This window comes from Mchenga conophoros, linkage group LG3 (genome assembly GCF_057382185.1).
Source record: "Mchenga conophoros isolate Kocher_MC1m ecotype Shallow Benthic linkage group LG3, M_conophoros_male_GT1.1, whole genome shotgun sequence".
NCBI classification, from domain to species: Eukaryota; Metazoa; Chordata; class Actinopteri; order Cichliformes; family Cichlidae; genus Mchenga; species Mchenga conophoros.
Genome location: NC_140528.1, coordinates 29,504,522 through 29,787,138, shown reverse-complemented (window position 1 = coordinate 29,787,138; position 282,617 = coordinate 29,504,522). Strand labels below are relative to the sequence as shown.

The window sequence follows — 282,617 nt, the reverse complement described above, 5'->3', positions numbered from 1 at the left end:
TATCTTCTCTTTGAACAAGATAGAAATTTAGGAGTAACATGGCCTTACAAACCCAACAGTGAGATCTTAAGAGATCCAGCCTACGGCTCTTCAATGGGGTGTCACAGGGTCCCCAGGAAAAAAAATTGTAAATGTAAAATAATAAAATAAATATTTTTCTGTAGCAATAACAAAGTATAACATAAATTATTCTGTAGCAATTACACAAGAATATCCAGTAATGTCCCTGCGTACAATTAAACACATTCACTTACCAAAGTGAAATCGGGGCATCTGCTGTGGCAAACGGGTGCAAGCCTTTGACCACAAACTTAGACACTGCTCGGTGACATTCGTCTATCCTGGCCTGAAAGGAGACGCTACCGGTAGACTGCAGCGAGAACTGCTGCACCTGAGCCAGACTCTGTCTCTCTCATCATGGTCACTAAATGCACAGTAATGGCAGGTCTTGTAATAAGGCAGATTGCGCTAACATAATATGCACTGTTAGTTGATTATTTACCTGCCGCATTAACGGGAGAGGACGTGCAAACGTTACCGCTGCTGCTGGGTTGAGAGTCCGGAGCGGAATTAAAAACATGACATTCATTTAAGGTCATCGCGTGTTTTGTGAACAAATGCTTTTGCATATTCATAGTGTTTCCTCCCTTAAATGAAATATCTACTTTGCAAGTATTGCAAGTTCATTGCAAGTTTCCCTGTTGTCATCTGTTCTCATAAAGTATAATCAACCTTTTGAGTGTTTGAGCCGCTTACGCGCCGTGTTTCCTGCCAGGTAAATGACGCTCCGCAACGTGGTGACGTCATTTGGGGCGACTGGAATCAATAAGGGAATCGTTTGCAAAAATGGCAAACAATTCCAAGGAACTGAAACAGTGGGAACCGGTTCTCAACAAGAACCGGTTGTCATCAGAGCTGAACTGGTGATGGAGAAACAGGTTTACCTTTTAGGTGACATGAATGAGTTGAAGGGAAGTTATGAACTGTTTCTGAGAGACAAATAACACCAGGATCCTTTTTTTTATGTAGCTGACGGCTGGTAACTGTGCAGGGGCGGGTCTAGCAAAGTTTTGCCAGGGGGCCATGTGGGGCATTAACAGCGAAAAGGGGGGCACAAAGAAATACTTTCTTATTCTCATTTAAAATGTCTGGCTGTTAAATAATTATCTGAAGCTTACAACCAAAGTTTTTATCTGATGTAAAATGTATAAAAATCATGCATATACCAACAAGACTGTACATCACTGTCACAACAGCGTTTGTTTTAATCAGAATCAGAATCGTGTTTATTGGCCAAGTATATGTGCAGACACATACAGGGAATTTGGTTCCGGTAGATGGTGGCTCTCAATCTCACACACACACACACACACACACACACACACACACACACACACACACACACACACACACACGTGTCTATATATACACATTACACATACATACACAAAGCTGTGTAAACCAACTATAAATAACTAATCTAAACTTATATACATAAATACAGAAATGAATGAGGTGGAATGAATACTACAAAATGTACATAAGGTGCAGTTGCAGTCTGGCAGTGGGAGCAGTGTGACAGGTCAACTGTTTAGGAGGGAGATGGCGAGGGGAAAGAAACTGTTCCTGTGTCGGGTGGTCCTGGTCTGCAGGCTTCTGTACCGTCTGCCAGAGGGCAGCAGATCAAAAAGTCTGTGTCCAGGGTGTGAGGGGTCTGTGATGATTTTCCCTGCCCGTTTCCTGGTTCTTGAGAGGTACAGATCCTGGATGGAGGGCAGGGGGGCGCCGATGATCCTTCCTGCTGCCCGTACAGTCCGCTGCAGTCTGCTCCTGTCCTGTTTAGTGGCTGCTCCATACCAGACTGTGATGGAGGAGCACAGGACAGACTCAATGACCGCAGTGTAGAACTGGATCAGCAGCTCCTGTGGAAGACTGTACTTCCCCAGTTGTCTCAGGAAGTACATCCTCTGCTGGGTCTCCCTGAGGATGGAGTTGATGTTGGTCTCCCACTTCAGGTCCTGGGAGATGGTTGTACCCAGGAACTTGAAGGTCTTCACAGTTGACACAGGGCTGTCTGATATGGTGAGGGGGAGCAGAGTTGAGGGATGTCTCCTGAAGTCCACTGTCATCTCTACAGTCTTAAGAGTGTTCAGCTCCAGATTGTGCTGACTGCACCAGAGTACCAGCCGCTCAACTTCCAAACTCAAATTCAAAGGCTTTATGGCTTTTCCTATACCTGGGGGGCCGGTCTCTAGTCAAAATGCCTGGGCCCATTTTTTGTCCCAGTCCAGCCCTGAGCACGACACGCAGTGAATTAATCTGAGAAGGTGCATCAAAAAATAAATGGCTGGGCCAGCGGTGCACATCGCAAATAGAGACTTTCAGGTGTTTGGACCAATGTTTTATTTTCTTATCAAACCAGAAATCTTTAATGAACAGCTGGATTTGTCTCGCATTAACTGGGTGCGTTAATGCCAGTTAATGCAACATCAAAGCAGCTGGAATCCACAGCTGTGCGTGTTCATGGAGCTGCATGTTCACCTGCTGGACATCACTACCTGACAAGTTTAACTGTCTTCAGAACATTGCAGAGGCCTTATTAGCAGTATTTGGCTCTACATGTCTGTGTGAGCAGATTTTCCCTCACATGAGTCCTCAGGCAGCCTCTGAATGCTGGACAATGGGAGACCTTTGTCTCTGAGTGGGAGACCAGAGATCACATTAACATGTGTGTCTCTGTATTAAAAAACATGCCATATTGGCCCAGTTTATTTTTCTTATCATTGTTGTGAGGAGACCATAAAAAGCATTTGTATTTTCTGTTGTACAGTTATGGAGTTCTTGTTATGGTAAATGGCCTGTATTTATATAGCACTTTACTAGTCCCTAAGGACCCCAAAGCGCTTTACCTATCCAGTCATCCACCCATTCACACACTGGTGATGGCAGCTATATTGTAGCCACAGCCACCCTGGTCAGAGGGCCCACTAGGTTTATATCTGGGACTCTCCACCATTTGACCTTAGAACTGAAGAAGCTTCTCGGATGAGAGGTGAAACGTCTTCACGTAACTTAAAGAAATCCAGACGCTTTTCTTTTCAAGCTCCTTTGACTTTGAGTGAAAATGTAAAATTTTTGCACTCTCTGGTCAACTGACTCAGTGAATCAAATGACTCAAAAAACCAGATTCACTTTGGTGAGTGACTCATTCAGTTCAGTTCAGTTCATTTTTATTTCAAACATTTCAAACATGTGCCTTCACAATCATTACAAAATATCATTCCAGTATTTGTTTGAAAAGGAGTAGGCTGAAGTATTTACTTATTTGTCCCTACCCCTTCAAGTTTTACCTCTCATTCATTTAAATTTTTTTTTGTCTTAAATTAAACACACAACATATGAAACATATGAAGTAAAACAAAACATAACATACATAAATCAAAAACAAGAAATTAGCAAGCCCCACCACAGTATAGTTTCTTTCATATGAAAAATACAGAATGTGTATATTTGCAGATACACAAGTTATGGAAAAACAACAAAACAAAACAAAACAAAAAAAAAAAGAACCACAACACCATTACCAGCAACATTACCGTCCTGGGTTAACCCCGTTTTCTTCATTCTTATACTTATTTAAAATTAGGTTTTTATATTTTACTTTAAACTGTTTTATGTTTTGACTGTCTTTTATTTCTTCTGTTAGACTGTTCCATAATTTAACTCCTGCAATTGACATAGTTCTTAAAGTTGTTCTAGCACTTTGTATTTTTAAATTCCATTTCCCTCTTAAGTTATACCCACCTTCTCTTTCTATGAACAATTTACAGATTTCTTTGGGAAGCAATTTATTTCTGACTTTATACATTATTTGCGCTGTTTTAAGCTTCACCAAGTCTTGGAATTTAATAGCTTGCATTTTGACAAAGAGTGCATTTGTATGGTCCCTGTACCCCACATTATTTATTAATCTAATGGCCCTTTTCTGTATTATAGTTATTGTTTGTGTGTTACTTTTGTATGTGTTTCCCCAGACCTCTACACAGTAGCTCATATATGGCAGTAGTAAAGCACAGTATAAAATGTGCAGTGCTTTCTGATCCAACATATGCTTTGCTTTCCCCAGGACGGCAATGCCCCGTGCCAATTTCCCCCAAACATAAGTAATGTGTGGCTTCCAACAGAGCTCGTGGTCAATGATTACCCCAAGAAATTTTATTTCATTTACTCTTTCTAAATATACATTGTCAACACATATTTCTACTTCGATGTTTTTCTTTTGGTTTCCAAACAACATAAATTTGGTTTTATCTAGATTCAATGATAATTTATTTATATCAAACCACTTCTTTAATATCGTTAATTCCTGTGTGATCATTTCCAAAACCTGTGGCAATTCCTCTCCTGAACACAGTATGTTTGTGTCATCTGCAAATATTACAAACTTTAAAATCTCCGATACTCTGCAGATATCATTTAAGTACATAATAAACATTTTTGGACCCAGTACTGAACCTTGAGGTACTCCACAAGCTATATCCATCAAATTAGATTTATATTCATTTATTTGTACATATTGTTGCCTATTCCCTACATAGCTTTTTAACCATTCCAAAACCACTCCCCTAAACCCGTACTTTTCCAGTTTTTTTAATAGAATTTCATGATTAACAGTATCAAACGCCTTCTTTAGATCTAAGAAAACTCCGAGCGCATACCTCTTATTATCCATACATTCCGTTATCTTTTCCATTAAATCTATCAGTGCCAAAGCTGTTGATCTGTTGTTTCTGAACCCATACTGACTATCTGTCATTAATTCATATTTTTCCACAAAACTGTCAAATCTTTTTATGAAGAGTTTTTCCAGTATCTTAGAGAACTGGGAGAGTATTGACACTGGTCTATAGTTTGTAAAATGATGTCTTTCACCGGTTTTGTAAATGGGAATAACTTTAGCAACTTTCATTTTTTGTGGAAAAACTCCTTTTTGAAACGACAAGTTGAATATATATTTTAATGGTTTTACGATACCATCAATAACTGTCTTTACCGTTACCATATCAATATCATTCCAGTCTGTACTGGTTTTGTTCTTAAGTCCTCTAACTATGTCATAAATCTCTTTCTCTTCCACTGCTCTTAAAAACATTGAGCTACTATTCCTTTCAATATTTTCACCAGTGTCCCTTTCTGTTCCATCAACCTTTATTTCTTCTGCCAGTTTTGGCCCTATGTTTACGAAGAATTCATTAAAGCCATTTACTATCTCCTCCATGTTATTAATACTTCTTGTCCCTTCTATAAAGTACCCAGGGTAATCATTATTCCTTGATTCATTTTTGATTATTCTGTTTAATACATTCCATATATCTCTTGTGTTATCTTTATTGTGTTCTAACCTTTTAATGTAATACTCTCTTTTACAGGATCTCATTATATTAGTTAATTTATTTTTGTAAGTTTTATACTTCATTTCAGTTTCTATTGTTCTCTTTTTTATGAATTCTCGATATAGGGTATTCTTTTTTTTGCTGGCATTTTGTAGTCCTTTTGTCATCCATGGTCTTCCTGCATAGTTGTGTTTCCTATTGATTTCAATTACTGGGCAGTTTTTATCAAGTAATGTGTTAAATGTTCTTAAAAATCCTTCGTAAGCTTTATTAACTTCTGTTTGTTCATATACAATATTCCAATCTTGCTTTAAAAGTTACTTTCTAAGACAATTTAAGGTCTTCTCTGTTCTTATTCTTTTGTAAATAATCTTATGTCCATCGTTGTTCACTTTATAATGGCATTTATAAGATGCAAAGACTGGTAAATGGTCACTTATATCATTGATTAACAGCCCACTTTTTATCTTTCCTTCTATTATATTTGTAAATATATTATCTAATAGAGTTGCACAATGAGATGTTATTCTGGTCGGTCTTGTTATCAGTGGAAATAAACCGATGCTGTACATGGAATCAATAAATTCTTCTGTACTCTTATTATGATTTGGATTCAATAAGTCAATATTAAAGTCCCCACAAATAAACATTCTTTTCTGATTTATATTTGTAAATAAGTCCTCCATATTATCCTTAAATATCTCAATCTTAGATCCTGGTGTTCTATATATACAACTGACTCATTAACACTCGATTCAGTAAAAAGAATCAAATTTACCATCACTACCCAACATCAGAGGAGCTACAGGGAGTGCAGCCTGATGTGCTTCACAGAGTCGTGGCTAACTGCGCTAACTCCGGACTCACACGTAAACATGGATGGTGTCACTACCTGATCCGTACCGGAAACCCGATCGGTACCCCGCATGCGCGAAAGGTTTCTACTTCCGGTCGTAGCGTTTTACGATAGTTAAAGGTCAGAGTATCTGTTAAGATGTTAAGAATAACAAGTATATCTTAAAATGTTTGCAATAATGAAGCATTTCAGTACAATGTAGACAAAAACGAAAAATTAAAAGATAGTGACGGATCAGGACTCCCGATCCTTACTGCGCATGTGTAAAGTCTGACCGTACAAATCGGGTCTACCCGATCCGTAACGCGCATGTGCAGATGTTTTCTTCTTCTTCTGTTCGTTTAATGGCAGTGTACTCCCCAGTGTACGAGGATACCGCCACCTGCTGACCGAGCGAATAAACCCTATTATAAACTGAATTAGCGTCATTACAAATGTGTGTTAAATTTGATTTAGCGATAGTCGAGTGTGTTTATGCTTGTCTGTGAGGAGAGGATTGTTGGAATAGTGATGATGATGTGCGCTTTCACTGTCAATTGTCAGTAAACACTTCATCTGGCTGATGAATCTACACGTGAGATATTACAAAGTCTGCATTATTAACTCTGTAATTAGGCGCCATTCTCCTTATTTTACGGCGCTGTTGCTCAATCGGGGGACACTCTCTGTTGAGGAGAAAAGCATGAATTTCTTTGTATACGGATTATCCATTGTTTAAATGTCCCGGGCAGTCGAAAAGGAGGCAGAGCTGTTGAGAAATGCTAGGAGCTAACTGTATCATTCAAATATATTGAATGTCGCAATGTTGGCAAAGAGAGGAAGTGACGTAAGATTCGCGCATGCGGGGTACCGATCGGGTTTCCGGTACGGATCGGGTAGTGACAGATGGTTTTCATCTGATCCAGGCCGACAGAACAGCGGAGAGTGGTAAGAAGAGAGGAGGGGGTCTGGCTGTGTTTGTGAACGATAGATGGTTTAACTCTGGGCATTTATCTATCAAAGAGACGCTATGCTGTAAGGACATTGAGCTGCTAGCAGTTAGCATGAGACCGTACTATCTACCACGAGAGTTTACACATGTGATTATGATAGCTGTGTATGTCCCGCCCTCTGCTAGTGCTGCAGCAGCCTGTGAGGTCCTGCACACTGTAACCAGCAGACTCCAAACACAGCACCCTCAGGCCCTTTTCCTGATCTCTGGGGACTTTAATCACATCTCCCTGTCCTCCACTCTCCCCACCTTCACCCAGTATGTCAGCTGCTACACCAGAGACAATAAAACATACAGCTCATCACCTCTCCCTCCCCTGGGGGGCTCAGATCACAATCTGGTTCATCTCCAGCATGTGTATAAACCTCTAGTACACAGAGAACCAGTTGTGAAACACACAGTAAGGAAATGTTCAGCACAGACTGAAGAGGCCCAGAGGGACTGTTTCCATTCTACTGTGTGGGACAGCCTCTGCAGCCCCCTGGAGGATGACTTCAACAGCATCACAGACTGCATTACGGATTACATGAACTTCTGTGTGGACAACACCGTACCCATCAAAAAGGTACGGTGTTTTTCTAACAACAAGACATGGATAAATCCTGAAATTAAGGCTCTTCTCAAGGAGAAGAAGAGTCTTTAGATCTGGAGACAAACAGGAGCTGAGAGTTGTTCAGAAGAAGCTGAATTAGAAGATAAGGCAAGGAAAGGGAAACTACAGGAGGAAGATGGAAGAGCAGCTGCAACAGGACAACATCAGAGGGGTTTGGAACAGCCTGAAGACAATCTCAGGACAAAAACCGACCCCCCAGGCTGCAGGAGACCTGGGGTGGGTGAATGACCTAAATAAATATTTGAATAGGTTTGATCAAACACCCACCCCTCCCACAGCATCGTCCCCCCTGCTGCAATCTCCTTCATCTTCAGGGACCGCCTGTCCTTCATCTCAGGACTTCACACCTCTCAGCTTCACACCTCCCAGCTCCCAGTCGTTACACCCACCCCCAGCTTCTGTGGGCTTCAACATACACACCCCATGAGCTTCGCAAGATCAAGGTGTGGAAGGCTGCAGGTCCAGATGGCGTCAGCTCCAGGCTGCTGAGATGCTGCGCAGATGAACTGTGTGGCATCCTAGGATATCTGTTCAACCTGAGCCTGTCACTGGGGAAAGTACCACAGCTGTGGAAGACCTCCTGTGTGGTACCGGTACCAAAGACCTCCCATCCCAAGGACCTCAGCAGCTACAGGCTGGTAGCCCTGACATCGCATCTGATGAAGACCCTCGAGAGGTTGGTTCTAAACCATCTGCGCCCCCTGGTGAGGTCTTCATTGGATCCGCTGCAGTTTGCTTACCAGCCTGGCACTGGGGTGGAGGACGCCATCCTCTACCTCCTGCACCGAGCTCTGACTCACCTGGAGAAGCCTGGAAGCTCTGTGAGGATCATGTTCTTTGATTTCTCCAGTGCTTTCAACACCATCCAGCCACGACTTCTGAGAGACAAGCTGGAGCTATCAGGAGTGGACCACCACATGTCCCAGTGGATACTGGACTACCTCACAGAACGCCCACAGTATGTGAGGACACAGAGCTGTGTCTCTGATACGCTGGTCTGCAGTACGGGGGCCCCACAGGGAACTGTGCTGGCACCGTTCCTCTTCACCCTCTACTCTGAGACCTCTCCATCAACTCCCCACGCTGCCACCTACAGAAGTTCTCTGACGACTCTGCCATAGTCGCCTCATCACAGATGAGGACGACTCAGAGTACAGACAGTGGACTCTGGACTTTGTAGACTGGTGTCAGCAGAACCACCTGCTGATCAACACCGGGAAAACCAAGGAGTTGGTGGTGGACTTCCGGAGACGCAGACCCACCACACTGACACCGGTGAACATCCAGGGAGTGGACATTGAGATAGTGGACTCTTATAGGTACCTGGGTGTTCACCTCAATAATAAACTGGACTGGAGCCACAACACTGATGCTCTTTACAGGAAGGGTCAGAGCAGACGCTACCTGCTGAGGCGGCTGAGGTCATTTGGAGTCCAGGGAGCGCTTTTAAAGACCTTCTATGACTCTGTGGTGGCATCTGTCATTCTTTACAGTGTTGTATGTTGGAGCAGCAGTTTATTGGCAGCTGAGAGGAAGAGGCTGGATAAACTCATTAGGAAGGCCAGTTCTGTTCTGGGATGCACCCTGGACCCAGTGCAGGTGGTGGAGACTAGGGATGGGTATCATTTAGGTTTGATCCGATACCGGTGCCAAATCGGTACTTTTGAAACGGTGCCGGTGCTTAAACGGTGCTCAAACCGGTGCTTAAAGAATGGAGAACACAAAATTGGTCCAAAAACCTCCCATGTTCAGCTGTTTTTTTGTAAAAAGATAACAGTGTTAGCCTTTTCTGCAGCTATGGGGCATATATGGTATCACTCTTGGCTGGAAGCAGTGCTTAAACAATGGAAAAAACACAAACTTTGTCCAAAAACCTCTCATGTTTAGCTGTTTCCCTCTTTTTCTTTGGTCATTTTAGCCTTTTTGGCCAGGGTGAAGGGAGTATCTGCCATCAAACAAGAAGACAGCCGCATGTAGCTATGATGATGTTTGCTAGTTCACCTTACATGCATTAATGTAATAACGTGGTTAGCCTACTCAACGTAAATTACACACGATCAACATTAAGCTACTCACGCAGAGAAGAACGGCTGCTGCTGCATCATCATCCTCATCATTTCTGCTACACTGGCAGGGCTAGGGGCCAGGACTCTCCTCTTCGGGTTTTTGGGGGATGTTGCTAACTCTGGGTCTGATAACAGGCAACCCACCCGCAGTAGATGTGCTTGGTGTGAGGTCTCGCAGCAAGCTATCAAATACGGCGCATTTCTCGGCTTTTAAAAAAACAAAACGCTATGCGTCGCCAGGTGTTTCATCGGATTCGAGGTGTTACCTCCTTTGACAGTATCACAGTATCAGCTTAAAGCACTTGTTGCAGGCTGCTGAGTTTGCATCTTTTGCTGTGAAGTACAGCCAGACTTTGACCGCTTCGCCTTGGACTTTTTTAATCTGTAGCTCTGCTCTAAAAGAACGTACGTACCTAGCCCCGCCTACTATCCTTGGAAACGTAAAATGATTGGCTAGAAGTGTATCACAGCTCAGGAAAATAAAGCACCGAAATGTGCGCTGCTTTTCAGTCTGGTTACTACCGTTTATGTCAGAACCGGTGCCATCATGGCACCGGACACCGGTACCCATCCCTTGTGGAGACAGAAGGACTCTGGCCAAAATAACATCTCTGATGGACAGAGTCTCCCAGCCCATGCATGTACATGTTGCTGAACTGCAGAGGTCCTTCAGTGACAGAGTGCTGCATCCTCGATGCATGAAGGAGCGTTTCTACAGGTCCTTCCTCCCTGCAGCTGTCAGACTGTGCAATCAGAACTGCTCCCAACAAACACAGATGTTTACATCTGCGCTGTAACTGCAATAATTTACTCAACCGATCCACACTACAACCTGGTTTGCCTCTTATCTGTAGTTATTTTTATTTAATTTAATAACTGTACAGTATTTTTCGCAGAGAGCTGGGGAAGCCTCCCTCGAAACATCAGAGCAAGGATTAAAAACTGAGTTAAAGATTTTAAACAGAACTCGAGGATTGTGACTATTAGTTGCAGTTTGGCAGCCTGCCATAAACCAAAGACTTTTTCTCATGGGATGTACCACTTTCAGATGGGTGATATAAAACAGTCCAACTGATAATAGGTTTAATTTCATAAATCCATAACTTTTCAATATCTTTGATGTCGCCTGGTCAACTGTAAGTATGTAACCTTCTGGTTTCTGCTTTTTGTTGTGTATCTCTTTGGGCTGTGGCTGTACTTCAGTCTACAGTTGATCTCAAACATGCTTTTCCATAATAAATACCAACAGGACAGTGTGCAATCAACTTTTACTTTGACTCCTCAATGCACATGGCACAAGGACCACCATACCATAAACACTCTCTCTGTAAACAGCAAACAAGGTTACTGTAAAAATAATTTAAATGTTGGGCATAAAATTACAAAGTGAGGCAAGTAACCATAACGTTATTACATATATATTGAACATAATTGTGTATAAAATCACCAAAATAATATTGCATCATACGTTTATATTATGAACTACGCAATTTAAACGTGGCCAAAAAAATAAATACGCGTGCCATAAACAGGTCATCAGTTATTAGAGAACAACTGTCAGGCTTCATCAGTATTTTAACATTGATTTAACATTTATTTAACACTTAGATTTCAGTCTTGAACCTTAATGAAGATTTGGATGAAAAATCAACATGAATTCAATTTCAGCTTTTCCCAAAAGTCTCTGGGATTTTTAAAGTTATCTCAGGGTTCAGTAGATTGTAGTTTAGAGACAGAGCAGGACTGGAGATGATTCAGCCTCTCAGAGACTGATTATGGTCCATCTAAGCTCACAGCAGAAGGATGAGGCCATCACGGCTGCTCCACCCTTCACAGGAGGAACCCCGACTCCCTCTGGACTAAAGGTTTGAGCAGATCACCTCTGCAGTTCTTCATCTGTCCACCAGGTGTCCTCAGTGCACCTGCATTCGCAGATCACCTGACCATCTGAGTCACCTGACCGCCTGCTCCGTTTGTTTTGTTTTTTTAAAATCTTTCTTTTCCATCCATCTTCATCGGGCTCTGATCAAAATGAGTTTATTATAATGTCATTATTAATTTCTGTTTTCTATGTGTCTGTGTGTGTTTGTGGGCCTGGTGCCTCTGTCTGCCTGGACACCGATGACATCATGTGGTCCCTGTTCTGTGATTGGCTGATGTTTGTGTACGAGCTCGCAGACATTCAGAGAGTCACAGAGCTCCTGCTGATGATGATAAAGATGAAGGTGTGGGTGCTGCTCCTCGTCCTCTCTTCCGTCCTCTGTGTCTCTGCTGATGGTGAGTCTCTAAATCACTCATTAACTCTGTTTTAATGAACTTATTAAAAATACTAGTGAGCAAATGAACTCTGTCAGAAGTCCGAAACAGAAGACACGAGCACGCGCACACATTTATCACGTGATCGTTAAACTTCACCAGCTGATTACTGGGACACAGTTTGTCTAAATATGAGCTTGTTCACAACACAGACACTCTTCCCCAGTCTGACAAAAAAAAAATCAGAAAAACACACATTTTTAACATACGTGTTGTTTGACTAATAGTTTAAAAAAAAGAGATTGTAATGAACTCTATATTTGAGGATTAAAGCATCAGGCTGATGGTTCGTGTGTGACTCACATTTGCTGACAGTCAGCACTGAATAACAGACACTGAATAAGCTCTCTGTTCTCCTCAGGTCTCCACGAGATGAACTCCATCAGCGGCTGTTCAGACACTGTTGGAGAGGATGTGCTGATACTGGATGATGAGGTGGTCTGGTACGCAGACTTCAACAAACAGAAAGGTGTTGATTCTCTGCCAGCCTTTGCAGATCATCCACACTGGCAGGAAGGAATGTATGAAGAAGCTGTGGCTAATCAACAGATCTGCAGACAAAACCTGAAGGTGGCTCGTTCGGCTATGAAGGACTTCCCCAAAGAACTCGGTAAACATAACTCATCAACCACACAGTCCACATGTAAAGAACAGAAGTACGTTTCCAGCTTGGGAGTAAATCCTGTAAATATTTCACTCTGTTAAAGTGATAAAAAACAACAACAAGAGCTTTATGGCAGATAACTCGCAGAGATCCAGTTGTGACAGGCTGACAGGTTAGATCAGCTTTGCTGTCATTATCCTGACACTCAGGTGTACAGTATGTAGTTGGCTCACTCTAGTTTTAAATAACATGTGATGCAAACAACAGAATAATGGTGTTATCCTGAGGTTAATCCAAGCTCACAAAGTGTCTGTATTCACCAGATTACAGATATAAACTAGAACAAAAACACACAAAGATAATCCAAATTTGGTGAGTTAGTGTTATCTTAAAAAAACAGCAACGTGTGTGAAATGATTGTTGAGAAATCTCCAAGTATTGTGAAGAAACAGAAAATATTTTCTAAGTTAACTTCAGTAATTAGTTCCTGCAAACTATTAATGTGTTTTTTTGAGAAAGACATGAACAAACCTGAGTGGCCTTGCAAGTCGGTTTCTATCAGTCACTTATGTTATGACAGCCCCGTCTAGATCGTGGGACTCGTTAACCAGGGATGGTTTTAGAAGCCCAGACTGCAGGTTTCAGGGTAAGATATTACTTGCTAGAGCAACCAGTTAGATCTATTTGGACTTAAATAGATTTATACTCAGATTCACACCTTTATTGTTTCACAAAAAGTTAGAAAGGGAAGTTTAGACACAGTTTAGACTTTAACAGCACATTAAAAAAATAATAATCGATTCTAATTACTTAATTAACCCACTCTGAACTAATGGTGATGTTGTTCCTAGCTTTGGAGGAGAGAGGTTGGTGGTGAGATAGGCCCTTCCAGTAGTGTAGGTTTGTTCCACCTCAGTGCTCTGTGTTATTGAAAATAATAAGGAAGCTACGATTCACAGGGAGAACCTTAAAAGGCTTAAGAATCTGCAGTCCACCTGGTAAATGATGGACGCCCAAATCCTTCTCAGAATCATAATCCAACACAGCGATGATGATGAGCAGAAATAGACGACATCATTCTGCTAAGATGTTGATCAGACTCATGTCTTTGATTAAGAACAAAGATGATCTACTTACTAGCAGCTCTGTTTAGCACTCTTATGTTTATGACAAAAGAATTTCTCTCTGCCTCGGTAAAGTTCTTCTTCTCTTGTCCTATCTTATCTTAGTTTATATTATCTTATCTTATGCTATGGAAATATAATGCTTCCTATGAAATGAAATAGGGAACCTACAGTATGTATTTCCACTTCATCACATGTCATGAAACCAACAAAAAAAATCTGTTCTTGCACATTTGTGTTTTTTCCATTTTCTCTAGAAACTGGAGTTCAGCAGCAGAAGCTTCTGTTTCTTTCACAGTTTTTTGTTTTCTCGTGTTATTGAGTGCAGCCTGTCGCGCGGTGTTGTGAGTAAACTGTATGTGTTTGTGCACAGATGCTCCTGACAGTGTGGAAATCTACACTATAGTAAATGTGGAGATTGGAGTCCAGAACACTCTGATCTGTCATGTGACTGGTTTCTATCCTGCTCCCGTTAACGTCACCTGGAGCAAGAACACGAAGAAAGTGGTTATAGGAACCAGCATCACTGTTCCCTTATCCAACAAGGATGGTTCCTTCAGCCAGACGTCCAAACTGGACTTTGTTCCAAAGGGAGGAGATTTGTACGCCTGCACAGTGGAACATGTGGCCCTGACCCAACCAATTACCAAAATCTATGGTGAGTATATCAGGTTCAGTTTATTATAAAATGTACCAACAACAGTAATCACAAGGTGAGTTATATTCTAAGGCAAAGGCTCCATGTGTGCAAAGCAATGGAAGTGTGTTCAATGATCTCTAATAATATGATCTGAAATAAAAAAACAAGCAGAAAGTGTTGGTCCCAGCACAAAGACTGACTGTTTACAGATGTGAAGGTCCACGTCTCTCTCTGTCTCTGCAGAGGTGGAGGACGTTGAATCCATTCTGGGACCTGCAATATTTTGTGGAGTGGGTCTGACTGTCGGTGTCCTCGGCGTGGCAGCAGGAATCTATCTCTTCATCCGAGGAAGAAAGTGATGCTGATCGGTTGATGCTAATGTTTTAATAAATTCTGAGGTAGACACCATCCTCTGATGAACTGATTTTTATATGATTCATTACAAATGAAACATCTGGAGGAAAACTGTGGCAGCTGGTCCGAATGATCTCAGACCCTCCTCATCCTCACTGGGACTGATTATTGATGTGAAACGGAGAGTTTCACATCATTGAAGATTTACTGAGGAAACGTTGATTTCAGTGTGTTTCTGAATGTTTCTGTTGTGGAACGGTCTCATGCTGTATTTGGTGAGCTGATTTTTCTTGTGTGCAGAATGAAGATGAAGCTCGTGACTTTTTGAATTAAAATAACTGAATGTTTCTTTTTGATATTAAATTCATTCTTTTTATGGAGCAGCAAAACTGAAAAACAAATAAATATCAGGTTAAAAGAAAGGCTAAAAAACTCAGGCCTTATCAGACTTCTATTTCCATTAATTGTTTCAATGGTCTTGCACGGGAACCTGAACAAATTAAACCTGATTACATTTTAAGAAAAGACTCAAACAGGTCACTGACTGAGTTGAACCACATGGTGAGGGCGTTCTGAGGCAAACTTCCACAGAAAGGATGAATTCAACACAAGTTAACCTTAAATCCCACTTTGATTAACAAACACCGTGACAATAAACAGTGGGGACATTTTTCTTTAATTTTGTATTATAAATTCCGTCTTTGTCCCTTCTTAGCATGTTGTGATGTACTCAGCGTTAGCATTAATGCCGAGATGTATTTTAGAAAAAATGCAGAACAAAAGCAAATGTTAAAAAGATCAACAACAAAAAGGAACAAAGTCGGCGATGTTAGCTTACAGACAGCTGAGTAGCTACCAGTGTGGGTGTTAATAACTCAAACATTTATTTTAATATATTGATAACATGTGATTGCACAGGCTTTAGTGTAAGATGTTCTCAGCTTCCACAACCACCAGTCAGGCTGCAAAGACTCCCTGATTTGGTCAGTGAGATACTGAACAGTCCTATTGTTGACTTCACTTAGGGCTCAGAATGAAGCCTCCAGACTCCAAACTACTGGCTTCTTTCAGTCACCTTCAGGCCATGACACAGTTAATATTGTTTTTTTTAAATCCATCAAAGTCTTATGTCACTTCCTTCTAAAAGAAACCGCTTGCTGATCATCTTCTCTGCTCTTCCTCCTCCGTCCTCTCTTTCTTACATCTTTATCACATTATTATTAGTTTCTCTCCCTGGAAATAAAGTAAGTGTACCTTTAGCCAACAGGACGAACTGAAACTGCATAAACACTGTGTGTGTATTTATTGATCTGTTAAAAAGTTTCATCTGAAACTACATGCCATAAAAATGTTTACCCTCTCTACACTTGTTTGGAGCAAGTTAGATGCTGAGTATTGTCTCCACCGCTTTATTAATATGTGCACCATGAACACGTGAGATGAGAAGTGAAAGAATGTGCTGAGGGTGTAAACTGTGAGCTGCGGGATGTTTGGGCGCTCTCTGACTGACGCACACAAAAGGAAAGAAAAAAGTTTTTATTTTTTTAATTTTTTAATTTTTTTAATTTTTTTTTTTTATCTAGACTTCATAATATGTTTGAAGTCAGTCATTCCATTATTTATAAGTTAAATAAATGATCAGATTTTGGTCTTTTTTTGGTATTTCAGAGGAAGTCTGTTCGAGTTAGAGCATTTCCAGCTGAATAAATTAAAGCTAATTTCCTGGTTTCCTGTCACAGATTTCTTCCTGGCAACAGATGATGCTGCAGATCATGTGACGTGCCCTCTGGTTTTTAGCACTGTGCTCAGTCAGACTGTCAGAGTTTGTCAGGAGAACTCAACATGGATTCATATTTTCTCTGCTTCAGCCTCTTCTTCATCATCCTCTGCAGAGCAGGTATTACACATACACTCATCAACATTCAATCAATACACTCACATGTATGTTCAAAGAGTCTAAATGCATCAGAGATGTTTTATTGATTAAATGAACGTGACATATGAGCTGGGATTAGCTTTTTGTCCTTAACCTGTGATGATCCTCCTCTTCCTCTCAGAGCTGGTTCCATTTCTTCAGTGATTGTTTAGATCACTTGTTTTCATCAGCTGACAGAGTCAAATGAGATCAAACACAAACATCAACTGGCTACTTTGTTTACCTTTTTCACTTCTTCACATTAACCTCCTGGGACCTGTTCTATTAAAATTTTAAATGAATATCCTCATAGTTGGCTCTGATTTTTCATAAAAACAAAAATAAAGTAAAATCAAAATCTGGTAATTCTTTGTTTTTACAGTCATCGGGCCCCAATCAGCACAAATATCAAAGAGAAATTAAAAATGCATGTTGTGGAAGAGTTCGGGTCTTAGGAGGTTAATAATGAATACACCAATCATCAGTCACTGAAAGTAACTGTTGGCCTCAGTGTTCGTACAGTTTACTGGACATAAACTTTATCATTTGTTATGATATAATATTTGTTTTGCACAGTTTTTCAATATATCACTTATTTCTATTTTGTTTTTAGTGGATGACGTCCATTATGAAATGTATGAAGTGATATGTGTAATATTGTGATGCACTGATTTGCAACCTTTTACACTGGATGTTCTTCCTGACAGAGAGCTGTGTGTCCTCCTGGTCTCAAACCAGACACAGCCTGTACAAATGTGCAAACCTCAGCAATATTATATCATATCATGTGTTTATACAGCACAACTGCACTAAATCATTAGCAGTCCCCATAGGGGGTCATGTGATTGTTGGAGTTTGCTGTCTAACGTTTAACATTGTTTAACATTGAGTGTTTACAATGTAAAGCACCTTAGCAGACTGCTGTTGTGAGATGGCACTATATAACTAAAAGTGACATATTGTATTTGAAGTGATGTGACAGTGATGATGTTGCTGTTGTGGGGCTCCAACAGTAGCTGTGTGTAACTCCTGACAGTAGAGATGTGTGTGTGGGGGGACCAGCTCAGCCTGAGTGACTCTCTGATCTTTGTGTTTCAGATGGATACGAGTATTACACTTCATCCCGCTGCCTGTTTAACTCCACTGAGCTGCGGGACATAGAGTACATCAGATCTTACTATTACAACAGGATAGAGTATGTCAGGTTTGACAGCAGTGTGGGGAAGTTTGTTGGATACACCGAGTACGGTGTCAGGGAGGCAGAGTACTTTAACAATGATCCTGGACAGCTCGCCTCAATGAGAGCTCAGAAGGAGACGTACTGCACACCAAACATTGACCTCTGGTACCGAAGTGTTCTGACAAAATCAGGTGAGTCAGTGTTTCTGTGGCATCATCGGATCATCATATAAACATCATCACACTGATGCATCATCAACACAACTCCTGCCTGGACCTTCTGCACAGTTTACAGTAACACTGCTGAAGGTTTAATGTGACACGTTCAATAAAGCTACACCATCTCTGCAGACACCGGAGTGTCTGTGGTTTGCGGCGTCCTGCTTTAGTTTGTTGCAAAATTTACCAAAGTCATTTTCATTTTCATGTTCCAGCGAAACCATTCGTCAGACTTCACTGGACGAAGCCTCCCATTGATCATCATCCTGCCATATTGGCTTGCAGCGTCTACGACTTCTACCCCAAATATATCAAAGTGAGCTGGTTGAGAAACGGACAGGAAGTAACCTCTAACACCACAACAACTGATGAGCTTCCAGATGCTGATTGGTTCTACCAGACCCACTCCTACTTGGAGTACACACCCAGGTGAGTCTAGTTTGGGCCTGCTAACAGGACTTGCTGATTCTAATTTATTCTTGTAAGTTTTTAATGTTTTCTGTCACCTGCTTATTTTTTCCCTGATGCTGTGGAGCTTCTTCAGTCTCATGTCTACTTTCTCCAGGATAGTTCAAGCGTCAGCACAGATCACCTTCCATATTTATTTTTTCAATAAAACAGCTCTGGTCTGATCCTTGGGCGCCCTCGACTTATTTAGCTCAGTCTGGTCTGTGTCTCCAGCTCACTGACTTTCGTTTGAATAACATGAAAATGATCCACAGATGCAGATGTTCACAGCTCAGCCTGTGAAACCTCTTCCCTCTTTTCCTTCCTCATTCCTGCCACAACTAAATTCACCCAAAGTTCCCATTTCTTCTGAGCCAAGTGGTTTCAGCAGGAACTGTCTGAATTCAGCAGAGCAAAAAATAGGAAGTCCCCCAGATTGTTTTTAACAAAGCAATAAACATGTCATGACAATTTCTTTGTTTTCACTTAGTGAATATGAACATTTCCCTACATTACCGTTGCATGTGTTGATGTGTCATGTAATAAATTTCAGAGAATTCCTCAAACTGAGCCTGTGATGGACTTGAGCTAAAACATCATGAAGCTCCTGTTCTAAAGGACCAGTGCTAAAGACCTTTACACCTGGATGACGGAGATAGTCGCGTGCTTGGAACACATTTCTACAAGATGTAAAATGATCAAATGAACAAATCTTATGATTCCATAAAAAGCATTGAGTCTCCAGGTTCAAAATAATTGTGCAGCCATGCCAACTAAACCTTCCTTTTGTTACTTCGGAGTAGTGATGGGTCGTCCGCGAACGAAATGGCTCTTAGAGCCGGCTCTTTGACGTGAACGACGCGAGCCGGCTCCTTATCGCGAGCCGCCACGTGGGTTTTTTTTTTTTTCTTTCTCTCACCCTCTCTCTCTCTCGCACTTTTTTTCCGCTTCACTTCGCACCTGAGCCTTGTGCTTTATGCTGGGCAGAGGGGGGAGGGGCGGTAGTTACACTCAGTAGCAGGAACAGAGCCAGAGGGAGAGAAAGAGAAAGAGAGCCAGGGACAACAACGTCACATTAGAAAGGTATAGTAATCATCCACAACTATTTTCGGTTGCAGATGATAAAGGATTCAGAAAGTTTATTCATGCAGGCCCATATGACAGAGAATATGCATGTTCTTTTTGTTTTCATATTATAATTTATATTTAATTGTGTTGTGGTTTGCAGTGTTTTGTGTTGTTTCCCTTTAAATTTGTAAAAGGAAAAAGCTGAAAATTTAAATAGTTAAAAGTTGAAATGTGAATAGTTGATTTTTGTATTATATGATTTATTTATTACATTTTATGTGGAGTGAAAAAATAAAAGTATATTTACAGTGGTCCCTAGAGACAAAGCACGTACAAACTTCAAATCACGTACAAACTCCAAAACACGTAAAAACTCCAAAACACGTACAAAAGACAACAGAAGTGCTCCAGGATGCTGGGCGCAGTGTTAAGCTTTTGTTATCTTGTGGCTACAGAAGCCAGCAAGTACCAACGACCGGATTTGGTGTGTGGTAGTGACAGGTAAATGAACTTTTTTTTTAAATTATTTGAATATATATGAGTGCCTGTGTATAAATACACAAACAATACACACATGCTTTCAATTGTGTAATTTAAGTGATCTAGTAGCTCTGCTTTGGAAGTTCAGTTCATGCTAGAAATGTGTTTTGGAGTTTGTACGTGTTTTGTCTCTAGGGGCCACCGCATATATTTATATATAAACATATATAAATAAAACCACTTTTTTTTACGTTAGTAATTCCTTTTGTGCATAATTTTATATTATTGTTAATAATAAATTAATTAAAGCAACAAAACAACCTGAAGAGCCGGTTCGGAGCCGAAAGAGCCGGCTCTTTTTAGTGAGCCGAACCGAAAGAGCCGGTTCTCTAAAAAGAGCCGGAAATCCCATCACTACTTCGGAGTGCTACAGCAGGAAATAGAATTAGGCTGGATAACGAAAAGTCACGAATTGTAGTTCAGTGTGAGAGTCAGTGATGTTGGTTTGTGTTGTAGGTCTGGAGAGAAGATCTCCTGTATGGTGGAGCACGCCAGCCTGGAGAGACCTCTGGTTACTGACTGGGGTAAATACCTGTCTGTATCTACACACCTGTACACACCTGTGTGTCTGTCCACCTGTGTGACTCTCACCTGTGTGTCCTCAGTCCCGTCCATGTCTGAATCCAAGAAATTGATGATCGTTGGAGCCTTTGGGCTGATCCTGGGTCTGCTCTTTTTCCTGGCTGGAGTCATCTACACAAGGATGTGCAGCAGAGGTCAGAGCAGCACTCACACCAAACTGAAGCCAGTTCGTACCACAACATATGAGTTTGAAACCAGTGTGGATTCTAGGCCTTCTATACAGTTTCATGTACATGTCACATACATGTTTTCTTCACAGCACTTTAAAGGACACGTGTAAGTTGGATGTTCATCAGCAGGATGATTTAAATCACAAACAGAGCATGAAAATTAGAATTATTAAGGGTCAGAGTTCAGAATCTCTCCTCTCTCTCTGATGTCCTTTGAGATTGTAGTAATAGTGGGGCCCCACAGGGCCCTGTAAGAGGACCTTTGTTTTTAAATCTGATATGTGAGAAATTTCCACATGAATCAGGCTAAAGGTCAGTTAAATATTAAAGATACTTACATTTATGTCTTATTCTGCCAGGAGACACTGATTAATAACTCAATATAACCACAGATAAATCTGCGGTTCTCTCCGCTGTGTCACACCACAAACACGTCAGCAAAGAATTTCCAAGTTTGCAATGTTTGAAATCTCACAAACCCGTGGAAAATATTGCCTGCAGAAAAGGAAAGAGGATCCATGACTTCCAGAAGCTGATGGCCCTTCTAAAGGGTTTGTTCAGAGTCAGGATAACTTGAGCTAAGGGATGGTTGGATTGCTTGGATCAGTTAGATCGTTGAGTTTCTTTCTCTAATGACAGTTTCTGCCTCTCAGTCATGAAAGAAGTATGGCGTCTCCCCACCAGGCTAGCAGGGTGCAAATCCAAGTTTGTAAATGTGGTAACTCGAGAAGGAGGTGAAATACGAGTTTATAGTATTTCGCCTCCTATAGTATAAAACCTCGGCCCAGTTTGAATCCAAGCGTTTCACTGATCACTTAGGATCTTCACATTTGTACCATAGGTGCATATACCAGGAAGGTGAGGAGTAGCTGTGGTGCCTGCCAGTATTACTTTACCAAAGCCAAAGTCTGAGCAGCATGAAACATTAGAACTGTGGCGTGTATCAGTTCAGCCTGAGTCGTCACTCTTTGACCTTTGACCCTTGCTCTCACTGTTACAGATGGATATACACCTTTGGCTCACAAGTTCAGTGAGAAGCAGCCAGAGGACTGGAACAAAGATGCTGCAGCTCTGAGCTTGTGGAGACCTCAGAAGGAGATGTTCTTCAAACCCGACTCTGAGCTCTGCTTCACAAATGTTCTGCCTAAGTCAGGTGACTCACTGTTTCTGTGACATCATCAGATCATCACATGACAGCTCAGGTCCTCACTGATTAATCAGCTCCTGAATGAACACCTGCACACTGTGACGGTTTCATCTTTGTGTTGCAGTAAAGCAGAGCCTGCTGGTTAGCTTTGCCACATGGGAAAATATTAGAGAAGTCATTACGTCATTTAGCACCAGACGGGGAGCAACAGCTGACAGCAGCTAGCAGCAGCTTTGGGTACAGCCAACAGTGTGGGTTGAGGGTGCCAGGCGTCTCTGGATTTGGTGCATTTCTTACTGTATTATGATTGCTGTTGAGACCCGTGCTGTCAGCTATACTTGTTACTGTAGTTATTTGTTTACCAGAACATTTAAAAGTGCTTAATAATCATGTTTTGTTCTTTTTCTCTGGTGTTAACGCTAGGCCCTGGCTGTGTGTGATATACTGCCTGGTTTCCACATCCTTCATATAAACGCTCATAGCTCGCTGCCTAAGATGGATATACTTAGAGTCTGGGCCTCTTCAAGTAGTGCTGACATAACTGTCGTATCTGAAAGTCAGTTATCTAATTTTATAGTGATTAAAGACGTGGCAGTTGGTGGATTTAACGTTCATCACTCTGCTGTCCGAGAAAAGGCGGTGGTGTGGGGGTTAATGTAAAAGTCTGTGTTCAGGTCTTGTAGTGTAGTTGGGCTTCTTCTTGTTGCTACCACACCATCCAGCTCTCCTGGATTTCAGTGATATAATTATTGTCTCTGCTCATTCTCTCCATCTGTTGGAGTCTGTTTATCACATAGCACAGATCTAGCACACCACTGTACTTTATACAGTGGTTGACTGGTCCTCATGGGCCTTATGCAGGATTCAGTTCATACAGAACTGCATAGAGCATAATGCACGACTTGCAGGTCTCTTAGTTAACTTTACTTACAGACTTTAAAAGACGTATAAATGACTCATCAGTGGAAACATTAGACCATTTTAGTTATAAGACTATTTTTTTATTGTAGTCACTTTAATATGTTTGTCTGAAGCAGGTCTCTTTATAAATGAGACATCATGTATCAGTGGGACAACCTGTGTAAATAAAGCTTAAATAAGATAAATTATAATTCCAGATTAAGAGTGAAACATTGAAAAGCTGTGTGAGGGAGCCACGCAGCGAGGGAGGGATGCAGGAGACTGTGATGGTTTAAATTGTCATTATTATGTTTCAGTGATGCCGCTGATTGGTGTTCATGCCATGACGCCCCCTGGTGGTCATCATCCTGCCACGCTGCTCTACAAAGTCTACGACTTCTACCCCAAAAAGGTCGCTTCTGCTAAAGCGATAAAAGCAGCTGATTTGCTTGAGAAGACTTTACCAGATGAGCTGGAGCCCAGGTGAGTCCACAGCTCTGAGTGCAGGAACAAAGGATGAGGAGCAGATGGTTTATAAAGACACACTCGGGCTGCAGGGTTGCTTTATTTAAACCAGAAGATGAAACTGCCAGAAACATTGAGGGCTGGATCTGTGTGTGTAACCACACGTGTGCCTGCATGGTGAGCTCCTGTATGAATGAAACACCAGTTTACATCAGGCTCAGTGTCAGGATTGTGATGTGGATGAGTCATTCTGGGCTTTTAATTGCAACAGTTTGTTTTTAATACAACTGCTTCTACATATTAGCAGTGGGCACATTCACAGTTTATAAAAGTGCACTGAGATTTTTATAAACTGTGATAACTGTGAAAGAGAGCAGACAGGACTAAGAGACAGAAACAGGACCACACCTATTTATCTACAAATTAATGACACAAGATGAGAGCCGGGGCCCCTCAGCCCCCCCAAACCATATATGATTTGAATCTGATGCTACAAACACAGCAGATAAAGCCAGCACCTGCTCCTGCTGGCGCACACCAGCGTTGGTTAAAGCAGTACAGGTTTGTACAGCTCCTGGTTCAAAGCAGTCAGACCTGGCCTAACAATGTTTCCTCTGTGTGCCCCAGGACTGATGCTGGTTCCCAGTAGCTGATCCTGATTGTGGATTCTGCTTCTGTCTGTCAGCTGGAAGTAAAGCTGCAGCTGCTGGAAGCTCTGTGTTTGATCCAGGCTCTTTGAGTCAGGCTGAATGTGGACTGTGGTGGATCTACTGGAGTCTCAATGTGTTTAGAGATTTCATCATGTGTGTGTGTGCAGAGTATTCTTAGAGTCTTTACACCTGTCTGACAGCAGGAGCCAACCAGGTGAGCTTCTTCCTGATGGACCTGAGCTGGAGGAAAGCCAGGTGTGTGCTGGGAAACTGAATCTTTTATTGCTTTGTTTGGCTGTCAGGCTGGAGGGGGCGGAGCTCTGTGGGTGTTTGTGTGTGTGGGACCTTCCAGTGTTAACAAACGCACACGCACATAGAGATGAACCCAGACTCAGACACTGTCAGCTGTTTGCTGGATTTTACTTCCTCATTCTTTTCTCAATAAATCTGTTTCCACAGTCATGTGATCAGTTTCTTCTTTCAAACCCTGTAATGACAGAGAGCCGTTTTGGCTCTGCAGTGTGGGCGTGTGTTTACTTTGCTGTTAATAAAGTTAAGCAGATCAAACAGACAGCACACGCTGACCTCTCACCTCTGTGAGCAGCCAATCACAGCAGGCCGAGGACTAAAAAAAACCAAACCTTATCTCATCCTGACCCTGTCAGTGGATCCACGATGAAGCTCTGGATCCTGAACTGAGAGCAGCCGGAGTCAAACAGAGAGTCGGAGGTGAAGCTGAGAATCTCCTGAGTGTGTCCATCAGGCTCAGATCCTGTGGTGCCGTCACTCACTGCCGTCTTTCTACAGATGTTTCTCAGCTTATAGCATCAGAAAAAATCAGTGTGGTGTGTTTTTGACTGCTGTGTTGCAGTTTGATGGTCAGTTTTCTCAGTTTGTGACTTCTTAAAGTCTCTGTGGCCACAATCACAGCTGGAGAATCTTCTAAAACCAAGGAAGGGAGCTCTGGCTCTTCCTTTATTACCTCCTTTAGGAGGACACACTGGGTGCCCTTTATAAAATAGGAGCATATAATGCTGTCCCGTAATTCACAGCAACACACTCAGACACAGATCATCATGTATGTGATGGCTGTGGTATCCAGAGGTGTGGACTCGAGTCACATGACTTGGACTCGAGTCATTAATTTTATGACTTTAGACTTGACTTGAAAAAATGTTGTAAGACTTGTGACTTGACTTGGACTTTTACACCAATGACTTGGGACTTGAATTGGACTTGAACCGGTTTACTTGAAAAGACTTGATATTTTACCCCAAATATAAAATTTAACATGCATATTATATAGAGATTGAAAATGTGACGTCATTCACGGGTAGAACCGCAAAGGATTCTGGGAACTCGTGGCAAGCGGTAGTAGCGCACGCAGGCTTTCAATTGAAATCAGTTACACAGCGATAAAAAGAAACACAAAAATGTCAAGAAGCCGTTGTATTATTAACTGCAATAGCCGGTCGCATGACAGCCACGGGAAGCCGACGGGTAAAGAGATCGGTTGTTATCGGATTACGTCGTTGAAGAGAAATTGTTCGAGCCATGTTTCCGAAGTAATAAAGACGCGACGGATGGCCTGGATTGCAGCCACTCAAAGACCAAATATAACGTCCCAGAACACTCCAGCTCACAGGTTAGTCTGCTCCAAGCATTTACACGAAGGTCAGTGTTTTTTAGTACTTAATACGTCATTTTCATAACATAATTGGTGATATAGGTTACAAGCAAGTCTGGCGCTGAACAGAAATTGTCGCGCTATGCTCCTTTGTTTATTGTGCATAAATAGTGAATTGTCCTGACACAATATTGCGTTTCGCTTCTGTTATTATGGTACATTGACAAAAACATATACTTTTATTCACAGGATAAAACAGGTTTTTTGTATCACTAATTGTCCAGTACGATTACAGCATACAATATTATTGTCACTGCTACATTTCTGTGATGCTACCAGAAATTATTTCCACTGCTAATTAATTACCGTTGAGCTCAAAGGTTATATTAATAAACGGTTAAGGAATGTGTATTTATGACGACAATTTGTGAGACTGGTAAACTTATGATACGTACGATGGTCTTTCGTTCTACACGGTGCGTTTCAAGGTCCTGTACCCATCCGTCGGTAAACTGTACCTGGACTTGTTGCAGTGACCTGAAGTTACTAAACTTCACGAGTGTATGCACTCACTCCAAGAACCGTATGATTATAAATATGCATATAAATATGCTAAGATGAGATAGCTGACTTCATCTAACTAGCAAATGTTGTCCAGGCTACGTTGGTGATTCAGTTTTTTTTAATATGTATGATATTTTTGTCATGCGATTTTAAAGCCGGTCCTACAACCGCATCCAAGAATAACATGCAGCTTATCTCAGAACTGTCGGTGAAAATTATTATTGGAGCTAGGTTTAATTGAGCTGCATTTTAAAGAGGTGCAATTTCACAATTTGTGTATATTTTCTAAGTTCACTATTTTGTATGTGTTGAGAAAAACACAGATTTTAAAATTACATGGTCTAATATTTACATTTAGCATAACTGCAACATTATTTTTTCGTTTTTTTTTTTTAAAGACTCGAAAGGACTTGAAATTCAAAATTTCAGACTTGTGACTTGACTCGGACTTTTACACCAGTGACTTGAGACTCGACTCTGACTTGCCTGACATTACTTGAGACTTGACTTGAGACTTGAGGATAAAGACTTGAGACTTACTTGAGACTTGCAAAACAATGACTTGGTCCCACCTCTGGTGGTATCCATGTTTAGCGTGCTGATGTGTTTGAAATAGCTTTTGTTGTGTTGCTCTTTACTCACCTGCTGACATCCTGCAGCTCAGCAGTAAACCATCTGCATGCTGAATATGATGAATAAGATAATGAAGCTTCACCTGCCTTCAGCAGGTGCACATAGTAACTCTCTGTAGTGAAACTTCTATCTCTGGAGGCTTCCTCGATGTCCGCCGACCAGTCAGTGTCTGATGTTGATGAAAAAGAGGAGGAGGCTCAAAGGGTGGAGCTGGCGATATCAGAGCATGAGGAAGAGGTTGTTTGGGTTTCCAATGAACAACTGTATTCCAATTTCACAGTTTGTCTAAAGCAATATTCCCTCTAATGGTTCATGTGTCTGAACACACAAACTCCCTGAGCAGCCCCTTGGACCACTGTGAGCGACAGCAGACGTGTGCACTGTGGTCACGCCAGCATCCAAGTTACATGTTTATTAAAATAATCACATTACAGCATTTACATTTATGTTAGACGACTTTTAATTAACTGCTTTACCCCACTTACAATGTTCATGAGCTGTGTAGGATGTTAACACTATTGGAAGTTAAAATAAGAGAGTCCTGTAACTCTCTGTCTGCAAAATACAGTAAATAATGATCAACGTTGGGCAATTAATTATAAAGTTACTTCTTCAAAAAAGTAACTGAGTTATGCAAACAACAATGTTTTTTGCAGCTGTTTACAAAAATATGCAGCCAATGTGTTTAAACAAACATTTCAAACTATTTACAGAACAATCAGCTGTTCTGCATCAAATCTGATGCCACACAAATTATTTGTGCCACTCCAAAAAATAATTTGTGTCCACTATGAGATGAAGGAGAACAACAGCCTGATACCTGCAGGCCTGACAGCAGCAGATGTGTCACTGCTGTAACACCTGTAACATTCAGCAGTCGCCTCATTGTTCTGACACACACAACAAAACTATTGAGAGTGAGAGTGCTTTCGAGCGTTTTCCTCGTAAAACGCCGCTTTTACCGTTTTTTCCTGCAGTAAATATAAACAACGATAGTATTCAGGAAGAAAACCAAACATTAGCTGTGTCCCAAAATGTCGGCTGCATCCTTCAGAGAACCCGGCCTTCGCGGTCTACGATCGAGAAGGCCGGAAGTGTGGTACAGTCTAGCCTTCTGATTTGCGTCACCGCTGTCTCGGAGTTGAATAAACTCGGCCGTCTGCTCCTTGCTATCTAAAATAAAACAGGACACTGGCGTAAGTTCTCGACCGTCTCACACTTCTGTTTAATCAGTTTTCTGTTTATCGTTTATTCATTATGTGTGAAAATCCCAAGGAACCCTTTCTCGCCTTAAAATATGTTTATTTTGTGGCCCAGAAAGATTAATAAGAGTAATTTTAAAACTTAGTAGCACCCGCCATTGTTGGCAGCTGAAATTTGGCTCGGCCACGCTATGAATTCTGGGATATGGTGGGCTACAACATTGCGACATTCAATATATTTGAATGATGCGGTTAGCACCCAGTTAGCTCCTAGCATTTCTCAACAGCTCTGCCTCCTTTGCGACTACCAGGACATTTAAACTATGGATAATCCGTATACAAACAAATTCATGCTTTTCTCCTCAACAGAGAGCGTTCCCCAAAGAACAGCGCCGTAAAATAAGAAGAATGGTGCCTAATTACAGAGTTAATAATGCAGACTTTGTAATATGTAACGTGAACATTCATCAGCCAGATGAAGTGTTTACTGACAACTGACAGTGATAGCGCACATCATCATCAGTATTCCAATCAATCCTCTCCACACAAACAAGCATAAACACATTCGACTATCATTAAATCAAAATTAACACACATTTGTAATGATGCTAATTCAGTTTACAATAGGGTTCCTTTGCTCGGTCAGCAGGTGGTGGTATCCTCGTACACTGGGGAGTAAATTGCCATTAAACGAACAGAAGAAGAATAAAACATCTGCGCCGTACGGATCGGGTAGACCCGATTTGTACGGTCCGACTTTGCACATGCGCAGTAAGGATCGGTGAGTCCTGATCCGTAACTATCTTTTTATTTTTTTGTTTTTGTCTACATTGTACTGAAATGTTTCATTATCGGAAACATTTTACTTGTTATTCTTAACATCTTAACAGATACTCTGACCTGTAACTATCGTAAAATGCTTCGACCGGAAGTAGACACCTTTCGCGCATGCAGGGTACCGATCGGGTTTCCGGTACGGATCGGGTAGTGACAGGACACACCCGACCCATCCTTCAAATTCGTGGAAATGAAGGACGCATTTATCGGCCGCATTTGAAGGAGTCGACCTTCGACGCCTGGCTGTGACGTAATCGGCCTTCACATGCGGCCTCCGGACGATGCAGCCGGCGATTTGGGGCACAGCTATTGTGTCAGGATCTAACACAATGTTTGGTTTCACTACCACGCACAGGCTTACACAGAAGGAAGGACTCACTATCACCATTGTTGCACATTTGAACTGTTGTTACCTTGCTGCACTGTAAATAAACGCACTGTCTTTATTTCTGAGCTCTGTGTCCACTCTTTAACAACCGTGACACATTGCGTATTTTTATCATAACTGGTTTTACGTGGCCGATCAACACAATTTAAAAACTGGTATAAAGTCCACAGTTTTTCCGGCAGTTGTTCCGTCTGTCCTGCTCACATCTCCAATGGTTGTACACGTTGTCATTAACGTGGCTTCACTCCACATCAGCCGCTTTGCTAAAACACCGGTGTCGGCACATAAGGACGCTGTCAGAGCCTGTCAACCACGTTGATTAGCTGCATATATACGAATGTGAATCGTGTGATTGGACTATAATAATGATAATGGATTGGATTTATATAGCGCTTTTCAAGGCACCCAAAGCGCTTTACAATTCCACTATTCATTCACTCTCACATTCACACACTGGTGGAGGCAGCTACGGTTGTAGCCACAGCTGCCCTGGGGCAGACTGACAGAAGCGAGACTGCCATATCGCACCATCGGCCCCTCTGGCCAACAGTAGGTGGTAGGGTAAAGTGTCTTGCCGAAGGACACAACGACCAGGACAGACAGCCCGACCTTCCGATTACAGATGCGCTTCCCATCCCCCTGAGCCACGGTCGCCCACATCAGCTGCCATCAGCAGGTAGACCGTTTGTCTTGAGCTTGAGTGGAGTGAAGGAATGTATTTACAGCAAAACTGTGCACAAGGTAAAGTCAGAGTTTGATACCCTTTGCACTTGAAAACAGACGGTAACAAACAGGTATAACCATTTATTATTATTGTTGTTGTTGTTATTATTATATGTATGTACTGTTTGTTTGTGCTTCATTAACAGTAGTACAGCAGTATTGGCTTAAAACCTTGCATCTGGTATTCAACATTCTAATTTTCTTATGCTTATTTTTAGCATGAGGTGCTAATAGAGCCTCATTTGGTTGTCTCATAAATGACTGTGTGATTGATTTAAATTCAGTACCATGTGTGGATACTTTAAAGGTACATTTTGGATACGGTTGAGATTTCCAGTCTGCTGTGCACCCCCAAACACCCACAGGCTCTGGGGGCAGCTCTCTGGTAATAATCTGCAGTGTTCATGCATTGCCCCTAAACGACTCAGCCATGTCCCATTCATGATTATCTGGTCAATACAAAAAGAGAAATGCAAAGAAAGTTATAAAATATCAGTCTGACAGCTCATGATAACTTCTTGTCATAATTTTAAAAAGATGTCCCATTAAAGCCTGTAAACTACAGTGAAAACAATATTATAGAATACAGAGTTATACTGAGGACATAATACTGTAAAACTGTCTGTGGATATTTTCGTTTACCTACATTTATGAGTCATCTACACCTGGAGATCTCAAAGATAGCCTACTGGCAACAGAACAATTTTAACAGGAGGCTACGTCCAATGTTATAATCTTATTATAATCAAATCAAATCACAAGCGCACTTAAAGGACAACTCACTAACCATATTCCTTCTTCGAGTTTATGTTGAGGATCAAGGAGTGAGTGAAACTCTATGTTTGTCAGAGATACATTAATATAAAAGTTCTTCTTATTTGTCTCCTCAGAGATGATGCTACACTTTCACTTATAAGATCTGAGTGATACACTACGAGCTAGGGTCAGAAATTAATGACTAACACTGACTGTACTATGAGTGTCTCTGAAGAAAACACGAATTGTATGAATTTTACATGATTCCTCCTTGGTCCCACTTTCTAGCCCACATACTTGAATTATAGTATTAAAGTTCAAGAAAAACATTCAGTAAAAGGACTAGACGTTACAATCCCTGATAATGCATTGCATTAAATGGAGGAAATCTTGAAGGATGGCTGTTTTGAGGACGGGCAGCCCAGAAACTTTACCAGCAGCACACATCATTGTGTGCCGTAACTTTCAGTCTTTTACCCAAGCTGCCATTTTTCCTTGGTTAGGTTTAGGGATTAGAGATCTGGGCCCTATTTCAGGAAGCCGGTTTAGAAAACTCAGAGTGAAAAACGATACTCAGGGTTGAGTAACCCCGAACTGTCCAACTCAGAATATTCGGTTTCAGAAAGGCTGATAACAATTAGTTCAGTCAACGCGGAGTTGCTTTAACCCCAAGTGAAGCGCGCGCACGAGGATACATAAAGCCCTGATAAGCGGAGCACAGATTAAGCGAGTCACCATGGAGACGGAGGGAAAGAAGGCGCGGTCAATGTATTTCACAGCGCTTGAGGCCGAAATTCTGATGGCAGCATATGCCGATAACATGCAAATTTTGCGGAAAAAAAGTAACACAGCCTCAGCTGCAAAAGAAAGGGAGCATGCATGGCAAAACATAGCCAATAGAGTCAATGCGTGAGTGTTAATTTAAACATTGATCTAGGGATTTCCACCCATTTAACACGTTATTTTATCATATGTTATTTTATTTGTTATTTTATACATTTTATTTTGTGATGTGATGTGAGCGCAGGTGCAACCCAACAGGCCCCAAACGTTCCTGGCAGCAAGTAAAAATGAAATGTAAAAATATAGTCCAAACAGGTAAGGTGTAATTGTATTATGAGCCATAGTGCTTGGTCTGTTTGTCCCATGTAAATCAATTGCAGTTAGAGGCTACATTAATTTTCTTTCTGTAAGCACTTATTGAAATTATCTGAGCACATTACAAGTACATATTTGCTTACTCTGTATGCTCAAATGTGACCCGTTATAGCCAACAGAAAAAAAGCGGAGGCCCGAAAAACAGGTGGGGGTCCTCCACCACCACCACTCACAGAGGCTGAGCAGTTGGCCCTCAGCCAAAACAGTGGGCGCCCTGTGGCCGAAGGCATCTCTGCGGGGACATCCTCTGAGTCAATAACCCCCCAAGACACAAGTGCCTACATAGGGGGTAAATTCAAAATAATACATGATGTGCATACATCCATTCTTCACAGTCACCTTTGCAGTGCTACTCATTCATCTGATAAACTCTTTACCATAATGGATTATTTTGTAGTGAAGTTATTTTCCTACTGATTTTGCCTTCCCTCAGCCTTGGTTGTCTTTGAGAGCATAATGACAATGAAGTGTAAGGTGCTTGGTATGTTTGTTAATTGCCATTTGGTCCCTTGTAAGTTATAAGTGACCTGTATAAACCTCATATTCTATCAGTTGATGGTGGTGGTGTACTGCATCTGGTGCAGCCTCCTGTTGAGCCAGACCAACATGCAGTTGTGAGTAATACTCCACAGATTATATGAGTTTACAGTAGAACAGCAATGTTGTTTATTTCTTTACTACAGGAAAATAATGAAGAAACATTGACAGCTGTTACAGAGGAGGAAGCAACAGAGACACTTTATGAGGTTTACATCTTACAATGGAAAATATAACAATTGAATAAAATGTGGTACTTTAATAAAACCATGGACTTTCTATGTCTCTAACAGAGTGATGATGGAAATGAAGAGGAAGAGGGTCCAGCCACTTCTCCAACAAACCTTTCCTCAGTAAGATGTTCAGCACTGATTTACAACCAACCTAAGTAGGCATGTACTATGAATGTCAATGCTATTTTCTGTGTTTCAATAGCTCCCTGTAAAGCAGCTGTACAAGACCTATTTGATCAAGAAAATAAATAAATGCGACTTGGATTTGGAACACTTCAAGCAGCAGATCCAAAAGACCAAGATTGAGATTTTACTGCTGGAACATCAGTTAAGGGTGGGTGAAGTGGTCAGAGATGGATGAATTATTTCAGTGTTTGAACAACATAATAATATACTTATTAATACTTTGTGTACAGGAAATACAGGCGACCAATAAAGCCAGTTGAACAGCCAGTTGTTTATTCTTCTTTCAACATGTTGAGGTGATGGGTCAAAAGACATGATTGTGACATATGGTGTCTCTGACTGCGCTTCCATCTTGTATGTCCGTGGGAGGGTCAGGATGTTCATGGTTTGGATCACTGCTGATGTTTGGTTCAGAAGGACAGTGTTCTCCTCTAATTGTGGCAATGTTGTGAAGAATCACACATGCCACAATAATGTCACATGCCCTTTCTGGGGTGACCCTGAGTCTTTGCAGGCACTGGAACCGGGCCTTAAGCATTCCGATAGTCATTTCAACTCTGGCTCTTGTCCTGCAATTAGCCAGATTATATCACTGCTGTGGGCCCGGTTCAGGGTCAGGGTAAGGGGTAAGCAAATAGGGTAAACATGGATACCCCCTATCACCAAGCAAGTAGCCAGTGAACTCTCCTAAGACAGAAGGATACACTTCAGTTCAAATGTCCCTGAAGCAATTGGTCTTTATATATTTTAAAGTATTCTCAACTCACCATGTCCAAATTTTGTGCTCAGTGTACATTCACGGAATATTTGTGAGTCATGGACAGAGCCTGGCCACTTGGCTTCCACATTTGTGATAATGTTGGCAGCATCACATATGATCTTCACAGTGCAGAGAACACAAATTAGCATCCATTACTATAATGAAATAATTTGTTAGTTTGACATGCTACAGGGAACTATGTACCTGTACATTAATGCTGTGGAAAGACTTCCTGTTCACATAGTCTCCTTCATTTACTGAAGGAGCAATGACTGGAATGTGAGTGCCATCTATACAGCCAATCACGCCTGGGAACCCTGAAAATAAATGTAAAATTTAAGTAGTAGTTCAAGTAGTAGTTCAAGTATCACCACATCATAAATTAAGTTTTGTTCATCCTGATACCTGCAATTTTGTGGCATCCCTCTTTGATAAATCTTGTGGGTCTATGACCGGGGAACACCACAGACGAGTACAGGAGACGTTTCAGTGCAACTGTAACATTCCTGACTGCCCGACAGACGGTAGCCTTGGAAACGTGCTAAGCGTCACCAATATTATACAGAAAGCTCCCGTTTGCAAAAAACCGAAGTGCGATACAAATAATATGTACAGAACTGAGAGAATGTCCACGATGTGTCACATGCGTAATATTAGGCCTGAGGATGTTATCCAAATAACTTATTGATTGTGCTGAAAAACGGTAACGTTCGCACAGAAAATCATCAGGAAATGATAAAATGTCCAAACGCGCTCTAATCACTCTCTCCCGGCGGAGAGCTCTGCGGAGAATTTGGGCTTCAACATCTACTGGCTCTTCAAGGAAGGGGCACGCCATGTCTGACACTTCCTACAGTCAGGTTTCTGACAAAGAGGCGGAGAACATCAGGGTTAGTTGAAGTAAACCTGCTAGGGGGCAGGTTAGCTTCACGGAGTGTGCCGTCATAGTAACTCACTCAGAATTAATCTAAAATCGCTTTGTGAAACCGAAAACCCGGAGTTTTCGTTAACTCAGGGTATACTTACTCAGTTTTTCCACTAAACCGGCTTCCTGAAATAGGGCCCAGTGCTATTTGTACCCACCTTGTAAATAAATATTCACCTGCACCAGAGCTGCCGCCTTTCGGGTCCTTTCTACAACTCCACACGGCTCGCCCCGGCAAACTGTGACAGTTTATTTTTATATGGTTCTCATTGTGAGTTTTAACCACGGGTTAATGTGCTGCGCCACAAAGCTCAGATCATTTCTAACTGCTTCCTTGATCATGACAAAGAAGTTTTTTGCACTCAAATGGCCTCCACAGTCACCAGATGTTACTCCAATAAAGTAGCTTTTGAATGTGGTAGAATGGGAGATTTGCCTTATGGACGTGGAGCTGACAAATCTACAGCAACTGTGTGATGAAGTTATGTCAGTTTGGATCAGCATGCGTGAATATTTCCACGTGTTGAATCTCAAAAGAGATATGAAGAATGAAGGTAGGTCTACACTAGCAAGGTGTACCTTATGAACTGGCCAGTAAATTTATATTACAGTATCTGAATTAAGCAAATAATTCAGATAAAATGGGTGTATTTTAAATATGGTAATATTTCACTTTTTAAAAATAAATTCCTCTTTTTCCATCAGTGATTTTTTTTCTAGTTTGTTCATAAAGAGCAAAATATCGAGAGTGCATTTCATCATTTTCTCAGTAGGTTGTGTTATTGCTTTTTGGTTGCTCTAATGTTGCCTGGATTTAGGGGGAACGTCATGAAAAGGAACAAAAATTCTTGTTATTCCTCACATACCGTTGGACAAACTTTCTAAACAGTTTAGAATAGATCAGGATAAATACAGTAAGAGTATTAAAGAAACATTTTAATATGCCTATATTTGCTTTCTTTCAGTTACAATGAATTTGAATGAATTCTATGACTCAGTTTGTAGTGTTTGTGGAGATTAGGAAATTATTTTACTGTTACTATTCATAATCATTATCATTACTATTGCATTAATTATCATTTCATCCAAGCATTTATTGAAGCTGTTGATGCTATATTAAAGTCTGTATTTCAGGGGTTAGCATAATCACATAATAATCTTTCATTGCAGGTGCAACTGTAATCATGTTATACACATTGCATTTTGGTGCTTAATAAAGAGTTGATGCTCGGTCAGATAATTGATGGTCAGAAGCTTCGGTCGACGCGACGTCCGGCCGATCTATTGAGTAAAGTGGCTTAGAGCTATGGAAAGAACACGCTTACAATGCATATACACCACATATAATCTAGAGACAGGCCTGAATAGAGGCCTGTGTGTATTCAGCAACCTGCTGCATTGGAGTTTGCTTGGTAACAGATGACTCAGAATACGTCAGGAGGCGAGGCGAGGCAAGGCAAGGCAATTTGTATAGCACAATTCAACAACAAGGTGATTCAAAGTGCTTTACAGAGACATTAGAAACAGAAACAAATAAAAAGCATGATTTAAAATTGATTAAAACAAGCAAACAAACAAACTAATTAACAAACAAACAAACAAAACAGTATATAAAATCAAAACAGATAAAATCAGTAGTTAAAATGCAAGTTTTGAAATTTAAACTTAAAAGTGTGGATTTGGTGCTTTATTCAAATGCAGCTGAGAACAGGTGAGTCTTCAACCTGGATTTAAATAAACTGAGTGTTTCAGCTGATCTGAGGCTTTCTGGGAGTTTGTTCCAGATATAAGGAGCATAAAAGCAGCTTCTCCGTGTCTGGTTCTGACTCTGGGAACTGATAAAAGACCGGATCCAGATGACCTGAGGGATCTGGAAGGTTCATACTGGGTCAGGAGGTCACTGATGTATTTTGGTCCTAAACCACTCAGAGCTTTATAGACCAGCATCAGAACTTTAAAGTCTATCCTCTGACGGACAGGCAGCCAGTGTAAGGACCTCAGAGCTGGACTGATGTGGTCCACTTTTTTGGTCTTAGTGAAGACTCGAGCAGCAGAGTTCTGAATGAGCTGTAGTTGTCTGACTGATTTTTTAGGTAGACCTGTAAAGATGCTGTTACAGTAATCAAGCCTACTAAAGATGAATGCATGGACTAGTTTTTCCAGGTCCTGTTGAGACATCAGATCTTTTATCCTTGAAATATTCTTGAGGTGATAGTAAGCTGACTTTGTTATTGTCTTAGTGTGTTTTTCTAAGTTTAGGTCTGCATCCATCACTACACCCAAATTTCTCGCCTGGTTTGTGGTTTTTAGATGTATAGATTGAAGTTCTCTGGTGACCTGTAATCATTTTTCTTTGGCGCCAAAGACGATTACCTCAGTTTTGTTTTTGTTTAGCTGGAGAAAATTGTGGCATAACCAGTCATTAATTTCCTCAATGCATTTACCAAGAGCCTGTACAGGGCCTCGGTCTCCTGGTGGCATTGTGATATATATTTGTGTGTCATCTGCATAGCTGTGATAGTTTATTTTGTTGTTGTTTATAATCTGTGCCAGTGGGAGCATGTAGATGTTAAACAGAAGGGGTCCCAAGATGGAACCTTGGGGAACTCCACATGTGATACTTGTCTGCTCAGATGTGAAGTTACCTATTGATACAAAGTATTTCCTGTTTTCTAAGTATGTTTTGAACCAGTTTAGTACACACATATACAGTATATAGACTTGTTCCTGGGTAAGAGTTCAGACATATGTTGCTTGTAACTGCATTTATTTTGGGCCTGCATAAGTGACAGTTTAGTTCCAGAAGTAAGCGAGAGTAAGAAGGTCAACAGGAAGCATCTGGCGGAGGAACAGAGGAAGGAACTGTTCTTTTTGAATGTGTCAAAGGTTGTGGTTACTGTAACTGATGCATGTTATCTATCTGCTTTGACGCACGAGGGGCGTCATAAACGATACCCTGATATTATAAAAACAACTGCTGGTGTATTGTTCGGGGGAGATCGACGCCGACTGTGTGACAGTGTTCATCTCCCCACACGTGTGTTTAATAAGGGGGTTTTATGCTGAGGATTGTGATGGTGTATTTCCTCCACACGTGTTTAATAAAATCATTGTTTTGACGCACTTGGACCTGCGGTTGTTTGTCTCTCACCTCAATCACGAATCGGGACATGTTACAGATATAATAGAAGCCAAGTTAAGAAAAGATACCATGTCCACTGTTGATACTTTATTAACCTAATAACTGAATGAATTAATAAGCAAAAGTATGAAAGCAAGAACATTTAAAAACCTGAAAGTAGAGACTCAAATGCTTGAAAGCTTTTGGATCTAAAACCTGTCAAACATATGTGTGCTTGCTTATTAGTAGCCCAGAGCTACTTGTACTCTTTGAAGCCCACTTTATTGGTTATTAATCATAATCTCAAAGAGATAAATTAGATAAATCCAGTTTATTAGCCTACCCTTTTACAAAGACACATAGTCGAACCTTTTTGAACATTTATCCCACACTTAGAAAGGATACAGTAGATATTGTCAGCATGTCCTTCTGTTAATTCACAGAAAAAGGAAGGAATTAATCAGATAAATCTTTTAAAAGGATTGCTTCTTTCAAGTTTAGGGACATAATGAAAGATTGATTATATAATATATAATATAATATATTATATATTATATCATTTTGCCTCAACTGTCTGTATTTTGAGTGGTTGCATAACCTGCCACTGTGTGCTGTTCTTTCGCAAAATATGAGCGTCATGGTATTGATGTATTCAAAGTCCATGCAAAGAACTTCTTTTCATACATGTGCAGTTGCTTGGGCTCTACGTATACTGGACAGCAGATTCTTCATGACTCTTTTCAAAACAGCAACATCCATACTCAAAGAATACTCACTCTTGACCCCTGTACTCCTTTGTTTTTCTAAATTCGACACTTTCTGATATAGGTTTTGCAGCTTTTTCTTTTTGTATTTATAGCACTTTCGTGGAGTTACATAAAGCACCAATGGATAATTACCAAGGTAATAAGTAATATCAGAAGACTGAGAACGACTCTTAGAGCTCTGGTACACGAATGGCAGAGAAACCAGACAAACACAGTTGTGTGGCTTTAAAAGTGCTTCAGTGATGTTAAGCCTTGTAAAATAAATTTGTAAACAACACAGTATTTCAACAGGTTTTAACAGAATGTCAAGTATAAAAATTTCCCCCAAAGTAGCAAAAAAATTGAATAAAATAAAATTGTGCACAAGTAAAAGAATTAGTCTTTTTTAAGTCCAAATGGTACCGGTGGGGCCCATGACAAACAGGTGTATTCCAATAGAATTCGTCCGACAAGGAGTGTGTGTGATTGTCTGTCCTACCGTACTACTTGTACAGTAGAGGATTTTAGTCCATCAATGTGCGCGTGAGTGTGCATGTATATGTATATCGTCTCCTAGGATCTTGAGTTGGCTCGCCATCCAGTGAACACTGAACACTCTGGGTCCTGGAATCGCTGACCTGGTCTTTGGATTCGTCCCATATAAAAACCTGACCTATAAACAATGGCCAAATATATGTCACGTGCCCTTTAAGGATAACTCTCACAAATTAAACTAAAGTAGTGTCACAGTGCAGTAACAACTATTCAGATCAGTTATCATCAATTCAATCATCATCAGTTCAGTCACGTTGTACAACATTAAAATATCAAGTTTCAAAGGTCAAAGTATCAATATCCAAAATTTCACAGTATCAAGGTTCAATACTTATTTGTAACCTGCAGTAACATTAAAGATTATCTACAAGGTTTTAAACATTCAGGAATTATAGCCACCATATAATTCACTTTCATTGTAAACATTAATTACATCCATCAAAATAACTCACTGTACATATATATCTAATCACAAATAAATAAGTATATTACCCCTTTTAAGAAATGGATTAATATGCAAATGCTTATCAGAAATTGAAGAAAGTGCAAATAATCAATTTCAATAACACGTAAACACAAGGACTCAGTCCACAAATAGGAGTATTAAAATAGACGTGCTAAATCCCGCTTGTACCATAGGCCTACTAGTACAAGTGGAAATACACTAAAAATTACCTCCAAGTATTCAATACTGAGTATTGTAAAACAACTGATTGACATCAAAATTTAAACAGTAAGCAGGATAAAGTCTGCTTACAATTATCTCTCATAAAGTTATTTTTAGCTGCTTTAACCATTTACAGCTTTTCACATGTTAATGACTTAGTTAATGATCTAACTAGCATAGCAACAGTGCGTTTCAGAGACATCCAATAACTGTACCCACACTCCGCCCATCACGTGTCTGATTAGCCACATTTAGCTTACCGCCGTCGAGTGGATGCTCAGCGTTTATGTGGAGCCACAGCTCTGTGAACCTTCCGGTTTCGCTCTGCCTTTGACAACAACAAGTGCAAATACATAATTTGTGAAAAATATCAGTTTAGATGGTATTTTTTTAACTCATTAAAAGGTTAATTTCTCCAGCTTACCGATAACAAAGTTTTAGTCCGTCTGCTCTGTTCGGCTGTAGAAGCAAGAGACTGAAAACTTGGGAGCTGGTACTAAGGAGGGACAAGAGCTGCCTAGAGCTTCACCGATTGGCTGACATGCGAGGAGTGTAGTAAAACAATAGGCTCTCATCAGAGCTCATCAACCCTCTGAGAAAACTTAACCCTTGTTTGACCAAAGCATATCATATATAATCTGCGTCCCTTCTATATTTAAATAAATATTTTGATCTTTCATTAACAGGGACAGTAAGAACAGAACAATGAACATTAAATGTTTTAATTTTTCCTCTCTTTTTTTGTTTGAGATGATTTCAGGAACTGGGTTACATATTTCCTTGTAACAACCCCCAGGATGCCATTTATTTAGGATGACATTGTTGTGGATTCTATTCTTTATGTTTTCTGCTTTTGGACTGAGGGTATCTAATACACACGTTGTCACTTTTTTTTGTACTAGCAGCTGTTAAATGAGCACACAGAGGCCTCTGCTTTTACTTTGGCAAGTCTGTTTTTATTATGTCTCAGGGTCCAGACTGTTGAACACTTTAACATCCTGCTGATGCTTCACATCACCGTCTTTATGATAAAAAACATGTTCTCTCATTAACAGATGTCTGAGCTGTCACTTGTTATGAAAATGGACCCAGTGTGTTTCTGCGTTGTGTCTGACAAAGAGTAAAAGTCAAAGTATGAATGACATCCAAGTAAATAACTTGCTCGCTCCAGCTCCTACAACCAAATACAAACAGTGGGGGAGAGGGTTAGCTCAACCCACCACAACTCCCAAGCTAGCCAGAATTATATATTCATGCTAGCATTAATGGCACCTAAAACACATTTGTGGCACACACATACTACACATTTATAGCATCTAATAAAAACTGGCACAATGATGACAATAACTGAACTAAAGACACACATTCAGAAATATCAGGGTGACTAAATATGCATTATATGTGTGTTTTACAGTGTCTGGAAAGAAATGACACCAACCTCTCCCACAGGGGAATTGTAGAAAAGGGGCAAGGCCAAAGGGGGCCGACCGTGCGGACAGCAACGGCGGCGGGAATGCAAGTCCGGAGGCCGGCCACACGGAAGGCAGTGGCAGCGTTTAGGAGGTCGTCCACGCGGAAGGCGGGGGTGGCAACAGAAGTCCGGAGGCCGACCACGCTGGTGATGATGCCCAACAAGCGGCCTGACAAGTGACCGATGATGTTGAGGCGGCAGTTTGGAACCTGAAGGTGGCATGATCCCTGCAGCACCAGGCGAGGCGGAGGCTGGACCAGACAAGGCAGAAGCTAAAGCAGAGGCTGGACCAGACGAAGCAGAGGCTGGACCAGGCGAAAATAAACATGACAACCAAACCCCAAGAACTAATACAAAATCAGAATAAACTAGAAAATAATAATCATAAACTCAAAGCGCTGGGTCACCGACCCAGGACCATGACAGTACCCCCCCCCCAAGGGCTGGCTCCCGACAGCCCCAAAACACACCACCAGATCCGGGTGGGCAGCGGGGGGCCCAGGAAGGAGGGCCCGGAACAGAGCAAAACAAGAGCCCCCCAGGAAGGCAAACCAAATGTCCAAAACGCGCACAGAGGAGCAGAGTCAGAAACATAGTTCAGGTCTATGTTTCGGCCTGGGGGCCGAGAGCACCGAAGGCCAGGGTGAGACAGTTCAGGGGGCCGGCCATGAGGAAGGCAACGGCGGCGCCGAGAAAGCAGTTCTGAGGGCCGGCCAATGAGGAAGGAGGAAGGCAATGGCGGCGGTGAGAAAGCAGTTCTGGAGGCCAACCGTGCAGACGGCAACGGCGGCGGCGAGGAAGCAGTTCTGGTGGCCGACCGTGCGGAAGTATGTAGTTGGTGGCATAGTGAAGGAATGTCTCATCCTAGGAGGTCTGTAACACTCCAGGGTGTTCTGGCTTCACCCCCACATCCTAGGAGCATGAGAGAGGTCGTACCTTGTCTTATTGTTTTACGGTAGGATTAACGTAGCTATGTCAGTTTTAGTTTAAGTGCTTTTTTACATATAGATGAACTGTTGGATTTTCCAGACCAGCAGGTTAAAAGAAGTCGTTTATGTGGCCACACACACACACACACACACACACACACCTCCACATTCCAATGTAAGGAACAAACGTTCACTGAAGTATAAATAAAGACCGGGGCAGTTTCTCGGGGCGAGTCTCAGTTCTGGAGGCTGCCCTTGCTAGCAAGAAGTTCTGTGTGTTTCTCTTCTCTGAGTCTTTACTGAAGAAGTGTTTTAGAGTATATTCTTTGACACTGTCACAGAGTGGAGACCTGTCCATATGTACCTCTGCTGTCATATTTGGATATTAGAAACTTCCTCTTTCTGCTTGTTGGACAGTCCAGTGTTTCTTCTTTCCATAGAAATATGTAAATGAGTCTGTATATAACTCATATTAACAGTGTGTCTTTGAGTCAGGGCTAAAAACAGTTTGTTCATATTGAAATACTGAGTACAAAGAGAGAGTGTGTTAGTTTGTTTCCTCCAAATGACAGAAAAGTCATTTTCATGTGACAGAGCGACGATGCAGTGGAGTCTGTTTCTGCTTCTTCTGATGGGTGAGTGATCATTTTACCAGGACTCCTGATTGTTTCCACCTGAAATCCTTTAGTTTGATCAGGACTCATTAAACAAATGAACTCTTACTGAGAAAATCAAGGATTGACCTGTAAACTGGACAGTTTGATGGGAACATGAGTTTCCTGCTTGTATCAGCAGATATCCAACAGTATTTCTTCTGTTTCAGGTCAGTGTGTCTTCATCACATGTCAGCTGTATGAGTACCACTTTATTAAAGAAGAGATGAGCTGGGATGAAGCACGGGCATACTGCAGAGAGAACTACACAGACCTGGCCAAAGTGTTTGACCTGACAGACATGAGAAGACTTCAAGACTCTGCACAGAATCAAACAGAAGCCTGGATTGGACTGTACAGCGAGCCGGGAAGAGACAACAGGACGTGGCACTGGTCTCTGCCGGGGGAGGAATACACTGAAAATAAAACCTGTTGGGGAGATACAGAGCCAAATGATGGAGCATACCCTGAGAACTGTGTGATGACAGTAGACAAGTGGGCAGATTATCCATGTAGTGACACATTTCAGTTCATCTGCTATGACGGTGAGAATATGTGGACAGTAATATGATAATACAATATTTAATAATGTTATAATGTAGTTTATAATCCGAGTTATATCATATGGTCTTGAAAGAGACAGTTTGAAGAATGAGAGAAATTAGTTGATAAAGATGTTTTTGTGTTTTTCTGTTGACTCGACAGCAACAATGAAAGACAACAAAACCTTTCATTTGATTATTATGCCGAAGAAGACCTGGACTCAGGCTCAGAGCTACTGCAGACAGCATCACACCGACCTGGCCAGTGGACTCGATCAGATATACAGTGAAGAGTTTAAGACGCTGCTGAACTCTAAAGCCCCTAAGGTGAACTCGTGGATCGGCCTGTTCAGAGACAGGTGGAGGTGGTCAGATGGGAGTAACTTCTCTTTCAGATACTGGGACATGGACTTATTTAATGATGGACTAAACAACAGGAAATGTGCTACGACTTTGTTGGGGAGATCAGGAAGATGGAGCTCTGCTGGATGTGACCAAAGAAAGCCTTTCTTCTGCTATGATGGTGAGTTTACACAGATTTATCTCAGCTGTTTCTCCAATAGATGAACTTCTGGAGTCACTGAGAGGATTTAGGTCAGTGTGTTTCTTCAGCCACTTATTTCTGCAGGTGAAGATGTTTAGCTGATGGTTGGAACAGAGATTTCTCTGTAGAGCTGTTGATTCGTCTGAAGAATCACTGAAGTGTTTTCTTTTGTTCTTCCAGTGAAACTGGACCAAACATCCAGAGACTTGAAGTCCAGATTCAACTGATTTCATGTTTTCTCTGATTTTATGGCAGATAAACTGATTCTGATCAGGGAAAACAAAACCTGGGAAGAAGCCTTGAATTACTGCAGACAGACACATCATGACCTGGTTACAATCAGCAACCCTCATCAGCAGCGATGGGTCCAGGAAAGAGCCAAAAACGCCTCGACTCCTTTCGTGTGGCTGGGACTGCAGTACAGCTGTGCTGCACGTTTGTGGCTTTGGGTCACTGATTATGTAGTGTGCTATGAGAGGTGGGCTTCAGGGGGAAAGACTGAAGCCTGTGGCATGTCTGCAGCCATGACCACAGGAGGGCAGCACGAGTGGGTCAGTCAGAGGAAAAATGAGAGATTTAATTTTATTTGTATAAAACACTAAAGTTTAAACCTAAAGTCACTTCTTAGCTGCACATGTAGATTTTCTGGGGTGAACTCTGTGTTTCTGCTCAGTGTTTACAGTCTCTGGGTTTGAAAATGACCAACAGATTGTTACCTGCAGCTTAGACATTTGCAGAGAGCAGTCTGTGTTTCATGTCCTCTCCTTTACCAGAGTCAGGAGCATCTTGGTTTCTTCCTTCATTGTTGCTGGATTGGTTCATTATTAAACTGTAGCAGGATGTTTGTTGTATTTAGTTCAGATAAGGTGATGGTTTTAATGTTTCTGCTTCATGTGCTGTAAATCTTTGCATCGCTCCATTGTATCCTCAGCTTGAATTACAAAGCCTGTCACTAAAAGCAGGTAAAAACATGTTTGTGTCATGACTCCATATGAGCTCCATAATCTGATCATGTGTTCATGAAGACAAATAAACCTTCATTTAACCAAGTCTGTCACTGTTACAGCTTTCACAGGAACAAATACAAACAGCGCCACCTAAAGGTAAAACCAGGAAACTAACATGTAGCTCCATGACATTTCCACAAATGAAGATATGCAGGAACTGGAAATGAGTCTTTCACATCACTGTGGAGGAGTTTTTGGTCGTGTTTATTTGGCAGAATTGTTTGAATTCAGACACATTAGAGGTTTTTCAAGTTCATCCCAAATAAACTTGATCTGATTCAATCTGATTCAGACTTTGACTCAGACACTCCAAAACGGTTGATCTAATTTCCTTGTGTTGGTGTCGTTCCCAGATCATCATACTAAATGTTGTTCCAGGATCAACATTGCAGTGACCAATCAGAATGTTGTGACGTCATACTTTTGCGACTTCGGGAAAAACCGGCGTAAAACAAAAAACTGTACTTAAGCTGCTTGAAACCGCCTCTGCCCGCCGATCAACGGACCCTAACCCTAACCGTAACCGTAACCCTTTAAGAATTGATATTGTCCTTGCAACATTGGAATTTCATAAATGCACGAATGGCTTGGCGCGCAAAGGAATAACGTCACAACAATGTGATTGGTCACTTGCAATGTTGAACCTGGAACAACATTTTCATGATGGTCTGGGAACAACACCAACACGAGGAAATCAGATCATCCCTCCAAAACCTTCATTTTGGTTGAGCCATTCAGAGTTGGACTTGCTGGTCTCTCTGCGTAACCTCAGTGCTCTTGAGGACATAAACTGATGTTTGGACATCCTCCTTCAGGATTTCTGAGAGCAGAATTCATCCTGAGGCAGTGCAGCAGCCCAGACCATCACACCACGTCTGACTGCTGCTGTGAGGTGTTTTTTTATGAAATCCTGTTATTCTGATGTCTGATGTAGCGGGACTCAAACCTTCCATAAAGTTCAGCTTTTGTCTCTTCAATCCACAGAAGAGTTTCTGAGGAGGATCATCCAGATGTGAGATGAGCCTTTGTGTTGTTTTTGCTGAGCAGTGGTTTTCTCATTTTCTCCACTCAAAAATAAATCCTAACTTCCCAAATTTAAATAAATGGCTTTATTGCTGAATTTCTGGGTCAACCTAATTTCACTAGACGTTCCCAGTATTTTCAGTGGTGGACAGATGGGATGTACCACTTTCAGAGGGCTGTTATAGAACAGTCCAACTGATGATGGGTTTCACTTCATGGTCAGCTATAAATCCATGCCTTTTGAACATGTTTGATGTTTCAACTATAAGTGGTTGAAACATGGTCAACTATAAGTAGTGATGTGACGTTCTGTATCGAGGCTTCGGAGCGTGTGTCGAGTAATGGAGGGGGCGTTTCCGCGAAGCGCGTATCGAGGCATGCTTCATTTATGGGAGGAGCTGAAAATGATGACGTCCGAAGCCTCGCTGCCCGGCTGTACCACGTGACTGGTTCATGAAGTGGTTCGAACTTTGCCGCAAATAATCATTTTCCATACTGCCAGCATAAATATACACAGTATACTGCCATCACTACAATATAGATGTTTTACACACTCCTTTTGTTGTTGACATTTACAGGCTGTGTGCAAAATGCCACACTCTTCAAATTCATGCCAGCTATTATTTTTACGTCCAGTAGGTGTCCTGCTAGAGCAAATGAAGCTTCATGAAGCTTCGCGTTGGGGTGAACCAATTGGATGAAAAGCTTCAGTGCTTCATGGGGCTTCATCTGCCCATCACTAACTATAAGTATGTAACCTTGGTTTCTGGTTGTGGTGGTCTTACCTGGTTTCTTTTGGCTGTGGCTATACTTCAGACTACAGTTTATCTTAAAAATGCTTTTCCATATGTGATGGATGCATGCAACCACACAACTGAGATACTTAGTTACCTGACCTCCGCTCCAGTCCTTCCTGGTTTGGCTGAAAGAGGAGGCTGAGGGTGGAGCTGGTTTAAATGCAGAAGCCAATAAAGTGGAATGGACCATCTATTGTGATCATGCAGGGGGAATGGGGTTCTTCTTGAATGATGGTTATCTGTTATCTCTTTAGTTTTCACCTTTGGTGTATATAATGGTTTATTCATTTGCTATATAACTGGAGCTGTTTCTCATTGGGGCAGGTCAGTTTGTTGAGTTATGTTTTTGTTAAGTGATTTTTGAGTAGCGGTCTGTTAAGTTAACCTCTTTTATGGGCCCACTTGGTTCTTAAAGACTTTATTTTTTGTTATTTTGAATTTTTGTAATCATCTTGTCCTTTTGGGGGGTATAATAAAACCCATTTTTTGAAGTTTACATTCGTGCCTGTGTGTTCCTGGCTGCTTGGTTCATGACACCATAATAAACACCAACATGACAGGACAGTGTGCACTCAGCTTTTACTTTGTTGACTCCTCAATGCACATGGCACAGGGGCCGTCACACCATAAACACTCCCTCCATAAACACGATGTAGGAACCAAGGTTACTTTGCAAAAAAGTGAGGCAAGTAACAATAAAGTCGTTACATAAACATTAAACACAAATGTGTGTAACATTACAAAATAATGTTGCATCATACATGTTTAATACTTGGCCAAAACGTAAATACATGTGCCATAACTACAGTTATAAATAGATCGTCGGTTACAACAGAACTGTCAGGTTCCACCAGTATTTCACACATTTATTCAACATTTATTTAACACTTAGATTTCAATCTTGAAATTTAATGATGATTTGGATGAAAAATCAACATTAATTCAATCTCAGCTTTTCCCAAAAGTCTCTGGGATCATCAAGATGTTTTTGGCACATCTGAGATGAGCCTTTAGTTTAATCTTGGAATTCTGCCATCCAGGCCATGTTGTTTGCTGCTTCTCTTTCTTCTTCATCTCATTTTTTAATTAGTTTGATGATCTGAAACTTTTAAATGTGACAAAAATACAAAAAAGGGAAAATCAGGGACAAGCACTGTTTCACATCACTGCACCTGAACGTAGGTTTGAAGAACCTCAAAGTCTGTTAGAGAGCTGAATCTGAGTTTAACCTGTTTGTTGCTCCAACCACAAACTGTCATCGAAGCCTGTCAGACATCAACGCAGCGGCTTACTGACCTCTGCCCCATGATGAAGGATGAGTGAAGCAGGCCTGCAGTGTGACATTATTTACTTATCTTTCTTATCATATAGCAGAGGGAGTTTTATTTTGAAAGTCCTGTCAGGGTTCAGTAGTTTGTAGTTTGGAGACAGAGCAGGACTGGAGCTGGTTCAGCCTCCCAGAGTCTGATGATGGTCCCACTGAGCTCACAGCAGAAGGATGACACCTTCACAGCTGCTCCACCCTTCACAGGAGGAACCCCACCTTTATCCAACCCCAAACTCCTCCACTGAGGTTTCACCAGATCACCTCTGCAGTTCTTCATCCATCCACCAGGTGTCCGCACCAGCAGTCCCAGATCACCTGACCATCTGTTCGGTGTTTCTTTATCAGATCTTTCTTTTCCATCCATGTGATCTTCATCAGGCTCTGATCAAAATGAGTTTTATATAATATGCTATTATTATTATCTCAGTTTGCTGTGTGTGTGTGTGTGTGTGTGTGTGTGTGTGTGTGTGTGTGTGTGTGTGTGTGTGTGTGTGTGTGTACGTACACGTTTTTACACCTGTCTGTCACCAGGAACCGCTCAGGCCCAACCAGGTGAGCTGCTTCCTGATGTCCTGAGCCTCTCATTGCTTTGTTTGGCTGTCAGGCTGGAGGGGGCGGAGCTCTGTGGGTGTTTGTGTTCTTTTCTCAATAAATCTGTGTCCACGGTCATGTGATCGGTTTCTTCTTTCAAACCCTGTAATGACAGAGAGCTGTTTTGGCTCTGCAGTGTGGGCGTGTGTTTACTTTGCTGTTAATAAAGTTAAGCAGATCAAACAGACAGCACACGCTGACCTCTGACCCCTGTGAGCAGCCAATCACAGCGGGCTGAGGAGTAAAAAAAAACAAAACCCGAGCTCATCCTGACCCATGATGAAGCTCTGGATCCTGAACTGAGAGCAGCCGGAGTCCAAACAGAGAGTCGGAGGTGAAGGTGAGAATCTCCTGTGTGTGTGTGCTGCCGACCCCATCAGGTTCCGATCCTGTGGTGCCGTCACTCACTGCTGGTGAGGGGCTTAGGTCAGATGAATAAGGTTATGAAGCTGCCTTAGCATGGTGCACAGAGAGCTCTGTAAGAGAGGAGAGAGAGGGTCAAATAGCTGAGTGGACAGCAAGCGTTATTTTCTGTGTTGCCAAGTTAAAGGCTTGGGGGGGAGCAGGTGAGTACAGTCTCCACACTGCTGAGGGTGATCTGCAGAGAACGGTGCTGCCACTCGAACCAGGCGTGTGAAGGACGGCTCAGCCCAGCAACCTCACCTGAGAGCACTTACAAGCAGAGAGAAAACTCAAACCTGCCGAGTCGTAGCAAAGCTACACATACAGAGACATTTTGGACTGGTGAAAATCTTCAGTTCTGTAAACTGAACTTTGTAAAAACTGTTAGAACAAAAGCAAAAATTAACACATAACCTCACATCCTCCAGACGCTTTTATTTCCAATCTCCTGAGACAATGAAGGTATATATTTTCCTGTTGTTGAGATTGTCCCTGTGTTTTGTGCCTGCAGAGCTGCATTGTTACCATGACTACCCACCTGACACAGGTGAGACACATGTGAAACACAGGTGAGACAAGCTCCGCCTCCTTTCGCCTGTTACCATGGTTATATCTTTCTCTCTGGAGGCTTCCTTGATGTCCGTCCACCACTCAGTGTCTGATGATGATGAAGAAGAGGAGGTGGGAGGTGCTCAGCGGACGGAGCTGCGGCTGGCGATATCAGAAGACGAGGAGGAGGCGGGACCTTTCAGTGACCTCACAGCTCTGGTGATGAGGTATCGTCATGGAGACCGGCGATGCTGTGTGCTGTTGTGTGTGGGCGGAGTCATCGTGTTCACCGCTGGTAAACAGATGCCAATCATTTTAACCGATTAGTCTCATCATGTGACTAAAGCCGGCATTGCTTCTCCCTTCCAGCGTTCCTATTGGCTTATGGGATCTTCAGTGGGCGGTACCACTGCTCACAAGCAGAGCAGGGGCATGAGCAGCAGCTGGGTGAGGCTAAAGCTCCTTCAGAAGGAGGGGCGGGGCTTTACTTGGGAGAGCTAAGATTGATGATGAGGAAGCTGCTACAGGATGAAGACATCCACAACACAGTCAGGTAATGTTCGCCACCATGGACCATAAAGGCACCAGATTATAAGGCAAAACAAGAACAGATCAATGAAGTATTCTGATTCTGAAACTAGCGAGCTAACTTCCTGCTAACTTGTAACTCTGTTAAACTTAATAAATTCCATTTTCATGGATGCCTGGATGTTAAACTTGATTGTTACACCTGGTAGAGCAGCAACGTTATTATTTTATTAACGATGAAAGAATTTAGTCGGGTCCTATTTAATAACTTCTGTGTGTATGTGTGATCAGTCGCGTGAGCCGGGCAGCTCATCCTCCAGGCTCCTCGGAGGGTACCTCTCTGGCCTCAGAGATCCTGCAGCGCTTCAGGGAGCTGCAGATGGACCACACCTGGACTGAGTCGCTATACGCCACGCTGCAGTTCCCCGACAGGTAAGAGTCAGAGAAGCTCCCCCACATTCAGGACAGACCAGCAACAAAATAACCTATCATACACTTAACATGTCACATCAGGATACTTTTGGGTCTTAAATGGATGCAGCTGGTTGAAGCTCAGCGCGAGTAAAGTCCCAGCACATCCTGGTTCTTTCACTTATTGAAAGAACCATTGCTTTGAACATGTGGTCAGGCTCTGGAGCTGATTTGGAACCAGCTGATCCAGGACCAGCTGAATTAAAACTTTAACAAAAAAAGCTTTATTTTTCCTGCACCGTAGTTACTGGGTGACGGTCAGGCCCCATCTTATCTTAATGAGCTTTTATAAAAAGCTCATTAAGATAAGATGGGGCCTGATTATTTAAGACCTTGTATGTGAGGAGCAGGATTTTGAATTCAATTCTGGATTTAACAGGAAGCCAATGAAGGGAAGCCAAAACAGGAGAAATATGCTCTCTCTTTCTAGTCCCTGTCAGGACTCTTGCTGCAGCATTTTGGATCAGCTGAAGGCTTTTCAGGACATCCTGATAATAATGAATCACAATAGTCCAGCTTGGAAGTAATAAATGCATGAACTAGCTTTTCAGTATCACTCTGAGACAGGATCCTCATATGTTTTTAATGAAATCACTTCTGAAATGTTTCCAAAGCAGTGACTTGATCAGAACAAATGAGAATGACTCTGTAATAACAGTGAGAACAGCAGAAAAGGACTAACGGCTGGATTTAAAGACAGAAACCAAACCCACATTTACACACAGCTCATTATAAAGAGCTATTTAACATTTCAGCAGTGCTCTAATTTGACCACCAGAGGGTGCTACATTCATTTATTTGTGTGCAGGTCTCAGAGGAGCTCTCTGAGCTTGGTGGACTCTGCAGGTCGGGTCTCAGAAGAGATTCCTCTCAACCCTTCTGACTACTGCCCGTACAGCTCCACAGGAAATGCCACAGTGAGCCAACCAGAAAGGAAGTATCTGTCACCATGGTAACCAAAGTCCCAGTTATTGATGTATGTCTCTTTGCAGGGGGGTGTGGTCTATGCCAACTATGGCCGACCGGAGGATTTTAAATGGCTGAAACGTGAGGACGTGTCTGTGGCTGGCTGTGTGGTGGTGATGCGTGTTGGGGGCGGGGTCAGTTTTGCGGAGAAGGTCTGGTTGGCTGAGAAGAACGGGGCGAGTGGAGCTTTGATCTACCCTGACCCTGCTGATGTGCCGCAGGACCCTCGCCGCCTTGGCCTGAACACACACACTGCTGTGTCTGAACATGTAACACACACACAAACAAACATTATCCACGTCTCCTGGCCAATAAGCATCCTCATCTCCCTTCTGTTGTCCAATCACAGGTCCACCTAGGGTCAGGGGACCCCTTCACCCCTGGCTTTCCCTCCTTCAATCACACTCAGTTCCCGCCCATTCAGTCCTCCGGTCTGCCACTCATTCCAGCCCTGCCAATTACTGCCACTGTGGCCTCCAAGCTGCTTAGGTAAGCCCCACCCCTCAGGTAACCTGCCCAGGTGTGAGTGTGACTCACAGTGCTGTTCTGTGTCTCAGCCAGCTGACAGGTCCGTCCTGTCCTCGGCCCTGGCAGGGTCGGCTGCCGTACGTGCGCTGCGTTGTCGGTCCCGAGTTCAGTAACGGACGCAGAGTCCAGATGTCGGTTCAGAACGTGATGAAGCCGATCCTGCTCAACAACATCTTCTCATCACTGGAAGGCAGAGTGGAGCCAGGTACGCTCTGCTGACTACAAACACAGACAGGTGAATGTGCCACAGTGGTAAACCTCAGTATCTCCCTCCCTGTCAGACCAGTACATCATACTGGGAGCTCAGAGGGACTGTCTGGGTCCGGGAGCCGTGAAGTCCGGAGTTGGAACTGCGATCCTGCTGGAGCTGGCTCGAACCTTTTCAGCCATGGTGAAGAAGGGTAAGACTCGCCTGGATGCATGTGTGCTTACTGTGGTGGTGGGAGCTGAAATGATGCTGGCATTACTTTGGTGTGTTGATTCCTCTTATTTGTCTGAACTGATGGATTCGTTTACAGGTTTCAGTCCAAGACGCAGCTTGTTGTTTGTCAGCTGGGATGCTGGAGACTTTGGGAATGTTGGAGCAACCGAATGGCTTGAGGTTCAGTCACAGAAAATACAAACCAAACCAAATTTAACAGTTTATCAAAATAACTGCCTGACCTTGGACCTTTGACAGGGTTATCTGTCCATGCTTCACCTGAAGGCTGTGGCCTACTTCAGTCTGGACCAGGCAGTCATGGGTAACAGAGCTTGAAGCCAATCAGAAAGCATTTTCTTTGCTAACCAAACACGGTGTCTTATGTTGTCCTTCTCATCAGGTGATGAGGTCCTGTCAGCTTACACCAGTCCTCTCCTGGTTGACCTGCTGGACGCTGCCATCAGACAGGTGTGTGTGATACATCTGTGATGCATTAATACTGTGGTCACACAGCTGGATGGAGCTCATCGCCCTCACACATTTATTAAAAAAAAATAATGTTGATCCCATTTTTCTGGACCCGGAGTCCCTCAGGGATCTATACATGGACAACAGCTGACCTTTGTGTGCATGCTATGGCGATGACACACTCATTTGCAATAAACACTTTAAAAATACCAAGGTTTTAATATAATATATGAATTGAACCCCAAGATTTAGTTCTTCTGTCCATTTTGTGTGGCTGAAGTATAATTGTTGGATCATCTATGTATGCACGGTTGAGATTATTGTTTTTGAGTTGGGAACGATCCCAGACAAGCCCCAATCATGTAACAGTAAAAGCATGAATCTGTGACCACACTACAGTTAAATGTATCTACAAATAGCTTTTATTCACAAAGGTGAGTCTGTCTGTGAGACCACAGTCTGTGCCATTGCCTTTGAAAGACTAAATTACTGGACAGACAAAGGCCTTATTTTCCAGCCTCTCTTAACCATTTATCAACCAAGAATCATGCAAGCCTGGGATTATTTTCTAACTTTGGCTGTTAAATGAAAAATAAATCATCCTCATGTTTCAGAAAACGTTTTAATTTTTTCTCTAGCCCATAATGGTTGAAGAGTAGGGTCATGTGAAGTGTACATTAGGCCTTGTGCTACCATGATACACTAAATATTCCCATAAACCTCATCTTCTCAAACAGAAATAGAGTCACACTCATTTAAAGACTGCTTGGGCCCATCAGTTGAATAGAACAGAATAGAATTTACCTTTATTGTCATTGCACATGTCACAAGTACAAGTCAACGAAATGCTGTTTGCATCCATCCAGAAGTGCTTTGGCAATAATATAGATATATTACATTATATGGATCTATTATAGGTATGTTAGCATGTACACGGTATGAAGATGTTATGAATATGCTATAACTATAAGTATGTACAGGCTGTGGTAAATAAAGGGTTAACCGGAACTATCAATTGATTACCAAACCACATGATGCTGTGCATGAGTGGGCCTTCATGTGTTCCAGGTGGAGCATCCCAAACATGCAGGTCAGAGCATCTACAGCCAGGCGGAGAGAGATGGAGGTAGCTGGAGGATGTGAGGACACACACACACACACACACACACACACGTTACTGTGATGACGCCTGACTGAGCTGCTGCTGTCTCCTCAGTACGAAGCCACTGTATCTGAACAGCGGCGCTTTCAGCTTCACGGCGTTTGCAGGAGTTCCAGCCATGGAGCTCAGATTCACAGAGGTACACGTTACACACCAACATCATACATACTCACTGTCATGGTACATGATGTCATGTTATCCGTGTCACATGTTCAGGAGCGAGCATATCCATTCATCAACACGCCATTGGACAGTGTCTCACGCCTGCAGGAGGTGCTGGGGGGTCGTCTGGGGGTCACGGGGCGGAGCTTAGGGGAGCTGGTGGGGGAAATGGTGCTGCGATTGGCCCACGACCACATCCTGCCGCTGCGCATCACTTCCTACGCCCAGACAGTGCTGCAGTTCAGTGCTCAGCTCAACAAACACTCTGCTGAGCTGCAGGTAGCTCACCTGTGTGAGTGTTTCTACACATGTTTGAACCTGTCGCTGTCATGTGACCTCTGTGTGTGTGTCCAGTCCAGAGGTTTGTCTCCTCAGTGGGTCTTCAGCGCTCGAGGAGATTACAGCCGAGCGGCAGAGACGCTGCAGAGAGCCATCGACTACAGCGACCTGCACGAGCCCACCATAACACGCTTCTACAACACTCGCATCATGAAGGTACGAGTGCTGCAAACAGTACTGGAACAGCTGAATCGTGGAGACACGAGCCCTGCACGTCTTCTCATGTGTGTCCTGCAGGTGGAGTACTACTTCCTGTCTCAGTACGTGTCTGCAGTTGAGACGCCATTCCGTCATGTGATCCACGGCCGCGGCAACCATACTCTGAGTGCGCTCACTGAGCACTTGGGCCTGCTCACCTCTGACCCCGGACGCTTCGACGAGAGCAGCTTCAGACGGCAGCTGGCGCTGTTCACGTGGACGCTGCAGGGCGCCGCCAACGCTCTGAATGGAGACGTGTGGAGCATCCACAACATGCACCGCTTCACCCACTGAGGCCTGCTCCAGAGTGATTGATTATTAATTATCGATCAGTATCTATTTATGTGCAGATATGAGTTTGCAGTGCAGACATTCAGGTCAATGATTGTTCATCAATCCTTTCACTGATTTCACTTCCATTAAAGTGTTTTACAGACAATGAGATTCTTTATCTTTCCTTTCACCTCCCAAACAGGAAGTTAACATCAGTGACATCATCATTATCATCATCACCAGCTGTCTAGCTCATATCAGTGGTATTCTTCGTGCCCATTGGTTGATGCATGTGGCTCAGAGACTGGCAGCTGCTGTTTTATAAGTTCAGACCAACTTTAACAGGTACCATGATAGTAAATCCACAGCAGTTATGGCGCCCTCTGGTGGTAGCTTTCAGCATGGTCACTGCTGGCTACACAGACAGTGCTACGAATGAAAGAAATCAAAGTGGCAGCAGTTCAGCTGGACACAAATCAGTCTCCATCTATTGATTCTAGTGATGTTCTATCAGGTTTTAAAGCACGCTGATATCCTGCTGCTGTTGAGTGCACAGTGGTGGGTGATGTAATGAAGGCGAGGAAGTGTGACACACAGAGCTGAAATATGTTGAACTATGAATCTGGTAGAGATCAAAACTGCTACACAACTGTTGTTACTTCAATATATAAGTGAACACAGTTTATGGTCTGTTGAGTGGAACAGAGACAGCTGATAACCTCTGCAGTGATGACTCCCAGCAGAATCTCTGACTGCAGTTTCAGGTTTATGATGCTCAGGTTCATTTTATTTTATATTATGCTGGTTACAAATTAGACATCACAGCTTCATTAATGGATCAAACCACAGAGCTCATCAGAGTGTCGGGCTCCCACCAGAGCTCTGAACAAACACCATGCTAACATGTGTTACAGGTACAGTGAGGCTTATCTCCACCCTTCCTATGGTAAAGAGCGTGTATGCCCTCCACCTCTCTGCCCCTGTGCAGCATGTTCAGCGGTGCTTTGTGTCAGACTGGACCAAGTCGTGCTGTGCAGTTCATCCCTTTCACTATTCTGGGGTTCACTGTAATATGGGTGGTGGTCCATGCTTTCCTGCATTCCACTTCCTGTCCTGCCTCTCTGAATGATGAGACCAGGGAACTGGGAGGAGGATCAGCTGGGTCACACAAACACTCTTTAACTGGACTCTGAGAATGAAGCTGAGGCTGCTGTTTGTGGTCCTCCTGCATGGTAGGAACACACACACACACACACACACACACACACACACACACACACACACACACACAGTGGTGTCAAGACTTATTATTCTGCAATGACTATGTTCAGAGTTTGTTGAAATTTTCTTCTTTCGTGTGTGCACATGTTTGTATGTCTGTGTGCTTTTGCATGTTTATGTTTTGTGTAGGTGCATGTGTGTGTGCAAATGTGTGTTTGTGCATGTTAGAAGAAGAGGTCTGCTGAGTGTAATGGCTGCAGATCTGAGCGGTCGGTCTGGAATCAGTTTAGAGTGGAGAACTTTATGTTTTTATTCTACTTATTTTTGATGTTATTATTGTTCGTCGCTCTTGAGGATGAACTTAACTTTGGGACAGTCATCTGAGGACAGACTGAGGTCACATGACACGTGTTAGACGGCAAGATGATCTGTGGGAGTCGATTCTTGTGTAGGCAATTATGGTCATCATCATCTGTGTGCACACATGTTGAGACACATGATTAAGTCCCGCCCACCTGTGCTGATGGTTGGGCGCGTGTCAGTGAGCGCCTGTTCTGCTGTGAATGGAGACATTTCTCTCTATGAACACAACAATGAGTGCAGTTTGTGTGGAGCTTTGTTCTGTCCTGCTGGATGAATGTGTGCTCTGTGAGGCCTCCACCCTCTGGAGCTCTGCTCTCCACCCACCGCTGACTCGCACAGAGCTTCTTTGTCCTGCATCTGTGGGAAAGACAGGTCTATGAGTCTCACTGATGATACCAATCAGATCAACAGCCACTGATCAATGGCCATGAGTCCCATTCACAGAGAGTTGGGGAATGGCTGCAATCACAGCATGTAAGATGGTGACAGATGGACCCTTAGGCCCCTCCTCCATTCAGAGATGGTCTTTCCCTTTTCACGTAAATGGCCTCCTTGACTCCGCCCTCAAACCAGCGTCCCTCCCTGTCCAGGATGTGTACATCCTCATCATTGAAAGTGTCCACTGGCCTGTAGGTGTGAACAGACTGCAGAGTCCTGGCCTGACGAGGCGGCTCTGCTGTGTTGTGTCATTGGCTTCGCCAGAGGTTGTTTGGTTCCCCCGATGTATAAATCCTGCCAATCCTCCTGCACTTAACAGCGTACAATATGTTACTCTGTTTGTGTCGGGGACCCGATCCTTGGGCTGGACCAGTTTTTGTCCAGCGTGTTTTGGGGTTTAAAAGCCACAGAGACCTGGTGTTAGAAAAAATGCGTCTCAACTTCTCCAATACTCCTGACACATATGGGATCACTACAGGTTTTCTTTTAGGCAGTGGTTGTCCTTCTCTCCTGGATCAGCTGGAGCTTTCTTTAGGTGCCTTTCCAGCTTTGACAAAAGTCCAGCTGGGATAACCACATTTACTCAGGGTCCTCCTGACGTGATGTTCTTGTCCTTCCCTGGCCGTTGTGTCTGTGGGGATGGTGTTCGCTCTGTGTGTTAGCATGCTGATGAGGACCCTGATGAAGGCCACAAGCCGAAAAGCGTTGGTCTTACCTTCAAGTGTTGCTGGAGTTTCTGTATTGTGATCTTTTTCACCCTCTTCATCCACCTTGGAAGTAGGTGAAGTTGTGCCAGAAATTTTTGCTTGTAGCATCCTGATGACACCCAGTTTATGCTCCAGTGGATGATGAGAGTCAAACCTTAAATACTGATCCGTATGTGTAGGTTTACGGTACACGTCAGCTTTTAGATGTCCCCCATTACTGATGGAAATCTCACAGTCTAAGAAGGCTAACCTGCCTCTTTTCATATCCTCCCTGGTGAATTTGATGTGTCGGTCCACCGAGTTAATGTGATCCGTGAAATGCGGTACGTCTTGAGATTTGATTTTCACCCAGGTGTCATCCACATATCTGAACCAATGGCTTGGTGGTGTTCCAGGGTAGATTAGCTAAGCCCTCTTTTCCACTTCTTCCATGTACAAATTGCCCACAGTGCGTGAACTGGGGAACCCATGGCACACCCAATGGTTATCTGATCAGTGGTCATGACAATATGCATTTTAATGATGAAGGAACTGACCTCCCTGCCTATTGTTCATTCAGTGGGCAGGTTTCAGTTATTGTGCAAATGTACTGTTTATAAGGTTTGAGAAACCTGCAGTCAGCTGAGACTGAAGAAGTCTCCCACTGAAGAACAGATTCAACTTTGTGGAATCACCCGTTTCATGTTTCTCTCCTCAGTTTCTCAGCATGCCTCAGGTGTGGAGGTGTATGAGGGGGTGGATTCTGTCCTGCTGCCCTGTCAGGTAGCAAAGGATGTTTCCAGCGACACCACAGCAGCAGTGTGGGACCGTGATGAGTTCAAGAAGCCAACAGTCCACGTGCGTCTGCAGAGCGGAGATGAGCTGAAAGAACAAAACGATCATTACTCCAACCGAACATCAATGAGAGCCGACGCTCTGCAGACTGGAGACCTCAGCCTCACTCTGAGGAACCCTACAGTCTCTGACAGTGGAACCTACACCTGCACCACCCGGAAGTATGGACGAGATCTGAGGCGGACAGAAGTATACCTGAGGGTCAAAGGTCAGTGCTGTGAACAGTCAGAGCAGAAGTGAACTCTGATGTGAATCATGTTCGATGATGGTGTGGTTGTTTGTGTTGATTACAGAACCTCCACTCTGGCCCTGGGTCCTCGCAGTTGCCCTGCTTCTCCTGGTTGTCCTGATTGTTGCCTTTGGCGTCATCCTGTATTGTGAACATAAAAGGCTTAAAACTGTAGAAGGTACGTCAGTGTGTTATAAAGTGTGCACGGTTTACAGTGAGCTGAGATTCAGTGGCTTCACCCTCCTGTTTGGTGCAGTAAAGAAATTCTGCTGAACTTAATCGGTGATGTTTTAGTTCCTTCTTCCTTCACGTTTCTTCCAAGCATTACCTCTGAAGGTAGTGAGATCTGCTTGTCATCACCCACCTGTGTTAATCACTGACACAATCAACGGAGACATGAAACTGTAAATCTGCTGCTTCTGTAATCGGGCCTGATGTACCTGAGAGGGAAATTCATTAGAAAGAACTTCCACAGGTAAATACATAAAAAGAAGAAGGTGGAAAAGCATGTGAAGAGTTACACCAAGTAACATTAGAACAACTTTTTCGGGCGGAGCTGCTCATTTCTGCTCCACAGGTAACGACACCTGCTGAAGCAGTGGACAGCACTGCACCCCAGTATGATCCATACCTACAGGTTAAAGAAGCTGACCGCACTCCATGATTGTCTGGCAGGACAAATGAACCAGCCGCTAATGGATGAGACACACCTGGAATAACTGACTGAAGGCTGGACAGTCCTGATCCCCAAGGATCCCCTGAAGGGACCGGTCCCACCCAACTACAAGATGATAACCTGCCTCAGTACCACATGGAAGCTCCTGTCAGACATCATAGAGGCTAAGATTGTCATGTGAGGTTATGCAGCCTGCATGTGGACCCAAATCCAGACACTCGTGCACAAAAAAAACTTAGAATGGCAGCTTTATTTGCTGGTAAAACATCCATCATAACATAAACTCACAGAAAAACAAACCAAAACCTTGAGTATGAAACACAGAACTAAAACTGAAACCAGAAACAAAGAGATGCTTACAGCACATAAGGAGGTACGACGTGACAAAGGAAAACACAGGGCTAATATACACAAGGGAGTAACGAGTGAATGGGAAACAGAAAGAACCCAAACAGGGATCCTAGAGTACTTAGAGCTGTATCAACAGGGACCTTAGAGCCTTCATCAGGCGTCACAAGCACATGTTGCATTTACCAGGGACAGCTGCATATATCTACTGAGGTACAATAATCCAGGGTTAGTTCATTCGTAATATTGGACAGTGTGTGAGACACAGTGGAATTTGTGCTGTCACTAGTATTAGATATTGCTCTGAATAATCGTAAAGTTTGAAGCTGGTAGCTGATGGCTCTTAAAGACTTTCTTCTTCATCTCTCTCTCTGATGACATCTCTAATCTTTAAATCATGTGACATGTGTGACTGGGTCATGTGACGTTATGTGTTTGTCTTCATCAGCTCAACTCGTCAGTAACCCAAGGCAGACAGGGCTTCGCTGGCCATTTGGACAAAGATGACTCCTTTCCTTCGGTGAGAAATCGAAGAGTTTGAGGGGTCTGTTAGTCCGAATGAAGAACGAGGAGCTGATGAGTGAGGAGAAGACGTGAAGCTCACACCTCCACTCTGACAAGATCATGTATGTTTCTGCTGCTCAGTGAAGCTCAGTGATGCTCTGAGAACACGAGCTTGAAGATGTTTGTTCTTCCTTTACTAACAGCTAACGAATAAGCCTCAGTGAGATGTTCTACCTGGAACATGTTTCCACATGGAAGGTTCCCTGTAATGTTATGTCTGCAGAATGAGATGAAGCACAGAGTACAGAGTGTGAGAGGAAGCTTGTTCACCAGTCTGACAGTTAAGATTCATTCAAACATTCACACCAGGCTGACACTGTGTGGACACTTCACAAGGAAAATATGTGCTCTGTTTTTAGTGTGATACAAGAATACAGCTGTTTACTAAATCATGTCACAGGATCTGTTATTGATGCTCATCAGAAAGTTTAGGCCTGGGTCATCTCACTGAGGTCTAAGTGATAGTCTGGGAATGTTGATGCCATTTTCCAAAGAAATGATTGTTCAGGAGGAGGTGACTGTGAGATAGAAAGCTCAGAGTTATTGCACCTGCTGTCTGGAACAGGACCCAGATGTTTCTCTAACATTATAACCTCATAATGACGACGATGCAGAGTGTGTTGTTCCTCAGACAAAAGCTGCAGACTGTCAGGAACCATCAGCGCTTCAGACCAGATCAGCTTTTTGATTTTTAACAAACCACAGAAAAGAAGAATATGCTTTCATGATTAAAAAGGAAGTGGTCCCAAGGATGTATGTATGCAGCAGCAAATCCACAACAAAGGTTTGAAAACTGAACATCAAAAATCCAAACTACAGCAGACAACCTGACAAAGAATTGAGAGGAAAATGAGACACAGGTCAACAGGATCAAACTAATAAGTCACAGGGGAACTAAACACAATGCACAAACTACACATGAAATCAAAAACATTAGTGTAACAGGAGATGTAACCTCATTGTATTTTAGTCACAGTGCATTCAGAACATTTGTTTATCTATCTGTGAGGGTTTACTGACAGAAAGTAGACGTTGACTCTGTGTGTGGACCGCTCACTTTACTGTCTGGTTTCATGTAAACATGAAGCAATGTGCTCATGAATTCTGCTTTTCAATTCGTCCATTGGACGTATTTGAGGAAAATGATGGTGTCTGAGCTGTTTCTCATCTTCAGCTTCATAATAACAGATTCTCTGTGGGGTTCAGGTCAGGAGAGCTGACCAATCAACCACTGTAATAAGCATTTGGTTTAGTGTGTCTGTGAGCAGCTTTTTAATAAAGACTTTGAATGAAAAGCAGAGTCAGTTTGATTTGTGCACACAAACATCACAGACACCCGTCTGTGCTCAGAACCTCCAATCAGAGCAGGAGAAACTTTCATTCACAATTAAGTTTTATTAAATATTATTTACATACATTTCTGCAGTTTGTTTTCAGGGCTCCATAATATTTGGGACACAGCAGTGATGTGTTTCACAGGCTAAAAACGCACAGGAATAGTTCTCTCAACCAGAATAAACTGGTTTCCAACTTTAATCCGTGAAAACTTTCCAGTCTGTCAGTTCAGGCATGAAATGAATGCTAAGGCAGAACACAAGCAAACATGTGGAGTGGAGAGAGTAGACTGTTACTGTGAGCACAGTGAGACTTTCTTAGTCACACTACTGAAGGCTTCTACAACAGCCAGCATCAGGAGGGCAGAGATACAGTGAAGACACATGGGCACTAGGGGGCAGCAGAGTGTCAGCATGCTCAGTGTGGTAACAGGGAAGGCGGAGTTTAAAAATGCAGCAGTGTGAATTAATTTCCTTGGTTAGTGTAGTCGGCTGCACTTTTCAACCATCATCAGTTCTGTATCAGAAAACAGCTGAATTACTCTCCAAAAACAATGTAATATATATATATGTTGTACAAACCCCAGAGCACTGTAATTAGGGCACACACAAACATTAGTGAAGGAACATCTAACTTGTGTATAAAAAGTACAAAAAGTAAAAAAAAAAAAAAAAAAGAAACACAAAACCCTGTGCTCTGATTTGGTGTCACAAGTTTGAGAACAGTTTACCAGCAAATACAATGCTGAACTCTGAATGATTACAGTGTTGTTCAGGCCCTTGGTAACAATTATATTAGTAAGCGTGGTTCATAGGTCACTCCAACTATCACCAAGGAATCGATCAGCAGTGCTTGGAGACCTCCACAGTCATTCTGAAGGACTTTCACTGGCTGGTAATCTTCATCAACAAGTGGTTTATAGCTGTGACCCAGAAGATTCTGAAAAACATCATATCACCTTCATGTCTTTAAGTGTTACCCCGTGTGTCAGAAATATGTTTGAAACTGATTATTATCATTGTAGTCACAACTTTGTGTTTTTGTAGTTGTTTTGAGAACAAACTACATGTGGGCAGGTAAAAACGGACGATCCAGGTTCTAGATACCAATCAGTTCTGAGGCCACCAAACCAAAGTGACACTGGAAGAGGTCAATAAATCAAAGCTTTATTCGCCACATGCAGGTTGCCCTGCAGTGAAATGCCCCCCCCACGACCTTACACACACAACACAGACATTACATGGGGATACAAGTCGGAGATCAGTAGCGTTACCGAAAAACACTGAAATGTACACTACAGTGGGAAAGCACAAGAGGAAAAAAAGAGACCTCTACTCATGCTGTGCTTCCATGGTAGGACAGCACAAAAAGCACATAAATGTCCACAGCACAACTTTGTGAAAGACATGACAAGCCACAGGATTGGGTGGGGGCTGAGGAGTAATCCGAAGCGAACACAGCAGCCGCCCTGCACAGCGCTACCATTCAAACAAGCATCGAAGGCGTTTGGAAAGGGAGGGGTATGAGTGTGTGCTTATCAGTGTAAGTGTATGTGTGTCCGTGTCCAGAGTTCAGCTGGACAGTGTCCTTCGCCCCGCCAGGCTAAGTAAACAGTCTACCAGCCAACCCAGGTGGCCTTGTAGGGAATGGGAAGGAACAGAGTAAACACAGTCGTTATCAGGGAGTTGTTGTTCGGCTCCAGCCTTGAGCCCACAGCTGGCACCGAAGGGGTAGCCGCATTATGATGGTGATTTTTCTTTTACAAACAACTCATGAGAATTTCAAGCTGTTTTTAACACTCCGACACTGGTCTCTCAGTCTCCCGCTAATAGCTGCGAGCTTCTCCGTGATGTTATCAGCCGTCGATTCTGTGGTCTTGTCACTCTTTTTTGCTCACATAGCAGATTCTGAGACCTCACGACCGCAGCCAACTGATCCGAGGTGTAATCCAGCTCCGCCCAGAGATGTTGTTCTGAGTTGATTCTTTCCTGATGTAATCCAACATACATACGCTCAAAGGTGTTATTCTGAGCATTCACTGCAGTCGTAAGCGCCTCCAAGCTCTTAACCATGCTGCCTTCAGTGAGCCCTTTCTGAGAAGTCGCACCTGTCGTTCCAATCCCAGCGGGCAGCCTGGTGGGGGTTTGAACAGCCGGTTCCTCTCTCTTAATTCTCCGATAACCGAGGGCCAAGCCAGCTCCGATCAGCTATCATAGTTCCGAATAGGTAGATATCTTCAGCGTCCTCGATCAACAGTCCCGCCAGGCACACGATCCTCTGCCACCCGTCCATCGTGTATCCGGTAGGGAAAGTTCCTCCAGGGCACTCGGGTTCTCCTGAGCCCAGACTTCTCATTGAGAAAAGGGTGTCAATAGCATTCAGAGACCAGTTGATCAAATCCATAATTCTCTTTTAGGTTTTAGACACAGACTGTGAGAGACTGTTCCAGGGAGAGTAATAAAAAACAAAACAAAAAAACACACGACACAAGATTAGGACATGAGGAGCTAAGCAGGGAAGAGTGACCACCTTCGCTGAGAGCCAAAGAGAAAGCGTGAAGCTGAGATGGTGTATATATGTGCAGAGCAGAGAGAGTGGATGTAGTGAGCGAAGAATGATGAAGACTAAACTTAAAGGACAGAAGAGGAAATAATGTGAGTGAAGTTGCCCCCCCACCTTCTTCAAATCCATCATGGCACACCCACGTTTCTGCCTGTACTCACCCTTATGCAAAATAGGTGGAATTAAGACAGTTCCAAAAGCAAACACAGTTGATCAGTGCTGAGAGTGGTCCTGTTCCTGAGCTTGGGGTGATCCTGTAATCTCTTATTGTTAGGATGCCTGGGTCGTCGACCCAGGGTTTTTGAGTTTATGATATTATTTATACTTTCTAGTCTTTGGTTTCTTTGAGTTCTGTCTTATGGCTTATGTCTCTGTCTTCTTTAGTTGCTCTGTCTCCCCTATCACCTGCATCCCCTTGTCTAGTTCGAGTCTCTGTGTATCCTTAGTTGCTATATCCCCGTGTTCAGTCAGTGTTTGTGTCTGCCCTGTTCCCACGTCTCTGTTCCCTCTGTAGTGCCTGCATGTGAGCCTGTGTCTTTGTTCAGTCTGTGTTATGCGTTTTCTGTTTTACTTTGAAGGTTTCTGTCTTATCTCAGTGTGTTCAATTTACGCTTCTTTGGTCTCGTGAGTTCTGATTTGCCCCAGCTGTGTTTCCCTCCTGTTACTCATTCCCTGATTGCTCCCTCTGTGTATTTAAGCCCAGTGTTTCTCTGTGTCGCGATCTACCGTTTTCTTAGCTGTGTGTTCTGTCATTTCTCCAGTTTAAGTTTGTTTTGAGTTTTTTCAGTTACGTTATATTTTTTGAGTACCTAATTAAAGACTTTTTGAGTTCACGTCCATCTCAGGAGTCTGCACCTTGGGTCCTATTCCTGCCTGCACACAGCCACACCCAACACTTATGAACTACCTCCAACGCTCCTGTGACTGGGATGCAAGTAAAGACAGATGTAACATCTCTCTTCTCTGTACATGTCCTGTTTATAAGGTTGGGGAAACCTGCAGTCAGCTGAGACTGAAGAAGTCACCTGGATGAATGACGAAATGTTTCTCCCACTGAAAATGTCCAGATGAACAGAATCAACCTTTTGGGATTTACTTACCTTACGTGATTAAGCACGCATCAAGGCATAATTTTATTAATATCTTTAAAATGATACCAGCACCAACGTAGCACAAATGTTTGATACCACTTTTATTGCATTTGAAGAGGGGGGGGTGGTAACTTCACTCACATGAAGAAATACAAATACAGTGAGCTAATGCCAGAATTATTATTATACGTATGTTGCAGTTTGTGTTTCATTAACAGTAGTACACTAGTATTGGCTTAAAACTCAACATTTCTTTATTTTCTTATGCTTATTTTTAGCATGAGGTGTTAATGGAGCCTTATTTAGTTGTCTCATAAATGACTGATTTAAATTCAGTACCATGCATGCATTACTTGTCTGCACAGGGATAGGCAAGTGGGAAGAAAGTTGCTCAGAGAGTGATGAGGCAGCTTCCACTCTCAACCTCGTCACTGTTTGTTGCAATGGCAATCACATTCATGTCCTCTGCAAAATATGCCTTTCCCTCGCTTCACCTGCTGCCTTGTAACAGTAAAACAGTAATAGTTATGTTGTACTTAAATGCAAAATACAACATGACTATTAAATGTTTGTTTGTTTTTAGCTTTTTATTTTACTCTTACATCACAACAAAAATATGACAAACTTTTAATTAGAACAAATTGGGGCACTTTTCAAAAAAATCTTACAAATATAAAGATATTGTCATGGTTCTGGGTAAAATGCTTGCAGAAAAATAGCTTTAAGTGCAGCAGGTAAAACAGGGAAAGCGAAGCGGAGGAAGGAATTGCAGTTAGCAGTTGCTAAGTTGTGGCTGGAGCAGGCTCAAAGGAGAAAAGCACACAATGTTAAAAGCAATATTACAAGCAGTAGTTGTGAAGCCTGAGGATGAAACCACAGCTCAATCCACTGCAACTACTCTAGAACAACACTGTAGAAAAGCATTAGAAAGAGTAAGAATGTTAGCAGAAATGAAAGCCAGAGAAGAGCGTGAGAGAGGCAGAAGAGGAGGAGAGACTAAATGGAGAGGCATTAGGAGCAGCATTGAGTCCAAGACAGACTGGGCAGGTGAGGAGACAAAGGACAGAAAGTGAACACAAAGGTTGCAACCACATATCCATCCCTGACACAGCACAAAAAACAAAAACAAAAAAAACACTACATGGTGTTTCAGCCCCAGTGTGTGCAGATGAAGAACGTTTTTCTCCTGAACCTGATCCATTCCATGAGGTGAGCACTTACCCTATGGTAGAGGTTGCTAACCCACATTTTGGAGTGGACGGGGATAACAGCCGCACCATTCGTGTTTACCGGCCATGGACCGAGTCTGAATGTGCTGATGCTTGCAAGAGCCTTGCAGACCCATTGACTAATGTTGAGTTCATAGCTCGACACAGACATCTTTGTTCCTCGTACCGTTTAAATGGACAGGAAACTGAGATTACTTTTAGGAGGAGATGTCTCTCTTATAATTGGACCCGTGTCAGAGGAGGGTACACAGGCAAAGGGCCAGGTGATAACACCCTGCCCTATGGAGATGCAGGTTGTCCAAATTAATGGAGTGTATCAGAGATACTTTTAGAACTGCAGACTACACCAAAATTTCACAACGCACACAGAAGGAGAAGATGTTCATGAGTATCGAGGTAGATTGGAGGAAGTGTTTAAGAGGCATAGTGGACTTGAAGAGAATGCAGACCCAGCAGGCCCCTATCAACAGCAGCTGAAACATGCCTTAATGAGTGGGTTCCATCCATCCATTGCAGATTTTATCAGAAAGCAAAATGATGGAGTGACTCAATTTCTGAACTGGGCAAGGCATGCACAGGATGTGATCAAGAGTAAAAGGGGGAAAAAAAAATTGCAAAATACATTAAATGCTGCCACATTTCATGTTGACGAAGAATCTCAGATATTTTTTCCAGGGCAGACTCGATGTGGCAGAGGCAGAGGAGGAGTCAGGGGGGGCAGAAGTAATAGGCCACCCCGGAGAGGACAAAGGAACAGGGATGAGTGTTACAGGTGTGGAAAAATAGGTCATCATGCTAAAGAGTGCCCTGAGGAACTATGAGGAGTATAGACGACCAGATCCACATAACCCCTCATATAATAAATGACTAGAATCTGCTGCCACTGCCAATACACATGCATGTTTAAACACCCCATCACACTGCCACAAACAACAACCAGTGCCCCAAACCATAGATTTGACTGAGGTTTTGTTGAATTTATCAGGAAAAGAAGTAAAACCCATTCGCACATTAACAGTGCAGGGGAAAACTATACAGGTTTATGTGATTCAGGGGCAGATAAAACTGTCCAGAGGGACCATGTGTCAGGAATAGACCCCTCGAACTGTGTCATTTATGTAAAATCTGCAAACGGACAGTTAAATCAACACAGAATCTCTAAGCCAGTATGGATCAGAGATCCATCCACAGGAGAGGCAGCTCAGGGTTCAGTAGTAATGTGTCCAACATGTCCTGTGAACCTTTTGGGTAGAGATATGATGGTAAAACTTGGAATCTCAATCATTCCCATGGCTGTTGGAATGATAACTGCAGGAAAAGGAGAAACTGCTGAAATAATGGTTCACCAGGGCAGTAGCGATGTACATTACTACTGGACACTTGACCTGTCAACCTCTAGGCCAGATCAGATAAAATGTAAGATGTTGACCACAGAGATGAATTAGAATAGAATTTACCTTTATTGTCATTGCACATGCACAGGGCAACGAAATGCAGTTTGCATCCATCCAGAAGTGCTTTAGCCATGATATAGATATATTACAATATATATTAGCAATAATATAGATATGCAAGTATATTACAGAAATGGGTCTATTATGTATGTTACACGGTGTGAAGTATGTTATGAATATTCTATAACTATAAGTATGTACAGGCTGTAGTGAGTACAAGCTATGTACAGGCTATGTACAGGATATAAATATGAAAAAAAAAACTGCAGAAATCTGAGATATACAGCTATACAGAAATGGGAACTATGCAGGTTATAAACAGTTTGTAGGATTAAAAATTATCGTATGTACAGAATGATTATTTACACAGAGCTATACAGTAGTGCAGTTAAGATAAGTGAGATATGTGGATGATTTCTAAAGAGGCTATATAAAGTGCTGGTGGTTGTGAGTGGTGGTTCAGTCCATGTTATTGTGTCTTTGAGGGTACAGTTGTCCATTGTGTGTGTAGGTGGTTGTGGGTGTGTGTATGTTCAGTCCATGAGTTTAACATGGGTCAGATGTGCACGATCTGATATCCTCGTGTTGGTGTTGTTCCCACATCATCATGAAAATGTTGTTCCAGGATCAACATTGCAAGTGACCAATCAGAATGTTGTGACATCATACTTTTGCGACTTCGGGAAAAACCGCCGTAAAACAAAAAAACTATACTTGAGCTGCGAGAAACCGCCTCTGTCCGCTGATCAACGGACCCTGACCCTAATCCTAACCTTAACCAGGAGTCCATTATAATAGATACGAAAGTTGATGTCTCTCCTCCTCCCTCTCTCTCCCCCTCCCTTCCTCTCCCTCTCTTTTGCTTTTTTTCCAGAATGATTTATGAATGGAACCCACTTCACCAGAAACACCTAAATCCAGTCGGGGTTTAATAGACTATAACCTTTTCATCTTATGTATTGTTCTCATTTGCTAGTTTGTTTTTTGTTTTTAATTTGTTCTCCAATCACGTTCCTGCTCCGGATGTTACCCAGTGTCGGGTTCTCCCCGTTGGCCCGCGACAGCCTCTAGACTCCCTCACGGGCCCCACTTCCCTAGTAACTAATCAGTCTTTGTTTTGGGTTCTTTTGCTTTTTTATCCCTTTTCCATTGATTTTTTTTTCCACTTTCATTCAGGCAGATGGGTCACCTAAGTAACACCCAGAGTGGTACAAACCAATGAGCTCCTGGGGGGGGAGGAACTTAGCTCCCACCTCCGGGATCTTCATTAACACACCTGTCCATTCTCTGCTGTGACTCCCTCTGATGAAGCAGCAGCAGGCTGCGAAACGTAAGGGAAAGAGGTTGTATTGGGCCCAAACGGAGCCTTTTTATTGATCAAATTATTGGTCTCAAAGGGTGGAATGTTAATTCTAACCCTCTGGACTTTTAGGAATTGATTTTATTGGACTTCTTTTTGTCTGAAATTTGCTTTTTAAGCTTTTTAAATTTGTTAATAAACATTTGGTTTTTTAGTATGTCAGTGAGGCCTTACCTTTTAGAGAAGTCTGCTTGAGCCCCACTTTTGTTGGTTGGAGGCCAGAAGCTGTGGGCTGGAGCCCCCCTTTTTTGTCCTCCTTTTGATAAGGGACAGGACTCCACCTGCAGACAGAGCGTTTTGGACCTCTTTCACCCAGACAATACACGGATACAGCACCTGGAGTAAAAGAACTGCTGGAGACCCAGGGTGGAGTGAACTTGAGGCCCAAACACAGGAAAGCCTCGGTAACTGACTATGGATTTTTCCAACAGGTTCCAGCGGGCCCAATTCAGCCTTCCAGCGGAGGTTAGAGGGAACCCATCTGCCAAAAAACACTATAACAACATTCAGAGAGGGAGGGGGGACAAACAGGTCCACAGCGTGACCGTTATTCTGGATACCAACCATTAAATATAAATATTAGACGGGTAGCAAAATGCTATTTCAAATTAATGCAGGCCATACATCATAAAATTATTATTGATAGAGCTATTTTGACCAAAACTCACAGCGTTCATCAGACCTTCCTCCCCCACGGAGGAACTTAGGGAGGCAGTGAGCAGGAACACACAGACATGGCTACAAAATAGCCTTCTCATATTGCAGGAACATTACGCTAAGATTGTTGTAGATTATCATTATACAACATGGGACGATACAGCTTTTCAGGTCGCGGCCAATTGGATGACAAAGCGCTATAAAGCCAGGTTAGCTGCAGGCACGTTGGAGGCAGCTAGATCTTTACTTACTGAACACTTGGAAGACTCAGACATCTGCTCCCTCAGTCTGTAGAATCTTTTGAAGAAGAGACGGCAGAGGAATTAGACTTAGAGCGAGGAGGAATTCCCACCTCTGAGCCAAGTAAATAGATTAAATCAAACATCCCTGTACCCTGAAGTTCAGGTCACGAGGAATCCTACCGTTCGGGACTCTCAATCGACCCCTCTAATAGATGACCCTGCGCCATTACCACAGTTTAATAACACCAGGAACGTCTCGCCAAACCGGGTTCTCTCCTGTCGTTCCTGATAACAACCAACAGGTGACTGGATCCATTCAGGGTCCAGAACCGACAGGTGCAAGGCTTCCTGTGCTATCGCGCCCTCCTCACGAGCCTCTTTGTCCCCTCTCGACTTCACGCCCAGTGTTGGGACCAGGGGAGGGGGAGAGACCTGGGGGATTTAAGGTCAGGCCTGTGATCCCTCAAATAGATGAGGATTTTGTTCAGTCTACAACAAATTGGAAAAAACCCATGAATAAAGCAAACAGGAGCGAGGTACAAATCAGACCTGAGTCACAGAAAAAACTGATTGCAACTAAATCCCACTCATTCCATCTGACTAAAAATGTGCACTCTAATGTCTCAGTGTTCCAGGCTAGCCCAGAGATGCAAATCTGCTGTGAGGGGTCTCAAGTGACCAACAAGACCTATTCTTCTGCTGCCAGGGCCATAGCTGATGATGCAGGGGCGCCCCCTGGGGGAGCACAAAGCATGGAATTAAACTCCATAAGTGAAAGGAGTGTAAGCGGCCGAACAAACCTGGTGGGAAATAACTCTAACATGATGAGTGGGTCTGTCAACCACAGTGTGGCTAAACACAAAGGTATAGAGACCTCATCTGAGCCCAAAAATGACCACCTGGCCACTCCTCCAACTAACCTGGCTCCTCCCAGGGTCTCGCTCCTGTAACAACAAAGAACGGACAAGAGAGACAAGTAGTCACAGAGGATCAACAGGTTGTTAATCAGTGTCGTCCGACTTACCACAAAGCTCGTAAGGGCAGAAAAATCACAGACTGGGCGTTCTGTGGGACTCGACCAATCTGGCTCTTAGGGGACTCTAATTTGAACCACATACCGGTTTACAATAATGACAACATACAAATCGACAGTTATCCAGGGGCCTCGTTCTACCATTTTCTTCAGATTTTGGAAAAGACGCCGGTCCATCCAAATACCAAACTAGTAGTCTTATTAATAGGAATTAATAATAGGGACCAGGATGTGGATAAAACCTCCATTAAACAATTAAGAATGCTTTACAAAAAGGCACAATCTGTCTTCCCGAATGCCGATGTGTTCTTTCCCCTCATTAATTTCTTGTTTTTGCTCCCGAAAGAACAGCAGCAGAATTTGACCAGCATTAACAACTTTGAACTGTAGATAATATTACTGCAATGTTGATTTGCTATCCGTTACTTCTAGTGTGAGAATAAAATTATTCTTACTGCAGGAGTGGTAATAGGTCTTTAGGAGAACATGGTGTTCTCCTAAAGCTGAGAACACCATGAGAACATCATGTTCCTAGCAGACGTTGTAATAGGCAACGTCTGCTAGGCAACACCAGCAGATGTTGCCTATTACACGAGATGTATTGGCAGACATGCAGGCCCACTCACCTACTGCAGAAAAGCAGTTGTGGCTTACAAGAGGAGCGAGCTTGCAGGATGGTGTTTGTCTGTGTGATAAACCAATACTGCCTAGGAATTTGTATAAGACTGCTATTTTGAGACATGGGCTGTGCCATGTCTCCACAGGAGGCATGATGGAAGCAGTGGAGCAACATTTTTATACTCTAGGATTTAATACCTTTTCAAAAAAAATTGTAGGTCATGTATGATATGTTGCAAACACAATTCTCAAGGTAATTTGAGAATTAAGAGGGAAATTCCCCAGACCCAGTCACCCATTACAAGTTATTCACATGGACTTTATAGAGCTGTCCAACTGTAATAACTATAAGTACTGTTTAGTGATAGTGTGCCCTTTATCAAAGTGGGTAGAAATTTTCCCAACTAGGAAAGCCAATGCCATTTCAGTCGCCAAAGCAATATGTAAGAATATCATCCCGGAACATGGGATTCCAGAGACCATTTATAGTGATAAGGGTCCACACTTTGAAAATGAAGTGATTGGATTAATAGCACAGCATCTAGGATAACACTAAAACATTGTTCATATCACCCACAAGTGCAGGGTTGGTAGAGAGAACTAATGGCACAGTAAAGCTAAGACTTAGGAAGTCAATGGAAAAGACAGGCAGGACATGGTTAGACTGTATAGAATTAGTTAAGATGCACATGAGGATTACTCCAACAGAGAACGGTCTGACTCTTTGAGATTATATATGGTAGACCATTTAGAGTTCCAGTTTTCTGTAGTGATGACAGAAAAGCAGAAGAGGAGAACACATTAGCAGATTAGATGCTTAAAATGTTTAAAAGTAAAGTCATGAGAACAAATGATCTGCCAGATAATTCTGTTTCTCCACAGGAACAGAGCCTGAAGCCTGGGTGCTGATAAAGGCCATAAAGAGGAAGTGCTGGTCCGGTCCACAGTGGGAAGGTCCTTATCAGGTGCTGCTGACAACGCCCACAGCAGTGAAGATTGCTGAAAGAAACACTACATCAAGCGCACTGCAAGAAGACAGAGCAAACCACACCCAGTACCCGCATGGGTTTTCAACCAACTACTGGTGGCAGTTTATGAACACAACCGCTCACATAAACAAGACCAATTGTTATGCTTGTGATGCCACTGTCTACACATTCTTCTGGACTGTGGCCATATAGCATCACTGAGCGAGACAGTTTGTTTGGTTGCTTTAGCAACACACTGAGTAAAACACACTTGGAACACTGCCAACTTTTCAACTCCCCTGAACGGCAAGATTGATTCACCAGTAGCTGGGAAGGTGAATTGCTCTGGTAAGACAGATCTGCTGACCTGGCTCCAAGTATCTGATCCACTGCCGGACATACTGCTAAACAAACTGGAAGCAGGCCAGTTACCCATGTGTATCAAGGGCAATGGGTCAGCCCAAGTTGGGGATTTTCCATGGCATTTATGCAACGTCACCTATTCTTTTTGCCCTCGTTTGAACAGAATTAAGTGCCTGACGTGTTTGATGAATGCCAGGTGTGCGAGTGATGAAATTCAACGAGTAGCAGACTGCATTTGACCCCTCGTACCAAATGACACTTACTGACGGATGACAGAATGTGACCAAATGCTCAACGATCGCCTAAAGGTACGAGGGTGTTAGCAGATTGGTACTTATGTGGACATAAGGCTTACCCATCTTTACCAGCAAAATGGGGTGGTCCATGTGCACTCGTAAAATTGTCTGATCATGTTTTCTTCATGGAGAGAATTGAACATCATCCAGGATCAAAGACAAAGAGAAACGTACAGGGCTCACGGATTTAAGTGAGGTCCCCTGGAAGTTTTGAATCTGGGGACCCGGAGCCAAGTTCTTACAAGGATTGTTCCCATGGATTAGGATTGGGAAAGCTGGAACTTATGTAGAAATCAACAGATATGCACTACTGAGACACATAAATTGGACCCAGACCCTTGGAACAGCCTTAGCAGAGGAGCAAAAGGCCATAAGGACAATGGTATTGCAAAATAGACTGACTTTGGACTTGATAACTGCATCGCAAGGAGGAGTATGCAAATTGATAGGAAACATGTTGTACCACAAGGCTGGATGGCTTGGTTAATGTCTGGTCCTTGGTGGCATCTAATTTTGAAAAATATTAACTCCCGTTTTTGGACTGTTGACATTGATTTGTTTTTGTATAGGATGCATTTTACCGTGTATAAGATCAATGCTAACTAAAATGATTCCTAATACATTTATTGATTTGATCTGTTATTGTATATTTTACACATGTTTGTATGGGATATTGTATTTGTTTTAAATGTTATATACCTATGTGGTATGTGACTTTTGTTGCTATGATGCCAGGTCTCTTGGAAATGAGATTTGTTTACCATGATGATACTACTACATAAAATGACAGAAGCCTCTGTATAAATGACACCTGCGCTGAAAATGGTACGCAAGAGGCGCATGGTTAAGGATATACTACACAGGAATAATTTTGAGCATAAAAACAAAGGAGGGAAATGTTAAAGTGAATTGTTAAATGTTGTCATTTTTATGCTCACCATCTCTACATTGTTTTAACTCTGATGAAAGGAATTCCTTTGTCCCCCTCCACAGCCTCTCGAGGTTCGGGGGGGGCTGTAATGTTTTATCACAAGCACATCTTTGTGACTGTTTGTTTGGTAAGCTTCCTGCCCTTTTTATGGCTTCACTGTGTTATCCAGGGTGAACCATACATTGGGTGTGAGGGAGGTTACCCTCTTTAACTCACACACACACACACACACACACACACACACACACACACGGTACTTTGTATTGTTTATTGTGAACGTTTTCAATAAAAGGCAGCGAGAGGATGCCGTCGTCGGGGTCATTCGTAATGAGATTCAAAGTGCGTTTCTGAGATACCGATGAGGCCTCCCTTGCAAGTAAAACGATTGCCCGCTGTTGCCTTGTTTTTCTTTCACGGGAAGATGGACTGAGGACGGAGAATTGATGCATAGAGAAAACCCTATACCAGGAAGTCATATGCTCAACTTGAAGTTTTTAGCAAGCTCTAGGACAAGCGTGAAGCCAACAGGTTTGAGTTCACTTGCACGAACTTTGGCGGACCTAAAAATACCCCTGTCCACTATTGGAAACTTGTCGGTCAGAAGGGAAATAGCAGCGCTAAAAGATTCAAGAGAAACAGGAGAATCGAATCATAAAAACCTGGACCTCCATCTAATGAAATCGCCAGCCAATGAGTTCCAGGTTTGTTCCTTGGATCTGTATTTATGATCATATATGTAGGCCGTTTAAACGAGCGTTTGAGTAATGTTAATAATTCATCTTCTGCATATACTCTGAAAAAACTGTCACCAACTAGCAGCCTCATGATACTCTACAATTGATTTTTTTTTTTTTTTTTTTTTTTTTTTTTAAATTGAAGCTTGAACAAAGCTGAAACCTGTCAGTAATAATCAACGAAAACTTCTTTTGGAATTGATCTCGAGAATTGAATCATCACATGCATAAACGATCAGTGTCGTGGTGTGAGGCAGCAGCACTGTGAAGCGCATTTCAAGTCTCAACTTGCCATTTATCATCGGTGACAACGCTTGGCTGTCATTTGAAGGATTCATATTGAACACAAACAGTGTATATCCTTGTTCAAACTCCTGTCTGTCAATGCACAAGAACAGATCTTTCAGGTTTCTCCCGGTAGCAGTGTACAGGCTGTAAAACTCTTACGGAGTGATTCTCAGCAAAATTGGGTTGAAACGCTTTGGCTGGTATTTGCTTACTCTCATGACACAAAGCCAAAAACTCTAAATTGTTATGCTGGAAATAAATGGGGGAATAAATCATATCGAACCGTAAAAGCCTTATGGTTAACCCTGCCTATGACTATATAGCGGGGCAGTGAACCCAGAAACAGATTCTCATGATGTGATATCCGCGAATTCTCGGGTATTGAAAATGTTTTTACATTAATCCGGGAAATGGGACACAATGCCTTGGCTTGCATGAGAACGGATGCGGAAGCAGAGGACACTGACTTTTCTTATGAACAATAACGTGCCCAGAATATTGAGATGGTAATTGGCATTTTGAGGCGCCATGAGGCTAAAAGCATCGCTGGCTCTCGTGAGCTTAACCCTCAAATCCACATTGAGCAGTAATCTTTCACAGAAGAGAAAAAAAAATAATGTCAGAGTGTAACGGGTGTTGTGGGATTTCTCTTTAATGTATTGTCTTGATGAAATGCTTTCATGTTACTTAGTTTAGTACGTCTGGTTCACACCTCATTCATGCCGGAAAACAGACTGTGAGAAACTGGTGAATGTCTCCCAGGAGACCGAAGCCAGGAGACAGAAGCTCACACAGGAAGACTTGACCCCAGAGTGGGGGAGATTCACACAGGTGATTCTTCCTGTTTAGAGCCAAGGTGTGAACTGCAACTGTAAAAGCCTTTTGTTCTGCGACTGTGTTTAAAAAGGACTTGAGTGGTTCATTGTCAGAGACGACTTTCAGTGTCCCCTGACTGACGTCCCTCCTTATGCATGAGATAGCTGAAATAAAGGTGTTGTTACAACTCATCGTGTCTGCAGGCTTTGGTAATTAAAATTTCCACAACACAGGCCCAACACATGAAACTCGTGAATGCTTGCCAGCTCTCCGGACTAATCCTCTGTTAGGGCCGTTATTGACAACATGGGAGTCATGGGCACCAGCAGTATCTTTGCAAAACAGACCTGCGCTAAATTGAGTTTTCAGACTTTCTTCAGAGTTATTTAAATATGTCTAAATTATAACCCTATACGGGTGAGTTGAGCTGGCTTGTGAAATCAGTCTGTCGCCCAATGTCACGTCACATTGGGAGAAAATGGTGTTTAAAGGGTAATTTATAATTCCAACATTAATGTCTGCATCAATATCACTACCGTCTGGGTTTGTTATTTTCAGCCTTAAACTCAGCAGTGTGTCATTTAAATCCAGGTAATGCAACCCGTTTCCAGGCACATAAGATTCCAGAGGTCCCCGATCAGTGAGAGCTGTTACTGGTAACATTTCTGAACAACAATTGTCTCGATTTAAAACTCAAAGAGTCAGCGGTGCTGTAAACGGATCCAATTGCAATCGCTTGGTCATTCGTGAAGTAAAGACATTCTTGTTCTTAGGTTTTTTTTGTTTTTTTAAGAAAATATCTTGCTTACGCTTGTGTCCTGTACGTCTGATGGTTTTACCCCGGAAATGTAGCTTCACTATCGTTTTACCGTAGGTAAAGTTTACAGGCTCATTCTGATCGGTTTTCATTTCGTTATGATATTTTAGATGTGTTTGCAAGCAACAGGAATGTAGTCTGGTTTCGTAAAACAGTGTGATAATATCTCCATAATTGCCCTCTATTTTGACAGTACGCAGCAGGGGTGAGTAGCTTTCACCGACGAGCTGTAGCGCTGCTATATCAGAATAACAGAACAGGTGATAACACCCAGCCTCTATATCTGCAGGATATGAGGCAAATTTGCACTGGAATCGCTGCAGGACACCAAGCATGCATAGATAGATGTGAATTCAAACTTTAACAATTGGTGATATTTTAGATAAATATCCGAGTTGATACGCCTAAGGCAGGCTTCAACCTCTAATCTCAGCGTGTTAGCGTCCTCATAAAAACCGGCGCGCATTTTCGTCTTAACCACATCATCAGGCCTCTGCTCATCATCACTCTTTTTCCTCCATTCAAAATAAGCCTTATCATTCGGGAGACTAAGCCATGTATAGGGATATGAAATTTCAGTGAGAGCCATTGAGATGGTGGGCCAAATCAACCTGGAAGCAGCTACTGGTATTATTTTTTAAATGCATTCAAACTTGCGTTTGATGGTAGTGTGACATAAAAGCCTTGCGATCTGACAGTCATGCTGACCCCGTTACTAAGGTGAGAGTGAGGTCCGGAGTTTGTTATGTGAGGTTTTTAAGCTCACAGGCTTTAACACAGCTATTAAACTTTTCAGGCCAGTTCCTACATTTCACCAGGAAATAAACCCGTCCACTCTGTTTACGTTTTAAGAGAATTGTGTCTGTGATAGAGCGTATCCTTGACAAGACCGATTTTCTGCAGCTCATGCTCGTAAAAACTACAGATAATTTCTTCCCCATCGTAAGCTTTGATTTTATAAACAGGAGGTTCTCTAGGTATGCATTGGTCAATAGTAAATATCTCACCCGTGAAGGTTTGCTCATACCGCTTATCAAACACCTCTAACTTTGGACAGCCTCACGTGATCTCCCTTTTTAAATTTCATGGCCTTTTTTCTACAAGGAATAGAAGTGCCATATAGGTTTTGGAAATACTAGCGTTGCGTTGTCTGAATTAACTTCATTCGGGGCCTAACAGCTTTTTGCTGTTGTAGTAGAATTGTCTCGTTCCAGCAGTGGGTCTGTGCTCGACAGACCCAACAACTGCAATAGTTACACTCTTTCACACCAACTCTGTAATGTTGCTGTCTATTGTCGTGAAATTTATAATTACGTCTGTCAACCCTGGATATTTATTATTTGGTAAATTGTATATATTGTGCTATTCCATATCTTAACATATTGTAATATTAATAGTGTAGTCTGCTTTTGTTAATGTTATTCTGCTGGAGCAACTGTAACCCACATAATCTCCCTAGGGAATAAAGTATTCTGATATTAGAGATGCATAATTGAAATGAAAAGCATATGGAGCAATGTGTCATGCCTTGAAGCTGGTAGGAAGTGACTCCATGTGAGAATATTGGACAAACATCTCCGTTGGGGGGGGGGCATACCCTGTGAAAATGTTTTTAGTCTTTTAAAATAAAATAAAAAATAAATAAATTTAAAAAAAAAAAAAAAAGGGGGAAATCTCAAAGTGAGACAGATTTGTGCCAACGCTGCGTGAGCTGATTGTTCAGAGCAAATGACAGAAACTTGCAAATCGATGTAGCTCTACCCTTCATTGGGCTAAAGTGTCCTCATTGGTAAGACCACAAGTAATGAAATAAAATAACTTCACATACATTTTTAGTCTGTGTATATGGTCCTTCCCCTGGCTTTGTTAGCCTTTGTCAGTTATGCAGATGGTGGTTTTTAAAATGTCTATCAAACAAGAACCACTTTAGACGAGTTTTGTGTGGTTCTGCTGCAGCCATTACCACCAGACCCTGGAGTGATGACAGCAGTGTCACTGGCAGGTGTACATCATCTGTGATCCAGGTCGCATGTGGGGCGATTAGGAACCAGTGACACCTGCAAGATGAGGCCTGACACTCCTTAGATTTGCCACATGCTCAACTGCCACCTTAACATGCAGTCAAGGTCTAGAGTCTGGCTTATGAGCTACTAAATTTTAGATTCAGGTGTGTTGCAGCTAGTACACGTAAAAGTTTTGGGACACCCGCCCTCTGGCTTTAAAATGCTTGTATTAGAGAGGAAAGCACCAGAGCTTGTGGCCCTGCATGGAGCACAGATGCCAAATTAGTATTAACCCCAATTCTTTTGTCCCCATGAGAGAACAGAAACCCCACTCAGTGTGTTAAAATATTGATATTTCTTTTTATTCAATCTTCCGGAAGAAAGAGACCCCTGCACAGCCCAAACGCCAGTTGCAGGATCTCTAACATTAGAATCTCAACATGTGTCTTATATGGTCTTATTTCTGTACTTTACACGTCACACAGTTTCAAACATTGCTTATATGGAAAGTTCCTTTTCTGTGTCTTATCTATTAATATGCCTGTGCACTAAAACTTCCTGTTTTTCAGTCTGACTGAGCACTTAACAGTTTAATGAGCAGATACACATTAAAAAACTATTTCTTTTGTCCTTAACATTAGTAGTGTTTGATGGGAAGAGCTGGAGTAGATGCCATCCGCTTTAAATGTTATCAAAAATGGGAATCACTAGTAAAACAAGCAGCTTGTTTTAATGTTGTATAGTGGCAGCGTTAGTGTTGAGATTATGTTTTTATCTTTAAGGCTAATGGCTCACTACGTCACATTTGTGTCTTGTCTTTTATGGCATAGCGTATTGTAAAATAGTCCTGATTCACTCTGATGCTGGCAGACAAACTTTAGGAAGCCGTGTGAGTCTTTACACCCTTGCTAATTATGGACAGGCAGATTATTTTTTTCCTTCTGGGAAAAAGTCAGCTATCAGTTTGCAGATGGGGAGGGCGTAAGCCTAAAGACCCAAAGCAACAGCAAGACCCAGCAGGCACAACAACCTACTGAAGGCTGAGAGAGAGAAGCCACACTAAATACACCGGCTCCAGGAGGCGGGATAACAATGCACAGGTGAATCCAACCAAGACAATAACGAGGGCCTCCCTGCAAAAGAGGGAAATAAAAATCACAGAAAGCCACACGAGAAACTCACCTTGGAAAAAAAACAACAAAACTAAACAGAAAGGAAATCTAAAAGAAACAAACAAAGACTGGTTACCTGGTGTAGATACATCACAGCAAGTTACAACATAGATGCAAAACATCCACAAGTCTTTATCCTTGCTCTCATAATCTAATGTTTTTGACTCACACTGAGGATAACAAGGCTCAGGTGGGTCCAAAAGGGAAAAGGAACAAAGGAGGGAAAGTCCAAAAAGCCACTTCAGGATAAAAAAAGAAAAAAGAGGGAAAACATGCAGGGTTAAGAATAGATTAATAAAAAATGTATTAATAAATGACTTCCGCTGCTCTTTCACTGTGTGTACATGAAAACTGAGTGGTGTTTGTTTCTCTTCACATCTTTAATTAGTGGGTCCAAATCTGAAAGGCTGAAGTGAGCGGTGGGCAGATTTTCAGGTCTGGAGATTCAATGCTTTAGTTCCTGCTGAATATTCTTAATGCGCTGCTGGACAATAAAATGTCCTTTTAATATGTATGTATCTAGTTTTCTTTGTTTTTGTTTCTTCTTTAGTTTTTTCTATTGTAGCTACTTCACATCTTATTTTGAAGGCTAGTGCTTGCCCCGCCCTCATTAGCATCACATGTGTGATTGCCTTCACCTGTTCGCGGTTGGTTCACTGATGGTTTATAGGTCTGTGCTTTGGGAGTGCTTCAGTTTGTCCTTCTCATGCTCATGGTTATGTCTGACTCCACTCTAGGGCCTTGTCACTGCCTCCTTTTGATGCTCAGTCTTTGTCTCCCATCACAAGTCTAGCTACAGGGGAATATTGTGAACTATCTTGGGGCTGTGCATGCTGCAGTGTTTTACATGGTAACCTGCTTTTCCTGATCAGTCAAGATGGGTTTACTAGAACTTGAAACATTACAGGAAAACTATCAAGGCTGTAGCAAAACCATGCAATGAACTCTTGATCTTGTTGAATAATCTCTCTAAAGACAAAATACTGCAATCAGTTTGCAACTGAATTGGTTTAGTTTGCAATTCTAGGCAATTTGTCTAATAAAATAAACTGATAAATAAGTGAAAGACAATTTGTGCATGTAGATGGGGGGGGGGGCACTTCAAACTAGCTTACATTCAGAGTTTGGTTAGAACCTTAAATCAAATTTATGATCTGACATGCTGGATGATTAATGCTTCCTGTTGCACATTTAGAGGAAATGTGAAAATGAAATCTTAATGCTGAGGAAGCAGATCATGTTCCTCAGAGCTAAAGAAAATTCTGCTCAAACTCTGCAGTTACTTTGCTCCCATAAAGGGACCTTATTTTGTCCCATGGCGTCTACCAGTGGAAGATGGTCATGTCAGAATCAGAGTATGTTCCTGTGCACATGGCTCTAAACAGTGCTTTAGGTTCCCCCCACCCACCTTTGAGCTGGTGTCAGAACATTCATAAAAACTAATAATAGATCTGCTGCTCTAACCTTCAGTTTGAGTTGGTCAAAATCTTGAAGGAAGTGGAGCTCAAACATTTTAAACTATCAAACATGCAAACCTGCTCTGAAGCCAAAGCACAAATGGAGAGACAGAGAAACGAGTCCAAAATGAGGAATTGGATCACTTTGGTCTAATACCTGGAGAAGCTATATTTAAGCAAGGCAGGGGTAAACTTGGTTACATGTCTGCTTGTTTCCTTCACTGGTGTAATTCTTATCTCGGCTCCTGATGTAAGGACAGAACAACCGAACCAGACAAATGAGAAATCCTTGCCCCTGTTGTCAGTCAAGATTATATTGATGGGGACTCCTGACAGACATGTCCACAGAGCTGCTGCTTTTCAGCTCATCTTCATTTTAGGAATGAGTGAATTTCAGGAAGGACGATGAACGGAGCCATCAAACCCCAACCTGACTCTAATTCGAGTTGAATCATTTAGTTTCTGTTAATGGTGTTTTTGTGATTATACTAAAAGTTTTAAAGAGTACAGGATTAAAACAACGACTTGTTCCGCCGTGGGAGGTGGCCCTGAGAAACGTAACCCACGTGGTTTCCTCTGGAATCTGTTTGCAGGTTTCCCTCTAGCTGTTACACAGCACAAAGCATCAGGGAGGGTGAGACGGATGTTTTGAGATCACAGATTTGATTTGAATCAGCAGAGGGCCACAGCTGGAGAGGTTTCTTCCAATTGATCCCAATATTCTTCATTCTTAGTGATCATCAGTCATGAGCAGGCTGGGGACACTGAGCCTGAAAGCAGGTCTGATGGTCAGAAAGGTCCTGGTATTAATATTTAGCGCAAAGAACCAGTAAGTGTCCACCAGATTAGTGAATGATAAAAATTAACAATGAGAACTGTCCATAGAAGCATTACACCAACATTCCTATGGAGCCTAAGAGTCCAGGTATATGCTTCTGCTTCTATTTATTTCTTTGAATAGTTCAGTCATAAACTGACATGAGTGAAGAAGCAGAAACGTCTCACACTGTTACATGAGTTCAGCTCAGGTGTCTGAGCTGTTTATACTGCAAAGCTCCGCTAAAGATTATTTGCTCATTCTTTAGTCATTCGACTAAAAGTCTGTCAAAGTTAATTTTATCTGAGACGACCAATAAAACACGTTAAATTTCATGGTTTTCCCATACGTATGAAAGGAAACGAATATAAACACGACTGGTAACTTACCATTCTTCTTATATTCTCATGCTTTTATCACTGGTGAGAAATAATCCAAATGTGTTTGAGTCTTGCAGTTTTTATTAAATAGTAACCGCCTTCAGCCAGCCTTTCCTTTTACACTGGGACTTCATCCATGCAGTGGAATGTTGTAAGTCTGTAGCACGATTCCCAATAACTACCATTGTGTCATTTAATCCATTGCTGGTCAATTATATAAAGTAACGGATCTGACACGGCATGATTTACAACACATCTTTTTGAACATTTCCAGAAATGAAGTAACCAAGGACCAAAATAATCAAAATATCAGGACCAGGATGAAACTAAAATGTCAGTATTAGTCTTCTGGTCTTTTTAGGAGTTTTGATCTTGATACTTTTTATTGAAGGACTACTTCTCTTGGCACAGCAGTAGAAGTGTTTGTGAAAAGTACTACATTTGTGTTGTATGAGCTGATTTTGTTTATTGGCAAAAATAAAGAAGTTTGTTACATCAGTATCCACTGCTGCTTTTCTGGCTCTTTCACGCGTCTTCCCACAGCCTGAAGTGAATATGACAGCTGAAGTTGGGTCAAATATTTCAATATTCAAAATGACCTTTGAGCAGCCGCCTCTTATCATACACCACCCTGAACCTCTTCTGGAATTAGTAATTCAAAAGAAAGCATTTTTATGTCACACAGGAAGAGTAGTACTGAGTAGAGATGGCACGATACCACTTTTTTTTTTTTTTTTTTTTTTTTTTTTTTTTTTTTTTTTTTTTTTGTCCGATACGATATCATAAATTTGGATATCGATATGAATTCGATAGTTTTTTTTTTTTATTCAATAAAACTGTTTTTCAATATCTTGCTGCATTTTGTATAAGTCCATACTCAAGTTTAAATAAACAACAACACTAAAGCTATTGTTATACCTGTATGTGGAAAGAAAAAAAATGCACCCAAAATATTTCATAGTTCAGCAACACTGATCAATGTAATACACTTAAACCTGCTCCACCCTTCCTATTCTGCTATTTTAAAGAGTACTTAGGTTGCTTAATATTTCTGCTAACTAATAGCAAGCAAAAAATAGGGAACCACCCTCCACCTCATGATTCTTAATCGACGTAATCAACTTTAATTTGATGCAGGTTGGCAAAAAAATGCACAGAAATAAATTATTTTTCAAGAATAATTAAATAGATTCAACATCTTTCTTCAACAGAATCAGTCCTTTTTTTCCATGTGGAGTCAGCATTTGCACTGGAATTTGCCTTTGGTGGCTTTTTTGGACAAATGTGACATTCAGCAGTATAACTGACACACAATACAAAATAATAGCTACACAACAAACTATAGCCTCCAATAACGGTAAACGTCACTAATGTCTCACATATGAAAACTCGCTCTCTCTCGCTCGCCCGCTTTCTGTCCCTGGTGTCACTCCTAAAACTTTTCTTTTCTGCCTGTCCCGTTTGGCTCTTTTGCATCAGAATTAATGTCTAAAGGCGAAGAAAGATGCCCAACGGATTTACTTTACCAAATTGACCATCCCAGCCTTGCCATAATGGTCCATTTGATTCACCTTTTATTGTTTATTTTATTTTCACTTACTGAATACGGGACAGACTTGACTGGGGGAAAGAAGGGGAGAAAGAAAGAGGGAAAGAGAAACAGCTGAGAAGAGGGACTGGGGAGAAGGGCAAAAAACAAAAACCAACAGAATGGGCAGAAAAAAGAAAACAAAATGCATATATCAATCACCTGGATCACCTGCTGAGAAAGAAAAAAGAAAACAAGCAGAAGAGAACAAGAGTAATAGAATAAACAACATCACAATGATATATGGGAATATAACAGTAAATACTAAATATTAAACATTATTGTGCAGCACATAAGATCAACAGAACACAGTGTGCTTTGAGGTAGGAGCAAAAAGGGTATAGTTTGTGGGTGTGATCACCTGTGTGTACACCTGTGAGCATGGACGCGCTTGTTTGTTTTTTTTTAAAAGGTTCCTTCATTTAATGATCTGCTAGAGGGTGTGGGGGGGCCACAGCCCCGTCCTCCAGGGCATGAAGCAGGTATGGAGGAGATCAAAACTCCAGACATCCAGAGGCCCCCAGAACACAAGAGACCAAGGAAGACCAACAGAGGGGCAGCCGCGCCACTGTCCCGGAAAGAGCTGAGGAGAGTCCCAGATGAGGGCTCATTCAGCAGCCGCGGAGCAGAAGCCAGGGGGAGTTGCAGTGACGCGCCCGTGAGCTCCGCCGGCAGCCAGCTGTGCCTGAGTGACCGAGCCCCAGGCCGAGAGGCCGGGGGCACCCCGCCTCCGAAGTGGCCCGAGCGAGCCCCAATAAGCGGCCGCCAAGGAGTGAGCCGGTGTGTACCTGGACGCCCACCCCCAGACACAAAGAACCAAGTGGTGGTGGGGGGAGATAGGCCTCCAAACCTTGGAGGGCCTGAGATGTCCCCAGAGAGGTGGCGTCTGATACCCAACCTGACATATAGACACAGACATACAGGCACACACAGATACAAACATCCATTCCCCCCCCTCATGCTCTCATATGCACTCACTCCACACTCAACCAACGTGGAGACAGACATGAAGAGACGCTGTACACACAATCACACTCCCCAAGCGTACTCTACAAACCGGGTCTAGGTACCCTTGCTCCTGGAGGGGGGAACTGCACCCAGACCCAGGTGGTGTTACCCTTTTCCCTGCGGTGGGGAGAGGCAGACCACCCCGACTCCGCAGCAGCAGGGAGGCCCCACACCCCAGACCGCAGTCGGACGGCCAACTCCTCCTACTAGCCCTCCCGCTCCAGCAGGCCGCAGAGAATGGGGGTGAGAGAAGACTCCAAACCTCCCTCCACCCGCTCATTGTAGTGTTGATGCATGTGTGTTCTAAGGTGCATTTAAAACCCAGGAGGGCATGGAGCTACCTGCCAGAGAGCAGCAGGTAAGCACATAGTCCCTCCTGCTAGCCCACCTCTCCTGTATCTCCCCCTCCTGCAGAGAGTTCCTGAGGAGAGGAAAGCTCCTGCAAGGTGTGACAATCTCCCCCACCAGTTGAAGAGCCCCCCAGGTGGCTCGACACACCGGCGGCACCATGCGCCAGGGATGGGCCCCCATGCACCCACCCGCCCACAACCCCGGCAACACACAAACCAGGACCCAAGGCCCCGAGGCCCAACCAGGGCCCCAGCCCAGAGACGGAGCGCCCCCAGAACCTCACGCCCATCCCGGACCCACCCAGGGGCAGCCAGGCTACCAGGTCAGTAACCCACGTCCATCAGCACAGATCCTCCCCTAGCCCCGCTGCACGCAGCCACGAGGAAACAGTCAGAAAAGAGCCCCCAACCGGACATGACTGCTACCCCGAGTTGAGCCCCCCAAGGAAGATGCCTCCGGGGAACCCCCTGACGCCCTAAGCCTGTCCCTGCCCCCACACCAATCACAACAGTGAAGGCGGGACCAAACTATGACCCCCCCCCCCCCCCACCCCCACTAGGTGATGGAGCTGATCAAAGGAGCCCAGAGCAATTGATCTGATGTGGTGGCAGAGGCTGTATCAAGACTAATGTAATCTAATAGATAATTTCTATATTGGTTAGAATTAAGATTATTTTTATTTTTCCAGTTCATGAGGACAGTTTTCTTGGCTATGCATAGGGCAGTGAAGATCATATGGGCTATGTTCTTTTCTGAAGTGACATTATCTAAGCTGCCCAACAAACACACTAAGGGGGAAGTTGGAATGTTACATTTCAGACACTTTGATAAGTCTTCACATATCTCGCGCCAAAACTTCTGAACTGGTGGACAGAACCAAAGAGCGTGGATGTAATTGTCTGGTGTATTGCCTTGACAGTGTGAGCAGTTGTTGGAAGATGTAAAGCCCATCTTGAACATCCGATGACCTGTATAGTGCACTCTATGTAGTATTTTGTATTGTATTAATTGCAGACTGGGATTTTTAATCAATTTAAAGGTTTTTAAGCATACCTGAGACCAGAAGTTTTGGTCTAAGCTGACTGATAAATCTGCTTCCCACTTTGCAATAGGAAGGGATATTGATTCATGTAATTTAGAAAGTGTTCTGTATATTTTAGATAATAATTTGGGGGATTTAAGAGTAAGGAAATGTGCCGCACTTGGTGGTGTTTGTAATTCAACTTGACTGAGGTTAAATTTCTTTTTTATTATGGATTTAATTTGTTGATATTCTAAAAAATTTTTCTTGTTGATCCCATATTGTGCAACTAGTCTGTCAAATGGAATAAATTCTGTTCCCTCTAATATATGTTCTAAGTATTTAATTCCTTTACAACTCCATTCTGGGAAATTAATCATATTATTGTTTTGTAATATGTCAGGGTTATTCCAGATAGGTGTACGTTTGCATGGAATTAGGGAAGACTCCGTTATTTTTAGAAACTCCCACCATGCTGTCAGAGAAGAGCTGATGATACTTTTAAAGCATTCATGTCTTTTGATGTTTGAGCTAATAAATGGTAGGTCTGAAATCTCTAGATCCTTGCATAGTGCCTGTTCAGCATCTAGCCAGGGCTCATCTAAGAAGGTATGTTTTGACCATTCTGAGATGAACTGAAGCCTGTTGGCTAAGAAGTATTTGTGAAAATTAGGCAGATCTAATCCTCCTCTATCCTTGGTTCTTTGTAGCGTTTTTTAAGCTGATACGCGGGGGTTTATCTTTCCAAAGGAATTTAGAAATATATGAATCCAGAGATCTGAACCAATCTTGTGATGGTTTGTTAGGGATCATCAAAAATAAGTAATTTATTTTTGGCAAGATCATCATTTTTATAGTGGCAACCCTTCCCATGAGTGATATGGGTAAAGATTTCCATCTAGTCAGATCGCCTTCTACTTTCTTTAGAAGTGGGATGTGGTTTAATTTAGTTAAGTCTGAAAGCTTAGGAGAAACATTAATACCTAAATATTTAATATTTCCGGATTGCAGTGGGGCAGAGGAAGAATTATGGAAGGAGCAGTTAATGGGGAGAACTGTAGATTTTGGCCAGTTAATTGAATAATCTGAAACTCTTGAAAACCAGTTTATTAAAGTAATTACCTCTGAGAGGTTGGTTTGTGTGTTTTGCAGAAAAAGCAACACATCATCCGCATAGAGACTGATTTTATGTTCTATGTTCTTACATTTTATGCCCTTAATTAATTGTTGTAGCCTGTCTAAATGCTGCTGCTAGAGGTTCGATAAAAATTGCAAAAAGTGAAGGGGAGAGTGGGCATCCCTGTCTGGTGCCCCTCAGGAGATAGAAGCTGGAGGATGTCTGGTCATTTGTTCTGATACGAGCTGTTGGGGAATTGTATAATATTCTTATCCAGTTTATGAAAGAGTTTCCAAAACCCAATTTGTGTAAAGTTGCGAATAAAAATTTCCAGTTAACTCTGTCAAATGCTTTTTCTGCATCTAGAGATAATATTATGGTTTCAATGTTTTTATTGTATGAATAGTCTATTAAATTAAGTAATCTACGAGTGTTTGTTGAGGAGTGCCGACCTTTTATGAAACCAGTTTGGTCAGGATGAATTAAGAGGGGGGTTATTTTCTCTAATCTCTTTGAGAGAGCTTTGCAGATTATTTTAAGGTCTACATTTAAAAGAGAAATTGGACGATAGCTTGAGGGATATACAGGGTCTTTGCCTGGTTTTAGCAGGAGACTAATGTTGGCAGAATTCATATTTGGTGGTAGTCTGCCATTTTCCTCGATTTCCTGCAACATGCCATGGAATACTGGTGCCAGAATTGCCCATATAGTTGTTTTTTCTTTATTTATTTTTAACTGGTTAGCTAGAAATCGACCTGATTTGTTACTGTGTTCAAAATTCTGCAAGCGAAGTCTTTGTATAAGGAATTGTGTTTTTTTATTAATAGTTTCATTTAATTCTAGTTTTGTTTTGCATATTTTGTTCAATGGTTCCTGATCTTGGTTGCACGCGTAGGCTTCTTCTAGTGATTTGATGTTTTTTTTTCTAATTCCTGAATACTTTTGTGTTCTTTCTTTTTGTGTGATGAGAAAGAAATTATTTTACCTCTCATCACAGCTTTTCCTGCTTCCCATAGAACAGAAGCAGATATTCCGGGAGTGTCATTAAAGTCTAAATATGAAGTCCATTCCTTTTTAAAGTATTTAATAAAGTCTTCATCTTTAAGTAGTGATATATTAAATCTCCAGTTTTTACTTGGCGTAGTATTATTCTTGTGCATTAGTGTTAAAGATACAGGAGCATGATCGCTGACAGCTATAGGATGAATCTCAGTGTCTGAAATGTCACTCAGCAGTGAGCTGCTGACCAAAAAATAATCTAGACGAGAGTAAGAGTGATGAACATGCGAGAAAAAAGTATATTCCTTACTGGTGGGGTGAAGGGAGCGCCATGCATCGCAAAGACCAAAGTCGTTCATATACTGTTTGATTATATTTGTGGACTGCCAATTACGCTGAGTTCCTGTTGTGTTGAGCCTATCCATTTCTTCATTTAGTCCAAGGTTGAGGTCACCGCGAAGAATGAGTGTGCAATCAAGGTGTTCAGAGAGTGCACTAAAAAAACCGTGGAAGAATGAGGGTTCATCAACATTTGGACCATATATACTAACAATACATAGTTTTTTGTTCAATATTGATAGTTTAATAATTAGAAATCTACCCTCTGGATCTATAACTGTATCGAGTACTGTAAAATTAACATTTTTATGTATTAAAATTGCTACTCCCCGTTGTCTAGAATTATAACAGGCTGCAAACACGTTAGGAAACTCAGGTGTTTTAAGTTCGTTTAAACCTGTGACAGGTCTGTGAGTTTCTTGTAATAAAACATCTGCCTGTAGTTTTTTAAGCTGGTTAAATATTTTTAACCTCTTTCCTCTGGTGCCAGCTCCATTTACATTCCATGTGACAAACCTCAGCATGCCCGTAATTGTGTGTGTATGTCTAATGAAGTATGCTGGGTGTTTCGTTTAGACAGGTGGAGAGAGTGTGGAAACATCCCTTGTTTGTAAATAGAAAGAGAGAGAGAGAAAAAAAGTGTGGTGAGAGGCTCCATAAGTCTGACTATGTGTGTGAATATTCACTAATATGAACAAGCGTGGCTTGCTTATGTGTCCTGCAAGTCTGTGCGTGCTGTGAGGCTGTTGTGAATGTGCTGCCGTTGAGCTGATGTGTTTGCGTGATCGTGGTGTGAAAATATGGAGAAATAGAGGGTGTTGTTTGTAGGTGAGTGGGGAAGTAGGTGACCACAGCAGTGAAAGACAAGAGAAAGAAAGAAACTACATGAACTGTGAGCAACAACAAAAAAAAAGAAACGAAACGGAAACATTCCAATTAAAGCAATGACGGAGGGTGACGGTGTTATATCTGCTATGACATCATATTGATATTACTAGGTTAAACCCATGTTAAAAGAGAAAGTGTGAATGAATAAGAAAAGAGTGTAGCGGGTTCTTATCTGGAGTGCAGTCAGTATAACCACGGTGTGGTGCCGGGGTCGCGGTACAGCTGTCCGTCCACGTAGAGCCGGTCCACAGCGATGACAGCACGGGAGCCTTTCTGGATAAAGCTACGTCGAACTGGGAACAGGACCTTGCGTCGTTCCAGGATCTCTTTGGGGAACTGGTCGTTCACGCTGAAGTCCGTTCCTTTCAGCTCTCTGCCGTGACTCTTCACCTGTTCCTTCTGTTTGAATTGCCCGAATTTGGCCACAATAGGCCGTGGTCTCCCGGTCCGCGACCTCACGCCCCCCAAGCGATGTACTCTATCGAAGTCTATGTTCTTTACGGTGTCCTCCGGCAGCTTCAGGTGGATTTTGATGAAGCTTTTCACTGTTGCCTCCGCGTCCTCTCCGGCAGATTCTGGAATACCAGAAAACACAAGATTATCTCTCATGCTACGGGCTTGTAGATCGATAACGGACTCTTTTATTTTTTTATTTTCAATGTTTAGCTGGGTCACGTTATCGGTGAGAGATTTGACCGACTCCCGTAGCGTGGCATTTTCAGCAGCAAGCGTTTCCACCTGCTGCTGGCTGAATTCCAGGGATTCTCTCAGAGATTTAAATTCCCGGTGTAAAATCTCCACCAGGGACAGCCTCGCATCGAAACTGGACAATCGCTTGTCGATTGACTCCAGGATGTCTGCGATGTCTTTGCCGGTGTTCTGACAAAACGTCCTACCTTGTCAAAACATCCTACCGTAGCGTAGATTTATGGTCTTGTCTATCAATCCGTGCTACCTTATCAGAATATGCTACCTTACGTAGTTAATGTCTCCGTCGTATAGGTAGGATGTTCAGATGGCCAAATCACACTATTAAAACATGTTTCCTGCACACAATCATCTAATGTTGACAAAGAATGCAAAGAGACATGGAGGGGGAAAGACAGCTGTTTTTATTAGAAGTTGTTATGTGTTTTCCTTACATTTTTTGCATTTATATTCTTGGTTGCTTTCTTTATATTTTGCACATGCAAAATGTGCCCATCTTTGGCAAGATTCACACTGCACCTGGAAAGGGAAAAAATAAATAGCTCATTATGTTTGGTGAATACTATTAGTCAACATTTTAAACATGATTAGCAAGTAATGATACTAAGACTTGTGTTTCTTTTGTTTGGTTTTGTTTTACCATTTCAATCATGCTGCGGTCAGCGTCAGCATCTAACATAGAGCAAACAATGCAGTAATCCTCAGCGTTCCCTGAAACGCATTCATTTTTAGGTTTTAATCAAACATTATTTATTGATTAATTAAAAAATAATAGTAAATTTGTTCCACAAATACTTCATGGCAAATTAGTCCCTTGAATTTTTTTAATTAGACTTAAAGAAGGGTCTTATCTGAAAGTGTTTGAAAAGCAGTATTTAAATTGGAAGTACACACTCTAACGTGATAAGGACTTTACTGGACTTACCTCGATGTTCACGTAGGGTGCAAGCTATCTGCATTCGCTCCAGCACAACTGCTTCTGTAGTGGTTAATACTTCACTGACCTCTCCAAAAGCAAGGTAGTGTTCTGCAAACTGTGAGATTTCTCATTATTATAATGTAAAGTCCTAATTGTAGCTAACAATAAATGGAATCATTTGAATAAGGGTTACCTTTAACAGCAAAACTCCGCAACTGCTGGAATCCTGTTGCTTGTTGTGTTGCATAGTCTGTAACTGCCACTCCATGGTGTCTTCATGCCCTCTCATCCTCAGAAAATTCCTAGTTGAACAAATATGTTTGTAATGAAACAAGAAATGTTTTATCTAAGAATAATACCTCAGTATCATGCATACCTCCAGTTGCGCAGAATTTTCCTGTCATAAACACCTTCATTCCCCATGGGGTCTATGAGCAGTATTCTCTGTGCAGAAATGTTGACAATCTAAAGAAAAAGTTAATAAATTAAAAATTACTATATGTCTGTGAAGGTTCTCAGTCATCCAGGTCATCGTAGTCAAAGGAGCTTGCAAAGAAAAGCGTCTGGACTTCTTTAAGTTAACTTAAAGAAGTCCAGACGCTTTTCTTTGCAAGCTCTTTGCAAGCTCCTTTGAAAAATTACTATAGGTTTTGCCACTGTAAACCTATTTAAGAATAACACTTTGAGCAAGAAACTGTTTCACAACAAATTAATAACTAAATGAACACATACCACAAGAATCCAGTGCGTACCAAAGTTCACAGGGCACAACCACATGTCTTCAACTGGGAACTTCATCTGTGGGATTAGAAGTGCAGAGTAATTTCGATTAACTTAGGTACCATGCATCTCAGGGTGTTTTCAAATATAGTATTTTTTTTTAAAGGAACTGAACTCTGTCCTCAGAAATAGAAATGAGTCAACTTTTTGGACCACTTCTTAACTTTCAACTTACCTTGGTGAGGCATCTGAACTGCCCAGAAAACAATGAGCTTGCAACTACTGAACAGAGCAGGTGTACAGCATTCTGTAGAAGTATACAAAAATGTTACAGAACAGTAAATACATTTTTTTGTATTTCAATATAAGTGGGCAAAGAACATTTCTTACTTACCTTTCGTCTCTCAATGACACGGTGCAGGTATGCATCACTGACCTGTTTTGAAAAGTCAGAGTTTATACACCAGCAGCAACAAGTTCTGAAGTAACTGCTTGAGTGCTGTACACATTTAATTTATGCATTATCATAGTTGTTGCATAAATAGAATTCCTTAATAACACTTACTGGGACTTCAACAGGACCTTCAGAAGGATATGTAGCTTCTCTCCCATACATTAAACGGAATGGTGTGTATTTGGTTGTGGTGTGGACCTTGTGTAACAGAGTTAATAATACATATGAAAAACATGCACTTACCTGTTCTTAATTATCATTTTAAGTGTGAATTTTATCATTTTTTTTTAAATTGTATTTTATTTTGAAAACCCAGAAACCGGATCTCACCCTAACGTTTAGAAGCTGCTAAGGCTTCCGCTCCTCACAGCGCGCGCTTGCACTGTGAGGGTAAGTCCGGTAATGAAAGGCTCTGGCATTTTTATGGTTTCTGGTGTGAATGTTGTTACATAAGTTATATATGTCGATGTATATAGGTTCATATTGATATTAGAAAGTTTCTGTGTAACTGAAACAAAGGCGGGTTGCTGTTAAATAGTGTTTCTGCCGTATTTATGCTCTTTGGCAGTTAGTCTTTGTCAGCCCCCTAGTGGTTGCTGCGCATAGCAGGAAATGTGTTTGGATTTACCGTTTTTCTGTGCTTTTTGTGATGTTGCTTTACATTGTAGGAGCTACAATTGCCGGTACCACCAGAAGACACCTGTTGAGTGTGTTTTATGTCTTCTGCAGGTATGTGAGCTTGTTAACAGCCATTTTGTCTGTAAAGCACAAGCAAGTGAAGATGTAATGCGCTATTGTTAATTTGTCCACTAGAGGGAAATGTTTAGTCGGTGGTATTTATGTTTATCCTGTTATTTTGTTTTATACGATTGTGGAATGTATTTTATTAGTCATAAGATTTCTTTTGTATACAAGCTCAGTATGACAGACTGTAAAATGGGAGAAATTATTATTTTCCACCTTTTCTTTATTAAAAAGTTAATTGTAAGTCTGTTAACACGCTTGCACTGTGAGGGAGCTACAATTGCCGGTACCACCAGAAGACACCTGTTGAATGTGTTTTATGTCTTCTGCAGAAGTAAACTGTGAAAAGCCAACCCTTCTGAGCGTCTGTGATTCTTGAAGAGCTGTAAGTGTTACACTTGGACCTCAAAGAAAACAGTGTAGCATCCAGATACACATCCCAGTCATTCTGTTGACTGTTGACTAATTTTCTCAGGGCTCTACATGTGGACATAAAAAAAACACAATAGTGACAGTGTCTTAAAAGCAAATGAAATGTTACATACAAATAAAACATACCTTTTTATGTTGTCATTTGTCTTTTCGTCTAGGCCATTTGTCTGAGGGTGATATGCTGCTGTGACACTTCTTTCTATTTTCATTAAGCTGCAAAGTCTTGAGTTGAGCTTCAAAGAAAAAAGAAAATTGTTTTTTAAAAACAATCACACAAAACCTTTGGCCTGGCAGCTACTTGGCACACTGTGGCCAAGTACTTACCTAAAGAGGTATGGAAAAGTCAACTTAACACTTACCTCGTTAACAAATTCTCTTCCTTGGTCGGATAAAATTCGTTTTGGGCAGCCATGTCTATATATGAGTGAGCACAACTGATGAGCTACCTCAGCAGCACTTGCTTTTTAATGGAAAAGCCTCAACCCATTTTGAAAAATAGTCTGTTGCAGTCATAATGTACTGGAAGCCACTAGACGTTTTTGGAAGAGGTCCAGTTAGATCTATTCCGATTAGCTCCCAGACATGTGACACCTGTCAATGATAGAAGAATCACATTAATATGTAATGTACATTATAACATTACTATTTTCTACTAAAATGCTACTGATATTTACCTTTATACACTGCAGTGGTTGCACAGCAGCCAATGGGTTTTCCCATTTTTTGACACTGGTCACAAGCCAGGACCTTAAACATATTGAACGATCTTTATATTACCCAACAATCGCAATTAAACAACAGAATTGCAAATGTTCTATAAAAATATTCGATCAAGTGGCGAAACAGTGTTAATTACTGTACATCATCCTGAAATCTGGTACGTGTCTTCAGGATAACTATGCATTCTATTGGTGCACTATTAACATACTATATATAAATAACAACTTTAAAAATACATACCCAATTCCCAATGTCAACCGACATGCCATACCAGTAAAATCTGGAACAAATTGCAGTTCGAGTCTTGAGTACACCAGTGTGTCCACCGATGGGACTTGAATGAAACTCTTGGAATAGTCCCATGGCTTCTTCTTTTGTTTTTATCACTCTCCTGTTTCCAAACAAGAGCACTCCGCCTATATTTAAAAAATGTAAATTAATTATAACATGTATTTAACCAATAATTACATTTGGTTGTTTATTTACATTACAATACTGACCCTTCAGCCTGAATTTTGCGGCATATCTCCTAAGGGTTTGCCTCTGGGACTTATCGTATTCCGATGGGTAGGACCCAGCAGACGGAAACATGAGCAGTTCCTCGTATTTGTTCTCCATAACTAAGGAGAAAATCGGACAATTTCAACATGGCTTCGGAATCCATACAGTAAATAAAACGACTACATGACGTTATCACGCAATTAACAAGTATGTGGTGCAGTAGTACTTTCTTCGACATAACAACGGAGCGTTTATTCAACATAACAACGGAGCGTGGTGTCCAGTAACTGCAGGAGGACTAAAATAAATTGAGAAGGTTTGCAGAAGTTGAAAAGCACAAAATAAACACTTGGAATATGACTTCGAGTGAGCAGCTTAAGGTAAACAATTATCATCTGTAATAAAGAAGTAAAACTTATAATACAAACCTTTTTCGAAAGCAACGAGATCGACACAAGATCGGGGTAGGATGAAATAATAGGCGTGTACTATTTACACCGGAAACATAGCCGATTTGAATTGTGCGCATGCGCAGTAACAACAAGTAGGGCAGCTTGATGGGTAGGACGTTTTGTCAGAACACCGGCAGGCGATGTTGTACCAGGGGAGTCTGCCGGGCGATATCTCTTCGATGACGGCGTCTCAATTTTGGTCGGGGAGGATGTACTCTGGGCCTTCTTCATTACTAAATCTTGAAAACAGCGGTCGATGTAATCTTGGAGAGCGTCTAAACTCTCCCCGTTGTCATCCAGGGTGTTAGAGATGATAGGACAGATGTTGTTAGTTATATGACAATCGATTAGTATATTTGGTAATACTGAAGCTTGAAAAACCTTTGTTAAACTCTATGCTACCATTTGCTTTTTTTTTTTTTTTTTTTTTTTTTTTATTAATCCGCCAATTCTCCGGCGTCTGACGTCACCTACAACATGGGTCGCTCACCTTACTCGTCACTTCCTCAAATCATGATTATCACACAAAATGACTGAAACATTTTGTAACTGTTGCCCTATCAACTCTAATTGTATAAGATCGCCTGGACGTGCATGTGAGAAAACCCTGTTTGTTATTTCACCGGCACTCCCCATTATACCTTGATAATATTGGGCGTTGTTAGGTTTTGTATTGTTGATTGTCATTTATGCTTAGAAATATTTAACCATATATGCTTAGAGGTGTATAATCAATTGTGTAGTGATAGTCTGCAAACTTCGTGTGTATTAGAGAGCACTCTGGGAGCACGAGAGAGGTCGTACATTGTCTTATTGTTTTATGGTAGGATTAACGTGGCTGTGTCTGTTTTAGGCCAAGTGCCTTTTGTTTAGATGAACCGCTGGACTTCCAGACCAGCAGGTTTAGGGAAGTCATTTATGGGGTCACACTGACCCCCCACACACACACACACACACACACACACACACACACACACACACACACACACGGGCAAGGTACTCTTTGTTTGTATGTAGACGTCGTATGTTAATGAACCTATGCATATTCATGTAGCCTCAATAAAAGAACAGTGGTACGGGAGAACGGACGAGAGCAACTGGGGTCAAGCGAAGGAACGGCGTCTGTCCGGTTCTCTCCCGTGCACGAGAAACTTGAAGAACTTTGCCTACTTGTGTCTTGCTTGCGGTGTAATTATATTGTCTTCAACGTTCCAGCGAATAGGTTCAAGCTACGAACCTATCAGGCGTAAGTTTATTCTTACTGTTTTAAAGAAAAGCAACAACATGGCATGGTATACATTTTCACTGCTATGCACCCAACTCTATCTATCCATGAAGCCAAGCCACATAACACACACCAATTAGTTAAACTGCAAGAATGTCCTAAAGACATAAAGAGCTGGATGGCCGCTAACTTTCAACCAGGAAGAGGAGAGCTGTACACTCTGCGCTCCCTAACAAGAAGAGGGGCTGCATCCTTCAGAATGACATGCATGCACATGCATATGCACCAACATTCCTGTCTATGAACAGACGTATTCACTGTTGTATTACTTTTGTATATAAATAGAGACAAGTGCAAGAACAGAGCGCACATCACAGGGCCCCCACTCTCATGTGAGCGCTCTGTGAATGCCCTTGCAAGTAAAAACTGCAGCGTGTGTTTCTACCCTCTGACTCTTAGCTGAAGAAGTGTCTTTTAGAATAAATCTCTTGACATTATGTGAAGTCACTTAGAAGTTATTTAAGTGACTTATTTATCACGTTTAAAATTGTAGCGAAAGATAGTGCAGGGTCGGAAAACCGACGGCTAGCTATCGAGCGGGTGGGTAACAGACGTCTCTGAAAACGTCAGTGCACTTTTGCAATTATGTGATGTCTTGATAAACGGAGTATATATTTGAAGTTTACACAGATACATTCTTGCCTGAAAATATGTTAAGTTTATATTGTGACACTGAGTAATATTAACTAACCTTTTAATGTTAAAAATGAGCAGAACTGTACGTCTACATGACCTATGTACATGTCATAAGTTTAACAACTGTAAAAATTACTTCCATTGAACTGCCTTATTAACTTAAAAATCAACGTCTTAACTTACATTTAAAAATGTAGTTGTCCTCGACCGCTGTGTCTACCACCTCCATAGCTGCCGCCATTGCTGGAAACTGGAATTGGCAGAGCCGCGCTATGAATTCTGGGATATGGTGGGCTACAAAGGATACACACGACCCACCCTTCAAATTGAAATGACAGACGCATTTGTCGCCACATTTGAAGGAGTCGACGAATTGTGACAGCCTTCGTCACCTGGCTATGGTACTGCTGGGGGTTTCTTCCTGTTAAAAGGGAGTTTTTCCTTCCGACTGTCGCCAAAGTGCTGCTCATAGGGGGTGATATGATTGTTGGGATTTTCTCTGTATGTGTTATTGTAGGGTCTACAACATAAAGCGCTGTGAGGCAACTGTTGTTATGATTTGACACTGTGTAAATTGATTTGAAAAGCAGTGCCTCTAGAGCCTGAAAAGGATGCTCGCTATGAAGACGAATACACCGCTTGTGTAAACAACATGCTGGAAGGATATGCTGAATTTGTGTCTGCAGATCGTACGAGTTCTCATCCGATTTAGACAAGAGCCTGTTGCACTAATGGCTGACCGATGCCATGCTTCACCAAGTTTACATATTAGAGAAACATGTCAAGTGTCTCTTTCCTGTGGTGGCAACATGGTGACACTACAAGGCCTGCACAAGAGTATAGGATGAAAGTGCTTTTTTTTTTCTTTGCTTTTTTTAATTTGGGAGGAGTATCTTCACCAAACTGTCCAAATTATGCTCTGCAGAGAACTGCAAATGATAATGCACAACAGTTTCCAGCTGAAGTGGTGAATAGAGTCAAAAATATTTTTTATGTTTATGAGTGTTTACAATCTATTGCTTCATAAGAAGAAAAAGTACATATGGTGGAGAGCCTGACTGATATTTGTACTAATGGATCAGCAATAGTCGCACAGTGCTCATGTCAATCCCACAGGAAAGGAGGGCAAAGAAAATCAAGGATCTGGATTTGGACACAGATCAACTTCCAAGTGAGAGAGCAGTGGGTTTAGAGTGGTGCATAGAAACAGATGAGTTCACCTTTGTGCAGGACAATCCACCAACCAGAAGGCACATTTAGTCTGTGGTCAGCTCATTGTATGGACCTTTGGGAATCTTGTCTCCCTACATCATCTGGAAGATCTCCAGCTGATTTAAAAGTGAAACGCTGCATTAAACTGAGTTTCTATGGAAGACCAGATAAGGCACAACTTCATCATTCTTCTGATGCAAGTCAAGATAGTTATGGAACAGTGTCATATTTAAAACTGAAAAAGAATAACATCACATGTTGACTTTATCCTGGGAAAAGCTAGGGTTGCTCCCCTTAAGAAAACTACAATTCCCAGGCTGGAATTCACTGCTGCAGCTCTTGCAGTTCCAGTGAACATGCTTCTGCAAAAAGAGTTGCAGATAAGGTTGGACAAATCATTTTTCTGGACTAATATAATACAATGCATCTCCAATGAAAACCGAACATTTAGTATCTTTGCTGCAAACAGAATTTCTGTCATTCGAGAAGCAACAGATGTGAATCAGTGGAGAGATGTTTCCTCCAAGGAGAACCTTGCAGAGATGATCCATCCATAAGTATGAAAGGTTTCCTCAAATGTGAGGATGGTTAAATAGTCCAGAATTTCCCTACAAGAAGAGGGGGAATGGCCTAAACTGGATGTGGATCACAGTGTGATTCCTGCAGATGACCCAGGGATCAAAAAGGACCTGACAGACTACCTTTTCAGTCAGCTGTCTTAAATAATTATGGGCTATCATTGACCAGTTTTAGGTTAATTATGGAGTTCCACGCTGGTGAGCATGTTTTTGCTGTTTGTTTGTTTTTTGCTTCAGACTACGCAGTATTTTAAACAGCAGATTAAAATGCTGATTTCTGAATTTTCACACTGCTCTGTCCTCAAGGGGGCAGCAAACCCTCACATACGAGTCAGATTATGTTCTTATGGTTTAGGACAGAAAGTCCTGCTCTTTTCCTCTGTTCGTGTTCACACTGAAAAATTAAGCCTGTTAAAGTCCTGATGTGCTTTGAGACGTCAGGACTGTTTTAAAGCTTCACGTGTAATAGTCAGCAGAGGTGTGACCACATTTCATACTTGCCTCATATTACTCAATCTTCCTCTTCCTGCCGTCTTTCACAGCTGCTCGGATCAGAAACCCTCCAAAGTATCATCAGCGCTCCTGTTTCTGTAAGTCTGAAACACATTCCCACCTTCTGCTCACAGCTTTAACTGACTTGACGACAGCTTATTCTAGGTAGTAGCAGTAGTTACTAATTTGTAGTATCAGTGTTTGAGTTTTACAGGGTCAGTGCTGTCTGAACAAACAGAGGGACTTCTTGGTTATTTTCTGCCACAGTCATACATGAACGATCACCGACTCGTGTACCACTTTTTATCTGATTTATCTGCTTTTATGGGGAATTAAACACACTTCCTGAGATTTACTGTAAAGAAATATGAGAATAAACAGGAAATTTCACAAGTCCAGAAAGTTCCCTTCAGCTGTAACCTCAGAGCAGCACAGTGAAAGGGAGAAGTCCTCTGTTCTATTTATCTGTGTGTGTGTGTGTGTGTATATATATATATATATATATATATATATATATATATATATATATATATATATATATATATATATATATATATATACACACTTAGAACCGTTTATATTTAAAGGTGATTACATTATTATTGATGCTGTATTTATGGTGACATGATTAGCTTACAGTGAGCAACATTAGCTTTAAAAGGTCTAGAACACCCTGTTGGTTTTTTCATATTGTATTTTTCAACCATGAAGTTGTTTCAGATTAAAATCTATTATTCGACAGAGAATTGGCGAATCTGAGTTAGATTGATGCTATTGAACTATTTTGCTAATAAACTATTCTACAGACTGTGCTAATATACTGTGTTTGTTACTGTAAGGTTTATTTTACTGAGAGAACTGTTGTTGTAAATTGGGGCAATATAAATAAAGTTGAATTGAATTGAATAAAGCCAAGCTAACTTTATTTATACAGCAAAACAGTCACGGTCCTGGGTCAGTGACTGAGTGTATTGTTATTGTAATTTGTTATCTGTAGTGTTTAATATAAGTTTAGTTCTGTGCCTCTGTGATTTGTCTACGGATTTCCTGTTTTTCCATTTTCAAAGTCTGTGTCTTCTGTTGGTGTATTCTGTTTTCTGCACCTGGTCTCAATTTGCCCAATTGGTTCCAGCTGTTATTTCACCTGTTCCTCGTTCTCCCCCGTTCCCAGTAGCAGGGGCGACATCGTGGTGCGGGGCAGCATCACGGACATCGGCAAAAAAAAAAAAAAATGCTCTAACTCATGCTGCCCCGACGTCAGCCAGCGCATATGGGGAATGGCATAGGCACCGATCGGTTTTCTATCGCCCATTTGCTGGGAGTATGGGCACCCTCCGTTTGCGAGGTGCGCCCAGGGAGGAGAGGGCGGGGCGGCGGGGGATTTTCTGACCAGCTGGAGCGACATCTAATAACCAACTTGCAAAATAAAAACAAACCAACAAACACGGAAACATCAGACATCATGATACAGACTTATGATTTGCACAGATGTTTTTCGAAATTCTATATGCGAAAAGTGAGCGCGAGAGCCCTCGGTGCGCCTGCTCGCTGCTGAAGTCAAAGTAAACTTTATTGTCATCTCCGCTACAGACAGTCCAGTATATAGAGAGAGGAGACGACGAGGCTCCAGTTACAGCAGTGCAAGTAAACAAACAATATATATAAGAAGAGTAAGAAAATAAATATACACCTTATGACCAGGGGTAAAGGGATCAATAACAATTTAAAATTTACAGTTTGATGATTTAAAGGGCAGCACGGTGGCACGGTGGTTAGCACTGTTGCCGCACAGCAAGAAGGTCCTGAGTTCAATTCCACCATCAGGCCGGGGTCTTTCTGTGTGGAGTTTGCATGTTCTCCCCGTGCTTGCGTGGGTTCTCTCTGGGTACTCCGGCTTCCTCCCACCGTCCAAAGACATGCAGCTTGTGGGGATAGGTTAATTGGATAATCCAAATTGTCACTAGGTGTGAATGTGTGAGTGAATGTGAGTGCGAATGGTTGTCTGTCCCTGTGTGTTGGCCCTGCGACAGACTGGCGACCTGTCCAGGGTGTACCCCGCCTCTCGCCCTATGACTGCTGGGATAGGCTCCAGTGCCCCCCGCGACCCTGAAAAGGATGAGAGGAAGCGGATGTATGGATGATTTAAAGTCTCACACACAACCCGTCGAAAGGGGAGGGGCCTGCTGCTTCCAAATAGAGCACATTTCATTTATAATGTTGTAAATCCAAGCCCATTATGTATTCATGATTTGAATCCTGGGTTGTGTGAAACCTCAGAAATAAACCCTAGACAAAGTGAATCTGTGAACTAAGGTGTAGGTGTGTTAGATCATATTGTGGTGATCCTTGGGTTGAGGGATGGGTGTTCATACTGGAGTGTAAAATTAAAAGCAATGGAAGATGGACAAGAAAAGTTCAAAGCCATCAGGTGCTCAGTTTAGAAAAAAGAGAAAAGAGGAGGAGAAACAAGCAAAAGATACAGTGTGATCGGATGATGGCAGCTCATCCTGAAACAATCAGAATCAGAATACTTTATTAATCCCTAAGGAAATTATGTGAGTTACAGTTGCTCCAAGAAGAAATGGTGAAAATAGCAACAGTAACAAACTAAACTCCAAACAATATATTATGTTACAGATTTTAATGTTAATTAGTCATTGTCAGGTGTTGATTTGTCCTGTTCTCATTGTATGACGAATTATGATGGCTGTTTGGTAGCCGTTTGCATACAATGTATACTCTCTCTTCGTGTGTGTGTGTGTGTGTGGGTGGTGGGGGGGGGGGGGTCGGGGGGGCGCCAGAGGGAGTGTTCGCCCAGGGCGCCAAACAGGCTGGGACCGCCACTGCCCATTCCAGTCTGTGTATTTATAGTGCGTGTCCTTTGGTGCTTGTTGCCGCATCATACCATCATTTCTGCCTGTTTGTTCTGTTCTTATGTTATTTCAGTTTTGTATTTCGGCCAGCAATAAAGCTGTGGTTCTGTTAAGTTCACTTTTGCCTCCATAAGTCCTGCACTTGGGTTCTCTTCCAGCCTGCCTGCACACAGACCATGACAGAAAACATATAGATATTAAAACATAAATACAGTACCAGTGAACAATACAGAACACCAACATCAAGAATTAAGTATTGTACTTAGCTCAACATAACTGTGGCTCCACTGGGCCATGCAACAATAGTCATTGTTATTATAATTGTTAACATCACTCAGGGGTGATGTTACAGGGGTGCCCAATCCCGGTCCTCGAGAGCTACCGTCCTGCAGCTTTTAGATGCATCCTTGTTCCCACACACCTGAATCAAATGAATGGCTTGTTATCAGGCCTTTGCCAAACATGATGGCATGCTGAAGAGATCAAACCATTTGATTCAGCTGTGTTGGAGTAGGGATGCATCTAAAAGCTGCAGGACGGTAGCTCTCGAGGACCGGGATTGGGCACCCCTGCTCTATTACAACCAGAAATTATGTCAATTACAGAGTTATAATTTTAACATTTTAAGTATTAGTTTTTTACTAATAATATATAGAAGGGCGGAAAAGTCAGATCTGTCTGGCTGTTCCGTACTTGCTTGCTTAACTTAACAGCTAATCTATCTTCCTTCAGCTGTGATGATGTCGGAGGACCTTCTAAACACTCTGGAAGATCTGGGAGATGAAGAGTTTAATAAATTCAAGTGGTTCCTACAGCAGACCGACGTCATTCAAGGCCCCATGACCATCAAGAAGAGCCGACTGGAGACAACAAGCAGGTGGGACACCGTGGACTTGATGGTGCAGACCTACAGACTTTCTGGAGCTGTTGAGGTGACCAGAAGGGTTTTAAAGAGGATCGGCAGGAATGACCTGCTGCTCAGTTTGTCTGTTATCAGGCCCAGACCCGAAGGTGAGTCACAGCAAGGGACAAACAGGAAGTCAGTCTGAGAAAGTTACATAGAGCTTTAACACTTTCAACATCTGTTTGTCAGTGAATGTCAGTGATTTGACCTCTCAGGCTCCTCTTCCTCAGACTGAAGGTAAGTCACTGCTTTGTTTTCCATACATTCCAGGCTTCTTTACTCCAAATATCTCAATGTGAAGTAACTGTGAGCATGACATTGAACTGTCACCTGGTTTTACCCATAATTCTTGGTTGTTTTATAGTCACTTATAATGTTGAACTCCACTGTAAAGGAACTTATACAAAATTCCTGTGTTAGCCCTTTGAGGTGCACAGCTCTAGACCTGGTATCCTCCGAGTTTACTTAAAAAAATTTTTTTTCAGTGTTCCTATTATCCTTATAATTATTTAGGTTACTACAGTATACTATTACAGCCTCAGTTAGTTCAGTTCTTTAACGATAGCTTCTCTCCTGTGATCTCCATCACATTCTTGAAAATGTCCTGGCAGACACAGCAAACCTGTCTACATGTACTGATATGCGACAGGCCAGATTCCCTGTGCATCCTGAATGGATTGCAGTTACCATCTCATGCTAGCAATGGCAAGGAACAGCAAAAACCAAAACTATTAAAAGATCAGAGAGGGAGGATATGCTCTATGGCCATCACATGCTAAATCAGGGGTGTTGAACTCCAGGCCTCAAGGGCCAGTGTCCTGCAGGTTTTAGATAACACCCTGGGTCAATCAAATGATTAATTCATCAGTAGGCCTATGGAGAACTTCAAGCTAATTAAATCAGCTGTGTTGAATCAAGGATACATCCAACACCTGCAGGACACCAGCCCTCGAGGTCTGGAGTGCCATACGCCTGTGCTAAATGCTTCCCATTTTCAGGGGTTGTCCTTTTCTTTCTCCAGTTCACCAAGCAGCTGATAATGACAATGGCTCGCTAGACATTGTGATCCCTCAAGTTCATGATGATCAAGCGAGATTCCTACCGTTCACATTTACTCATTTGAGTTCAAAAGATGCAGACCGCTAATAGACGTGCATAAAATCACTCCAGAAAAAATGGTCAGCTGCAGATAGCCAATACATGTCCAGTCGTACAGTCGTAGTGTGGCATTTTAGAGAATGACATGACAGCAATATGAGTTATACACAATATGTTTATCACCCTGTTTGACACAGATGTGATGGTTCCAGTACCAGAGCCTCAACCCATCACGCATTACCAACAGATGCTTCGATCAAACTTCCAGGACAAGTTTATGTGTGCACAAGAAGGGTGGGCAGAAGATAAACAGCGTCTGGCTGATATCTACACAGAACTATACATCACAGCTGGGTATGACATACATATCAACATACAGCATGAGGTCCGGCAGATTGAAAAGGCATGGAAGCCGGAAGAAACAGAGAAAGCCGTTAAACCCACAGACATATTCAAACATCCTTCTGGAGAATACAGACCCATTAAAACAGTGATGACCAATGGAATCGCAGGAATTGGAAAAACATTCCTTGTTCACAAGTTTGTGTTGGACTGGGCTGAACAAAGATACAATCAAGATGTGCATCTGGTTTTCCCCTTCACCTTCCGTCAGCTGAATCCACTGAAGGGAAAAAAATTCAGTTTGGCAGAGCTCATTCATGAATGTATCCCAGAAACTGTAGGCATCACAGAGGAGGCTCTTAATTACATCTTTAAAGATATTCAGTCATCGGGAATTACCAACTATGACAAAAGTAAATTCAAACTTCTGTTTGTGCTTGATGGGCTGGATGAGAGCCGCCTTCATCTCGACTTTCATTCTGAAGATATTCGCTCTGTCGATGTAACAAAGTCAACTAAAACAGATGTCTTGTTGAAAAAACTCATCAATGGAAAATTGCTACGGTCTGCTCGCATCTGGATAACCACACGGCCTGCAGCAGCCAATCAGATCCCTCGAGAGTTTATCAGCAGTACAACAGAGGTCAGAGGGTTCACTGACCCACAGAAAGATGAGTACTTCAGGAAGAGATTCAAAGGTAAGGAGCAAGCTGACAAAATCATCTCCCACATCAAGACAACAGGAAGCCTCCACATCATGTGCCATATCCCAGTCTTCTGCTGGATCAATGCTACAGTTCTAGAAGATGTGCTGAAAACAAGAGGAGGACAGCTGCCCAAGACCCTGACTGAGATGTACGCAGAGTTCCTGGTGTTTCAGATTGATCGGACAAAAGAAAAGTATGGCCCACAGAAAAGCATTGAATACATTAAGTCATTAGCAAAACTGGCCTTTCAGCAACTGGACAAGGGCAACCTGATCTTCTATGAAAAAGATCTGAGAGAGAGCAGCACTGATGTTAGTGAAGCATCGGTATGCTCAGGAGTGTTCACAGAGATCTTCAAAGAAGAGCGAGGAAGGAAAGGGAAAGACGGGATGTTCAGCTTTGTCCATCTGAGTGTTCAGGAGTTTCTGGCTGCTCTTTATGTAAGGATGTCACTTAGTAACAGCAACATAAATGTCATGCCTTTACCACAACCATCACTGAAAAACCTTCGACTGCTTTTAAGGAAGACATCTTCAAAGAAGATCCACATGATTTCCATTGACAGGGCCTTGCAGAGTCCAAATGGACACCTGGACTTATTCCTTCGCTTCCTCCTGGGTCTATCACTGCAGACCAATCAGGATAAACTGCAGGACCTTCTAATGAAGAAAGACAGTGGCACAAAGACCAATCAGAAAACAGTCCAATACATCAAGAAGAAGCTCAGTGAGAATCTGTCTCCGGACAGATGCATCAATCTGTTCCACTGTCTGAATGAGCTAAATGATTGTTCTCTGGTGGAGGAGATCCAACAGTCCCTGAGTTCAGGAAGTCTCTCCACAGATAAACTGTCTCCTGCTCAGTGGTCAGCTCTGGTCTTCATCTTACTGTCATCAGAAAAAGATCTGGATGTGTTTGACCTGAAGAAATACTCTGCTTCAGAGGAGGCTCTTCTGAGGCTGTTGCCAGTTGTAAAAGCCTCCCACAGAGCTCTGTGAGTGCACGAATAACTGACACAGGGCTGTTATCAACTAGTAATTCTCAGTCAGCAGATCTTCATATAACTACATGCTAACATTAATTATGGCTTTAGATTTAGTATAAAGCTTACTTTAAGTTTAATATTTGAATTATAGCTGAGATTATCCTGTGAAAAAGCAACATAAAACCACTACTCAACTACCATCTTTTTTTTCCTCATGAAAACTTTAACTGAAATAACCTAACAGCGTTTTACACTGTCTATCATAGAATCTGTTTCACTGTGTGTCTTTATCTGTTCTCCAGGCTAAGTGGCTGCAATCTGTCGGAAAGAAGTTGTGGAGCTATGTTATCAGTCATCAGCTCACGGTCGACTAATCTAAGAGAACTGGACCTGAGTAACAATGACCTGTGGGATTCTGGAGTGAAGCTGCTGTCTGTGGGATTGGAGAGTCTACACTGTACACTGGAGGCTCTGAGGTTAGGGTTTGGCTTATCTTTAGTGGATGACCAGCAGATGATTTTCTTGATATGTAGCTTTATATACACATTAATTAACTACTTAAGCGGTATTTGATGATGCAGCCATAATAAGCCCTCTTTTATTTGGGTATTTAGATAAATGGCATATAAAATTCATAGCCACATTGATGTCAATCATTGGTTTGTGGTGCAGAATTATGAACCTTTGCGGTTTGCATTTTGGGCATGCCAACAAGGCACATTCATACAATGTATAGATGCAAGGTACAAATACAGATATCCACTAATTATTGCAAATATGTTAAATAATATTTTCATTTTACTACCAAAAAAGTAATGTGCCTTTATTGTCATTGACTTACAATTAAATCAGGAAATTTGCTCCACTATCAGGTGCATTTAAAAAGTCACAATCACACACATTCACACAAGATGACTAAAATATATGTATATAGAAGGGCGTAGATTTGGCATGGACAAAAGGGACATGTCCCCACCAATATCCAGACATTATTGAATTGTCCCCACCAATAATTTGATCTCTTCAAGTGAAGAAAAACAAACCCGATGGAGGAAAAAAACCGATCTGTCAACGTCTCATTCACCCAGCGGTGCAGAAAGTTCTCTACTGGAGTCCTACGTCATGTGACAATTATGGCAAATGTGATTGGCTATGGCTTTCGGGGAGCTCTGTTTAGTTTTAGCAGCGGCAAGCCTGCGCTGTGAGGACCTGAAAGGAGGAGGATGGCAGCAAGAAGGAAGAACCTGGATATAAGAAAGTATTTTTCAAAGAAACCTGTCAGTCACTTAAAGCCAAGTTAACACATAAAATGTGTCCGTCATAATAACTTTACAGGCTATGCTAGGCTTTGGCCCACATCAGTCTCAATTTGTATGTAACCATGAATAACGTGTTTTGTAAACTGCACAACAGGCAGCACTATTAGTTCTCTCAGTCTCAGAGCACCATTTCTAATTTTGATTGAAACTGTCAGAGAAAACGGCAGCTTTGAGCAGCCAGGATATTAGTTTACAGAGGCTGTTAGAATTATATGTCTAACGTTAAAATGTTGGTGACACAATAATTTCATCCTAATGGCACTGACATATTCATAGGGTTAATTTTTGAGACAAAATGTCATGAGGTAGTCATGATTTTGCAAATATTCCACCTTGTAGTGCAGTTTGCACAAATTGTTTTAAAAATGCACTCAGCCTACAAACATTACTGACGAGTCAAGATCTGCACAAAGTGACAGAAACACTGAAGCAGCTACACATTTTATTCTTATTGTCATGTATGTCCTATTTGTCACGTGACAGAAGAACCAACACAAAGCTCAGAGAGTAATGGTGACACAAGATCCCAGGTGGAATTGGAAGATGACTTGTTGGTTCATTGTTGTATTTGAAGCACATGTGTGACTGCATGTATGTGGAATGTCTCACTGTTATTTATCAGGTGACAGAGGCAGCTCTGCCATGTTGTAGCTCAGAGGTGAAGAGGCGAGGTCACAGGTGACTGACTGATGATTTGGTGCTATAGATTAACGAGAGGAGAAGGCATGTGTTTGGCTCCTTCACATAGTGTACATTGAGTTTTTGTGTGGGGGCACCAGTAGTCCATGTCTGTTGCTGTAACAGTAGTTCATGTTTAGAATAAACAATCCCAGCTCACTGAACTGATTGGGTCAATAATGTGCCTAAAATGTTGCATAATTTTGCTGACAGATCTTTCACTTTGTGGTAGAGATGGACCGATCCGATATTACGTATCGGTATCGGTCCGATACTGACCTAAATTACTGGATCGGATATCGGAGAAAAATAAAAAATGTAATCCGATCCATTAAATATCACGAAAGCACCTCACAAAACTTGCAACACGCCGTAACTCGCCTCAGAACGTTAGCACGTCGGAGCAGTATGCATCACGTGATAGAGCGGCTGTGGCATGCGGGACCTGTCGGTGGTCTGGATAGCATGTGGAGCTTCGCTAGCAACCCGGCATTTCATCTCCGACAAAGTTATCCCCGAGAGAAGTAAAGCAAGTGTGTAAGTCCATCTCTGAATGTTTGTAAAGTATTCCCACATTAAGCTTAACGAGCGACTGCCTCTCGCTCTCCGGCTGCTACTTCAATCATGAAACTGCTTAACGATCAGCTGATCGGCTTTTCTGTCGCGAGTCCGTCTCTCTGGTTTGCTTTTGGCCCACTTTGCACCAGAAAGAGGAAACCAGCGGCTGAACAACAGCAGCACGTTTAAGCTTGATAAGCTGTTGTTAGAATTTATTTAATATTACTTTCTACACCAGGATCTTTTTCTACGTAGCTGACGGCTGGTAACTGTGCAGGGGCGGATCTAGCAAAGTTTAGCCAGGGGGGCCGATAGGGCATGAACAGGGAAAAGGGGGCACCAAGACATACTTTTCTTTCTTATTCTCATTTAAAATGTCGAGCTTTTAATAAATAATTATCTGACACCCAAAGTTTTAATTTGATGTAAAATGAATAGAAGTCAATTACTGTATATAGTGACTATTAAGTCTAATATATACCCTAGTAAGCTATAGTACTTTTTCCTTTGGGAAGGTACCATCTGTGCAGTCTGCAATTTTGTTGAAGAAAGATGTTGAATCTATTTAATATTTCTTGAAAAATAATTGATTTCTGTGCATTGTTTTTTTTCACACTGCATCAAATTAAGGTTGATTACGTCTATTAAGCATCATGAGGTGGCGCGTGAGGGGTGGTTCCCTATTTTTTATTTATTTATTTTTGTTGTTGCTGGGAGTTGGAACCCTATTAGTTAGGTTGCTTAATATTTACGCTAAGTACGCTTTAAAATACCAGAATAGGGAGGATGGTGTAGGTCTAAGTTTATTAGATTGATCAGTATTGCTGAACTATGAAATATCTTTTTTGTATACAGATATAACAGAATAGCTTTAGTGTAGTTGTTGTTGTTTTAAACTTGAGTATGAACTTGCAGACTTGCAAAATGCAGCAAGATATTTTAAAAAACAGTTTTGTTTATTAAAAAACACTATATCGGATTCATATCGGTATCGGCAGATATCCAAATTTATGATATCGGTATCGGACATAAAAAAGTGGTATCGTGCCATCTCTACTTTGTGGTAATCTTAGATTAGTTTTATGTAGAAAAACCACCAGGTCATTCAGTGTTCCCTTAGTGCTAATGTATAAGAGATGTTGGTGTAACTGAAGTAATGTTGTTAAGTCCTTAAAGTCATATTCTGTTATTGTCATGACTGTATTTGAAGCTATTTTTATGTTTGTATGATACTAGATTTATATGGATTATGGCTTAAGTAAACTAAAGCCTAAAATACTTTAGTCAGTCACTTGTTTAATAGTAATTTAAAATTATATAATTCACATATAAAACTATTAATTGTAATTTTAAATGGTTTAAAAGCATGCAGAATAGCATATGTAGGCAAGTATATTTCTTTCTTTTAATCAAGAAGCAAAGACAAAAAGGAAAAAAATAAGAAATAGGGCATGGTTTGGTGGTTGAATCATCCGTCCCCACTAGGGCTGGGCGATATGACCCAAAATTCATATCTCGATTTTTTTTTTTTTTTTTTTTTTTTTTTTTTAGCTGGATGGCGATATAAGATATATATCTCGATTTTTTTTTTTTTTTTTTTAAAGCCATAAGTTAAGAACAAAAAGAGTTCTTAGTCACACTGTGTCCCAGATGTCACACGGGCACTTTTATTTACATACAGCGTAGATGTACATGAAGAAATTACTCAAAAATAAATTATCAGCATTTATTAAATAATCATGGTCCATAAATAAAAGAAAACAATGTTGTTTTTGTGCATGACAAAAAGCTCACAATTGTCCAGTCAAAATGTAAACTAATAGACGCTGAGCATAATAACAAAGAGACAGATTTCACAGCTGCACCACGTCTCTGAACAGGTGCCATTTGTGGTCCTTATACACATACAGTACGGTAATATTACGTTGAAGCACAGTACGTATCACTCCACGAGGCTCCTCCCCGGTAGCCGTAATCCTCCGACAATCCATCAAGCGGTGCAGCTCCGTAGCTTAGCAAAGTCATATTAAAACATTTTTTGACAGATTGCTGAGCGCTGTGTACCACATAAAATCGGTTCACGGTCAGTAAGCGCAACCAGAATTCATACATAAGGCTCACTGTCGAGTTTTGAGAAAATGAAAGGATTTTAGGCCGTGCAGCCCCTCCGGGCTGCATGTCGTTAGCGCGGTTAGCTCGCTAACACGTTGACGCCGTCCAGCCCCACGCACGGGGCGATCCGCGGTAACTCGCTAACGGAGATTTTCCGCTTTCATCTTGTCATTGCCTGCAGGTGAAGCTATGGGGGAGGGGGAGTTGTGTTCAGTGAAGGAGAGGCGAGGCCGAGTAACGTTGCGTAGAGACAAAACTGGACGAAAGAGAGGCAAACCTGCGGCTCCACAAGTATAATTATAACGTAACATAGACTATATTGATATAAACGATATTGTCACATCTTATATCTCGTATGAAAATATATCGATATTTTTAAAAAAACTCGATATATCGCCCAGCCCTAGTCCCCACCAATGCCAAAACCAAATCTACGCCCTTGTGTATATATAACTAACCATATAAAATGAGAACCTGTTAAACAGAATTGTATAAAGTGCACTGTAATGTCAAGGTTGTCAAAAAGGACTTAGTGGGTCAGTGACTGTTGATAGCAACAGGAAGTGTTTACGGCCAAACTGTGAGGAGCCTTTTATGATATGCCTGGCTCTGGTGAGAATAGAATAGAAAACTTTATTTGTTAATTTCTTCAAATGTACTTGCCATACAAAGGAATTGAAATTACGTTTCACACTGTCTCATGCGTAGACATTGACAACAATAAAGTGCAGATGCACAACAAAAACAGCCCTAACAATAAGGTAATATTAAATAGGTAACAGGATAGACAAAAAATAAATAAAATAAAGTGTTCCAACAGTGTTCCCTGGAAAATAGTATACTAGTCTACTTGAGGTAGTCCCAGGTTGTGGTTGATAGGGGTATTTTGTTTTAATGCAGCATAAGACTATAGCAGCAGTAATAGTAATATAATAATATAAATAGTGCTAAAAGAAATACTAAAAATATATAGCAGCAGGTGTGTGCAATTGCAATGCAGAGGTAGTTGCTTCCAGTCAGGAATGTTTTCCAGTTCTTGGTTCAGAGAGTGTTTCCTTGTTGGAGAGTGTGCGTGAATGGGGGGTGGGAGGGGTAGAGTCCAGTCTGTCTTCCTATACTTCTGCCAATCTGGTGATTCTGCTGGCTGGGAGCCGGGAGGGAAGAGAGTTCAGCAGTCTCACAGCCTGGTGGATGAAGCTGTTGGTGAGCCTGGTAGTGCGGGAGTGGAGACTTCTGTATCTCTTTCCAGAGGGCAGGAGGCTGAACAGACAGTGCGCAGGGTGGGTTGCATCGTTGACAATTGTGATGGCTTTGCGGGTGAGGCGAGTGGTGTAACTGTCTTGCAGGGAGGGGAGTGGCACACCAACTATCCTCTCAGCTGTTCTCACAATGCGTTGTAGAGCTTTCCTGTTATAGTCAGTGCAGCTACCGCCCCACACAGTGATGCAGCTGGAGAGGATACTTTCAATAGTTCCTCTGTAGAATGTGGTCAGGATGGGTGGTGAAGCACTTGCCCGCTTGAGTTTGCGCAGGAAGTAGAGGCGCTGTTGTGCTTTCTTGGCCAGTGATGCTGTGTTGGTGGTCCAGGAGAGGTCCTCACTGATGTGCACCCCCAGGATGTCACAGGCTGGGTCTCCGACCCAGCACTCTGAGTTTTCTTTGTATTTTTTGATATGTTATTAGTTTGTGTTATTTCCTATTTGCCTTTAGTTTAGGCAGTTATTGTTCCTGGGTTTTCTATGTTTTGGGGTTTTCTATTTATTTCATCACGTATTAGGTCTGTTAAGTTGTGTTGTCATTTCCTGTTTTATTCTGACAATGTCATGTGTTCTTTGTTCATTGTATTTAGCTTTCCTCTCCTGGTCCTGTCATTAGGTTTATGTCTGTCAGTTGTTTTCCCCCATGTGTCGCCACTTCCCCTGATCACCTCATGTCTGTATTTAAGCCTTTTGTTTTCTTCATGCCATTGTCAGTTCGTCTGTTTATCTCACCAGAGTTACAGTCATAGTCATAGTCTTAGCCTGTTTATTTTCCACCTCAGTCATAGTTATAGTTTTTGGTCTTAGTACCTTTAGTGTTTTGCCAGCTTAGTGTTTTGTTTCTTAGTGTTTTGCCTGTTTGCTTTGGTCTCTTGGTTCATTTCCTGCCGTCATCGCAATAAAGGTTCACTTTTCTGTTAATCATTACTATTCCTCGTCATCATCTGCTTTTGGGTCCTGTTTCCGCACACATCGGCGCACCCCGCCGTGACACAGGAACTTGGTGCTGCTCACCCTCTCCACCGCAGCGCCGTCGATGGTCAATGGGGGGTGACAGGTGTGGCCTCTCTGGAAGTTGACAATAATCTTCTTGGTCTTACTAACATTTAGCAGGAGGTTGTTGTCTCTGCACCACGTGGTCAGGAGCTCAACCTCCCTCCTGTAGTGGATCTCATCGCCCTCAGTGATGAGCCCCACTAGCGTTGTGTCGTCCGCAAACTTCACAAAGTGGTTGGAGCTGTAGGTTGGTGTGCAGTCATGTGTCATCAGGGTGAAGAGCAGAGGACTGAGCACACAGCCTTGTGGAGCCCCCGTGCTCAGGGTGATGCTGTTTGAGACCTTATTGCCCACACGCACCGCTTGAGGCCTCTGGCTGAGGAAATCCAGCAGCCAGTTGCAGAGGGAGGTGCTGAGGCCCAGTCTGTCCAGTTTACAGATGAGTTGTTGTGGTATTATGGTGTTGAATGCTGAGCTAAAGTCTATGAACAGCATTCTCACATATGAGTCTTTCTTGTCCAGATGAGTTAGGGCTGTGTGGAGGGCAGAGCAGATTGCATCCTCTGTAGATCGTTTCGCTCTGTATGCGAACTGGTATGGGTCCAGGGTGGGAGGTAGGGTGGATTTGATGTGTGACATGACTAGTCGTTCAAAGCACTTCATAATAATGGGTGTCAGTGCCACGGGGCGGTAGTCATTGAAACAGGCTGGGGATGGTTTCTTTGGCACAGGTATGATGGTGGCAGTCTTGAAGCATGATGGGACAGTGGCTTGCCTCAGGGAGGTGTTAAAGATGTCTGTGAAGACATTTTTCAGCTCCTCTGCGCAGTCTTTCAACACACTACCAGGGATGTTATCTGGACCCGCTGCTTTCCGGGCATTGATGGTGATGAGTGTCCTCTTCACGCTGGCAGCAGACGGGCACAGAGGCTGGTCGTGTGGAGGTGGTGGTGTTTTCTGTGGGCGTGTGTTGTTCTGTGCTTCAAATCGTGCAAAGAAGCTGTTCAGGTTGTTGAGCAGAGTGGTGTCGCTCTCACAGCTACGCGCTACAGGCTTGTAGTCTGTAATAGCCTGGATGCACTGCCATAGGCTTCTTGCGTCCTTGCTATCATTGAAGTGGGAGGTTATCTTGTGTGTGTAGTCCTGTTTCGCTTTCCTGATGCCACGGTACAGGTTGGCTCTCGCTGTTCTCAGGCCTATTTCATCCCCAGCTCTGAAGGCCTTGTCTCTGGCCTTCAGCAGCCTGTGGACATCTCCTGTTAGCCATGGCTTCCGGTTGGCTCGAGTTGTGATACTTTTCACTTGTGTTACATCATCAATGCATTTGGTGATGTATGAGCTCACCGTATCTGTGTACTCCTCGATGTCTATGATGTTACTGTAGGTGGCTGCTTCCTTGAATATGTCCCAATCAGTTGACCCAAAGCAGTCTTGAAGAGCAGAGGTGGCCTCCTGTGGCCACACTCTTACCTCTTTCATAACAGGTTTGATGACCTTCACTCTCTGTCTGTATGCTTACATTAGCATAACAGTGAGGTGATCAGAGGTGCCGATGTGGGGGAGGGGGATGGCTTTGTATGCTCCATTTTCCTGTGTGTAGACCAAGGCCAATATGTTGTCTCCCCTTGTTGGAAAATGAACATGCTGATGAAACTTTGGGAGAGCAGTTTTAAGATCAGCATGATTAAAGTCTCCTGCGAGGATGATGAAACCGTCTGGGTGTGCTGTTTTTTGCTCACTGATGGCCTGATACAGTTCGTTCAGCGCCGCATTTCTATCGCTGTTGTTGCTAGATGGAGGTATATAAGTAGCGACCAACAAGATCGAACTTACCTCCCTGGGCAAATAGAAAGGGATCACGATCATGAACTCCGCCAGTGATGAGCAGTGTTTGCGTACTACAGTGGCATCATGACACCACTCGTCACGGATGTAAACACAGACCCCGCCACCTCGGGTCTTGCCTCCGTCTACGAGAGCCCTGTCGGCTCTGTAGCATGCTAACTGCTCCAGTTGTATGGCCAAGTCCGGAATGTTGTCATTAAGCCATGTCTCAGTGAAAACTAGCACACAACAGTCACTTACTTTGCGATTCACTGATCTCAGAAGTCGTATGTTGTCCATTTTATTGTCCAGAGATCGTACGTTGGCCAAGAGGATCGATGGTATAGCTGGGCGAGTTGGCTTAGCCTCAAGCCTGACTCGGACACCTCCACGCTTGCCCCGCTTCCTTGTCCTAGCACACCGCTTTCGACGCCTCCTTGCCCGGGGAGGGGTAGCAGGCGAGTCCGGTGGGTTGCTAGGCCAGCTAGCAGGCTGTCGCAGAGCAGAAGTCCTATCTCCCTTTGCATCCCTTAGCAGGTAGTGGGATGTGACAATATTCAGTGCTACTTATTTTTTCATTCAACTTTAGTGCCAAATCACAACAATAGTTGACTCAAGGCACTTCATATTGTAAGGTAAAGACTTAACATAATAGATTGAAGATAGGACAAAGACATGCTGTGGAAGAGAGCCAGAGATTAATGATACCAAAAGATTATACACATAGTACGCTGGACCTCAACATGGAAACCAAAACAAACAGAAAAACGGCTAAACTGGAGTACACACAAGCCATAGCACTAACACACATCACCATAAAAAAGGCATGATCACGGACTTTAGATAAACACATTTAAAGTGCTACAAAAAGCACAAATATGTCAGCTGAATCACAACTAAACAAATGGCTAGCAACAGGGATGTCCTTGATCATTTAAAACTTTAAATCTTAGCTCAGTCTTAGTCCCTTCTCCTGTCCCTTTACACCTGAAACAAAGGGGAAAACTGTTTCTAGAGAGCAATGCTAATTTGTACGATGCTGGAAACATGCCGTTGCTACACTTTTCAACCCTGAAACAAATCACGCAAACAGTGAATCTACACTGTAATAGAAGCATGTTGTATTTACAGTGCTCTCAAATCCAGCTTCCTCAAGTATTATAGATCTGTGGGATTCAATACATCTTCTGGAGACAATGGTTCAGTAAAGAATCCATGTGCCATAGAGTGAATCAGTATCTCTGAAAAAATAAAAGCATATTTTTTTGGAACCAAGCTTAAAGATATATATCAAAATAAAATAAAATTATATACATAATTCTCTTTGCTTTATGTTTTACATCTTTGTGTTTGCCCTCAGGCTCTCGGGCTGTCTGATCACTCAGGATGGCTGTACTTCTCTGGTATTAGCTCTGAACTCCAACCCCTCCCATTTGAGAGAGCTAGACCTGAGCTACAATCATCCAGGTGACTCAGGCATGAAGCTGCTGTCTAGCTTACTGGATGATCCACGCTGGAGACTGAACACTCTTAGGTATGATAGTTTCAGTATTTATTAATGCTGGTCATCAATTAATCACATTGTTACATGTACTATTATATTAGTTTATTACATGTTTATTTTAAAAGTGCTGCTGTATGAGAAGTGTAATATTCAGTTTTAAAGCTTTTAAACAAATAGCGTGCTTTTTAACAGCAGTATTCTCTTAACACAGTAGCAGTTACAATATTTGTTGTGGGTAAATCTCACCTGAAACATTAATCTGATCATCAATCAATCCGACTTCAGGGAGGAGTATTTATCTGACAAAAATGCTCTAATCTAAACCATCACCAACAAAATAGCAATTCACCTTGTTTGTTAGATGGGTCACATGTTCCCCTGGTTCTTTGTACTTTCCTCACCTCGCCCTGTGGACATTCCTCTCTGCTGTCTCAGAAGATCAGCCCTCCTATCCAATGAGATCACCTGAAAAATTCCTGCGTTTTCTTCTGCCAACTCAAACAGCCCCTCTGCCCTCTGAACCACTTGACTCTGAGCCTGTTTGAAATAAAAAGCTGTGAATCTTTTTTCCAATCTCCTGCACTTCAGTCCAGTTTCTTGGTGAACCGGGAAACCTCAGCCTCCCCCTTCATCATTCCAATTTTTCATTTACTCCGTGCTGTTCTGGTGTCAGTGGAACTACCTGTTAAAGTGTAACATCGGCGTGCTAACACAAGCTCCGGACAGAAAGAAAGCTCCCATAGAGCAGAGGCCAGGAGCTCATTGATCTTGATTTTCCATGATGTTAGAGGATCAGAAACATGTATTGATATTCTGGATGTTTCATATATTTTCATACCACTAACTAGTTTCCATGTTCCTGTCTCAGCGTCTCTGTTGGATCCAGGGTTACCCATGGCTGTTGGTACCACACAGCAGAATTGCAATTTGAAAGTCTTTTAAATGAGTAGAAGCATTTTAAGGCCTTTCATGTCTTTCTTTTATGTCCATGTGTCTCTGTCTCTGCTTTAAAGATGAATTTAGATATGTTTCTTCTTCCAGGCTGGACCACGGTGGAGAGCAGAGGCTGAAACCTGGTCTGAGGAAGTGTGAGTGTGTGATTTATGAAAATAAGACATTACACTAGTTTAAATCACACTAAAGATTCTAGAGGATGAATCACTGTGAAGCTGTCTCCATCAGTCTGTGGAGAAGGCAGCAGATGAAGTCTTGTTGTTTCTTCTTCTCTCCATCAGATTCCTGTGATCTTAAACTGGACACAAACTCAGTGCACAGAAAACTTAAACTGTCCGACAACAACAGAAGAGTGACGGCAGTAACAGAGGAGCAGCCTTATCCTGATCACCCAGAGAGGTTTGAGTACTGGCTTCAGCTGCTGTGTACAAATGGTCTGACTGGTCGCTGTTACTGGGAGGTCGAGTGGAGCGGAGAGGTTCACGTTTCAGTGACTTACAGAGGAGTCGCGGGGAGAGGAGGCAGCAATGACGGCAGGTTTGGAGCAAACAGTCAGTCGTGGAGTTTGAGGTGCTCCGATGCTGATCGGTACTCTGTGTGTCACAATAACAGGAGAACAGACCTCTCCTCCTCCTCCTCCTCCTCTGTCTCTAACAGAGCAGCAGTGTATATGGACTGTCCTGCTGGCACTCTGTCCTTCTACAGAGTCTCCTCTGACACTCTGATCCACCTCCACACCTTCAACACCACATTCACTGAACCTCTTTATCCTGGGTTCTGGTTATTGTCATACGGTTCTTCAGTGTCTCTTTGCTCTCTGTAGCGGGGGAAGCCTCCACAGAACCGCTTCAGCTCAGGGTGGTACTCAAAAATCAGTAAACCTGATGGGTGTGGGTCATTTGACCCAGGACTCTGACTTTCTTTTGTTTTGGTGATTGTTATGTATAATGATTTTAGGTTCATTAGTTAGTCTTGAGGTGATTCTGAGTTCGTTGTTCCCTGTTTACTGCTTTGTGTGTTAGGCTCCCGTGATGTTTTGGTCTCTCCTGTGTTTCCAGTTTGTTGTGTCATCTGTTGTAAGAGCCAATTAAAGGCTGGTTTCTTGGTACTGGTAAAATGAGAAATATACATTTTTATTGTTAAATATATAATTTCCAAATACCGCTATGGTAAAAACATAAGATATGGAAATGTGAAGTTCTGATGTGCTTTTTGGTATATGGTAATTACATGTGGGGAGTCAGATAGGCATAAAGTCTCATTAAAGATCTTTGTTGAAAGGAAAGTTCCATGGTCTTGCTTGTGCTTCCAAAGCTTGTTGCTGGACTGAGTCCTGAAGGCGGTGAAACGGAGACGAAGTGCCGCTGTTACATCTGTGTCTCTCACTTCCTTGTTCCCTGGGTCCCAGTCATGCCTTCGTGTTTGGTCTCCCCTTGTTGCTTACATGTTCCCTCACTCCATGAAACACACGTGTATCAAGTATGTTCTCCCCAGCCCGTCATGTCCCTCTTAACGTGTCTCTCTGTGTCTCTCCTCTCCCATGACTGTTTCCAATCATTCACACTCACGCTTAGAGCCAATATAGAACCTAGACTGGATTCAAACCTTCTTGCTAAGAGGCAGCAGGGCTAAACTCCTGCATATTTTATTACATCATTTCAAAGATGTGGATTTTAGTGGTCTGCAGAGGTGGGAAGTAACAAAGTGCAAATACTTTCTTACTGTATTTAAGTAGAATTTTCAGGTACCTGAGTAATTCTTTCTCCCTTATTTTAAGCACTTTAAGTGTACTTTCTGCTTACATTTTCAAAACAGGCTCCTTACTTTTGCTTTAATACATTTGGGTTGTTTCATGTCACTGCGAGCCTCTAAACATCAAAACGATCTGAGCCTAAACAGGAAAACCCATTTGCTTATCAATCAGACGATGTCACATAAAATGATCCTGTTGCGTACAGACAAATCAGAACCAATCAGAACCAGCTAGCTCCACATGTCACATGCAGGAGGATAACTTGCAGTGATAATAATAATAATAAAGTGTAATAAGGTCTTTTTTTCCTATTTGTAAAAGGAGAGAGTATAATTTTTGTTGTTGCTGTATGAAAACAATAAAGATGACTCTATTCTACTCTATTGTGGGCTAACGGTGAGCCAGAAACGAACGCTGGATCACTGGATTATATGTGAGATCAGATGTTCACTGCTCACCAGCGTGGAGGCTTTTCACCTGAAGGTCTCCTCCTCTTTCTTCATCAGCTTCTTCCTCTTCTTCTTGCTCAGGTTCAGCCGCTCCATGATCTTATCGTAGTTGAAGTGCTTGTGTTTGGCGTCGGCGCCGTCGTCCCCCATCAGCAGAGCGAAATCAGCCTGGAAACACATGCAGACGGGTTTATATGCCGACAGAATCTGATCCAGGACCAGCCTGGCTGTGACCACTCTGACCTTCTGTTTCAGAGCAGTCAGCTGATCCAGGTGTTGTGCATTGACATTGTTGTGAGGTATTAATAAAGGTCAGAGGTGAACAGCTAAGAGCTGACATCAGTGATGTTTGTCTCTGAACAGGAAGCTGAGGACACACTGGGTCTGATGGACGACCTTCATCCTTCACTCTGCTCCTCTTCTTCTTTGTTTCTCCTGAAGCTCCGTTATTTGAGGGATTTTAATTAGTCACTAACCCACGCACAGGATAACTCAGTCCACTGGCTCTGAGGGATTACATGTAATGTTACCATGCTCTGGTACTTCCTGCTTCTACTCCCTCATATCTGACGCAATATTACCACTCGTGATCTTTGAGGTGTGTTTTGTTACGTGTGAGCTGCTTCAGTGTGATTCTATCTTTTATTTTGTTTCCACTTTATGGAAATGAATCCACCACAGAAGTCCTCTACAGTCTAAATCAGCCCCACCTTTCCTCCACCCCGCATACCTGGAACTCCTGCCCCAGGCACATTCCACCACACGCGTGATCCCCCGGGAACTCCCCTGAAACCGAAAGTAAACCACGTCACAGTGGGCGTGGCGTGACGAAGCACCGCTATGAGAGCTGTCGGTGTTTTGCTGTGCTTTTCTGTGTTTGCGGGAGTCTTCATGGAGGATAAAGAAGCCCCACGGTAAGAAACCCACTCTTATCCTCTTTGTGCGCACGCGCGAAGACCGGCGTAACTAAAAAGTTCAAAGGTGAGAAAGCCGACAGGAAAACGCTCTAGCTAACCGTCCCACGGCAGCACACACAGCCGCCCACAGACTGGCCTGTCGTGTCTGTCTGTGCAGGAGCCTCCTGACACACACACAGTGGGTACAGACGGGTTACAGACCGCGGTGCAGTGATTTGTGCCGTCCGCAGCTCCCTGTGCGGCCTTCACGCCGCGGATACAATCAGCTCCCCGTGACACACGCGAAAACCCGAAACACAGACACGTCTCTGAGCCCACGAGACATCCCTGACGGAGGAGGAGCCCTTCATGTGGGGAGGCTTCATTGATGGATGAATGTAGCATGGAGTTAGCAATGCTAGCAGCTTGTGCGGTTTGGCTGTTTCTAATAAAGGTTTTACAAACGGTTGCTGTGGCTTCATTAGTGACGTGAGGCTGTGATGACGCTTACAAGTCCTGGTGAGACAGGTTGTTCGTGTTTGTGGCATGTGTGGGTAAAGCAGGGCGTGACGTCAGGTGATAACAGATGTTTCTGCTGTGAAACCTAAGAAACACGTCCCTGCTCGTGATGATACCAGCTCTGAGGTTGTTATCAGCGTCAGACTATTTAAAGTACACTTTGTGTCTTTGTGTTGTGAGGTTTGTCCTGGATTCATGATGACCTTTGTGCTTTTAGGTCATTCCAGTGTCTCGATGTTTCCTGTCTCTTTGTCCTCAGCGTCTCCTGTGGAGGTCCGTCCACTCTCTGTCCCCATGTGTCCCCTCTCGCTCTGCGCTTCGTCTCTGTGGTTGTTCACCTTGTCCAGTGTCAGGTTTATATGCCTGAAGTCTCTGTCTCTGAGCTGTGTTTCCTGTTTTATTTTGAAAGTCCCTGGTCCAGTACGTTATGTCACCTTGTTGTGGTGTCTTCCCTGTGTGCTGTGTGCTCTCTGATCCTAGCCACAGTACTTCTTACTTTGTATTCGCTTCCTAAATTCCTCAGTTTGTTAGTTTTGAGTCCAGAGTCCTGGTGTGCTCACAGCCGGCTCAGGACACACCCAGGAGAGGGAACGGGACCCAGCAGCCTATTAAAGCCCCTCTGCTGCACTGGGCTGTCGTAAAGGTATAATGTGTGGTTAATACTGCAGTCTGCTGTTACATGTGTTACCCTTTATAATCTGCTGTATGTAAAGTACTGGCACCCCTCAGCTTCCCAGTAGATGCATCTATCGTACAAATGGCAAAATCCTAAGGTGACCTCTGACCTTGGGATGGTCAATGATGGTCCCTGATTTTCAAACTGATCCAAGATGAAGCTGCACCATGGTATCAGTTTGGAATCCTACGACTGGACCGTCAGTCTTTTATGGCTGATGAGTAAAAAGGGTGCACTAAGACAAAGCTCCTACACTTTTTTCAGCTGGCTTGAGTTGTTTGAAGTCCCATGTCTGTGGGTCAGTTTCAAACATCTGTCAGGGTTTCTCTCCGCCTGGTGCTTTTTAAGGCAGAGAAGCAGCAGCATGAAGGCTCGGTCTTTGTAAGTTCCTGGGTTGTTTTCTTATTTGGCTGTAGTTATTCAGCCGGCCAGACGAACCCTTGAATAGAAACAACTTTGGTGAACATGGTGAACATGAAGTCATTGATATTAGAGATAAACAGTATTTAAGAGCTTGTGCAATAAAAGAAGAAATAACTGTTTTCCAGCTTAAAACCAGAGTGTGGGTGACGGTTGGTGGATCACTGTTATTCCCAGTTTTTCCTGCTCTGGTTCTTTTGGTTTTGCCTGCTGAGCTCGATCGCTCACTGGTGCTCATCTTTACATTAGTAAAGTGTTTGCAGTCATTCTCTGTCTCACGGGCCTTAAAAGCATCACCGCTCTCACCTGTTTCCTGTTTCTCCTCTCAGTTTTCAAGCATGCCTCGGGCTGGAGGTGTATGAGGGGGCGGAGTCTGTCATGCTGCCCTGTCAGGTACCAGAGGACGTTTACCGGGACGCCACAGCAGTGGTTTGGGGCCGCAAGGACCTCAGCAGCCCGACAGTCCATCTGCGTCTGCAGAGCGGGGACGATCTCACGAAACAGAACGTTATTTACTTCAACCGAACGTCGATGAGAGCCGACGCTCTGCAGACCGGAGACCTCAGCCTCACGCTGAGGAAGCCCGTAGTCAATGACACCGGCACCTACACCTGCACCACCCGAAGATATGGACAAGATCAGAGCAAGACCCATTTGCAACTGAGGGTGGCAGGTCAGTGCTGTCGATAAAGGTCAGAGGTCAGTCATACTCTGAGAATGTGCTGGGTGATCTTCAGGTTGTTTGTGTTTGTGTGGACAGAACGTCCTCCTCCTGGTCCCACTCCTCCTCCAGTCTGGCCCAAAGTTCTCTCAGGTGTCCTGGTTCCTGTGGTTCTCCTGGCTGTCGGCTTTGGGGTCTTCATGTACTTTAGATATAAAAGGTTAAAGAACAAAGAAGGTATGTGTGTTATCAGAGCGCTCCACGGACATCAGTCAGTGTTTATGATGACATACAGCATTTACCACATGAGCATGGAGCTCATGTGCTGCTTCGTTCTCTTCTCAGTCGTTCAGGTCACAGCAGAACCAGGTGATGAGTCGGTCGTGCTGACCTGCAGAAGCACCGTTCAGCCCGATGGTGCTAAAGTGGTGTGGAAGGACAGGAATGAGAGGAAGGTGCACGTATGTCAGAAAGACTCTGAGCAGCCTGAAAAACAGCACAGACGCTACAGAAACCGAACAGAGATGAAGAAAGAGCCGCTGAGGACCGGAGACCTCAGCGTGACCCTGAAACACCCCACAAACACCGACAGGGACACCTACACCTGCACCGTCTACAGCAGGGAGGGGAAAGAACTGATGGAGAAACAGGTGGAGCTGAAGATCAAAGGTCAGTGCTGCAGATACAGAGGCTTGGATATTGTTATTGACAGCTATTTTGTCACAGTGCGTGTCTTTGTCTGTCACACACCTGCTGTGCAGCAGCTCTGTTATACTGACAAACACAGAGGCCATCTTTGTAGTTCCTGTCAGACTTCATTAGGTCTTCCTGTTTGCTCACTGTTAGAAATATGAGCAGCAGTGGACTTTGATGGGATGTTACGGTGCAGGCTTGAACAGCTGCTGAACAGATGTGAGTTCAGGGGAGCGTTGTCGTGTTCTCAGAGGAACAGCAGTGAGTCTTTGAGGAACACGATGCTGCTTTCTGTCATTTGTCTGATGAGTTCTATCAGCGATGGAAACCAGAGTCTGCTACTGATATGAGAGGAAAGCAGGAACAGCTGATACTGGACGCTCCTGCCTTCATGTGGTACAAAGCAGGACTGCACTCTACTCTGAATCTTAAACATGTGTAGTGTTCACTGTGAAAGCAATTAGAAACAAATCAGTACATAAATAATGACGGTGAGTTATATAAAGGCCAAGTGAGGCACCAGGACTCTAATCAGATAGATTTAAAAACAACTGGATAACAGTATCATTTCCATTTGTCAGGATTCTTCATTGTTTAGAGTGAAAGACGTAATCACACTCCCATGTATGTACAGCAGGGCCTTTTCAGCATGTTGGTGCTGCGTTTCTGCTGATGTCCAAATCTTTATGAAGTTATAAAATCAACCCTGTTTATAGAACAGTTCAGTGCGTTTGTGTGAAGAAGAACGATAAAGCTTGTAGCAAACCTGGTGTTGGACAGACCTCTTCAATGAGTGTGTAGATGAACTGCAAACATGGCTTCTTAGTAACAGTGTAACTGCCTTTCACTGATCAGACATCTTCAGGCCCTCGTCTTCAAATGACTGACTGGGACCAGCATCGAGATGAAGCTGGTGACTTAGTGGTGTTGCTGCTGATGTGATGCTTCTGTGGCTTCGTGATGAACACGTGTTTCAAATGCTGCATAAATTAAAATTAATTGACAAACATAAATGCCGTGTCTTCGTACAGCTCATGTTGTGCTGTTGTCCTCTCAGAGTGCCAGGTGGAGGTGGTGGAGGGGGCGGAGTCTGTTCTGCTGCCCTTCAAAACCACAGAAAACCTGCCCGGGGACAGCGATGTGGAGTGGAAACGCCATGAACCCGAATACATGAAGGTCTGTGTGTATGAGAACGGCTCTGACCGGCCCGACAAACAGGACGACCATTACAAAGGTCGCACTGAGATGAACACTGACCTGCTGACCACCGGAGACCTCGGTCTGACCCTGAGACAGCCCACAGTGAAGGATGCTGGGAGATACGCCTGTGAGGTCAACAGCAAGGAGGCCTGGAGATACAAGAGGGTGTGGCTCACAGTCAAAGGTGAGTTGTAATCGGTGTGAATGTGTCGTACTGTCCTATCTTTACATCAGTTCTGTCTGTTTGTCAGTTAACTTTAAAAAAGCATTTCAAGTCATAAGAAAGGACATCGAGAGAGCTGTGCAACACACCTTTTGTTTTTATGCCCTACGACGTCACAATGATGCTACATAGTTTCACTAAGTCAGACACACACAGCTTATAGAAGCCAAAGATTTCAGTACACCGTTTTAGTCTGCAATGCTTCCGGGTCAAAGGTCAGCATGTAGCAATTAAAACATCAAAGTGTTAGTTTAGCTCCGAGTGTTTGTTTGTGACTTCTTGTGTTTCCTCTGCAGGGACAGATCAGGTCCAGGATCCAGCCGAGGACAACAAGGCTATTGAAATGGCTCCTCTGATGGACCAGCAACCAGCTTAATCTGACTGGGCTCTGATCATGGATCTGACTGGTCTGTGAGTCAGAGGGAAAACACCAGTAATGGGCTGAAGGGGATGAAGAGGGGACGATGCTGAGTTCCTCCACGTTCTGTGAGGAGGTTTTCTGTTCACACAGCTGAACCCTGCAGTGGCTGTAGCTCGGCGCACTCATGCAGCAGCAGCTGTTTGATTTGTTACCACATTAGCACAAACAACACTCATTTTTTACTTACACATTTATATTTTACTTACCCATAATGCCTTGCTGTTCAGGTCTCAGCTGTGACCTGGGTGCTGTTTAGTTGATGTTTGGACCTCATGTCTGCACGGTCTCAGAGCTCCTACATGTGTGAGGCTTTAGTGTTGGCTGTGTCTGTGAAACTGCACGAAATATAAGACAACTAACACTTTAACATACATGTAGCTAACGAAGTGTACGACGAAAAAGAACAAAATGTTTCTGTAAAATGCTGCTGAAGAGAAAAGAAATAAAGTCCATCATCTGTCTCTGTCTGATGTATGGACATTTGTTATTCTTTACACAGTTAATCACTTTGGTTCACTCCTCACAACACCTCAAAGTGTGGAGGAAGCAGTGGCTCAGATAACCAGTCGTTCCAACCAAGGTGTGGAGTTCATGTTCAGACAGTCTGAAGACACGTGTGTCAGGTTACCTGTGGATTCAGAATATGCTGTGGGTGTGGATGTTGAGCTCACACTGACTGAAGACTGCTGGCTAACAGCTAACGCTGCATGAACTCCTGCACGGCGCTGCTGACCGTGTCCATCCCATAATGACCTCAGTGTAGCATCCTGTGATGTGTCCAGCAGGAAAACAAAGCTCAGATCAGGCATAACGATGAGTTCACTGCACACAGACGCCTCCACAGTCACAGATCTCAGTGCAGCAGAGCATCTTTGGTAGAGTGACATCATAGCCTGTGCAGCCTGTGTGTGATGACATCACATTAGCATGGACCCAAACCTCTGAGGATGTTTCCAGGACTGTGATGAGTCCGTGTCATTAACAAGCAAGGGACCAGGGTGCCGGCACGGTGTACCTAATAAAGTGGCCATCGAGAATGCCTCTGCGCGACGTCTCCATCTCAAGTGTCTCCAGCAGGGGGAGCCGTCTGATCCTTTATTGTCACAGAGACATGTCACTGCACACACTCATGGCCACTTTATTAGGCACACCTGTTCCGATGCACGGCAGCCGCTCTGTGCTTGTGTACCTAATAAAGTGGCCCTGTGTGTGAACCCACAGTCACAGGAGACGAGTGTCTGATATATTTGGTTTTACAGACGAGAGAGAACACAGAGGGAGAATCTGTGAAGTCAACATCGAGGCCCCACTGAGATGAAAGAAGAGCCACTGACAACCACAGACCTCAGTCTGACCACAGTGGCGTCTGCATCCTTAGACAGAGAGAGACAGAAAACTGACTTTGTCAGAGGTCAGTAAACACATCACAGAGGTCATTGAGAAGCAGTGCATGATGGGAAGATGAGTGACACAAACTAGAAGCGCTCTGTCACAATCTGTTGAGAAATCGTCTAAGCCTGGTCGGCAACCTGCGGCTCTTTAGTCCTCAGTGCGGCTCCGCGTGGTTTGGGAAAATAAATGAGAAGTATTTAGCTGAAGTGTTTATGTGTATATATGTTTATGTTAGCTCCTTTTTCACTTGCAGTTCTAAATTGGAAGATTATTGTGATTTTGAAATATAAAAATAAAATTATATTCTATTAACTTTTCATCGCTCAAAATAAGCGTCACACTCGCGGAAGCCGGTCTAGCCGCCGAAGCGCCTGCATTTATCGAGACTTTCAGCCCCAGGTAGGCCAGTTATGGCTCTTCAGATCCACATTATGTCAGCAGCTCCACCGTGAACTATGTTAAAAACAAACAGCGCTCACGCCTCACAGACGACAGCTTACAGTCCTGCGTAAAGATGAAGTGCCTTCGTACAGACGCTGTGCGCAGAGGTTCAGGAGCAGAAGTCCCGTTGTAAACATATCACGGCAGACCCGACGATGTTTGCATGAACACGCTTTTCAGCATCTCTTTATTGACCACTTTTCACACACGGTTGCTGTGCGCACACAGCCGGTGTTAAAGCTCACAGACCGACACAACAGCAGAGACGTTAAGGCGGCGAGGCGTGATTGCAGGTGCCGCTCAGGTGCGTCCACCTCCCCTGCAGCGCTGCAGACCACGCCCCGCCACACACATTAACCAGGTAAATACATATTTAGGCAGAATTTTGCAAAAATCTATTTTTTTTTCAGCACCATACAGCTTTTTTCCCCAATATTTTTTTTAAAAGTCAGGTCAAGGCTCCAAAAGCCCAAAGGCGATATAAGGGTGGCTCACAGCAGTTTTTAGTTCAGCTTTCCTTTAATTACATAAATAAAATGTAATTTTCTCTGCAGCACTTCATGGATTTCATAAGCAAAAAAACACAAAGCATAAAGGTAAATAACAAAGTGTTATCTTCATGTTAGATGTCAGAAAGTATTTGTATTTGTCGTTGCGTGGAAACCGGGTCCACGTGGCTCTTTGGGTCTTAAAGATTGCTGATCTCAGCTTTCGTTCCCCGTCCGACAGCACACATTTACTCTGACACTGGAAGTGAAACTGGGCGGATGTCAGACTGATACCACACATTTCTTTTAAAAGCTGGTGTTTTCTGTATTAACCGCTGTGGTCATGTGGTTCAGCGTGGTCACTTCCGTTCAGTTCAATTTTATTTATAAAGCGCCAAATCACAACAACCGGTTGGGGCGAGAGAGGGAAGACAGGATAAAGACATGCTGTGGAAGAGAGACAGAGATTAATCAGTATGATTCATTGCAGGTAGAGTCGTGGTCTCTGAGCTGAGACTGTCTCCGGTTTGTCTCCTCTGCTCAGAGCTGCAAACTCCTCAGAGCAGCTCTGAAGCTTCAGAGAGAAGAAGCTCCCTAAGAACCCCTAAGGTGGTGTGAAACATTCACAGCTGGAGGTTTTTAAGTGACTCTTTCATGACATTAACACATGTGAGGTTAACTATAAATCTCAGGAGTGTCTATCAAACTCCTGAGATGTGTTTGCTCCTGTTCACGGCTGTCGCTGACTCTGAGCCTCTGTAATAAACCTCCAAGGTCTCCATGTGTAAAGAAGTCTTCGTGCTGCAGTGAATCTGACCCTTAATGTTCTTCTTTAAGCTTCAAACACGTGTAATGAAGAAAGCTTGTTTATATGAGCTCCATAAAAACATCAGAGCAGGTTGAGGTGGCGTCCATCTCTGAACACTGTAGTTTGAGCATTCATCATCAATGAAAGCTGTTCCTTTGTAATTGTCACGGTCCCCGTGTCTCTCTGGTTGGCCCACGCTGGCTACAGGTTTTGTTGTTGTTAGTTTTAGTTTTTTTGTCTCTCCTCCTCCTCTCTGCCTGGGTGGAGCTCATTACGGGCTCTCACTCTTGGCCCACGCACCCCTGTGGATGGTGTCCACCTGCGGCTGATCTGGCTGATTTCCCCAGCTGCTATTTAAGGCAGTGGCACAGAGCAGCTCACCGCTGGAACGTCGAACCACCTGAGTTCGTGCTCGCGGCATATTCAAAGAAGAATCGCTTACACGTGTTTTATGTTGTGGAACTAACCTTTGACCTTCTGTCTGTAGATTCTGGACCGAATCACCGGACCTGTCCAAGTGGGGCAGTGTGTGGAGTGTTGGAGCGAGTGCGGCTGAAGAGGAGTGCGTGTGTGCGGAGGAGCGGTGGCGGTGACTGAGGGGAAGAGGAAGCGTGTGTGTGGATTCCTCCCCCCCCCCCTTCTCTCCCTGGAGCCCTGGACCCCCTCCCAACTCACAGTACATATATTTTGCACTAAGGTGATCCCTATTGTAAATAAATCCCCTTTTTGTTTCCTTGAAAGAACTGTCTGCGCGTGGGTCCGTTCAGTAGCCATGACAGTAATCCTCCAAACCAGCTTTCCATGACCTCGATGAGATCATCAAGGTCATGGAAAGGTGGGATAGGCTGTTGTAGTTTTATAACTGTGATGTGTGTGTGGTTGTAATTACATACAGATCCATGCTGTAGTTTAAACTGGTCCTTATACCTGAATTTATTGTGTACCCACAAAGGAGACTCATTAAGCTAATTAATGATGTAGGGCTGACTCGTGCGCAGCTGTTTTACATAGGTTAACTTTTCTTTATTGTGCATTTATTCCCGGTCTCAGTGCACATTTATTTAGAGCTGTGAGTACACCTCACTCACCGCTCACACTGAAAACACGCTTTCCTCTTTCTGCACATTCACAGTTGCAGCTCATGTTTGTACTGCAGGTTATCAGACATGACCATTAATGCTGAAGCAAAGAAGATGTGACAATGACCGATAGTGAAACTGAGACACTGCCCAGAGAAGTGGATAAGAGGAAACAAGCTTTATTTACTGATCTCGGTTCAGGATTCTGGTCAGACGAGACACAAAAACACAAACCAAGTGTTAAAAACCACAGTTTGTTTACAAAGTTTATAAGTAGTACTCTGTGTTTTATAAATGTGTATAAATACAGCTCAGTGCATGTCTTATCAATCTTCTATATACCATTGCTGCTCCTTAGTTTACCTTTATAAACACAGATGTGTTGTTATGACTGTGATCATGATTATCAGCAGCAGTAACAGCTGATATCAGCAACTCTAACAGTAACATGTCTGTATTTATGAGTGACTCAGCAAGGAAGCGAATACTCACTAATGTTTAATGGTGTAACTTTATTATAAAGTGCTGCACGTGGTTTATCTGTGAGCTCTCCGAGTCAGGTGCGTCTAAAAAGCATGAAGCAAACATTTAGAAAAAGATGCAACGAAAATGTAGGTTTTTTAAATTATTTGTTTAAATAATTAATGAAAATGTGTTCAAATGTGTTAAACTGAATGTTTGTCAATCCAGTAAATGTTTCCTTTAAATGGAGCATTTTATAAAATTACATAGAAAACTAAAGTTTCTGGGTCATTGTGGGCGGCGATGGTTTAAAATTAGTGTCAGACTGAAGCTCTGCTGGGTTTTCACCGTAGTAACAGTGAACAGAGTGAACTGCAGGAGTGTAAGAGACTCGGGCTGGAAACATGATAAAGTGTGAGAATGTAAGAAGATCAAAATGATGCTCAAAGAGAATAACAACATCATAACTGTATCGTAACTGAGCTTTGAAGAGTTATACTTGTTTGCGCTTGTCTCTGAGTCGGTTAGGTTACAGCTCACCCTCCGGTCTGTGGGCAGTTTCACGCATAATAGGAGTTAAAAACCATGACGAAGTTAAAAAAGTGTTAAATAACAGATTGTGTTATTCAGCTGATATGTGTCCACTAATAAAAGCAGGCTAACTCTAATATTAGGGTACTCGTCTGGGGCGCATTTAGGAATTTAGAAAATGCATGAAGACAAAACCGTGACTCATAATTACATCAAAGCTCAACTAAACTAAAGCCTCCTCTGAATAATTCTGTAGAAAAAAAACTCAACAAAAGTCTAGGATTATTTTAATATATCATTTTATTTTTTTCCAATATTGTTTCAGTTGTTTTAGTTTAGTTAATTTTACATCATGTGATGAGAATACTTTCTTCACAGCTGGTTTTAGTCTTGAGTTTTAGTTTCCACCCTGTGGCTGTGTGACTCCCGAGAACATGACATGACAACACCACAGGAAGCTTCCCCATCAGCTGAGCTGTAACATCCTCCAGCTGTTATATGGCTGGCGGATGTAGACAGTACAGAGAAAATAGTTCCAACATTAAACTGTTACAAGGTGTAAAGTTAAACATATACAGATTGAAACGTTATGTTATTAGTAAAAGTGGGAAACCCTCTCTGGGCTTCACTGTTACAGCAGTTTAACCTCCAACATCAGACGTTCATCTGTGAGCCGATACACAAAAGCTGGGATTCAAAGAGTCAGCAGGAGAGCGAGCGGAGAGCAGGGAGAAAACCCTGGACCCTGAACAAAGGCATGTCCACAGTCCGTGACAGGTTTCAGTAACAAATCTTTCAGGAAGTGACTTTGAGGAGCGGGAAGAAACCAGTATCACATGTGCAGTCTGAGAAATGAGAAGCTGGAGCTTCCCACACGATGGACGCTTCCCTCTGCTCTGTGTGATGAAACGTCAGCGGAGTCAGAGCAGCAGACTCATTCAGAGTATTCAGAATCCTCGAAGAGCGCGCACTCAGCCGTGAGGTCAACCACCGCCTCGTAGTTTTCTTCAATGCACTGGGTCATCTCCACGGAGACGGGAAGTCTGTTTGCTGTGGGCAAAGCATCGGGGTGAATGTTAGTCTCCACACATATACATACAGTCCTCAGTGAGACATGCTGCACCGCGGGCACCATCGTATGTCCAAGTTGGCCCACAGCAGGCCCACAGTGGGCAGCTGTGGGTGAACTGTAGGGCTGTGACTCATTACCGATGATACAGGACAATGGGTTTTAGTCTTTTAGTCTTGTCTCCATCATGTCTTCCAGCTTTGGGGTCTCCAACTCCAGTCCTCAGAGCTACCGTCCTGCAGCTTTTAGATGCATCCTTGTTCTGAGACACCTGAATCAAATGAATGGCCTGTTACCAGGCCTTTCCCTAACTCGATGAAAAGCTGAAGAGGTAATTCAACCATTTGATTCAGCCGTTTCTCTGCATTAAAGCTACAGGACAGTAGCTCTCAAAGACTGGAGTTGTAGATCTCTGCTTTAAACCGTGCAGCTCTGGAGGTCTGTGCAGCTACAGATCAGGCGTGTACACCTTTTACTGCACAAGGTCACAGTTGAATCGATCACAATCAGGTTCCAACTTCTTAAAATAGTTTCAGACACTAGAAGCTGTTACCTTTGGTTCTTGTCTGCTGTTATTTGGGTGTATAAAGGTTAGTATGTGAGCCTGACCCTGGTTAAGAGCGGTGAAATATCAGATTAAAGCTATGGTTTGGCTTTAGCAGTCCGGTTACTGTAATAATTAAAAAGGCAGTGCAGACGTTTGTGATTTTACAGTCAGAGCTGCCAGCAGGACAGCAGCAGTGATGCACCTGTGTGCAGGTATCTACCTGAGCGCCTGGTGGCCAGCCGGTCCAAGCAGATGGACAGCAGCAGGCCGGTGGTGATGGAGTAAATACAAAAGGCCAGCAGGTGGGAGAGGAGTCTCAACACAGGCACACAAGAAGAAGGAGCAGGAGGACGAGGTGAGGAACAGTTGGTGGGAGGAGGAGGAGGGGGAAGAGAGGGGAAGGGGGACATGGTTTCACGAGAATGGACAGATGATCTGACGGAGGTCGTCGGGGGATCTGCAGGAGAGATAAGGAGGCGTCCTCAGTTCATTCACTCAGGGTTCGATAGAAAGGCTCAATGGGAGCGGTGCAGCGAGGCTACACCACAAACACAGGCTTTCATCTCCATCTATTAGTAATAGATGCTGAAGAGGAGCATGCTAGTTATTGCATCATTATTGATCGTGATTATAACCACAGTCAAATCTCAGAGTGATGAATTCTCTGTCTTTGCTCCACGTGCTCTCCATCGAGGTCAAGGACATTAGAAAAACACAAAAGAGGCCCAATTTATGATGACAGCAAATGATGTCAGTGTTCTGACCTCTGACCCTCAGGTAGCTATGAGCAGATGATCCACTCAGATCAGTAGCACACCAGTAGAAACCCTCATTAGACTGCTGCACGTTGGAGATGGTGTGCTCTTTATTTCTAGGTCCAAGAAGACGTCCACTGTAGAAGAAGTAAGCTGCCACTGTTTCACCAGTGCTGAGCCTGCAACGCAGAGTGAGATTACTTCCTTTTGTCACAGGAAGTGCCGGGATCTCCAGGATCACTCCTTTTTCTGGGTAAGAGAGACAAAAGTACACACATGTAGACTGGAAGCTTCTGGAGACAGCATGCAGGAGGTCAAATGATGACGCCATAGGACTGAATTCATGAACGTTCATCATCACAGACTATAAATGATGGTGTGGCCACTGCAGTCTGACCCTCTGCTTTTATAATGGTCACTCAGAGGCATTTTCTTCTTGCTATGATGGAGAAGAACAGATAGCTAGCATAGCTGTCAAGCTGCTTCCATAGACCATACTGATGTTTGCTAATCAGTGCTACATATCGTCCAAATTAAAACGGGCATTTCACTGAAGTGCAGCACAAACTTCTGAGGTATTCTGTTATTACAATTAACTAACCAGCAGCCATCCTATTGGTCCAAAAGCATAAACACGGTCCAGAGGTGACTTTGCCAGTAACCACAGCTGCCTGTCAAAGCCCCGTCACTGAAAGAGGCCACGCCCCCACCGATGAAACTTTAATACGGTTTAAACAGGCGAGTAACAAAAACATTCTCTCCCAGTATTTTGCCCTTTTATTGTTATAAAGGGCAAAATTAGATTCACTTATTTATTTATTAGATATTTTAACATGAGAGCCTGTGAGGGCTAACGCCCTGCTGGAGCCTCTAGTGGACATTACAGGAACTGCAGGAACTTTCAGCCCCGCAGGTCGATGGCTGTTCTGTACCACAGTGCAGCAGATTTAACACCATCTAGTTTAGTGTAGCAGTGAGTTCTAAGTACTTAAGTATCTCCTAATTACAAGTATTTTAAGTATATCAATGTTTTCTAGCCTAAAAAATCCAAAACAATATGAACAAAAATCTGAGACATTAATTGAAACATATATTAAAACAATATGAAAGTAAAATTCAGACAACGTGTCATTTGAAGTATAAACTGGATTCTTACGGCTCATCTCCACATTGTTGATCTATGGATCAAGCTGTTATTCACACATTCAAGGTGCTTTGTGCTAAATGCACTTGCACCTGCATATATATAAAAATAAATATATGGTTGTACTTCACCTGTCACAGGTGGTCCTGATGCTGTAATGCCCTTAAATGTTCAGAGCAACTGTGGAAAAAAAAAGAAGAAAAGAAACAACTTACTTTACCTGAAACACTGATGGTGACGTCATCACTCTTCTGCCCAGAAGTGGTTTCACACCAGTAAATCGCTGTGAAGGTTGTTTTAAAGTCCTGAACACACAAGGACTCATCAAGTCTAGTGAAGTCTGCTGCTGCTCCACACTCATCAGTCTGGTTTCCTCTGGTCCTCCTCACCGTCCATCCATCATCACAGCTCAGAGACACTGCAGAGGATCCGCTGAAGACCTGCTGAAGGTTTGGACTGACAGACAGAGACACTGGAGGACACATGTGTAAATGTATTTGTGTTCTTGTTGGAGTCTCACTGATCGTTTTCACATCATCTCCTCACCTGCAGAAACAGTCGGTGCAGACAGCAGCAGCACACACACACCTGCAACAGGAGGAAAATCCACAGACTTGAGCTTTTTCTCACGTCCTCAGAGGTGCACACTAACAGACTGTGGCAGACGTCCACAGATCAGGAAGAAGACTGGACCATCCGGGACAAAAGACCGATATTTTCTTGGTCACCACATTCCTCACTATAAAGCACCTGAAGTACTGCTGAATCATCACAGCCTAATTGTTTTCAGCTTTTAGATCATTGTGTAAGTTTCCTCATATGTTTAAATGGGACAAAATATAAAAACTTTAAAGGTTTCAAAAACCTTCCAGACTCCCAGTTGCTGGTTTTCTTTCCTCATTTGTAATATTTATTGTGTCCTTTGTTGTTTGTGTCTATATTAAGAATAAACATTTAAAAAACAAGCACATCTTTTACAGAGACCCTGACTCTAAACTACAGACCCTGCTGAACATTAAACATTTCTGATTGGATTATTTTCTGGATTTACACAGAACAGAAAGGAGCAGACTTCCTGTTTTCTCCCCCGACAACACGGAGTAAACTCTCAGGATTCATCCAGTGTCCGTCCTTTACCTGGAGCTGGACTCACTGAGTGGGTGAGTGGGTGGGTGAGTGGGTGTAGGATTGCTGTGTGTGACTCACCGGGGAGCAGAGCCACAGGTGCAGTCTTCATGGTGTCTGGATGAGCATCGAGGGTCAGTGTGAGCTGCAGACTTTCACTTCAGCTCTTTCACAGCCGCCTGTTACCACATTAAAGACGGAAGCCTCAGTATAAGGAGGGGAAACAGGAGCAAAGGTCTGAGCTCTCAGCCAATCACGTTCAAGTACGGCCTTCTTAAAACTGACCTGCAAACGCTGCAGTTTAGAAATCCTTCACGAGCTGTGAGAGTCTATCAGAGGTCCTTCAGTCAGTCTGAAGAAAACACAACAGCTGAGATTGTTAGTCTATAAACAAACTCCACCACAGTCACATGACGGCAGCGTCGCCACCTCTGAGCTAATGAGTTCCTGCAGCACAGAAGCTCCTCACCCGCTCACATCACCTGCCTGTGAGTTCAGAGGCTTCTGTTTGGATGCACACACAGAGCTGCAGACCACGTCTGACCAGCAGTGACTGGTTTGAATCTGACCTCCAGCTCTTCTACTGGACCTCTAAAGTGGGTCTCGTGTCCAGACACGAGTGTTTTTAACTCTCAGTGGCTCGTGTTGGACAGGAGATATGTGAAATGCGCCGGAGTGATGTTCTAATGCAGGTGGTCGGAAATAAGAAGTAAAACAAGCTCACAGTGAGTCAGTGTGGGTGAGCTGTGGCCAGGACAAACCCACAGTTAGTCCACGTGATCCCACCTACATTTTACTAAACCTATAGGCCTTTATGTGTGAAACTGCAGGGGCCCTGTGGGTGATAACTGTGGGTTTGTCCTGCCCACAGCTCACCCACACTGACTCACTGTGGGTTCAGGAGGACACGTTAGCCGGGGCATTATTATTTATTATAAAATAAAAGATGAAGCCAGAGAAGATGTTTTATTACACGCTCAGAAAATCGATGCTAGGAAGAAAGAAAGAAAGAAAGAAAGAAAGGAGAGGAAGAAGAAAGCTTGGATTTAAAGGGGAGGATGCTCATTTAAAGCTTTGATGTAAGTCCTCGTGTTTAAATTACGTTATGTTTGTTCACACTGTGAAACCTGCTGCTAAACAAACTGAGGCAGACTGACTGTGTTGTTTAAAGTCTGCATGAAAGCCGTCTGCAGGTTAGTTTGCTGCACTGTGATTGGTTTAAAGCTTCCTCCACCACTTCAACCTCTTCTCTGCCCACTTCCTGTTTCGAGGCAAAGTCAGCCTCTTCAATGTAAGAAACAGGACAGATATATTTTTACATTTTCCTTCTCTGCTTGTGTTTAACTTACCTGAGTAAAGCTGAGAATCTTTATTAGAAATATAATTTAGACTGAAACGAAGTTTGTAATTCCATCTACTGATGTTATTATATTAATATGACACGAGGTTCAGTTGAACAGTAGTATCTGTACTTCTGCTTATTTTCCTCTGTTATTGAGCCTGTCGCTAGTTAGCTAACATAAACTAAGTCTGTCATTTGCAGCTATTCAACCAACCACATTATGTCATGCTCCGTACTGACACAAGATGGCGCTACACGTTTTTAAAACTTTAAGCTCTTATTTGTTAAATCCAGCTTCACAGTTATATCAGTTTTTGAGAGCAGGGCTCAGTGATGGAAATGAGCCTTTACACATTTAAGAGTGTTGTTTCCACTTTAATGGGATCCTACAACTTTAAGTGGAGTGGACACAGCTCAGAGTTCGAGAGCTGATGAAGCTCACGTTCACTTCACCATCGGCCTGTACAAATAACTGTCGACGTCTCAGTCTTCCATCAAATGCCAACCCTCAGCATCATCTTCAGCAGCAGCTGATTCTCAGACTGAACAGGCTTCATTTCTGTCTCTTTCTCCCACCTAGTGGTCATTCAGTGGTACTACAGATGATACGTCCCTTATAGAAACACGAGGCCTGACTCAGTGTGGCGTCATAAGTCGCTCACAGTCAGTTCAGCTCTTTTAGTTTTGTGTTTTTGCAGCTTCAGTTTGTTAACAATCACAGAGACACTCAGTGGACACAGGAAGTGTTGACTTAAAGTTTTGGACAGTTTTCATGTTGCACATAAAGACTTAGACCTCACAGCGATGGGTTATTAGAAGTGTGCGTGTTCTGTTTTTGAAAGCTGCAGATCATCACTCCAAAATTCTTCATCCCCTTAAAGTCCTCCTGCTGCTGCTGGGAGGCAAGTCCATCTGGCAGTTTACAGTTTTCATGCAGGTCACATTGAATGGTTTTATTTTGAAACACCTTGATGGTCTCCTCCTTCCTGCAGCTCTGGGGTCAAACTGTGGGATTACCCGGGTACGACGGTCTGATGTCCAGACCACACCCACAGGTCCTGTTCTGATGCGATCCTGCAGCCTCGATGCCTCGACTGCTCAGTCTGATCACGGGGCCGTTGATGGTGGTTGGTGATGCTTCATATTCAGCTGGATCAGTGACGGATGGAGGCACTTTTACTGCAGTCACACAAATCCTAAACAGGGAGGAGAAAAGAAGATAACACACGGCCAAGACATCCGGCAAGTTAACTTCAAATACCTGGGAGTTCATCTGGATCTCAGCTGGAGAACACAAGCCAACAGTGTCTGTGCTCGGATCCATCAGATACTTGATAGAGCGAGGCTTCAAACAGAAGTCAAGCCAGCACAGAAGACCATTTGCTGCCCTCTCCCCTCCCAGATGGACATTTATTCCTCCCGCTGCCTCAGCAGAACAACAAACATCATCAAGAACAGCTGCACCCTGGTTTTGACCTGTTCAACCTGCTGCCCACAGGTGCATCAGTACCCACAGACTCAAGAACAGTTTAAGGTCTCAGTCTTATTCACAGAAGATGTTCCTGTAAGCATCCACACCATGTCATGGTCCAAAGAAACCATGATGCTTACTGTGAAGACTACAAAAGTTTGGTTTACAAATCCAGTGCCAGCAAATAGTGCGGAGACTGTAATTGACTGTAGATCACTGTAGTGGTTAATCGCACTCAGAATGATCAAAATAGAAAAGTTACAGATTCATGATTGTGCAGGAATGTGGGCGTGAACCAGAGCAAGGTCAAAGAAACAATAGCTCTATCAATAATATCTGTCAAGGGGCAGGTGAAGGTAGGTCTGCATCCATAGGTGAAGCTGCACCCACGATGTAGGAGCGCCAACAAGGAGGAGCTTCATCTGAAGCCCCGCCTTCACTCTCTGATCACACATCACTTCCTGTTCACATGTTTATGTAATCATTTTAAATCTCTACAGTACCTGATCAATAAATAATAAACAGGTAGATTAAGGTGAGTTCTAATGCAGCATTACAGTTCAGCACACACGTAGAAACATGCACGATCAAAATGTTCTTCTCTGCTGTTTGTTTAAAAAGCCGATCTTCTCTAAAGCTCTGTTTCCTGACAGTCGGCAGCTTTGACCTTTGACCCACATGAAGCTTCCAGGATATTTGTGGACGGGACGCTCCATGGATCATCAGAACACACGGAAACAGCACAGCAGCACTGAGGAACAACTGTGATATACATAAGTGATGAACGAAGTATTTTAATGTGTATTTATTTATATAATGATCATCACAGGGCTTTCTGCAGCCCTCTAGTGGATCATGGTGACGTGCATGCACCAGGTCATTGTGGTTTTATGCCTGGCTGTGGAAATCGTCAGTGTTCTGGCGTCATTCAGCACCACTGAGTGATCACTAGAGGGAGCTGGAGACCAGGAGTGAAACTGTGGCTACAGCAGGGCAGCTGTTGTGAGTCGCCAGCTGTGATCTGAGAATCAGCTGGATGTGAGTAAACTAGATCAGGTTAGTGTTGGTGGTTGATTTAATACGAGCTGGTTCTGTGTGGCTGTGTCCACTGGAGGGGTGAAGTCGGGCCGTCGGAGCTCGACCACGACCCCCAGTCTGTTTATTCAAAACAATTCAGGTTACATTTGAAAATAAATCACTTTATAGCTTCCACAAGTTCATCACACTCAGAGAATACAGTGGTAGGGAAACTGAGCCAAACCGTCCGATCCCTGAACTTCCAAGATTGGGAGTTTGTTTTCCGCTCCACAAAACAACGTAACATCGAGCACGATGGAAAGAAAGTCCATCGCAGCGAGCCGAGTTCAACATCATCAGCAAAGTGTTCGCTGCAGTTTTCAATATAATCCATGGCAGACGATCACGATCCTCCACTATGATAAGATACGGCTGCTTGGTAACGTGGTTTCCTTTCTCCATTTATTGTTTTTACTCTATTCAAAACGTATTTGTGAACTTCATGAGTTTGTACAGCCCAAATTCAAATAAACCTACATTTTTAAAATCAGTTATTCACTTTGCAAGGGCTTCATATACATGGACTCTAACTGTGCTTTAAACCTGAGTCTAGATCAGCAGGCTCAGATATGAAGCCAAAACCGGACAATTAATCACTCAGTTTATATTATGTATCAACAAAACCCCGATAAAACCGAATGATGTTGTCATTCAGGTCAGTATGATAACAACGTTTATCCATAACAACTCAAACTGGCAGTTTCAAACAAGATGGCTAGAAAATCTAAAACTGGTTAAATTCATAGAGGAGAAAACAGAAAATGACTGAGTTAAAGGCAGATCAAACCGGCGCCTCGGTGAGATGGAAGGATTCAAAGCATATATTAGAGGTGAAGTCCTCGGCTTTATGAGTGCAAACAGCAAAAAAATGGAACAAACTAATTAAATCTTTGGAATTAGACTTAAATATTAGCGATGAATCAAACTGTTACGTTTGAGAAGTGAATATAATCAATTATCTTCTGATACAGCAACAAAAAGTCTGTGGCGATCTTATTATGATCAGTGGGAGAAAGTGGGAAGGCCCTCGGCATGGAGTTAAGGAAATGCAGTCTTTAATAGCACAAAGACCTCTTCAGCGCATGTAACAGTATACCCATGTGAAATTTATGACAGTTTTAGAGAATTTTATGAAAATGTTTATAAATCGGAACATGCTTCAGAACAGGAACCTTAGCTCACATTCAGTCATAGACACTGAGGTACCCCAGGCTATCCAAGCATTAACAGTGGTAAGAGCACCCGGGCCGGAGGCCTTCTGATTGAATTTTACAAAACTGTCCAAGAAAAATGAATAATTTCACTTTTTAACATGCATGAAGAAACATATCAAAGTGAGGCTCTCCACCCACTGAGACGGCAATGAGTACTTGTTTACCTGGTAAACCTCCTGCAGAGCGCTCATCACTCAGACCAATGACTCTGATGGGGGTGGACACTAAAATACTTCTATTAGACCCTTGGATCGCACATTTAGTTAGCGTTGTATGAAAGCATCAAGGGTTTCACAACATAAGAAGGGTTCTGAATGTAGGCTCGTCAGGCCTCGGACGTTCTCCCAAGTTAGGATTTGGAAATCATTTTCTCAGAGGGGTTCAACCTTTGTAACAAACAATACTTTCTAAACCCGTCACATTAGCCATCTCCTATGCTAGTTATTCTGACGATAACAGTAATAACTGACCTATTTGGTGTCTCGCCCTGTAAGATGATGACCTGACCTTTTCTGACTAGGCTGTCTGTCAGCACACCAAAATTCATGCAACAAATAGAAATATTAGGATGATTTCCTGGCTGTAATATAAATGATTAAAAATCCTCCATCCTGCTTCTGAACAAGGATGAAAGGCTCAACCCTTTAATGCTGAGTTAATGAAGTTAATACAGAATAAACACAAAGAATGCTTAAATTCAGAGAAGTTTAATAGTGTTCAGGATCAGCACGACTCAGATTAAAGACATCTTTCTAGCATCTGCTGATACGAAATAATACTGAAACCAGGCCTAACAATGATCCAACTATCACAGAAATGTAGAAGACAAAATGTGTAACATCTTAATGCCAGCTGAATGTCAAAAAGGGACGAAAGTCAATATTTAAAACCTGCGAGTGTTGAACGTTTCTCCCTCCAAAGACCCGGCTCAGTCCTTCTGTGCGCTCAGCCAGTTACTGAGGCAGACTATCCTGTTCACCTCTTCTGAGGACAAAGACGCACGCTTCTTCTCAGTGACGTCACCTGAGAGTGAGAATAAGCTCTCACAGGGCACTGTGGTTGCAGGGGTTGACAGGTACTTGCGTGCAATAGATGCCAGCCTGGCATGCGCCCCTTCTCTCTTTAACCACCACTGTAGAGGACACTCCCCTGCGCCCGCTTTGGGCTCTGCTTTGTACCGATCCAGACAGCGGCCGATAGAGTCTTCCTCCTCCTCTGTATCTGAATCTGAAGAACCCAGGAGGAAGATGGACATCTTGCTCTTCTTTGGTGACGGTTCCTCTTTTATCTGGACAGATGGTTGTTGTGCTTGTGTCTCTGCCATCAGAAGGTCATGTACCAGAGTCCACACCTCTCGTCTTTCATCTTTGGGAAGACACTTGAGGTCTTTAAACCTGGGATCAAGGGCAGTAGCGATCTTCAGCCATGTGAGATTGCTGCTGGCCCTCCGCTGAGCTAGGTCTGTGGTAAAAACCATCTTAAACGTCACAACGTAGACTGGGTCATCATCCAAGGGCTCCATGACCCAGAACAAATGACGCAAGGCTGGCAGCACCATGGAACAGGAGACATAGCGCTCTCCCCCCAGCAGTTCGGTCACATATCTGCAACAGAAAGAACAAGTGTGTATTTTTCTACTAATCGCACAGAGACGAACACAAATACCACAATATGTCAGTAAGTGATCCTCTAATTGAAAAGTATTGCAGTTATGTCACTCACTGTTAGCACTGTGTGCTGTGTGCTGGAAAATAGAAGCAAGAGCTGGGGTGGGAGGGGAGAGAGGTTCACCCTGCAAAGCTTTCCCGTGTGTTGTAGGCTAACACGGAGACAGAAAACCATTCCCCTTTAAAACCCCATCTATAATCACCTATCAACATCACATTAACTGTGTCAATCAACATCATGTCATTAAGATCACAAGCATACATTTGAATTGTGGGAGAAAATACAAACTGCACAGAATCCCAACCAGGAAGTTTGAATCCCGAACCTTCATTCAGTGAGGAAACAGCTCTAACCACTGCACCACCTGATCTCAGCCCAAACACTAACTATGCTAAGACACAACCGCACAGAGACAAACACGTGAAAACACACAGGAGTGTTCTTGAAGACGGAGCTGGAACGTAGACGCGCACAAACGAGAAACAGGATGATTTACCTGCAAGGTTCCAGCAGTTCCTCCAGCTTCTGCAGTCTGTCGAGCTCCTGCTCAGTCAGCATGGTCACCGTGCTGTTTTGCTGAGCCAGGATGGAGGTGAGCACGGATTTGTTTCTCTGGATCTGCTTGATCATCTCCAGGGTGGAGTTCCATCTAGTCTGAGCATCCTGAACCAGTGCTTCCGTGTTATGTCCATGTGCAGCTTGCTGTGCATTTAATTCCTGAGCGTTCGCCGGACTATCCTCAAAATGTCCAACAATCTCGCGACATTTGGCCAGAACTCTTTCAAAGCCGCTGTCGTTCAGAGCAACTGTGATGGCACTGTGCAGAATGTGGGCCGTGCAGGGCATGTGTTCAAATGGAAGCAGGCTGGCCACATCGACCATGTTGCCATACAGCCACGCACTGTCGGTGCCGAGCGTGGTTAGCTTGTCCCCGATTTTCCACTCGTTTGCAACACTCAGAAAGTGGTCAGCATAGTGTCTCTCTTCAGTTTTACTCACCGCTAGTGCAAACGACTGTAGAGCCCAGTCGTTATCAATAAAGTGCGCTGTGACGGCGCAGTAGTTATCGCTGTCCACCGACGTCCAGTGGTCTCCGGTGAGGGCGACGTTCATTGCTCCCAGGAGCGTGGTGTGCCGCTGAGCCCTCTGGTCCTCATACACAGCGCGCAGTCTCGACACAATGGTTTCTGTGGAGGGCGGATTGTAGCACATGTCTCCCGATGCAGCGCGAAGGACTTCTTTCAGTCCGTCATCTTCTACCATGCTCGCTGGTCGGCAGCTTTTAGCTATCCAAACAACCAAGGCGCTGGTTAACTTTTCACTCACTTCTTCTGTTTTTAGCCCACGATAGTCCTGCGATTCAGCTGGGTGCTTCGCTCTCAGGTGATACCCCAGAGACGAATTGCTTCTGTGGTACCTGAATTCAGCTTCGCAAATCGTGCACGTTACTCTCGTTTTGTCCAACACGCCGTTAGGCAACTTCTTAAAGTAAAACTTTCCGCCCAAAGGTCCGTCCTTCTCCATGCTCGCGCCTGTTAGCTACAGTAGCATGGCAACGCTTCTTCTTCTTCTAATCATTTCCGGCAGGCCAAAGGCCAGCATAGCACAGTGCTGCCCCCTAATGCAGAGCTGCTGAACACAGGAATATTTGGATTTGCTTCTTTTTCTCTGCTCATGTTCAACTTGTCTGATTCAAGCTGGGAATATTTATTAGAAACAAAGTGAATAATATTATTTTATTATCACGTTGATGCAGCACATGGTTCAGTTAGCTTTGTATAAACACGTGTTAGAAATGTTCTTCAATCAGCTCTTTTTACTCTCATTTCACAGCCACTACTTTTTACTTTTACTTGAGTAAAGAAGTTGAAACAGTACTTGGAGTATTTTTAACAGTAGTACTTCTACTTCAGTACAGACTGTATGTACTTTTACCACCTGTGTCTGAGACCTCCTTCAGGGTCCACCTGAAGCTCTCAGTCTGCTGTGGAAAAAGGAAATCCAGGTGAGTTTCTCCTGATCACCTGAGGCCATCATTACTGTGTGAACACACACACCACTCCTCACTCCTCCCACCCGCTGCACACAGTCACTGAGTACAGACCGGCTGATTCCTGTAAAGGGAGAGGCAGGAAGAGGCGGAGCAACAGCTGAAAAACAAGAAGCTCAACGTCATTTTGCAGAAGTGAAAGTGTGAGAGAGCAGCAGCAGAGCTGCAGTCGAGTCCTGTTTGTCTCTAAAAGAAGATTCACTGGAGTCCATCAGGTTTCTCTCAGCAACAGTGGTGAGTGCAGCTGATCACACTTCCTGCTTCTACACAAATCTTCACTCTGTTCACTTCATCAGGGTCTAGAGCGCCACCTCATTTCTCCATGGTGCCACTTAGGCTACGTCCACACTCGCCCGGATAGATTTGAAAACAGCACTCCGCGTCCACACTAGTGTTTTCAGTCGTTTTCACAGAGTTGTGCGTCCACATTAAGACTGCCGAAAACGCTTACGTTCCAGTCCTGTGCATGCGTGAAACGCAGGACGATTCGACCGGTCTCATTTCTGTCTGCTGCTTATTCACTTTCCAGCTGTTTGAAACGTCGCGGCGAAAGGTGGAGGAAAAGCACCGAGTTTTAAAATGGACTAACAATGAGGTGGAGTTGTTGCTGCGAGTAACACAAAAGTACAAAGTTGCAAAAGCGAGAGAGAATTAAAGAATTTGAAGAAAAGCTCTGTGGAGCATGTGCAGACTGATATTCATCTTTAATAGGACTGTCAAAACTGCTGCTGTATAATGCTCTCCACTATCTTTGTTTAATTGGTCACATGCCTGCATCACATGACTAACATGCATCATCGTTTTAGAAAGTCTCTGTTTTCACTGTTCACACTGTGACACAAACGCACCGTCTCCAAATGTTTCGTTTTCAAAATGTTTTCCTTGGAGAAAACGTCGTCTCAGTGTGGAGGCCAAAGCGGAGAGAAAACGCCGTCTCAGTGTGGAGGCCAAAGCAGAGAGAAAACGCCGTCTCAGTGTGGAGGCCAAAGCGGAGAGAAAACGCCGTCTCAGTGTGGAGGCCAAAGCAGAGAGAAAACGCCGTCTCAGTGTGGAGGCCAAAGCGGAGAGAAAACTGCTTTTTCAAACAAAATCGCATTAGTGTGGACGTAGCCTAAACAAATAGGTCACACCGGTACGACCAACCATTCGAGCAAAAACAAAAGGAAAAGTCTCCGTGTGGTCAACAACACATTATGCCCGTATCGTTGGCTAAACCAATCAGAGAGAGGGCAGGACCTCTCTGATTGGCCGTGGTCCAGATATTCCTGCAGGCCTACGTGTGGACGTTTGAAAGTGCAGGAGGTGAGCAGCCTGATAGGATGGACGTAGCTGTGGGTAATGAGAAAAGAGGAAAAGAACGACTGATAACTTTTTCGTTGAGGCCGGTGCTCTGACACGGAGCCATCAACCTCTCAGTGTCTAACAGTCGAAGAAGCTGTTGAAGAATCGTGTTCTGTGTGTGATGCTGCTGTCCGCTCTGTTGTGTCTGAGATTGTATGTGCAGCTTTGTATGTGCAGGTCCATGGATGCAAGTGTTGTTCCCATAATCCTCTCTGCAGACTTTCTGACTCTTCAGAGCCTTCCTCTGTGTCTGTGTAGTGTTTCCATACCAGACAGTGATGCCTGCGGTGAGGATGCTGTCTATCAGTCCTCTGCAGGCCTGGGTGAGAGGGTGGTGGTTCATGCCAGCTTTCCTGAGCAGCCTGATGAAATAAAGCCTTTGCTGGGCTTTTTTCACAGTTGCTGTAGTGTTGAGAGTCCAGCTCAGGTCTGATGTAACCTGCAGTCCCAGGAATCTGTGGCTGTTTGCCCTCTCCACCTCCGTCCCTTTGACGATAAGAGGCTGCAGGGGAGGGAGTTCTTCCAAAAGTGCAGTATTCATTCCTTGGTCCGTGTTGAGGATGAGGTGAAGAAGCTTCTGTGATGAAAAGAAACTTAAATAAGTCCAGACGCTTTTCTCTCCAAGCTCCTCAGACTACTGACGCTTGTTTCTCTCTTTGTAAAAATGAAATTTAAAGTGAATTTTGAATCAAATGTTTCTCTTCTTTCTCCCTCAGAGTGCAGACATGTCTGCTGCCAGCAATCTGCGATCTGAAGATCAGTTTCTGTGCTCCATCTGTCTGGATGTGTTCACTGATCCAGTCACTACACCATGTGGACACAACTTCTGCAAAACCTGCATCAGTCAGCACTGGGACATGAATCAGAGCTGTCAGTGTCCCATGTGTAAAGAGACTTTCTACACTCGACCTCAGCTGAGGGTCAACACCTTCATCTCTGAGATGGTTGCTCAGTTCAGACGTGAAGCTCAGCAGAAAGCCAGCAGCAGCAGCTCAGAGCAACAAGCTGCCAAACCAGGAGAAGTTCCCTGTGACGTCTGCACTGGAACCAGACTGAAGGCCCTGAAGTCCTGCCTGGTGTGTCAGACCTCCTACTGTCAGACTCACCTGGAGCCTCATCTGACAGTGAAACGTCTGAATAGACATCAGCTGGTTGATGCTGTGGAGAACCTGGAAGGCAGGATGTGCACGAAGCACGATAACCTTCTGCAGCTGTTCTGTAAGACCGACCAGACGTGTCTGCGTGCTCTGCTCTGTTTTAGACCACAAGAACCACGAGTTTGTTCCTCTGAGAGAAGAATATGAAGGAAAGAAGGCAGAGCTGGAGAAGACAGAGGCTGAGATTCAGCAGATGATCCAGAAGAGACGACTGAAGATTCAGGAGATCACAGAGTCGGTGAAGATGAGTAAAGATGCTGCAGACAGACAGAAAGCAGAAGGTGTTCAGGTCTTCACGGCTCTGATGGAGTCTGTTGAGAGACGCCTGAAGGAGCTCATGAAGGAGATCGAAGACAAACAGGAAGCTACAGAGAAACAGGCTGAAGGTCTCATCAAAGATCTGGAACAGGAAATCTCTGAGCTGATGGAGAGAAGCTCTGAGGTGGAGCAGCTCTCACGCTCTGAAGACCACCTCCACCTCCTCCAAAGCTTCTCCTCCCTGAAAGCTGCTCCACCCAGCAAGGACTGGACAGAGGTCAGAGTTCATCCACCATCATATGAGGGGACTGTGGGGAGAGCTGTGGCTCAGCTGGAGGAGACAGTCAGGAAACTCATGAAGAAGAAGCTGTTTGAGGCTGAGCTGCAGAGGGTGCAGCAGCATGAGGTGGATGTGACTCTGGATCCTGATACAGCTCATCCTGACCTCATCCTGTCTGATGATGGAAAACAAGTGTATGATAGTGATGTGAGGAAGAAACTTCCAGACAACCCAGAGAGATTTTCTAAGTGTGTTAATGTTTTAGGAGAGCAGAGTTTCTCTTCAGGCAGATTTTACTTTGAGGTTCAGGTTAAAGGAAAGACTGACTGGGATTTAGGAGTGGCCACAGAGTCGATCAACAGGAAGGGACGAATCACACTGAGACCTCAGGATGGTTTCTGGACTGTAGGGCTGGTAAATGGAAATAAGTACGAAGCTAATGCTGGTCCTCCAGTCCCCCTCTGTCTCCATCCTGGTCCTGAGAAGGTGGGGGTGTTTGTGGATTATGAGGAGGGTCTGGTCTCCTTTTATGATGTAGGTGCTGCAGCTCTGATCTACTCCTTTACTGGCTGCTCCTTCACTCACAAACTCCACCCATTCTTCAGTCCCTGTAACAATGATGGAGGTAAAAACTCTGCACCTCTGATCATCTGTCCTGTCAATCAAACTGATCAACGACTGATTTTATTGGATGAATGATTGATTTTTCTTGAAGGGAACAAATGAACATATTGAGTGTAAATCCTCTACAGTCTCCATGTTTCTATAGAATCTGATCATCAGGACTCTGATTCACACTTTGATTCTCATGGAGTTTGATTTGAACAGAAGAAAAGTTGAATCAGGAAATGTTCCCACTGATGGAGACTCGAGCTGAAGAGCAAATATCAGAGAACAAATGTCCAAAAGCTTCATTTCCAATAAAGTTTGTTCAATGCTTTGAGTGAATCCAGACTCATGTGTGGCTGTTATACGGAGCATCAGAGTCCAGCTGAGTTATGTTGGATACAAACTGCTTATTTTGGCTCTGTAAGTAGTAAAGCTGAATGAAGGTGACTCTGTTAGGACAACTTGTTCAGTGCAAGCACACAGTACTAAGAATAAGTTGATGTTTCTGACTGTGCAGGACTAACTGTGTATCTACTGACAAACATTTCACGTTCTATTAAATTAGAAAGCAATTAGTGTAAACCTGATGATGATTCAAAAAGAAGAATTCACAGCAGTTCCTGTAATGGCATCAAAATCAGCCCAACTTTTATTTTGAAATGCAAAACAGTATGCTTAGTAAGGATGTTTGTTTCCTGTCCTGCCTGAATGACTGTCATGGATCGAGGTGGTCCACATGTAAGCGCAGAAGAAGGTCTAACTTAGTGGCAGTGGATGTGGGTTGGACATGTAATGACCTTTGACCTGCAGGTGACCATCTTCAAGATTCAAGATTCAAAGTGTTTGTCATGTGTCACAAGAGAAAAGGCATTTCTCTGTGCAATGAAATTCTTTGCTGTCCACCCACAGATGCTGATTAATATATACAATAGAAATAGAACATATATAAACACTTCTGTGACGGAGGACTCAGATCTGCTGGTGTCCTGCAAGCAAACAATCAGATTCTTTAGAACAAAAACTTTTTTTCTTTATTAAAACATGTTTTTTCTTACATTCAGCGTCCCCCTGGTCAGTCTGGATAGCCCTGACCACCACCCCACACACAATAATGTCATGAAAGCATATTTTTAAAAGGGCTCTGCAAACATGGCCAATAACTTATTCATACCTCAGCTCCCCTTTGACCTCAGAGTTTGGTGCCCTCCTCCTCCTGAGACGTGGAAGCATGTCTGCCATGGCAGTGTGTTAACATGTGTCTTCTTTCATAAAGTTTTCCAGTCCATGGATTTTATTCCAGTCTCGCGTCGTATTATTGGAAGGGACACATGACCGCCGGCCAAAACTGACACACGTGTAAAATACAGGATTATAACATCAGATCAGGGATCATGTTGTTCAGGTCATGATGCTGTGTGTGTCGCCGTGGGAACAATAATCATAGATTATGTGGAAAAACAGAAAGTTTCTCCTGGTGTCATTACTGCAGTACCCACAGCACAGCTCTAGTACACACAATACTCCCCCCATTATCACTGCACACTTCTTCAGCTGGTGATGAGCGCCCCCTGGTGTCACAGTGTTGATGACGTCATGCAAAGTGAAAAATAAACAGTGTCTGTTAATAAAAATCATTTGTTCATTCTCATGTTTGCATCATGTTTCTGTAAAACCATCAGCTGTTTTTATAAGAACAGAAACATGTTAACACAAAGTTTCCTCAGACTGTGTGAACATCAGAGGACCTGTGACCCAGACTAAACACTGTTTGACTTCTGTCCATGGACGCAGGATTGTCTGATGTCCTATAAACACATCACGACTGCAGAGGCTGAAGCAGCGCTCGTACACAGGTGTTCAGTGACATCACACAGGTGGGCTGTGACCTGAGCCATCACCTGCTGACAGCCCTTCACAGCTTTGTATAACTGAACGTCTGAAGCTGCGTTTCACTAACAGCTAATAACACAGTGAGTCCTCAAAGGCTTCACACACATCACTGCACACATTTATACATCCTAGTTGAAGCTTGTGGATCATGCACGTCAATGATGCTTCAGCCTCAGAGGGTCATAACAGAGGGTCAAGGTGACAGGTGGAGGATTTAGATTTAAACAGCAGATGCACTGCAACAGAAAACAAAGTTATCATAGAGCTCTCCTGGTATGCTATTCCTAAGCACAGGCCCTGCACACAACATAAAGTACTGAAGCTCTGTTGTTTTCCATCTATCAGTTTCTGATTACTCTGATTACTTGGCCTGCGGTTAAACTCGATTGGTGTGTAAGTTCCCAGTTCTTTCAACCTTACTGAAAGTTCCCCAACAGTCTGGCTGGACAGCCTAGCTGCAGGTACCTTCATCCACATGTTCACGAGTTTTCTTGTAACTCCAAGACAACATAAATGCATATAACCCAAGTTAAACATTGTAATCATCTCAACTATACCAGCTACAGCAGACAATGTTTGATGTTGTATGTCTTCCATTTTCTAATAATTGCTCCCACAGCTGATTTCTTCACAACAAGCTGCTTACCTATTGCAGATTCAGTCTTCCCAGCCTATGATGAAAATTACAGGCCTCTCTCATCTTTTAAATGGGAGAACTTGCACAATTGTTGGCTGAATAAATACTTTTTGCCTCATTGTACATCTCTATCTTTCACCACACTAACCTGCAGTAAATCCTATAGCTGTCTTTCCAGCCAGTTCTCTACATTGCATGCCTAATAGCAATGCAGGGAATTGGCTACAGTATTGGCTCGATCTGGTTGTAGAGATTTCTTCCTTAGTGTCCTTTCCTATAAAATCCCTGGATGTTTGGCAAGGCTAAGTTACCTGAAAACATGGCCTGTGCCTAAGAAAGCACAGCATTTTTCCCCATTTTGAAAGATGGGAAGGAAATCCTGTACTTCCTGAAATATAGATAGAGCAGAGCTGTGATAGGAGGATCCTTTGGTTAATGAAGATCTCAGAATCCCAAAAGCTGGATTCTGTTCATCTGGACGTAACATTTTCAGTGGAAGAAACATTTTGTCATTTCATCAGAGTGAAGAAATGTTCCTCCCACTGAAAAGGCTCCAGATGAACAGAATCCACTTTCTGGGATTTACTCATCTGCATGATTGAGCATCAAGCATCAAGACAAGAGCTCAGAATGTTTCTTCAGCTCACAGCGTTTAAAGGCATCCTTTACTCACCTGAGGAGATTTGGTCCAGGTGTATCTGAGGTGTTAGAACAGCTGTGTTAAAGGAGCAGAAATACAGAAAAGACCCACGAGAAGCAGAGACCTCAGTCTGACCCTGAAAACAGAAAACAAACAAAGGAAAAAACAAAGATGATGTTCCTCAGGACATCAGAGCGGACTGGAAACACCGAAATACGACGGTCCATGTGTATCAGAACAATGAACACCAGCATCTCTTACAGGACCAGGATCACAGAGACCACAGAGATGAATGAAGATCCTCTGAGAACTAAAGACTTCAGTCTGAAACTGAAAGACCTTCAACTTAGTGACCATGGTGGCTACACCTGCACCGTCTACAAGGGTGGATACATCCTGCTACACAAAGTACTGTTACTAAATATCACAGGTGAGAAAAATATTCTGAATCCCAGATGTGTAAACCTGTGTGTGGGTCCAGCTGTTTCCAGCTGAGTGAGAATAAAAGCTGCACAGCTGTTTGTGCAGCCTCACACATCAACACACATCAGTTCAGCTCCAAGTCAGAGAAACACTGAAAACAGGAGCTGCTGGTTACACAGCAGAGGACATGATGGAGGATCCACCTCACTGATGTCAGTCTGTTTCATGTTCTGTTGTCAGTTCTGCAGGTAGAGATGGTGGAGGTGACCTGGGGGCAAAAGTCTGTCCTTCTGCCCTTCAGAATCAAAGACAACCTGACTGTGGATGTAACTCTGCTGTGGAGACATGAAAATGTGACGGTCCACACGTATCAGAGAGGCCAGAGTCAGCCTGACATACAAGGGCGCACTGAGATGAACAAAGACCCACTGAACACTAAAGACCTCAGTCTGACCCTGAAAGACCTCCACCTCACTGACAGTGGAGTCTACACCTGCACCATCTACAACAAGGATGGACACATGCTGCTACAGAAATCAGTGACTCTCAGAGTCAGAGGTGAGTGTAACAGCTGTTTGTCCACAGTGACTGAAAACAGGAGTGAAGATCAGGGAACTCAGAGTAGAACTATCAAAATAAAACAGGAAATGACCCAACAACAGTGGCTGTAGATGATGGAGGATCACCATCACTGACATCTGTCTGTCTCGTGTTCTCCTCTCAGTTCCTGAGGTTCAGATGGTGGAGGAGACAGAGAGGGAGGAGTCTGACATGCTGCCACTTATAACCAAATCTGATATTTGTCAGGACGTCATAGTGGATTGGAGACTCACTGAAGCTGAACAGATGAAGGTCCACGTGAATGAGAGTGGAAAAAATCAGCGAGATAAACAGGACCAGGTTTACAGAGGTCGCACAGAGATGGGGAGAGATCTGTCCTGCTGCTTTGTCCAGAACAAGTTACTTAACAAAGGAGAGAGGAGCTGCAGAGTAGCCTGACAACATCATTATATTTAATCAAGACTTTGACAAAAACATTTTACCAAAATGGTAAAAAACTGTTAACATAACTGGCGGCAGCTCTGATCACTGATTGGTTCACACAGTCCTCATTTCATTGCATATCTTCATTTGTGGAAATGTCATGGAGCTACATGTTAGTTTCCTGGTTTTACCTTTAGGTGGCGCTGTTTGTATTTGTTCCTGTGAAAGCTGTAACAGTGACAGACTTGGTTAAATGAAGGTTTATTTGTCTTCATGAACACATGATCAGATTATAGAGCTCATATGGAGTCATGACACAAACATGGTTTTACCTGCTTTTAGTGACAGGCTTTGTAATTCAAGCTGAGGATACAATGGTGCGATGCAAAGATTTACAGCACATGAAGCAGAAACATTAAAACCTTCACCTTATCTGAACTAAATACAACAAACATCCTGCTACAGTTTAATAATGAACCAATCCAGCAACAATGAAGGAAGAAACCAAGATGTTCCTGACTCTGGTAAAGGAGAGAACATGAAACACAGACTGCTCTCTGCAAATGTCTAAGCTGCAGGTAAAAATCTGTTGGTCATTTTCAAACCCAGAGACTGTAAACACTGAGCAGAAACACAGAGTTCACCCCAGAAAATCTACATGTGCAGCTAAGAAGTGACTTTAGGTTTAAACTTTAGTGTTTTATACAAATAAAATTAAATGTCTCATTCTCCCTCTGTCTGACCCACTGCCCTCCTGTGGTCATGGCTGCAGACATGCCACAGTCTTCACTTCCCCTTGAAGCCCACCTCTCATAGCACACTAGGTTGTCATTGACCCAGAACCATAAACCCAGAGTGCAGCCGTACTGCAGTCCCAGCCACACGAAAGGAGTCGAGGCGTTTTTGGCTCTTTCCTGGACCCATCGCTGCTGATGAGGGTTGCTGATTGAAACCAGGTCATGATGTGTCTGTCTGCAGTAATTCAAGGCTTTCTCCCAGGTTTGGTTTTCCCTGATCAGAATCAGTTTATCTGCCATAAAATCAGAGACAACATGAAATCAGTTAAATCTGGACTTGAAGTCTCTGGATGTTTGGTCCAGTTTCACTGGAAGAACAAAAGAAAACATTTCAGTGATTCTTCAGACGAATCAGCAGCTCTACAGAGAAATCTCTGTTCCAACCATCAGCTAAACATCTTCACCTGTGACAGAAGTTCAACATACATGCAGAAATAAGTGGCTGCGGTTCCTTCTCCTTCATCGTAAGGAGGTAAGTGACGGACAAGGTAAGCGACTCGTGTTGTAACTGACGTCAGACGCCGGAGATTTTGGCAGAAAATTAAAGCGAATGGTAGTTTAGATTTGAACAAATTCCTTTAAGCTTCAGTATTACCAATTACACTTATCAATTGTCTTATAACTAACAACATTTGTCTAAATCATCTCCAACACCCTGGAGAACAACGAGGAGAGTTTAGAGACTCTCCAAGATTATATTGATCAGTGCTTCCAGGATCTCGTGATGAAGAAGGCCCAGTGTGCAGCTTCCCCGGCCAAACCTGAGACGCCGTCGTCGAAAAGACTTCGTCCGGCAGATTCCCCACAACATCGCCAGCCGGCAAAGATATTGTTGACATGCTTGAGTCAATCGACCAACGATGTCCAGTTTCAATGCAAGGCTGTCCTTGGTGGAGATTCTTCACCGGGAATTTAAATGCTTGCGAGAATCCCTCAGTTCAGCCAGCAGCAGGTGGAAACGCTTGCTGCTGAAAATGCCACGCTAAGGGAGTCGGTGAAATGTCTCACAGAAAATGTTACCCAGCTCAATAGAGAAAAGAAAAGAAACAGTTATTGATCTACAAGCTCGGAGCATGCGTGATAATCTGGTATTTTCTGGTATTCCAGAAGCCGCTGGAGAGGACGCGGAGACCACGGTAAAAAGCTTCATCAAAACCCACCTGAAGCTAGTCAATCATGGCTATGAGCCTAAAAACAATTAGGTCATCCTTTACAAGAACAGATGCTACTTCGGGTGGAAAAGGACAAAAGGAAATTGTAAATTGGACATGGAAGAAAACAAGATCAACGGACTTTAAAATATGTCGATAAATGAATGTGCGATTGCTAAGGATCCCTTTCTCTTTTTGAGGTTAATAGTTTTAGAATAATTATGCATAATGCTCGACGACTCAGATAATAAATCATATGATATTTAAGTAGGTATTGACTCTGAAAGGAATGTGCTTAATACAATTAATGTCACATGTGAATATTATACAGAGGAGCAATTCAGGGATACAGTTGAAATAGTTAATACATTTTCATTAATTCATATTAATTGCAGAAGTCTTTATAGAAGTTTTGCTTCGATTAAAGATTTTCTGTATAGTTTGAGAGGCAGGTTTCAAATAATTGCTCCGTCTGAAACATGGTTAGATGAGAAGAGGGGGTTTCTGTATGGAAGGGTACGATTTATACTTTGTAAACAGAACTAAGAAGAAGGCAGGAGGGACGGCACTTTTTGTTAATTGTGATTTGAAATGTAAAAAAGTTGAATATATGTCTGTGGCTATAGACGATGTAATGGAGTCTGTGATAGTGGAGTTGGACATAGAAAGAAGAAGTAATTGTAACGTGCATATATAGGAAACCGGGGTCACAGATTGAGTTATTTACAGAGGCAGTAGAAGACTTATTGAGTAAGGCTAAGGGAAAAGAGACTGTATGTTTGTGTGGTGATTACAATATTGATCTTTGTAAAGAGGCAAATGATAAGGCTGCGTCAGATTCTTTTGAATTATTACTTGGTAAGGGATTTTATCCTTTAATTATAAAGCCGAGTAGAATAACAGATAAATCAGAAACACTAATTGATCATATTTTCATTAATAGTTTGGAGAGTAATATTATGAGTGGCCTCATCATAAATGATATAAGCGATCATCTACCAGTCTTTTTTACTTTTGATTTAAATGTGAAAAGAAAGGAAGAGGTTGGTTTTGTGAGTCATAGAAGGTTAAGAAATAACGAGGCAATTAACAAGTTTAGACAAGATCTCATGGAAGTGGACTGGAAGGAGGTTTATGTTAATGAGGTCGACGTTGCACACGGAGCATTTTTAAATACATATTTGGCCTTGTTTGATAAACATTGTCCATTGGTATCATTTAAGTATAAGAATAAGAATATGAAACCTTGGATAACTAAGGGTCTTGCAAATGCGTGTAAAAAGAAAAATAATTTATATAGGGACTATATAACACAGAATTAAGAATGCGGAAATGAAATACAAAGTTTATAAAAATAAGTTGGTATTAATATTGAGGAAAGCCAAGAAAGACTACTATAATAAACTTTTTCAGGAAAACAAGAATAATATTAAGGGCATTTGGAATATTTTTAAGGAGGTATTGGGTAACAAGAACACACCCTTAGATCGCCCTAATTATTTCATTAAGAATAATCAAGTTGTCGATGACAAGACTGAAGTAGTAAACGAATTCAATTCCTTTTTGCAAATGTTGGACCCACTTTAGCAAATTTAATTAGAAAAAATGACGAAGCCTGGAAAGGAGAAAGTAGAGTGGTTAATTCTATATTCTTAGCTGATACTACCATAAAAGAAATAGTAGCAATTGTAGAAAACTTTAAAAATAAAAAATCTACTGACTGTGATGGTACAGACATGGTTGTAATTAAAAAGACTTTAGATTGTATAAGTATTCCTCTTTGCTATATTTTTAATCTTTCGTTGCAATCAGGAGTATTTCCTGATCGAATGAAAGTGGCAAAAGTGATACCCTTATATAAATCAGGAGATAAGCATAGTTTTAACAACTATAGGCCAGTGTCTCTTTTGTCACAGTTTTCAAAAGTGCTCGAAAAACTTTTTGCGCAAAGACTTGATAGTTTTATTGAAAAATATCAACTAATAAATGAAAATCAATATGGATTTCATAAAAATAGATCAACGGCATTAGCATTGTTGACTTTCATTGACGATATTTCATCTGCAACCAATAATAATAAATATACAGTGGGGGTATTTGTTGATTTAAAAAAAAGCTTTTGATATGTTACAACATTCTATTTTGATTTCTAAAGTGTATAATTATGGTGTGAGAGGTTAAAGGGCAAAATATTATTTTTAGCCTTAAACATAATTAATAGTGTCCGTAATTTCACTAAATCTCCTAATTTTAATAATTTCAATTTTATAAATAATTTATTTGTATGTTCTCTATATTTAACATTCTGAATCATTCGTATCACTTTCTTCTGTAATAAGTTTAGAGGTTTTATAGTATTCTCATATGTATTCCCCCAGACTTCAATACAGTAACTAAAATATGAGAAAAACAATGAAAAATATAAAATGTGCATTGTTTTATAATCTAATAAATTTTCATCTACTATTACACTCAAAAAACGAAATTCAGTAACTCTATCAATCAATTCTCCATCAATGGACATAATGACTTCATCTTCCTTTACACGATTGCCAAATATCATGAATTTCGTTTTTGTCAGATTCAAAGATAATTTATTTACATCAAACCATTTTTTTAATCTTAACATCTCAGAAGTCATAATTTCAACCAAATCTTTCAAATTCTCTCCAGAGCAATACAAATTTGTGTCATCTGTAAATAAAATAGAATTTAACCTTTTTGATATGTCACAGATATCATTAATATATAAATTTAAAAGTTTAGATCCCAAAATAGAACCTTGAGGAACGCCACATACAATCTTCAATCTTTCAGAGGTATTGCCGAGATAATGATCAGGGGAAGTGGCCACACATGGGAGCACAGCTGAAACACATGAACCTAACGACAGGACAGGAGAAGTGAAACTGAATACACTGACATTGAATACAGACTTACAAAGTAAAACAGGAAACATGGAGATTAGACATGACATGAACTAAACATAACCACGCAGACATGACTCATGACAGGTAGACGCACGAACCAGGGAGACGGAGTACAGGAGAAGATGACAGAAGCGACAGCATGAACTTGACAACACAAGACACACACACATAAACACATGAAGGGCAAGGGAGGCTTAATACAAGGGTAATATAATTACAAATGAGCTGGAATAACTTAATGAACCTAAACAAACAATAAACATCAAAATAGACTAAACACAAAACACTGGGTCGCACGACCCAGGACCATGACAGTATTTTTATTGTGTTCAGGGGGAGAAGATAGCAAAAGGAAATTTTATTTTAAGCATCAGTTAGCTAGGACAACAAAGATTAATGAGTCCAGCGGTTAGGGGTATACGACTGTGGAACTCACTTCATTATAATTTAAAGAATTGTATAAGTTTACATTGTTTTAAAAAGTGTTACATGCTTAAAACGATAACGCAATATGAAGAATGTGAATGAAATTGGAGTTCATTGAAAAAGGATCCATTATAATTTTTGTTTTATTTATTTTAATTTTATTTTTCTCCTTGTTACTATGTGGAGTGGTATATTCTGATTGTAAATTTGTTGTTTAGTTTGGGTTAGGACCGGAGATAAATGTTAATGTTAGTTTGTTCCCTGATTTTTGGTGCCCACTTGTAATATAAATTGGATTGTAGATAGGGGGCGGGGTTTAATAAGAATATTTTCTTCTTCCTGCTCCTTTTCACACATGGTTGTAGTGCTTTATTGATAGAAAGTGTGGTTGGTTTGTTTGAATTGTTGTACCAAGTGTGAAATAAATAAATAAATGAAAATGAAATGAAATGAAAGCTGCCGAAGGACACGGTGAAGAACATCGTCTTCGATAGGGTACATCGCCATTCGGGCTACGGCCGGGAGACCACGTCCTATTGTGGCCAAATTCGGCCACTTCAAACAAAAGCAACATGTGAAAAGCCGCGGCAGGGAATTAAAAGGAACGGACTTCAGCGTGAACGACCAGTTCCCCAAAGAGATCCTGGAACGACGCAGGGTCCTCTTCCCAATCCGATGCGGCTTCATCCAGAAGGGCTCCCGCGCTGTCATCGCTGTGGACCGGCTGTATGTGGACAGACAGCTGCACCGCGACCCCAACATCACTCCGTGGCTGTATTAACTTCACAACAGATAAGAATCCACTACACCCTTTCCCTATCCACTCACACTAACTTGCATTAACTTAAAATTAACATCTGTATAACTTACCGGTATCAAATCGCATCTTAAGTGTGATATGATAGCAGAATTAACACCGTCACTCCCCATCAGTGGTTTGATTGGAATGTTTCATTTTTTTGTTTGTTTGTTTTTTTCCTTCTTGTTTTTTTTTCTCTCTTTCCTCCCTCTTGTTTTTATGCTGCTCACCCCTGTCCTTGGTTTCTTTCTTTATTTCTTTCACTGCTTCGATCACCTGCTTCGACACTCATCCACAAACAACATCCTTTATTTCGACACATACGCACCATGCGCTCAACGGCAGCACATTTACTTCAGTCAGACAGCGCACACAGTCGTTTAGGATACACACACTTAAGCCAAGCCTACTCATATTAGTAACTATGCATACACAAAGTCAGACTCAGGGAGCATCTCGCCACACATTTTCTCTCTCTCCTTCTCCTTATTTATGAACAAGTGATGTATTCTCTCCACCTGTCTAAGCGACGCACACAGCATACACCCCTAGTTACACACAAACATCTATGGGTGCACTGAGGTTCATTACATGGAATATAAATGGAGCTGGCTCCAGAGAAAAGAGGTTAAAAATATTTAATCAACTCAAAAAACTACAGGCAGATGTTGTCCTTTTACAAGAGACCCACAGACCTCTTAGAGGTTCGAATGAACTTAAAACACCTGAGTTTCCTAATGTGTTCTCAGCTTGTTAGAATTCTAGACAAAGGGGAGTAGCAATTCTAATACATAAAAAAATTAATTTCACAGTACCTGATACAGTTATAGATCCAGAGGGCAGATTCTTAATCATTAAACTATCTATACTTGATAAAAAGCTATGTATTGCAAGTGTATATGGTCCAAATGTTGATGATCCCTCATTCTTTCACGGTTTTTTCAGTGCACTCTCTGAACACTTAGATGGCACACTTGTTCTTGGAGGCGACCTCAACCTTGGACTAAATGAAGACATGGATAGGCTCAATACAGCGGGAACTCAGCGTAATTGGCAGTCCACAAATATAATCAAACAGTATATGAGCGACTTTGGTCTTTGCGATGCATGGCGCTCCCTTCACCCCACCAGTAAGGAATATACTTTTTTCTCACATGTCCATCACTCCTACTCTCGTCTGGATTATTTTTTGGTCAGCAGCTCACTGCTGAGTAACATTTCAGACACTGAGATTCATCCTATAGCTGTCAGCGATCATGGTCCTGTATCTTTAACACTAATGCACAAGAATAATACTACGCCAAGTAAAAACTGGAGATTTAATACATCACTACTTAAACATGAAAAAAAAAAAAAAAAAAAAGATGAAGACTTCTATAAAACGTTGTATTCACCACAAATAAACCCGTCTAAAAAGGAAATTGATCAGTTTTTGGACAACATAACTCTTCCAAAATTATTAGACACTCAAGCAATGGCACTGGATTCACCACTGACACCAGGTGAACTCCAGGAAGCTCTGATAAGTATGCCCAATAAATGGTAAATGGCCTTTATTTATATAGCGCTTTACTAGTCCCTAAGGACCCCGAAGCGCTTTACATATCAAGTCATCCACCCATTCACACACTGGTGATGGCAAGCTACATTGTAGCCATAGCCACCCTGGGGCGCACTGACAGAGGCGAGGCTGGCGCCACCGGGCCCTCTGACCACCGCCAGTAGGCAACGGGTGAAGTGTCTTGCCCAAGGACACAACGACCAAGACTGTCCAAGCCGGGGCTTGAACCGGCAACCTTCTGATTACAAGGCGAACTCCCAACTCTTGAGCCACGATCGCCTCAATAATAAGGCTCCAGGTCCAGACAGCTTTCCTGCAGAATTCTACAAAGAATTCTGGTCGATTCTAGCACCAGTTTTCTACAGAACGTTGTTGGAAATCAAAGAAAAGGGCAGACTTCCATCAAATATGAATTCTGCAAACATTAATCTCCTGCTAAAACCAGGCAAAGACCCTGTATATCCCTCAAGCTATCGTCCAATATCCCTTATAAATGTAGACCTTAAAATAATCTGCAAAGCTCTCTCAAAGAGACTGGAGAAAATAACCCCCCTCTTAATTCATCCTGACCAAACTGGTTTTATAAAAGGTCGGCACTCATCAACAAATACACGTAGATTACTTAATTTGATAGACTACTCATACAATAAAAACCTAGAAACTACAATATTCTCTTTAGACGCAGAAAAAGCATTTGACAGAGTTAACTGGAAATTTCTATTTGCAACTTTACACAAATTTGGTTTTGGATCCTCTTTCATAAACTGGTTAAAAATATTATATAATTCCCCAACAGCTTGTGTCAGAACAAATGACCAGACATCCTCCAGCTTCTGTCTCTTGAGGGGCACCAGGCAGGGATGCCCACTCTCCCCTTCACTGTTTGCAATTTTTATTGAACCACTAGCAGCAGCAATTAGACAGAATTCAGTAATTAAGGGCATAAAATGCAAGAACGTGGAACATAAAATCAGCCTTTATGCGGATGATGTGTTACTCTTTCTCCAAAACTCACAAACCAATATCTCTGGGGTGATTGAATTGATTACCTCTTTTGCAAGAATATAAGATTACTCAATTAACTGGTCAAAATCTACAGTCCTACCGATTAATTGCTCCTTCCATAATTCCTCTTCTACACCACTGCAATCAGGAAATATAAAATATTTAGGTATTAATGTTTCTCCCAAGCTTGCAGATCTAACTAAATTAAACCATATCCCACTTTTGAAGAAAGTAGAAGGTGATCTGGCTAGATGGAAATGTCTACCCATATCACTTATGGGAAGGGTTGCCGCTATAAAAATGATGGTATTACCCAAAATAAATTATTTATTCTCAATGATCCCAACTAAACCGCCACAAGATTGGTTCAGATCTCTAGATTCATGTATGTCCAAATTGCTTTGGAAAAATAAACCCCCACGTATAAGCTTATAAACACTACAAAAGACCAAGGATAAAGGAGGATGAGAACTACCTAACTTTCAGCACTACTTCTTAGCCAACAGGCTTCAGTTTATCTCAGGATGGCTAAAACACACCCTCTTAGATGAACCTTGGCTAGATGTAGAACAAGCACTCTGCAATAATCTAGAGATCTCAGACCTACCATTTATCAGCTCAAACATCCAACGACATGAATGCTTTAAAAGCATCAACATCAGCTCTTCTCTGACAGCATGGTGGGAGTTTCTAAAATTGGCGGAGTCTTCATTAATCCCATGCAAACGTACACCTATCTGGAACAACCCTGACATATTACAAAACAATAATATGATAAACTTTTCAGATTGGAGTTGCAAAGGAATCAAATATTTAGAACATATACTAGAAGGAACAGAATTTATTTCATTTGACGGACTAGTTACACAATATGGGATCAACAAGAAAAGATTTTTAGAATATCAACAAATTAAATCCATAGTAAAAAAGAAATTTAAACCGGGTCAAGTTGAACTACAAACACCACCAAGTGTGGTTCAATTTCTTACTCTTAAAACCCCCAAATTACTATCCAAAATATACAGAATGCTTTCTAAAACAGATGAATCAATATCACTTCCTATTGCAAAATGGGAAGCGGATTTATCAGTTAACTTAGACCTAAACTTCTGGTCTCAGATTTGCTTAAAAACCTTTCATCTAATTAGAAATCCCAGTCTTCAATTAATTCAATACAAAATATTACACAGAGTGCACTATACAGGTCATCGGATGTTCAAGATGGGCTTTACATCCTCCAACAACTGCTCACACTGCCAAACCAATTCACCGGACAATTACATCCACGCTCTTTGGTTCTGTCCACCAGTTCAGAAGTTTTGGCGCGAGATATGTGAAGACTTATCAAAGTGTCTGAAATGTAACATTCCAACTTCCCCCTTAGTGTGTTTGTTGGGCAGCTTAGATAATGTCACTACAGAAAAGAATATAGCCCATATGGTTTTCACTGCCCTATGCATAGCCAACAAAACAGTCCTCATGAACTGGAAAAATAAAAATAATCTTAATTCTAACCAATATAGAAATTATCTATTAGATTACATTAGTCTTGATACAGCCTCTGCCACCACATCAGGTCAATTGCTCTGGGCTCCTTTGATCAGCTCCATCACCTAGTGGGGGTGGGGGGTCATAGTTTGGTCCCACCTTCGCTGTTGTGATTGGTGTGGGGGTAGGGACAGGCTTAGGGCATCAGGGGGTTCCCTAGGAGCATCTTCCTTGGGGGGCTCAACCCGGGGTAGCGGTCATGGCCTATTAAGGGCTCTGTTGACTCTTAGGTGACGGTTTCCTTGTGGCTGCGTGCAGCGGGGCTAGGGGAGGGTCTGTGCTGATGGACGTGGGTTACTGACCTGGTAGTCTGGCTGCCCCTGGGTGGGTCCGGGACAGGCGTGAGGATCTGGGGGCGCTCCGTCTCTGGGCTGGGGCCCTGGCTGGGCCTCGGGGGCTTGGGTCCTGGTTGGTATGTTGCCGGGGTTGTGGGCGGGTGGGTGTATGGGGGCTCGACCCCCATACAGCTGGCCCCAGGGAGGGGTCACTTGCCCCTCCCTTCCTTCCCTCCCCATCTCCAGCTGCCTCCCTCTTCCCGCTCCACCACAACCACCCGCACATGCAGGGCCTTGGGGTAAAGGTATGTCACCAGGGTGCAGAGGAGGCTAACCCCCCCCCCCCCCCCCCCTGTCCCCTTCTGGCTGCCTCTGCCTCAATTTTATCCCACAACTTAGACATTCACATTACTCACACCCTCATTACACATACATATAGGATCTTGGGGGTGGGCATGCTACACGGAGTCCAAGTTACCATCGGGGTGTACACCTCACCCCTGGCGTCGTTGCCCACCTCTCAATTTTAAATACACTTAGACATTGAGGGCTAGCAGGAGGGACCATGCGCTTACCTGCTGCTCTCTGGCAGGTAGCTCCATGCCCTCCTGGGTTTTAAATGCACCTTAGAACACACATGCATCAACACTACAATGAGCGGGTGGAGGGAGGTTTGGAGTCTTCTCTCACCCCCGTTCTCTGTTGCCTGCTGGAGCGGGGGGTCTGGGAGGAGGAGTTGGCCGTCCGACTGGGGTCTGGAGTGTGGGGCCTCCCTGCTGCTGCAGAGTCAGGGCGGTCTGCTTCTCCCCACTGCAGGGAAAAGGGTAACACCACCTGGGTCTGGGTGCAGTTTCCCCCACCAGGGGCAAGGGTACCTAGACCTGGTTCGTAGAGTACGCTTGGTGAGTGTGATTGTGTGTACAGCATCTCTTTATGTCTGTCTCCACGTCGGTTGAGTGTGGAGTAAGTGCATATGAGAGCATGAGGGTGGGAATGGATGTTTGTGTCTGTGTGTGCCTGTATGTCTGTGTCTATATGTCAGGTTGGGTATCAGACGCCACCTCTCTGGGGACATCTCAGGTCCTCCAAGGTTTGGAGGCCTATCTCCACCCACCACCACTTCCCCTGCCGGTGGCGGACTCCCTCAGACATCGGTGCGTTGGTGGTTCTTTGTGTCCGGGGATGGGCGTCCAGGTACACACCGGCTCACTCCTTGGCAGCCGCTTATCGGGGCCTGGAGCCTGGGGCTCGCTCGGGCCACTTCGGGGGTTTGGGTGCCCTCGGCCTCTCGGCCTGGGGCTCGGTCACTCAGGCACAGCTGGCTGCCGGTGGAGCTCACGGGCGCGTCACTGCAACCCCCCCCTGGCTTCTGCTCCGCGGCTGCTGGGTGAACCCTCATCTGGGACTCTCCTCAGCTCTTTCCGGGACAGTGGCGCGGCTGCCCCTCTGTTGGTCTTCCTTGGTCTCTTGTGTTCTGGGGGCCTCTGGATGCCTGGAGTTTTGATCTCCTCCATACCTGCTTCATGCCCTGGAGGACGGGGCTGTGGCCCCCCCACACCCTCTAGCAGATCATTACATGAAGGAACCTTTTTAAAAAAACAAGCGCGTCCATGCTCACAGGTGTACACACGGGTGATCACACACACAAACTACACCCTTTTTGGCTGCTGCCTCAAAGCACACTGTGTTCTGTTGATCTTATGTGCTGCACAATAATGTTTAATATTTAGTATTTACTGTCATATTCACATATATCATTGTGATGTTGTTTACTGTATTGCTCTCATCTCAGCATTGTGCCATCACGCACCAGGGTGAGTTATAACAATGACAAACCCTGGTTTACTCCTAAACTCAAAAAGCTGTGGCTGGAAAAGAGTAAGGCGTTCAGAAGCGGAGACAGGGACTGCTACAGAGAGGCCAAGTACAGGTTCACTAAGGAAGTGGACATTGCCAAACATCAGCACTCTGAGAAGATGCAGCAGCAGATCTCAGAGAATGACTCGGCCTCTGTGTGGAAAGGTTTTAGGAATATTACAAATTACAAGCCTAAAACCCCCCACTCCACTGATGACTTGCTCTTAGCCAACACCCTTAACGACTTCTACTGTCGTTTTGACGAGCCATCAGGCAGCCTTCACACCTCCAACGGCCCCAACAATAGAGGCACTTTGGACACTCATTCCCCCACCTCTCCCCCCTCCATAGAGCCATCACCACCTTCAAACTGTTCACCTGCAACACCCGCCCCCTCACCCCACACAAAAGAGGATTTCACACCACCTCCTCCGACCACAACTCTTCATATTCATGAAGCAGATGTGAGGAAGCAGTTTAGGAGTCTGAATGCTCGGAAAGCTCCCGGCCCAGACGGTGTGTCTCCTGCCACCCTCAGACACTGTGCAAACGAGCTGGCCCCAGTGTTTTCTGGCATTTTCAACTCCTCACTGCAGGCATGTCATGTGCCTGCCTGCTTCAAGTCCTCCACCATAATCCCTGTCCCCAAGAAACCAAGGATCACTGGACTAAATGACCACAGACCCGTGGCTCTGACATCTGTGGTCATGAAGTCATTTGAGCGCCTGGTTCTCTCCCATCTCAAGACCCTCACGGCCCCCCTCCTGGACCCCCTGCAGTTTGCATATAGAGCCAACAGGTCTGTAGACGACGCCATCAACATGGCCCTACACTTCATCCTTCAGCATCTGGACTCCCCAGGAACCTACGCCAGGATCCTGTTTGTGGACTTCAGCTCTGCCTTCAACACCATCCTTCCAGACCATCTCCGAGGCAAGCTTTCCCAGATGAATGCTCCTGATCCCATCTGCCGGTGGATCACTGACTTCCTGACGGACAGGAAGCAGCACGTGAGGCTGGGGAAGAATGTCTCGGACTCCCGGACCATCAGCACCGGCTCCCCTCAGGGCTGTGTTCTTTCTCCTCTACTCTTCTCCCTGTACACCAACTGCTGCACCTCCACCCACCAGTCTGTCAAGCTAATCAAGTTCGCAGATGACACCACCGTCATTGGGCTCATCTCTGACGGGGATGAGTCTGCCTACAGGAGGGAGGTTGAACGTCTGGTGTCTTGGTGCAGCCACAACAACCTGGTGCTGAATGCCCAGAAGACAGTGGAGATTATTGTGGACTTCAGGAAGCACACAGCCCCACTCCCCCCCATCATCCTGACTGACACCCCCATCACCTCTGTGGACTCATTCCGCTTCCTGGGTACCACCATCACCCAGGACCTGAAGTGGGAGCCCACCATCACCTCCGTCATCAAGAAAGCCCAGCAGAGGATGCACTTCCTGAGGCAGCTGAAGAAATTCAACCTGCCAACACGGACGATGATGCAATTCTACACTGCAATCATCGAGTCCATCCTCACCTCCTCCATCACCGTGTGGTACGCTGGAGCCACTATCAGGGACAAACAGAGACTGCAGCGTGTTGTGCGCTCTGCTGAGAAGGTGATTGGCTGCAGACTCCCATCTCTGCAGGACCTGTACACCTCCAGGACACTGGGGCGTGCAGCTCGGATCTCAGCTGACCCTTCTCACCCTGGACACAGTCTGTTTGACCTGCTCCCCTCAGGCAGGAGGCTCCGGTCCATTCGCACCAGAACCTCTCGCCACAAGAACAGTTTCTTCCCCTCTGCTGTTGGACACATGAACAATAACCATATGACTGTTCCCACCACTAACACATGACCCTACGCTGTGTCACTGCATCATTTCATGTCTGGCACTGATCACCACCTGCACTCATGTATATATCTTTCTACGTAGCACTCATAATTCTTATTCTCATGTATATATCTCATGTATATCTCATGCACATATCTTTCTTTCTACATAGCACTTTAATTCTTATTGTCTGCACTGAAGCACCGCAGCAATTTCCTAATGTTGTAAACCTCAACATCTGGCAATAAACCCATTCTGATTCTGATTCTGATTCTGATTCTGATTTTCTTCAGCTTGTTTTCTTTTTTCTTTCTCAACAGGTGATCCAGGTGATTGATATATGCATTTTTGTTGTCTGCTTATTTAGTTGTTTTTTGTTTTTTTGCCCTTTATCCCCGTCCCTCTTCTCAGCTGTTTTTCCCCCTCTTCCTTTCTCCCTTTTCTTTTCCTCATTCAAGTCTGTCCCATATCTAGCAAGTGAAAATAAAAAATAAATAAAATAAACAATAAAAGGTGAATCAAATGGACCATTACGGCAAGGCTGGGATGGTCAATTTGGTAAAGTGAATCCGTTGGGCATCTTTCTTTGCCTTTAGACAATAATTCTGATGCAAAAGAGCCAAACGGGACAGGCAAAAAAAAAAAAAAAGTGGCTGAAGAAACATACTGACCTAAATCCTCTCAGTGATTCCAGCAGTTCATCTATTGGACAAACAGCTGAGATAAATCTGTGTAAACTCACCATCATAGCAGAAGAAAGGCTTTCTTTGGTCACATCCAGCAGAGCTCCATCTTCCTGATCTCTCTAACAGAGTCGTAGCACATGTCCTGTTGTTTAGTCCATCATTAAATGAGTCCCAGTATCTGAAAGAGAAGTTACTCCCATCTGACCACCTCCAGCTGTCTCTGAACAGGCCGATACACGAGGCTGTAGAGTTCTTCAGCTTCTTAAACTCTTCACTGTATATCTGATTGAGTCCACTGGCCAGGTCGGTGTGATGCTGTCTGTAGTAGCTCTGAGCCTGAGTCCAGGTCACAGACGTCTCAGTCAAATGAAAGGTTTTGTTGTTTTTCATCGTTTCTGTCGAGTCAACAGAAAAACACAAAAACATCTTTATCAGCTAATCCGTCTCATTCTTAAAACTGCCTCTTTCAAGAACATGTGATATAACACAGATTATAAACTACATTATAACATTATTAAGTATTGTATTATCATATTACTGTCCACATATTCTCACCGTTATAGCAGATGAACTGAAATGTGTGAGTACATGGGAAATCTATCCACGCCATGCTTGTCATTACACAGTTCTCAGGGTATGCTCCATCATCTGGCTCTGTACCTCCCCAACAGGTCTTATTTTCAGTGTATTCCTCCCCCGGCAGAGACCAGTGCCACCTCCTGTTGTCTCTTCCTGGCTCGCTGTACAGTCCAATCCAGGCTTGTGTTTGATTCTGTGCAGAGTCTTGAAGTCTTCTCATGTCTGTCAGGTCAAACACTTTGGCCAGGTCTGTGTAGTTCTCTCTGCAGTATGCCCGTGCTTCATCCCAGCTCATCTCTTCTTTAATAAAGTGGTACTCATACAGGTGACATGTGATGAAGACACACTGACCTGAAACAGAAGAAATACTGTTGAATATCTGCTGATACAAGCAGGAAACTCGTGTTCCCATCAAACTGTCCAGTTTACAGGTCAATCCTTGATTTTCTCAGTAAGGGTTCATTTGTTTAATGAGTCCTGATCAAACTAAAGGATTTCAGGTGGAAACAATCAGGAGCCCTGGTAAAATGATCACTCACCCATCAGAAGAAGCAGAAACAGACTCCACTGCATCGTCGCTCTGTCACATGAAAATGACTTTTCTGTCATTTGGAGGAAACAATGAATCCAGCAGCTCTTCAGTGTTTGATGGACACGCAGCACTTTATATTAAACACAGATATCTAGTTTGTCACACACTGCTGTAAGAAATATATGATTGTTCTTAATAAATGATCATCTGTTTAAAATTGTCCAAGAAGACAAAAGCAACAGTTCAAATGTGGTCCACACAGCACCTCTGTACACAGACATGAAATGAGCCTGCAGGTTTGAAACTTACATCTGGTTCTTCTCTGGTGTTCATGCAGACAGCTGTGCAGTAAATAACCATCTGTACTAACACACACATGCTCTTTGTACTCAGTATTTGAATATGAAAATATAGAGTTTTTCCCACTGACTCAAAGACACACTGTTAATATCAGTTACATAGGGACTCATTTACATTAAGCTCTGGAAAGAAGAAACACTGGACTGTCCAACAAGCAGAAAGAGGAAGTTTCTAATATCCAAATATGACAGCAGAGGTGCACCTGAACAGGTCACCACTCTGTGACAGAAACATGAATATGAGTCTGTTGATTTTTGAGAATATAAACATAACGCTGCCTGTACTGATCAATATCGCTGGATCGCTCTGACGCTGACATGATCTTATAAACCTGTCAAAGACTTTTGTGTGCACTGATGCAGCAGTCACATGTTCAAGCTGAATAATCACACACACGCCACTTTTCAGTTATTTATTTATAACAAATGTTTGGAATCATGTATGATTTCCGTTCCACTTCTCACGTGTGCACCACTTTGTGTTGGTCTTTCATGTGGAAGTCCAATAACATTGATTCATGTTTGTGGCTGTAATGCGACAAAATGTGGGAAAGTTCAAGGGGGCCGAATACTTTTGCAAGACACTGTAGCTCTTTTCATTTTTAGTATTTGCTGGCCAGACTATATACAGACATTTAGAAAGAAACAAAACAGACAGTTTTTTCAGCTTTATACTTAAGTGGAAACTGATATTGAACATGAACAAAATGTAACACAACACCAACTTTAAATATGAAATATAAAAAATATGTATAAAAAGGTTTTTCAGCCTGGGCCACACTGGAGTTTTTAAATCTCCTGCTCTTTTTTTGTGCGTTGCCACTTCTCCATTCCTGCCTCTCTGCTCCGTGCATCATCATCAATCAATCATCAATTCTTATCTGTGATTGGACTGTAATGATGCACAGTAAAGTTTAGTAAAGCTCGTCTTTGAAATGTCTCTCTAGCCCAGTTGGTGGAGGAGCTACGGCATTGCAAAACACTGACGGTAAAACCTAAGCAGAGTTCAGACAGCAGTAGCCTGTGAATGCTTTGTGCTGCCGTAATACACCAAATATCCCGTAAAGAACAGCTTCTCTTCTTTTCAAAGTGGATGCGAGTCCTGAAGGATGACATGCTCCAATCCAGAAATCTCTATGGCAGCGGTCCCCAACCTTTTTTGCGCCACGGACCGGTTTATGCCTGACAATGTTTTCACGGCCTTTAAGGTGTCGCAAATAAACACCACAAAAGAAAATTAGTACCGCTAACGAAAAAAGAAGATTTATTCATAACACGCGTTTAAAGACCCACAAAAACCGAGTTAACGACAAAAACAAAAATAACACTAAAAACCGCTAAAAACCCTGAAAACCATACATTTTACACCCGAACCTCAACTCTCACAGCCCGGCACCAAACGACTCGGGGTTGGGGGACCGCTGCTCTATAACATATTAAGCACAGATGGTAAACTGCAGTCAGACCCTGAATACATTTTCTTCTTTTGGCACAGATATTGTTTCAGTTATTCTTTGGTGTGCTGACATATTGGCTACACCGTCATCAGTCTGCTAAACACAGGAAGCAGCTGACTTTAAAACATCAGAGAAAACCAGGACCAGGAACAGCCTCAGTTTGTGGGAACCAGGATACGACCTGGAGAAAGAAGAAGAGATGAGGACACAGTCACCAGCAAACTCTGAAAGCACTTCATGGAAGCTGATTTTAAACTGAGCAATACTGATGATTCAGAAAAGTTTCATGTTTTAGGGATTGGACAAGGACCAAGAGTTCTCTGAAACCAGTAGAAAACCTGCGTTTGAATGCAGCCAAAAACTAACACTTGTCTGAAAATGTACAGTATTATTCTAGAAATGTGTGAAACTGGCCTTAACCTGCCCAAAAGTGTACATTTTAAAACATCAATATATTAAAAAAAATATTGATGTAAACCTGATCAAAACCAGTTTTAGACCCATCGTATGTGGTTTGAGATTTTGTATCTCTGAACGGTTTCAGTCTGGTCTGAACTGGTTTCTGGTCTGAACTGGTTTCTGGTATGAACTGGTCTGTGAGTGAGAGTGGTTCTCTGACCTCGAGCTCTCTGTCTGTAGTAGATGAACCCAGCCAGAGACAAGATCAGACAGAGGAGCAGTCCTGAGGCGCCGACGGCAAGCTTGTCCCTCTCTGTCTTAGGCATGAATGAGGATGAGGAGGGATCTGAGTCACACAGGTGAGGGTCAGACAGGTGGAGAGACAGACAGGTATGTACAGGTGTGTAGATACAGACAGGTATTTACCCCAGTTAGTGATCAGAGGTTTCTCCAGGCTGGCGTGCTCCACCACACAGGAGATCTTCTCTCCAGACCTTCGACACAAACATTAGTGACTCTCAGATCTGGACTTTAAATGTTTAAACTTTAGCACTATTATTATCATGATGCTCACCTGGGTGTGTACTCCAGGTAGCAGTGGGTCTGGTAGTACCAATCACCATCCTCCATCTCCTCAGTGGAAGTGACATCAGAGGTGACTTCCTGTCCGTCTCTGTGCCAGCTCACTTTGATCTTACTGGGAAAGAAGTCATAGACACTGCAGACCAACATGGCAGGATGGTGACTGGAGAGAGGCGTGGTGGAGTGAAGTTTGACAGTGGGCGGAGCTGCAAGACATTATTAGTTTGTGTTATCATTAACGTTCTCTGTATAATTTGAATGCATTTATTTAAAAGGCACAGTGCATATTAATAGTGCGGGTGGAGTGCTGCTGACTTTGACTGAGGACATTGTCAGGCAGTGGAAGGAATACTTCAAGGGCCTCCATAATCCCACTGACACGTCTTTCGTGGAGGAAGCAGAGCCTGGCGTTGAGGGGGAAGACCCACCAATGTCCAGTGAGTCAAGTCACTGAGGCAGTTAAACTACTCGTTGGTGGCAGAGCCCCTGGGTTCAGCCTGAGTTCCTGAAGACTCTGGATGTTTTGGGGATGTTTTGGTTGTGTTTGGGGTGGTACCTCTGGATTGGTTCCCATCTTTAGGAAGGGGGACCGGAGGATGTCTTACAACTATAGGGGGATCACACTACTCAGCCTCCCTGGGAAGGTCTATGCCAGGGTGCTGGAAAGGACAGTCCGTCCGTTATACATGGAACACTGGACCAGCTCTTCATCCTCTTAAGGATACTCAAGGGTGCATTGAGGGAGTTTGCCCAACCAGGCAGGAGGTCAGGAGGAGGTGGCCTCCAGCTCGCACTGGAATGGTTCACAGCCGATGAGAATCAGCGCCTCCAAATCTGCAGCCATTCTCCTCAGAAAAAGAATGGAGTGCCCACTCCAGGTTGGGGACGAGTCCTTGCCACAAGTGGAGGAGTTGAAGTATCTTGGGGTCTTGTTCACAAGTGACAGGAGGTTGACAAACAGATTGGACAGCTGAGTGTAAAAGCAGGGCTCTCGATCTACGTCGATCTACTGCCCCACCCTCACCCGTGTTCACCAGCTGTGGGTAGTGACCGACAGAGCGAGGTCTGGATAAGATCCCACCAGGAGGAGGCCCAAAGGCAGACCCACGACCAGTGTTGGGTAAGTTACTTTAAAAAAGTAATTAATTACTAATTACTAATTACTTAGTCAATATTGTATTTAAAATACGTATCTAATTACTGTGTCAGAAAAGTAACTTAATTACTCAATAAGTAATTTAACTAAATATTTCTTAAAATCCCTATAAACCTTGAGTGGACAAACAATAGAAATTAAACTCTTTAATAATAAATATTTTTTAAAGACGGAGACTACAGTACGCAGCGGCAGCATCTCTTCCACAGTGTAGCCTGCAATCATTCTTTAAGCTCCCCTTCAGACGCTTTCTGTGCTGCTGAAGTAAAATCAGGTTTTGCTGCTTAGCAGGAGCTGCCGCGGTGTTATCCATGGATGATGAACAAGGATCACTCAGAAGTGTTCGTCTATGCTCCGTGTCAGGCACTTCAGTAGATTACTCCTGCTATTAACAGCAGCCGATAGTTTTTACATATTACTGTAATGTTCTTGTCTGCTTGTTTCAGAAAAGTGAAGAGACGGGAATATGTCCATGTCATAAATATGTCCCCTGTCCCCTCTCCTCTTTGCATTAGCACTTGAACCTCTAGCTGAGGCTATTCGCCAGCACCAAGATGTGCATGGTATAACAGTGGGTGGAACAAATCATAAGATAGCATTGTACGCTGACGATATTCTGCTGTTCTTATCAAAACCAGAACAATCAATACCAGCTATTATGTCTACCATACATGAGTTCAGCTCATTCTCTGGTTACAGAATTAATTTTGGGAAATCAGAAGTTATGCCACTGGGTGATCAGATTAACTCTTTGCCAGATTTCTCTAATCCCTTTCAATGGTCCCCCAGTGGCTTTACATACCTTGGGCTAAACATTCCACCAGTTCTTAAAGATTTATGGAAATTGAACTTATCACCAGTTATAATAAAAATCAAAAAAGATTTAGATAGATGGCAAAAACTGCCGCTTTCTCTTATGGGGCGTGTGAACTTAATCAAAATGAGTATTCTCCCGCGTTTATTATATCCCCTACAAATGCTACCTTTATTGATCACTCAGAAAGTTTCTTGTGATATAGAAAAAGCCTTTTCAAAATTTATCTGGCGTGGCAAGAAACCTAGATTAAGGATTGGAACTCTACAACTGCCTATAGATAGGGGAGGCTTAGACCTACCAAATTTAATTTTTTATAATTGGGCATGTCATAGCCGTGTCTTATGGGAGTGGCTACATGCTTATCTAAATTCTTACTCTCACCTAGACTCTTGGTCCACTTTACCTTATTCCCTTTGGAGCTTAGCTGTCTGTGACAAAAAAACAATATTAAAAATGGGGATTAAGAACAACCCAATCATTTATAATACAATATGGGTCTGGGGGGAAATGCGTAAAAGGTTGGGTAGAGAAGATTGCACTTCACTCTTGACTCCTTTAGTAAGAAACAACGATTTTGTTCCAGGAATGTCTTGTAGCATGTTCGATAAGTGGCACAAAAAGGGATTAAGGGTAATTGGCGATTTGTATCAAAACAACACACTGATGAACTTTGAGCAATTGCAGTCAAATTTTAATATCCCTAGAGACCATTTTTTTGGCTTTCTCCAGGTTCGTAACTTCGTTCATTCTAGAATTCCACAGTCTTCAGAAATAGTTATATATGATGATATTGAGACATTTCTTATTAAGCGAAAAGACAGAACTCATTTTATCTCAGCTTTTTACTCTCTCCTATATACTCTTAGTAGCAACACACTGAGCGCTATTTATAAATGGGAGAGAGATCTTAATAATCAATACACTGAAGAGGAGTGGAAAGGAGCCATTAACATGAGTAGTTCCACTTTTACTTGTAACCGCTTACGAGAAACCCAATACAAAATCATACATCGCCTTTATATAGCTCCTAATGTCTTGCATAAGATTGCACCTCATATTTCCCATCTTTGTAGTAAATGTCAAAAAGAAACTGGCACTTTTTTTCATTACTTTTGGGAATGTAAATTAATCAAAAGATTTTGGAGCTTCATTTCTCAAGAACTAAGTAATATTTTTAACAACCTGATTCAAAGGGACCCCGGGTATTTTTTTCTTGGCCTACCCTTAAAAGAAGTAACATTGAATCACTTGCAGCGCAAATTATGTGACAAACTATTGCTGGTAGCTAGTAAATGTATTCTCATTAATTGGGTTAAGGATAAACCTCCCTCTGTGATGTTGTGGTACAGTGAATTATTTAAAGTTATTCCTCGTGAAAGAACTGCTGCTATTTTAGGAGGAAATGAGGGTCTCTTTCTCAATGTTTGGTCCCCTTTGCTTTCTTATTTGCCAAATGATTTGTCCCAACTGTTGAGGGGGGGTGGTTGCGATTAAGATGTTCTCAGTTAAATAGGAAGTAAGTGTAAAGGACATCTCATTCTTGGAGTTTATCTTTTTCTCTTTCTATATCTGTGGGTAATTAAGTGAAAATATGTTTTTTGTGTGTATGTGTAAAATTTTTATTTATTTTTTTATTTTTTTCTTTCCTTCTTTCTTTCTTTGCTTTTCTGTTTGGTTGTTATGTTTTATGTTATTCTTGATAACGAATAAAAATTGTATATCAACATAAAACTCGCTTCAGCCGAGTCAGAAATCTTCCGCTGTAGAAAACGACTGTGCAGCAAACTGGCGCGAAATGACGCGCAGCTGCACTACAGCCATGTTAAAGAGCAGAGTTTACTTCTACGTTTAGAAGATAAATTATTGAAATTAAATAATGATATTCAGTGAGTTTAATTATTTTACAATGTAACGCAAGTACATTGTAAGTAACTGTAATTAAAATACCTAAAAATGAACAGTAATCAGTTACTCTACTTTTTCAGTGGAAAAGTAATTTAATTACAGTAACGCATTACTTAGTAACGCATTACACCGAACACTGCCCACGACACACTGGAGAGATTATATGTCTCAGAAATCTGCTGTGGTGACAGCACAGAATGAAAGCTGCTGCTGGTTGTTGTAGTCAAAGTTATATATATTTGATAGATACGTTTATTTGATTTACAATATGTTTCGATTTAAAATTGTAACAAAATTAAAGTCAAAACTCTGAGCTTCTGATTAATGAAAGTTTTACATTATCATTCTAGGTGGTGGTTGCTAGGCGACAGGACCTGAACTGGAAGAGCTGATCGTGTAAATCTGTGGGCTGCAAACAACGGTGGAGGAGCTTGTGATCGAGGCCCCGATGGAAGGCACAGAGTGTACCATCCGGGGCCTGCAGGGGGCGCTTTGCCTGTTTAATTAATCATATTTGTAACCAGTCACACAGATGGGTCAGATAAGAGAGGAAACTTCTCACACGTTTCTTTCTCTGAGGTTGCACCGTCTCACTCCAGAGAGGAAGTTACTGTTGTAAACAGCCTGCTCATGTGGTTCAACATTCATGCTGTGTTTAGGTGCACTCGTAGATCGAACCATCTATAACCCAAAAGCAGAACACACAGGATGACTTCGCACTATCAGACAGCTTCCCCTGCACTCTCTGTTTCTGATGTTACACAGTCACAGCTTGTGTGTGTTTACATTTCACTGATCAGTCAGGTCAGCCTGTCAGCACAGCAGCTGTTTCAGCATTTTAGCTCACTTTACTGCAAAGATGCTGTAGAGAGTGAAACACACACAGATTAAATAACAGCAGTCACATTTATATGTGTGTGTTCTGATGATAACTTTATAAGTGTTGCCTCATATTGAATAACTCCACTGTTACACTGAGTCATAGATCTGAGCTGTAAATGTTTGCAGGTGTGAAGCTGCTAAACAAGCTGTGAAGGTCACAACCAATAAATGAACTGCAGACATCAGTGTTTCATATTTATCATATTTAAAATAGATGAATAAGATGAAAAGAAGGAAATAATTAACCTGTCAGGCTGCTCCGTGCTGTTAAAATATGTATATGGAAATATTAAAAAACAATTGTGGATGATTTTTCAGCTCAAAGAGTTTAAAAAAATAATATCACAATGAGTGTGTTATGAGGAACAGCTGCAGTTTGCCTGTGTCACCAGCAGGGGGCGCCGCAGGTCAGAGTCGTTCTCCGGCGTCTTATGTTCCGTGATCGATGATTTATTAAAGTTATTAATCATCAAAATTAGCTGCAGCTGTGAGTCCATCATAAATGATTCAGAGTGAGGTCAGCAGGAACACCTGATGATGTCACACAGACCACGCACGCTCACCTGATTTAGACATAAGGTTGTGGTATCTAACATCAATGTTTGGTTTGCAGTACGTCCCCTTCTGAGCCCTCATGGTAGCCAGCCTTGCAGGAATATTGTTCCAGGCCTCTGCGGTCTTCACTCCAAAGTCAGTGAATCCAACAAACGTCCCCACATTGCTGTCAAACCTGATGATCTCTATCATGTTGTAATAGTAAGAGTCGGTGAACCGGATGTCCTTCAGCTCCGTGGAGTTAAAGTCACAGCGAGACAGTCTGTAAGTCATGAATCCATCTGAGAACAAACAGAACATCAGACCGAGGGCGAATCATGTCACCGATCAGTGTATTAGTGATCACTGGTGAGCGTGTTGATGGTACCTGCTGTGCTGAGGCTGATGAAGAGGAGGCAGAGGAAGGATGAAGCCATGTTTCTAAGTTCTGCAGACAAACTGACTCAGTCTGACGGAATGCTGCTCGAGAAACAGGAAGTCAGGTCACATGACCACAGCATCATCTGTTGCTGTGGGATCAGCTCATAGTTCACACCAGTGGCGTCGTTAGGCCTATTTTAGGGGTGCTGAAGCCTCCCTAAAATATTCTTAAGCCCCCCTAAATAATTTGGTGGGGGGTTTTTTTTAGTTTTTTTTTTTTTTTTTTTAAACTTATTCGATTTTTTTTTACAGAACTTGCAGACAAATTCAATATAAAGATGCAGGAATATGAGTTTAAAGAAATAATAATATAAACCTGTCGCTATTCACACAAATATGATCATAACTCGGTTGGTCCCTTTCGCTTTACATTGTTAAGGTAGCGTCAGTGCTTCGTTATCCAATCCCTTCCAGTTGTTCACAGGGGACATCCACATGACTGAAAATCCAGTCCTCGTTTTCACTGCTACTTTACACTCCGCTCGTATACACCTGCAGAAACACTAGCGTGCATGTGGCAAACGGCAAGAAATCATGGATATACGCAAGTTTTTCAAGAAAGTAAGTCTTCATCACTGGCTGGTAGTAACAATTAGTTAGCTCCAGCTAACAGCAGAGAATCCCATGTAAATAATGAACCAGGTGCTCCCCATTTTGTAAATAAAAACCTGGCTAGCGCACTAAGTTAAATTGTTAGCATAATGTTAATTTCTGTCACTCGTTTTAGCTCTGAAAAATCCAGCTGAGCTCATTCAGGTATGGTTATCATCAGTGGAAATAATAATAATCACTCCATCCCCATTAACCTGTAGGAGTCAGGGCAGAGGAGCACAGAGAGGCAGAGGGGAGAGACGTCTGCTGGAGAGGTGAGTCAAAGGATGGAGTCATTTGTGATGGAGACAGTCTGATTAGAATTTTATGGGACTCAATATGGATATGAAATATGAAACATTTCAGTCACGGTACAACATATAAGACCTGTTTAACTTGAGCTTTTATTTAGGAGAGTCAAGGTTAGAAAGTGGAGAGAGCAAAGAGAGATATATATATATAAGTCAAATTAGCCTGACTCACATATTTTTGAGGGTTCTATTTTAATATTACTTCAATTCAAGTAATTTAGTAATATTTTTCAGGGCTTTAAATTGCAACCATTTTAGTCACATGCGTGCTCAAAATATAATGTTTGTAACTTCAAAATATTTGGGAGCAACAAATTACTGTGGAGCGGGAGCAGAAGTCATGATATTAGCAATTTACATTACAATTCAGTATGTTTTAATGTATCTTGAAGGGTGAGGCAGAAGGGGAGGCTGAGGGAGAAAAAGGTCAACAGGCAAGTTCAAGTCAGAGAGAGCAAGGAGAGACAGAGGAGCTGCAGCAAATAGATCGAGAGGCAGAGGAAGATCAAGTTATTACAGAGAGAGGAGAGCAAACAGGCCAAGAGAGGGAAAATGATGAAGCAGCTGCAGCAACTCATTCTACTACAGGGTTTGATTTAGGTGACAAAGACACAGGGCCCAGACAGGTGAAGCTGAAGAGCTATCCAGCTGATACTTTTGGTACACAGAAGCGAGCATTTAACCACAGCTGGTTTGAAAAGCACAACTGGTTAGAATATTCAGTCAACCAGAATGCAGCTTTCTGCTTCCCATGTAGAGTGTTTGGCAAAAACATCAAACATGATAGTTTGGTCAGTAACGGTTGCAAGAACTGGAAGAAAGCTTTAGTCATCTTTGGCAAGCATGAGATGGCACAAACACATAAGGACAGTGTTGTTACATGGAAAAGCTACCAGGGAACTAGCAAACAGGGAAACGTTGCACAGGTGATAGCAACTGCAAATGTGAGTGAGATAGTCAAAAGAAGAGAGTATCTCAGACGAATTGTTGCAGTCACCTCTATGTTAGGGAGACAGGGACTCCCTTTTCGTGGCCATGATGAAGGTGAAGACAGCCCAAACAGAGGGAATTTTCTTGCGTGCATGGAGCTTTTGAAGGAGTTTGATCCTTTTCTTCAAAAACATAATCCCCCATCAAATGCACAGTATATCTCACCAACATCCCAGAATGACATGATTGACTGTTGTGCCCAGGAAGTTACTAGTGTCATTGTATCTGAAATGACAAAGTCTAAAGTCTATTCCATCATGGTGGATGAGGCAAGGGATAAAAAGGCAGAGCAGTTAGCTGTTTGTGTCAGGTACGTGTCAGAGGGGGCAGTGAAGGAGCGTTTCCTTGCACTTGCAGAGATAAAATCATTTGATGCCCAGTCCATTGCAAATGAGATTCAGCAGCAGATCCAAAACTATGGTCTTGCAGAGCTTAAGTGTGTAGCACAAACATATGATGGTGCAGCCGTTATGAGTGGCTCCACTGGAGGTGTACAAGCACATTTTAGAAGGCTCCATCCTGAGGCTATCTATGTGCATTGTTATGCTCATCAACTCAACCTGGTTTTGTGCAATACTTGCAAGGCTGTCCCAGAGGCTGTGGAGCTTTTCAGCTTGTTGGAGTGTGTGTATTCTTTCTTCAGCACCTCCCTAGTCAATCATCATAAGTTCATGGAGACTCAGGCAAAGCTTGGATTGACAAAAACTGAGCTTGTGCAACTTTCAAACACTCGCTGGGCATGTCAGTTGCGATCAATCAGTGCAGTTCTTGAGACATTGCCTGCCATTTTGGAGTGCCTATCTGCAATTGGATCCCCCATAGCTGTTGGTCTCAGAGCAAAGCTCTACAAGTTCTCAGCAGTCTATGCACTACTGATGTTTCAGTCGATTCTGTCTGTAACCGAAGGACTCCACAAATTCCTGCAGAAAGAGACTTTAGACCTGGCAGAAGCTTTTATCTGCAAACAAGCTGTGTGTGACACACTTAAGGGCAAACACTCAGATGCATTTGCTACAGAGCTGTATGAGAAAACCAAGGCCCTGTGTAACACCCACAGTATCCCTGAACCAGGTGCCAAGACAAGGCACAAACAGAGGAAAATGGAGGATTTTGTCCTGGAGGCAACTGTGGGTTCACGCACTGAATTGAACAACTCAGACACATTGAAAAGAGAGTTACTTTTCCCTTGTGTGGATCGGATGGTTGGCGAGCTTGATCAAAGATTTTGCAGTGTAGATGCAGGGCTGCTAAAAGGCGTCCAGGCATGCAGTCCTAAATCTGAGAACTTCTTGAGTGAACCACACTTGAATGAACTTGCAAAGCACTACAGACTTGACCTGAAAAAAGAGGAGGTTCTGGTGGCCAGAAACTTTCTTACCCGGAAAACAGAGGCTGGATGTCCACCCAAAAATATGTTGTCTGTGTACAACCTCCTTGATTCAGACATGTTTCCCTCTCTGAAGGCAACCATCCAAGTTGCCCTAACAGTGCCTGTCAGCAGCTGCTCGTGCGAACGGTCCTTTAGTGCACTGCGTCGGCTGCACTCCTGGCTGCGTCAAACAATGGGTCAGAAAAGACTTCTCAGTCTTGCAGTCATGTCTATTGAAAAAGACACGCTTCAGCATCTGAGTCACAACAGAGTGATTGACCGATTTGCCACTCTTAAAAACAGATGTCATTCTTTGATGCTTCCACCCACCAAGTAACTGGTGATTGCAGCCAGAAAAATGTACTTTTTTATTTTCAGTTTTTTTCTTGTTATTGATGCAGCAAACACATTTCCTCTGTTTTTTTGTTGTACTGTATTATAAAGCAGACTGAAATAAAACAATAGATCTATTGGTGGCCTAGGATGTTTAATCTGTCCAAAAAAGTAGGAAAACAATTTCTCAGTCTTTGTTTTCTGTTTGTGAAATTTTGTGCTCATTCACTACGTTCGTTCATGTCGTGTGCATCTCTTGGGGGCTAAGCCCCCCCTGTCCTTAAAACCTAGTGACACCCCTGGTTCACACCCTTCACCTCCACGTGTGTTTCTGTCCGTTAAAGCTCTGAAAGCAGAGCAAACTGAAAACCTGCTTTCATTTACGTTTCAGTCACAGTCTGCAGTCATGGAAACATATTCGTGTGTAATAGTTATCTGCACCCAACACTGATGTCAGACCTGCTGTAACAATGAGAAGAACCTGTAACAATGACAGTGATCAGATTTACAATCAGCTCTGTGGGTGTGTGGGACTCGTGTGTGGCTGATGTTCCTGCGTGGACGCCACAGTGTGATGTCATCATGGCGAGCTCTTCAGAGCAGCTGGATCACATTTCACTGTTACATTAACATTACACTCAATCTGCATTTAAATATTCAAGCAGAGAAATTCAGATTCACATTTATAAACCAGTCAGACTGCAGCAGATGAACCTGAGCTCATATTAATGTTGCGTTATTGAAGAGTATTTACATCACAATATGAAGCTGCTTCAGCTGACTGTTGTTGTGATTTTGTGCTGTAGAAATTAAACTGAATGAAATCAGAATGAGATTTTATCCATATTCAGAGTAAATTTAAATGCCAGATATTAAAACATCTGGAATATAAACATGTTAGATTCATTTCTATAAACACTCACTGATTTTTCTTTCACCTGCTTTCATCAGCAGAGTCTTCATCAGGATTTAGTTTGACATCTTTGTGTTTGCAAAGACAAATTCAGACATCATTAATGTTCATTCTGTTAGAGCTCAAAGTCTGACTCCACACACACACACACAATCCGTCATTAAACTTTATTGATATATGAAAATCTGAAACACGGTTTGGTAAACAAAGACACATTATAGGAGTTTATGAACACTGAGGTCACATCAAACTGATCTCAGTCTCATCACTTTTGTGGCAGGAACAGAGTCCAGGTAAAATCTGCTGGTGGTGCGAGAGCAGCTGAAAATAGCTTTGCTTTGAATTCCAGAGTTAAACTTTATTGACACCAGCGGCTGACGGCACAGCTCATACAGATGTTCCATTATTAAGCACGTCAGCTGAGGCAGGTAAACAGGAACCAGACAGAACAAAGGATCTGATGCTCATTACAGGCGAACTCTGCACACTCACCTACAGCACAGTCACACTGATTAGGAGCTCGTCATAGAATGACATCGTCACCGTGAGCCAATCAGCTGCACTCGTTTCCTTTGATGAGGAAGAAGGTTCCAACAGCCACACCGAACAGACCGAGAGTCAGACCCACTCCACAGAACACAGAGGGTCCAACACCTGGATCAGGCTGAGCAGACGCCTCCACCTCTGGAGACACAGACACACAGAGAGAAACAGGATGACATGTATGTCTATGTAACTATATACACTCTACATCTACCTGCACTGAGCATGTGCACTGTAACTTTCACGTAGACTCTTAAAGATGTTTTTAAACACCTGGGTCATTAAGTGAAACCAAGAAAAGCCAAATCTGGAAGCATTTTAATGTTGTTGACAACACAAAGGCAGAGTGTAGAGGATATCACATGGAGCCGCTCCACAAACTGCACAGGCTCCTGACAGCTGTCCACCCATCAGTGCAATGGGAAGATGAAACACAGTCAGTTGAGTGTGAAGGTGCCAGTGTGTCTGCAACTGTTGCTGCTGCTGCATCTACAGCAGCATGCAGTACACCACCACATCCACCCGAACCAACCCAGAGCCCAAAGCAAAAAAGATGTAAATAGTTTAAATTTGAATTTGTAAATAGGCTATAAAATACAATAAACAACTATTTTTTACATTTTATGTGGAGTGAAGAAATAAAAGCACATTTACATAACAAACATATATAAAGAAAACACAACTTTTTACATTAGTCATTCATTTTATGCATAATCTTATATGGGTGTTAATAATAAATTAGTTAAAGCAACAAAACAACCTGAAGAGCCCCAAGAATGAGGTAACTATGAAAAACTATGGTGATTATGAGCACTGTGACATGACATGGAGGGGAAATACACAGACGACCTGACAAAGAGTGAATGAAACACACACTAAATACACACAGGAGGTGATCAGGGCAATGGAAACAACACATCTCCAAATATAATATAAGAAATTAAAATACACTCAAACAGCTGGATCACAGCTCTTCCCAAACAAGTAGGAATGAAGGCAAAGTAGCTACACTTGAGCATTTTAGAGGAAAAGAAACATTTAAATTCAAAGAACAAAAATATCTGTCTGGGAAAAGAAAAACAGGAATAACAGCTGTGTGATGCAGAACTGATCAAGTTATTTGAATCACTAGAATAGCTGATTAACCTCCACATATGTGGACATCACATCTTAGGTTGTCTGGACCATTATAGACATTATACTGTCACTGCTCGATCAGCATTTAAAACAAATGTCCTCATATGTGGATCTCATTTTTCTCAGAAACAAAAATCAGGTTTAAAAAAGAAAACAGGTAATTCTTTGTTTCTACCCTCATCAGGTCCCAATCAGCCCAAACAGCAAAGAGAGATTAGAAATGCCATGAAAGAGAGAGAGGGAGGGTCTTAGGAGGGACAGAAAGAGCACAGTTAGGTGTTGTGTTGGAGACAATCATAAAGAGATCAGTGGTATCTGAAACACTTGCCTTGATGCTGGTCAGACTGCGTGCAATCCTTCTTCTATGGCTAAAATAGAAACAACATTTCAAAGAGCATCAGAGAAGCATAAAACACGAGGCCTTCACCCTGCAAAGCCCAAAGTGTCAGGCTTGAACCAGGAACTAAGTTTTTGAGAGTCCCACAACATCAGAGGGATTTTTACTGCTCAACAAAAGAAGCAAATTGCACTTTATATGTTTAAGGAATGAACTGAGAATGAGAAAGTAAGAGATGCAGGAAGTCACACACACACTGGAGAGTGTGATTAGACAGTTTGTGGAAGAGGAAACATGCAAGTGAGAGGAAAAGGAAGTTAAAGAAAGGGAGAGTAAGAAGAGGTCGAGCTCACAGGACGAGAAAACAGTTACTTAACTGATGTTTGCACACACTCGCAATAACGACTCTCCTGACATGAAGGAAAACAGATAACTGCTCACAGATGAAGGAGCTCACCAACTGAAGGGTACAACACAGATCAGCAGGCCAGAGCCTGTGGAGGAGCAACACCGGCAGTATGCAGGCCGGGGTCAGCGATGGGGCCTGCACAAAGGTGGAGTGGAGGAGTCAGGCGGAGGACGACGTCTAAGGGTCGGCAGGCGTAGGAGGGGAACAACTATCACCTAACTATCCATCATATCTGCAGTGGACCACATGAAGCAGCTGCAGCAGTGACCCTCCCAACAAACTCCCAAGATTAAAGCCCAGAGCTCCAGCCCTCGTCTTACTGTATTTCATTACTCTGTATTTATATGTTTATGACAACAATGACAATAAAGTTCACTCATAATCCTAAAAGAAGACAAATAACAGGAATTAGGCCACATGTGAGCATTAACAGGAGATCATAAAGACATATTCATTATTAACACTCTTACATTAGAATATTATTGAAGGTTTAGTAACGTCTGCCAGATGGTAACAAGGAGAACAGCTGATGTGCTGGGTGGCTGTGGTCCTTGATGATGCTGTGTGCTTTGAGACACTGCTGGAGATAAACATCCTGAGTGGCAGGAAGCCTCGTGCCAGTGATGCTCTGTGGCTTCCTGCTGCTGCAGAGCAGCTTCTGTTCCAAACTGTGATGCAGCTCGTCAGCAAGCTCTCGGTCTTAGATTGTAGAAATTTGGAGGGATGTTGCCGTTCATGCCAAACTTTGCAGATATGTAACATGGAGGGAGGAGCAGAGGTGACCTTTGACCAGCCACTCAAGGCACTTGATGATGACGGATGTCAGTGCAACAGGGCGGTAGCATTTCAGACAGGAGACCTCTGATTTCTTAGGAATGGGGATGATGGTGGTTGTTTTGAGGGATGTGGGGACCCCTGACTGCCTCAGGGAGAGGTTGAAGATGTTGGTGAACACCCTGCCAGCTGGTCGGCGCATGCTCTGAGAACCCGGCCTGAGATGCCGTCCGGTCCCGGAGCTTTGTGAAGATTGACCTTTTTGAAAGATCATCTCACAGCTTCTGTTTTCAGAGTTAAAGTTACAGCCTCACTGTGCTCCTGAGGATAGAGCAGCGGCTCCTCGTTGTCTGCAACAAAACGAGCGTAGAAGTTGTTGAGCTCGTCTGCAAGAGACGCTGTGGGCTGGACAGTGCCGTGTTTTCCTTCTCGTAGTCAGAGATGAAGTGTAGTCCATTCATCAGGCGCCTGGCGTCAAAGCTGTGGTAGCTGGACTCCACTTTGTCCCTGTAGTCCTTTGTGGCCCCTTTTCAGAGGTCGTACCTGGCTGCTTCATATGCATCAGAACGCCCTGAGTTAAAGGCAGAGGTCCGCACTTTGAGCTTAGCAAGAATGTCCTTATCTACCAGGGTTTCTGATTTGGATATTTGCAGACGGTGGTTTTAGTGATGATTATCGTCCATGCATTTTCCAATATATCCAATGACAGAGTTCATTGATGTTGCCATCAGCTGCACCCTCAAACATCTGTCGGACCTCCTCACTCTCACTGTCTCATTTAAAGTGTTGCTGACTCAGAGCTCCTGTCTGTGCTGATATTACGGTGCAAACCAGAAGGATTTCAGTTACATGTATTATTTCAAATTAAGGGAAATGGGGTTGTTAAGTCTAATTGTTGAATGTTGTCATTGTGCTTCTTAAATTTGTAAGGTCTTAGTTCAATCTATAGGGTAAACTGTCTGCCTCAGAGTCAACCACCCAAATATGTAACAAGGTCCAATAGGGAACTTTGTATGATTGTAAACTGAAATTCATGCATGTCTGTGTAAATGTGTATGATTAGTCTAATACAGCTGCTTTAGCTTTTCAATGGGTCCTTTACCGTAAGAACAAAGGCTGTCATGCTAATAACGTATGCTTTATTGATCTCCGTGGGGAAATTACTCTCTCTGCATGTAACTCAGTGTAACAGTGGGCAGCAGAAAAATCAGGCGCCCGAGGAGCAATGTGCAGGGACCCTCAGGAGTACCTCAGGGTAGCCGTTCAGTGGGGGCGTCCACACTACCCACTGAGCTATCCCTGCCCCCGACCGGATGACAGAGATATACTGTGTCATCTAGTCCCTGTCAGTATTCATGCTTGAAGGCTTTTCAGGGAGTTTTTAGGACATCCTGATAATAAAGAATGACAGTCGTCCAGCCTGGAAGTAACAAATGCATGAACTCATTTTTCAGTAAGTGTGAGACAGGATATTTCTAATTTTAGAGATAGAAGCATGGGTGCAAAAATGGAAGAAAACAGTTTTCAATATGTGCATTGAAGGACAGATCCTGGTTAAAAATCCAGACTAAGTATCTGGTTAGATACCATATATGTCTAAGGTTTTTTAGGACAGTAAACTCAGTCTTATCTAAATGTAGGAGCAAAATGTTCGAGGTCATCCAGGTCTTTGGTTTCTGGAGACATTCCTGACTGGTGTGTGTTGGATACATGGAAGAGGGTGTCATCTGCATGACGGAGGTATGTTATGCCTATTGTGGTGTTACCTAAAGGACGCATGTGTAATGTAAACAGAACTGGTCCTAGCACTGAGCCCTGTGGAACTCCAGAAATAACCCTGAAGCTATCAAAGGACATTTCACAGCTCACACTGAGACCTTTGTTCAGAAAAAGAAGCTGCACCAAGATGAAATCCAAAACTGGGAATTAATTGTTTAATTATATCAATTTCACATATGGTGTCATGTAATCCACGTATGTAATTTGTGTCTACTGGTATGTTTCATGCCTTATTTTCATTTTCCTATAATTAGTCTCGTTTTAAGTTTCTTGAGAATTCTTTCAGGGATGTTGTGTCGTCTGCTTTGCAAACGAACAGGAATTCATTTGTCTTAAATTGGTTGACCAGGGGAATGTTGGGAAAGTATACTTATATAACTATATGCACTATATATCTATGTGCAGTGAACATATGTACTGTAACTTTCAAGTAGTTTTGCCCTCACCGTGGGTTATTAAGGTGGTTACGTTGTAACAGATACTGAACACATCACAGTAAAGTCACCTTAACGATCATTACAATACTACTGTATATAACCTGTATAATTAGGTCAGCTATTATTAACATGTTTATCATAAGATTATGCCACTTGCTGTCAGAGCACCTGTTGATGCATTCTGCTTGTTGCGAGATTTAACAACCAGGATTAATATGTGGCGTTTGACTGTGTCGTGACCTATTGTGATAATGCAAAGCAAAGAGTTCATCAAAGGGCCCCCAGCTGCAGATAACCCTGATCCAGAGCCCTGACCAGCCCCTGACCCAGCACCAGCTGTTTTTGGCTGGAGGACGAGTGGAAAGTTACCCTGCAGCAGCAGCAGGAGGTGGAGTTACTGGCCCCTATAAAGAGAAGCCACAGAGACATCTGCTCTGTCTGTCTCTGTGTTGCTCTGCTGTCTGTACTTAAGGCTCTACAGCCCACAGTTTGCTTTGCTTGCTTTGCTCTGTGTCGTCTTGCTGTTCTCTGTATGTTCTTACTTACTGTTCATATGATTCAGTGTATTAAACTCTGTTCCCATCGTTGGTGGGATGAGATGATCATATTGGCTCCAAAATGTGTGACAAAAATCATCGTGTCAAACTATCAGATCAGATCCAGCTGCTCTGATGAACACTGGCCTCAGTCTTTTGTTTAAATAAAGTTTTCTTACTATAGATCTTGGTCAGTGGTTCAGTCAGGGCCAGATGTCGCACTGTGCAGCTGTAGATGTCTCCCAGCTGTGCGGTGAACTGCAGTCTGGAGATCTGGGTGAAGGGTCCATCTTTGTTGGGATAGGGAACGTTGGTGCTGGATCCTTCTGTGACCTTCTGTCCGTTCTTGGTCCAGGAGACGTTGACAGGAGCAGGATAGAAACCAGTCACGTGACAGATCAGAGTGTTCTCCTCTCCAAACTCCACCTCGTCTCTGGTGTAGATCATCACAGCTGAAGGAGCATCTGTGCACAAACACATCAGGCAGAGGATCAGAGCTTCAGCTGGTTCCCATCAGCAGGTGATCGTGATAAACATCAATGACTTGTTCAGTCATTCACTGAGATGATGCCATCATTGTCTGTGTGAGAGAAACCAGCCTGACGAATCGTGAAGTTAAACTAGAGAAACAGGAGCACAGACAGAACTCTGCTCAGCTCCAGAGAAACTAATGAAGAAAAATAAATGTGGTCTTTAATAGAAACACAAATAGAAACATGTCAATTTCTAAATGTGTTTAAGGTGGAATGATTTCATACCTTTAATCAGTTTGTTTCACTGGCTGTGTTTGATTGGACTGATCATTTCAGGTAAACACAGGTGAGGTGAGACACACGTTAAATGTTTGTATTTACGGTTATTGGAAGGGTAGTCCTTCATCACCGCGCCAAGAGCCTTCAGGTTGTGTCTGCAGACCTTCAGCTCAGTCACAGCTTGTTTATAAGCGCCGGGGTAAGTCATAGGATCGGCAAAAGGAGGCAGCATGTAGACTTCCGTGTGGTTGTTAAAGTCTGCGTAGGCAACCTCCTCCCCATCCAGTCCATACATGTCCTCTGCATCGAAGTCTGAACAGCCGTTTATATGAACGTCACCATGCAGACCTGAAATGAAACACCGATCAATAAGCTGCTGCCGGCCTGCCAGAGTTTACCGAGACAAACTCACCATCGGCAGAGACACAGAGGACACAGGAGAGGAAGAGGAGCAGCTCCTTCATCTTCATCAGCAGCTCTCTGACCGTTAAACTGTGTGTGAGTATGTGTGTGTGTGTGTGAGTGAACCGACTGAAAGTGTAGCAGCAGCTGAGCACTAACTCAGAGTAGCCAATCACAGAGGTCACACCCCATGATGTCATCAGTATCCAGGCAGCTGAAGGGAAAACGATCTACAAACAGCTGGAGACAGCTCCAATCAATCATCAGTATTTATAGACTCTTCACAATAATCATCAGTTTCCCCTCTGGTGATTTTCAAAATAAAACAAACTTTATTTGAAAAACTGATTCAGATTGTTTACAAAGATTTAGAAGAAGAAATAAAATATGAATTTGTCTTTTAAAATGGTTTCTGTGTCTGGGCCTGATTAGAACATGTTACATCACAGCAGCCTGAAACATTCATCATGTTCACCTCTTCCAGGGTATTACCTGCACACACACACACACCTGTAGGCATCAGCACAAACACACCTGGATGATGTCACTTAAAGGTGTCAAGAAGTAGAAGAAGGTGGAGAGATCAGCAGAGCTCACGTGTACGATGATAATCTGCAAGAAAACAAAGGTGACGACACTTTTATTCAGCAAAGCTTTGTGACACACGATCATTATGTGCTGTGTTCAGATCACAGGCTGCAGATTGTTTAGATATTGTTCCTCAGCTGGCTGCAAACTTTGCTGCTCATCGTCTACTTCAGGGCAAGCAGCTACTTCACTGTCAGCACTGTGAATGTCCTGATGCTCCTCAGCATCACACTGCACACAGATACTGTCTCCAACACTCCAACACCAAACAATCATTTGCCAGCTTTTCCTGGAATACGCAGCGTTCTGTGTCCACCTTCCTGTTCTTGACAGGTGCCAGGATTGGTCAGGATTCATCTCTTGTCATCTGTGTCGATCGTGCAGGCTAGTGACGTACATCTCCCGTGCTGTGATCTGAGAGTCAGCTGATCGACTCAAAATGAGAGTAAACTACATCAGGTTCGTGTTGGTGGATGGAGTCAAACATCAACACGCTGATGTAAACTAAGAGGTGTAGCTGAGTGTGTGAGCTGGCTCAGGCTGTGCAGAGCTCCACCTGTGGGGCGGGTCCGGGCCGTCAGAGCTCTCTGCTTCACCACAACCACGACTCTCAGGCTCGGCTTAGTTTTTAAAATAACGTTATAGCTTCACACTCCTAAAATACAGTGACAGGGAAACTAAGACTTATTGTAGCACGTGTCAGTCATCTATTCTCGTTCTTGATTGGTCACTGACGACATCATCTCTTAGAGGTTCATTTGGGTGTCGTGTCTCTGACAGCAGGGAGACGAGACGATGAAGAGGAGGGTAAAACGTTAGTTCAGCTTAAAGGTTGAAATACTGCTTTCACTCCCCGAATGCTCCGGTCTAATGTTCATGTGTTTCTGTGATGAGGAAGCTGAAAATCAGACTGACGACCTGGAGAACCACGTCCGACGCAAGAAGCTGCGTCTGTTTGGTCTCTGGGACGGCGCCGAGGATCAGCAGTTGCACCCTAACACCTCGAAAGCCAAACCAACACAGGTGTCCTTATCTGATTCCTGAACCTCCAAGATCGGGAGTTTGTTTTCCGCTCCACAAAACAACTTAACATCGAGCTCATCAAAGTGAATTGTTACGTTTTAGAACTGAATATAATAAATTGTCTTCTGATGCATCAGCAAAAAGTCTAATGTGGCAGTTTTAGTATGACCAAGGAGGGAAAGCGAGAAAACTCTTGGTATGGAGAATGAAGGAAATGCAGAGTGAGAGGAATGTATCAGTCGATCAATCTGAACTTCAGTTCCCGACACGAACAGAAGACACAAAGCAGGAATTAGACAGACGTCTAACTATTGATCACTCATCAGGGGTGCCCGTTATCTCCAATGCTATTTATTCTGACTATGGTGATGACACTAGAGAGCGAAAATGTCAGAAGAAAGCTTCAGTGTGCCCATGCTGCTGCCAGTGAGTGTAGTTTGCCATTCATACGACTACAGGGAGCAAAACGCACTAGAGCAGCTGTTCTCCACCAGGAACTATGGTGAGTGGGTGCATGTGGAAGACACTTTTAAAGAGTTCACACAGATTTTAAATACACATCATTGGTCAATTAAACTTCAATATGAGAGTAGCCACTTAAAACTTCATGTCTTAGATACCACAGTGTTTTTGAAGTGATAGAGGCCATAACAGAAAGCTGAGCAGAGGGTATTTTTCTTGCACAGAACAAGTTACCATCTGCCTCACACGTTCTGCAGCATAGATTTTACATTTTAAAGCTCTCGGGGGGAAAATCCCAGTTTGTGTGACATTTTAATGAGAGCAAAATCAGAGGGGAAGGTCAAAATGCCCTCAGAGAAACTGGTGTGTTACTCACTGCATAGATGCATCTAATCCACGTAGAGGAACGGTGTGGCCAACTGCAGGCAAGATGTGCCATTCAGAGTGGGGAGTGTGGGCTTGTGCCTTGTTTCTCTCCTGTTCCCACCTGTGTTTTTCCCTCTGAAGAACTGGTAACCAGTGTGAAACGTCAGGGATGCTCGATCAGACCAGTGAGAGCAAACAAACCCAGCCCTCCCAGCTTATGGTTTAATCTTTATTGGGGGAGAAAACTTTTTAAGCCCTAATTTTGACAGGGAGTAGAGTCTTTGAAGCCTTTTCTGGATCCTCAGAGGGGATGAAGGAGGCAGAGGAGGAAGCAGAGATCGGTCTGTGTTTCATTGTAAGATAGAGACCTGGACTATTCTGGGAATGACAGCCGACTTTGGCCCATCGGTGGAGGATCTCATGAAGAGAGACGGCAGGGAGAAGGACAGTGTTTCATCGATAACAGCTCCAACACCTACAGTGTATATAATATATACATCAAAGTATATTTGCTATACTTAATGTATATAACATCATGTTCTTCTGTCCCCTTTCCACAGTGCAGGAGCGTGTCAGGATAGATTTCACTGCGTGTTGTATTTGTATAACTGTGCATGTGACAAATAAAGAAACTTGACTCTAATCACCACAAACGAGGCTCTGACACATGGATTGTTTTTATAGTTTATTTAGAAGGATTAACCCCAAAATGTGAAAACAAGACCATCAACAGGCAAGACAGAGCTGACAATGTTACTGATGTCTGTCTGTAAATAAAGGGTGAGTGGAAACTAAAACTGGGGTTGGGAAACTTGCTGTGATCACTAACAGCTGCACGAGTTCTGGAGTCACCAATAAAACAAAAAGTATAAAAAAGGTTTAGCAAGCTCAGCATTACATAGATAAGGGATTAGGTGGGGATACTTTCAATGCAAACCCAGGATGAGAGCACGAGGTGAGGCAGAGGAGGAGCAGGGAAGTGATGAAGGAGGACCAAAAGGATTCTTCTGTATCTTTGGGTTTGCAGCAATAAGCAGGTGGATTTTTAATGTTTCTAACTGTTTGCACAGTTTCCATGCTGTTATTCTTTAGCTTTGGGGCCGTTTTATAATAGTTTTGTCTGAGGTGTTTAAGCTTCTATTTGTTCATCCACAATATTGTTTAGCTGATTCGATATGAGCTCGTTCCAGTTCTTTCAGTCAGTCTGTTGCTTCTCTCCCGATCATTTTCCCTGTTCCTCATAAATCCCAAGGGTAGGGCCCGTGGGTCCATGTTAGAGTCTGGACACATTTCCACCCTGAAAAGAAGAAATGACATTCAGTTACCTTTGTGTGCAGCAGAAATGCCTCCTGGGTGCACTGGAGATAGAAAAGCACATTCCTCACTTATTTTAAAGCTAATGCATTCAACAGCATTTCTATAAAATCAGACCTGATTTTTATTCCATCATATTAAGCCCATCTCTCAGCATAAACATTACTGTCATGGGTTACTTTGATAACTCCAAACTACAGGAGGTCAGAGGTCGTTAGGAGCTCCCTGGCTGTGCAGAGGCAGGAGGCGAGCTGTAGGAAACCCTTTGACGGCTGATGAGGAATTGTAAATGCTTTTTGTTGGAAGACGGCAGCTCGTGAAAGGCAGATGTGCAATGCTTTTGTGCTGTGTGAACGACCATCGTTGAACATCTATAATCCAGTTTTAAGATCCCTTTTTGTAAGGTGTGACTGCACTTAAAGAGGCCTGGAGGCCTTTTCAGAGGCGTCTCTCTTCGTGCATGAGAGACAAAGGTGCCACCCTGTCTGCTGGCTTTGTTATCTTCACACCTCGGCTCATATGATTAGGTAGAGGATGATTAGGGGTCCATGACCCTCTTGGGGACTCTCCCATATGGCTAAATGTGGGACTCTCCATCAGCAGCTCCTTACACTACGCTGAGCTGGATGACTGAGAACCGACATACTTCCAGGTGAATGTAACGCTACGGAGAAACTACAGCGAGAGTAAACCTGCTAACTTTGGTGTTTTTTCAAGTATTGGGTAATTTTATATGTGAGTTTTTCTATCAGGTGAACAAACTGTGCATGCATATTCACGCTAAAGTTAAATGCAGAGAAAGCGCAGAGTCTCTGCTTTCAGAAACAATTGGATTAGGTTCAATTGAGTGAACGGTTCAAACGTTACAGTGATTTAAAAACGTTGCAAAAACCTGTTGGATTGTGAGTTTCAGGCATTAAATGCAATTCTACATCCGGACACTAGAGGGCGCAGAGCGCGATGGTGGTACCGAGCAGTGTTTTGGGGCGCAGAAGCAGAATTTCACAGAAAGAACTTCCTGTTGTGAAGCTAACGCCAGCACAGCATGTGTGTCGTTTGTGTTCACGGTTTACAGAAGATTATTGTGTTTTCGTCTACTTGTTACCCAGGCTGACAGCAGCTTCACTGCCTCAGGTTAGTAAACACGCATTACAATGAATGTGCACGGCGCACCTCACAGTACAGGCTGTTGTTCGGTCATTCGCACATCTCGGTAAAGGATGCGGGTCATTGTGTGTACACTGTGGCTTTAGGCTGCAGGTTGATGGATGCTAATGCTAGCGACTTGGCTAATGCAGAATACAGTGGAGCCCCGACTTACGAAAAGTTCAAGTTACGAAGGCACTGAAAGGCAATACTTCTGCCCGTGTTACGGCAAAATGCCCGCGTAACGAAATCCGCTGGCTCTGATTGGCTGAGCCTTCAAATCAAATTCAAATTTTATTTGTCACATACACAGTCATACACAGTACGATATGTAGTGAAATGCTTGGACAACTGCTCGTGACCTAAAGAAAACAAAAAGGAAAAGGCTATGAATAAGATAGGAAATAAATATGAAAAATTAAAAAGGGTAAATTTAACTAGGAAGGAATAAAATATAAATTAAGGTTAAAAATGAAATAACTGTACAACACACTGGGAAAGAATAAGATAAAATATATAAATTAAATTGAAAATAAAATAACTGTACAACAAAATACACAATATAGAACTATATAAGAATGTATGAACAAAATACACAAGAAGTATAAATAAATATATACACAATAACAGCAGCAGTGATTTAAGTGATGAAGTGAAAACAAAGTCCAGAATGACCAGTGTGTGTGTAAGAACCATATGTGTGGGTCAGTACTGTGTGGTGGTGTGATTGAGAGACCGTATCGCCTGCGGGAAGAAGCTCCTCCCCAGTCTCTCTGTGTTGGTCTTCAGGGAGCGGAATCGCTTTCCTGACCTCAACAGAGAGAACAGTCTGTTGTTGGGATGGCTGAGGTCCTTCACGATCTTCCTGGCCTTGGTCCAGCACCGCCTGCTGTAGATTGAGTGCAGGTCAGGGAGCTCGGAGCGGATGGTGCGCTCAGCTGATCGCACAACCCTCTGTAGAGCTCGTCTGTCCTGCATGGTGCTGTTCCCGAACCAGGTTAAGATGTTTCGGGAACAGCTCAATGCCCACAATGCCTTCCGAATCATGTGACAACCCCTTGGCTTCCGTACTTGCGCTTCGCTGTTCCACTTGAACCACGCAGCTAGCAAAATGAAGCGTAAAGTGCTGTCGATGAAAACAAAGAGAGAAATTATTGATAAATATGAGCGAGGTGGGAAACTTAGTGCTATTGCACGCGAGTATGGCCGAAATCCTTCGACCATAGGAACAATTATAAAACAAAAAGAAGTCATGAAAGCAGGTAAACCTTCAAAGGGCACCACCATCATGTCCAAAAGGAGGACCCCCATACACGACGAGATGGAAAGGCTTCTCCTTGTTTGGATTAAAGACAAGGGAGAGACTGGCAATACCCCCACAGAGACTGTCATTTGCGAGAAGGCGTCCTCAATTTATAATGATTTAGTAAGTAAGGCAGCTTCCGATGAGCAGCCAACGGCATCGACGTCCTCGCAGGAGGCACCCCTAACCTCCCCAGAGTTCAGGGCATCGCATGGGTGGTTTTATCGGTTCAAGAAGAGGACTGGCAACCACTCCGTTGTGCGTCACGGCGAGGCAGCAAGTTCCGATCACAAGGCTGCCGAAGAATTTGTTAAAAAATTTGAGGAACTTATAAATCAAGAAGGCTACATCCCCCAGCAGGTATTCAACTGTGACGAGACTGGCCTCTTCTGGAAAAAGATGCCGCGGCGTACGTACATCACCGCGGAGGAAATAAAGATGCCAGGCCACAAGCCCATGAAGGACCGTCTCACCCTCGCCCTGTGTGCTAATGCCAGTGGGACTGTAAGGTCAAGCCACTCCTAGTGTACCACTCAGAAAATCCGCGTGCCTTCAAGAAACACAAAAACTTTAAAGGAGAGGCTCGAGGTTATGTGGAGGTCCAACCCCAAGGCCTGGGTGACCCGACAGTTCTTTGTCGAATGGGTCAACTTGGTCTTTGGCCCTGCTGTCAAGAAGTTCCTCGAGGAGAACGAGCTCCCCATGAAGTGCCTGCTGATCATCGATAACGCCCCCGCCCACCCCTCTGGCCTCGAGGACGATATCCTGGAGGAGTTCTCGTTCATCAAGGTTCTCTTCCTCCCTCCCAACACGACCCCTCTCCTCCAGCCCATGGACCAGCAAGTGACCTCTAATTTAAAGAGACTGTACACGAAACACATGTTCAAACAGTGTTCGGACATAACAGAGAGTACGCAGCTCAGCCTCAGGGAGTTTTGGAAATATCATTTCGACATCGTTGCATGCCTCAAGTTGATTTCTTTGGCATGGCGGGAGGTGAGTCGTCGAACGCTAAATTCTGCTTGGAGGAAGCTGTGGCCTGATGCTGTTGCCCCTCGAGATTTTGAAGGCTTTGAGGGGGAACCTCGACCTGAAGTCAAGGTTGAGGAGATCGTAAATCTTGGCACTGCCCTGGGACTGCAGGATATAAACGACCTTGTGCATGAACATTGAGAGGAGCTGTCAACGGCAGAGCTGCAAGAGTTGGAGGCGATGCTGCACTCATCAGTACGGCAACAATTCAGCGAGGAGGAGGCCGTCATACCATCGGCCGATATCAAGGACAATCACCCTGAAAAGAACTTTACCGCTCATGCTATAGAGCATTTTGGTGACATCTCCCACTTCAGATCCATTTTGAAAAGTAGACAGAGACAGACGTCGTTGGATAGATTTTTCACAAAGAGGCCAGCAACAAGTCAACCTTCAGGTGAAAGTGTGCCTTAGAGGGCGAAAAGCGATGGAAGTAGCAGTAGTGATTAGTTCAAAAACATAAAAATGCACAAAAAATGTAAAAATAAATGATAAAATAGATTTTTTTTTTTAAATATCTAAGTTTAAAAAAGTTTTAATGTTTAGAACGTCATGTACATGCAGCATATGTATGCATGCATACAGCTGACACATATATACACTTATTCCTCTAATTTTGAGTTATTGGTAATGTTTTTACCCAAATGCGATACTTCTTAAAATACAAGCAGACATTACAAAGAAAGCTGAAGTGTTACTAATTGTGTAAAAATGTCTGAATTGTTTTTTGTTGCCTTTCTTTTTTACTTGTAGTGTTTTAGATGTCAGGGCTGTTGGTGGATTAAAACTTTTTGTTAATAAAAATAATGTTCTCTCTGGTCTTTAATGTGCACTTCAGTGTCTGTTGCACTACCTCCTGATGTTTAAAGCCTGATTAATCTTTGAATTAAAAAATCAACAACTTTACACCTTAATGTTATGCCAGTTTCCCCCGTGGTGGTGCTGTATGTATGCATGCATACGTATGCTTTCTTCAGCCTCCACCACCTCCGCCACCAAGAACTCCGTCTCCAGCCAGCATCTTCTCACTCAAAAGGCGCGATGGCTGCTTCGATTTACGAAAAACCGTCGGGAACAGATTAATTTCGTAAGTCGGGGTTCCACTGCAGTGTGTTGCTGTGACATTTGTGAGGTTCCCTCAGACACACTCCGCCAGTCTTGTTGCTGTTAACAACAAAATATTAAAAAATCCTCCATCTGTTCCACCGTCACCAGTTAATCTGGAACACCGGGTGATTTAACGCTACTCCGTGTTCATACTTGGAAGTATTAGGATGTTATTGACTTGGATACTATATTGTTTTAAGCCTTTGTGAATGTTTGTTCATTTTAAAGTGAAAACGCCATCTGCTTTTGGCACAAAACTATCGAATTTGCAGCTTCGGTTAAGTGGGATGGTTTGTCAGACATCACCGTAACATCATCCTACGGTAGGACCGTTTGTCAAACAGTGGTTACATGATGTCTGGAGACTTTCTGGTTCAGTTTTGTTTGTTTAGCAACTTCTGCTCATTTACGTAACTGCTGTTTTAGTCATGGCTTGTTTTCTTTGCGTTTGCTGGTTGTAGAAATGGTTTCTATGAAGCGTTTCTTTTATCTGAACGAACTGCTCGTGTGCGTGCATGTTTTATACATGTGCTAAAGTTAAATGTCTTTGTGCAGAACATTGTGTGCTTTGGAGAAACAGCAGAGGATCAACAAAGGTTCAGTTTTAAAGTAGGTACTGCTCGGTTTCCAGTGTAGCGAAATAGCTAGTTTTACATCATACCGAGACACGCTACTGGTGCTATAAAGTGATGTGCAGAGTTTGTCTCTCTCTTTGTATTTGCAGTCCAAACAACATGGAGAAAAACATTGTGTACTGCCTGCTGTGCAACAAGCCCCAGCTGTTCATTCGGAATCACCTGAGCGGAGTGTGCCTGAAACACGGCACAGCACAGGAGAGGGAGCAAGAAGCTTCCAGAGCTAAAGCCTCCCAGAAGCTGTTTTCCAGGGAAGGTCGACTCTGGAGCTTCTCGGAGCTGCAGGAGTTTTGCAAGGACGCAACATCTTGCACCAAACTCTGCAGTCGTCTTCAGAGTCGTGGCTTTATCATCACAGACACTCCCCAAACCTTCCCAACACAGAGGTCTGATGAGCTTGTTGCCACTCTGGCTCACACATACTGCAGGACACATACGCACTTTGAACACTGTCTTACTGTCACCTTTGCAACAGCTTTGATAAGAAGGAAATCCTCGCCGTGGCCAAAAAGGACATCGAGTATTTCCACCAAAAGCTTGCAGGCGGTGATTGCATCCCCAGCGTTGCCATGACAACGTTCAGGCAGTACTGCGAGGCCATCCTGATGTTACAGCACGGACTGACAGCAGGTGCTGTTCAGGAACTTTCTGTAAGCGCCGCCAACAAAAACAGTAAATTATAAGTGATAGTTGATGGAAGTGTGCATCACCCTGAGCTCCAACACTTTGTCCCACACCCACAGGTGCAGGACTGGATGGAGCGAAGGGCAAGCTTGAGGATGACCATCCAGGAAGAAGAAGTAAGTCCTTTGTTCTCAGCAGCGACTCTCTTCCTGCTCTGTGTGGACCCTGGGAGGTGATTTATAGTTGTCATTGATGGCTCTTGTCTCTGCAGCTGTTGCAGTGCTACTTTAAGAACATCCGCCCAGTGTGCTTACAAAACCAAAGAGCTGGCAGTGACGACGGGGGCAGGTTCTTCCTGGGAGAAGGTGGGGTCCCTCTGACCAACCCAGCAGCAGATGTATGGCGCCTGAGGGCCAGGTGAGTGCTGCACACCACTGGATCCATACTGGTAAAACTTTGCCAGTGTGGTCATAGCACTCAAACACATGTGTTGCTGCGTTTGTTGGTGGATGTAGAACTGCTTCACCTTTCTAATTTGGTTAGATACCTGCGCAGCGACACTGAGGATCCTGCGGCTGGGTCAGCATCACACTCAGCAGGAGGAGTAGAAACCTCGGGACAGGCCAGGTATGCTTTTTGTTTTTATGTTACCCACTAGCACAAGAAAACCTGCGTTACAAGTTTCCACATCCAAACTATTGGTGGTTTCTCTCTCATTCTGTGTAGGCCCATTTCCACAAAGCGCCTACCACTCAGAGAATGGGATGCCTTCCAGCGGACCTTCCCAGTAACCCTAAATGGAGAGCCACCTTCAAAACGCCGGTGTGTACAGGCTGGTTTTCCACACTACCGAGCCCACTACCACAGGTGGAGGGAGCTTCAGCTTAAGCAGAGAGTTCAGCACATCCTCGGTAAGCCCGTCATGCTAATGGACGCTCTGCCTCCATTATTTACAGCTCTAATATATACAAATAGCTCAGCAATACTTCACATCACAGAGGTTCAAATATATATGATTGACTCAGATGGTTGATTTGCAGTATTCCTCACGCCTCGCTCTGGGACAGGGTGTGCCAGAAGAGGCAACGCCCCTCAGCGTGCAAGAGTACAGACGGCATTAGATAAGGAGACCTGGAGCACCAACAAGCCCACTGTTGATGCCGTCCTACGGGCCTGGGTTGCTCCACAGCCCAGGATCCAGGACAGCCCGTCCCTCATGTCCTCTATTTCAGAGCAGAAATGGAAGGGCCTGGCTTTGAAGGACTTCGGGGAGGAAAAGGGCAAAGGTAAATGCACCTATCGTTTGGACCACACCCTCGTTTGACAGCAAGTCAACATTTCTAAAGAGCTTATGATGACTTCCTGTTGCTCACAGGTGTCATCGCCCTGATGCCCTTCAACAAAGGAGACGTCGTCTGCGACTACCATGGGACGTGCATCACCAAAGCTGCAGGGAATCAGAGGCGGCAGTCAGGGTCTCTCTTCTTCTACAGGGACGAGTGCCACAGGGCTGATGCCACTGCGTCCCCCTGTGCCTGCCACCTGCACAAGGACTCCTATAGAAGGCACATGAACCATTGCCAAAGGAATCCAAACGTGAAGCCACAAAGGTTCACCATGAACTTCCCTGCTGGTCCTCGGGAGAGTGTGCTGTTCATCGCCCTGAGGGACATCGCGGTTGGAGAGGAGCTCCTGTGGGACTATGGAGTCTAGAGATGGCACCGTGTTTTATGTCCCATATCCTACATTTGGATTTCTGCCCACACCGACATGACTCCAATAGTGTATTTTATAATCAATAAAACTGTGTTTTTTTAATATATTGCTGCGTTTTGTATAAGTTCAAACTCAAACTAAAGCTGTTCTGTTATATATCTTTCTCAGAGGTGAAATGCCGGTTGACTCGGTCCATCCCTGATGGAGTCTCCCATAAATCCTTTGGCTGGACATTTGACTTGTCTTTATTTTTCCTTTGTTTGATGCTTTGCTTTTGTTGTGTCTGACCTTTTCTGATTAAAAGAAAATTGAGCTCACAGGACACCATGTTGCCTCAGCTGATGCAGTCCTCTTTGCAATAATGTTTATTTCCAAAGGAATTTCTAGAAATTCAGAACAGTAAAATTCACAGAATGAATTAGAAGATAACTCTGATGTAGTTAAACTAAAATCCTCTGTGGGGGTTAGTATATAAACTCTTAACACCTAGTTAGCATGAATAAGTGTTGAACGATCAACTCCAGACAGATTTGGTATTCAACACTAAGTCAGAGTTAACGTTCCAACTCTCCAATAAGAGTTAAATTAACTTATAAAGACACTTTAAAAGAGCTGAAATCAAATCTGACAGTCTTCATTTGGACATGTTGGATTTGCTGTGTGGTAAGGCACCTGGGCCAGATGGCTTTCTGACTTTACAAAACCTTCCCAGAAGAAAGAATAATTCCACTTTTTAACATGTATGTAGAGGCATATCACACGGAGGCTCTCCACCCACTGTGAGACAGGCAGTGAGTACTGAGAAACCTGCTAAACCTGCAGAACACTCATCATTTAGAGTCTGACGGGGGTTGACACTAAAATACTTTAAATGTTTAGCATGAAGATCAGAGCCTTGGATCCCACATTTGATTCGCTTTGTACCAAAGCATCAAGGGTTTCACAATATAAGAAGGGTTCTCATATAATTCATGAGAGATGTGTTTCTGGCTATAAATGATTCAAAATCCTCCTCCGTCCTATTCCTGAACAAGGATGAAAGGTTATGCAAAGTTTTTATATTGAGTCACTTCCTCTGCCTCCTCCAAAAGAATCCTTTCAGAAGTTATACGATATCTTTAATTGGTTAATTTGGAATAACAAAGGTCCTAGATGAAGACTTGGCTTGTTGTACCTGCCATATGAAAGAGGGGGTTACAATTCTCTGATCTTAAACTGTATCACTGGTCTGCACAGGTGCGCTCAGCCACGCTCTATTTTTCCACTGAGACACCTGCAGCCTGGATAAAAAGTGAACAAAAAACAGTGACAAACCTTCAGTTTGATATAATTTTATTTTATTTTAAAGTTTCCACTTGACAGAAGTGTTTTTGTTTGAGATTCCCGAGGTTCGCACGGTGTCATCCTCCTGAAAAGGAAACACCTTGTGGCGTCAGGTGAGCTGCAAAAGGTGCTGTCAGTCACATGACCCTGAGCCTCAGCAGGAAGTCTGACCCCTTCATAATAAAAGCATGTTCTTCACCTGCACTAATCAGGCTGAGAACACGCTGGGCTGGAGTCACGTGATCGACTTGTAGTTCAAACACAGCTGTTTCCTTTCCTGAGTTCTTATCACATCTCCTAAACACATTTCCTCCACCTCACAACGTTTCTAACAAGGAAAAGTGCTTAGGAAAGGAGGTAGGAGACCACTGAGTGTATGTGAACGTGAAGGGCTTTTATTGTGAAATGCAGGGTAGGGAAAAGTTGTTCCGCACATGCGCGGTAGAGATCCTGCGTGAGCAGAGACTAGTCAGTTTAATAAGTTTGATGCTTTGTTTAAAATACAGAACAAAAGTAAACAAAGTAGGACGGTAGGGCATCATGGCGGCTTTATGAACGGTAAGAGGCGGGAACACGGGGGCGACGGTCAGAGGGAGGACATCAACAGGAGGAGGACCGGAAGCTGTTTGAAAGCCGTGAGCGGGAGTTTGTCAGCAGGGGGAGAAACCGGCACCCGGAGCGAAGACATGGACCCCCTGCAGGAGCTCCTGGACCGGGTCAAGCCCAGCACCGAGGCGGTGAGTCCCAGTCTGACCCTGTTTGCCCGAACTGAGCGATAAATAACAGTCTACGTACACGCACAGCCCTGCGTACGTAGACCGTCTGCGTCATGACGTAAGGCAGAGCAGCAGCCGATCACTGTTTCGAGCTAATTCTATAGCAGAAATCCACACAGAAAAGAGAATATAAGGATGTGAGCCTGTTTTACATTTATTATTGTGACCTCCGACCTGCTGCTTTGTTTCTTTAGGAGTCCCTGTGGTTAAAGAACATCTTCACCTCCATCTCTGAACACCTGAGTCCTGTGGTGTGTAGCTCCGCCCCCTCGCAGACAGGTGAGTTCCTGTTTGTTTGAAACAGCTGGCTGATAAATCAGCTGTACTTTAAATCCTTAATGACGATGTCCACTTATGAAACCAAATACTATTTAAACCATTATTTAAACAGTGAAAGCAGGGCTCACCTGCCCTCACAGGTGTCATCAGAGCAGTCCAGTGTGTAGATGTGAGTGTGGTTCAAAGGTCAGAGCCATGAAGGTGACCGACTGTCAGTGAGGAACAGGGAGGACTAAGAGTCTGAGGATGAAGAGCAGCTGCTTCCTCAGGTGGTCCCACCTGTTGACACACCAGCTCTGGTGTCCACTTCAGGTGTTCTCAGTGGGCGGGGCTTCAGTTGTTTATGTTTGTGTTTACCCTTTAAACTTTGTTTTCCCAGGTAACCACGGTGACCTCAGCCTCTTCGATCTGAGCATGTGTGCGGTGCAGGCGATCCAGCAGCAGATGTGTGTGGCCCACAGCTTACCTGTCAGCTACAGGTAACGCCCGCTGACATCATCGCTGTCGCAGGTCACGTGACCTGGCCTTACCGCTGTCCTCCCGTCTGTCCGCAGGCTGCTGTCCGTCTCCCAGCTCGTCTCCCAGCAGCACCTGGCCTGCGTCAGCAACCTGTCCTGGAGCACCAATCAGCAGAGAGCCTGGGCCAGGGAGGCGGAGCTCGCCGTGCCGGGTCAGAGGGCGCTGCCGAGGGTCAACCTGCTGCTGATTGGCTGTCTGAGAGAAGGCCCTGACGGAGAGTACAGGCTGACGGACGCCAGCGGCAGCGTCATGTGTGAGGTGAGTCAGAGGGGGAGGAGCCTAACCTTAACCCATGGTCCATCAGCTGGTTAGTTCTCAGGAGCTTCTTCACAGCAGCGTCACTAAACCGGATCTGGTCAGAACTGATGGTAACGAGGTCACAACAAACTGCAGGTGTTCATGTGCAACGTGAATGAAATCGAATTCCTCTTTAATTCAGCTCATTCTCTGTGCAGGGACACAAGTGCTGATAGAGTCTGGTCATCACACGCTTCTCTGCTGATGTTTACATCAGCATGAAACAAGCAAACAAGCTCAACAGCTGACTTTCATTTCTGTAAATCAGAAACATCAGGACTTGTTAAATGTGAGCTGTGTTTATATGGATTCACTTAGCTGATCGATAAGTAAGGATGTAAAGACAGAGTCTGTCAGCAAGTGAGTAACTGTGCTGGCACAGACGTGATGACAGCAGAGCTTTATAAAGATGTGGAGCCTCCTCCTCACATAAAGTATACAGATAGCATCACCTGCAGTAACCTGACAGATTACAGTCAGACAGCTGCAGCAGGCTCAGTGTGGTCCTAGCGTCACCGCACGGATTAATGACTCACAGTACTTGAAATGTGCAGTTCTCTTGTGTTCTTATTGCTATTTATTCTATTCATCCCTTTTCTATACTCTGTATTTGTATATGTGTATATTTCTGCTCACCTTCTGTAACTTCTGTCGGTGCTGGGCTGTTGGAAACCGAATTTCCTGGAGGAACGCAGCCGAGGGATCAATAAAGTTTCATCTAATCAGATCAGATTAGATTAGATTAGATTAGATCAGATCTAATCTAATCTAATCTAATCTAATCTAATCTGATCTGATCTAATCTAATCTAATCTAATCTAATCTGATTTAATCTAATCTAATCTGATCTAATCTGATCTGATCTAATCTAATCTGATCTACTGCAGCTATAAAACAAACGGCATCACTGCAGATCAGAGCTGATGAAGCTGTCATCATCAGTACAGGCTTCCAGCATCCACCCAGGACACACTCCGCCTCTCTCTCACCCGCGTCTCTCTCTCTCCCTCATCCAGTGCCTGTCTCTCTCGCCCCGGTGGCTCGATCGTCCCGTTTTCCTCCCTCACTGGAACTACATCCCCCACAATGCATCGGGCCAGGAAGAGGCCGCAGGCTTCTTGGAGCTGATTGGCTCCCCTGTCCTGTTGTGTCCTGGTGCTGAGCAGGGATTGGCTGCTGCTCCTGGAAGGGTGGAGCTAAGCGGAGCGGTGGGAGTCGGAGAGGCCGGCAGGCTGCTGAGGCACAGGTGGGTCACATGACCTCTGAACTGCAGTGGAGTTTCTGAGCAGTGTGTGTGACAGATGTGTGTGTGTGCTCCAGGGTCAAAGGTCAGCGGCTGAGCGTGTTCGGAGAGGTGGGCTCAGTCTGCCCTCTGCTGGCCGTGGCAGGAACGACCTTCTTTTGCTTCACGCTGACGGATGAGTCGCGCTCGCTGCCCGTGCTCGTACAGGTACCAGCTCTCTGAGGATGATGATGGTGAGGAGGGACGATGAAGCTCAGTGTGTGTGTGTGTGTGTGCAGGACAGCAGCCGGCTCAGCTGGATCCAGCGTGTGTGTGTCGGGCAGAGCGTGTGTGTGACAGCTCTACGTGTGTGTGCGCTACGAGGCTGGAGAGGAAACAACATCCTGTGTGTGACGAAGCGCTCCGAGCTGCACGCCGACTACACGCACACACAGGAACACACACAGGAACACACACACTCTGAGTCCCTGCTGCCACAGCCTGCTGAGGACGACTGTGAGGAGGCGGAGCATGAGGAGGTGGAGCTGGACCAATCAGCTGTGAGGATAAAGCAATCCAAAGTCATCAGCTACCAGGTGAGAGTGCTGTGAGCTCTGATTGGCTACCACAGGTTTGTACCTGTGTGCTGATTACTAAGCCTCCTCTGCTGTGATAGGGCACGGTGACTGAAGTTGTGAGTGAGGGGGCGGGGCTCTACGTGCTGGATGGGAAGGTGGGTCTGTGCGTGGCCTATCAGCCGGCGGCGAAGAGGAAGCTGAGGGCGGGAGACAGAGTGGAGGTGAGTCACATGATGTGACATCATCATGCCCGTTTGTGTTCGTGGCAGCCACGACTAATAAAGTTTGATGGTTCCTCCTCCTGCAGTTGCATCACGCCCACTTCCTGTACCGGCCCTGCCCGGACTTCCCTCCCAGCATGCTTTGCACCTGCCTGCGCTCCAGCCTGAGGGTGACGGCCTTCAGCAGGGCGGGAGGCTCGCCACCCGACAACCGCTGCCCGGGAGATGGGGCGTTACCACGGTTACTGCTGCAGAGAAACACAGATGTGTCCGATTACCTGTGGACCTGTCACCTAAGCTCGCAGCTGGCACACAGGTGAGGCTCCACCCACCACCACCTGTCCACAGTCAGAGACAGCAGAGCCTAACCTTTGTCCTCCTGTCCTCCGCTGGCTCTGGCTTGTTTCCTGGTCCTGGTTCTGGTCTTGGTCCTCAGTCTGGTCCAAGGTGTGTGGAGGCAGCAGTGTGTGTGCTTGCTGTCCTGGAGGCTGATGGAGACTCTGAGCAGAGCTGGAGGACGAGGACGCAGAGACATCTACGCTGAGATGCTGGACGAGCCTCACACCTGTCCTGTGACGCAGGTAGGTCCCACTCTCACCTGTCTTCCTTACAGGTGAGTGTGGAGCATGCTCAGTGTGCTCTGTGTCCCTGCAGTACAGCGTGTCCTCGGCGGTCCGGCAGTACCTCGGTGTGTCGGAGCTCCTGGAGTCCCTGCAGACTGGCTGCTGGTCTTCGGCCCCTCTGAGCTCTCTGCTGCCCCCTGATGGCTCCAACCTGACCTCCGCCCAGATCAACGGGTTCCTGTCCTGGTCTTGCAGGACTCTGTCCTCCGAGCCTCGGGGTGGAGACGCTGTCAGGTAAGGTGACAGCAGCTCCCACATGAAGTCATGTGATTACGTACCAATGGTTTTTGCCGGTTTGTGTGTCAGGCAGCGCCCCCTGCTGCTGGTCGGCGTGCTGGAGCTGCCGTCACAGACGTCTGAGTTCAAACACTCGATGCAGCTCAGAGACGCCGCGGGAGCTGCAGCCTGCGTGCTGACGGAGAGCAGCGAGGAGGAGGAGGGAGCGCAGAGGGCGGTCTTTAACAGCGCCTGGATCGGTACAATGCACGCACACAGACACACACACAGGGACACACAGGCAGAGGATCAGGAGGCAGGGCTGAGACTGTGCTTCTCACTGAAAGCTGCTGTGATTGGTCCAGTGGTCAGCTGGAGGCGGGACCCAAAGAATGAGCCAATGACAGAGAAAGAAAGTGAACAAAAGCAGGAGAGAAAGGTGAGAGACGCACCTGTGTGTGTTTACCTGAGCTCACCTGGATACACAATTACGTACGTGTGTGTGTGTGTGTGTGTGTGTGTGTGTGTGCAGGTGGTGCTGGCGTTCTCAGGTGTGTGTACGCGGTGGTTTCCTGTCCTCCAGCCTGGATGTTTCTGGACTCATCGCCGCTAACACTCAGGTATCAACCCAGCTTTGATGATGTCACTAAGGGGCGTGGTCAGAGGTTGGCCTCATCGGTCTCTGCTCTCTGATATTAGTACACATGAACACGTTTTTCAGCTTTAACTGTAGTTGTTCACACACTGAGGTTAATTATGGAGTTCCACAGGGTTCAGTGCTTGGACCAGTTCTGTTTACATTATACATGCTTCCCTTAGGCAGCATCATCAAAACACAGCTTACATTTTTACTGCTATGCAGATGACTCCCACCATTCCTGTTTGTGGGGAGTTGATCTGACCTGAATCCTTGCAGCTGATTGGCCCATGTGTCTGTCAATCAGGATCCCAGTGTTCTGATTGGCTGTGGAGTTTCTGAGCGCAGTGGGGTGGATCTCCACGCTGAGTCGACCCTACAAGTCAGACGTGGTTGGAGATTCCACACTCTGACACGCCCACTGCTGCTGCCCACCTGCAGACAGGTAACACTCGGTTTGCTCCCCGTCTTCCTCCAGGACCCTTAAACTTTTTTTTAGAGATTGACAGACCATGTGACTTTCACGCATTGCATTGTGGGTACAAGTGGCAACAAATCAAAACACTGCATCAAGCGCTAGCATTTCCAGCACTTTGGGGTCCTTCGGGACTAAGTAAAGAATACAAATACAGGCCATTTACCGTTTATTTAGCTGTTGTTAAATATTTTATCTCCTGTACAGGCCAACACAATCTGTTTGTTGTTTCAGGTTGTAGTGTTACACAACATTTTCAGATCTAATATAAATAAAATGAGTGTTTCGTAATTCATTCAATTTATTGTCTTTATTTATAACTGGCATCATTGTTTCATTCTATTATAGAATCTTACAAGAAAGAGGCAACATTGTAAAAATCCATCAGCTTTATTAGCTGCTTCCTGAAAAACAAATCAACAATGCAAAGAAAAAAAACTTTGCTAACAACAAACTGGAAAACAGTTATTCATCACTTGCTTGCTTCAGTACAACCCTTGGGCACATATATGCGGACGTTTCGTGGCTGTTTCGATATCGCTCTCTCTCTTAACCAATCAGATCTGGCTGTGGTAGCAGCTTTAAACTCGGTATGACCCAGGCTGATAGAGGGGCCAGTCTGGATCACATTCCTGCATTTTGTTTCTGGTTTTCCTACAAAACACAACAAAGATTAGCCCGCAAAGCCACAGTGAACAAAGCAGCATAGCAACGAATTCAATTCAAATCAATATAAGACTTATTTGTAACCTACATCAACAATCATGTTGTGATAAATTACGTAATAACTACAACAGAAGACTTAATAATACAACACAGTTAATAATACAGCAGCTTCTTGCCATTTTTGTGTTTCTTTTTATTACTGTGTGACTGTTTTCGTGTGAAAGCCTGCGTGCGCTAGTACCGCTTGCCACTCGTTCCCACAATCCTTTGCGGTTTTACCCCTGAAGGACGTCACATTTTCCATCTCTATTCTCTGTGTTTTCAGGCCGTCCCACCCACAGTCTTGTCCGTCTCAGAGGTCTTAGACTGCAGGTAAACTGCTCGTCCCTCACTGAGTCGCCCCCTGTGGCCATCCGAGGAACTGCAGCTGCAGCCTGCTTTAAACTCTTACTGGTGTGTGTGTGTGTGTGTGTGTGTGTGTGTGTGTGTGTGTGTGTGTGTGTGTGTGTGTTTCAGCTCAGAGCTGGTGTGTTTTCAGGGTGTGGTGTCTGAAAGGATCAGTGTGAACAACAGGACCGCCCACTCTGGACACACACACTCAGGTACAAACACACAGGTGGTTTGTGTATCAGGCTTTTCTGCTGTGAAGTTGTAACATGGGGGTCTATGGAGGCGACTCACTGCTGCCTCTGCTGGACACTAGAGGAACTGCAGGCATCAGTGCTTCAGGTATGAGTCTCAGGTCTGACTGTTAGCTGAATGTGTGTGTGCAGGTGTGCGTCTCACTCTTTGTGACCAAGCTGGGAGGAGTCTGCAGGTGTACCTGGACCTAAGCCACACCCCCTACCCACCTGGCCTGTTGCTGGGTAACACTCTGCTGTTGTCTGGTTTCCAGAGGAGGCTGTCCAGGTGAGACACACATAGACAGGCTTATAAAAGTTTGGACTCTTTATTTGGACTCATTTCCAACAATGTCAGCCCCAATAAAGTTCTGGATCATCTTGCATCAATAGGCTGCTGGTTTTCTTTACTGGTTTCAGGTGTTACCAGTAAAATAGTTGTTTGATCATCTGGAAATGTACCCAGATTTATTTATTTAGACAGAGATCTTGACCCCCCAATGTTCAATACAAAGTCACGCCCATGGTTACGTACCTGTGCGGTTTACCTGTGTGTGTGTTTCAGGACAGGAAGTGTGTACTGCACGTACTTACCTGTCAGCTCCATAACTGTGGTCTCCCTGGGAGACACCAGGTAAGTTTACAGGTAAAGTCTGGTTCACGTGTTTGTCGTGCTGTTGTTTATTTGTTTGTTTGGTTTCTATCAGCTCGGCCCAGCCTCCTCCTCCTGCTCCCATCATGCACCTGGGTGAGTGGGATCTGAGCAGCAAGCAGAGGTGCGCTGTGGGACAGGTCAAAGGTCACGTGGTGTGTTTCCTGTTCCTGCAACTGCAGTGGAGCTGCTCGCTGTGTGGCAGCGTGTACACACAGGTACTGCATAAAATACACACAGTGTGTACAGGATGTGTTTAGTGTCAGTTTCTCGGGTGCAGTGAAAGTACTCAGAGTGCTTCATGTGTTGTTAGCGTGTTGGTGGCGTGTTAGTGTTGGTGCAGTAAGTAAAGTGTCGTTTTGGAGGAAACTGCTCACGATTTCAGGTGTGTGTGTTTACCTGTTGCTCTCTCTCTCTCAGGGCTGCAGCAGCTCTCAGTGTCACTCGACCTCGTCAGTGTTTCAGTCCAAAGCAAAGTAAGAGCAGCTTCCTGTTGAGCTCACCTGCTGATACGTGTTAATCACCTGGATGAGTCAGGTGACAGTCACATGATCAAACCATGTGGCTCTGCTCTTCCATCAGGCTGGTGATCGATGACGGGACAGGTGAGGCTCACGTCTGCTTCTCAGCTGCTCTGGTTCGTGCTCTGCTGGGATTGGCTGATGCTCAGTGGGAGGGGCTTCAGAGAGCTCTCAGGGTCAGAGGTCACATCAGAGTCTTCCCTCGTGGGCAGAGCCAGGTCAGTAGCACCTGTCAGGTGTATATGTTTACCTGCCACAGGTGAGTCACGTGCTCATCGTCGTCTTTAAACTTTATTTTGTCTTTAAAATTTAAGATGAGGCTTTAACTGTGAAAGGGCACATCCTGTTTGCATCCTGGTAACAGCTCCGTCTGCTCACACCTTACTGCTGAACTGGTTTAGGGGCGTGGCCACTTCCACCTTTAAAAGTCTGTAGGTGTGACGGACCCACGCTGGGCTCACGTGAACAGGAGGGAGGGGCCTTACAGCCGTGTGTTTCAGCGAGACTCAGGTCGTGCCCCTGACTCCACCCACTCGACCTGATGAAGCAGCAGGTGGTGTAGTTCTGAGGGTAATCAGGGCTGACTGTGAATGCCACACCTCCCACATGGAGGGTGGAGACCACAGGGGAGGGGCAGGACAGCGAGAGGCATTTAGGACTCGGGTCACACCAGGAGAACCCACAGGGCCCCTCCACCCACAGGTGGAGCTGTGTTAAAAGACCCTGCAGACTGAAACGTCCTGTGGTCAGAGGAGGTGAAACGAGAAGAAGATGCAGCTGCAACCCAAAGAACAGCGTCCACACAGTGAAGCACGGTGGGGACGCTGTGGGGGGGCCACCACAGAGAGAAACAGGCGTCCTGCAGGACGTTTCCACAGGGCCGAGCCGTGAGTCTGCAGAGACATAACCTCTGTGTCTGTCTCAGGTGTGTGACGGGGACGCTGACGACTTCCTCCTCCACTTCCTGTTGTGTCTGTGCAGCAGCGATGTCATGATTCGGCCGCTCAGCCTCACCTGCAGGAAACGCACCAACCAGAGACCAGAAGGTAACCCCACCCTCACACACCACCCTCACCACCCTCACCACCCTGACTGCAACCTTCAGCGTGTGTGTGTGTGTGTTTCAGAGGTGAGGAGGTTCACTCGAGGAGACAGAGAGTTCCTGACCAGACTGGCTCCTCCCCTTCAGCTCACCTGTCTGCACCTCCACCCTGACTGAGCTCCACCTGCTTCGTTCTGACTTCATCTGTTCTACGTGTTCGTACAAATAAAACTTTATTGTTCCTCCTGTCACATGGTATCTCACCTTCACTGACCCTGACGCTGGTGATCAGGGTCAGAGGTCACACGAAGCTCTCTGGGTTTAACAGGTCATGTGACCCTTCTACAGGAAGTGATCCCTGTGAGTGGCGCCCACATCGGAGACGTTCTCAGATGGTGATTCATGAAACCTAATTGGTAAAACTAAACACTGAACGTGTTTCGGTTTGTTTACAGAGGTCAGACGGTGAAAGCTTCAGCCTGACCAGGAAAGAATCAGTCCTCTTTAAATCACACTTACTTTAAAATGAATTCCTCCTCACCTTCATGTGTTTTGTATTATTGCATCTTATACTGAAAGAGTTCATCCATCGACACATTTTAATCCTGCAACATTTCACCGTGTCAGTTTGTCATAAATTGGACTATTTTAGGATTTCAGTTCATCTTTCCAATAAAGCTGGCAGCTCTGAAACAGCTGTTCTCTCTGAGGCTGTTTTGCATGTAAATAAAAGTGAAATAATTAAATGTTCTGTGAACAGACCGTCCAGTGGAGCTCCTCAGGGCTCTGTGCTTTCACCACTTTGTTTTCTATGCTAATGAGTGTCAGAGCACGTCAGCATCAGTCCTTCAACATGGTCACAGCCTCTGATGAAGGTGTTCAAATGTGGCTTTTAATCCAGGTTTACACTTAAACAGTCTCCATGAAACGGGCCTCTGCCCTCATTCATCCTGGAGATCACTCGTCTAAACCAACCAACATAAAGAATGTGATGTTTTCAAAGCGAACACGTACACACAGTTGTTATGGAGACGATTAAATGTAGGAGCGATGATTTGTGAAATCCTACATGTGTGTTCTAACATGCTTTAATGATGGCACGAGCTGACAATGAATAACATAAAGTTAATAGTTAATCTGCAACAAAACTTTTTCACCGCTTCAGTTTTTGGTCTTTTCCACATACGGTTGTTGTTGTCATGGAAACAGAAACCAATCGGGCCTTGGATGGACGTCGGGAGTTCTTAACAGCAGCTCGTTGTTCATTCTGATGTTGTTTTTTAATTATATTTTATATTTAATATCATATATTGGCCGTTTTCAGCTTTATCTGAAGGGCCACAGGTCAGACTCCACCTGGGCCTGCCGCTCTCAGCCTCACTCTGAGGAAGCCCACAGTCTCTCACAGTGGAAACTACACCGGGGGACCCCATCCTTGGGGTGGACCCATTTTTGTTGTAGCGTGTTTTGGGGTTTAAAAGCCACAGAGACGCGGTGCTTAGAAAAAATGCATTTCAGCTGTGCTGATGCTCCTGACACGTTGGAACGTTGGGTTGTGTTGCGTGGTTGAGAGGAGGCGGCAAAACACCTAGCAGGCTAGTCGGAAGAACACACACCCACGCTGGTATCGGTAATCCACGGTGGTTCTTTAATACGCCTTCTTCAACAACCATATAAAAGCCCGGCTGAACGGCTGCGGCTCAACAACATAACGCCCAGCGTTCATACAACCCAAGCGTTGCAAACAAAACAAGAAGAAAACGTAAATCCGTCCCTCGTTAAGCAGAAGCGTGCAGGCACGTGTCCTCATAATCCCAGAGAGAGAGCAGCGGCACAAACTGATGACACCATCAACCCTCGACTTGGGTGTCTTAAAGGGACACCACACCATAGTGGCTGTCACAACGTATAAGACTGGGGAAACCTGCATTCAGCTGGACCTGAAAAACACTATGTCCAGATAAACACAATCAACTTTTGGAGAAAAATAAAAGATTCTTCATCAGACTAACAACTAAAAACATGACACTTACCTTAACAGTATGGGCTACATCAAATATATTCAAGACCGACAACAACACTTCTCACTGCTGCTAATTTTAACAAAACTAAACAAAAAGTAGAAAAAGGCAATTCACCAAGTCTTGAAAAGTAAAACTGAAAAATAGAAACACAGAATAAAACATCCATCCAGATCTTTACCACCAACAACATAAAATCTATCTTGATTAAATGGCCAAATTCTCCAATAAGTGAGCAATAATAAAGTAAGAAAAAATAAGACATTCAATTTATGGACGCTCAAATTAACAGAGCGACATTAAACGCACCTCATTGCCTGCCGTAGCGTTCTTCGCAGCTGCACTTCACCTCAAAGGTCGGTTAATACATCGGATTGAACTTAACCAAAGTCCAATTAAAGGAAAATAAATGTTTCTAACAAATACAATGAAGAAGATTAAAATAATTCACTGTCAGTTACTGTCGCTGTGAGTTTGACGAGGTCAGCTGCTTCATTTGGTTCTGCCTAAAGTTCTCTCAGTGATCCAGTGTTTATATGATAAGATACGTGTTTAATGCAGAGAGTTGGAATTACAAGTTGGTAAGAAGCTTTTTAACAAAGGTTTGATTTAAGCTTTAAGTTCAAAGGTGAAAGAAATTTCACGTTTGATGAAGGAAGATCAAGGCTAACAAGGACATGGGTCAAAGGTCAAAATAAGGTGAGAAAATATAATAGATATATATAATCAATCAATAAGGTGAAAATATCAGATAAAAGGGTTTTTTTGGTTATAAGGAATAAAGAGGTCAAAGGTCAAAACAAGAGACACTGGTAGAGACCTCAAATCATTGTTACTGAAGAAGGAGGAGTTCTTTAACAGTACGACATTGATAGAGTTTGTTTGTGTGTTTGAGAGTTCAGACTGAAAGGGAGCGCACAATCGTGTGTGTGTCTGCAGCTGTTGTGTTGTTGCTGCATCGTTGCCTCAGGGGGAAAGTTGTGTGTGTGTTATGCAGACTAGCAGAGACTGCAGCTGTCAGCAGCCACACACACTTTCTATTCTTCAAATCAAATCACAGTGAAACATGTTCACTGACAGCTCAGCTTCAGCATCGTCTTCATGCTGTGACTGCAGCCGTTCAACTCTGTTTGTCTTTAACCCAAATCATCACAACATGCAAATATAATCATCAAAATGATGTGACTGGAAGGATGCAGCAGTCTGTGCTCCACCTTTCTCCTCCACACCTGCAGGTGGAGAACATGGATGCATGAATCTCTACAGAGTTCTTTGAATATTATCCGTCTCATCAGTTTTCAGTGAACAAAACTCCTCACAGAGCCAAAATAAGCAGTTTGTATCCAACATAACTCAGCTGGACTCTGATGCTCCGTATAACAGCTACACATGAGTCTGGATTCACTCAAAGCATTGAACAAACTTTATTGGAAATGAAGCTTTTGGACATTTGTTCTCTGATATTTGCTCTTCAGCTCGAGTCTCCATCAGTGGGAACATTTCCTGATTCAACTTTTCTTCTGTTCAAATCAAACTCCATGAGAATCAAAGTGTGAATCAGAGTCCTGATGATCAGATTCTATAGAAACATGGAGACTGTAGAGGATTTACACTCAACATGTTCATTTGTTCCCTTCAATCAGAATCAGAATAGAAATCAAGCAATTCTTCCAATGAAAGGGATCGATTAATGTTATTGACAGGACAGATGATCAGAGGTGCAGAGTTTTTACCTCCATCATTGTTACAGGGACTGAAGAATGGGTGGAGTTTGTGAGTGAAGGAGCAGCCAGTAAAGGAGTAGATCAGAGCTGCAGCACCTACATCATAAAAGGAGACCAGACCCTCCTCATAATCCACAAACACCCCCACCTTCTCAGGACCAGGATGGAGACAGAGACGGACTGGAGGACCAGCAGCAGCTTCGTACTCATTTCCATTTCTCAGCCCTACAGTCCAGAAACCATCCTGAGGACTCAGTGGGATTATTCCCTTCCTGTTGATCGACTCTGTGGCCACTCCTAAATCCCACGCAGTCTTTCCTTTAACCTGAACCTCAAAGTAAAATCTGCCTGAAGAGAAACTCTGCTCTCCTAAAACACAAACACACTGAGAAAATCTCTCTGGGTTGTCTGGAAGATTTTTCCTCACATCAGTATCATAAACTTGTTTTCCATCATCAGACAGGATGAGATAAGGATGAGCTGTATCAGGATCCAGAGTCACATCCACCTCATCCTGCTGCACCCTCTGCAGCTCAGCCTCAAACAGCTTCTTCTTCATGGGTTTCCAGACTGTCTCCTCCAGCTGAGCCACAGCTCTCCCCACAGTCCCCTCATATGATGGTGGATGAACTCTGACCTCTGTCCAGTCCTTGCTGGGTGGAGCAGCTTTCAGGGAGGAGAAGCTTTGGAGGAGGTGGAGGTGGTCTTCAGAGCGTGAGAGCTGCTCCACCTCAGAGCTTCTCTCCATCAGCTCAGAGATTTCCTGTTCCAGATCTTTGATGAGACCTTCAGCCTGTTTCTCTGTAGCTTCCTGTTTGTCTTCGATCTCCTTCATGAGCTCCTTCAGGCGTCTCTCAACAGACTCCATCAGAGCCGTGAGGACCTGAACACCTTCTGCTTTCTGTCTGTCTGCAGCATCTTTACTCATCTTCACCGACTCTGTGATCTCCTGAATCTTCAGTCGTCTCTTCTGGATCATCTGCTGAATCTCAGCCTCTGTCTTCTCCAGCTCTGCCTTCTTTCCTTCATATTCTTCTCTCAGAGGAACAAACTCGTGGTTCTTGTGGTCTAAAACAGGGCAGAGCATGCAGACACATGTCTGGTCGGTCTTACAGAACAGCTCCAGGAGTTTATCGTGCTTCGTGCACATCCTGCCTTCCAGGTTCTCCACAGCATCAACCAGCTGATGTCTTTTCAGACCTTTCAGTGTCAGATGAGGCTCCAGGTGAGTCTGACAGTAGGAGGTCTGACACACCAGGCAGGACTTCAGGGCCTTCAGTCTGGTTCCAGTGCAGACGTCACAGGGAACTTCTCCTGGTTTGGCAGCTTGTTGCTCTGAGCTGCTGCTGCTGGCTTTCTGCTGAGCTTCACGTCTGAACTGAGCAACCATCTCAGAGAACAAAGTGTTGATCTTCAGCTGAGGTCGAGTGTAGAAAGTCTCTTTACACATGGGACACTGACAGCTCTGATTCATGTCCCAGTGCTGACTGATGCAGGTTTTGCAGAAGTTGTGTCCACATGGTGTAGAGACTGGATCAGTGAACACATCCAGACAGATGGAGCACAGAAACTGATCTTCAGATCGCAGATTGCTGGCAGCAGACATGTCTGCACTCTGAGGGAGAAAGAAGAGAAACATTTGATTCAAAATTCACTTTAAATTTCATTTTACAAAGAGAGAAACAAGCGTCAGTAGTCTGAGGAGCTTGGAGAGAAAAGCGTCTGGACTTCTTTGAGTTTCTTGAAGACGTTTCATCAGAGAAGCTTCTTCAGTTCTCAGAGTAACTGGTGGAGACCCAGCAACACACTCAGACACAAACTGGTTCATCCAAACACAAACCTAACATCGTAGTGTCTGCTGTACAGTGCAGCGTCCAGATGGACAGGATCAACGTTTGGGGATGAAGATAAATACAGTCGTTACAAAGATGTGAAATTGTTTCTCTGTTTTACAGAAGGTCCAAGATTCATCCAGATCATTTGTATACTTGAATAAATCAGTTTGTTGGATATTTTCCATCAATCACTGTGAAGTAAACTTCGACCTTGTTGGTGACTGAATACTTCTTATTGTACGTCCAGATCAACGAGCCATTAATATTAAACAGTGACTGTTCCAGTAGAGCTGACAGTGAGGAGGACGATGAATCACAAACCTCAGAAATGTGTTATTAACTGTTGATCCAGTATTTTAATGGCATTGATGAGAACATGTTTATTCAGAGGTGTCTGTATATTTGGTCCATTTGTGCGTCAGTAAAAACTGTCCTGTTTTCTCTCACAGATACTGGAACATCCTCACAAACTCAGGATGTGGAAGAAGATGAACTTTTCCAGTCACTCGCTGGGATACATCATTCATGTTATTCTGGATCCTCAGAAAACATTGATTTATTTTTGTGTTTCACATATTTGTTTGTCCAAATCAAAGATTGATGTTAGTAGAGAAGAAGCCACCATGATAAAGCCTGTGTGTGAAAACGAGATCAGTGGATTTGATCAAAATCCCATTTAAGGAGGAATTCTGTCCTCCAGTTTGTTTAAATAAGCTTTGGGATTAAACAGCATCATCTATGTTTGTGTCTGATGACATGTTTGATCCAGGTCAGCTTGAATATCACAGCTGATGTGTGGAACTCTGACATGTTTAAAGCCTGATTATCAGGATGATTCAAACACATCTGTCTAAATAATGAGATTCATGTTTCCACACAAAGTTATAAAGTGCAGCATCGACTGTTTTCTGAATGATTGAGGATCATCTGTGACTCTTACAGGATACACTAAGTCAGATAATCTTTGTAAAATGTGTGAATGACTTTTTGAAGTACTGACCAAAATCTGCTGGTTTACAGTGTCAAAGGCTTTATATCAATAAAGAATAAATAGGTGTTTTCACGTCTGTAATCCTTATGATCAATCAGATCCAGAATCAATCTAAGAGGAACAGGAAGTGATGAATAACCAGGAAGTGTGGAGTCAGTCTGAAGTCCAGAGCACAGCCTGAGTCCACAGTCCTGAGCAGAGCCACAGTGAGACTGAAGCAGCAGCTCGATGCTCCTACAGTGGATCTGTGGTTACATGAGCAGCTTTCTATGGATCCAGTGTGACTGTGATGAGTCCTGATGAAGTGAACAGAGTGAAGATTTGTGTAGAAGCAGGAAGTGTGATCAGCTGCACTCACCACTGTTGCTGAGAGGAACCTGATGGACTCCAGTGAATCTTCTTTTAGAGACAAACAGGACTCGACTGCAGCTCTGCTGCTGCTCTCTCACACTTTCACTTCTGCAAAATGACGTTGAGCTTCTTGTTTTTCAGGTGTTGCTCCGCCTCTTCCTGCCTCTCCCTTTACAGGAATCAGCCGGTCTGTACTCAGTGACTGTGTGCAGCGGGTGGGAGGAGTGAGGAGTGGTGTGTGGGTTCACACAGTAATGACGGCCTCAGGTGATCAGGAGAAACTCACCTGGATTTCCTTTTTCCACAGCAGACTGAGAGCTTCAGGTGGACCCTGAAGGAGGTCTCAGAGACAGGTGGTAAAAGTACACACAGTGTGTACTGAAGTAGAAGTACTACTGTTAAAAATACTCCAAGTACTAATTCAACTTCTTTACTCAAGTAAAAGTAAAAAGTAGTGGCTGTGAAATGAGAGTAAAAAGAGCTGATTGAAGAACATTTCTAACACGTGTTTATACAAAGCTAACTGAACCATGTGCTGCATCAACGTGATAATAAAATAATATTATTCACTTTGTTTCTAATAAATATTCCCAGCTTGAATCAGACAAGTTGAACATGAGCAGAGAAAAAGAAGCAAATCCAAATATTCCTGTGTTCAGTTTTCTCCATTTACAGGCCGACTGTGCCTCTAAACAGGAACATGAGCAGGAAGAGGCTGAAGTGGATTCAGCAGGTGGAGGATGCCTAACATCAGCTGGAAAGATTTACTGTGACGTTTGTTTGCTGTTTTCGCCTCGTGCACGAGAACATCACCAAATAAACTCCAGACAGTTTTTAATATTTCACTGTTCAAGAGCAAAAAGACTGACGGACTGTGTTTAAGGCCACCTCACAAATGTCACACATGAAATATTCAGTGTTTATTTGCTGGTTTGTTGGCAGCAGCTCCTTAAAGTCTGTCACACATCTGTTTGACCGTCTCCAGTTAATCTGAGACACCAGTTAATCTGCAACAGCAGCATCAGGCGGCTCAGCTGATCTCTGGTGTGTAGCTGCTGTGCTGCGCTCCCATTCCTCAGTGAAAGCAACAGCAGAACAAAAACTCTCTCCATCCACATGTTTGAAAAGAAAGCTTTTAAACAGATGAACACACTCAGTAAAGGACAAAGAAAGAAGTAAGAAAAAATTAGAGTAAAGAGTAAAAGCAGGAGCAACTGAAACAGGCTGCATGCTAGCTGATGCATGCTAGCTGACGCATGCTAGCTGATGCATGCTAGCTGACGCATGCTAGCTGCCGCATGAGCACTAGAACTGTTCAACTTCATTGTTATGATTTTAGCACCGAGTTACATGAAATCCTGCATCAAAAAGAACAACACAGCGATCACAGACATGTTTCTGCCAACAAACCAACATTAACCCAGAAAAGCCTCTAAAACAACCTGCTGTGGTTTGGAGTAGAGATTCCTGAATTTACCAGGTGCACCTGAAGGCAGCACAATTTAAACCGTAAATAATGATGTAGGTGCGCAAATCCTTTTCAAGCGTCACACCATCAGATGAGCCGGCTTACGTTTGTTGCACTTCTACACCAAGTTTTACGCTCGCGTTTCTTCGTTGCTGATTTTTGTTCCACAAACCAAAAGAACAAAGATTCAACCTTTAATATATTTTCATGTGTGTTTCAAGCACTGTGACATATCACACACACACATGCTGAGTGTGTCACTGATAAAGCTGTGACACAGCAGCTCACTCAGTCCAGTCCAGGTAACAGACTCACCTGTTAGCAGCAGCTCTGCCCTCACAGAGCTCAGCTGCTTATTTCAGTCAGCAGGAAACATTAATATTATGGACTACAGCCGTCTGTCAGGGCCGTTCAAGGACACAACGTCACACACAGGTTTAAACTGTTAGACTCATGAATACCCACAACGTTGGATGCACATTTATCTTTAACAGGAGCAAACGGCCTGATCAGATAATATAAGAACTCATAAAAGAAGATCTAGTTCCTGCATTTATTACTTCCAGGCTGGACGACCATAATTCATTATTATCAGGACGTCCTAAAAACTGGCTGAAAAGCCTTCAGCTGATCCAGAGAGAGTTTGTTTCACACTGGTTCCTGTTCTACCCGCTCTACTGTGGCGTCAGCTCCCAGTCTGCAGTCAGGAGACCTTCTAGCTTTGACATCATGCTTTAAACTCTGAAAGATTTCATTCTGTTTCCTCCAGAGAACTCCCCAAACCAGCAGAACAAGAAGAACCACCGAAACCAGACCTGCTACAACCAGCACGAGGGTGGAGGAGGAGGGAGGAGCGGAGGAGTCTGTTACAGGCCAAACAAGAGCAGGAGAGTTCACAGGATTAGAGGAGGTGCAGGTGTGGAGATGAGGAGGAGGATCTGCAGGAGACATGGTGAAGATGGTTCAGTCAGCTTATTTTTACTTCAGGTGAGTTCAGGTCTTTATACAGGATGTGATGTCATTGTCTGACCTCTGACCCTCAGAAAGCCCTGAGGAGATTCTCCAAACACATCAGTAGCACAGGAGTAGAGACCTTCATCAGACTGCTGGACGTTTGTGATGATGAACTCTGATTTATTTCCAACATGACTTCCATTAAAGAAGAAATGAGCTGTGATGATGTCACCATTGCTCTGTCTGCAGCGCAGTGACATCACTTCCTGCTGGCACAGGATCTGGAGGGATCTCCAGGATCAGAGCTTTATTGGATCAGCAGACACAAACAGAGTGATGCATAAATCTGTGACTGGCATCAAATGTGTTTGTGTTCTTGTTGGAGCCTCACTGATGGTTTTGACTTCATCAACTCACCTGCAGACAGCAGCAGCACACACACCTGCAACAGGAGGTCAGAGGTCAGTGAGAGTCAGAGGATACTGAGGGTCAGAGGACACTGAGGGTCAGAGGTCAGTGAAGGTCAGAGGTCACTGAGGGTCAGAGGACACTGAGGGTCAGAGGTCACAGAGTGACACAGCCTGAGTGTATCATCACCATCATAGTTTATTTATATAGCACTTTAAAAACACACAAGGCTGACCAAAGTGCTGAACAATAGAAACATAATAGATACAATAAGAATAATAAATAGGATAAAATTACAAACATAGCAAAAACAATAAAATGTAAGTAAATACAAGTCAGTTAACCACTGAGTCAAAAACAAGCAAATAAAAATGTGTTTCTCTGGATTTAAAAGCAGCACTGATGTCGACTGCCTCGTGTGAAGAGGAAGATTATTCCAGAGGAGCCACGATGGAGAACGCTCCGTCTCCTCAGTTTCAGCCCTGATTTGGGGACTGAGAGCAACGGCCGCTCAGCTGACCGGAGCGAACGAAGAACACGGTGAAGAACAGTTCCTGTTCTGTCAGTGACATACAGGAAAGACAGACGATGTCAGAGGAAACATGGACTGGTTTAGGAGGAAGTAGCACCAGTTTAGTGTGATGGTTTAGTCAGAGTGGGAGCTAAAAGTGAACCTATAGACAGAGCTCAGAGGAGTGTGATGGTCCCCAGTTCCAGAAACGGTGGCAGAGCCGAGATCAATAACAACTAAGAGGATATTTGCACAAATGGAAGAAAGCAGTCTTACATATTTGTTTAATATGTGCGTTGAAGGACATGTCCTGGTCAAACATGACTCCAAGGTTCCTCACAGCGTTACTGGAGGCCAAGGTAATGCCATCCAGAGTAAGAATCTGGTTAGAGACCATATTTCTAAGCTTTTCAGGGCCGAGTACAATAACCTCAGTTTGATCTGAATTAAGAAGCAGAAAGTTAGCGGCCATCCAGGTCTTTATGTCTTTAAGACATTCCTGCAGTTTAACTCATTGATTGTATGAAATCTCCCAGAATAGATGGTTGGAGTGTTTTCTAATCATATTGTGTTGGGGAAACATGCACATGTAAAACGTTCCAGCACATCGAGCTCTGTGACCAACACTTGTGTGTTAAGAAGAACACTTGTATAACAATATGGTGTGAAATGAAAACTCTGACGTTCAACACAGCACTGTTTCAGTCATCAACACATTCCTGCACTTTAACTGATGTGTATCATGTGGCTTGATGGAAACCTTTTGAACACAAGCTCACACACACAGGTGTACACAGACACACACTGTGTCGTCCTGGGCTGCTGACACTAAACACATTGTGCATTATCAGTCCAGTGTGCTGCTCAGTAGGATTCAGTGTTTATTAGTTACTGTTACTGGTGCACATGATGCTGCTGCTGTGGTTTGCTGTGGTTTACCAACAACACGGCACCGAGCTACCTTAAGGAACTGCTTAAATCGTACGTTCCTGCCTGATCATCTACTCAGTTACTCTTGGTGCAGCCTGGATCTCGGCTGAAGTCTAGAGGTGACCGGGCGTTTGCCCTGGCTGCACCAGAGTTGTGGAATAACCTTCTGATCGTGATTCTTTTAAATCACGGTTAAAAACCTGTTTGTTTAATCTCGCCTTTCCTGCTCGTTCATGCTCGCACCTTAGACTTACTCTATTTTCCCTTATACATATTTTTAATGCCTTGTGCTTTCATTATGTTTTATATTACCCCTGTGTATTAGTGCCATTGACCTGTGAGTATATTTGATACTTTGCTGAGGCCTCATAAGACTCGTGTTACTTCCCTGTGTCTTATGTTAAGCACTTTGGTGTACAGCTGGTTTTTAAATGTGCTCTATAAATAAAGTTGTTGTTGTTTCCTTGGTGTGCTGGTTTCTTTTTGCTTCTTTTTGTTTCTTTTTGTTTCTTTTTGTTTCTTTTTGCTTCTTTTTGTTTCTTTTTGTTTCTTTTTGTTTCTTTTTGCTTCTTTTTGCTTCTTTTTGTTTCTTTTTGCTTCTTTTTGCTTCTTTTTGTTTCTTTTTGTTTCTTTTTGCTTCTTTTTGCTTCTTTTTGTTTCTTTTTGTTTCTTTTTGCTTCTTTTTGTTTCTTTTTGTTTCTTTTTGTTTCTTTTTGCTTCTTTTTGTTTCTTTTTGCTTCTTTTTGCTTCTTTTTGCTTCTTTTTGTTTCTTTTTGCTTCTTTTTGCTTCTTTTTGTTTCTTTTTGTTTGTTTTTCTGCAGGATGGGATCAAACAGATTTTAGTCTTTTCTCTCTGTCCCTCTTCTCCTCTATGTTTCTCTCCTTATCTTTACTTTGTCTTTCTTCTGTCTCGGCCCAGTCCTGTCTGTCCTGAGTGTAATAACTCAAAAGTAAAACAAATCTATTACATTTAGCATAGCAAAGCCATAATGATCCCTTTGCGAAATAACTGTGGGGGCGTTTTTCTTGGCTTTCAGATTGTTCTGATTATTCTGATGGTTACAGGTCAGGACATGCAAAAGAAAAATGGTGTCAGCTGCATGTCAGTGACACTGTGCACTTACCTCCTACTAATGACATCAATGAGATATGATACCAACCACTGCACCTGCGACACCTACAGCCTGCTCTAATGGCTCTAACAGCACATCATGATCACAGCATTGAACACATCATACATTTGGGCAGGTTTGTAGAAATGAGAGCTGCTCAGTCCAAACTGGCTGAAAGCCTCCTGTCCTGTTGGAGTCTGTGCTGTGATTGGTTCTCATGTAGTGCTCTTCTACACCACCTGAACTCTCACTTTACTCAATATTTACTGGCTGTATGAAACTCGCCTCACACAAACACTTCTTTCTGTGCTTTTTCTATCAAAGTGCTTTCTGTCTAACGCACACACATCCACAGTCCAATGCATCTAACTTTGTGTTCGCGTCCCGCCCGAGGATATTTAGCATGCAGCCTGGAGCCGCCAGGAGTCAAACTACCGACCTCCAGGGTCTTAACAGGTGCCCGCTCGACCTGCTGAGCTGTGAGAGTGAAAGGATGAAGGTGGGACTCAGGAGCAGGAGCAGGGAGGCAGCTGCAGCCTTCATGCTGTCTGCACTGACTGAGAGACGCCTCCAGCTTCCCTTTGATCTCATCGGGTGTGTGCTCTCTGTGTGAGTATGCTGCTGTGTTACTCTGATGAGTTGCTGAGGCTGTGATGATTAAACAAGCTGTTATCATCATGAAGAATCCCCTCCACCCTCTGCACCACCTACTGGACAGACTAACAGGTAACTTTGCTGCCTGACACTCTGCACGCATCGCCTGCATCCACCAGTGAGACAAACGTCTAAATCTAAACTCTCGTACAGAACTTAAACCCTTTGCTTTACTATTGAATTGTTCTTGTCACGTTCAGATTGTGGTGCAGTTTCAAAGTGGCACAAAAATCTGTTGGTGACTTTAAATCTTGTCAAAGCACAGAGACGCTACGAGCCCCTCACTGCTCCTCACAGAGACCAGAGGAGGGTGGATGAACTGTTGGTGTCTTTGCTGATGGGTTAGATGAGACGTCACACAGAGGGTCTGTTACAGGGATGTCAGGGGGTCCTGGTGTCCCACAGCAACCACACATGGCAGCAGGTCATGTTATTGATGGCATCATTGTGTAACTGTGTGTGAATCAGGACGTATTAAAGAGTCTCCTTTACTGTCTGAAACTGTCCAAAGCTTCCTGATCAACACTTCCTGCTGCACTTTCAGATCCTCTCTCTGCTCACAGGAGAATCAAACCACTGACCTTTGACCTCTGACTCCTCAGCGTGTTTGCTCTGCAGCTTGTAAACGATGACATAATGAAACATGTCGTTACAATAATGTCAGATGTTGGTGTCGCTGACGTTAAAGTCACAGTTGTAGATCACGAGAGCAGAAGTGTCGTGTTCAGGTGTGACGCAGCTGCTGTCATTAGATTTAAATAGAAGCGAGCGTCCAGCCAATGAGATCAGTCCTGCTCTGTGTGCTCTCTCCTGGTTGGTCTGTGGATGTTGTCATTACAGGTTATTTCAGTGCGGTTGGGGGTGTAGCGTCCTGATGGTGTTCCTCCTTCAGCTCGGCTCTGTCGGGGTCGTAGGTCCAGTGTTTGAGTTTCTGTAACTTCTTCATGTTTTTGGTGAAATGTTCCTGGTTCCTGTTACCATGACGTCTCAGTGTTGTGTCTCTGGGCTTCTTGTAGGTGACGTCTGGTTCTTTTGTCCTCCTGGTCCTCTGTGAGTTTTGTCCTTTGGTGTCCCTGTTATGAAGTCAGTCAGGTGTCTCTGTTTGGGCACCTGTGTGAGGTTAGTCTCTGTGTTATTGTGAGTCTCTGGTCTCGTGCACTTTGTGTTGTCCTGATTCTCTCCTGCTGTGTGTTTATTGTCTCCTGTTGTTCATTTCATGCTTCACACTCGTGCTGTGTGATCTCTCACACAGCATGAGTGTGCTCTGTGTTTCTGTTACACGTCCCTAGTTTCTTCATTTAGTGCATGTTGTTGTATTGAGACTAGTTTGAGTTTATCAGGCAGTCGGATTCATGTTTCCACACTTTCATTCATTCATTCACCTCAAAAATGAATTGGAGATTACTGATGGATGAGTGAACAGATCAGAGACTCTGTAGACTTTAATGTTTTTAACCTTTCGAGTCATCGAGAGGCTCCATCAGCTCAGTGGTGAGGTTGTTGTCAAAGCCCTCAAAGCCCTTTTAACCAATAGAGCTCATCCAGGTCTTTAACAGAAGCTGCAGGTTAACTCTACAGATCCAACAGCAGCATGATAAAGAACGATAAGTTAGTTCAGACTACAATAAACACATTCAGTTACAGAGTCACAGGTAAGGGTCTCATACTGTGATGTAGTGCAGGAACTTTTATATTTACAGTAAAGTAGAAATGAAGCTGGTTAAAGACAAAGTCAGGCTGACATTGTGTGAGAGAGGAGTGCAGACTGCATTAATAACTAACATGTACACTATAAACACAACTGCATGAAGGTGAAATACAAACCATGTTTGGGCTCTTGTGGCTCACAGGTGAGTTCAGGCTGAAGACTCGTCATCCAGACTGATGGAGAGCAGCAGGAAGCACTTCCTGAAGTAGCACTAAAGCTTGTGAATGAATTGTTTCACAGCACGTGCAGTCCCATTAAGAGATTAAAGACAAATAAAAGACTTTAAACGAGCCTCACATGTACAGGTAGGGAGTGGAGTGAAATTAAAATGGGCTAATGTGCTCAGACTTGTTGCAGTTAAAGACGTGCTGCAGCACAAGCTGCAGACTCATAATGGATGCATCAGTAACCCCACAATAAAGTGCGTTACAACAATCCAGCCTAGATGCAACAAAGGCTGTTTGCATCAAACAGGAAGTCGCCCCGTGTCTTTTATTGCTAGGAAGGAAGCTTTTTATGCAAGAAGGGAGCAAGAAGGTGAGATGTTGAGGGGATCCTCACATGCATTATTCTCTCTCATGGACAAAATGATTCAAAGCTGTCCAGAGAGACGAATCCCCGATGCTGCTAGAATGCTTGGTGATCAATTAGCTGAAGGTGCTGATGGACACTTTCATCTTCTTCCCGTGCTAAACCACCATGCTTAAAAGTGTTTGAGTTCACTGAAGGCTCAGCGTGAGCAACATGTTGTGAGGAAGTCTGTTGTTGCGTGTTGTCTTCACTGATCTCTGATGTATGTAAGGCTCTGGTCTCCTTCTCTGTGGTCCTCTGATGCTGTGTTGAAGCTCTCTGTGGACCAGGGTTGTTGCTCTGACTGCAGCAGCTTTCCTTTGGTTTGCTGGTGGTGTGCGTGCTGATCCAACATCAATGTGCTGTGACTGGTGAACAAATGCACATGTGTGTAACCATGTTATTGTAGTTTTACTTTGTCTGCACTAAATGAGTCAGTTTGGCCTCATTTTCACCAAACAGAAACTTGTTTCTGTGACTGAGTTTGATCTCATCTCCTCTGCACATGTTAATGTGACTCATCAGGTCCAGCTGCCCATCAGGAAGCTTCTGTGTAGAACACAGGAGGTGAAACGGACTAACTCGGTGGGGGAGGGGCTTCCTGCTTCCAGGAAAAGGTCCGGCTGTGTATCCTTGCTGATGGTCATCATCAGTGTGTGTGGAGTAAACAACTATAACACAGTGGTCAGCACACACTTCTGACTCCATCACCTTCATCCTGAGCTGATGGAGTCCTGACACCTGCTCAGTGTGTTTAACATTTTTCTCTGTGTGTGGATTTAAATGTTTGTCCGTTTGTCCTGCAGCGTCAGCTTTTGGTCCTGCACAGTGCTGCGACTCTCAGCTTGTGTTTCTATCCTGCACGTCTCTACATGATGCTCCTGAAACTGTTTCCTTTCCTGCTTCATCTTTTTCCTTAAAAGGAGTTTAGACCGCGAGCCGTTGCTGATAAAGGGAAGTGATGGACTTTCAGTCTGTGCTGGTGATGATGAGCAGCTCTCAGGCAGGACCAGTATCATGGGCATGAACAGAGTCAGGATCAGCTTTACCATAAACACAGACAGCTGACAGATGTTGATGTGATGAGCTGTTGATGCTACATGTCTGCTGTGTGCTGCTGTGATTGGGCAGCTCTGCATCATAGGTCCACCCAGCAGCGTACACAGGCCTTGAAGGGTGGAGAAGGAGGAGCTTATCAGAGCGCACTGGGATGTGATGGAGCTGTTGTGCAGTTGCCATGGTGATGCTAGCATAGTATAGTGTGTATATGTGAGGACTCAGGAGAGGCCCTCTCTCTCTCGCTGTCTTATTTCTTGTGCTCGGCCTCGTTGTGTTGAAGCTCTGACAGCCTGAGGTTACTTTGCACAGACTGTTCATGTCTTTATCACAGAGCAAACTCCAGCAGAGTCAGCAGATCATATCAGTGGTGTTGGGAAGACGGAGGTCTGGGCTTCTCTACTTAGAGAACACGAGCAGATAATTGGAAGAAGAAGAATCAGGAAGTTGAAATTCTGACTTTGTGTTTTCAATGGTAGAAAAGATGTTTCAGTCTTCTTTTGTCCTTTGCCCTCACACACTTAGATTGCTCCTCAGAGGCAGGGCCGTGCAGAGACGTTTGAAGGGGCTCAAAGTTAAAAAACCAGGCTGGAGAACAACAACACATTCATCAAGAACCTCATATGGAAGCACATCATGTTACATCACTGTGATCATGTGGGGACGATGCAGAGCAAACGTAGCCTGTGTTTTACCTGATGGGTACAATGTTGCTGTCGGTCTGAGACATTACAGAGTCCACAGGAGAGATGGGAGCTGATTAAACACGTGTTATGAGATAATAATAAAATGACAGTGCTTGGAAACACAAGGCAACAAAACTGTGAGAAATCAACTCTGCCTGTGAATCACTGTCTGACTCTCTTCCTCCTTCCATCTTCTCTCCACGTGCTGCCCATCTGAGAACACTTTGCTATTGTATTGATCTGTTACTTAAGTATCCACACATGACACCTTTACACCTGATCCATAATAAAGTGATGATAGAAAATATTATAGAAACAGAGCCCTGCAGCTTACTGTGAAACTAAAGATGTTCCCTAAAATGGTGCACAGACAACAACAACAACAACAATCTTTATTTATAGAGCACGTTTAAAAGCCTTGGGCATACCAAAGTGCTTTACATAAAACAATAAAAGGTTAAAAAAAGGAGCTTATCAGAGCACACTGGGATGTGATGGAGCTGTTGTGCAGTTGCTCCTCAGAGGCAGGGCCGTGCAGAGACGTTTGAAGGGGCTCAAACCTACAGACCCCTGCCTGCTGTACCCAGTGAGCTGGCAGCTGACGAGCATCACACAGGTGATGTTTGTCGTGCTGTTACACACACAGCACGCTCGTCTGTTTCAATTCATCAGTTGCCACAAAACAGCTGAACGTGTCCATAATAAGCTGACACTGCTGTGTGTTACAGGCTACAGTGTGCGCTGTTCACCTGCTTACTGGTTTCCTTTGCATCAGTCTGTCTCCCAGTTTGTGTTTCTCCTGCAGCTCTGCACCACCCATGTGGCTCTTTGTGAGCTCGTTCCCACCTCGTAACCAGTGCGCTCTGCCGTTAAGAGCGATCATTGGTTAATGGTAGTCATGTGACTGCTGCGAGCCAGCTCATTTTATTTAACAAATTGTGATTAATAGTTAAATATTATTGTTGAGGGGCACAGACAGGACTCCACACACACATGAAAAGAAAAAACCCTCAAGAAAAGGCCACTGGTGGGACCCATAAAGAAGCGCTCAAGCCCCTCCCACCCCCCATGCCTGCTTAGATATGCCAGATGTTCTGATGTGCTGATGAATTTGAAGTGATTTAGTTTGAGGAACTGATCTGGAATTGCTCTAAAGATTTTCAGTGTTTGTTTGCAGCCTGGTGAGCCTCTGTTTTTATACCCGTCATGTTGCTGACGCGATGCCAGATGATGTTTCTGCAGCTCTTTATTTTTATTCATATAAAACATGGAGTTTGTTGTCATGTTTGCCTTTTGCTGCCAGCAGGTTCAAATCAGCCTTTTTTAATATTTTCTCAGTTTAAACATTTGATGTTTTTTCTCAGTCGTCTTGAGATTTTGTTTCATTTATGAGCTCATCACATTCTTTCAGTGCCATGATCCACAGACAGGACAGACTCAAAGACATCAAACTCATGTTTGGATCTGTGTTCGTTCATTATCTGATGCTCGTCAGCTGCAGAAATCCTCTCAGGAAAAGAGTTTCAGCTTTTCTTCAGGGTCACAGTGATGCGTTCAGGAACACCTGTGAAACACAGCAAACTGAGTTCTGCTTCTCTCAGTGGGACGCTCGAGTGTTTGGGTCCCTCTGTGGTTCACTTTGCTGGCCTCTAGTGGGCACGAGGTGAACTCATCATGTTGGTGTCAGCTGTATTTGACAGCAGCCACCAGTCTGCAGTTCTGTATTTGAACCTTTGAATCTCCACAAGTGCAGATATGAAACACAGCTGGGAATGATTCTTTTTGTGTATGTGGACGTAGTCTGTGGGTGGCAGTAATGGGGGTGCCCCACCTTTTCCCCTATGACAGCCTCCCCCACTTAACCCTGAGCTGGACAAAGAGAAAACGACGTCTTGTATTTGGCAGCTGTTACATCAGACACTGTGACACAAACACCTGATGACTGAACAGGTTTCCTGACAAACTCATTTTTATTTTGCTCTGAGACATTTTCACTCACACAGCCAAGGGCGCAGATTTGGCACGGACGGAAGGGACGTGTCCCCACCAATAATTTGATCTGTTCGAGTAAAGAAAAACAACCCGATAGAAAGAAAGAAAACGATCTCCCAGCGGTGCAGAAAGAGTTAAATTACATTCTTTACTGGAGTGCTACGTCATGTGACAAATATGGCCAATGTGATTGGCTGAGCCTTTCAGGGAGCTCTGTTTAGTTTTAGCAGCGGCAAGCCTGCGCTGTGAGGAGGAGAGGAGGATGGCAGCAAAGAGAAAGAACCTGGATATAAGAAAGTATTTTTCAGAGAAACCTGTGAGTCACTTAAAGCCAAGTTAACACATAAAATGTGTCCGTCATAGTAACGTTACAGGCTATGCTAGGCTTTGGCCCACATCAGTCTAAAACTGTATGTAACCATGAATAACGTGTTTTGTAAACTGCACAGCAGGCAGCACTGTTAGTTCTCTCAGTCTCAGAGCAGCATTTCTAATCTTGATTGAAGCTGTCAGAGAAAACAGCCTCGAGCAGCCCGGATATTAGTTTACAGAGGCTGTTAGAATTATATGTCTAACATTAAAATGTTGGTGACACAATAATTTCATCCTAATGGCACTGATATATTCATAGGGTTAATTTTTGAGACAAAATATCATGAGGTAGTCACGATTTTGCAAATATTCCACCTTGTAGTGCAGTTTGCACAAATTGTTGTAAAAACGCACTCAGCCTACAAACATTACTGATGAGTCAAGATCTGCACAAAGTGACAGAAACACTGAAGCAGCTCCACATTTTATTCTTATTGTCATGTATGTCCTATTTGTCAGGTGACAGAACCAACACAAAGCTCAGAGAGCAATGGTGACACAAGGTCACAGGTGGAATTGGATGATGACCTGATGGTTCATGACTGTATTTGAAGCACATGTGTGACTGCATGTATGTGGAATGTCTCACTGTTATTGATCAGGTGACAGAGGCAGCTCTGCCATGTTGTAGCTCGGAGGTGAAGAGGCGAGCTCACAGGTGACTGACTGATGATGTGGTGCTGTAGATTAACTAGTATTTATTATCATGACAATTATCAGGCTGCTTTTAGTCATCCCAGTATCCTCAGTTGAGGCTGAAAGAAGCTTCAGTGCTCTCAGAAGACTAAAAACATGGCTAAGGTCAACAATGACTCGAATGAGATTAAACAATGCTGCTGTGTGTCCACCAGGAGAGACTGGACAGTATAGATGGAAAACCAGTATCCCAGCAGTTTATCTCAGTTAAAGAGAGGAGCAGGCCTGTGTTTGGCTGCTTCACATAGTGGACATTGAGTTGTTGTGTGGGACACCAGTAGTATTAATGTCTGTTGCTGTAACAGTAGCTCATGCTTAGAATAGAAAATCCCAACTCATTGATCTGATCGGGGCAATAGTGTGGCTAAAATATTGCATAATTTTGCTGACAGATCTTTTACTTTGTGGTAATCTTAGATGGACATAAACCACCAGGTCATTCAGTGCTAATGTATCAGAGATGTTCAAATCAAATCAAAATTTATTTATATAGCACATATTAAAACAACAGTGTTGACCATAGTGCTTCACAGTCAGTAAAAGCATGAGACAGTTAAAAAAAACAATAAAAGAGGACAACAAACAATAGGTAACAACACAACAAGCTAAAACAGCCAACTAGACAGAATCAAAAGCCAAAGTAAAAAAATAAGTTTTAAGACGTGATTTAAAAGACTGGATAGACTCGGCTGTACGAATATAAACAGGGAGGTTATTCCAGAGTCTGGGTGCCACGGATGCAAAGGCCCGGTCACCTCTCGACTTCATTCGAGACCTAGGTTGTGCTAGGAGCCTGTGATTGGACGATCTAAGTGCTCTGTTGGGAGTAGTATAAGTGGAGTAGTTCAGAGAGATAGCTGGGCGCTAAATTATTCAGAATATTAAAAGTGAACAAAAGAATATTAAAATCTATACGATATTTAACAGGGAGCCAATGTAGTTTGGCTAAAATTGGAGTTATGTGTTCATGGATTCTCGTACCTGTTAAAAGGAGAAGGGTCTGGCTGCAGCCACTGTGGAGCTCCACACTAACCGGATACACGTGACCTCCACAGTAGCCGTAAACACGCATGGATACCGTGGAAGTCTTGCAAGTTGATCGCAAAGGTTGGGACAGAGTCTTTCTTAAATAAATTTGCCGTTAGTGATTTCATAATTCTAGGAATCGTCTAGTTTTCGTACAATGATCATGTTGCCACTTTTTTTGCGTTACAACAACATTCCTTCTTGTTTTAATGTTTTTTCATCGTGCTCCATGGCAGAGAAACACACAGATCAATATCTCATTGTCGGCACTGGGTCAAGCTGTTGTAGGTAAGTACATGCATTGTCTCATGACCAGAACGCTACCATTGTTTACATGTTAGGTTTGTTCCTATCTGTGTGTGTATATTCTTTTCTTTGTGTACCTAGCCCCACAGGTGTGCAATAAACCCAGAGAAATCACTGAAACGGTGTTGAACCCAGCACCTTCAATGTCTGGTGACACTGGTAAAATTTCTTATTTTGAATAGTGATTGTCATATATAGGTGAAATAATAATCTTGCATTCATTATCTTGTTGTAGTTGATGGCTCATAAACGAATTTGTTACATGCTGTTTCAAATGAATTTCCTTCTATAGATAGTGCTTATTTTTCTTGCATTTGTATGTATTTAATGTGCATTCTATGTAGTGTTTTGTCTGAAACCTGTTAAAATCCCTATAGGACCTCAGGAAAGAGTTGACAACAAGAAAGCCAATAGAAGGTCTCAACAGATGCAACTTTTCCTGACCCGTGTGGACCACCGTGCGAACTCTGACAAAGCCTGAGAACATTTTGGCCAGCCGTTCATCATGGTGTTTTGTACCGCACCCTGGCCAACAACAGCTTGTATGTTAAAGTTTTCAGATGTTGCAAAGTGCAACTTTTAGTGCTTATCTGATTTGGTCATCCACAGTCTATGACACCTCTCTGTTTTTTTAGCTCAACTATGTTCTGGACATCAGCAGACCCAAAGATGAGCTGATTGTTGAAACGTCTTCTGGATGCCTCACGCGGGCAGATTTTTGGACACTGGGTTTAAACAAACAAATGGAATCGACTGTAAGTATTATTTTTTCTATGAATATGAAATAATAAAGTGTACATTCATTTTTTTCATGATTTTTTCTGTTTCAGATTGGAAATGGCTGTTTTGAGCTTATCACTAAAATTGTCCAGTCAAAGGTACTGTATGTTGTATATGATGATTGTCAAGCTTTAATTTAGAGAGTTGTTGTTTTAAATGTTTTTGTTTACATTCTAGGGGATAAGCATTTACATAGAAAATCTGTATGTCACCCGGACTTGGCTTGCACCCTATGGCTGTGATCCATTGCAGTCCTTTCCTGTAAGTGTACCGTCCTTTAAAGAAACAAGCAAGTAATCCAAATGATTTTTTTTTATAACTTTGGTGAGAGTTCATATACAGGATACTTAAAAAACAATTCTGTTTCAGACTGATGCTCAGAGGATGCACATCATAGTTCTCCCTCTCTGGACCCCTGGTCATTTCCAGTTGTGTGTAAGTCTTGTTTTTTACACATACAAACTGTTAGAATTTTGCTATGTGTCTGAGATGTATTCAAGCTTTTATGACGCAGTTTCAAAAGTCTTTGATTGTGATCGCTTGCAATGACATTGTTTTCAGGTTTGAAGTCATGGCTAACTGTCTTTAGGTACTGAAGCCACCTCAAAGAGAAATCCTCTTTCTTGACCCAATAAACACCAAGGCAGGATTTGGTGGCCAACAATATGTTTCACTTTTGAGGTCACATTTTTATAAGCATTTTTGGTTTGTTCCGGAGTTTTCAGGAACCTGTTCAGTGTTCCAGGTTAAGTGCATCCCAGATCATGTTCTGCTGATCTTGAGTGTTCACACATACAGTACACTCACATGCTTTTTTTATAAACTATATCAGCAAGTTTCTGTGTGGAGTTTGCATGTTCTCCCCGTGTTTGCGTGGGTTCTCTCCGGGTACTCCGGCTTCCTCCCACCGTCCAAAGACATGCAGCTTGTGGGGATAGGTTAATTGGATAATCCAAATTGCCACTAGGTGTGAATGTGCGAGTGAATGTGAGTGTGAATGGTTGTCTGTCCCTGTGTGTTGGCCCTGCGACAGACTGGCGACCTGTCCAGTCTGTCGCCCTATGACAGCTGGGATAGGCTCCAGCGACCCTGAAAAGGATAAGCGGAAGCGAATGGATGGATGGATGGATGGATATATCAGCATGATGCTTCAACATTTTATTCTATTTCTCATCTTCACATTATGATCAAGTCAGTGATGCTGTCTTTAGATGACTTTCAGACATAAATAGGGTCTTCAAATGTTCTAGTTTAACATAAAACACCATTAAAAATGAGTTTATAAAATATGCCAACCTTAACTTAAAGCTGTAAATGCTTTATTTTGACCAACTGTGAGCATGTGACTGTACTTTTTCATTTTGTTATGCTGTTTTGTTGAGGTCGTGTTCCTAAGGCCTGTAGTTACAGTTGGTGCTATTAGCAATAAACATTTCACACCCATCATGATGACATCTGTTAACTTGTGAATGTAACTGTCTTTAAAAAAAGGTATCTTGCAGTGAAGATCATTCCCGGGCAGTGGTCAGAAAAAAAGAGCTTTGACTTGAAGGTATGTGCTAGTTTAAGTGTATGGTGAATGATATGAATTACACTAGTCTTCTTTTAAGGGATTTTATTAACGAGCCTTTATTTTCAATGTAATACAGGGTTTTCCAAGCCAAGACTATGGAGTTGACTGTGGGATCTTCATGCTGATGGTAATTTTTCTCTTCTCTTCTTGAGATTCATACAGAAGCTAATTTAAGCTTCTAAAAAAAGGACATTTTTATTTTTTCTTCCAAATAGTCTGCTCTGTACGTGGCACTGGATGCTTGATTTGACTATACTGTAGTAAGTATTCTATTTACTTTCACAGCAATGGAGTCTTGAATCTTTTGAAAGTTGTTAAATATGTTTCATATTAATATTTTACAGTCAGACATGCCCTACTTGCGTAAATGGTGGTGCTTGCTGTTGATGGAGAACTTTGATCTCAGGAGGTATTTATATTTTGACTTCTGTTTTATGTTGTGTCAAAGTTTACACACCTTAACAATATCAACAATTTCTGTTAAGCTCTGGCAAGCTATTTGCACACTGGAGAGAGGAAGCCAAAGCTGTGCTTGAAGGACAACACGTGCCCATTGTCAGACTGAAAAAGTTCCAGGAAGTCAGTCAGGTCAGTATTCACTTTAAACAGTAATTACATGGTTAGTGACATTTGAATAACTGTTAAAAAACTGTTGTGCAACAGAGAAATAACTATGTTTTCATCCCCGTTTGCCTGACACAGGAGCCAGCAGTTGTTGAAGATCTGCGTCCTGCTGTGCAGTGGGCTGTCCAAAATAAGGCACTTTTCCGTGGACACGTAACAATGCCAAAATATCTGTCCTTAAATCAAGGCGACCAGCAGAGGGTCTTAAGAGACATGTCAGAGGAAGAAGACACCGGAGCAAGGGACTTGTTCCTCTTTGTTTTTCAGCTTGCAAAGGACATGGAGCTCTTTTTGAAAGCATGTGCTGATGAGCAGGGGCTAAGGGTCAGTGCTATGTTTGACATGTAATGGACAAATGAAGGCACTGGCTGTGTTTGTTTGTTTAATATGTCGTTGTTGTTTTTTGTTTTGTTTTTTGCGTAGTACAAAATTCCAATTAAACTTATTTCAAAATGTTGTTCACTTGATTCTGTGTCCATACTTATAATAAAGGATTACAGTGAAACAGCATTAAATGTAAATGTAACAGCATTTTTTTTAAACTTGTAATTTCAAAATAAAAAGCTTATTGTTGATATTAATAGTAAAGAATTGCAATCAATAATATTTTTATACATTTTAAACATTAACACTCTGGGCTCTATCCTGGCCATCTGTGGACACTTCACTTATTCTTTTTTTTGACTACTGCACTGCAGTGGACCAAAACAATGACACGGGTTTGATCTTAAGGATCTAATAGTTGTGTGTTGTGCATGACATTGCCACACAAATATGTATTTGCAAGATAGAGTAGAATAAATATTACACAGGCTGCAGTGAATCTCTGTTGATACAGACTATTGAGCTTTGAGTTTCCCAGTCAAACTTAGCTTTGAAGCACATGCTAAAAACACTTTTACTCTTGTACATTTCATAACAAGACACCATAGCCGAAATATTAACAAAATATATATTATTAAAAAATTCAAAGCTGCACATACAGCAACAAACACCGTTAGTAAATGTGTCCTGGAGTTTCTGCAGGTGCAGAAAGTGCTGCTGCTGTAAGTCAGCCTAACAGCTTCCAGATCACTTTTCTGGAAAGATGGTAGGAAGGGCATCACTGCTCATTTCTACAGTCTCCCAGATCTTGGAATACAATCCCTTTGTACCATGAAACCACTTCGCAGTACTAGGAGTCCACTAAAACCTATAAAGAGAGTGATCCTGGAAGAAATGGGGCACACACTAGTGACCTCAACAATTGCAAGACAGCCTTTTCCCCGATGCTCAGATGGGGAAAAAAAGGAAGTTTCATGAAAACATTAGGACTTTATCACCGTTTTATCTGAAAAGTTAATGGTAATATATAACCTAACTGGCTATAAAGAGTAAAAAATTTAGATACAATTTTGATTTTGATGAAAAGGACTGGTGCTATTTTAAAGAGTCACGTCGGCAAAAGTAGATAAATGTTTTAAGAAATCTACATTTTATAGCATTTTGTGAACATACACAAAAAGTGGCCATTTTTGGCAACAAACAAGCTGAGAGAGTTTTATATTTTTTGCTCTCCTTGAACAAAAATAATAGTGCATAATAATCAATGTTGATGTTAATCAATTAGATGTCCCAGACTCTACTATTAATAATACAGCAGTCCCTCGTTTATCGCTGGTGTTACGTTCTAAAAATAACCCGCGGTAGGTGAAATCCATGAAGTAGCCAACTTTATTTTTTACAATTATTACAGATGTTAAGACTGTAAAACCCCTCACTACATGCTTTATACACTTTTCTCAGACAGACATGAACATTTTCACACTTTTCTCTTTTGTTTAAACACTCTTAGAGTTCAAACCTTCGTAGAAACATAAGTCCAGTATTATGGAATGAAACCTAAAGGTGCATTTGAGGGTGCAAAACGTTTCGTCGGCATTGTTGTGTTTGTTTGGGAGAAAACTTACAAACATACAGTACAGCACTTCAGAGTTACACTGCTAGCGAAGATATATGTAAATTCGACAAGCTAAACGCATTCTGTACTGTACAGCAGGAGTCCCGAACCTTTTTGCACCACAGACCACTTTAATGTCAGACAATATTTTCAGGGAACGACCTTTAAGGTGTCGCGGATAAATACAACAAAAGAATTTAAAAAAGAAACTGTGGTATTTTGTAAATATAATAATAAACGTGACTTGAGCTGTGTGCCAACAACAATGACAGTGACATCCTCCTCTCTGCTTCTTAATGCTCTCTGGTCGCTATGGTAACGCGTAAATAGTTCTTTCAAAATAAGACACACAACTACAACCATACATTTCACATCGGAGGATCAACTATCGCAGAACGGTACCAAAGGACTCACGGACCGGGACCGGTCCGTGGGCCTATTAGGGACCGCTCCTGTACAGGAGACACTGGACTAGATTGATTGACAATGGTCTACAGCAATCAGAACGCACAACACGATGTACTGTAAAACAAATAAATAAATCAGCGAAACAGCAAGTGTCGCGGAAGGTGCGCCGCGTTATAGCGAGGGACCACTGTACACTTTTGGCCACGAACAATTTAGGGGATGGTGAATTTTTTTGAACAAACCCAGAGTGTTAAAAACCCCCCACTTAAAACCATTTTTATTTCTCAGCAGCATCAATAGTAACAAAAACGCAATTTAGTTTTCGCTGTCAAAGTCGATTTAACTGAAGTTACGTGTTTCCGGTTACTGTGGAGCTCCACAGTGGCTGCAGCCAGGTGCTCTTGGTTAAAAGACGCGCAGCTGCATTTTGAATTAACTGGAGCTGGCAAAGAGAAGAGTGTTGGAGGCCCGAGTAGAGGGAGTTACAGTCGTCCAATCTGGATATTCTGCCCTCACTAGGGTGTGAAGCTGGTTTCTAGCTTGGCAGATAGCTAACAGGTCCACAATAAACATCCAGGAGTCAGCGGATACGTTTTAGATGTTTACTGTTGAAGCACTGTAAAACTGGTACAGAAACAAAAATAAAATATTACATTTCTGCTGTAATTGCATTTTCTTTACAACATCAAACATTAAGCCATGCACTACAATGTATATAACACATAAACACAAACTTATCCAAACCCTTTCACTGGTTATTAGGCCCACGCATTTAGCGATTAGCTTAATGCTAACACTACATGGGAAATCCCATAGACGGGCTAACGTGTTAGCATCGCGGCCGTTTTACCTCACAAAAGAAAGTTTTCCACACAAACCTCTAAACTGCTACACAAAACTATCGCGGGAAAGCTTACAAAACAGATAGCAACTACTTACAGGCATGTGCTCTCTCAGGCTCAGCAAGAAAAAGTGAACAAAAAGTGGAACAGACAACAGTTTGGCTATAGGACTGTTTTTCACTGGTGAGGTACTACGGCAAGTCTGCTGGTACAAAAAACACACACCCAAATGATCATGCCTGCCTTAAAGGGGCAGCACACTGGATGTAATAAATGCGTGGATAAGCTTTTCAAGGTCCTTTAAAGGAAGGAACGGCTTTGCTTTAGATATCTGACGCAACTGGTAAAAGCTGTTTTTTTATGTTGGTGTAATGCAACTGAAGTAATGTTGTTAAGTCTTTGAACTCATATTCGTTTATTGTCATGACTGTATTTCAGGGCTGGACTGGCCATCGGGCATACCGGGCATTTGCCCAGTGGGCTGCTCGTGATTTTTCGTTTTTATTGGCCGATGGGGTTTTCTTCCTTTTCTTTTTTTAACGGTATAAATGAGTGGTGGTGGATTGGCCAGTTGGTCATGATCGACTCTGGGCTGGACCAATTACAGCCGAGGAGGTCAAACTTTAAAGTTAAGGTGAAAAGGAACGGGATTTGTGCCGTACTACTTCAGCTAGAAAGTTGCTAATTCAATCATGAAACTGATCAATGATCAGCTGATCGGCTTTTCTCTCTGCGCCAGAAAGAGGAAACCAGCGGAGGTCGAATTAAACAACAGCAGCACGTTTAAGCTTGATCAGCTGTTGTTAGAATTTATTTAATATTAATTTCTAGTATCAGCTGATGTTTGCTGGAGCCACAGCTGTAAAGCTGCTGGTCATGATGTCGGTTTGGATATGTGGTGAGAGGGAAAGATGAAGATGAAACCAGGAGATGTCCTTACTGAATCATCAGAGCTGTGATGGAGAAACAGGTTTACCTTTCAGGTGACAGGAATGAGTTGAAGGGAAGTTCTGAACTGTTTCTGTGTGCTACTGTTTAGAATACCAGAATATGGAAGGTGGTGTAGGTTTAAGTTTAATTATAAAGGCTTTAAAGGATTTTTGACTTTTCCTGTAATACCATGGTGGGCCGGTCAAAATGCCCATATTTTGTGCCAGTCCAGCCCTGCTGAATTTGAAGTTATTTTTATTTTTGTATGATACCTGATTTATATTGAATATGACTGAAGTAAACTAAAGTCTAAACTACTTAGTCATTTGTTTAATTGTAATTTAGCATTATATAACTCACATATAAAACTATGAATTGTAATTTTAAATGGTTTAAAAGCATGTAGAATAGCATATGTAGACAAGTACATTTCTCCTTTTTATCAAGAAGCAAAGACAAAAAGGAAAAAAAACTGAATCATTCGTCCCCACCAATGCCAAAACGAAATCTACGCCCTTGCACACAGCTGTGTCCAGCAAGCTCCACCCACTGCTCCTAAAAAGGTGTGGTCAGTGATGGATCTCAGCTTCCCGTGCCCCTCCCCTCCCCTGCAGCCGAGCCACAAACATCCACAGATACACACAGTGTTGTTAACGGTTACTCCACATGCACATGACACTGACACACCTTATATTTGGTCAGACTTACAGAAACAGCCAACAGTGCACTTTCCAAGAACACAGGTTTGTCGGAGTTTATACATTAGCTGTGTGATCATACTGAGAACACACAGGACTCAACAGGCTTCAGTATCAGCTGACAGCATCTTCAGCACCATCTGTTCACTGATGTCCTTCACTGATCAATAATCAAATAAACACATCAAACTGATTGATCAGTGATCAGAGCAGACGGATCAGTGGAGCTGATCCTGATGGCCTCTGCTTATTTCTCGGCCTGATTTTTCCCTGCAGAGGAAACAGAAGAGTCACACCTCACACACACACACACACAAACATGAATGAACTAACTAACCTTTGACTGTGAGCCACACCCTCTTGTATCTCCAGGCCTCCTTGCTGTTGACCTCACATCCGTATCTCCCAGCATCTCCCACTTTGAGGTGTCTCAGGGTCAGACTGAGGTCTCCAGACTTCAGAGCGTCTTCATTCATCTCAGTGCGACCTTTGTAATGGTCGTCCTGTTTGTCGGGCCGGTCAGAGCCGTTCTCATACACGTGGACCTTCATGTATTCTGGTTCATAACATTTCCACACCACTTCACTGTCGTCAGGCAGGTTTTCTGTGGTTTGAAAGGGAAGACAGATGGACTCCGCCCCCTCCTCCTCCTCCACCTGACACTCTGAGAGGACAACAAACAACGTGAGCATGTTAACATTTTACTTGTTATTGATGACACACCAGTCGTGGACTTTATGTTTTTACTTAATCCCCCAGTTTTTATGTTGATTCATAAAAGCTGAATCAACATAAAGCGTCTACAGCCTGTTCATAGCCCAGCATCATCCTTAAACCATTGGCTGTCTGAGTGGTGTGTAGACTCATGTGGGTCTCTGAGATTCTGATGAGGAGAGACAGCATCTATCCAGCTTTGGAAGAAGCATTTAGGGAAATCTGTATGCAACACTGAGACCAGGATGTTTCCGGCTCACACGCCTCTCTGCAGACACCTGCTGCTGTTGTAAAGGTTTCCATCACTCGTCTCATTTTAGGACATTGGGAACGAGCTCAGGGTTTGTTTTTGCAACACTATAGCCGGGCTGATAGAGTCAGAGCTCTGAAGTCTTATGTGTGATTCTCTTACACTCATCTCATCTCATGAACGTCCTCACAATATCTGAACCACTACAAAAATGAATCAAATTTACAGTTTCCCACAAACTTATCTTTGAGCCTGGTTGATGCTTTAACTGCTGACATTTACCAGTTTCTCTCCCACAAACTACTTCAGTCATTACAAACCACTGACTTATCAAACACAATCTGTGAATAAGGATCATCTGCTGCACTGACCTTCGACTTTCAGCTCCACTTTTTTCTCCATCAGGACTTTTCCCTCCCTGCTGTAGGCGGTGCAGGTGTAGGTGTCCCTGTCTGTGTGTGTGGGGTATGTCAGGGTCAGACTGAGGTCTCCAGTCTTCAGCGGGTCTTCAATCATTTCTGTTCGGCTCCTGTAACGTCTGTGCTGTTTTTCAGAGTCTTCCTGATACACGTGGACTATCCTGCCATCTCTGTCCTTCCACACGACTTTATTTACCTGAGACAGGTGAACTGTGGCTTTGCAGGGCAGCTTGGCAGACTTCACACCTGAACCCACCTCCACCTCACGAACTGAAAGAACAACCAAGCACAACATGAGCTGCACAGCATCAGCAGCAAACTTCCTTTGACAGGATGAAGTGAAATGTTTGCAGTAAAACATGTTGGACTGGTTCCAGTCTGAAACGTGTTCCTTTGCTCCATGAAGAGACTGTGCTGTGTTTGGTGTCCAATCAGCAGCAGAGCTGAACTGAACGTGTCTGCCAGATACCACAGAGTCAAAGCTTTCTGCGTCTCATGGTTTCACTCCAGTCAAAGCTGTGAAGAGTGTAAAAGCTCGAGGGAGAGGTGGACGCAGTGTTTCTGTAACACTCATCACACATCTGACTGCACTTACAGTAAACCATGGACAGGGTAACACATGGACCTGCTGTCCTGATGTTACTCTGTGTTTTCTGAAGTCCTGCTTCCAGCCTGGAGATGAGCTTCTTCAATGGTTGTCACAGCTTTTTCTATCCATGGGGCCTTTTTTCTTTAACTATTATAAGACTAATCCATCTGACCAAGAGAAGGATCATCAGAGGGGAGCTGAAACTAACAGGTGTGGTTATTGATTGCACCTAACTGTTATGTTATCAGTCAGTTGCATCATCAGTGGATAGCAGGATGGACACTCCTGCAGGCACTTAGAGCTCAGCGCGTCTCCTCACTACCAGCTTTAGTTACTTTCTGTTAGCCTATTGTTGAAATCTCCCAATCCTTTGAATCTTTGGGCTGAAGGAAGGACAATACTCGGTGTATAAATGCTCAATCAACAATCATTTATTTCCATACAATTCAACACTTATGAGCATTAGAACCATCATGATGGGGAGACATGCCTGCAGAGGGTCACAGCAAGTCTCAAAATGGTGACAGGTTGCTCAGCTTCTTATAGCCTCTAGCGGCCCCCACCTAGTCGTAAAAGCCTAAACATTCACATTCTTTCTCTCTTACTAAGTTATGACCTCGGCTCCTTGTTTCTCTGCTCTCTGTAAGGTGGGGGTCTGTCTCTTCTATTATCGGCACAAGGTCCTCTGCACACAACATTCTCTTCATGACTCAGCAGTATGAAATGTCAAGAAACAGTGTAACACATTCAACAGTGTCGAGTAATACAGGTCAATCCAATAGATCTAATGATTTTCACACTCTTTTAAGTCAGAAGTATAATGCAAACTAAAACTACATACTGATCACACCATCTAAACTAAAGGATAATATATGTCCTACAGCTGTTATCATAATTCAACTACTTTGATTACATATATAAGGTAACATATGGTAACAGAATAATATCACACTATAATGATAATACCAGAAACTTTGGCCCTTCAAACAAAGAGTCGGTCCAGACGTCTTGTACAGGATAACTGGGATCTAACAGTTCTTGGTAACCATCAGTGATGTAAAGATCACTAACAACTCATTCAGGACAGAGACGTCAGCTATGGTGCTGTCAAATCACCAAATCAAACTTTGCTGATTACCTTCAAGGTTCTGATATTTCATCAGATGGTCCAATAAAACACTCACCTTCTTTGTTCTTTAACGTTTTGTATCTACAAGACAGCCATGCAGCAAACATAACAGCCAGAAGAACCACAGGAACCAGGACACCTGAGAGGACTTTGAACCAGACTGCAGAACGAGGAGGAAGTTCTGTGATCGACACAAAACAAACAACCTGAACATCAACCAACAGATTTTTAGAACTTGCCATTAGCATGCATCTGACCTGACAGCACTGACCTGTGACCTTCAGGTCTACATAGGCCTTGTTCCGATCTTGTCCATGCTTGCGGTATGTGCAGGTGTAGGTTCCACTGTCAGAGACTGTGGGCTTCCTCAGAGTGAGGCTGAGGTCTCCAGTCTGCAGAGCCTCGGCTCTCAGTGATGTTCGACTGAAGTAACGAATATTCTGATCTTTAAAATCGTCACCACTCGGCAGACGCACGTGGACCGTTGGGTCCTTGAGCTCCTCACGGTCCCACACTGCTGCTGTGGACTCAATGGTAACATCAGCTTGTACCTGACAGGGCAGCAGGACAGACTCCACCCCCTTATACACCTCCACCCCTGAGGCATGCTGGGAACCTGAGGATAAAAATATAAAGCAGGTGAGTGCTGTGATTTTGTAACAGCTGAGAGACACAGGACATCAGGTAAAGTTCCAAAGAGTTTCCCGATGGTTCACAGATGAACTAAACAGGTAAAGAGGAGCTGACTGAGTCAACAACCAGGAAAGTGAGTGACTGAGTAGAAGCAGACGTCCTCATGTGCAAACATGTCAGCCTGTCTGACTCTGAGCCGTCCCTCTGATGGACACAGCTCTGATGCTGGAACATTTTGTGGATTTGTGTGTGACATGTATACCTATATAACTATATAGACTATCTATCTATGTGCACTGAACATAGATATTTTAACTTTCACGCAGAGTCTTAAGCACATGGTTTATTAAGGGGGTACAGTAACAGTTGATGTACGGGGAGATTTCTCCTGAGTAACTCAACCTCCCCAATACACACTCGTCTTTCATGCAGCACAACCAAAACAGTTACACTGTATGCGTGTCTGTGATTATGTCATACGATATAATCTCACACACACACACACACACACACACACACACACACACACACACACACACACACACACACACACACACACACACACACAGTGAATTTCCTTTCAGTGTGGAGATGATGCAGCAGAATTTAGCTTTGTGTTGGGTTCTGATGAAAAACAATCAGTAAGGTTTCGTTTGTATATTTACAACAATTAATGCAAAATGAATCAGAATAATCTGAAGGAAGCTGACAAATATGTAAAAGATGCCACTGTGACATGAAACAGGTGAACAGCAGAGATGCAGTTTGTTCACAATAAGTTCAATATGACCTAATGTTATATTAACAAAGTTACCATTGAAATGTTAAGATACTGAAGTAAAAAACTGAAGACACTTACTTCAACCTTCAAATATAAACAGCTTCTAAACAAACTGCTGTGATGTTGTGTTTCATGAGTCATCAACCTGTTCTTCATGAGCTGCTTCAAAATGAATAAAACACTGAGATCTGAGTGAATGTGTGTCAGTGCTTTATTCATGATGAACTAAAACCTCACTGAGCTTCATAGTTCTCAGTTATTTGAGCCACATGGTGGGATCCACCCTGCATCACCCGAGCAGGGAGGGCTTCATTCAGCAGGACAGAGAGCAGACATCAGTGCACTGCATATATAATAACCTGTGTGTGTGTGTGCGCACATGCGTGCAGAGTATCAGAGCAGCTTTCTTACCGAGTAAGAGGAGCATCAGCATCAGTGGCATCTTCATAAATCTGATCCTCAGTCAGACACACGCAGCAGCACTGCAGACACACCCAGAGGCTGCTGCACAAACACCAGCTTACTTTCACTTTCATTTTCATGCAAGGGTTAAAAATGATTGATTTTTAGTTTGAGATTTATTATTATTGTTGTTTTTCTGTCCTGTTCAGCAGCTTTAGAAGGAGAATTATGATCTGAATGCTTCGTCAGTTTATTTATCTTGTATGTGAATAAATAATATGTATTGTGTAACAGTGTTTGAGCTGACAGGCTGGGAGGGGCAGATTATCAAGAAGAAAGAACAAGCTAGAGTGAGAAAGAGAAAGAGAAAAGAGGGAAAATGTGCAGTAAAGCTGTTCAGAGGCTCTGAAAGCTAAAATCATCTGAGAGTCCCGATCAAAAGTTTAAGACTGCTTGAAAAATGTCAAAAAATCCTGTTTTGCTTGGTTGGATCTTAACAAGGTTCCAAGTAGAGCTTCAACATGCAACAAGAAGAAATGGGAGGAAACAGTTTTTGAGCCTGCAATTTATTTAAAACAATGCTTAAACTGAAACAGGCGGTTTTACAGCTGATCAAAAGTGAAACTGAACAGGAACATGCAACAATGTAACTATGACATAAACATGAACCTGAACAGTGAAAAGCTCTGTGATGTGATGTGACTGGGCATGAAGGCAAAACAGACAACCTGACAAGGAATGAACAGAAACACAGAGACTAAATGCACACAAGGAGGTGATCAGGGGAAGTAGAAACACACGAGGAAACAGCTGACTGGAATACAACTGATGACCAACGTTCCCTCTAATGTTTCATGTGTCTGAACACACAAACTGAGCGTCCCTTGGACCACTGTGAGCAACAGCAGACGTGTGCACTGTGGTCACGCCAGCATCCAATCCATCCAAGTTACATGTTTATTAAAATAATCAAATTACAGCATTTATGTTAGACTACTTTTAATTAACTGCTTCAGCCCACTTACAATGAAAATAAAATCTTGTTCCTGACCTGTGCAGCATGTTAACACTATTGGAAGTAAAAATAACTTGAACTCCAATTTTGAAAACACAGCTTTATTATTATTTTTTTCTTAATCTTTAAATATAGTAAACATACCTTGTGTGCCACAGACTGCTCCCAAACACGAGGGGACAAGTAATACCTCTAAAACACTTAAGTTGGCTTTATTAAACGTTAGATCTCTAGCTGGGAAAACATTTTTAATTAATGATTTAATCACTGAGCACAGCCTTGATTTTATGTTTTTAACTGAAACTTGGTTGGACCAAAGTAACAGTGGAGCTGTTCTCATCGAGACGACCCCTCCTAACTACAGTTTTATCAGTGAGGCCAGGGTGAGCAGGAGAGGAGGAGGGGTTGCTGTCTTATTTAATGAATCATTTCAATGTAAGCAGCTATCTCCTGGAAGTTTTCAGTCTTTTGAATATGTGGCTTTACAGCTGAAGGCCCCATCCAAAGTTGTGTTTCTTAATGTTTACAGGCCTCCCAAATACTGCACAGACTTTTTTAATGACCTCAGTGAACTGCTGTCTGTGATCTGTGTTGATTTTGACTGTGTAATTATTGCTGGGGATTTTAACATCCATGTGGACAACCCTCAGGACAAAGGGACTAAAGACCTGAGTAACACTCTGGGCAACTTTGGGCTGACTCAGCATGTAACAGAGGCCACACATAATAGAGGACACACTCTTGACCTACTGATCTCCAAAGGCCTGAGCATTTCAAAGGTCACTGTGTCTGATGTGGGCCTGTCTGATCATTACTGTGTTTTCTTTGAAAGTAAAATCTCAGCCCACACAAATATATCACCAACAGTGATCACAAAACGGTGTATAACTGAACACAGTAGTGAGATCTTTAACCAGGTCTTCCCATTAACACCTGACCTGTCCAGAGGGTCAGTCAATGAGCTCGTCAATAGCTTCAATGCTAACATGTTAAATGTAATGGACACTATTGCTCCCATTAAGGTGAAGGTTATCTCTGGAAGGAAAAAGTCTCCATGGAGAAACTCCACACTGGTGAAAAAAGAAAAAAGAGAGTGTAGGAAAGCTGAGCGCAGATGGAGAAAAACAAACCTCCAGGTTCATTATGACATCTATAAAGAGAAACTTCACAATTATAATTTACAACTGAGGAATGCAAGGAGGTCCTACTTCTCTGACATCATCACTAAAAACAGCCATAATGCTCGGGTCTTATTTTCTACAGTTGACAGGCTAACAAACCCTCCTGTGTCAGTGGCAGCTGAACTTCATTCGACCATGGCCTGCAATGACTTTGCCAAATTCTTCACTGAAAAAATCCAAAAAATTAGACAAGCAATTGGTACATCAACAGCAGATCCAGGATATGTACTGTGTCCACCAAAAAACTGTTTAAACACCATGAAACAGTTTCAACCTATTAACAGCAAAGACCTGGAGGACATCTTAGGTCAGCTGAACTCCTCCTCCTGCTGTTTAGATGTCCTGCCAACAAGTTTTTTCAAAAAGGTCTCAAAGACTTTAGAGTCAGACCTGTTACAGATCGTCAACTTTTCTTTATTATCAGGTGTGTTTCCAGAACCACTAAAAACTGCTGTAATCAAACCTATACTGAAAAAGGACAATCTTGACAAGACACAAATGAACAACTACAGGCCGATCTCAAATCTCCCATTTTTAAGTAAGATCATTGAAAAAGCAGTTTCTCAACAGTTCAGTTACTTCTTAAAACAGAATAATTGCTACGATGCCTTCCAGTCAGGTTTTAGACAGAACCACAGCACTGAAACCGCTCTGACCAAAGTGTTTAATGACATATGTCTGAATACAGACAGTGGAAAAATGTCAGTCCTAGTTTTACTGGATCTCAGTGCAGCATTTGATACAGTTGACCACAACATATTACTCAAATGACTGGAGAACTGGACAGGTCTTTCAGGAACTGTACTAAACTGGTTCAAAACATACGTAGAAAACAGGAAATACTTTGTATCAATAGGTAACTTCACATCTGAGCAGACAAGTATCACATGTGGAGTTCCCCAAGGTTCCATCTTGGGACCCCCTCTGTTTAACATCTACATGCTCCCACTGGCACAGATTATAAACAACAACAAAATAAACTATCACAGCTATGCAGATGACACACAAATATATATCACAATGTCACCAGGAGACCGAGGCCCTGTACAGGCTCTTGGTAAATGCATTGAGGAAATCAATGACTGGTTGTGCCACAATTTTCTCCAGCTAAACAAAAACAAAACTGAGGTAATAGTCTTTGGCGCCAAAGAAAAACGATTACAGGTCACCAGAGAACTTCAATCTATACATCTAAAAACCACAAACCAGGCGAGAAATTTGGGTGTAGTGATGGATGCAGACCTAAACTTAGAAAAACACATTAAGACAATAACAAAGTCAGCTTACTATCACCTCAAGAATATATCAAGGATAAAAGATCTGATGTCTCAACAGGACCTGGAAAAACTAGTCCATGCATTCATCTTTAGTAGGCTTGATTACTGTAACAGCATCTTTACAGGTCTACCTAAAAAATCAGTCAGACAACTACAGCTCATTCAGAACTCTGCTGCTCGAGTCCTCACTAAGACCAAAAAAGTGGACCACATCAGTCCAGCTCTGAGGTCTTTACACTGGCTGCCTGTCCGTCAGAGGATAGACTTTAAAGTTCTGATGCTGGTCTATAAAGCTCTGAATGGTTTAGGACCAAAATACATCAGTGACCTCCTGACCCAGTATGAACCTTCCAGATCCCTCAGGTCATCTGGATCCGGTCTTTTATCAGTTCCCAGAGTCAGAACCAGACACGGAGAAGCTGCATTCAGCTTTTATGCTCCTTATATCTGGAACAAACTCCCAGAAAGCCTCAGATCAGCTGAAACACTCAGTTTATTTAAATCCAGGTTGAAGACTCACCTGTTCTCAGCTGCATTTGAATAAAGCACCAAATCCACACTGTTAAGCTTAAATTTCAAAACTTACATTAACTACTGATCTTATCTATTTCTGATTTTATCTGTTTTGATTTTATATACTGTTTTGTTTGTTTGTTTGTTTGTTTGTTTGTTTGTTTGTTTGTTTGTTTGTTTGTTTGTTTGTTTGTTTGTTTGTTAAGTGGGTTTAGAGCTCTGGGTAGCTCCCCAGCTGGGTCTAGACTGGGTCTAGAGAGTATTTTAAATTCAGGGAATTTAAAATAGAAAGTAGCTCGTCCACAGAAGGACTGGTAGCTCCCCTTACGATAAGGGTTCAGATCGCGCGAACAGGTGTGAAATGTGTGTGTTTAGTTAGTTTGTTTGTTTGCTTGTTTTAATCAATTTTAAATCATGCTTTTTATTTGTTTTTGTTTCTAATGTCTCTGTAAAGCACTTTGAATCACCTTGTTGTTGAATTGTGCTATACAAATAAATTTGCCTTGCCTTGCCTTGCCTTAAATAGTATCATCAACATCAGTACATCTGTACATCAGTTGAAAAGCTGCATCAAAAATTCAAGTAAGGAGTTACTTGTCCAATGAAGCCTTCAATAGGTGGACTTCATTTTTAAAGCAAAAATCTGAGTAATTTTCAAGAAGCGACATTTGTGAATGAAAAATTTTGCAACTATAAACAAGTTGTTAATCCCAAATTCTATTTTCTTATTTTCTGTTTGTAGGCCAAATCTAATTACTTGAAAGGTTAGAGAAGGGCAGTCAATATTTTTAGAGGTTAACCAGGACTGAAAATCATCCCACAAACATCTGGAACTCTCACATGAATAAAAAAGGTGCTCTGTAGTCTCAATATCACTGTTGCAAAAAGTGTGTTCGTATCTATACTGAATTTCTTGTGAAGACAGTCGTTGGACGGGTATATGGCATTTAAGATTTTAAAGTGATTTTCTTTTGCTTTTGGTGGAATTGGAAAAGAAAGATACTCAGTCAAAAACCTCGAGTTATAATCTTTAAACAAATATTTTCTTTTTAATTGAGAAGGAAAAAGTTGTTTGGTTAGAATTTTGCATGTCTTTCCTTCAAATTGATGATCATCAATAATTAGGGACGGCTCACAAATTATAGAGGAAGAACAGGTTAAACTGGCTTTAGCCATCTGAATCATTGCAGGGGGAATGGCTTTCACAACTGTAATGAATTTACTCTGAGTACATGATAAGCCATAATTATCTATGAATTTATTATATGATAATAATAAATATATATTTTAATATTTAATTTAAATAAATACTTATTTTCCACCCTGATTTATGAATAAATTCTTTACAAATCCTACCATGTGGATTCATGGATTTTTTTTTCACATTCTGTCTCTCACAGTTGAAGTGTACCTCTGGTGCAAATTACTGACCTCTGTCATCATTTTAGGAGGGGGAACTTGCACAATCGGTGGCTGACTAAATACTTTTTTGCCCCACTGTATATATATAATAATAAAAACTGCAAAGCTAAACTTAACCCTGGTTAACCCTGGTAGTTGATTGATTGATTGATTGATTGGTAATTTATTTCAACATGTGAACAATATACAAGTACATTTAGAAAAGAAATGAGAGAAAAAAAATATACTATACAAATTACATACAAAAAAACATTCTGATTAATTTACATGTTGAAAGGGAGTGGGAAGAAGTATACACTTATTTAATCCCACCCCTGTCCCATAAATTATCAGTTAATATTTAGTCAGCTTCCTTACTGATATAATTTGTAATAAAAATAGTGAACAGATTTCTGATATACTATATACTATAATATCACATCATGAATTTTTTGTTTGTTTGTTTTTAAATAGAGACATTCACTTAATTTAAATATTTTCCTTTTCTTTATAGATCGAGAAGATCATATTTTTATAACTCTTTTTGAACAGTTTTATGTTTGGACATTGCTTTAATTCCATATTCAGTTTGTTCCATAGTTTCACTCCTTGAACAGAAACACAAAAGCCTTTTCTTGTAGTACGTACCTTCATTGTTTTGAAGTTACAAAAACCCCTTAAATTATAACTTCCTTCTTTCAAAAAAAAACATACTCTGAATATTACCTGGCAGTTCTTTATTTTTTGCTTTGAATAGAATTTGTGCTGTTTGGAATTTCACTATATCATCAATTTTCAATATTTCAGACTGCAAAAATAGTGAGTTTGTATGTTCCCTATAACCTGCATTGTGGATGATTCGAATTGCTTTCTTTTGAAGAGTAAAAAGTGAATGTAATGTGGTTTTATAGTTATTGCCCCAGACCTCTGCACAATAGCTTAAGTATGGTGAAACCAGTGAACAGTAGAGAATATGAAGTGATGTTCTGTCGAATACCTGTTTTGCCTTGTTTAGTACTGCAATGCTTCGTGATACTTTGGAATGAATATATCTTATGTGAGCTCTCCAGTTAAGTTTTTCATCAGTTAACCCTTAACCCTGGTAGTTTGCCCTGGTTCAGCTTTGACAAAGTTGTCATCTTGTACCCTGTCAGAGCCCTGTATGCTTGCAGAGACCCCTACAGTAGGGCAACATGCAAATGTCCAAACCTTTGTGTTTTAGCTTTATTTATGTCTTACACAGCATCCAACTCTTTAGCTGACTTAATAACTTCAGCTAAAGTGAATAGTTAGTCTAATTCATTAGTGCAGCATTACTGGATCACCTCTGTTTGAAGTGATATAACGTGATGTACAACTATCACTGAAACAGCAAACTTTGTAAATAAACAAACAACACTTCTCACAAAATGTGTTCTTTATACCTGACTGTATACCTTCAAGCCTGTAGTTATATTTATTATCAGTTAGAGCCCCTCCTCATTGTTCTTCTTTGGTGCAACCCTATAAATACAGTGTACCCCTTTTGCCTCTCCCCTTTTCTACAATTCCCCAGTGGGAGACGTGGGTAATTCGTATGGGACTCATGGAGCATCTCTCTATGAGCACTCAGTGCTTTAAACAGTTCGTCTCAGTTTAACCAGCAGCCTTCACACCACACATCACACAGACATGGAAACTTCAAACCCTCAGACTGAAGACACCATCGGAAATAAATAGATTGTGATGAAGATGAAGAACTGGACCAGTTTGCTGTGGTTTCTTCTGTTCCTGTCAGAAATAAGAGTCTGGCAGCACTTTGCTCTCCTTCCACATGTTTAAGGAGGAAGTGAAGACGAGTGAGTGAGTCGTCTTCCTCTGTGGGCCCAACATCAGGCAGCAGCCACGTATTTGTAAAAACCCAGCACACTGCTTCAGAAACACTGAGTCCAGGTGACCAGAGTCATGTGATCAGTGAGGTCTTCACTCAGGACGTCACTGCTTCAGGACCTGATTCGGAGGTTTATAAGGACGTGGATCATTGGTGTTGTGTGAGAGCTGGTGAACCATGGGGAACATAAATAAAAGCCAGGCCATCAGCAATTTACCTCTCAGTTCTAAAACCTACATAATACACTATACATATAGTTATATGGGTTATAGTATGTTATAAATAAATGTAGCTTCACGCTGCACTTCATATGTTTTTCCACTAGATGGCAGCACAGAGGCCTGTGTTGGAAAGCTTTGAGTAATGAAACGTTTTCAATCCAAGCTTCAGAAAGCTTCATGTGATCATCAAGGAAGCAACCAGGAAATATCTGCTGTGTGTAAAAACAGCAACACAAGAATCCAGGATGAAGACAAGAAACTCAAAGCTCACACACAAAACAGGCGGAGCTAATTTTGTGACGTGTTTCTGTAAAAACACCACAGAAGTGAATCATCAAAGTTTCCATGTGAGCTGATGATGCTGCTGCAGAGTTTCTGTGAACCTCCTGTGACCCCGCCTCCTCATACAGAGACATCTTATTGGCTTTATTCATTCTGCTCAGCACAGACGTGCTGCACCCTGGATCCCAACAAGAGCTCCAGTTGGATCCAGTTTGATCCAGTTTCTGCAGTAAATCTAATGACGGGCGTCTGTCTCTCCTTAAGCTTTTCTGCCCACAAGGAGAGCTCTGCCTCCTGCCGCTCACGGGTCGTGTCATTCTGTCAGGCATGTCGTGTGTGGAGGTGAGGAAGACATGACCCAAACGCTGGACTCACGGTGCAGGATAATGGTGTTAATGGTGTTTTATTGTAGGTAGGCTGGATGAACAGAACATGAACTGAAATGACTGACTGGGTGACTGAACTGAACATACATGCGGAGAGACAACATCAACATCAATGACACAACAAAGAACTGGAGGAAACTGAGGACTTAAATACACAGACTGATGCGGATGATAATGAGAGACCGGTGAGTACACAGCTGAACATAATCTGGCTAACGACATGAGAGACGAGCTGATACGGGAAAAACAGGAAGTGAGAACAACATTGATGTGGCAAAATAAACTGAACATGAACAAACTGAAACCACTGGGTCAATGACCCAGCAACCCTGACAGCTGCATTGCTGGCTGATCCCAAAAGGTTGATTCTGCTCATCTGGACGTTTTCAGTGGGAGAAACGTTTGGTCACTGATCCAGGTGACTTCTTCAGTCTTAGCTGACTGCAGGTTTCCAACCTTATAAACAGCACATTTGCACAATGATTGAAACTAGCAGCAGTGGTACCTGATATATATTATAGTAATAAAATACATAGACATATATAATACATACTAATGATGAAGGAACTGAGCTCACAGTCCATTTTTCATTTAGTGAACTTCTCAGTTTATTTTGGGGGGCTCAGAAATGCTCACTCTGTTTGTACATCACTTATTGTCAGCAATAGACTCATTCTGCTTTGTGGAAATAAACATGTGACATTATTTCCTGTGTTTTTGATGCAGCGTTTTATCAAACTAGAGCTGCATGATAAACAATGAAACGGCTTCTAAAAGTTTGACGTCAAAGAATAGAATGAATAGAATAGAATGCCTTTATTGTCACTATACAGTTGTACAATGAGATACAGAGCATCTCTGTCACCAAATTCCAGCATATTCTTCACCAGGACCCTTTGTGATATTTTTCATGTTTCATACAAACTAAAGTGATACACAACATACGCAGTGCTAAACACAGATATTTACATGTTTCTAAGAGTTTGATAACGAAGCTGTTACCAACATCCTGCACCATGTTCTTGTTCTTGTTCAAAATGGGAAAAACACAAGACTAGTTTCAAATAATCAGCGTCTGCTGTTTATTAGATAAGCCGCATGCATTATGATCCCTCAGTACAATACAATCATTTTCTGCTTGAACTGCATTCAAAACAATTGAGCCAATATTTTCAGCTTATATGGCTGAAACATTTTGAAATGATGAGCTTCCAACAATGAGTAAAAGATGTGGAGAGTTTGGAAACATCCCATTAAGAAAGAGAAATCAAACATTTGGATTCATTTTAATGAGCTCAGACTTGTTGAAAATGCAGAGGAGCTGGTTGTGAACTGAGCTTCAGAGAAAAACAACATATTGATATTCACTCTGAAACTTTGAGTGTAAAAAGACAGAAAAACAACATGTGGATCCTGTAATAATGGGAGCTTCCATCTTTAAAGGACTGAAGAGGAAGAAGTTTACAAGGAATCATTTAGAACAGTTTCAAACATCAACTGATTGAATCCATGAATCTGAAAACATGTTTCTGTGTGAAAGAGAGACATGTACAGACTGAACTATCTGTTCAACAGTCAGAGTGTTTCTCTAACAGGAGGACACTCTTTAAACTAGGGCTGCTCGATTATGGCAAAAATGATAATCACGATTATTTTCACTGACATTGAGATCTCGATTATTTGACGATATTTATTTAACAATAACAATGTGTTGAATAATGACTTTAAAGATTGTCAAAAAATAATATAAAATAGTGCAAATACTGATAACAGTGCAAATGTTTGCAAAATAAAAATAAATGAAAAATGTAAACATCTGTGTTTAGTGAACTGTGCAGTGTTGCTCTGTGGTGCAGCTAAGACACTGTAGCAAAGTTTACACACTATGTCTACTTGATCCACGTCTGACCCCTCAAACCCATAATGTTTCCACACCACTGAAGTTTTTTTTACCTCTCTTTTCAACCAATGGCAGTCACTCTCCTCTCCAAATAACTTCGGCTTAGCTTTCCGAGCTTCCCTCGGGTCCGCTTAATTAGCGGTCCCCAACCCCCGGGCCTCGGACCGGTACGTGAATCGTTTGGTACCGGGCCGCGAGAGTTGAGGCTCAGGTGTGAAATGTATAGTTTTCAGGGTTTTTATCAGTGTTCAGCGTTATTTTGTTATCATTTTTATCATTTACTCGGTTTTCCTTGGTCTTTTCACGTGTGTTAGGAATAAATTTTCTTTTTTTCGGTACCGGTACTAGTTTTATTTTGTTGTATTTATCCGCGACACCTTAAAGGCCGGTCTATGACAATATCGTCGGGCATAAACCGGTCCGTGACGCAAAAAAGGTTGGAGACCGCTGCTCTTAATTGTTGTGACGCGTGTTCGAAATGCAGGGAGGTGCGCTCGATTTGCCACACGGAGCAGCGCGAGAGTAAAGCACGAGGGAGGGGCTAATAATCGGCTCGGTCATTTTTAATGATCGTTGAAAGCCCAGATCGTAATCGAGATTAAAATTCGATTAATTGAGCAGCCCTACTTTAAACTCAGCTCAGCACAGGGACACTGAGGAACCAAGATACCTGAATCTAAACCCAGGATAAAGAGTTTCAGTGAATGTGGTGCTAAAGGTGTGAATATGAATCAGATTGTCAGAGGAGACTCTGTAGAAGGACAGAGTGCCGGCAGGAACGTCCACATACACCGCTACTCTGTTAGAGACAGAGATGGAGGAGGAGATGGATGTTCCTCTGCTATTGTGCCAGACAGAATGAGGACCATCATCGTAGCAGATCAGGCTCCAGGACTGATCATTGTAACCAAACCAACAATCTTTACTGTCTCCTTTCCTTCTGATTCTTCTGTAACTCACTGACATATAAACCCCTCCTTTCCACTCGACCTCCCAGTAACAGCGACCAGTCAGACCATTTTTACACAGCAGCTGAGGCCAGTAATCAAATCTGTCTGGATGATCAGGAAATGACTGAACCTCCTCCACATGTGCCACCTTCCTGTTGTTGTCAGACAGTTGGAGTTTTGTGTGTACTGTGTTTGCATCGACTGTGAGTTGACAGGAATCTGATGGAGAGAACAAACACAATCCAGCTGCAGTTATTGATCATCTGTTCATTGATTGACTCCTGACATCAGAGATGTAAATGAGTGATGTGACAGTTTGAAGATGGTTGAATGTGTGCTGCTTTGTTTTCATGAATCACATTAAAAACCCACTTACATTTCCTCAGACCTGGTCTCAACCACTGGACTCCAGCAGGCTCCACCCTGAAAGGAGGGGGGGGGGGGGTGTCAGACCAGCACAGTCTCTTTCAGCATACACAACTGGACATTACATGGCTCTCATATACATACTGTTAGACACTGATAAAGGAACAGTGCAACATTTTCACGAATACACTTATGAGGAAAACATTGAGACAACAGTTTATCCTGCCCCGGATAGGTTTACTGAGGCCCACAGCCAGAAGAGGGGACATGGGCCCATCCTCCTGCAGGCCCACCACCCGCATGAGGTGCCGTAGGGGTCGGGTGCATTGTGTGCCGGGAGACAGCCAGGAGCAGATGCCCTGGCGGACCGATCCCCGGCTACCAAAATTGGCAATTGGGACATGGAATGTCACCTCTCTCGTGGGGAATGAGCCTGAGTTAGTGCATGAGGTTGAGAGGTACCGGCTAGATATAGTCGGGTTCACCTCTACGCATGGCTTGGGCTCTGGAACCAGTCTCCTGGAGAGGGGGTGGACTCTGTCTCAGTCTGGCGGGCTGGGGTGTGTATGCTACTATCCCCTCGGCTTGCTGCCTGTACATTGGGGTTCTTCCCGGTGGATGAGAGGGTTTGTTCTCTGCGCCTTAGGTTCAGGGAACAAGTCCTGATTGTCATTTGCACTTATGCGCCGAGTTGCAGTTCAGAGTACCCAGCCTTCTTGGAGTCCCTGGGTGGGGTGCTCCACCTGAAGACTCTGTTTTCCTACTGGGAGACTTCAATGCTCACGTGAGTAATGACAGCGAGACCTGGAGGGGCGTGATTGGGAGGAACGGCCTCCCTGATCTGAACCCAAGTGGTGTTTTCTTATTGGACTTCTGTGCAAATCACAATTTGGCCATAGCAAACTCCTTGTTCGAACATAAAAGTGTCCATAAGTGCATGTGGCACCAGGACCCTCTAGGCCACAGGTCGATGATTGATTTTGTAATCGTATCACCAGACCTGCGACCATATGTTCTGGACACTCAGGTAAAGAGAGGGGCTGAGCTGGGGAGGACGCTGGACAGACCCAGTGCGCCTAAACATGTAGTGAGGGTGTGCTGGGAACGCCTCCCAGAGGCCCCAGTCCGTGAAATCTTCAACACACACCTCCGGCAGAGCTTCAACAGCATCCAGAGGGAGACTGGGGACATTGAGTCCTAATGGACCATGTTCAGCATCTCCATTGCCAAAGCTGCAGCATTGAGTTGCAGCCGCAAGGTGGTTGGTGCCTGTCGTGGTGGTATTCCCCAAACCAAATGGTGGACACAAGAGGTGAAGGGAGCCACAAGGCTGAAGAAGGAATCCTGTCAGGCTTGGTTAGCCTGTGGGACTTTGGAGGCAGCTGACAGGTACCGACAGTCAAAGTGGATTGTGGCTGAGGCAGTGGCTGAAGCAAAAATTTGGGTGTGGGAGGAGTTCGGAGAGGCCATGGAAAAAGACTTTTGGACTGCCTCAAAGAGATTCTGGTAAACTGTCAGGCGTCTACCAGTATTGTGGATAGTGTTGGTGGAGCGCTGCTGACTTCGACTGAGAAAATAGTCGGACGGTGGAAGGAATACTTGGACGACCTCCTTAATCCCACTGACACGTCTTCCAAGGAGGGAGCAGAGTCTGGGGATGAGGGGGATGACCCGCCAATTTACGGGGGCGAAGTCACTGAGGCAGTTAAACAACTCCTTGGTGGCAGAGCCCTTGGTGTGGATGATGTCCTCCCCGAGTTCATGAAGGCTCGGGATGTTGTAGGGCTGTCCTGGTTGACACGCCTCTACAATGTTGCGTGGAGATCAGGGGCAGTACCCCTGAACTGGCAGACCAGGGTGGTGGTCCCCATTTTTAAAAAGGGGGACTGGAGGGTGTGTTCCAACTACATTGGGAATCACACTCCTCAGCCTCCCTGGGAAAGTCTATACAAGGGTGCTGGAAAGGAGAGTTCGTCCGCTAGTCGAACCTCGGATACAGGAGGAACAATGCGGTTTTCGTCCTGGTTGCGGAACACTGGACCAGCTCTTTATCCTCTCAAGGATACTTGAGGGGGCATGGGAGTTTGCCCAACCAGTCTACATGTGTTTTGTGGACTTGGAGAAGGCATTCGACCATGTCCCTCGGGGTGTCCTGTGGGAGGTGCTATGGGAGTATGGGGTGTCTGGCCCATTGCTACGGGCTATTTGATCCCTATACAACCATTAAGAGCTCGGTTCACATTGCCGGCAATAATTCGGACTTGTTCCCTGTGGGGGATAAGCTCCGCCAGAGCTGCCCTTTGTCACCAATTCTGTTCTTAATTTTTATGAACAGGATTTCTAGGCGCAGCCAAGTGGCGGAGGTCTTTCACGTAGGTGGTCTAAGAATCTCATCTCTGCTTTTTGTGGATGATGTGGTTCTGTTGGCTTCATCGGTTGATGGCCTCCAGCTCACTCTGGAACGGTTCACAGCCGTGTGTGAAGCAGTGGGAATGAGGATCAGCACCTCGAAATCCGAGGCCACGGTTCTCAGCCAGAAAAGGATGGAGTGCCCACTCTGGGTTGGGGACGAGTTCCTACCCCAAATGGAGGAGTTTAAGTATCTCGGGGTCTTGTTTGTGAGTAATGGGAGAAGGGAGCTGGAGATCGACAGACGGATTGATGCTGCAGCCGCTGCACCAGTCCGTCGTGGTGAAGAGAGAGATGAGCGCAAAAGTGAAGCTCTCAATTTACCTGTCTGATCTACGTCCCTACCCTCACCTATGGTCACATGCTGTGGGTAGTGACCAAAAGAACAAGATCACAGATACAAGCAGTGGAAATGAGCTTCCTCCGACAGTGGCTGGTCTCTCCCTTAGAGATAGGAGAGGGTAGGGAAGTTCAGCCATCTGGGAGGGGCTCAGAGTAGAGCTGCTTCTCCTCCACATTGAAAGGAGCCAGCTGAAGTGGTTTAGGCATCTGACAAGGATGCATCCTGGGCGCTTCCTGGGTAAGGTGTTCTGGGCATGTTCCGGAACACCTCACCCAGTGACTTTGAGGACTGGTGCCAGCAGAACTACCTCCAGATCAACACAAGAAAAACCAAGGAGCTGATGGTAGACTTCCACAACCAAAAACATCCTCTACTTCAACCACTAAACATCCAAGGTATGGACATTTTGAGGCTGTGGTACCTTGGTGTACATCTGAACAATAAACTTGACTGGACTCACAATTTAAAAACCCTCTACAGAAGAGGGGAGATCAGGCTGTACCTGCTGTGGAGACTGAGGTCTTTCGGAGTGAAGGGCCCACTCCTGAAGACCTATGACTCTGTGGTGGCCTCAGCCATCTTTTACGGTGTGGTCTGCTAGGGCGGCAGCATCTCTACTGGTGACAGGAAGAGACTGAACAGCCTGATCCAGAGGGCCAGCTCTGTTCTAGGATGCCCTCTAGACCCAGTGGAGGTGGTGAGTAAGAATGGAGAAAGGAGAATGGTGGCTAAGATGTCATCCCTGTTGGACAACATAGCCCACCCCATACATGGGACCCTGACAGAACAGAGCAGTGCTACCCAAGATGTGGGACAGAGATGGCTGCTACCTTTACAGGGAAAGACTCAGCTGAACATTTCTATCTATTTCACACCTTGGCTCATGTGGTGAGGCACATAATTAATAATGGGTCAACGACCCTTTTTAGGGATAAACAAATTTTAAATTAAATTAAATACCTAAGTCTCTCCAAAATTTTATTTTAGAACTGAAGAAGCTTCTCATATGAAATGTCTGCAAGAAAAAGCCCAGTTGCTCTTTTCAAGCTCCTTAGATTGTCTGTAATGAGCAAGCACTTCCCTTCATTTGTGACATCTGCATGAAACAATCAGGAACTGAATGTAGGACACAGCAGATGTTTTCAACTTTTCCTCCTCTATCAGACATTCTCTCCATACCTGAGAGTGTCTAGTCTCCAATGTGGATCCTTCAGTCCAGCCAACAAACTCTGGACTGAGTCTCCTGGATGATTGTAGCTCAGGTCCAGCTCTCTCAGATGGGAGGGGTTGGAGCTCAAAGCTGAAGCCAGAGAAGTACACCCTTCCTCTGTGATCAGACAGCCTGATAGACTATATAAACACACACAAAAAAACCAATACATTTGTTAAAACTTCACTAAAGGCTTATTTTCAATTATTTTTATGGATAAAATACCCATTCAAATTCAAATTTTATTTGTCACAAACAAATGAATGATAGTCAAATGCCAAGTCCACAAGATACATGTAGACTTGTTGGATAAATTCCATGCACCCTCAAACACCTGAAGAAAACTTTGTGAGATTTCTTGTTTTATTTGTTTAAGAAGAAATAGACAATTTCATCAAATTCTGATATGTAATATTGTAATATTTTTTTTTATAGACCAAGGAAAACCAGTCATAACAGAGAATTTACACAGTTAGTAGGTAGTGTGCAATTTAGACATTTTTTGTTTGTTTGTTTGGTGTGTGTGTCAGAACAGTTGGACAATGATGGAATGTCACACACACTGCTGTTACGGCTGCCGTCGTGGGCTGGGATTATGACATGTAAATGTGAGTGTGCAGGTGCGCCTCCAGGAGTGGTGGATCCCGAAGATGGTACACCAGGAGTATAAGACGGCGCGGTTGAGGACGGCAATCATCCATCCTCGGTTTTACCCCAACCAGCTGGGGCTGCGACATGCCCTGTGTTGCTCTGCAAGTCATGAGGAAGTTCGAGTGGATCGCCTTTTCAGTTGGGTACAGTTTTCTCATGTTTAGTTAGTCAGGGAGGTAAGTGATTGTTGTTTAGTTATGTTTTTGGGGGCTACGTAAGCAATCGCTCCTCTGAGTTAGCTTCTCTTATTGTTGTTTACCGTTCTAGAAGCCAAGCAGGAATTCCTCCGTGTCAGCCCAGCTGATCTTGTTTTTGGACACACGGTACGCAGGCCGTTGCAATTACTTAAAGAGAAATTATTGTCCGAATCGCATCGGGTGGAGGATAATGTGTTGGATTATGTGTGTGCTTTTAAGGAATGTCTCTCTCGTGCAGTTGGCCCGCGACCACTTGAGGCGAGCCCAGGGCATTATGAAAGCACGTTTTGACAAGAAATCCGTGGTTCAGAATTTTGCCCCGGGGGAGAAGGTGCTGGTTTTGCTTCCAGTGACTGTGTCTAGCATTCGAGCTCAATTTTCTGGTCCTTATGAGGTGGATCGGAAAATAAGTGATACTAACTATGTCATTAAAACGCCTGATCGGAAGCGAAAGTTGCAAGTGTGTCATGTTAATATGCTCAAATGTTATGTGTCCAAAGAGCTCGCCACCGGTGATGTAATTTGCTCTGGGCACCACAGAGTACCACCCACAAGACGATGGTTTGATGGAAAAAAGTGGCTGTATACTGGGGGCTCGGAGATTGGAATTGCGAGATGTTGGCCACTTTGGAGTCCTCCCGCTCTCATTTGCCACCCCCTGCTCATAGGGATGTCCTTGCGTTAGTGAAAGCTCATCAACCTTTGTTTTCTGACTACCGTAGGCAAACATCTGTCCTGTGTCACGACATCACGGTGGAAACTGACAGGCCGATAAAACAGCACGCTTATCGTGTAAACACCACAAAGCGGAGCTTGATGCAGTAGGAAGTTGAATATCTCATTGAGCATGGCCTTGCTATTTCCAGTCATGACGCGTGGAGCTCGCCTTGTATTCTGGTAGCGATAGCGGACAATATTTCCAGAAAGTGAATGCGGTTACCAAACCAGACTCGTTTACGCTCCCGCGGATGGAAGATTGCCTCGATCGTGTTGGTTCTGCTCAGTATGTTACAAAGCTGGACCTATTAAAGGGGTACTGGCAGGTTCCATTAACACCTAGGGCTTTGGAGATCTCTGCCTCCAGGGGCGAGGGCACCTAGACCCGGTTTGTAGAGTACGCTTGGGGAGTGTGATCGTGTGTACAACGTCTCTTCATGTCTGTCTCCACGTTGGTTGAGTGTGGAGTAAGTGCATATGAGAGCATGAGGGTGGGAATGGATGTTTGTATCTGTGTGTGCCTGTATGTCTGTGTCTATATGTCAGGTTGGGTGTCAGGCGCCACCTCTCTGGGGACATCTCAGGCCCTCCAAGGTTTGGAGGCCTATCTCCCCCTACCACCACTTCCCCTGCCAGTGGCGGACCCCCTCAGACATCGGTGCGTTGGTGGTTCTTTGTGTCCGGGGATGGGCGTCCAGGTACACACCGGCTCACTCCTTGGCGGCCGCTTATCGGGGCCTGGAGCCTGGGGCTCGCTCGGGCCACTTCGGAGGTGGGGTGCCCCCGGCCTCTCGGCCTGGGGCTCGGTCACTCAGGCGCAGCTGGCTGCCGGCGGAGCTCACGGGCGCGTCACTGCAACTCCCCCTGGCTTCTGCTCCGCGGCTGCTGAGTGAGCCCTCATCTGGGACTCTCCTCAGCTCTTTCCGGGACAGTGGCGCAGCTGCCCCTCTGTTGGTCTTCCTTGGTCTCTTGTGTTCTGGGGGCCTCTGGATGTCTGGAGTTTTGATCTCCTCCACACCTGCTTCACACCCTGGAGGACGGGGCTGTGGCCCCCCCACACCCTCTAGCAGATTATTACATGAAGGAACCTTTTAAAAAAACAAAAAACAAGCGCGTCCATGCTCACAGGTGTACACACGGGTGATCACACCCACAAACTACACCCTTTTTGGCTCCTACCTCAAAGCACACTGTGTTCTGTTGATCTTATGTGCTGCACAATAATGTTTAACATTTAGTATTTACTGTCATATTCCCATATATCATTGTGATGTTGTTTATTCTATTACTCTTGTTCTCTTCTGCTTGCTTTCTTTTATCTTTCTCAGCAGGTGATCCAGGTGATTGATATATGCATTTTTTTTCTCTGCCCGTTCTGTTGGTTTTTGTCTTTTGCCCTTCTCCCCCGTCCCTCTTCTCAGCTGTTTCTCTTTCCCTCTTTCTTTCTCCCCTTCTTTCCCCCAGTCAAGTCTGTCCCGTATTCAGTAAGTGAAAATAAAATAAACAATAAAGGTGAATCAAATGGACCATTACGGCAAGGCTGGGATGGTCAGTTTGGTAAAGTAAATCCGTTGGGCATCTTTCTTTGCCTTTAGACAACAATTCTGATGGCAAAAGAGCCAAACGGGACAGGCCAAAAAAAAAGCACCTGCCTTATGCGGCAGGTGCTGTGTGGAGTGTCTAAGTGCGAGGCATACTTGGACGACGTGGTTGTCTATTTTACCTTGTGGCCTGAACATCTCGCAACACTTTCTGAGGTGTTTGGGCGGTTCAACGATGCCTCCCTCACGCTCAACCTTTCTAAATGTGAGTTCGGGAAGGCTACTATTACCTATTTGGGCAAGCAAGTGGGACAAGGGCAGGTATGGCCCGTGACTGAAAAAGTTCAGGCCGTTGTGGACTTTCCAGTGTCACAAACTCGGCACACGTTGCGTCGCTTTCTGGGCATGGTTCTATCGGGGGTTCTGTAAAAACTTTTGTTTTGATTCAGGGGAACACATTTTTTCCCTTGTAGTTTTGGCATTGGCTACGGTCCACGGTAGCCTGTGTTACTGTTCTTATAAATAAAAAATAAAAAAAACACCCGGTAACCAGATAACATATCGTCTCTGTCTTCTGTCGGAGGGATATTAAAATATGTTATATAGTTTCGTCTGGCTTGATCGCAAATGGTGTTCTATGACTTTTGATGGTTATAACCCTTTATACTTTTTATATATGAAATTTCTGCACAAATTTTGGTCCTATTGAAATGAATATGAAACTACAGTCCATCTAGTGGTATGAATGGCAAACTACAGTCATGGTGCGTTTGGCTTCCTCTAGTGAAAGAAAGGTAAACTATACTCAATAGCAGTACATTTTTGCTCTAGTTAATATTAGCGGCTAAAGTTTTAAATGATTTCTTAAACATGTTGGTGATTTAATGCTAAAAAATAAAAATAAAAAACATTGTTTTTAAGTGTTTTTTGTGAGATTTTAGGTTGTGTTAAGGCAGTACATCAAAATGAAAAAAACAAAGAAACTGCCAATTTAAACGTGAGGTTGTGTTGAATAGAATGCCAACAAACGAGACATTTTCTTTTAATGTAAAAGAATAGAAAGGTCACATTACAGTTAGTGAAAAATAGCCAGTTACACTTTTGATTTCTGAAGGGTAAATGACTGCTTGACTGTCTGAGTTCTAACCTGAGAGTTTCCAGTGTACAATATGGACTCTCCAGTCCTGCAGACAGAAGTTTCGCTCCCAAATCTCGCAGATCATTGTTACTCAGGTCCAGCTCCATCAGACTAGAGGACGGGGAGGTCAGAATTGAGGACAGAGCCGCACAGCTTCTCTCTGAGAGGTTGCAGCCACTTAGTCTGAAACAATTATTATTGAAAATAGTTTTATTGTTTCATGTAGACAAGAGAAATACACTTCATACAGGGAGTGCAGAATCATTAGGCAAATGAGTATTTTGTCCACATCATCCTCTTCATGCATGTTGTCTTACTCCAAGCTGTATAGGCTCGAAAGCCTACTACCAATTAAGCATATTAGGTGATGTGCATCTCTGTAATGAGAAGGGGTGTGGTCTAATGACATCAACACCCTATATCAGGTGTGCATAATTATTAGGCAACGTCCTTTCCTTTGGCAAAATGGGTCAAAAGAAGGACTTGACAGGCTCAGAAAAGTCAAAAATAGTGAGATATCTTGCAGAGGGATGCAGCAGTCTCAAAATCGCAAAGCTTCTGAAGCGTGATCATCGAACAATCAAGCGTTTCATTCAAAATAGCCAACAGGGTCGCAAGAAGCGTGTGGAAAAACCAAGGCGCAAAATAACTGCCCATGAACTGAGAAAAGTCAAGCGTGCAGCTGCCAAGATGCCACTTGCCACCAGTTTGGCCATATTTCAGAGCTGCAACATCACTGGAGTGCCCAAAAGCACAAGGTGTGCAATACTCAGAGACTGAATGTCAGAAATGTATATTTGTGAATGTGGAGATGTTATATTGGTTTCACTGGTAAAAATAAATAATTGAAATGGGTATATATTTGTTTTTGTTAAGTTGCCTAATAATTATGCACAGTAATAGTCACCTGCACACACAGATATCCCCCTAAAATAGCTAAAACTAAAAACAAACTAAAAACTACTTCCAAAAACATTCAGCTTTGATATTAATGAGTTTTTTGGGTTCATTGAGAACATGGTTGTTGTTCAATAATAAAATTATTCCTCAAAAATACAACTTGCCTAATAATTCTGCACTCCCTGTATCATTTTGTTACAAAAGTCTTTAAAATGAGTACATATTTACTTACAGAGCTTTGTTGGCGATGTTGACCACTGGCAGCAGCCTCAGAAAAGCCTCCTCTGAAGCAGAGTATTTCTTCAGGTCAAACACATCCAGCTCTTTTTCTGATGACAGTAAGATGAAGACCAGAGCTGACCACTGAGCAGGAGACAGTTTGTCTGTGGAGAGACTTCCTGAACTCAGGGACTGTTGGATCTCCTCCACTAGAGAACGATCATTCAGTTCATTCAGACAGTGGAACAGACTGATACTTTGCTCTACAGACAGACTGTCATTGATCTTCTTCTTAATGTACTGGACAGTTTCCTGATTGTTCTGTGAACTATTTCCTGTCTTTGTCAGCAAACCTTGTAGGAGAGTCTGATTGGTCTGCAGTGAAAGACCAAGGAGGAAGCGGACGAGCAAGTCCAGGTGTCCACTTGGACTCCGTAAGGCCTTGTCCACAGAACTCTGGTAGAAGTGTGTCTCTGCAGATTCTCTTGTTTCACGTGTCTGGGAGGTTGTTTGCTGTTCTTCCAGCAGATTGACTCCAGAGTTGATGAAGGTCAGATGGACATGAAGAGCAGCCAGAAACTCCTGCACACTCAGATGGATGAAGGAGAACAGTCTTTTCTGGTACAGTCCACTCTCCTCTTTAAAGATCTGTGTGAATACCCCGGAGTACACTGAGGCCGCTCTGATATCAATGACACACTCTGTCAGGTCTGATTCATAGAAGATCAGGTTTCCTTTCTGCAGCTGATCAAAAGCCAGTTTTCCCAGAGACTCAATCATCTTCCTGCTCTCTGGACTCCAGTGTGGATCTGTCTCAGCTCCTCCATCATATTTGATCTTCTTCACTTTGGCCTGAACCACGAGGAAGTGGATGTACATCTCAGTCAGGGTCTTGGGCAGCTGTCCTCCCTCTCTGGTTTCCAGCACATCCTCCAGAACTGTAGCAGTGATCCAGCAGAAGACTGGGATGTGGCACATGATGTGGAGGCTTCGTGATGTCTTAATGTGGGAGATGATCCTGCTTGCCTCCTTCTTATCTCTGAATCTCTTCCTGAAGTACTCCTCTTTCTGTGGGTCAGCAAACCCTCTGATTTCTGTCACCATACCAACACACTCTGGAGGGATCTGATTGGCTGCTGCAGGTCTTGTGGTTATCCAGACGCGAGCGGAGGGAAGCAGCTTGCCCCTGATGAGGTTTATCAGCAGCACATCCACTGAGGTGGACTTTCTAGGGTCAGTTAGGATTGTAGTTTTGTGGAAGTCCAGAGGAAGTCGACACTCATCCAGACCATCAAAGATGAACACAACCTGGAAGTCTTCAAAGCTGCAGATTTCTGCTTCTTTGGTTTCAGTAAAGAAGTGATGAACAAGTCCCACCAAGCTGAACTTTTCCTCTTTCAGCACATTCAGCTCTCTGAAAGTGAATGGAAATATGAACTGGATGTCCTGGTTGGCTGTGTCTTCAGCCCAGTCCAGGCTGTATTTCTGTGTTAAGACTGTTTTCCCAATGCCAGCCACTCCCTTTGTCAGCACTGTTCTGATTGGTTCATCTCTTCCAGGTGAGCCTTTAAAGATGTCTTCTTGTCTGATTTTTGTCTCTGCTCTGTCTGGTTTCCTGAAGGCCATTTCAATCTGTCTGACCTCATGTTCATCATTGACCTCTGCAGTCCCTCCCTCTGTGATGTAGAGCTCTGTGTAGATGTGATTCAGAAGGGTTGGGTTTCCTGCTTTAGCGATGCCCTCAAACACACACTGGAACTTCTTCTTCAGGGTAGATTTAAGTTTACACTCACTCCAATAGACGTCTCTATTAGAAGTTCCTAAAAGAAAGAATAATTCAATTCAATTTTATTTATATAGCGCCAAATCACAACAACATTCGCATCATTGTACAGCAGAATAGACAACAAATATCAGTCCAGAATTTTTATATTTATGTTTGACTATCACTTTAGGGTTAGACATTAGTAAACAACCTGTTCAACCAGCAGCTTAAATCTTTATAGAAATCCTCTTACTCTTGTGCAGAAGGTCAGCTAGTTCATCCTGCTTCATTCTCCTTAAAAAGTCCAATGTGATCTTCACAAATGCCTCTCTGCTGCTATTCCTCTGCTCCTCGTCCTCACCCACTTTCTCTTCAACCGTTCTCTGACCTTCCAAGTATTTCAGATAATCTGGACTGACAACTTTTTGAATCTTCTTCAGTTCATTCTTCACAAAAGTGATGATGTTGTCCTGCAGTAGCTGGAATAGAGTATTGTGTCAATTAATATGTTACATTACAACCTCAACTGGTGGTGCAGTGGAAGAAGAGAGGAACAATGAACAGAGGGAGACCAGGAACAACAGACAGAAATAGCCAGGAGATATGAAGGTGTTGTCATAATCATATTTCTGTTGCAGTCCACAGCATATTTTGATTCTGGAAACAGAGTGAATATTGCTACATCATGGTAATTGTAGTCAGTATGTTCAAGGGAGGTTGTTAAATTGGAATGTTTAAAAAAAGAAAAAAGAAATCAAATTCTGAGATCAGATAACTCAACTTTGCATTGTTTAGAGTGGAATAAATGCTATAATAATATGATAAATAACTTTTTCTAAAGTTTTCCAATCATTTATCCAGCTTACATAGTTTATTAGACACTACCATGACAGCCAAAAATTAAAGGACCTGTCTGTAGCAATATGTGTCAAGGTGGTCATGGGTATAGATAAAATTACAAACACATTTTTTTGACCAGCCCAGCTGCTAAAGCTCATTGTTTATTTGAAACAGTGTTTAGTTGTGCTTCTAACTTGTCTTATCTTTCAATTAATACTACGAAAAACTAATACTTGCAATATGTTTGAAGTATAAATAGCCGTTCTTTTTGAGAAATGACTGAATAGAATAGATGTTGAACATGTACAGACCATAAATATGGAGTCCAGCTGTGTTTGATGCTGCTGGGTAGACTGACTTCTGGGAACCTCTGAGCTCTGCTGGCCCACTCTGTGGAGGAATCATGAAGAATTAGTTCAACACAGGAGAAAGATCAATATTTGAAATGCTGAGTTTTGGCTCTCAGAAAACACCATCTTAATGCTGCTGGCAAAAACAAGAAAAAGAAAAAAAGAAGAGAAATGGAAAAGGAAAAAAACCAGCTTACACCACTAAATACCTGGAGCTCTTACAAGAATAAAGACTGGTAAATCTTTTGTAATATTTCCAATGGTCTAATTATCTTAACTGTAATGACACAGATGACATGTGTCATTAGTGTTTTCTAACCTGCCAGGATTAAGGCACAGAGTTAGCCATCCATACCTGACTCCTTGGAAACTACATAACTCTCTGTGTAGTTTCTCAGTCATCCAGGTCATGGAGCTTGCAAGACAGTGATTGTAATAGCAGTCTAGCGAGGAAGGACCGGTTAGCAGGTCCAGCGGCCATGTGGTGTGGAACTTGAAGCCAGTCAGTTAAATCAATCAACAGACCCATACTTAAGTGTCACTATCAGGCGAGCATTTCAGGCTAAGGGAAGCATGTATAATTGTGAGAGGCCATAAGAAGATCATTTGTAACCTTCACTAAAGCTGTTTCTGTGCTGTGCTGAGCTCTGAAACCTGACTGAAACTCTTCAAATAAGCCATTCCTCTGCAGATGATCTGTTAGCTGTTTGACAACTACTCTTTCAAGGATTTTTGACATGAAAGGAAGGTTGGAGATTGGCCTATAATTAGCTAAGACTGCTGGGTCTAGAGATGCTTTTTAAGTAAAGGTTTAACTACAGCCAGATTGAAGGCCTGTGGTACATAGCCGATTATTAGAGATAGGTTGATCATATTTAAGATTGAAGCATTAAGAGATTAGAGATTACTCTTATTTTTCATAAGTGCACAAATCGTACTCCAGAATAGATTATTTTTTGCTTGATTCTAAATTTATGTCTAAAGTTGTATGCTCAACTTATCATAACATATTGATCTGGGATCACTCTCCAACCTCTTTAGTCCTGGACTTCTGTGGTACGAAACAACAGGGTTACTGGCGTTTTCACCCGTCACTCCTGTGTGAGACATCCTTTTGCCAATTTATGACAACTAAAATATCAGATTTCTTGGAAGCTAATGATAAACATTTCTGATTCGATTTTATGGGGAACATTTAAAGTGGTAATGCGAGGAGAAATTATTTCTTTTGAATCTTCGTTAAAAAAAAAGAACGCTGGAAACGCCTGTTCGAAATAGAAGCTGAATTAACACAGAACAGGACCACAAGGCCTCCTCTTGTCCCTCTTTTTTTCCAAGACATAATTAAAAGGAAGTTTGAGTATAACACAATTTTATCTAGTCAAGTAACAGATCAGCTATTTAGGATCAGACAGAAGCATTTTCAGTTTGGAGATAAGCCCCATAAGCTTCTTTCTCGGCAGCTAAGAGGCCTACAGGCCAGTAGGGCTATACACAAAATTTAATCAAGATCAGGCGAAATTTTAATTAGCCCTAAAGCTATTAATGAGCGATTTAGAGAATATTATGAAGAGCTCTATATGTCGAAATCATGGGGCAATATTACTGATTGGTTAGGGAAGCTGGATCTCCCGAAAATGAATGACGTTGCACGAGAGGCTTTAAACTCAGATATTACTATTGAAGAAGTTTCGAAAGCTATTAAGTAATTCCCCAATGGAAAGTCCCGAGGCCCAGATGGGTTTGGCATTGAACTGTATAAAAAATACTCTGAAAAGGTGGCCCCGCTTTTATTGAGAATGTTTAAGCATTCTTTCCATATTCAAAGATTTCCCCATACGCTATATGAAGCTAATATTTCTTTGTTATTGAAAGAAGGAAAGGATGAAACAGAATGTCCCTCTTATCGACCTATTGCTTTGTTGAATTTGGATATGAAAATTTTCACTAAAATTTTGGCAAACAGATTAAATGGACATGTTGGATGAATTATCCATCCGGATCAAACTGGGTTTGTCCCCCAGAGGTTTTTCTTCTTTAATGTTCGAATGTTGATGAACACTATGTATCATAGGCACTAGGGAGGTTCCAAGATCGCAGTACTGAGCTTAGATGCTGAAAAGGCGTTTGACCAGGTCGAGTGGGCCTATATGCTTCGGTACTGGAGAAGTTTGGTTTAGGCGAACAGTTTATATCATGGGTTGATATGATATATAGACATCCCTCTTCTTCCATTCTTATTAACCAAGATAGATCAGCGCCTTTTCTTTTTTTACACCACGGGACACGACAAGGCTGCCCTTTGAGCCCTTTGCTCTTCGCAATTTCTATTGAACCTCTTGCAGTAGCCATTAGGAATGAGCCCTCTATTGACCCTGTCCGATTGGGGAATATCAAGCACTACATTTCTTTATATGCGGATGATGTTGTTTTGTTCTTGTCAAATCCTGAGCAATCTGTTCCTGTACTTTTAGATGTGGTGAGGTCATTTGGGGAAATCTCAGGTTATACAATTAATTGGCAGAAGAGTGAGTTTGTGGCTTTAACTGCAATTTTGAAAGTTTTGCCTTTTAAAATTACAGACAGATTGAAATACTTGGGTGTTATTTTGCCTAAGGTTCCTAAATCGATGTTTAAGTTGAATTATCTTAAACAAGTTGAAAAATTGAAAAAGGACATTGAGAAATGGAGGGCTCTACCTATTCCCATGGTAGGTCGCATTAACGTAATTAAAATGGTTTCCCTTCCTAAATTTCTATATTTATTTTTAAATTTACCTATTTTTTTGAATAAGCAATTTTTTAAAGTGATCGACTCAGTAGTATTACCATTTGTTTGGGGCTTTAAAACTCACAGGATATCAAAAGTTCATCTATGTACTGTAAGTCTAAACTTAAGGGTGGATTTGCTCTGCCACTGTTTCAGTTTTATTATTGGGCTGCAAATGCTAGAACTCTTGCTTACTGGCAGGAAGGGTACAAAAAGGTCATGTCTGCCGATACCGCACCTTGGGTGGTCATAGAGAGTGGTGGGGTTGAGAATAGTTCCCTCCCTGCTCTTCTTTTTTCATCCTCTAATCCACGAACCAAGGTCAATAATTTTATAGTTTCGAACTGCGTTAAAATCTTTAGTCAGAACAAAAAAGGTTGTGCTCTACCAGATACTTCGATCCATACTCCAATATATTGTAATCATGCATTTCCACCCTCATGTTTAGACGCCTCTTTTGAGGTCTGGACACAGAAAGGTATTATTACTGTCAAAGACTTATTTATTGACAGGCAGTTTGCATCATTTACCCAGTTGCAGAACAAGTTCTCTCTCCCCGCATCACATTTCTTTCATTATTTACAGATAAGAAACTATGTTCGTCAGAGTACTCTTAATTTTCCATCTCTTCCGGAAGAGGGGTCAATTTTTACACTCTTCTGAGCTCCCCGGATTCTAAAAAGTTGGTTTCTGGTTTTGTGAAAGCTTTTTCTGAGTATTTAAATTTTGAATCTGACTTTTTGAAGATGGCATGGGAGGAGGAGCTTGGTTTGCAAATAGGAGATGAGGTGTGGGAGAGGAGTCTGTGTAGGATCCATTCTTGCTCTATAAATGTAAGGCATCAGTTAATTCAATTCAAAGTGCTTCACAGACTTCATTATTCAAAAACTAAACTGCACAGGATTTGTGATATATGATCGTTGTAAACTTGGAGAAGGTTCTCTCACTCATTTATTTTGGACTTGTCCCAAATTGCTTAACTATTGGTTGGACATTTTAAAATATTTTTCTGGTATTTATAATTGCACATTAGAGCCGGACCCAATAATTGCATTGTTTGGAACTTCCTCTTCCCTTTTACACCTCAGCCCTGCTGCACAAACTGCAGTTTTGTTCGGAATGGTAATTGCTAAGAAAATTATCTTGACTCTCTGGAAGTCGGATATTGTACCTCAATTCAAAATGTGGCAAACAGAACTGAGTGCTCTACTACATATGGAGAGAATTAGGTACACATTAGCGGACAAACTTAGTAATTTCTTTGATGTGTGGCAGCCATTTTTAGACCATGTATTAAAGCAAAGTCCTGTTTGATCGATCACCAATAACTCGGCCTACCACCTTAGTGTTTTATTTCTGTTTATTGCCAGTTGAAGTAATTTTGAATAATTTACAATAGTAATTTTACTAGTAATACTACTTCAACTGATGTTGAAGTAGTATTTTTGTCGTTGCAGTGTAATATTTTGTCTTATTTGTGTGTTTTAGCCCTTGTTGTTATGTTGTCTGTTTTTTGTTTTTTTTGTGTCTTTCTTTTTTCCTTATATCAAAACATCTCAATAAACATACTTACCAAAAAAGATTGAAGCATTAATTAATGGCAGGACTTCTTTGAGCAGTTTTGTAGGAATGGGGTCTAAAAGACACGTTGATGGTTTGGAGGAAGTAATTATTGAAGTTAACTCAGAAAGATCAATTGGAGAAAAAGAGTCTAACTTAACATCAATGGTACTAAGAGTAGCTGTAGATAATATTACATCTGTGGGATGATTATTGGTAATTTTTTCTCTAATGATAAAAATTTTATTTGTGAAGAAGTTCATGAAGTCATTACTAGTTAACGTTAAAGGGATGGTTGGCTCAAAAGAGCTCTGACTGTTTGTCAGCCTGGCTACAGAGCTGAAGAGAAACCTGGGGTTGTTCTTATTTTCTTCAATCAGTGATGAATAGTAAGATGTTCTGGCTTTGCGGAGGGCTTTCTTATAAAGCAGCAAACTATTTCTCCAGGCTAAATGATGATCCTCTAGATTTGTGACACGCCATTTCCTCTCCAGATTACGAGTCATCTGCTTTAGGGTACGTGTTTGAGAATTATACCACGGAGTCAGGTACTTCTGATTAGAGACCTTAGTTTTCACAGGAGCTACAGTATCCAGTGTTAAACATAGAGAGGAGGCAAAGTTATTAACAAGATAATCGACCTCTGTTGGGGTAGCGTTCGGGTAGCTGCTCTGCTCTGTGTTGGTACAGGGCATTGAAGATGATAACAGTGGGTGGATTATATTCTTAAACTTAGTTACAGCCCTTTCAGAAAGACATCTACTTTGATAAAGTCTACTCTCCACCGCTGTGTAATCAATTATTGTAAATGTAAATGTTATCAGGAAATGATCAGACAGGAGAGGGTTTTCAGGAAACACTGTTAAATGTTCAGTTTCTATGCCATATGTTAAAACAAGATCTAGAGTGTGATTAAAGTGGTGGGTGGGTTCTTTTACATTTTGAGATACTTCAATTGAGTCTAATGAAAAAATTATATGCCATGTTGAGGCTGTCATTTTTAGCATCTACATGGATGTTAAAATCACCCACAATAATTACTTTATCTGAGCTGAGCACTAAATCAGATAAAAGGTCTGAGAAATCAGACAGAAACTCTGTGTAAGGTTTATACATAGGCTGGTGTGAAAAATTGCTGCCACACCGCCCCCTCGGCCTGTGATTTGAGGTTTCCAGTTCCAGGTCACTGTTCGTGTGGTCGAATGGCTTCTGTTTAGGACTATGCTTCCTCCTCACCGTGACCCAGCCGCCCTCTTTCCCCAGCTGCTTGGGGTCTGCCGGGGAACAGGTAGCGGGGCCTACGCCATCTTCGGCTGCACAGGGGCCTGCTACAGGGGCCTGGCTAGCTACGGGTGTATCGGGGGGGAACCAAGTCTCCAATTCAGTAATCCTGGCCTCCAGAGCTGCAAATATGCTACATTTGTTACAAGTATCATTACTGCTAAAGGAGGCCGAGGAGTAACTAAACATCTGACACAATGAGCAAGAAAGTGCAGGAGGAACTGGTGAAGAAGCCGTGGTGCTAACGAGTCGGCTACGAGCTAAGCTAAGCTAATGAAACAGTAGAGACACAGTGAGTGAATACTTTGGCTGTAAATTATTTGCCAAGTCCGTTAACTATTGCACCTCCTCTCTATATGCTGACGAGACCCACCACAGTCGTGTCATCGGAAAACTTGATGATGTAGTTTGAACCGTGCATTGCTGCACAGTTGTGAGTCAGCTGAGTGAACGGCAGTGGGCTGAGCTGAGCCCTTAGGGGCTCCATTGCTCAGTGTGGTGGTGTTGGAAATGCTGTTACCGATCTGGACTGTCTGAGGCCTCTCCATCAGAAAGTCTAGGATCCAGTTACGGTAGGTGTTCAGACCCAGCAGGCTCAGTTTTCCAATCAGGTGCTGAGGAACGACTGTGTTGAATGCTGAACTGAAGTTTATGAACAGCATTCACACATGTGTCCTTATTGTCCAAGTGGCTGAGAGCAAAATGTAGGGTGGTGGCAATGGCTTCGTCTGTTGACCAGTTTGGGCAATAGGCAAACTGCAATGAGTCCAAGATGGTGGTAGCAGGGCCTTAATATGCCTCATAATGAACCACTCGATGCACTTGACCATGATGGGTGTGTGTGCAACAGAAACACCTCCTAGAACATCCATTCTGTACATTCTGATTGCTGTGTTTTTTGAAACAGTCCAACACACACCGCTTCACATATAAACATAGAAATGTGTGTGAAAAAGAGCTGAGCTGACATTAAACATGATGGAGATTTATTCACAAACACTGAGTCACAGCAACATTTACACACACATTACCTCTCTGCAGGAGGACACGTGCCTGATTTAAAATTAATGACTTTATTTCACTGGTGTTTCTTCACAAAGCAAATATTTCATTCTGTTGTGGCATTTTATTTCCAGTAATTCATGCAGTATTAAAATTTGTAATGTGAAGGTTCCTCAGCCGGATCCCAAACAACTACATTAACCACTTTGGAGAAGACCAAATTTTTTTTTAATATGTTTTACTTCTGGTTTGCTTAAGGCGATTTTCAGTTGTTTAGAACCCAAAGGCTTGTTTTTAAGAGACAGTTTAAAGGGGATTGAGGGAATGATGTGTTTGCACTGCAGTTTATATCCAACAACATCAAGCAGTTAAATCAAAGAGTTCACAGCTCACCTCACTGCAGCAGACAGAGGCTGGACTTTAAAATCAATAATGTCAGCTTTAGACCGGTCACTCTTTAAGGAGACAGAGCTGGGTCCAGGTTCATGTTTGCATTTAGTTCCCCGTTGGTTCCTGTGAATAATGATGGAGCAGTGATGTGAGTGCTGAGCTGTGACATGGAGAAGAGTCATGGACAGTTAGAGATGGTCATCTCACCTCTGAGCTTTGGTCTGGCTCTCATGTTCCCCACACAGAGTGCTTTTAGAGGGAGGGACTCCCTCCTCTCTGTCCTCACACTGATCCATGCTGCTCAGCTCACACACACTTTCTACCTGCAGAGGAAACACAAATCATTCATGTGCACATCAACTGAAATCCTCCTTTCCATCATGTGTGCCGGGGGGGGGGGGGGGGGGGGGGGGGGGTCTCTGTGCCCTGAGTGCTCACCTCCTCCTTTTTCCTTTTATATGAAAGAACTTTCTCGTGGGAAATTCAGACCTACCAGCTTCAGTGGCTACATATACTGATGTCTGAAAGTGTTTTAAATTATCCTTAAAGTCTGGCCTTTCCACTGAGTTTGGTTCTATAAACAGAATCTATGATCATCTCCTCCACCTGCTGCTGTGGAGATTCAGAGAAATAAATCTATCATAAGAAAAGAGAAGATAGAAAAAAGAAACTGATCTTATCTTTTGTTATTGGATTTCTCTGTTTGGGAAATATTCCACTCATTCCACTTAACCTGGGTAGTGAATTAAATCAGGGCTTTTTTTATCAAGTCCTAGAGACACTAACATGAAAACATGTTGAGCAGCTCTCTGACATGAAGAACACGCTTTAGCGTCTTTTGAATTTTTGTGTGTTGGATGTTGATGGTGTGTGAGCAAACTTGTAACAGTTATTTCAGTTAACTTAAGTCAAAAATGATGTTAGCCTTCATATAGATGTGATCTCCCTTTGGACCTCAAAGCTGAGCCTCACATGTTTTTGGTCCTGGGATTTTGATACAGCAAAGCAAAACTGTCAGAGTTTAAATACTCATGCTTGAAGATGAGGAATCATATGCAGACATTAGATACAGAAGGACTTATAATGTGGAGGGAGCTGCTTATTGGGGTTAAACCCAAGAAAAAAGAACACAAGCAGCTCCCTCCTCTATGTGACATCATACTCATGAGGAGGGAAACAAGCTTTTTTATGATGTTGGGTGCTTTAGCCAAGGATACTTCATAAAAGTTCAAACAAACAAAACTAGTAACCCCATGCAGCACAGCTGACCTTTGTGAAGTATCAACAATAACAACATGCTATTTAACAGAGCCATATAAAGACTAACATACATCAGCAGTTTATTTGATTTGCACCCTAATTCACTGATCTGATTTATGTTATGTAAATATAAATGTCCCACGTCCTGTTATAACGCTAAAGACAAACTGCTAAAGAAGGAAACAAAGCAAACTTAGAGTTTCTTCAAACGCACACCAACTACAGGCTCCACGCCACACCCGGACACTAAACACGGACACACAGGTGAGCTGCTTCCTGGAAGGAGGCGGGTTTAAACCTGAAGCTCAGCTCAGGAGGGTTGGAGCAGAGCCAACAGTTGATGTCTCCACTTTCTTCTTCTTCTTTTTTGAAGAACAAGTTGAATCTATATCTAACTGTTACACCCCGGCCTAGGCAACCGGGGTGCAACGTAGAAAAATAAAGATAAGGAAAATAAAAATAAGGTAAAAACGCACGAGAAAAAAACTAATACGGGTTTCCACAAAAATCATCCCAAAACGACCACTATTTTCTTTAAAGCAAAATGATATTTATTTACAACGCAAGGCGCCAAACTATTTACAACGGGGGGGGGAAGAAGATCGCGACCATGACAACTGACACACAGGGCTTAAATACATGGAGGGAACAATCAGGGAATGGACAACAAGAGGGAAACACAGCTGGGGCAAATCAGAACTGATGAGACAAGGAAACGTAAACTGAACACACTAAGATGACACAGACTTTCAAAGTAAAGTAGGAAACACATAACAGTCACGCAAAAACAACACATTACCAACGCCAAATCGTCAATCCCGGAGGAGCACCTAGACACTCAAATCCACACACAATTACGGTCACAGCCGTAACACCCCCTTACCCAAGAATTAACATTAACCCCAAAATGTTTAATTCAAGGAGACAGTGCTCTAGACAGGGTGTCAGCCAATACGTTATCCTTCCCTTTCTTGTAACTGATCCCCAAGTTAAAATCTTGCAACAACAAGGACCAGCGCATAAGTCTTTGATTGGAGTTGCACATTTGGGAAAGGAACATCAGTGGGTTGTGATCGGTAAACACCTGCACAGGCAGCACACTTGACCCAGCATAGACCTAACATACCCCCCACCCAAAAAAACAAACATTTAAAACATACAACCCCAACGAAAAAAGTTCGTTCCATGTCCAGCCCATACGGCACCGGCCACCGTCCCGCAGGCGACGCTGATGACTGGACGGGTCCTCCAGTGGAAACGGAAAACCGGAGCGGGCCCTCGGATCCTCCAGCGAAGACAAACGAAGCTGATGAAGGCTGGAGCGGTCCCTCGGACACTCCAGCGAAGGCGGATGAAGGCTGGAGCGGTCCCACGGACCCTCCAGCAGACGACGAAGGCTGGGGCGGTCCCTCGGATCCTCCAGCGAAGGTGGATGAAGGCTGGAGCGGTCCCACGGACCCTCCAGCAGACGACGAAGGCTGAGGCGGTCCCTCGGACCCCCCAGCGAAGGCAAATGAAGACTGAAGCGGTCCCACGGACCCTCCAGCGGAGGCAGATGAAACTGATGGAGGCTGGAGCGGTCCCCCTGACCCTCCAGCAGACGACGAAGGCTGAGGCGGTCCCTCGGACCCCCCAGCGAAGGCAAATGAAGGCTGGAGCGGTCCCTCGGACCCTCCAGCGAAGACGACGAAGGCTGGAGCGGTCCCTCGGACCCTCCAGCGGATCCCGGACGAGCCCCCATATGTTACACCCCGGCCTAGGCAACCGGGGTGCAACGCAGGAAAATAAAAATAACGCAAAAACACACGAGAAAAAAACTAATACGGGTTTCCACAAAAATCATCCCAAAACGACCACTATTTTCTTTAAAGCAAAATGATATTTATTTACAACGCAAGGCGCCAAACTATTTACAACGGGGGGGGAAGAAGATCGCGACCATGACAACTGACACACAGGGCTTAAATACATGGAGGGAACAATCAGGGAATGGACAACAAGAGGGAAACACAGCTGGGGCAAATCAGAACTGATGAGACAAGGAAACGTAAACTGAACACACTAAGATGACACAGACTTTCAAAGTAAAGTAGGAAACACATAACAGTCACGCAAAAACAACACATTACCAACGCCAAATCGTCAATCCCGGAGGAGCACCTAGACACTCAAATCCACACACAATTACGGTCACAGCCGTAACACTAACACACATGTAAACAAAACATTCGTTTATGATGTCCGCTCTCCGTCTGCTGCTGTCCCTGCGAATAAAAAGTCCCGGAGCTCTCCGGTCGAGCTCAGCCAACATTCAGCGTGTTTTATCTGATCACACACACTTAGAGAAAATGGCGGACACACACTCGTTGAAAAACATTACACACTGACTTTAATGGAGAGACCGGAAATACAAACACAGTTTGTTGTGTGAAGAAATCCAACATGAGCTGAACAAACAGTAAAGTTCCTAAAGACAAACTGTTAAAGGAGGAAACAAAGCAAACTTACAGTTTCTTCAAACATACACACCAACAACAAGCTCCACTCCACGAAGCTCAGGAAAGTGAAAGTAAACTTTGAGCAGGACGGAAACACCCAGAGAGGCGTTTGAGGACACTCACGAGCATCGAAACACTGTGTGCTGCGTTCAGGTGCACCTCAGAAACTCCCAGATTGTTGGCAGGTCGTGATTTATTTCGGTTTTCCTGTTTGAAGCACAAACATCATGCATCACTTTGTTGTTCTTCTTCCTGCAGCGTTTGAATATTTCAGCACTAAACGGATGTTTGTTCAAAGCTCATTTCAACCTGTTGAAGTCATGAATGAAAGTGCAGACTGAGAGTGGATCACATGATGTGTGTCATGTGACATGTTCAGTATTGTCACACATGTCTAGATTGTCCCTGATATCATAACTGCTCAAACACTGATGATTATATTTGAAGAATTATTCCTGATGGCAGCAAAGTTTGAATGGAGCTCTCTGTCTGTGCTGATTTGTCGCCCTCTGGAGGTCAAAGCACAAACTGCATGATGTCACTGTAACCACCACAGTGACAGGAAATGATGCTAACGGCTGTCGTTAGGCTCACTGACAGCAGTGCTGATGTGTTCATGTCAAACACTGGATCAGGTCAGACTCCTTCATCCTTCTCCAGCATGAGGCCGCCCTCAGACCCACAGGAGCTCTGACCTTTGACCTCCTGACCCTATCCACTTCAGTCTCTTTGCATCTTTAAATGCAAATCCATCCAAACTGTAGCCGAGCACCAAAAGCTGGAAGTTGTTATATGAATGATGATCATAGCAGAGTTCCTGTTTCCAGCTCAGACGTGTTAAACGCTGCTGCTGTGCTACATTTGTCATTTCCTGCTTCCATGTCAAAGTGCTGAACTCATCTGATCACTTTAATGCAGTAAAGCAGGAGCTGTAAGTCTGACATTTATTTAATGTCATCACAAACACACACAGCTGGATCAGCACCCAGACAAAGGGCTGAAAAAATCAGCATTTGATTATTATTATTATTATTATTATTATTATTATTATTATTATATATCCTGTTTATGTGGATGCACTTTACTGATCACATGACTCTGAGGGATGTTTCCAGCACCTTGCTGAATCTGAGCCATGAAGATTTAAAGCAGCTCTGAAGGCAAAGCAGGTCTGAGCCTGTGTTAGCAAGCTGTACCTAATAAAGTGGCAGCAAGGACTCAGTCAGTAATGATCAGAGCCAGCAGGGGGCAGCACAGAGAGGCGAGGCGCTGTCAGAGAAGCAGGCTGACATCAGACTGGTCATATTCCATCATCTATACCTGAAATAATCATCAAACACACGCAGAGCAGAAACATGTGGAAACATCTGGAGCTCAGTCTCAGTTTGACCCCTCAGAGGTTTACCTCAGTCCTGCTCCTCTGCTTCCTGTTTACAGCGCACATCATGCTGTGTACTGAGAGTCATGTGGCCAAAGCGAGGCCCTGGTACTCTGACAGAGAGCTAGCACAGTCATCCTAATGTATATCATCACTACCAGAGAGCATTCAGCTTTCACAGCAGCCAACATCCTGTCACACTGAGCATGTGCAAACACAGCTCTCAGCCTCCATCACTCACAAGCTCCAGCCTCCACTTAAAAGCCCAGAACAAAGCTTGTGACCAACACAGCGCAGACAGAGGTGATGTCCACACTCTGTTTCTGGGTGGGAAACTCAGCTGTGGGCGTGGCTGTTCCTCCCCTACAATCTCTGATGTCACAGCTGCTAAATTAGACTGAAGCCAGACTCAAACAGAAAACAGCCTCAGAGACTCAGAGAGAGCGCTGCTCCATCTCTGGACCGTAATATATATTCCACCACTATGCTGCAATGCATCTTGGGATAGGGTGGGCCCACCTGTCATTCAAATCCAGGGAGAAGAAGGACACGTTTGTGGGAGCCTGGGAGTCTGGACGGCCTTCGTGGCCTCGCTGTGATGTCATGGACCTTCAGAGGAAGCAGAGGCTGAATTGAAACACACCTGCTGACTTCCTGTGTTCTGCTCTGACAGCTGCCATGTGTCACAGCCTGGATAATAAAGCCATCAAACTTCACTCAGCTCCAGTAACACCATCAGTGTTTGATGTCCAGAGGATTCATCAGCTTTAACCATGATAGAAGCAGGAAGTTAAGATGAAGATGATCCATGTTGTGACTGAAGGACAAAGCTGAAACATACAGATGTGTACAGATGTGTGGAAAACTAAGCAGCAGCCATGTTTGGAGGCTCACTGAAGTCCTCCCAGCTGACAGTAGAAAAGTCTGATTTTTACTGTGAAAGCCACAAACATGTTTAATGAATCATTTTTAGAACTTAGAGAAACTGTTCATGTCCAAGATCTTTCCAAACACCAAATCTATACAAGCTTTACATGAAATGAAGCAAAAGTAAACTCAGGTATTATCTGTACAAATACTTTAAAGTGTTCCAACAACAATCAGGTGCATATACAATAAGGCAAGGCAAAGCAAGTTTATTTATATAGCACAATTAAACAACAAGGTGATTCAAAGTGCTTTACAGACATTAAAAAACAAAAACAAATAAAAAGCACGATTTAAAATTGATTTAAAAAAACAGTAGATAAAAATCAGAACAGTAGATAAAATCAGTAGTTAAAATTTAAATTTAAAATTTAAGCTTAAAAGTGCGGATTTGCTGTTTTATTCAAATGCAGCTGAGAACAGGTGAGTCTTCAACCTGGA

The 282,617-nt window shown here is 43.1% G+C and overlaps 19 protein-coding genes, 2 long non-coding RNA genes and 2 pseudogenes across 32 annotated transcripts; 15 read left to right on the top strand and 8 right to left on the bottom strand.

The window, feature by feature from the left end:
• The first annotated feature begins 11,948 nt into the window (after positions 1-11,948).
• Positions 11,949-15,305, top strand: LOC146578069 (H-2 class II histocompatibility antigen, A-U alpha chain-like). The gene is made up of 4 exons (XM_085256145.1): positions 11,949-12,196; positions 12,597-12,845; positions 14,337-14,621; positions 14,847-15,305. The coding sequence occupies exons 1-4, from the start codon at positions 11,965-11,967 to the stop codon at positions 14,960-14,962; spliced, it is 882 nt and encodes a 293-aa protein (XP_085112271.1). The 5' UTR covers positions 11,949-11,964; the 3' UTR covers positions 14,963-15,305.
• Positions 15,306-16,734: 1,429 nt separating this feature from the next.
• LOC146578068 (H-2 class II histocompatibility antigen, E-S beta chain-like) lies at positions 16,735-24,697 on the top strand. The gene is made up of 8 exons (XM_085256144.1): positions 16,735-16,854; positions 17,971-18,243; positions 18,486-18,699; positions 20,782-20,849; positions 20,931-21,041; positions 22,078-22,230; positions 23,442-23,607; positions 24,217-24,697. The coding sequence occupies exons 1-8, from the start codon at positions 16,800-16,802 to the stop codon at positions 24,236-24,238; spliced, it is 1,062 nt and encodes a 353-aa protein (XP_085112270.1). The 5' UTR covers positions 16,735-16,799; the 3' UTR covers positions 24,239-24,697.
• A 3,376-nt stretch (positions 24,698-28,073) lies between these two features.
• LOC146578067 (uncharacterized) lies at positions 28,074-33,319 on the top strand. The gene is made up of 3 exons (XR_014889860.1): positions 28,074-32,873; positions 32,958-33,017; positions 33,100-33,319. It is a non-coding gene; the product is annotated as an uncharacterized LOC146578067 (long non-coding RNA).
• Positions 33,320-35,223: 1,904 nt separating this feature from the next.
• LOC146578066 (putative C-type lectin domain family 20 member A) lies at positions 35,224-44,598 on the top strand. 2 transcript variants are annotated; one of them, XM_085256142.1, is made up of 4 exons: positions 35,224-35,322; positions 43,081-43,455; positions 43,616-43,975; positions 44,252-44,598. In XM_085256142.1, exons 1-4 carry the CDS (start codon positions 35,253-35,255, stop codon positions 44,596-44,598), a joined length of 1,152 nt encoding a protein of 383 aa, XP_085112268.1. In that variant the 5' UTR covers positions 35,224-35,252. The 2 variants fall into 2 exon arrangements, with proteins under 2 accessions (XP_085112268.1, XP_085112269.1); XM_085256143.1 differs by lacking the exon at positions 35,224-35,322 and adding an exon at positions 42,823-42,892.
• Positions 44,599-48,974: 4,376 nt separating this feature from the next.
• On the top strand, positions 48,975-55,372 carry tfr2 (transferrin receptor 2). 3 transcript variants are annotated; one of them, XM_085256367.1, is made up of 18 exons: positions 48,975-49,081; positions 49,655-49,690; positions 49,771-49,987; positions 50,062-50,245; positions 50,512-50,652; positions 51,500-51,608; positions 51,684-51,926; positions 52,007-52,146; positions 52,215-52,390; positions 52,467-52,586; positions 52,704-52,786; positions 52,865-52,928; positions 53,007-53,074; positions 54,143-54,213; positions 54,291-54,375; positions 54,453-54,677; positions 54,753-54,893; positions 54,975-55,372. In XM_085256367.1, the coding sequence occupies exons 2-18, from the start codon at positions 49,670-49,672 to the stop codon at positions 55,227-55,229; spliced, it is 2,343 nt and encodes a 780-aa protein (XP_085112493.1). In that variant the 5' UTR covers positions 48,975-49,081; positions 49,655-49,669; the 3' UTR covers positions 55,230-55,372. The 3 variants fall into 3 exon arrangements, with proteins under 3 accessions (XP_085112493.1, XP_085112502.1, XP_085112484.1); XM_085256376.1 differs by having other exon boundaries at positions 49,059-49,154; XM_085256358.1 differs by lacking the exons at positions 48,975-49,081; positions 49,655-49,690 and having other exon boundaries at positions 49,705-49,987.
• Positions 55,373-56,258: 886 nt separating this feature from the next.
• On the top strand, positions 56,259-61,877 carry LOC146578064 (myelin-oligodendrocyte glycoprotein-like). Its single transcript, XM_085256957.1, has 4 exons — positions 56,259-56,440; positions 58,635-58,979; positions 59,065-59,178; positions 60,473-61,877. The coding sequence occupies exons 1-4, from the start codon at positions 56,404-56,406 to the stop codon at positions 60,529-60,531; spliced, it is 555 nt and encodes a 184-aa protein (XP_085113083.1). The 5' UTR covers positions 56,259-56,403; the 3' UTR covers positions 60,532-61,877.
• Positions 61,878-100,371: 38,494 nt separating this feature from the next.
• On the top strand, positions 100,372-119,751 carry LOC146578063 (NACHT, LRR and PYD domains-containing protein 3-like). The gene is made up of 8 exons (XM_085256283.1): positions 100,372-100,473; positions 103,981-104,259; positions 104,342-104,389; positions 105,448-107,293; positions 107,587-107,760; positions 117,391-117,564; positions 118,576-118,622; positions 118,770-119,751. The coding sequence occupies exons 2-8, from the start codon at positions 103,986-103,988 to the stop codon at positions 119,309-119,311; spliced, it is 3,105 nt and encodes a 1,034-aa protein (XP_085112409.1). The 5' UTR covers positions 100,372-100,473; positions 103,981-103,985; the 3' UTR covers positions 119,312-119,751.
• Positions 119,752-121,456: 1,705 nt separating this feature from the next.
• LOC146578062 (uncharacterized) lies at positions 121,457-126,860 on the top strand. 4 transcript variants are annotated; one of them, XM_085256720.1, is made up of 6 exons: positions 121,457-121,604; positions 123,531-123,874; positions 123,962-124,099; positions 124,208-124,531; positions 125,613-125,939; positions 126,275-126,860. In XM_085256720.1, the coding sequence occupies exons 1-6, from the start codon at positions 121,531-121,533 to the stop codon at positions 126,352-126,354; spliced, it is 1,287 nt and encodes a 428-aa protein (XP_085112846.1). In that variant the 5' UTR covers positions 121,457-121,530; the 3' UTR covers positions 126,355-126,860. The 4 variants fall into 4 exon arrangements, with proteins under 4 accessions (XP_085112846.1, XP_085112855.1, XP_085112850.1 ...); XM_085256729.1 differs by lacking the exon at positions 121,457-121,604 and adding an exon at positions 121,696-121,957; XM_085256724.1 differs by lacking the exon at positions 121,457-121,604 and adding an exon at positions 121,975-122,231.
• A 5,022-nt stretch (positions 126,861-131,882) lies between these two features.
• On the bottom strand, positions 131,883-136,419 carry LOC146578061 (uncharacterized). The gene is made up of 6 exons (XM_085256824.1): positions 136,322-136,419; positions 135,662-135,703; positions 135,336-135,587; positions 133,981-134,220; positions 133,437-133,673; positions 131,883-132,650 (listed from the first exon to the last, which is right to left on the bottom strand). Exons 1-6 carry the CDS (start codon positions 136,350-136,352, stop codon positions 132,535-132,537), a joined length of 918 nt encoding a protein of 305 aa, XP_085112950.1. The 5' UTR covers positions 136,353-136,419; the 3' UTR covers positions 131,883-132,534.
• A 5,616-nt stretch (positions 136,420-142,035) lies between these two features.
• Positions 142,036-144,572, bottom strand: LOC146578060 (E3 SUMO-protein ligase ZBED1-like). Its single transcript, XM_085256477.1, has 2 exons — positions 143,509-144,572; positions 142,036-142,948 (listed from the first exon to the last, which is right to left on the bottom strand). Exons 1-2 carry the CDS (start codon positions 144,534-144,536, stop codon positions 142,273-142,275), a joined length of 1,704 nt encoding a protein of 567 aa, XP_085112603.1. The 5' UTR covers positions 144,537-144,572; the 3' UTR covers positions 142,036-142,272.
• A 600-nt stretch (positions 144,573-145,172) lies between these two features.
• Positions 145,173-147,707, top strand: LOC146578059 (E3 ubiquitin/ISG15 ligase TRIM25-like). The gene is made up of 2 exons (XM_085256945.1): positions 145,173-145,296; positions 147,120-147,707. Exon 2 carries the CDS (start codon positions 147,129-147,131, stop codon positions 147,705-147,707), a length of 579 nt encoding a protein of 192 aa, XP_085113071.1. The 5' UTR covers positions 145,173-145,296; positions 147,120-147,128.
• Positions 147,708-147,753: 46 nt separating this feature from the next.
• Positions 147,754-149,038, top strand: LOC146578058 (E3 ubiquitin-protein ligase TRIM21-like). Its single transcript, XM_085256550.1, has one exon. It carries the CDS (start codon positions 147,754-147,756, stop codon positions 148,795-148,797), a length of 1,044 nt encoding a protein of 347 aa, XP_085112676.1. The 3' UTR covers positions 148,798-149,038.
• A 4,592-nt stretch (positions 149,039-153,630) lies between these two features.
• On the bottom strand, positions 153,631-169,414 carry LOC146578057 (putative C-type lectin domain family 20 member A). Its single transcript, XM_085256766.1, has 4 exons — positions 169,267-169,414; positions 168,704-169,078; positions 168,205-168,543; positions 153,631-154,311 (listed from the first exon to the last, which is right to left on the bottom strand). Exons 1-4 carry the CDS (start codon positions 169,334-169,336, stop codon positions 153,974-153,976), a joined length of 1,122 nt encoding a protein of 373 aa, XP_085112892.1. The 5' UTR covers positions 169,337-169,414; the 3' UTR covers positions 153,631-153,973.
• A 609-nt stretch (positions 169,415-170,023) lies between these two features.
• On the bottom strand, positions 170,024-177,924 carry LOC146578056 (H-2 class II histocompatibility antigen, E-S beta chain-like). The gene is made up of 6 exons (XM_085256894.1): positions 177,739-177,924; positions 177,380-177,652; positions 172,049-172,262; positions 171,901-171,968; positions 171,695-171,820; positions 170,024-171,256 (listed from the first exon to the last, which is right to left on the bottom strand). Exons 1-6 carry the CDS (start codon positions 177,785-177,787, stop codon positions 171,231-171,233), a joined length of 756 nt encoding a protein of 251 aa, XP_085113020.1. The 5' UTR covers positions 177,788-177,924; the 3' UTR covers positions 170,024-171,230.
• A 1,814-nt stretch (positions 177,925-179,738) lies between these two features.
• Positions 179,739-181,684, top strand: LOC146578055 (zinc finger MYM-type protein 1-like). Its single transcript, XM_085256638.1, has one exon. It carries the CDS (start codon positions 179,776-179,778, stop codon positions 181,387-181,389), a length of 1,614 nt encoding a protein of 537 aa, XP_085112764.1. The 5' UTR covers positions 179,739-179,775; the 3' UTR covers positions 181,390-181,684.
• A 415-nt stretch (positions 181,685-182,099) lies between these two features.
• Positions 182,100-189,536, bottom strand: LOC146578054 (H-2 class II histocompatibility antigen, A-U alpha chain-like). Of its 3 annotated transcripts, none has more exons than XR_014889910.1 (5): positions 189,415-189,536; positions 189,105-189,350; positions 188,430-188,714; positions 183,115-184,346; positions 182,846-182,982 (listed from the first exon to the last, which is right to left on the bottom strand). XR_014889910.1 is itself a non-coding variant. In XM_085256919.1 (5 exons), the coding sequence occupies exons 1-4, from the start codon at positions 189,470-189,472 to the stop codon at positions 184,318-184,320; spliced, it is 618 nt and encodes a 205-aa protein (XP_085113045.1). In that variant the 5' UTR covers positions 189,473-189,536; the 3' UTR covers positions 182,851-182,982; positions 184,307-184,317. The 3 variants fall into 3 exon arrangements, 2 of the variants coding, with proteins under 2 accessions (XP_085113033.1, XP_085113045.1); XM_085256919.1 differs by having other exon boundaries at positions 182,851-182,982; positions 184,307-184,346; XM_085256907.1 differs by lacking the exon at positions 183,115-184,346 and having other exon boundaries at positions 182,100-182,982.
• Positions 189,537-194,170: 4,634 nt separating this feature from the next.
• LOC146578053 (uncharacterized) lies at positions 194,171-201,042 on the top strand. 2 transcript variants are annotated; one of them, XM_085256662.1, is made up of 10 exons: positions 194,171-194,291; positions 198,301-198,354; positions 198,470-198,766; positions 198,856-199,030; positions 199,124-199,180; positions 199,276-199,421; positions 199,548-199,631; positions 199,731-199,915; positions 200,045-200,290; positions 200,380-201,042. In XM_085256662.1, exons 3-10 carry the CDS (start codon positions 198,480-198,482, stop codon positions 200,715-200,717), a joined length of 1,518 nt encoding a protein of 505 aa, XP_085112788.1. In that variant the 5' UTR covers positions 194,171-194,291; positions 198,301-198,354; positions 198,470-198,479; the 3' UTR covers positions 200,718-201,042. The 2 variants fall into 2 exon arrangements, with proteins under 2 accessions (XP_085112788.1, XP_085112795.1); XM_085256669.1 differs by lacking the exon at positions 198,301-198,354 and having other exon boundaries at positions 194,172-194,291.
• A 1,430-nt stretch (positions 201,043-202,472) lies between these two features.
• Positions 202,473-218,005, top strand: LOC146578052 (CST complex subunit CTC1-like; annotated as a pseudogene). Its single transcript, XR_014889863.1, has 22 exons — positions 202,473-202,780; positions 203,014-203,098; positions 203,478-203,577; positions 203,653-203,875; positions 204,931-205,160; positions 205,235-205,364; positions 205,436-205,732; positions 205,813-205,935; positions 206,022-206,251; positions 206,372-206,516; positions 206,590-206,792; positions 206,865-207,213; positions 207,307-207,394; positions 207,719-207,856; positions 208,878-208,924; positions 209,069-209,154; positions 209,326-209,461; positions 209,738-209,806; positions 209,880-210,042; positions 210,245-210,300; positions 210,407-210,563; positions 217,417-218,005. The product of XR_014889863.1 is annotated as a CST complex subunit CTC1-like (transcript).
• LOC146578051 (E3 ubiquitin-protein ligase TRIM21-like) lies at positions 214,113-218,390 on the bottom strand. Its single transcript, XM_085256456.1, has 2 exons — positions 218,317-218,390; positions 214,113-216,747 (listed from the first exon to the last, which is right to left on the bottom strand). The coding sequence occupies exon 2, from the start codon at positions 216,736-216,738 to the stop codon at positions 215,044-215,046; it is 1,695 nt and encodes a 564-aa protein (XP_085112582.1). The 5' UTR covers positions 216,739-216,747; positions 218,317-218,390; the 3' UTR covers positions 214,113-215,043.
• A 5,705-nt stretch (positions 218,391-224,095) lies between these two features.
• On the top strand, positions 224,096-234,105 carry LOC146578050 (uncharacterized; annotated as a pseudogene).
• Positions 234,106-235,013: 908 nt separating this feature from the next.
• On the top strand, positions 235,014-235,700 carry LOC146578049 (uncharacterized). Its single transcript, XR_014889932.1, has 3 exons — positions 235,014-235,090; positions 235,188-235,520; positions 235,597-235,700. It is a non-coding gene; the product is annotated as an uncharacterized LOC146578049 (long non-coding RNA).
• A 2,970-nt stretch (positions 235,701-238,670) lies between these two features.
• On the bottom strand, positions 238,671-245,524 carry LOC146578048 (uncharacterized). Of its 2 annotated transcripts, XR_014889900.1 has the most exons (7): positions 245,479-245,524; positions 243,925-244,269; positions 243,709-243,834; positions 241,888-242,205; positions 240,890-241,216; positions 239,022-240,822; positions 238,671-238,706 (listed from the first exon to the last, which is right to left on the bottom strand). XR_014889900.1 is itself a non-coding variant. In XM_085256731.1 (6 exons), the coding sequence occupies exons 1-6, from the start codon at positions 245,513-245,515 to the stop codon at positions 240,800-240,802; spliced, it is 1,176 nt and encodes a 391-aa protein (XP_085112857.1). In that variant the 5' UTR covers positions 245,516-245,524; the 3' UTR covers positions 238,671-240,799. The 2 variants fall into 2 exon arrangements, 1 of the variants encoding a protein (XP_085112857.1); XM_085256731.1 differs by having other exon boundaries at positions 238,671-240,822.
• A 9,149-nt stretch (positions 245,525-254,673) lies between these two features.
• LOC146578047 (protein NLRC3-like) lies at positions 254,674-279,926 on the bottom strand. Its single transcript, XM_085256223.1, has 10 exons — positions 279,882-279,926; positions 276,321-276,436; positions 276,117-276,236; positions 269,073-269,151; positions 268,175-268,400; positions 266,170-267,976; positions 265,047-265,220; positions 260,763-260,933; positions 256,842-256,888; positions 254,674-256,684 (listed from the first exon to the last, which is right to left on the bottom strand). The coding sequence occupies exons 1-10, from the start codon at positions 279,894-279,896 to the stop codon at positions 256,155-256,157; spliced, it is 3,285 nt and encodes a 1,094-aa protein (XP_085112349.1). The 5' UTR covers positions 279,897-279,926; the 3' UTR covers positions 254,674-256,154.
• Between the last annotated feature and the right edge of the window lie 2,691 nt (positions 279,927-282,617).

What these genes read in the sequence shown, in the direction of transcription:
- LOC146578058 (XM_085256550.1), top strand. Translation starts at nt 147,754, where the DNA reads ATGATCCAGAAGAGACGACTGAAGATTCAGGAGATCACAGAGTCGGTG.
- LOC146578063 (XM_085256283.1), top strand. Translation starts at nt 103,986, where the DNA reads ATGATGTCGGAGGACCTTCTAAACACTCTGGAAGATCTGGGAGATGAA. An exon ending in TCCTCTTCCTCAGACTGAAG is followed by an intron (nt 104,390 to 105,447) that starts GTAAGTCACTGC and finishes TGTTTGACACAG; the next exon opens with ATGTGATGGTTCCAGTACCA. An exon ending in GAAACCTGGTCTGAGGAAGT is followed by an intron (nt 118,623 to 118,769) that starts GTGAGTGTGTGA and finishes TCTCTCCATCAG; the next exon opens with ATTCCTGTGATCTTAAACTG.
- LOC146578051 (XM_085256456.1), bottom strand. Translation starts at nt 216,738, where the DNA reads ATGTCTGCTGCCAGCAATCTGCGATCTGAAGATCAGTTTCTGTGCTCC.
- LOC146578062 (XM_085256720.1), top strand. Translation starts at nt 121,531, where the DNA reads ATGAGAGCTGTCGGTGTTTTGCTGTGCTTTTCTGTGTTTGCGGGAGTC. An exon ending in GAGGATAAAGAAGCCCCACG is followed by an intron (nt 121,605 to 123,530) that starts GTAAGAAACCCA and finishes TTCTCCTCTCAG; the next exon opens with TTTTCAAGCATGCCTCGGGC. An exon ending in GGTGGAGCTGAAGATCAAAG is followed by an intron (nt 124,532 to 125,612) that starts GTCAGTGCTGCA and finishes TTGTCCTCTCAG; the next exon opens with AGTGCCAGGTGGAGGTGGTG.
- LOC146578056 (XM_085256894.1), bottom strand. Translation starts at nt 177,787, where the DNA reads ATGGCTTCATCCTTCCTCTGCCTCCTCTTCATCAGCCTCAGCACAGCA. An exon ending in CAACCTTATGTCTAAATCAG is followed by an intron (nt 172,263 to 177,379) that starts GTGAGCGTGCGT and finishes AATGTCTTGCAG; the next exon opens with CTCCGCCCACTGTCAAACTT. An exon ending in ACCTCTGATCACTAACTGGG is followed by an intron (nt 171,821 to 171,900) that starts GTAAATACCTGT and finishes TGTGTGACTCAG; the next exon opens with ATCCCTCCTCATCCTCATTC.
- LOC146578060 (XM_085256477.1), bottom strand. Translation starts at nt 144,536, where the DNA reads ATGGAGAAGGACGGACCTTTGGGCGGAAAGTTTTACTTTAAGAAGTTG. An exon ending in GAACTGCTGGAACCTTGCAG is followed by an intron (nt 142,949 to 143,508) that starts GTAAATCATCCT and finishes TTTCTGTTGCAG; the next exon opens with ATATGTGACCGAACTGCTGG.
- LOC146578069 (XM_085256145.1), top strand. Translation starts at nt 11,965, where the DNA reads ATGTCATTATTAATTTCTGTTTTCTATGTGTCTGTGTGTGTTTGTGGG. An exon ending in CCTCTGTGTCTCTGCTGATG is followed by an intron (nt 12,197 to 12,596) that starts GTGAGTCTCTAA and finishes TGTTCTCCTCAG; the next exon opens with GTCTCCACGAGATGAACTCC. An exon ending in ACCAATTACCAAAATCTATG is followed by an intron (nt 14,622 to 14,846) that starts GTGAGTATATCA and finishes CTGTCTCTGCAG; the next exon opens with AGGTGGAGGACGTTGAATCC.
- LOC146578048 (XM_085256731.1), bottom strand. Translation starts at nt 245,515, where the DNA reads ATGAAGATGCCACTGATGCTGATGCTCCTCTTACTCG. An exon ending in GCTGATGCTCCTCTTACTCG is followed by an intron (nt 244,270 to 245,478) that starts GTAAGAAAGCTG and finishes TTTTATCCTCAG; the next exon opens with GTTCCCAGCATGCCTCAGGG. An exon ending in TGTAGACCTGAAGGTCACAG is followed by an intron (nt 243,835 to 243,924) that starts GTCAGTGCTGTC and finishes TGTCGATCACAG; the next exon opens with AACTTCCTCCTCGTTCTGCA.
- LOC146578054 (XM_085256907.1), bottom strand. Translation starts at nt 189,472, where the DNA reads ATGAAGATGAAGGAGCTGCTCCTCTTCCTCTCCTGTGTCCTCTGTGTC. An exon ending in GGACTACCCTTCCAATAACC is followed by an intron (nt 188,715 to 189,104) that starts GTAAATACAAAC and finishes GTTTGTGCACAG; the next exon opens with ATGCTCCTTCAGCTGTGATG. An exon ending in ACCACTGACCAAGATCTATA is followed by an intron (nt 182,983 to 188,429) that starts GTAAGAAAACTT and finishes CTGTGTCTCCAG; the next exon opens with AGGTGGAGGCGTCTGCTCAG.
- LOC146578066 (XM_085256142.1), top strand. Translation starts at nt 35,253, where the DNA reads ATGTCAGTTTGGATCAGCATGCGTGAATATTTCCACGTGTTGAATCTC. An exon ending in AAGAGATATGAAGAATGAAG is followed by an intron (nt 35,323 to 43,080) that starts GTAGGTCTACAC and finishes CTTCTGTTTCAG; the next exon opens with GTCAGTGTGTCTTCATCACA. An exon ending in GCCTTTCTTCTGCTATGATG is followed by an intron (nt 43,976 to 44,251) that starts GTGAGTTTACAC and finishes ATTTTATGGCAG; the next exon opens with ATAAACTGATTCTGATCAGG.
- LOC146578057 (XM_085256766.1), bottom strand. Translation starts at nt 169,336, where the DNA reads ATGACAGAAAAGTCATTTTCATGTGACAGAGCGACGATGCAGTGGAGT. An exon ending in TCAGTTCATCTGCTATAACG is followed by an intron (nt 168,544 to 168,703) that starts GTGAGAATATGT and finishes TTGACTCGACAG; the next exon opens with AAACGATGAAAAACAACAAA. An exon ending in GCCTTTCTTCTGCTATGATG is followed by an intron (nt 154,312 to 168,204) that starts GTGAGTTTACAC and finishes ATTTTATGGCAG; the next exon opens with ATAAACTGATTCTGATCAGG.
- LOC146578068 (XM_085256144.1), top strand. Translation starts at nt 16,800, where the DNA reads ATGGATTCATATTTTCTCTGCTTCAGCCTCTTCTTCATCATCCTCTGC. An exon ending in CACAAGGATGTGCAGCAGAG is followed by an intron (nt 21,042 to 22,077) that starts GTCAGAGCAGCA and finishes TCACTGTTACAG; the next exon opens with ATGGATATACACCTTTGGCT. An exon ending in CCAGATGAGCTGGAGCCCAG is followed by an intron (nt 23,608 to 24,216) that starts GTGAGTCCACAG and finishes TGTGTGCCCCAG; the next exon opens with GACTGATGCTGGTTCCCAGT.
- LOC146578064 (XM_085256957.1), top strand. Translation starts at nt 56,404, where the DNA reads ATGAAGCTGAGGCTGCTGTTTGTGGTCCTCCTGCATG. An exon ending in GTTTGTGGTCCTCCTGCATG is followed by an intron (nt 56,441 to 58,634) that starts GTAGGAACACAC and finishes TTCTCTCCTCAG; the next exon opens with TTTCTCAGCATGCCTCAGGT. An exon ending in AGTATACCTGAGGGTCAAAG is followed by an intron (nt 58,980 to 59,064) that starts GTCAGTGCTGTG and finishes TGTTGATTACAG; the next exon opens with AACCTCCACTCTGGCCCTGG.
- LOC146578061 (XM_085256824.1), bottom strand. Translation starts at nt 136,352, where the DNA reads ATGAAGACTGCACCTGTGGCTCTGCTCCCCG. An exon ending in ACCTGTGGCTCTGCTCCCCG is followed by an intron (nt 135,704 to 136,321) that starts GTGAGTCACACA and finishes CTCCTGTTGCAG; the next exon opens with GTGTGTGTGTGCTGCTGCTG. An exon ending in GCTGGCCACCAGGCGCTCAG is followed by an intron (nt 132,651 to 133,436) that starts GTAGATACCTGC and finishes CTTTGCCCACAG; the next exon opens with CAAACAGACTTCCCGTCTCC.
- LOC146578059 (XM_085256945.1), top strand. Translation starts at nt 147,129, where the DNA reads ATGTCTGCTGCCAGCAATCTGCGATCTGAAGATCAGTTTCTGTGCTCC.
- LOC146578047 (XM_085256223.1), bottom strand. An exon ending in AGCTGGACTCCATATTTATG is followed by an intron (nt 268,401 to 269,072) that starts GTCTGTACATGT and finishes ACTCTATTCCAG; the next exon opens with CTACTGCAGGACAACATCAT. An exon ending in GAGACCAGGTCTGAGGAAAT is followed by an intron (nt 256,685 to 256,841) that starts GTAAGTGGGTTT and finishes TCTCTCCATCAG; the next exon opens with ATTCCTGTCAACTCACAGTC.
- LOC146578055 (XM_085256638.1), top strand. Translation starts at nt 179,776, where the DNA reads ATGGAGCTTTTGAAGGAGTTTGATCCTTTTCTTCAAAAACATAATCCC.
- LOC146578053 (XM_085256662.1), top strand. Translation starts at nt 198,480, where the DNA reads ATGGAGAAAAACATTGTGTACTGCCTGCTGTGCAACAAGCCCCAGCTG. An exon ending in CAAACCTTCCCAACACAGAG is followed by an intron (nt 198,767 to 198,855) that starts GTCTGATGAGCT and finishes CCTTTGCAACAG; the next exon opens with CTTTGATAAGAAGGAAATCC. An exon ending in CGGGGAGGAAAAGGGCAAAG is followed by an intron (nt 200,291 to 200,379) that starts GTAAATGCACCT and finishes TGTTGCTCACAG; the next exon opens with GTGTCATCGCCCTGATGCCC.
- tfr2 (XM_085256358.1), top strand. Translation starts at nt 49,747, where the DNA reads ATGGTTATATCTTTCTCTCTGGAGGCTTCCTTGATGTCCGTCCACCAC. An exon ending in GACATCCACAACACAGTCAG is followed by an intron (nt 50,246 to 50,511) that starts GTAATGTTCGCC and finishes ATGTGTGATCAG; the next exon opens with TCGCGTGAGCCGGGCAGCTC. An exon ending in GATGGAGGTAGCTGGAGGAT is followed by an intron (nt 54,214 to 54,290) that starts GTGAGGACACAC and finishes CTGTCTCCTCAG; the next exon opens with TACGAAGCCACTGTATCTGA.